Genomic DNA, 288,358 nt, shown 5'->3' with positions numbered 1-288,358 from the left:
GCATTATCACTACAATTATCATTAAACCTATGTTAAGGTTCTTAAGTAGTATTAGAAATCATTTCATCATATCATTAATTAGGCCTATCATTCAAGAAACTTGGGAAAATTAAAGTGAAAAATGTAGACCCTATATCTTTATCTTATTTTTTTTTACAATCACAGGCATATTTAGGGTTTCTTGCAATATCACAGAAGATAATGAAACATAAATGCATGCCATGACAACTATGGTTTCACAATTAAAGGACAAGTTCACCTTCATAGACATGTGGGTTGAGTGAATGCAGCAGTATCAGTAGAGCACATCACTGAGAGTTTGAGGAAAATCGGACAATCCGTTCCAAAGTTATGAATTTTTGAAGTTTCTGCTCAGTCACAGCTGGATGAGGAGACTACTATAGCTTGTGATGTCACATGAGTACAACGATATAAAGAAAGTAATTATAAAGAAAATTCAACATATTTTCACTTTTCTCGCATAACAAAAGAACATTCAACTTCTCTCTTTCAGAAGGCAAGGAGAATAATATTTCCCTTAACATACGTCAGTAACGAGTTGAAAAAATGTGCACTTTATTCAAAAAACAAAGTTTTGTGAAATTCTCTTTTTATTTTTCTTATACCATTGTACGCATGTGACATCATACACTGTAGTAATCTCCTCATTCAGCAGTGATTGCGCAGATGCTTTAAAAATTCATAACTTCTGAACGGATTGTCGGATTTCCCCCAAACATTCACTGATGTGTTCTACTAATATTGTTGCATTCACTCAATCCATATGTATATGAAGGTGGACTTGTCCTTTAACAAACTTTGGGACACACTGATTTCCAAATTGAAACTAATGATTTTTCCAATCCACGTTGTGATGGAATCAAATTTTGCTGAAAATTTTATCTTGTCAAAATATGGCATCTTTGAATTCAACTGCACGTCAAATTCTTACAGGATTGGATGGAATCGGTTACATTGTTTCCTTTTATCTGCATAGAATCATATTTATACCAGTATATTTGAATACCAATTAGAGAGAGAAACCAGATTTCAAGGTTCTAATTCATGTTGCTGAGACCCCAACTACTAAGGAGCACTTGTGAGTTTAGCATAATTTAGAGGATTTTGAAAATTCTGCGACCAAAACAACTATACATGTATTTGTTTACACTGCTTTATGTTAATGTATATTAAAAAAAAAGAAGAAGAAAAGGCAAAATTGACAAATTAAGATATGATGCACCACAGAAATGTCAAGGTTTCTGAGACCATCTAAAAACTGCATGCTGTGTTGCTGAAATTGGTTTTCACCTACAGTGATAGCATCTAGCTTGTTCACCCTCACTGTATTAAGCTTGTCCCGTCTGGTTAATTAGCACTGCTAGAAATGAATGAAAATTATGGAGAATAATGATACATGACTAACTTGAAAGCTGGCTTGCTCTCTCAGATTTCCCAAACTTTCTCTGACATAGGCCCTACAGTTTGAGGTGTTGGAGGTGTGCTCTAAAATGAGGTACAATGTACAAATCCCTCCACATATGGGAGACTGATTTTGGGAATATCCCTTGTACATATTCTTTGATCAGTATTGATTGATCATGAGAAGAGATAAGAGATGCGTTTCTTATCCATCTGACTAGTACCATGGCCCCATTTTTATCAAAACATACGTGTACAATCAATTAGACTTATGATAAACATCAACTACCGGTATATAATCAATTACAGATTGTATAGCTCTTATTCACTAACAAACAGGGCCCATGTGTTACAAATATGAAAAGTGATGTTGTGGTAGCTTAATTCTCCTCTAACACTCTCCCTATTTCACCTCATAGCTGCCTTTCTTCACTCAAGAGTGGATAGCTTAATAGGCAATTTAAATACTATGTACTCAGCATTCAAGTTAACTTGAGTTTTTGAGATCAGTCAATCTGATTTGCATGTGTCTAGCATGATACTGTACTTAGATTTCACAAAAACAGCTGCATACAGTGTATTTTTGAAATTTGTAATTTTCTTCCTTTCAATTTTCATCTGACTGCAACGAAATTGTCACCGTTACGGTACTTAAATTTCACTTTCTTCGCTAAAGCCAACTTGAACAAACAGATTTTTCCTATACCCAGAACGAATTACAGTATGTAGAAGTGCATGTACATGTACCAGTACAATTATGTTTCAACATTGTCTGTTACCACAAACAATTACTTTTAAGGGTAGTGCAATCCTCATGCAGCCCCTTGTCCTCTTTTCAATGATTCTCCTTCAGCCATTGTTTGCTTGATTCTTTATTTTCATTTTTTTTTTTTAATGCAAGCATACAGTTGTACATGTACAACTTTCTCCAGCCAGAACCAACATTTACGACATGGTATGAAGGGGTACACTGCGGAAAAGGGGATGTTACGGTACGTAACATTTCACAAGTGATGACCAATCAGCAAGGGAACTCATAACATATTCAATCATAAGGGTTAAAATGCTATTACACTTGTATGACACTCCTGTAAAACCAAATGCATGTACACGTGTGGATCGAGTGAATGCAGCAAAATCAGAGCACATCAGCAAAGTTTGAAGAAAATCAGACAATCCATTGCAATCTGTTCCGTCATTTTGTGACATCACATATGGAAAACAATACAAACAAAATGCATGTATAAAGAGAATTCCACAAACTTTCATTTTTTAATGAAATATGTACAATGAAATATGTACACATATTCCATTGTCACTAAAAATTTACTGTCATCTAGTGCATTTTGAATATGTTACAACTGTATAGAAAAGTGAGAACATGTAGGATTTTCTATGTTCATATTTCTTTCAATATCTTTTACCATGCATGATGTCACAAAATCTTGTAGGCTTCTAATCCAGGGATGGCAACAGAGAAACTTTAAACATTCACAACTTTTCAATGGACTGTCTGATTTTCCTCAAACTTTAGATGTTCCACCAATATTGCTGCATTCATTCAATCCACGTGTACATTTTGGGTTTCATACATCAACACAGATATGTACACACACACACACACACATACATGTACATACATTCTCCAGGTGAATAGATATTGCACACCACCACATTTTGATTTTGTCTTTTCTTCACATTCATGTTTATTAACATGTAACACAAATACATTTTACATTCAGTATTTCTGTACTTATACCAATGGCAACTTCTAAAACAAATAGTTTTCACTGCAAATGTGGAAGCTAAACATGAATTATACTTTTTTTTTCAATATCCATTTTAGATACAAAGATTAACCCTACATTTTTGTTTGAATACCAAATGTTTTGTGTCAACAACAGCGCAGAAATATGAAAGGAAAATATGACACTTTTCATAGGAAAAATTGACATAATTTTCCCTCAAAGAGTTGGAATCGTGGGTTTGTTGCAAATCAAGAATAAATCCACCCTTCCCAACTCATTCATACACAGGTCCCTTCCTGCAGAGAAATCAAAATCAGCAGATGTACAAATTCGGTGTAAATCATAATATTGCTGCCTTGGACCCAGTCCTTCCTTACTGGAACAAGTTGGCTTCGACTTTTGTGACTTGCAGGGTATAGTGTGAAGCAAGTCACACACCGAAATCAAAACCCCTCACCTTACACATGGCTTTATTGGCCATCCCTACTGCTGCACTGGTCACACAAACACAGCTTTTTCTACGTCCGTGGATAACCCATCTCATCCTTCTTTTTTATATTTTTCCCCCTCCATAACACCTGCTGCAGCATTTTGGATTTATGCTCTTTGTGAATTCCTGCTTTAGAGCACTCATGAACACCTTTCACCTCAATTTCCTTCCTTCCGATCATCTCTCTACCAATCGTCTTACTTCTTCAAAAATTATCACAAAACCAAGGATAAATAAAGTGAGAAAAAAACAACAACCAAACACTAATCTCCAAAACGGTCTCTAATATACCTTACCAACATAACATCGGAAAAGAATAAATCATTTCATCAAAGAATATGCCACATGGTCTATCCTACATCGATGTTAACTTCAATTAAATTCAAATTACACTTCACAAGCCATAACATACAATCTTGTTAAATATAATATGTGCTATTTTCTTGTTTTGTACAAACGTAGATGATCTTGACATGAACTTATTATTCCACAAACCTCTACACCACGGATGCAAATGAAATCATGCCACTTCTCTTTGGAATGTTCATGTGAGAAATCATGGGGCACCATAGACTTGTCGCTCACTCAGGCAGATCACACTAAAGCTACACCGGGGTCATCACAAAATATGACGAGAGTTGAAAGCCAGAATTCATTGGACATGTAGTGTCCTTTTTTTTTTTTTTTAACATTATTAAAATGGTTATCGCTTACTAAATACAACCATCATACAATCAATATGAAAAGATGTAGATGAATACACTCTATTTCGCTTTGTCCACTTCGACAAATTTCACAAACCTACCAAGGGACCCCAAAACCTTACCATTTTTTTTTCTCTCGATAGAAATCTCCTTTCCATAAATGATGGCTTGCATCCTTTGGTTGCACACTTTGGGGAAAAAACCCCTTGCTCTCTGCTTTTATCTCAGAGATATCTGTAAAGCTGTGGCTGGAATGTAGACTAGTCATTGCCTGATACTCATTTAAAATCACAAAATATCAACAAACTGATAGATAATATCAGCATGCTGCAACAAAATTTGGACAACAGACACAAAGAGATCTATATTAGTCAACATGCCCCACTTTGTAGACTTGCCACAGATATTGTTTTCCAAATGGTATAGTGAATGAGCATGTAGAAAATTACATTTCTTTAATATTTCATTCTTTCGGTCCAAAAAGAGTTGACATGCTGTAATAGACACAATTTGTGGCAAGCAGAAAGCGAGTTGATTTTATAGGGAAACATCTGCATTATGTGTTCCGTGACAAATCTAAACTTCCAACCTTATCCCATACAGTGTATTTAGCTGCTTCTTCTTTTCCTCCTCCTCCTTCTCAAACCATACAAATGTATTTTGTTGAAATTAACACAGGGCACAGATGTTATGGATATAGAGGGCAACTCAAAGCATTTGAACGCCACAGAAATTGCTTCCCTGTTCAAATTTGTCATTGCCATCAACACCCTGTTCGTCCACAATGTCCATTGTATTTTCAGGTGGTGGTGCTGAATAGGTTATGCTACATTACACCATGTTCCCAGCAGCTACAGCAGCCTCGTTTGCCTGAAATGCAGCGTCAGGTTCCATGGAAAGGTGGGATGTTCTTTATTTTGTCCCACTCCATACTCCAGTTTGTTCATTCTACTCTTCACTCCAGTGAACATGTAACTATCAGACGCTGTTCTTACGATGTCTACACATATATCCTGTTGCGTTGCACTACGGACTGCCTCCAAGTTTTGTTAGGGCCTATTATACGCTGTCACGTTTTGAGTTCACCGTGTGTTAATATGGCCTACTAAATTTCCTCATCTGCACCGTGACTGCCATGACAATTTTTTCGACATTTTTAAAAATCTGACATGGCAACTACAGCAATCACGGCCTAATATGTTTGCTCGTTCTGTCCCCCCCCCCCCCCCCCCCCCCCCCCCCCCGGCGTTGTCTCACTTTCATCCCGTTTTGTCCATGGGGGTCTCAAAGGTGACTCTTGTGGCCGCCAGGAACATGGTGTAAATGTAGCATTAATAGGGGGTATGCACACCATGTGACTTAATGAGTGGGTAAATCCAAGCACAGCTAGCCACTCAATTCCTCCCAACCCTTTAGGTAGGTATCCAAACCTTCCCCTGGCACTTCTAAAACAAGTTACATGACCAAGCAGTAGACAGAGAATGGTAGTATTCATGGCTCTCTGTCTCACCATGAGGTCATATTTCATCCCATGTCATTGGTGTGCTACAAACACTGGATACTCTTTAAACAGACTTAACACGGCTCCATGCTGTACCTGGATCATTATTCAAAAGTTTGCTTTTTGTTTTTAGGGGGAAAACCCTTCCAGAGAGAACGATATACAGACTATTAAAATTCTGAATGATGTGACTGAGTGATGATCGTTACTTGTGACACTGTACTACATTGCACATCAGTGTAATGAAAGCATCGTTAAACATGATGCCACATTCGCAGGCACAAAAGATTCTCGCATACTGTTTGCATCCTCCCAATTTTAAGCTACTTGGTTGATTACAATTGGCCGTTTTCTTCAAGAGTCACATGAATTCCTGATTAACCAGTCAAAATCATAGAATACAAGCGGGTAATATTGTATATACCTCATGGCTCTTAGTGTATAATTCAGTTAAACTGCAACACATACATTACTACCTACCTATATATATATATGCAATAAAAATAGCTAAAACATTTCCACCAATATAGATAACATGGTGCTGAATCTTTTGTTATGTTTTTGTCCTTCAACACCAATATACAAGTCTCATAATGAAACAGATCTAACATTTAATATACTAAACAAAAAAACACTTTACAGATAGTTATTTGGATTGCAGAGTTAAAGGATAATATATACATACATTTCACATACATGCTTTTAATTTGTCTTCTCTTATTTAAATAACATGTATGTGTTTTCTCTAGGTAATGTGTTGAACTGCTATGCACAGCATAATGAAGCAATATTTCTTATTTTCTCATATCTTCTATTATCATTTTCTTTTCTTTTCTTTTCTTCTTTTTTTTTTTGCTGATATATATTTATCACAATTCATCTCTGTTCATTTTATGAAGTCATTTCTTACAAATATACTCACTAGAATCTACCAATTACAACGAATATAGGTAGCCCAGAAAGCATTGAGCCTACAATCAATGTGCAAAACTCCATGTTTACATTATCACCTTCCCCTCAATCTAAGAAATTGAGAATCCTCCGCATATATCTTTATAGCGTGTATTGCAAGTATCATACAGTATTTTACAGGTAAATCAATAAAGGTGGGGGTGAGAAATGTAAAATTCTAGTTTCAGAATTCTGAGGACATGTTGGAGCTGTAATAAAAATGCAAAACATGTTTAATAGACAATTAATCTTTAATAGCTTTGTGAAACATTAATCAACTCTTCAACAAACTAGGGAATCTATCCCTCAGTCAACTTACAGTGCACTCAGATCTATGTGTCTTACACTATGGTATGAGCTCAAATAAATCTTGAGCCATTAAGGTCTTTGAAGCTGAATAAAATGTTAATGAGATGTAGCTGCTAAAGAATAATAATGGAGCTAATAAACTACAATGCAGTTGTAGGGGTACACTGAAAAACCTTGCAGTATATAACCCCTAAGAAGAAAAGCAAAATCTGCCTTATTTGTTTCATAAAGACTGAAGGTATACATGTATGAAGACATTTTGTTGTTGTAGTCTCAACACTTTATGGGCTAGTTCCTTCATTCCTTGTGTACTGTTCTTGACAACATCATCAATAATTACTTACAATATAATAATATGAATAGTAAGGACAGTGATAGTGTGGCATTAAATAGTTGCTTGTATCAGCAATTGGTAAATATCTTTCCTTGCTTTGTTTGATGGGACTGACAAGAAAATAACTTGGATCAAATTATGATCAGTATTACTGAAAGCAGAGGGGAGAATTGATAACAAAGTTGTGTTTTACAGAACACATACAAATGAGGCTTGAATGTGATTACTTTCGACTGGTTTGGCATGTAGCAGAAATTTGACATTTGAAAAACGCTCAATCTTGGATGACCTATGACATCATATCTTTGAACTGATGGGGGCTCCAACCTCCAGTGTTGCTAGGGAAACGGGATGCTTGTGTTGCTTTAACTTGCAGAAGTAACCACTTTAACGTTGATCCTTGATGAAAATCTCACTTCTTGACATTTGTCACAACGGCAACTGTAAAGACAAATTGAGAGGGGGAACAACGCAATTAATAACAGCACCACATCATTAGAGAAAACTGCTACTTTTCATACCAGCTGCATGTACCATAAGCCGGGGCTTTGAATTCTAAAGCCCCACTGGTCACTCTTCTATCTCATAAGTAATCTAAAATTGGCTTAGTCAGAAGGCTACCTATCCAAATAGCACAAAATTAGTGAGAAATTCACCAAAAAAAAAAAAAAAAAAAAAGGTCAAGACAGGAACTCATATACTCTTATACAAGATGTCAGGATATTGGTTGTAAATTTGGTAACTGAAACAAAGTGATATTGCATGTATAAGCAAAAAAAAAAAAAAAAAGCTCAAATGAAGTAGATTCTTTTCAATCTATCCTATGAAAGAATAACACTAAATAGTCAGGAAATGATGACAAAAAGATTTATCAACAAACCACAGCCATCGGATATCTGGGCATTAATATTAACTACCACACATCACTGTATACATTATACAAAGAAGAGGCTGAAGGTAACAGAGCTTTCATGTGAACAGTAAAACGATACTTCACACACTACGTAAAGATATCTTGAATATTGTCTTCTTTTTTCATATTGAGAAAGTCTTTTTTAAAGTTTCCTGTATTCACTTAATAGTAAACCGGAAGGCACACTGACACCTAGATTCATCGTTTGACTACATGTGAATCTTGGTCCAGTCCAAAGGGAGGAAGGGGGTAAGCAAATTTGAACCTTTTTACAACAGCTCTGCAGCATAGACACTATGCATGTGTACATATGACCTTATGCAAGTCAATGTTAATGCATGGATATCTACTCATGCCATGCTTGGATCGTGCTAATACATGGATGACATGAATCACATTTCATGACTGGGATCTTGATTTTGCTGCATACTGGATAATTTGACACGAGTTAATCCCCGGGCATCAGGGACAGTTAGCATGGGGACTGGGTGGGACGGGTTCAAGGAAGTATGAGTAAGGGAGCCCCACTTTGCTGGTTTGATGCGCTTTGCATATAAAATTGGTACAATTGTGTGTGTTTACTGGGGGCTGCAGAATGTTTCTAGTGTGTATGTGTGTGTTGGGGGGGGGGTCAAGGGTCAATAGCATTAATGCTTGCATGGGTGGTATATCTGGGCAGAACCCTTAAGAGATACATGTTGTTATTATATTTTCTAAGTTTTTCTGTGGGTTTTTTTTTTTCCTTCTATTTTTTCAAAGAGCCCAAAATGTGTGTGTGTGTGTGTGTGTGTGTGTGTGTGTGTGTGTGTGTGTGTGTGTATGGGGGGGGGGCTGCAGCACCCTTAGCACCCCCCCCCCCCCCCCATCTACCTGTTCCATGGTCCCTGTTCTTTAACTAGAGCAGAGCTACTGCGCTGCATGAGCACTGTTCTTCGTGGCAATGACATTCTCCCCTTTCTCTCCCCTCTCCCTTTTCTTCTTTGTTTCCATTTTTCTCTCTTTCTTTCTTCCTTTCTTTCTTTCTCTAGCTATTTTATTCAACTATTCAGCAATTTAAAAACACACTACTCTAACCTCTGATTTCTGGAAAGCACAAACAAGACAAAACAAAATTTAATTGGAATAAATAATGTAGGGTGAAGTCCCTATTAAAACTCAACTAAATAAAAACGGATAGACCCTGCAATGAATAATGCCATAATTTAGTGATCGGAATAATGCATCCCTCATTCTTCAAGGTGGAGAGAGAGAAAAAGAGAGTAAAGGCAGTGTAGAAGACCCAATTTCAATCTTACAGGGGAAACTTGGCAAATATAAAACACTAATACTGCTGCAGCATTTTGATACATGATGTGAAACGACTTAACAAACATAAGGGTATATACAATTAAGTTTTACTGCAATGCGGCTTGCCATTGTTATGTGCACATCACAGGATTCTTAGGAACACGCTCACAGGTAGGTATTTGTACCATCAAGACACAGAGAGTACCGAAGTGATGATGTCAAAGTCTTTTGTTATAGCTTGGGTTAGAACCGCGTGCGAGCATGGTTAGCAACAATAGCATTCACAGATATTCAGGCCAGGTGAGGTTATTTATAACCATTTTCCATGCCGATAAATGGCTTTGACACCACACTTTGGTATTCTATAGATGAACTTGGGTCAAGGGAAAGCACTATTGGTAGATGTACACATAAATATGCAACAAGAATAGAATGACAGTGCACAAAATGTGTTACAATAGGCATTAGAAGTGACAGTAAGATTTCTATCACAATCAATCCATTGACAAATCTGTAACAAGGCACAGGCTAATAATCATACGTAATGACAAACATTCCATGCACACTGCCATTCATGTACGATGTATGTGCAATATATACAACTGTATACAGACACGTGGGAGTGTAAATCAAGCATGTACGTAATCTAGACCCATACTACCTGTTATGTGGTAAGTTTTGATATCATATAATGGAAACAATGCCATTATCTTGGTATGAATGCATGGTGGTAAACATTCCCATACACTCTGCATTGGTGCAAATATGGGGGGAAAAAATCAAATGACGTAAAAATACAACCCTTGTATGCAAGTTTACAACTGTATAAGAACTCGAGTTTGTGAGTTGCCTGTAAGTATAATAACTGGTTATTCTGACAAGTTTAATACATTTTTAAAGTCTTATAAAAACTCAGAGAGATCCCTCTTGAGGTTTGCCAATGATCGATGTTCAAATTTCACGGTGACAAAGAATATTGCTGCTATAGCCTTTTGCTCAACTGCACCACATTCAGTTTGCAGACTTATAGGTTTGAGAACAGTGTTGCGATTTAAAGGTTGGCCTCAGGCTGATGGTAAAAACTAATTGTTGCTACCCAACTTTTCTGCAAGCATTACAAGAAATGCATCTACATTATATCATAATGGAAGGAAGAGATAAACCACTGGGATTCAATGCGTAATGAAGGACTGTGACCCTCTAACATGTAATCCGAGATGACTTGTCAAAAAAGGAAGAACAAAAGAAACGAAACGGTTGCAGCATGTTTGCTTCAAGACATAACATACAACATTCCAGCAATAATAAACTGCAGGAGATATCGCTACTTTGTATATGACTCACTCCCAAACCCCCTGCCCCCCCCCCCACCATAATAAACAATTACAATTTTGCTGTGATTCTAAGATCACAATATCAAAGATTGTTAACATAAACATCAGATCGTTATGCATAAACATTGACGATTTTCATAGCAAACGCGACCTAGTAGTTTCATGTGATTAACATCAGCATTCTGATTTTAGGGGACAAATACAATAAAAAGCCATCTAATGTTAGATAATATACTACAAGAACGTAGAAAGGCAGACAAGACATAAAACTATGTATGTTAGTGGAAATCGAGAATGATACTACTTAACGGTGTTTGCAGACAAATCACTGGCATGTTGCAGTGCAGTTGTACCTCACATGTATGCCATTCATGCAACACAAACTGTGCTGAAGGTCCTCTGTTTCGCCATAGCATGTTTATTTCTGTTGGCTAGCACTGGTGTGCATATTACAGCAGCTAAAATCACATATCCTACAAGTGTGTCATTATTTTTAATCAATTTGCTTTAATATTTCATCCTCCGTCTCCTATGAAACCAGACTGCCAACTCACATCCTTTCTTTCCCTGGCAGAACATTTTTCTAAAACAGCAAAAGACATTTCTGCAGGAAATGCTGTGGGGTGGCATCATATCAAAGCACAGCGTACGCTTTAGAGGAAAAATCTGATGAGAGCATTTTAATAGGCTGCGTTTATCTAACTTGAGGGAGAGAATCAAGTTTTAAAACGCGTTTGGAATGGTGTTTGCGAACATGGTTTGAAACGCTCTTCAAGGGGTGCCTCGTTTATCTAACCATCATACAATTGGGATTCGAGTGTTGTCACTGCACAGCTACTTTGCGCCATTCGACCCGGCAAGTAAAGGTGAACTGCGTACCAGCAAACATGCCTCTTCAGTCACACACAAGTAATGGATAGAGAGCACAACCAGACAGCTGGGGTTTGACCTTAAGATATACAAAACGCGTTTCAAAACGGCAATGCGTTAATCTACTCACAGAACGGCGATCGTGGTCTCAAACACGTTTCAAAGCGCCCTTTCAAAGGCCTTTCAAAATGCCATTTCTAAACGCATAAACACAGTTGTGTTTAAATCTAACCCCTGAAAATGCCTCAAACGCGTTTAGGATCGTGATTCTGCCTCAGAAAATTTGTAGATAAATGCAGCCGTAATTATAACAAATTGTGTGAAGTCACAAAGAGCCGACCAGCATGCCAAAACATGATCAGACAATATTTTAATCAAAACACACACTGATACACTTAGGAATTACGAAGTCCAGACTCTGCAATATACACACCACAACTGCAGCCATCAACAGACATTGCCATGGTATTGAGAAACAGAGAATCTCGAGCTCTTATCAAGTTTGCAGGTGTACAAATAAAGTACAGTGTAAAAGCTTTGATTAATTTTTTTCCCTGTATTTTCATTTTTTTTTTCTTCTTCAAGTTTGTATGTTTGGAATAAAAAGAAGCAAATCCAGTTCTGATAAAGTAAGCACAAATCTAGAGGTAGTGTGCTTTCTCAAGAGTTGAAATATATACATACAGCTTTTACAATGTACACAACTGGTCAAAACATTGACACACACAAAAGAAAACCTTTGTAGGCAGAAAATAATGCAGCTATACTAAAATACAGACCTCTACCCCTGTGTGGTCCACACTGTAATTTGTTGCAACAAAGTGCAATGGTTAAAAAAACAACAACATGGAAATGTGAAATATCAGACACATGAAAACAAAAATGAATGAGAAACTATGAGCAGATATATCTTTGAGAACACATTAGTTTGAATATGAGAAAAGTAGATGAATAAACTGTAGCCACAAATTTGGTTTGATTTGGTTTAAGTATGGTCAGGGAAAGTGCAGTGTACATGTTGTAGTGAGTCATGACAGCCACACTCTACAGTGAGAAGCATCAAATGTCGCAGAAATTATTGCTAAAATGGGGAAACAGGATAAAATAGCAAATCTCCCACTAAAAATGGTGATTTGTGAGAGAAGATACTGAGTTGAATGATTTTAACTGGTATTTAAAAGGGGCTGTATTTCCAGGGCTGGGAGATAAAGAAGTGGTGATAATACAAGTACAGCAACTGTACATATGGTAGCATATTGTAATACATGATCTGTGAATTAATGATTAGAACATGTTGTATTACAAATGCAATCAGATGATATATATCTTAATATACATGTATACACGACACAGGAATGATTTACTTCATTCTATAGCTGAGTATATGTAAAATTTACAGCATCAGTGAACTTTGTAAAGTTAAGACCTTTCTGCCATTTATTCTCAGGAATTCAGAATTTTATAGGGGCTAGTAAGCCCACATATTGGCAGTATTTTAGATTCAGAATTAGACAGAATTAAACCAACAGATTGAGTGCAAAATCTATAATTTAATCCAGGATATTCTTCTTTGGTTTTTTTTTTAGATTTGAATTTGTATCTTTGCTTCAGTCTACTTCAATAAGCAAATGGACAGAGAATAATCCTATGCTCTGTAGCAAACAAAGAATGTGAACGAGGTGAAATACAAGCTGCAGAAAAAGCATGACAGCATTCAATTTTTCTGAAAGCACTTAAAAAAGAAAAAGAAAAAGAAAACCATAACAGTCTACTCGTCCAAGAAACATGCATCATGTTTGGTTTGTCAACTGCCTTTTCCTCCTATCTTTATCATAATAACAATTGCCGATTCCAACGACATTTATGTCTGCCATCGCTTTACATGCCCAACATATTTGCTCTTGAGTGAAAGAGTGTGGAGTGAAAAGCCCAGCTGCTGCAAAGCATTTACAGTACATCAAATCTTTCTGACAAACTTTGATGCAAGTCATACTGCCATGCAACAAACTTGCCACAGCTTCAACCAATGCTACGAATAAAACATTATTTTAAACCCACCACAATTATGAGGCTAGACAAGTTTGCATACATTTATCAAAAAATAAAAAAAATAAACCAAAATCTTAAATAAAGGGCACTCTTCTTTTCTGTCCAGACTTTGGCACACAGTTGCTGATGACCAAGAAAACAAACATGCCATGTCACACATATTGTCAATCTATGCACTGTGCCCAGTGCATCTGTGAAAATCATGTTTGTAGTAGAAAATTAGGTAAAAAGAAAAAAAAAGGTAAGCAAGAAAATCTATGGCTACAGGGCTAAACTTGAAACCTGCCCTTCGTGTCATTAGCTAACAATTGTCAGGGTAGATGTGTTTTATTTGTCCTTCAACGATACCTCAGCTAACATCATCTTTACAAGTCATACAGTATATCCCTTTTGAAAATGTCACACTGTCTTCCAATATTGTGTATGATATCTAATGGCAATGCACCTCAGTGTTTGAAAAAAAAAAAAAAAAACTTAAAAATCGACCCCATGTCACTCAGAACCAGATTATGAAAGGAATCTAATTTTTCAAGGTTGCAAAAGGGATGAACAAACTTTAAAGCAGGGGTCTGCACGTGTGCCTACATGCCCTGATATTTTCCATCATGTGAAAGAATGCTTCAGTTTCCGAATACCACAGCTTTAAAGTAGGGGTGTGCATGAATGGAACATTCTTGCATCATTACATGACCTGGGTCAAATGTAAGGTAATAAGGCAAGCACACTGCACCCATTACTTTTTAAAAAAAAAATAAGATCAATCAGTATGGGACATGTACATGAAGTACTCTTTCCAGCCTGAAAACCCTGGGATTACCCGTAGAACCAACTTTAAAACTGACTGCAAAACTGACTGCAGGATCCCATTTTTGGGTGTGCTCTTCCTACAGGGAAATTAATGAAGCATTTACAGCACTCGTCTCAAACGTGACACATGACGGTAAATCACAACCTTTCATTTACATGTCACTTTTTTGGTGCACTGTTATTCTAGCAAGCCTCAGCAATGATAAAGTGTTGACTCAGTGGAAGATATCGCACATCCAAAAGTTCGAACAGTGAATGATTATTAAGATGTTAAAAATGTCCACAGCAAACCTAGGCATTTCTTTGAAGTGTGATTGTTAGACATGTGATTAACCTGGCTATTCCACAGTAACTCAAAGAAAATAAAACTCCCAACAAAAGAGGATGTACAGAAGTTCCTCTTGTTTTAATAGCATTCACAGCTTTATGTCATGATGAATGTGAATACGTACCGATAATGATTATTAAAATGACGATGATGATGATTGCAAGAATGATCATCATCTTGCAGTTTTTCCACCAGTACTTCCGCTTCAGTTTGCCAGCATTTGTCTCAAACTGTGATGCTCCCTGTTGCAGAGCATCTGTACAGATTTGTTTTTGACAAAACAAAAGAAACAAGGATTAAAACAAGTGACCAAAAAAAAAAAAAAGAGAGAGAGAGCAGACTCACACACCTATTCAAGATACAGTGTTACCATTGGGGGCAGTGATTTAAAAATGGTCAAGTTATCACATTTGATGCATATGAGTAGGTCAGGGCCCTGTTTTATGAAGAGATACATTTGATTAGTTGATTTCAACTGTAAGTCTATGGCAGCCTGTGTGGTAAGGAAACTTAAAATCAATTTTATCTTTTGATAAAACGGGGCCCAGATCATAAACATCCTACCATATGAACATTTTGCAATAAAGCCTAAAATATAAGAAAAATATCACTTTTTTATTCTCAGTAAACCATAACTGTAGATGGTTTATTCTAGAAATAATTTCATTATAACTATTGTTCACATTTTGTATTTACTTAACATTGATTATGCTGATTAATATTACACATGTACATTTATATAGTTGTTTCTATCCCTATAAACTGGTATTCAAAAACTATTTTAAAGAACTAAAGGTTAGCTTTTGCGCCATCTGCAAGAGGCAAAATGCCTTTAACACTCAATATATGATTCTGGTTGTATGAAACTGTGCTTTTATTTCTTTATGTCTCACAATACATTGTATCACAACCGACTGCGAAAACTCTTGTATGGGTACTGCAGCAAACTACCATCACTTTATATGAAATTATTTCTAGCACAGTAAACTTCATATCAGGTTCAACCAACTTCCCTGCAGCTCTGACATCGATACATGACTATTTCATGCTACAGTGACTACCAGTGTAAAGAGCATGACATCAAATATCAAGTTAACATTCATAAGGGCAAAGCAATTCAATACAAGTGGAAAAACAGGTATCATGAATTAAGGTAGTTTCGATAAAACTTCCTTTGCTTTCCCCAAGGAAGATATTTTACTAGTCTCTTTCAGTAGCTGTATTCAAATGTTTGACAATAGGGATTTGATGAGTCAGAAAAGACATGGGGGAAAAAATCTCCATTGCTAAGTGATTTCAATAGTCTCTGTTCAGATTCTTGATTTGGCAAAGTCATGACAGGTATAGATCTTTTCCCATGTGTTGAATTGTACCAGTACCCTCATTACATTTGGCTGTACAAATGGTCCATGTAATGTGATCGCCCTACTCAAAGTGGCCTATCAAGCAATCTAACAGTGCATTCCTGTTATTAACAATCACAGAACATTAACAAAGTCTGGTTACAATAAAGTAGAAATTATTATCTATAACATCCTGATATACACTATTTGTTCAGCTATATAACAAAATTTCAATAAATGAAAGAAAAGTGCCTGAACCAAGAACATATATTATAATGGGAGTCGAATGACAACTTTCCCCCATAGGCTCAAATACTTATCACTTACCGGCACGGTCATCCAGGTCTGATAGCTTCTGATCTCTCTCAAGGACCTTGTCCACATTCACTCTCATAATATCTACCACCTGCAATATGAAAACAAAACAAAAATACACACACACACACACACAAACACAGACACACATAAATGTTAGTGTTATCATTTATATAAATCCTAAATCAAATCTGGTGTAAAAAATGAAGTCTTAGCTTAGGTGAAAAACCTTGATACAATTTGTACATACATACATGTAGCAAAATTTAAAGTCCTCTAAACTTTGAAGAGAATATCACTATGAAATCCAGACTTTGTGTGATTGTCTGATAAAAGGAAACATGACATTGAATAATATGAGGTCTGCTCATAAAGCAGACTGCATATTTCAGCATTACAAATGCACTGCCAATTCAAGCTGTCATCTGTTGATAATAATGATGGGCTCTTCCAAATTCACAGTGTCAAATCTCTAGTGTTGGTATGACCATTGGTCTCCATGAAGTCATCATGTACATAAAATTAATTCCCAACCCCCCCCCCCCCCAAAAAAAAAAGCCTTATTCTGCTTGTATTAAATTGGAACAGTATACAGTACGTAGAATTGTATGTCTATACAATGTAGGGCCCCACTTCATGAAAACCTGATAAGATAGCAACTCTTGCTGAAATGGCAATTGTCATGGAAATGACAAGAATCCAGCTTCCTGATTGGCTGCTGCTACTGAAAATTGCCATTCCAGCAAGAGTTGCCATCCTACCATCTTTTATGAAATGGGGCCCTGGTATAATATGCAGGCCTCTTTTTGGGTGCTGTGTGAAGGGTACCAGGAACTGGTGCCCTAGAAAGACCCCCACAGTGTCCAGTTTGTGTGCATCCTTACCTCGTCCACTTGTGCCTGGGTTTGTTGTAACCTCTTGTTGCTCTGTGGCTGGGGTGGTTGTGGTGGTGCAGCCCTGCATTGAGGTCAAAGGGATTGCAAAAGTATTGTTTAGCATAAAGAGCAAAACTTCTTTGAATGCCCTCTACATATTGTAGGCTACAATCAAATCCTTATATTTCAATGCTAAAGCTTATGTGTTGTGCTATAAAAGCTGTTTATAAAGTCAAAATATACTTTAATCAAATTTCAACCTTGTATACTGCTGGCTGCTATTATGGCACAACAACACTGTTTTTATCTTGTGAATCAATGTAAAGAAATGCCCAGAGAAAGTAGAATAAAAAGATACATTGTAAAATGCTAATGCTTGCCAAGAGTGCAGTTACACTGTATAGCAAAATACATGTACCAGGATTAACAGGACACCAAAAAACATCTCTCCTACATGAGAGCAAGTGTTCAATGAATTGCAAGAATTGTTACAGTGTACCTCTGCCAGTGGGTGAAATCTACAGCTGGTGGAGGTAATGCTTTCTGTTCCATAATGTTTCTGTTGTTTTCCTTTTCCCTGTGAGATCAACCCTACCGTTTCGACGAGGGATACAGTATGAGGTAAAATTCTTCGTTCCACCTGGCCATGAGCATTTGACCAGTATTAAACTGCACTGATATAGTGTATTCCAACAGGTTCATTGCCACTTGGTCTACTACTGTCTGTATAATACGCCATTATTTTCGCGAGGGTTTCATTTTCGCGAATTTCGCGAATCACAGCTGGACAGCAAATTTAACAACACGCGAAAATGTCGCTGTCCACTAGGCTAATACTACCACCTACGATAGCCTCGGTGTCACATCGCGAAAATATCAGTGACCTCCTCATTCACGAAAATATCTGTACGCGAAAATAACAGCTTATACAGTGTCAGATGGTCTACTTCCCATTTTGTCTATTTAAAGGGATTGTATAGTTGTGGTTGAGACCTAATTTCAGGTTTCTAACATTATTTGGCAAGATAATGAGAAACCTCTTATGAAAGAGCATGTAATTCTATGAGGAATTCAATATTTATTTGATGAAAATTGGTTTTGAAATGGCTGAGATATCCAAAAAAGACCAATTCTAATCAAGTGTGGGACCCACACTTTATTACGATCACTTTGTTTTACTTTGTTTTTGGATGTTTCAGTCATTCCAAACATGATTTTCATTAAATAAACTTTGAATTCCTCTTAAAATGGTATGCTCTGTACTATATCATGTGTTTTCTTGGTATCTCGCAAAAAGTTAAAAGCCCAATTCTCATCTCCACCACTACTGTACTATCCCTTTAACACCACTACGGCTAAACTCAATAGTCTATCATCAGTTTTGTCTAATTCCGGTTTGGTCCAATTCTCACTTGGTCTAAAGCCCAGTTTGGCTAATTATCATTTGGTCTATTGACTAGATGGTCTAATTGCAATTTTCTCTCCTTGGACTTTTTTTCCATTTTGTCTAATAAACTGTTGGAATAGACGAAATGGGGATAGCCCATCTGGAAACTTGTACAAATTGTAGACCAACTGGTAATGAGCCCGAGTGGCAACTGGACTAAATGGTCATGAGACGAACTGGTTGTCGACGAAACGTGATTAGACCATGTGGGTTGAAACTAAATAGCTCTATTAGATGAGGTGGGAGTAGACCATGTGATAGATAACCATTCCAACGTACAAGGCTTGTCAACACACGCATGAAACACACACACATATCATCACACCAAAGGCCAAGTGTACGGAGTGGTGGTATTTGTAGGTCAATACCACATGATCTAGTACCTACATGTACAAGTGTATATACATGTATTGCAGCCATTTCCCTTAATTAACACACACTGTGGATATGATGTAGGCTAGTCTTTTTCCTGTGCAGACTCTCTCGAGTCCTGGGGCCCGTTTTACTATATTAAGAGTTACACTTGATCGGACAATCTATTTTGTTTCAAAAGTCTATGGCAGCCTATGTAGTATTCCTGAAGAGAAGAGAAAGTCAAACTTTTTATGGGGCCCTATGCTACATACAGAATTGAAATGCTATTAAATTGCCTACAGATAAAGAGAAAAAGAGGTTTTGGAAAGAGAGAGAGGGAAAAGAAGAAGAGAAGGAGACCTTTTGCTCTTTTGACAAGGCCACAACCTGATAGAACTTGAACACGTATTGATGTGACAAAACAGAAATTACCAGTTCAATCATGAAGCGCTGTGAAATGGCTATTGATAGTGATACAGGGGTCACACACGACTTGACCCTTTGTGGCAGGCACAGTTTAGACCAGCACAATGTAGACATCATGAACATACAGTATGTGTATGAACATTGAATGTACACATCTTGCAGGCTTTCTTCCTGTCATCAACAAACAATGTATCACATAGTACACATGCACCTGCCCCTCATTCAAGTCTCCAACACTGCCTGCTGTGCTACACTGTACAGTTCACATGTATCCATTTGTGCACAGTGAACTAGAATAAAAGCCAATGTACGTAGAGTATTCTGTACCCCAAAACATAAAGACACCATTCAATGGTTCAGTCTTGTGGCACATGACGCTGCTTATCTCATGTACATGTATGCATCAAATGATGTTATAGGGTGTGTACAGTTCTGGTCGAGGTGAGGATTTAGCTTTTAACATTTTGAGAGATATTCAGAAACCACTCTATGAGATGGCAAAGCTTAGAGCGTGCAGTTCTAAGGGATATCAAAAGTTTATTCGATGAAAATCAGTTTTGAAATGGCTGAGATATCCAAAAACAAGGTGAAACAAAGAGATCCTATTAAAGAAAGTTGTGGCATGTCGCCTTTTATTATTAGCACTTTTTGGGATATCTCAGCCATTTGAAAACCAATTTTCATCAGATAAACGTTGAATCCTTCTTAAAATTACATGCTCTGTCATATTTCATAAGAGGTTTTTCATTATCTCACTTAGGAATGTTCAAAACATGAATCCCCACCTCCACCAGTACTGTACAGTCCCTTTAATACCAATCCACTGCATTGGTTTCAAAGTTCATGTACGGTACACTGATCGTGATAACTGCGACCAGGGAGGTGAGACAAAAATTTCACTGCTATTATAGGCATACTCTGCTCTATACTAAACGTTTTAAAGTACAAAACCAAACACACAAAAACGTGAAAGAAAAAAAAAATATCCTATTAGGTTTGAAGTACTTGAGAATATATATATGGAAGTACAAAAAAGGTTTTAGCCTGTTTAAATTTGATAGCATATGTTCCTTAATGTCACCTCTCCACTTTGGTTTTAATACTAAAGAAGATCTCTTTTTGCTTGTTTTGGTTTTGGAAGGGGATGGGGAAGGGAAAGAAAGACAGTATTACATGTACAGTGTATACATCAGGGATCTCGCCAGCGTATATCACCCTTGTCGGCCCCGACAAGCGTGCGGTTTGAAGAAGCAATTGCCGACAAGGGTAAAACTTGCCGACAAGGGTAACACCACGCGTGAACTTGCCGACAAGGGTAACTTGCTTGACGAGCTAAGTTCGGACCAATTTCTCGCCTTTTTCAGTCTTTATTATCTGGCTAGAAAAGATGCTAGATGTTGAAAGCAGCAGCAGTTTACATACTTATACAAGCGCAAAAATTTATCTACGCAGTCACCGCACCGATCACAACAACGCGGCTCAACACAACAGAGCGACGTACTAGATACATACACACCACATCACACACTTGCTCACTCACATGCGCTCTGATTTGGGATCCACACACACATGCACAAGCACCCAGCCGGCCACTGCCTGCGTGTACAACGGTACAGTGTATTGTGAGAGGGAGAGAGAGGACGGAAAGAGAGGGTCGGAGGCCGAAGGAGGCCGAGGAAGGCTGACACGTGCTCGCTTGTTGTCACGCTTGTTGTCGGGTTACGCAAAAACAAACGATATGAAATGCATGCCCCCCTCCGCCAAAGGTTGTATTTTTTTTTTTTTTTTGGCTGCTTTGGTTTGTTTGTTAGTTTGTCTGCCTGTCTGTCTCTCTATTCGCAAAATAAGTCAAAATTTGGGAACAGATTAGGATGAAATTTTCAGGAACAGTTACAGTTGGTTGGTAAAATGGCGCAAGGAACTACTGATGATTAAATTTTGATAGTGAGCAGGATTTAAATACCATCGAAATTCACTGCCAGGATCCAGGATTTTTAGACTTTGTTTCGTATATTTGAAAGGATTCGTATCAATTCTTTAGGAAGCTGGCCATCGGCAATGATGCAAAATTAGATGCGTTCAAAGCATTGCCGCAGAGAGAAAATTAACTCCATTTTTCGTTTAAAAAAAGAAAAGAAAAAAGAACGTGCGATGGAGTAAGCAAATGCAAATTGTTATTTAGGTTTTGGTAGTTTCAGTGGGTTATGCGTTCCATTTTAGCCTTTTCAATTTCCATGGATTTGTAAACGTCATTCGTGAATATTCCATTTTCCTTCTCCGGGCCGAAATTTATAGTAATTCTGTCATGATGGTCTTTCAAGTTCAACGTACGTAATGCTCCACGTGCTTCTGGGTTGGTTTGTTAAAAGGTGGGTTAGGGGGCCTTCATGGGCAGAAAATAAATGGCTGATCATTCATCAATATTCCCAGTTGGTTTACATGCTATGTACACGCTGTTTACGACTACTGAAGCAAGGTGGCAGTACGCGCGACATTCTTTATCTGACACCTGGCTTTCGTGGAAATTTCCACAAGCCATGATATCAAGTTTCCCCACTGCTTGAGGTCGTGCTTTTTTTTTTTTATTCTTCATTACGAACATCAATTTTTTCAACTTGAAAAGTGTAGATAATTTGCTTCGAGGACGTGTTTCTTTCTTTTTTTTCTTTTTTTTTTTTCATTGCAGCGTCGGTAACATTTTGTTTTATTCATCGTCCGTGCATGGCAGGGGTTCATGGGAGGAGAACGATAAGAATGACTGGGGAGAAAATAAACTGAAAGAAGGAAGCATCTTTAGAGCGAGCTGTCTTTGTTTTTCTCTACACCAGCATCAGTTATCGCCACCAAGGTTCATTTTTGTTTTCGTTACTCCGACAGATTAATGATAAAATGATGCTAGATTCTTTATTCTGAAGGTTCGTTAATCCAAAAATGATTAAGAAAAAATGTCCGTTCATTTCACGACGAAATCAGTTTTGTTATTTCGAACGTTCTGCCAGTGAAATTTCGGAATAAAACGACGGCACAAAACAGCGTGTTTTCGTACTCTAAGGGTCTGTTATTCCGACAGAAGTAGTTATGATGAAATAATAAATTGTAGATTCTTTATTCTGAAGGTTCGTTAACCGAAAATTGAATAAAGAAAAATGTCCGTAAATTTCAAAAGGAAATCAGTGCGTCATTTCAAACGTTTTGCCAGTGAAATTTTGGAATAAAACGACTGCCCCCAAACGGTTGCAGTTTTCTTACTCTGAGGGTTCGTTACTCCGACAGATTAATGAAAAAATAATGCTAGATTCCTTCTTCTGAAGGTTCGTTAATCAAAAAAAAAAAAAATGATTAAGAAAAAATGTCCGTTCATTTCACAACGAAATCAGTTTTGTTATTTCGAACGTTTCTGTCAGTGAAATTTCGGAATAAAACGACGGCACAAAACAGCGTGTTTTCGTACTCTATAAGGGTCTGTTATTCCGACAGAAGTAGTAATGATGAAATAATAAATTGTAGATTCTTTATTCTGAAGGTTCGTTAACCGAAAATTGAATAAAGAAAAATGTCCGTAAATTTCAAAACGAAATCAGTGCGTCATTTCGAACGTTTTGCCAGTGAAATTTGGAATAAAACAACTGCCCCAAAAAACAGTTGCACTTTTCTTACTCTTAGGGTTCGTTACTCCGAGAGATTAATGATAAAACAATGCTATATTCCTTATTCTGAAGGTTCGTTAATCCAAAAATGATTTTAAAAAATGTCCGTTCATTTCACAACGAAATCAGTTTTATTATTTCGAACGTTTCCGTCAGTGAAATTTCAGAATAAAACGACGGCCCCAAAACTGTTAGTTTTCTTTTACTCTGAAGGTTCGTTACTGCGAAAGAATAACGATAATACTTTAGATTCTTAATTCTGAACGATCGTTAATCGGAAAACGATAAAGAAGAAATGAAAACGGTTATAGTTTTCTTACCCTCAGAGTTCGTTACTCCGACAGAATAATGGCAAAATAATACTCTACATTCTTGATTCTGAATGATCGTTAATAGAAAAATTATAAAGGAGAAAATATTCGTTTATATCCAAACGAATTCAGTTTTGTTATTTCGAATGTTCTGCCAGTATAATTTCGGAATACAACAACGGCCCCAAAACGGTGTTTTCTTATTCTGAAGGTTTTTTATTCTGAAACAATAACGATGATAGATGATAGATTCCTTTCTGAAGGTTCGTTGATCGGAAAATGATAAAGAAAAAATGCTTGTTAATCTTCGAACGAAATCAGTTTTATTTTGAACATTCATCTGTAGTACCGACCTTTGGTGTTGTTGTTGTTTTCGATTACAAACCTTCGAAGTACTCAGTAATGAATCGTTTCATTTTATGATTCAACACACCTTCGGAATAATGACCATCATTACATTTAAAATTGTAGGATATCTCTTTGATGTCACGGCCAAACTACCGCAGTATACCAAGAAAGGAAAGTGCAACGATGTCCCGAAAGTTCTCGATCGCTTCTCGCGCATCTGCATGCAATAGGCCTACCACGTGGTCGAGCAGACGGCGAGAAAGCAACACGGCGCGCGTTGTTGCGATGCAGAGGCGGCTAATTATTGCAACAGTGAAACAGGAAAGGCCTAAAAGAAATCGGAACCTCCACCATCGGCACCTACTTCTCTTTCATTTACCGGTATTATTTAGGAACTGCCGCTAACATAAGGTATGGAGTTTCTGCACTGTTTCTGTGAGAATATGCCCCTCACAACGTTCATTACATCTCCGTGAGAATGTCGCATTTAGTGGCATTTTAGCGGCGATTTATCTGTGTTGTATTGAGCATTAGCGAAGGCTTCCGCGCTTCGCGCGGGAGGGGGAACCCCCCTCCCGTACCCACCCCCAGAACAGCGCGCATAAATGCCGACAAGCGTGAAGAAATTCCTGGCGAGAACCCTGCACATGTATTAGTCTGCCGTTTAAAATGTAACATGCAGATGTTTTATAAATTCATTTGGAATGGTGGCAACGGTAGAGTAAAGAGGCAGTGTTTGTGTAATGATTATTCTATGTGTGGTCTTCGTATGATTAACCCCTATATTTTTTCACTGTCTCAAAAATTGCAATGGGTTAAATTGCTTTATAGATGATAATCATGATAGTCTGTGGAAAAAAAATTGAGTTACATGCATTAGATAAATTTAACAAGAGAAGAGATATTTTGTGGAAAGCTCATGCTCCTGAAACTGTTCTGAATAGACTCGATTGTACCCAACTAGCTGACTCATTGAGAACTTGGTACTTTTTTAGAGAGAAGTTTGTAAAGAATATAATAATGATTTCTTATATCTGGGATCATTTCAATGTATCTGGTAAAATAGAAACATAAGATCTTCCATACAATTTGTGATAGCACCTCTAAAGGGTGTGTACAGTTCTGGTCGAGGTGAGGATTTAGCTTTTAACATTTTTGCGAGATATTCAGAAACCACTCTATGAGATGTCAAAGAGCATGCAGTTCTAAGGGGTATCAAAAGTTTATTCGATGGAAATCGGTTTTGAAATGGCTGAGATATCCAAAAACAAGGTGAAACAAAGAGATCCTAATAAAGTTGTGGCATGTCGCCTTTTATTATTAGCACTTTTTTGGATATCTCGGCCATTTGAAAACCAATTTTCATCAAATAAACGTTGAATCCTTCTTAAAATTACATGCTCTTTCATAGTCATAAGAGGCTTTTCATTATCTTACTTAGGAATGTTCAAAACATGAATCCCCACCTCAACCAGTACTGTACAGTCCCTTTTATTACAAGTATGCTGCTTTGTTCACAAACCAGTTGGCCTCCATTCTACGAAAAATCAGCACAGATGTCCTGAAAGTGACCATCAATAGGCGTGTCTTCATCAGCCCGAAGTTCAAACTAGCGGGACATTTTGCAGTTAGCCCGATACAGCGAATGTGCGTCTTCATCAGCTCGAACAGCCTGCTTCGGGAAATTAGTCCGAAAACTGACGCATGCGCACTTTGCAATATTACTCTGCCTGGCTCGCGGTTCGAAAGTGGATTTCCCCGCTCAAAATCTCCTATATCACCGTATGTACGATTCTACAACCAGGGAGGTGAGCAGTACAGCAAATTCTCTCCAAAGGGATATTAATAACGCTACTCTTTCTTCTGTCCAGTGAGGTATCTTATATGAAATTAACGAATTGCAATGTTTAAACAAATCCAAAATGCACACAATCTGCAAGAATCTTCAGCTAAGGTATGAATAGAGTGGACCAGAAGAAGAAGTTTACCAAAAAACAAACAAACAAACAAACAAACAAAAAACCAGCTAGCATGCAAGGCACTGAGTTTTAATAGGGAGGTGAGAGAAAAAACCTCCCTGGTTTTAAAGATGACAACAACAGTAGGCCTATAGTACACACATGTGATCCTTCCATACACCGTGCGTGTAATGTACTATACACAATCACTAGCTGCTTGTACATGCGCTTTCCATTGCCAGCTGGCGAACCAGAAGCGTGGAGGGATCGAGAAAATTTCGGGCTGATGGAGACGCACCCAAGATAGCGCGCTATTTCACGAATTAGCGCTCTAGTTGACGAACTAGACCAAGATTTTGGGGGAAATTTTCCCGATCAAATAGCGCGCTATCTGCGTCTTCACTACACAGATAGCGCGCTATTTTGACATCGGACTAGTTTGGTAACCGCAAGATAGCGCGCTATCTTGAAACTTCGGGCTGATGAAGACACGCCTATTGAATAAAAGGGTTACGTAATCCTAATCTCCTTTGTCCCACTCTGCCCTTTGTGAGGTGTGAGGGCGCTCCTCCTGCACCTGAAAGGCTTCATTGTACTATATTGTGTTCAAGTGTAAAGTGAGAAGAGATGGAATGTGCCTAGATGACAGTTTGGGATGTTGAGGTAATACATCCTGTTAAAAGAGTGCATGGCCACGTTGAGGGCGAGGAAAATTAGAAGAGATAGATTCCCAATTATTCAAACAGCTGTCAGTTTTCTACTCATGCACAGAAACACTCCACAGGTGCATGTTTGCCTTTGAAGATAGGGGTTCAATGCTGCCATATTTGAAATGAGCAATTTGAAGATTCATTTTGAAAGAGCTCTATTAAACATAATGTCAGGCATAATGTACGCCCCCAACGGTTAAACAAATGTCTCTCTTCTTTGGACCATATTAAAGGCAAAGTAAGTAATCAACATGTTTATAATAAACCTGCTTAAAATTGTGAGACCACCTAAAAATATTTTTTTTATTTCTCATTGCTAACGGGAAAAAAAAAAATATGTAAAAAGCATTGAAAAATCCAGAAAATTCACTGGAAACAGACTTGCAGTAATGTTGAATTGTAGGGAAATATGTAGATCTATCTACAGTTGTCTTTACGAAGTACTTTGTTTGTAAGCATGTAATTGTAGATTCTTGATGGGGAGAAGGTCTGGTTTCAATACTGAATGCACAATATATACAGGTGTGTAAGGTTTTTTAGTCTTTATTTTGGCTCATTTCTGTATTAACTTCACTGCATTGAGATACTAAACATCTACTGTATACATGTACATATTTCCATCAAATGTTTGCTCAAACCTTGGGTTGGCAGTGGAAAGGTAAGAGCATATTTCTTCTATTTTGCGTTCCAGTCATTTTCTTTAAACGACGACGGTGTCTCCCTTTCAGGACATACACAGTTTGTAATAAAATGGAAGACAAAAGTACCTATGTGCCTATAAACTACCAGAAACTGAAAAAATAACAATAGAGTGTTGACTTGTGGTCGCCTGACACTGTATGCATCTAAAAATACTTCAAATGCTCTATCAAACTACAATCTGCAGCTGAGAGGAAGACAAGGGAAAAATACATGTATTACGTGTCACTGAAATGTGATCACATGATCAAATCTACAATGCTATCATGTAACAAAATATACATACATGTACAGCTTGTATTTTGATTGCAAACAGTATAGGAAAAGCAAGGGTGTGACCCTGCATCACAAAACCAACAAAAAGTTGCCAGACATGAATTTTTAGTTAAGGGCAGATACTGAAAGAGCAGACTTCAAGCTTTCAAATGATGTATAACTCAATTAAAATGGACTCTTCTGCCCTATCTAAAATTTAGAAAGTACATGTAAGCACACATTCTGAAGAAGTGTGTTCTGAGAAAAGAGGCTCTGAATTATGAGGTTTATTTTAAAGGGGGTGGCTAGTACATTGTAACTGATCAGTGGGAATCAGTGGGAATGCTGGGGAACGATTGTTCAAATCCTTGTGGGATTCATTTAAGAGTACATTGTATATTGTTGTGTGAAAATTATTTGCTTCAGAATGGTCTCTCAAGTAATATGCAGTTTAACCCGTTGAGGACGAGTCCCGAGTATACTCGGGCAGGTGTCTATGGGAAATGCGTGTTGTAGCAAAATCAGTCCGTCCTCAATGGGTTAATGTTTCCCAGGTTAGCATGCCTGTACAGTGACGGGGCGATCGTTAACAGGCCGTTAACGATCGCCCTGTCACTGTACAATACTTCGAATGCGGAACACATTCGTACACACTGTAGAATCAGTTTTTTCGTGAGAGTTCAAGTAAGTTCAGTTAGACCCTCGCAACCGCAAAATTAACAACACGCAAAAATGTCCTTCAAGTAGCAATTCGCGAAAATATCTGTACGCGAAGATTTCAGTTTGTACAGTACCTTTAAATACTGAGTATTTTATACTATGTCATATGAGACTTCATGCTGATCCCAACTCGTCTATCCTCAGTTTAATGATTCCTCAAATGGAGGGCTGGATAACATTTTGTGCTAAAAATACTTTATACTGAACCAAAAAAGGGTACATTGTGAGTACAGGGTCAATCTACAGTAAAACCTTCTTGCCATAAAAAGGCAAAATGTACAAAACTGTATAACTATGGCTTATGGTCTTGTGAGCTTTTAAACAACAACAAATGCAATACAAATCATTACATGGGTCTTGTAATCAAAAACATTTGGATTGTGCATGTGTGTCTATAGAAGTGGGGAAATAAAGATGCAAGACTTTGCTTCTTTCCATTTTGCAATATCACTTATAACCAAATCACAGTGATTCAATATTTGATTTTAAATGTGTCTGTGGGTTTTTTTTTTTTTTTTTGTCCTTCACATTACAACCACTAAAATTCAATTCTGATAAAACTATACTTTTGTGAACTGAAATAATACTCCAAAGAATTACTTGTGGTACAGAACCACAAAATAACATAAAGGAGTATACCGGTAAAAGGGCAACCCAGCATTCATATTGTATAATTCAAGGTCTCAATATACAAGTGTCTACAAATTTTACTTAATGATTTCAACAACAAAAAAATGCAATACATGAGAAAATGCCATTGAAGCAGATGTAGATATGGTTCTACACCATGGTTCTATGGTTCTATGGTTCTACAGTACATTAATTTGTTTGTTTGTTTTGTCCCAATCTATGGTAAAAACTATTATACATTTGTATGTAAACATTGTACATGTATACACAATGTATGTACATGTACACTGTACGTAAAAGGGTTTAAATGCATCGTGTATTCAGTGTTTGTTTTTTTCTTTTCCCCAATGTTGTCTACCGTGTACATGTGTACATACAGTTAATATGCCAAGGATCAAAAGCATGCAGGGATTTTTGTTGTTGTTGTTGTTGGTGGTGGTGGCGGTGGTGGTGGGGTTTTGTTTTTTTTTTTTGTTTTGGGTTTTTTTTTAAGAACATACTGTTACTATCCCTTGATGGTGTTCATGGCATGGTGTACTGGCCGAGACACAAGAGGGAGACAGTCTTTCTATGTGCATCATGGTAAAAGTCATCCTCACAGTGAGTATATGTATGTGATATGACAGCATGGATTGATGCTATAACTGTAGAATATTGCTGACTACAACTCGATGGTCATCACTCCTAATTCTATTACAGTCAGTGGGGGGTACTGATTTCATACAATTGTACACACACACAGACATTGTACTCACACAGTAAAACCATGGAGCTACTACAGAGACACTCTCTGTTAGTAGCTCCATGGTAAAACAGCCACAGCTTTCTGCCATTTAGCACTCATGCTGCCTTGCATTTCAAGTCCATTGCATACGAGTGCATAGTCTTTATTAATGGAACAAAAGAAAACTTGTACTAGACGGCTTCACTTTTCAAATTTGTCAGAAAAACTTAAAGCTACAGACTACACGTATACTGTAAGATGCGTACACGGTAACTGTAGGTGTAGTTTAGAGCAGGAATCATCGCTTGACCATGTGTAATACTAATGAAGGATATTTCATGGTATGCTCATTGTAAGTCTGTTTACATTGAACAAACAAAATAATTTTAAAAATCAAGGTATTCTTTTAAAAGCAAAACAAATAAGAATTCATGGCAATATTCATCACTCACTCTAAATCTTTCATAGTCCGGCTATCTGACTATGCTCTCATTATCAAAAATTTCTGCGAACTTCAAGGGCCTTTAATAGTAAGCTGTGCTGGTTTGATAATTAGCAGACAACACAAAACAAACACCACTGGAACATTGTACACCTTGCCAAGTCATATGATAACTACTGTAGTCTTAATGATCAAATTAAAGTGCAGTGCACAGCCTTTTATCATTCAAGGTGGGGTTAATCAAACTCCTTATTTACATTTTGAGAGCAATCAAGCTGGAATGATAGCACAGTATAAAGACAACTTGGATACAATGTACAATGTACTTGCACTGTACATATCTACATACATAAGTGTGTACTACAATGTACATTTGTACGTCTATCATTGGTATGTGCAATGTGTACGGTTATGTGTGCCCAACGGATATTTCCTGTGTACACTTAATTTTTACCCCACTCAAATATGTTTTAATATGGCACAACATATTTGGCAAGTATTACATTTCATTAATTGGGACTTAATTTAATTCTGCAAGTACATGTACCTTATAAGCTCACCAAGAAAAACCAGTGAGAGAATGAAAAATAGTACATGAACCCTTTTCAGACAGTAATATTAAAGCAATTTCCCATCTACACGTACATTGTAGGAGACCTTTTTACACTGTATCAAATACATGATGTGTACTATCTTGGTGCGCATTTTGGTGATGCCCACAATTCACAAAAAAACAAACAGAAAACCAACAAACATACATCAGGGAAACATAGCTGAGTGACAAAGCCAAAACAAACAAACTTTGAATTCCCCACAGAATTAAATGCTCTTTCATATTTCGTAAGCGGTTTCTCATTATTTTGCAAAAAAAAAAAATTTCATTCTGATGTTTTATAGCCAACCAACACTGTGTGCTCCCTTTAACCTCTTCAAAATATGCAGATGAAATTGTGAATAAATTTTCGTGGGTTATGGAATTCACACAAGCCAAAAGGGCTGTGAAATAAAATGTAAACAAAAATTAATGTACAGTGTACTGCAAAAGTTCCTGTGTTTAGAGTAAACCATGAAACACATGTAATCAACTACTGTGAAGTGGATATTGAAGTGTGAAGTGACTAACTTTTTTGCACTCAGCCTGGTAAGAAGAGTTTCACGTGTTTTTAATTCCGTATGTAGAATCAAGACCTCAACTACTGGAACATAATGTATAATGGCAGGCAAACATTTTCGCATGCAATGTTATTTTTGAGCTAGTTTCGGGTTGCGCCAAATGCGCGAAAATTTCAACACCACGAAAATTTCCACTTTTACAGTAATTGTTTCTAAGTAAATCCATCATTCACATGTGACACACATTATGTAGCTCATTGTATCACAGTGCTCACAGTGAGTCACCAATTTGGCCACAACACACAGCATAGTGCATGATCTGCAACACTGTGTTATCTTCCAATTATAAATGGTCACCCAATTCGTTGAACCTTCCTTATAGAATAGGGCTTCATCTGGAAGGGACCTTCACACTGTTCATCAGTAACCAGCAGCAGCAAAAGAAGGGTCTATTTAACTTAATCCATTCCTTACTGGAGCTTGGAATACTATGGCACTGTTTCATGAAAGTTGTCAGCCCTGACAAGTTGTCATTCTCTAAAAACTACATGTACCACACAACTGTAGCAACAGTTGTACATGGAATAGTGACCACAGCTTCTCCGCTTCTAATCAAAATCAAGGATTTTACCAAAATTGTCAGAGACTGACACCTTGTCAGGGCTGACAACTTTCATGAAACTGTGCCCCGGTCCCCAACATGTAGACAAGAGTTTACAAGATAAGATTTTCTCTAAACAATATTTAGGGTTTAGGGGCCATGCACTGTTATGTTTTGTTATGACCTACAATGACACTTCTTCATGAATATCTTAGGTTTACATAAATATACACTACTGTATTCTGACATTTTTCAGCTTCTGAATGATGCCAGGTGCTGCAAACCAACTGTGAACTCCGGCAATCAATCATGAAATTTCATACAATGTAGTTTCATAGTTACCCATTTGGTACTCGCTCACTACTCTCTGACACGAATTATGCGAATATGTTGTATGCCTACTGTATACACATCATCTGCTGAAATTAGGCATCAACTCTGTTGGAAAGCTGGCTGACATGTAGAATGCTCCTGGACCCAGCTGCTAGAAACTCGTGTTCAAATGCAACTTGAAAAATCAAACACAAGTCCCCCAAATCATACGCAACTTTGCGCATAAACACATGTCCACCGCTGAAAAGACACAAAGTACAGAGACTCCAACCCAAAGCACCTTCTGATCTGGAGATTCTCCCGCCTGAAACCCCTAGCAAACGGGAGACTCCAAGCTGATGTGTGCGAAGCGCAAAGTTCCTAGGGTTCTAGATGCTCTCTAGTGCTATCTAAGGCTTATTTTTTCAACATACAATAGCAATAAGTAAGAAATCCTTTCCAACGGGAGACACAGAGCCAGGGCGGGAGAAATTAAATCTCAAACGGGAAAACGGGAGATTTTGCAAAAATGGGTTTTCGGCGGGAGATCTCCCGTCGAAAACGGGAGAGTTGGAGTCTCTGAAAGTATATCAAATGCAACTAGTAAATTGTGGGCAATACTTGCACTTGATGTGAAGCTGTGTTTAATTGCAAGTTGAATTTCTAGCAAGAAGCATTAGGCTAGACCTATATTTCTAGTTCTGTACAGTCGCAATAAGTCAACTTTACTAGAGAGGTAGTAGTAGTAGGCCTACCTTGACAATTCAACAAATTTGCTAGTACAGTTGTAATTTCAGCAGAACGCACGCCCCTGCCAGGCATACTGTATGCTTACGCCAGTGAATCTGGAACTGGTAGAACATATTCATTATTCATTGTTTCTGCATGCACTCAGCATACTCTATTTGTTGCAATAATTTCATTATCATCCGCATGGTTAAAGGGACTGTACAGTACTGGTTGAGGTAGGGATTCATGTTTTGAACATTCCTAAGTGAGATAATGAAAATCCTCTTGTGAAATATGAAAGAACCTGTAATTTTAGGAAGGATTCAACGTTTATTTGATGAAAATTGGTTTTCAAATGGCTGAGATATCCAAAAAAGTGCTAATAATAAAAGGCGACATGCCACAACTTTATTAGGATCTCTTTGTTTTACCTTGTTTTTGGATATCTCAGCCATTTCAAAACCGATTTTCATCGAATAAACTTTTGATACCCCTTAGAACTGCATTCCCCCTTACATCTCACAGAGTGGTTTCTGAATATCTCGCAAAATGTTAAAAGCTAAATCTACACCTCGACCAGAACTGTACACACCCTTTAACGTCACCTACACGTACACGTTGCCATTACCATGAAGTCGCCACTCGTTCATACACCTGTCACTATTTGTCCCTGTCGTAGTTTATTATTTCATGTGTATGATGAAATCTTTGAAGGCTTCCGTGGTGGTAGAACGTTGGGTGGTAGAAGGTTTCACGGTGCACCACATATTCTTTCTAGGGTAAGTGTGTGGCCCTGAAAAAGGCCTACCCAATCCCAACGTTTCGGCAAGCATGTTCTCGCCGTTCTCAAGGAAATGTGTTCTTTTCTATGTCGAGCGAAAAGTACAAAATGAAAAAAATATTTCCTTCCGTCACAGTGAAAAATCTGTGTGTGGCCGGCAAGAACTTTATGGACACCTGTGTTTGAATTACGTTTGACACACACTAAATGTATGTGTAGAGTGTGCTCACACGACAGGTCGGTCATGTCCAATATTTCATACCCTGGGCGAGGTGATATTTTTAAAGTTAGTTCAGTAAAAATCACATTTCATTTTGGTCTTTGGCATTTACAGCATTGGGTCGAACCATTAATGATGGGTGTGTTTTGAAAATGAGAGAAAATAAGGGTGGCAGCTCAATAGTGACAGAATGACTGTCGAATGGCAACCCTACAGTACGAGTACTGTCAAATGGTGACTGGTGAATTCTGTTGCATGTTTGTGCATGGGCGCTGGATTGAGAACCCGAGGGCACACAAGCACAGCCGTTCGTGCGGGTCTGATGCAGGTGCATGACACGTGCAAGCTGCACGCTGGCTACTCATCGATTGCACTCTCACCGGATCGCACTCTCATCGGATCGCCAGATGGAAAATACCAAAAACGTGTGTTTTTCCCTATAATATGAGTTGTTTTCATCACAAACTGCACCGAAGAAAAAGGTGAAAATTTCAATTTTCACATGACGAGATTATCAAAGTCGGAGATATTCGAAGGATGAAATACAGTGTATTGTTTCACCTGTTACAGCGTTTTTGTAGATCTATAATTTAACTGTTAGTGTTTACGTTTGAATAAATTATAAATAATCTTTTTTTTTTTTAAATTGAGATTTATATAGAAACCTAATATTAATAATTGATGTCGTTAATACACTCGCCTACAGTTGCTGCGACAAGGTATTGACGTCGTAGAGGATGAAACACGTGAGAATTACACACTGTAATTCTGGAGTGTAACCCAAAATATCAGTTAGAGTCAATTTGACATCAAAACTGTTTATGTTCCCCACACCCTGCTGGCCCTGGATTGCAATTTTGATTTTGGAGTCTTGACAAAAAGAAAAAAGACAAAGACAATTAAATGGCAGTGAAGCCACTTGACAAACACTCTCGACTCGTGTCATGCAGAACACATCTCATACACAGCCCTGTCGATGTGCACAAGTTTCGTGCATCATTATTGCAATTGTGCATTTCTCCAGCATACAGGACAACACTCAATTCATTTTGATTTGATTTGATTTTGATTTGATACTTCAGTAGGGCCCTATCCGATCCGGCACCAGCCGGCACACCACAGCCTTCTGACACACTCACAGAGCCTTTATAAATCCCATGCATGCAACGCGTATGATACCGGACCCCTCAGCTCAGTGGCGGGATGTATGGACATGCACAGCGCCGTCATTCAATGACATGCGATTCTCGAATTCTTTGGTGCCCGTCAATCACTCAATACTGAGAAGATCGGACATGTTTTTGTCCTTTTCGGCATTCCTGTTCGCATCTTTGAATGCTGAAATAAATAACACATTTGCAGTTCACGTTCAAATACAAGAATTTATCAGTAAAAAGTCTGAGATACTCACATTTTGCCGTGTTTTTACGAGTGTTATTATACACAAACGAAATATGTACAGAGCAGGCTCAAAAGATGGCGAGTGTGGAGAATGACGTCACTCATCCGGGTTTGCCCGAGTGCGACCTTTGACTTGAATGACAGTACTGCAGTACGAGAGAGTTCGTTAACGAGACTAGCATAATGATACTAGTAGATGACTAATGAACACGCTCGCATGATGATGATTCACTGTACAAGGCACGAATTCAGACCGAGTATGTTTTTTGTTTTCTTTTTTAGTATTACAAAATGACAAAAATAATTTAGTGATGATTTATCTTAAAATAGCAGCGATCATCTCTGCCTTTCTAAAACGTTGCACGGACCTATAGCCGACAAGAAGTTTATTTTTGTTTTTGTTTTGTGTTAGTTTGTTTCATGATAGGTCCTACTGTATTTGAATTTTAAATTGGGACATGTCATCGATAAAGGTCATTGAACATACGTCAACGAAAACAACATACACCAGAGTTACTGCTTTTATGGATTATGTAACTTTTAAAAAATCATAACATGCTCAGTGATCAGAAATTGCTGAAACTGTACTAATTGTAATAATGTTCCGCGTCTGTTTTCTTCTGCTTCTATTCGCACAAAATGATTTTCAGGGTGGATCTTCTCTTGATTATGATACTGTAATTTATTGGCTTACAGATAACAGTAGGCATATTCACTTAGCTATTTTATGCAGTATATTTCACGAGGTTTTTATTTTCGCAGGGTATGGAATTAATTCTTGCTATATAGTCGGGCATGTCGGGTGGAGTGACTCGCGAATTTAAAAACAGGCTAAAATGAAATATTATTTAATTTGATCCTCAGCATGAATGTGACGTGCACGCATGAATATTTCCTTTAATTTTGTAAAGGAATTCCTTCCCCTTTAAGGTATTCCCGATCCGCCCCTGAGATTAGAGCTGTAAGTGGTTGCCTTCTTAATAACAATGATAAGAGACTGCCAGAGTTGAATATCAAGTAAGACAATTCATTTGGTAGAAACATCACTTGACGGAGATTCGTGACTTTGTCAGTAATATCAGAAATGCGAGAACTTCCGGAACTTTTTAAACTTCGGGAAAAAAATTATTACAGGAGTAGCATGTCTCTCCGTTTCTGACACCGTCATGCACAATAGCACTCATATACACAACCACACAGACTTACACACACCTTACACACGTAATACACACACACACACACACACACACACACACACACACACACACACACACACACATAGGCCTACAGCACCTGGGGTGCCCCCACTATTTTTTTTTTTTTTTTTTTTTTTGCAGGTTAGGGTCTTATACCACTCTATAATGTGCCCCACTTTTACCCCAGAAAATATAGGGTTTAATTTTTTGTTGCTTATCTTTGCTTGTCAGCAGCCGATGTTATTAGAGGAATGAAGCTTGTCAGCCCAATTTAGTTGGGAAATGGCATACAAATTAAAAAGTGTGAAAACTTTTTTTTTTTCCATTTGATTAACCCTGAAGTGGCACCAGAAAATGTTAGGCCCTTTTATTGTCTTTATTTTTATGATAATGATGATGATTATTATTATTATTGTTACCATTATTATTATTATTATTATCATTATTATTATTCAATAATATTATTATCTTCATCATCATCATCATCATCATCATTATTTTATTATTGTTATTATCATCGTCATCATCATTATAATTTTTTCTTTTTTCTTTCTTTATTTTTTTAATTTTTTTATTTATTTATTTATTTATTTATTTATTCATTTTGCTTGTCAGCAGATTTTGGGACACATCATCCACCCCCTCAATCCTCAAAATGAATCGACGCTGTTCTCATAAACTGGGCCTCCTCACTTATAAAAATATAGCGCTGGCCCTTCATTTTTTTTTTGTTTTCAGTGATCTTTTTATTAATTCCATTTCCTTTGAGAATATAACAATTCAAAAAAAATTACACACATTCTACATAACATCTGTCATAAATCATGTAGATATTCCTACAGTTATGAGACATAATCCATAATCCATAAAACAAGAATAATCATTCAATTACAAAACAAGAATAATCATTCAATTCATTTTAAGGCAGAAATCAAACCTTCATGTACACACACACACACACACACACTCACTTTTTTTTTTATAATATTCTTTTATTTGAGTTTCATTCAATGTGAAATCCATATTAACAATAAAATTAATACATCCACCAACAAAAAAAGAAAGCAGCTGTATTCTTCTTTCTTGTGCTGCTAAATCATTTTTCAAATATACAGTACAATATATTTGATTCTTTTTACCAAATCATACCCTGTTTTTATAAGGGAAATGACATAAAAAATCTACATAATTCTCAGAAAAAGCTATTTTGATCAGCCTAATCAAGCCAATCCGAATGTGCCTTATCACTCACACACCGACTAAGAAATGTGTGCTACTCAATCACTTTTTCACTTAACTTCCTTTTTTTTTTTCTTTTTTTTTTTGGCAGAGCACACACTATATACATAAATATATCAGATAAAGTATAACTCTAGGGAAAAAAAAAAAATCTTGATCAACTTGATCAGATTGCTCAATATCCACTTCATTATATAAATTCTCTTACACTCTTTTGAGAATACAGCAGTTCCTAAAACATATAAAAAAGCATTCTTTACTTAACCGAACAAAACTCATCATTTTTTTCCATCTAACCTATCAACCACCCCTCCCCCCCCCCGTACAAGCACAAAATAACCATATGTGTATATCATCAAAACAAACCATATTCCTGCCTGACCCCTTAACCATTATTCTACCATTGCCTAACTACATCTACCTAACCCTAACCATCCCCACCTATTTCCCCGCTAACCATTACTCTACTCTAACCTAACTACATCTACCTATAACCCTAACCATCCCCACCTATTTCCCCACTAACATACCCCCCCCCCCCCGTAGCCTTCCCTCAACACACACACACACCCATATATGCACTAGACATCAACCAAAACAACAACAACATACCCGCCAGTGCGCACTCACAAACACCAACATTTGCACGCCAAATCACACTACATACTTGTGGTATCTTGGTTACCTGTTTCTTTGACAGTTAAACACACACCAAATTAAAACCGAAGCTAACTAAACATTTTACATGGGGGGAAAAAAAGTGACCAGCATAATGCTGATACATATACCAATTCCTAAACATTAATACGGCTAAAACCTAAACTGACCATACATCTGACTCTATGAAAGTTTCAACTGCTCCCATTTTTGCAAATGAAAACCGAGCTTACCTGCTTTAACCGCAACGTTCTTTTCCTCCTCTATAAAATCTAAAACAAATTTCTTTATCTTTTCCCTCTTGGGTAACTTATTTTGTTCTCTTGACCGAAATATTACAATTTTCATCAAAATTATCAAGGCATTCACGCATTTGATTCGATTTGAACTACCTCGTAAACCTAAAAAAATATCTCTCTATTCTAATTCTTCTAACTCAACTAAATCATAAAACTCAATAAGAAACTGCCATATCGGCTTTACTTTCACACAATCAAAAAATATATGTGAATAAGTTTCCCTTTCCAATTGACAAAAAGAACAAAGATTATCATTCACAAAACCAAACTTAAACAAATGTTCCCTTGTATATATCACCCCGTGTAACAACTTAAACTGAAACTCCCTATGTTTACTAAGTAAAGTCGTGCTTCTAGGTCTAAGAAATAAATTTCTAATTTCCTTATCACTGCAATCATACTTCACTTCACCATATCTTATTTCCAGAGTATACAATTCTTGTAAAGCTGTAACAAAATACTCATACACTATTTTTGACTTCATATTTTGAAATTCTAATATCTTACCAAAAATCTTCACCTGTATATCATAATTTAATACATCAATTTGCTGAAACCTTACACTCCCTGTGGACTCTTTCCACTTTTCTGGAAGAACATTATAAATATCATTTATCTTAAATATACCATTTCCCATAATACCTAAATTTCGAAAATACCCAACGGGTTTAATAAAACCTCCTTGTAAAATATGATGTACATTATAAACACCTTTTTCATATAAATCACAATCAAAAATACTCTTCCCTTTTATACATACTTTTCTATTATTAAATATAACTGGATTCATCACTTCATCTTCAAAATTCCTACATTTATCCATTTCCTGCCATACCTTAACCATTTCTAAATAAAAAGGTGGAACTGGATTTGTCAATGTCAATCTAGACCATTCAGAGTCACATAAAAATAAGAACCTTCCTCCTACTGATCGAAAACTAAAATCAAAATACATTTTCCACCCAGATTTCTTCTCACCGTACAATAAACGTTTCAGCCACATAATACGTTGCGTTTTGACAAACAACTTAAAATTTATCATTCGCAGTCCCCCATTAACATAATCTTGATACATAATATTCCTTTTTACCCGGTCTTTACCATTCCACAAAAATTCAAAAATCATCTTATCCAATTCAGGAAATATCCATTGAGGAACAACTATGAGGGATGAAACATAATTTAACCTTGATAATGCATAAGTTTTCAACAAATGAATTTTTCCCATGAGTGTTAAATCACGCTGTTTCCACCATCCTAACAACTTTTTTATTCTACTTAATATTTCTTTAAAATTGATCTCTTTCATCCCCCTCACATCTCTTGCAAAATTCACCCCCAATATTTTAACTGCATCAACATATTTTCCAGATACAGATAATACAGGTTTCTCTGTATCCTTACCCATCCACAAAAAATTAAATTTTTCTTTATTTACAATTAAACCGCTTATTTTCCCGAATTCATCAAAAATATACTGTAACCTATTTAAAGATTTTATGTCCTTTATAAACAACGAAATATCATCCGCATATAAAATTTGCTTTATTTCATTTCCCCCAAAACATATTCCTTTTACAGTGTTATCTTTCCTTACTACAGTACTTGTGCCAGTGTTTCAATTACTAATAAAAACAAATACGGAGACAGGGGATCACCTTGCCTAACCCCTCTCTTGATTTTGAAATAACCAGTAGAGTGCCCTCCATTCATAACACAACTGCTAATGTCCTTATAAAGCACCTTAACCCAGGAACAAAACGATTCACCGAAACCAAACCTATGTAAGACCCGAAATAAAAATTCATGTGCAACTGAATCAAACGCTTTTTCGAAATCCACTGTGACCAAAAACCCACTTGTGTAGTGCAAAGAATGAAATAACATATCATCTACTAATCTTACCGCTTCTCCTATATTCCTATTCTTTATGTACCCAACTTGATCAAAATGAATAATCTCTCCCAAAACTTCTTTAATTCTATTTGATAAGACCTTAGATAATATCTTATAATCTACATTCAAAAGTGTAATTGGTCTATAATTTTTGATGTATAGTACATCCCTATTTTCTTTTTCTAATAAAGTAATAACACCTTGCTTTTCTGATATTGATAAAGCCCCTTCATCATATGCCTCATTCAGAGCATCTACCATCATTTGCCCCAGAACCGACTAGAAAGTGAGATAAAACTCCACTGTGAAACCATCGTTTCCAGGAGCTTTATTACCTTTCATTTCTTTTAAAACCATAAAACATTCATTTATATTAACTTTCCCTTCACAACTTTCTCTACTCTCTTCACTTAATTTCGGAATATCATCAAAAAATACACAGTTTATATCATAAATATTTTCATCATTATTAGAATACAACTTTTCATAAAATAACCTAATTACTTTCATTATTCCATTTACATCCTTTATCAACTGTTCTTTATTATCATATATTTCCTTAATAACACTTTTCTTTTTATTAGATTTCAACAATTGTTCAAAATACTGCGTTTTTGTTTCTCCTTCTTCAAACCATTCAGCCCTAGACCGAACTCTCAAACCTTGTCGAGAATACTCATATATTTTTCGTAACTCCGATTTCTTCTCCTCTATATCATCTACTACCGCATTGCTGGATGAAACTAATATCTGGTTCTCTAATTCCTCAATATTTCTTTCTAACTCCTCTACTCTACTTCTTCTCAATTTTGCTTTATCTTTAGAATAACTTATGATATATCCCCTCATTTTCATTTTCATAAAATCCCATAACAATCGTTTACCCTGAATACTCAAACTCAATTCTTCCCTTAATCTAATTATTTCATTACTAAATTTTTCAACAAATTCTCTATCCATACATAAACTGTTATTAAATTTCCAGTATGACTTACCATAACAAAATATATCTACCAACTGTTCAACATGTAACAAAACACCAGATCACAAAACACCAGAACACAAAACACCAAAACACTCACGCACAACACACACACATACACACACACACACACAATAGGAACTATAAGCCATTCAGGAACAGTGAAATGGAACGCATGCATACTTCAAATGCACAGTTTGAATCTTTCTTTGATTAATTATGTCGATCTCCTTGGAGATCTGGAAAAATTGCAGCAGTCGTTGGTATTTCACGCGGACTGAGCGGGGTATTGGGATAAGTTTTCAACTAGCAATAATCGCGCCTCGGATAAACCTCATCGGCTACGATACTGCCTCTGCGCAAAGATAACTCAAGATGGGATGGTCATATTTATATATGTTCCATAACAAGCATATGGCATTGGTTAGATCTTATGCCATCAAGCATAATTTTTACTTCATTTCCACAAGCGCTTGTTTTTTCTTATATTCATCATTATTACTATACATATTCTTAAAATATTGGGGGATATTTTACCTATATCATCATCGAAAAAACTACAGTAAATGTCAAAAGCTGGTCGACATCCTTCTTCCGATTATCTTGATACAGACGAAATCAAGAATCGATGAACTTGACAATGAATATTTATTATCATGATAATTCATTATCTCGAGAGCACTGTATGAGGGCGCTGCATTTTCCCTTGCAAGTCCCTTTATGAAGGGGCGGGCTCTAACTAGCTCGCAGTCAGTTGATTCCCTTAAATTCTATACCTGGTACCTAGAGTCTCTTCATCATTCTGTATAAGCGACGCTTGCAGGATATACAGTCCCTGTTTCAAAAGAGACTCTTCCTTGCAGTAGAGTATTCTAAATACCTTGCAGTTGATTATCTTTTAATGCTCAACTTGTGTCGTATCTTCTATTCTTCTGCCACAATAGTACATGACATAGTCTCTTCTCGTTTTAGACTTTGATCTGACTGGTTCATTCATCGCAAAATATTCCACCTGCTGCGCACAAGGTCTTTGATGCATGGTTACGAATCATTGTTGTCTGCACAGTTTCTTCTGGAGTCGCCTCCCCCCCCCCCCCCCGAAATTATACATCAAGTCAACAAACAAGAGAAAAACAATCAAACAAACACAAAATGAAAGAACGAACGAAAATATATATCGATGTAATTTTTGATTCCTTCACTCCTTCATTCAACAGGGGAGGGGGACTCCGTCACAACCTTTCATCAAAATACAAGTCGGTGATCCACAAAATTCCTCGACGTACAGACGATAGAGGCAGTAACATCGCCCATTCACCCCCACGGGTGAATGCTTGCCAGCCATCAGACCGCAGAGCTGAAGACAAATTTAGTGACCCCCCGACTCGGACGAGTCACGAAACTAATCTCTCCGTGATTTTCACAACTAAGTCCAGTCGAACAAATTTAATTTACACGCTTTTAGAACGAAAATATGATTTATCATCTTATTTCAATTTTCAATTTGCTATTGCTGAGATAAAGTATACTATCATCACGCATGAAAAGATCAGAGTCCAACATATTGTCTGATGCCCTTTATTTGACTGCGTATAACACGCATTCTCTTCAAGAATTTCCCGAAGACACTGTTTAATGGTTTTAATTCGTTATTCCGAAGGTTCGTTATTTTAAAGGATCGTTCATTCGAAAATGAAATATAACTGTTCGTACTTCCGAAAATGAAATAAGGTCAGTTATTCCGAGAAGTCTGTTATTTCGAAATGAGGAAAGGTTCGTTATCCCGAAGGTTGGTCAATCCGAAAACGAAATAAGATTCGTAATCCCGATTTAAGGTTCGTTAGTCAGCAACTTCTTTTCATTTTCTGATTAACGAACCTTCGTAATATAACGATTAACGATTCGGTTATGGTAGGCCTACTGATATTTTGATTGCGTCATGACACACCATCGTTTGCTAATCCTGTTACATATGTTCCATATATTTTCATGAAGCATTATGTGTAAGTTTAATGGAAGACCACATAGCTTTATTTCAGGTAGTTGTGATAGACTACATAGATTTTGAACGGATTGTCCCATTCTCTTCAAACTTCAGAGATTATGTTCTCTCACAATACAGGAATAATAAGGTCTTATTTACCCAGGGTAGCCTCTTTAGTGGTCCTACTGCTCTACCAGAGGGCCCTGCCATTATCATTACCCTAGCGTTGCCAGGTACCCATTTATACACCTGGGTCGAAAGGGACATCGGTGGGTAAAACATCTTTTCCGAGGACGTAAGCACTGGGCGGGATTCGAACTCAGGTCCTCCGATCGGGAGTCGGGAGTCTTATCATAATTATATACTATGCCACAACGCCCCAACAATATACTGCCGAATTCACTCAATGCTGCATGACAACAAAGTAGGATTTTCTTCCCATAAAAAGACAGTCGTCTGAACGCTGAACACTGTCATTTTGGATCGTATGATATTATACCTGAAACAAACTATAATCTTCTGTAGTGAGCGCTGTTTATTTTCTAACTGAAAGTAGACAAATCTATATGGTTTCATTTTATTTTCAATAATTTTCCTGTTTCATAATTATGATTGTAGTAATCGATCTTAATTGATCTTAAAATGCATTGTATCTAGGCATGTATTATGCATGTTATAAAAGCTGGTACCATATACTTATTATATACGTATTCATATTTTATAGATTTATATGATATACATATATAATGTATATATATAATCTTTTACTGAAGCTCACTACTTCAGCTGTAACAAAATTGTGATATATATTATATATATGTATATGTATATATATATATATATGTATATGTATATATATATATATAATTATTGTAATCAAGATCGATTACACATAATACATGTACATATTATACATTTATATGTGTGTACACATCATACATATATGTAGAATGTAATATAATGTAAATATATAATATATATAATTATATATACAGTTGTAATTTTTTATTTTTTATATGTATATTCCTACATAACAAATCTTCCACTGATCAACACACAATCTCCACCCAATTTTCTTCTTTTTTGACATGAAATCAAATACCATAAATGTCTCACCATATGAGAATTGCATTTACATAATCATTGCAGGGTAGTAATATATGCAGCATGTGACTTTCAAATAAAAGAGTTGTCCTTGCTATATATTGTCGACAAGAAATATATATATATATATCATATTATATATTTACATTATATTACATTCTATATGTATGATGTATACACACATATACATGTCTATATTATATATGTATATTATGTGTATATATAAACATATATATATATATATATATATATATACAGTTGTAATTTATTTTTTATAATGTATATTCATACATAACAAATCATACATTGATCAACACACAATTTCCACCCATTTTTCTTTTTTTCTTTTTTCGACATGAAATCAAATACCGTAAATGTCTCATACGGGAATTGCATTTACAAATCATTGCAGCGTAGTAAGATGCAGCACATGACTTTCAAATAGAAGAGTACCTCCGTTGTCCTTGCTCAACTGTCAACAAGAAATTTCAGTTTGGTTTGTCTCATCAAATAAATGGTTGAGACTAATGCCACTGAGCACACACAGTATTATCTTTCTTCATCATTTCATACATCTCATCACATTCCAAAGTCTGATGAAGTACATGCACTGCAACATTAAAAGAGAATAATTTCTTCAATTTTATTATTTCTATAATCACTTGCTTCCTGTTAGTATGAAACACAGCATCCTGGTACATCACATTATAGAAAATTGCACTGCAGTTCCCTAAAGATGTATAAATACATGTACATCAAATGCATAATTATTTCAATGAAAGTGTCTCAAAGTGCTACATGCACACACACTCTACCTCAAAAGGGTGCACAACAGTGATAAAGTGTATAGGGAAACCCATTATAACAAGCTCACTTACAATGAGTACCACTTTTAATGAGGCAAATTTGCTGGTCTTAATTATACAGCACTCTATCTAGGTGGCCTCTATTTTTTAGTACGTATAAAACAAGGTACACATATCAGTTATACCAAGGAAAAATTGGTGGTCCCAGGAAAATTGCTATACCATATGTCCCCCCCCCCCCAAAAAAAAAAAAAAAAAAAAAAAATTGCAACGGGACCCTCTGCAATAATAACTTTGAAAATACAGTCGTGAGTCAATCCAAATACAATTTCAGAGTATGAAATTATAACTATTATCCACATCTTACAGAAAAAAACCCATCAAATTTACTTCTGTGGTCAAGGAGAAATGAGGATCTTTGTAGAGCATGTCAGGAATCCCTGCCCTCCAAGTTCTGCCCATTGTCTTCACACATTCCATTATGCAGTTCCAAGAGCATCCAAGTATTTAACTTGGAATAAACAAACCCATGACGTGCTTGACAACGATCCAAATTTCTCTTTAACCTAATTGAATGGGGTTTTCTGCAAACTGTAAGTAAGAAGACCCTGAAGTTCATTCAGACAGTTTAATCATATTGAAAGTTATAAATGCAGAAATGCATTTGTATTCTTATCTATTTATTATTTCTTTTTATAGTATCATTATTTTTCTTTTTGGTGGGGGACATACTGTAGTGGGGTTTTCCTACACCACTGATGCAATCATAATCTCTCTCTTTGGATAAAATCAATGTCTTCAGAAATTAGCATCTCCCTGTTTGCAGAATTCAATGTGACATATTCCTCTCATGCAAAATACAATATGATATTACAGCTGTACACTGTCAGTGTATTAATGTATGCTGGTTATGACATAGTGGTAGTTTTACCAGTATAAAACATTTTTTTCTAAACGAAAGACAAAAATGATGTATCATGTGGTTTGTATTCTTGCCTTCACAACCAGCAGACGGCCCAAACTAAATCAAGTGTGTACTGACTAAACAGTCCCTGAGCTTTTACAGTAGGCCAAATGACCCTGAACACTTTGTTGTTGTTTTTTAAATACTCCACATATAATAGAGTGAAAGCTAATCCATCACCAATTCTGAGGAAAATACCTGAAATAGGTGGGTTTATGCTCCCTCTTAAATTTCTTCAACTTCAAATCGCCTTTTAACTTTTTTTTTTTCAAAGTGAAGGGAACAAAACAATTCTATCCTCAATGTGTAAAATGCTGTTACAGGTTACATGAATAAAAGTGTCTGGTTGTTCATAACTCCAAGATATAGTTTCTAGCTGAATATATACACACTAGTATCACATGTCGAAGTAAAAGAATGCATTACGGTGAAGGGGAAATTGCACATTGGCATACCAAAGAAAACAAATAGTTTGACAACTGGCCACAAGCTCATCTACGATTTCTTATGAAAATAATTACTGTACGTTAAAAGTACTTTACAGTTGACACATTTGTGTACTACCAGTAAACTACAGCTGTACCAGTATAATACTGATAGTTACAATTTCAGTTTATATTGAATGTTGCATACGCCTACAGGAAATGAAGCAGGTATGCATGTAGTCAAGAGCTACCTGTATTAATAGGAAACAGGAACAGGGCTACAAATGTGAGACCCTAAGGAAATTACGCTCCTTACTTCCCACCCCCTTTATAAACTGAGTAATAAATACAGTGTATACAGTGCATATTACTTTGTGTGTGTGTGGAGGTGGGGGTGGGGGGGGGGATGCACACACCACTTCAGAAGGATAGCTAACAAGGGTTAAACTTATTCTCTCACCACTAACACAAAAGTGGAAGAGTCTTGGAAGGAAAGACTTGTAGGCAAGTGGAAGAGTCTTGGAAGGAAAGACTTGTAGGCAGAGGAGTGATGACAATGTCATACAAGACTTTGCCACACAATCTGCATACATGTACATGTACCATCTCACCTGCTCTATTCTTGAGTCTATAGTTTCTTAGAAAACCCATGCCACTCAGGGATGAGTATAACATCTGGCGACACTGCCAGGATGTCACATGGGGCAAACAGATTGCTTTAACCCACTGAGGGCAGGCTGATCTTGCTACAACATGCATTTCCCATAGACACCTGCTTGAGTATTCTCGGGACTAGCCTTTGATAAACAGGTTAAAGACCCTATGCGACATAGCATTATCATGGACTTGATTCTGTAGCAACAGAGCAGCCCAAATCACGCATAAGCTACCAACACCTTAAAATGGCATCAGACCCTAGCAACCATAACCAAGGGCTCCACCTACTGGAGCCCATTGCATAAAACTCCAACCGGATTTTTTTTCCGGTTGGAAGCTCCCAACCAGAGTTTTTATGCAACGGATTTTACCTTCTTAGGTTAGCAACCTTAAAAAATTCAGGTTGGGCAAATACCAACCTGAATTTTTTAAGGTTGCTAAAAAAGATTTATGCAACGGGACCCAGGTAGTTAAGGCGCAGTTCCTTGGAATTGCCCAGACACTAGAAGCATCTCCTCAGGTGATGAAGTAAAGGTAAGACAAAGTCCCACTATCTGTCCTAACTAGTTTAACGAAGAGGGACTTCAAGATCTTGGGCCAAATTAGGGAATCAGGGCAGAGGGACAGAATCACCTATACAAGTCTCATGAGGTAGTTATATGCTGGACAGGTGAAGGCTCACACTGGCAGGGAGGGAGCTTGTGGAAGGCATCATCAATGTGATATTCCTATGGATACATCTCCACAGTTCTACCCTGGAAAGCTCTGAAAACTTGACACTGAATGATGCTACGGCTACCAAGGGTCTATCACAGCCTGGTACTACGTTAACTGCATGAAATAGGGAACCAGGAGGCTGAACAAGCTCTGTGGCTCTTCAGAGACCGATTCTCTTCACCATACATGTACGTGCAGAGAGATGTAGAAAAGTATACCACCTGCGTGTGTACTTGCCCGAAAAGACAAGAAGCCGACCTGGAACAGGCAGACACCACTAAACTCAATTACCATGGTACAACCATTCAAACTTGTGTCACTAGATTTCCTTTATCTTGAGAGAAGCACCTAGGATACTACGAGTATTTTTTGATAATTGTTGATCGCTTTATAAGACTTGCCCAAGCTTATCCAATGACAAACAAGAGCAGGGAAAACCATGTTTGACATGCTATGCAATGATTATGTCCTTTTAATTCAGACTACTGAGAAAAAAAAAATCCATTGTGACCAGGGACAGAAATCTGAATACATGTTCTTTGCGCGGTTCTGCCAGCGTAGTGCAATTGCCCATTCACAAATGACACCATGCCATCCCAACGGAAATTGAAAGATCGAAAGAATGAACATAATGATTTTTTTTTTTTTTTTTTTTTTCTTGATGCTGCGGATGACAACAGAGACAGGGAAGTCCCACTGGAAATAACATGTAAAATAAGTTGTCCATGCTTACAACTGCTGTCAACATTCTGCCACAGGATATTAACCTTTTTTGCTTCTGTATAGACAAACACCCTGCCTCCCTGTTGACCTTGTCTTTGGGTTGGAGAACAACGAACAACAAAAATGCCCCTAAAAACAACTAGGAGTACATTGCAAAATGGTGAGAACAGGAGACAGATGCAAACAAAGTGGAACAAACAGCTCTATGAGCAGAAAGTTCACAGCTCAATACTGTCCCCATGCAACAGACTTCTGGTGGCAAATTTAGCTCCAGCAAGTGGCCCTGGAAAAATATATGGGTATTGGGAAGATGCGTTCTGTGTTGTCCAAACCCAGAAAGATGAGATGAGAGCATACAATTGTATGAGATGCTGTAGCACCAGAAAATAGTAAAGTGAAAACTAGGCGTCTCACCTGAACTATCTAACTTTCTTGTGACTTTTTTAAAGAATCTCTGCCTGTTGGTCAGCAACACACCCCACAGTCTCACCACAGACCTAATTCCCCAAACAAAATCTCAAGAAGAGGCATAACAACTAACCACCATCGCCATCGACCGACTCGGACCCTGACAACGTGGATGTTGGATATCACATGGAAGTCATGTGGCATCATTAATCCCCATAAATAGAAATGATCTGAAAATGACAAAAAATACAAGCAGTGAAATGGTAACCAGCTAATAGAAAAACCATACACAACGTGATCCTCAACCACAAATACTGATGTTAACCCAATACATGTCACATAGGCCAAGCCAAATATCACAGCATTTTGAAGCATGCAGATATGTGTTTGTTAATGGCCATTTTCAATTGTTATTGTTTACATTAATGCACCGTGCTACACAATAATTTTAGTCTATTTTGGGTATCTACATGTATTATTAAGCAGTTGTCTGTAGGTAGTATTTGTAGTAACTCAAAGCTGAAAATGCACTTCACTGCAGGCATGTTACATGTGTTCCAATCAAATATAAAAACACATGCATACAAATTGAGACTGCCTATTATAACTCTTGTTATTAAAAAAAAAATAGTTCTTGCTATATCCCTAGGATATCCCCAGACCTCTAGGACAATTTGACATGCGATGATATAGTCTATAGTAGCTTTCAACAGGTCAAGACTTTGCACAAAACTATGGAGAAATATCAGTCACAAAATTTCTGTCATGTCATATATCTCACATGAAAATCACAGCCCCCATACAACTTCCAAATCAATTTCCTAGCTAAAACACCAAATGAGGTAATCAAGACTAAATATCTAGTCTATCTGATCAAATCGTATCTTTCCATTATAACACAAAACACACATTCAGTCTGTTTTACTGCCGCACATGTTTCATCAATAAAAATACAATTGTATTCATGATATTGAAATAAAAAACCCACAAAAACAAAAAAGTGACACATTTCATTCAATTGTGATATTGCAGAGGTATTGAGAATATAATGAATACTGAGAGTTTTGCAGCTGCTCTTGAATGTGACATGAAGAATTTCAAAGCCAGATCTCACAAGAAGATGCATTTAAAGGCACTGATTAATAATATTTTCTAGTAGCACCAGTTTTCAATGCTATCAACTGGAACAAGGGCTACTGAAGAGGTAGGGAAAATTTTGCACCATTCTACCAGAAAAGCATATCATTATGGGTGCATTCCAGGAACAGATTTGGGGTGATATTCTGAAAATTTTCCGACGTTTTTTCCTAAGCCAGAAAATTAGAAGTGCCTAGGACAGACAGAATTGGTTTTCTGAAATTGAAATTTCTTCCTAGGAACTTCTCGATGCAAGACAAATTAGGCCATCCTTATCCCCGCCCACCTCCTTTCACAAAAGCCAATACGAAATGCCATATCATAAGGAACCAAGCTATGTATGACAATCGCATTTCTTATGACATAGGGTTAAATACCATGTGTGTGGCATGTCCCCTTTCTCATGCCCATTTTGCGCATTAAAGTACGATGTACATGTTGCCCGCAGTGAATGACATGCGCCTATCACCATGTTTGTAGCTTGCTATATCGTAACAATGTGCTTAGGACAAGGGTGGAGCTTTCCTAAATATATTCCTAAAATTCTTTTCTTAAAGTACATTCTAGAATACCAACTTCTCCCTAAGTCAGTAACTTGCATATCTCATCCTCATTTGCATATCTTCATAAGTTTCTTCCTAAGTTTAGGAAAAAAGTTAGGAACAGACTTCGGAAGAAACTTAGGAAGGATTTCAGAATATCATTCTTGAAGTTCAAAGAGGTGCAGTGCATGATCTCATATTCAAAACTGTGCCCCTAGTTTTCCTAGCAGACCTCAATTTGTTGATTGGGGCTTGTGTCCCACCTCACAGTCATTGGATACAGTTCTATCTGTTGTTCATATCACACTGAACACCTTTTATGTACACAAATGGCAGTTTGTATTACACATGGTACTGAAATAAGGGGCGGATCCAGGAAGTCCATAAAGAGGAAGCGTCTTACAAAATTATAGGGGGCGCACGCACCCCTCCCCCATTTTTTCTTTTTATTTCTTTTGTTTTAACAAACAATAAAGGTGGCACGCACCCGGTGCGCTCCCCCTGGATCCGCCACTGGAAATGCAATGATATTCAGATAGCAAAGGCAGATTCCATCTCATCACACATGAAGTGACCTGATTACAATATGACGTGGTTAATAATACATTTTGTGTTTCTCCCACATAGCAAAGATGTAATGTTAACGTGAAAACTACAAATGCTTCAAATCAAATATGAAAAAAAAAAAATCAATTGGAGTCCAGCCAAGACTTTCCTCTTAGAAACCTAAAGCATAGTCAACTCTGCATAAATTGAAGCTACACAGGTCACAACTTTGCCTGAGTTCAAGTTAATTCTAGGAACAACATATTGAAAGGGTGTGTTGATTACATCATACAGGTCATATTTTGCCTTTCTATGTCATTCTTATTTCTCCTCCGATCCATTTTTTCCCCTCCGGTACAAATATTGCATATTTTATACTACTTATGCAGAGTTGACTATGCAATTAACTCTGGCAAATGAATATGGGCCAAGGGTAAAACTCTTGTGGGGAGGAGGCATCGTCAAACCACTAAAGCAGCAGATAATTCTTGCATCAGAGCAATGCCGTATATCCTGAGGACGCGGTAGAGGGTGTAGAAGTCCTGAGTGCTGAATATGGTGTCCGAGACTGCAAAGGGGACGGTGGAGGGGATGAATCCCCGCCCGTATTCCACCATCCAAGTACCAGCTGTCCACTGCACAGATGTGGCCTCACCCCATGCATGGAGTAGAGTGTCTCCTGCGACACGAAGGAATAAAGGGGTACGTGTATGGGAGGAATATCACAAGAATACACGAACAATGGCACTAGAAATGGAATATTACTCAAAAGAATTGAAAACATTTACTTCTTACATTTTTAATACTACAATCAATTTACAGAAAAAACTCTAAATGCCTCTTAAAAGGGAAATAAAATTTGACAGCATTTCTTTCCTGGCATTTCCCAAAATTTGTCCTTACAATGAAATCACAGACATGAATGGATATTTGGAGTGAGGCTCGTGACTGCACAACTCTTTGTATCTCCTCAGATATGAGCACAACAGACACAAAGATGTTCGCTTATGGTGCCTTTCTGTTTCCCACTTAAATGTATAATGTACTGTATACGCCGAATATTTATGGAAGTTTTTATTGTCGAGAATTCTACGAGTCGGGTGCTATAATTTGCCTACACACACGAAAATATTGACTCTGATCCCGATGCAAATGTTACATACGCATATACATTTCTCTGTACAGTACAGGACTTCATGATCGCGAATTTAACCACGTTTGCGAAATCATCGGGTATTTCCGATTCGCGAAATATATGTGACCGTGCACCACAAAACGAACATAAAGTCGCACACACTGATTTTGCGCGAGGACTGAAAATAAGTGAAATGGGTCAACCAAGCCGATCTTGACTTTTTCATATTTTCTGAAAGAGCAGGTCTTCTTTTACATTATAAATGCTAATATTTAGTATCATAAAATGGCCGGGAAAGTGTATTTTTCAGCAGTTTATATCGAGCATTTTTGGTAGAATAGGGTGATTAGGTGGGTCTTTTGAGTCCCTTTTTCATGTCTGAAACTCTTCACTTTCTTAACTCTAATAACTTTTGAAAGGATAGTGCTACTGCATTGAAAGTTGGCATTAATTATGGACAGAATGTGTTAATTAGGCATGCTTAATTTCAGTTTAATCTGATAATCCCTTCATTGTTGTTACTCTGGTGGTTTACTTCCTGTTTTTGTCCCATTCATCGCACAGCCAGCACGATTTGGTAAAGATTAAGCGCTTGAATAGACACTGTACCTCAGAGCCTCTTTTTTCAATTCACACTTTTCCTGAGTGCGTGCTTTCTTTCCAATATTCAGATAGGTTAGGAGAGTCCATTTGATTTGAGTTATACATCACTTTAAAGCTTAAAGTCTGCTCTTTCAGAATATGGTCTCAACTAAAAATTCATGTCTGGCGACTTTTTGTTTGTTTTGTGGTGCAGGGTCACATATGGCGTATACAGTAAGTGGTGACATGGCATTTGCTCCTGCAACAATTGCTCCAGTCTTATTTTCTCCAAGCAGGTTAACTAGGGTTAGGGTTGTGACAGGGATTTGGGTTTAGTTTGATGTGAGGATTAGGATTAGGGTTAGGGCTATGTTTGTAGGTAGGCTTTGTGTTTGGCTTCATAGCATGGGTATACAACATGGGAGCAACTATCGCAGGGGCAAATTTCATGAAACCAGTAGAAGTAGCTCACCTGGTCCATACATCTGGCTCTCCGTGGTTCCCTCCTTCCACTGACGGAATGAACCTGTCATGATGGTGTCTGAAACATTTGCCCAGTATCTACCTATGAATATAACGAGTGACAAAAATCCAATTACAAGTCAGTTCATTATCTAAAAGAATGTATCTTCTTTCTACTGTAACTCATAGCCATCCTGGTTTTACATGTGACAATATAATCGATGACAAATGTTACTCCTCTTTCAGTCTTTTAAAAGGTTCCTCTCAGTTAAAGACTCCTAAAGTGATAACAACAGCTCTATTAGAATATCAGTATAATCACCGTCTCCCTATCTATGAAAAAGAGAACTAGCATAATAAACACTTACAATATATGCAAACTGCAGTTCAGCATTCTGTCTAAGATAAATTGCTGTGCTTGGTAGACTTGACGTGCACTGGGCATGATATCTAGTGGGCTTTCACAGGAAAGTTGTTGAAACTTTCCTAAATTCTACACCTAAAACATGACTCTTACATGTATACTACAAACCAGTGTTTCACATAATCATTATTGTTGCATCCAGTATCACCATTTGGTGATAATGCACAACTGTCAAATTCCATACTCTTCATATTTACATATGATTTTGCTGAAATTTATACCACCTGGTTCAAAGTTTTGACTACTCAGATGCAGTTAATATTGACATGGAGTGGTACATGTAGTCTGCTCCACACCACACTCTCATATCTCATCAGGTCTTTTTTTTCTGATTACATATTGTATACACCATTATTATCTTGCGGGTTTTAGTTTTAATGAATTTCAAGAATCTGTTGTGCTTCGCAAATTCTAAAACATGTTCTGATCCCAACATGAATGCAATGTGCACGCATATACTCTTCTCCATCCATTGCTGTACTCCCTGATCGCGAAAAACTTGCAAAATTGTATAGGAAGTCCTGCTGTTCAAAAGATTACCCTCACTAAATTTATGGCAGATTATTTACAAAAGTACTGTATGACACTGCACACGGGTGCCACCCCCTTTACAGCTTGTATGTTTTGTTTTTTAAAAAAGAGAAAAAGATTTTTAAAAATGGCCCCCTCCAATTTTGTAAAGGTGCCCCCTCTTTACAGAATTCCTGGATCCGCCCCTGCTACATCATTTCTGAAAACGTCTAGAAGATATCTACCAGAATGTCCTCCAGTGTCCACTGCTGTACCAAAGAAGAGGATGTACTCTGTGAGTGAGGCGTGAAGTAAGCACATCGCCCCCATCCAGCCACCGGCGTTGACAAAGATCCACTCCTCCCGTTCCTTGGGGAGAATGTGACCTTGATACCTGGACCTCAGGACCTCACCTACTTTGTCAAAGGCATCTTGGTGTGGCAGGCCTAGCAGGTTGAAAGACCAGAAAAGGTTAATTATGACAACGTGGAAAACTACAGACAAGCTAGGAACCCCCCATGGCCCCAAAAACAAACAAACAAGCAAACAAATACAAACAAAACTTAAAAAAAAAAAAAAAAGCAAAATATATATTTCATGACATGACAGTGAACTTGTGCATGAACAAATCCGTGATGTAGAACAGGAAGTTCTGTTCAAAGCAACTTGAGACTTAGCACATCACTCAGTCTTATCACTGTGATTGTGAAACCAAATAAATTTATATCCAATCTTGATCATGCATAAAAATTCAACATGTTGATTTTGGAAATACCACTGGCACTGCACTGGACAGATACATCATATAAGCTGCTGACATCAATTGTGGATTGTTTGGGAAATACAAGCAGGCTGTAATTGCTCCCGAGGTGAGTTGTTTCTTTTCTTTGTAGGAATTCGAAAAACATGAAGTCAATGTTGATATCCACACTTTTACAACTAGCTTCCAGCAAACCAATTTCGTGAATTTGATTCAGATATGTGATAAAAAATAATCTATTTTTGCCATATTGGCCTGTAATATTTGGTAAGTATTTCCTGCAAGAATTAAAGGCGCAATTTGGTGATCACTGGTCCATGGAGATAAAGGCGGTTCTAGATGCTAACATTTGACATGGGTGTAATACCAAACCGCACTAAAAATTTATACACGCACCAGTCCAGGGACCTCCCTGGTTACACTTGGACAGCGCCCGGGTGTTGGGGTCGCCTTACCCACTGGCTCGGTACCAGGCGCATAGCGGGCAGGGCTGGTGCGGTTAGGCCTACGCCGAATTAAGGAAGTATGTAGTGAATATGAATTTATTTACTATCATTCCTGAACTTCAGAACGATGAGATGAGATCAAAAGAAGCACATCGTGTCATCAGAAAACATACCGACATATTTCTCTGCGATTCTGGCAATAGTTTGATCGTCAAACAAGTATGATTTCCGCACCAACCACAGGTGGATTCCATAAACGGCGACGGCCAACACAGCAAGCCACAACGATTTCGGCATATTGATTTTGGAAGCCTTGATTCTTTCTCAGGTCTCAGAGGGGAAACCAAAAAATGCTACAGACACTGGAAGGATTTTGCTGTAGAACATGAGAGGTGGGGGGGAAATACTGCGGCGAAACAAGACTATCAGTCTCGCAATCAAGATGCCTTCTTCATTCCAAATTGCCGGTGCCCTTGTCTAATTGTTCGTACTGTACATATCCGTGGCCGTACATATCGCGATCGTACGATCAAAACCCATCTCTGCTCTGCAATCACACGTGTTGGTTGTATGCATAGATCATACAGCTCTATGGCATAGATGCAGCTCGGTTGTATGCGACAAATCAGGTGATTCCTTAGACTTTTAATTTATTTTAATTAGCAGAATAACTTAAAAGATAGAAGTTGTTCTCGTAGCTACTCAATACTTACCATAAAATATTCTTTTTTACTTATTTATATTCTATGCAGATAGAAAAGATTTTTTTAATTATTTATTATTCGATATTTTTAAAATATTGCCCTGCGTAAAAGGCTAAATCGATGGCAGCAAGGTGCCATCGGCACCGCAGCAATCTGGGCTGATGGGCTGATGGTCTCACCGTGTGGGTCTCATTCTGTGGTCTCTCATGCACGGACGGAGGTCCCTGGTCTCACTCAAGTGGTCTCATACCACAGGGTGTCTCATACTCGAGTACTCTAGCTGTCATTGAACAGTTTTGTAGATGGCAGCACATTATTCAAAATGCGTTCAACTTCAATCTTCGACGTCATATACTTTGGGGAATTTTTATTTCCGAATTTCCCTCAGAAAAATGTGCTTCAGATCACTTTATTTCAATTTTAAAAACTCAAAAGCTCCGTCGATACGGAGGGGCATCCCCCTCCCACACCCTCCCATAAGCTCTACCTCACTAGACTTTATCCATATACAGAGATGATGCACACTCGGAAAAAGAGCTAAATTCCGTTATTTTGCTATTAACACTTCCCTGAAAAAAAAAAGCCCGAATTATTTCCATTATTTTTTCCCTCCCCCCCCCCCGGTCCGGCAGCCCCGCCCCCCCCCCCCCACACACACACTGGAAAACGTTCCGCGGCCCCTGACTAATCCCAGAATTCCATAAATCACTGATCAATAAGGGTAGTCACTATATGGGCCAGATATGAGAGAGATTTGCAAGTGATTAAGGAAATTTGGTGATTCTTAAGCTTTTGTCATGAATGTTCTGACCGACTTGGACTGTCCGATTTGATCCGGTAGGGGATTTCACGCTCCCGTTTCATAAAACCTGCTATAGGGACAACTGCCACATTTCTATGACCGTAAAAGTAATTATTGTTCTCAACCGATCACGACGCAAGGATTTTTGTAGCTTATAACTGCTTGTTATATATATATATATATATATATATATATATATATATATATATATATATATATATATATATATATATATATATATATATATATATATATATATAATATATATATGTATATATATATATATATATATATATATATATATATATATATATATCTGGCAAAACGCTTCACGAAATGTCCCCTGATACGTAGATGTCTGGAACGTAGACTGCGATCAATTCCCTGACCAATGTGTGAGATCTATACCTCTTCACTTTATTCTATAATGTGTTTGGCAAATGACAATACTGTCTTGTTGTCATGGTTTCAACCTGAGAGGATGGACTAAAGCAGGTTTACGGAAATTGTGAGAATGCATATATATACGTTGTACAATACAACTGTATAAATGTGCTTAAATTTGCTTGACTGTTTCTTTTCCCCACGTCTCGCTTATGAATATTATATTATTATAGAATGACTTCAGGCAGGATTTTGAAGCTGCGCTTCACGGATAAGAGTATTATCGCGAATACAGGACAGGTTGATGTATTACAATCACCTCAAGTCATGTTCGCAACATTAGAGGGACATTTTTATGAGCATGTTCATTACTGCATGTATACTTCACAATGTCCCTCTGTCTCATTATTACTATACATTGTACCATGGGGCATACGTCCCTCTATCATGTCTCGAACACCATGTTTGTAACATGAGGAGGTTATGTGCAGGTATACATGCATATTACTGCACTTATAATTGTATAAAGGCGTGGATATGTCCTTCTTATGTCTCATTACCATGTTTGTAAGCATTAAGGGGACATATTTTTTATGAGCATAGTATGTTAATGCATGTGTATACTTTTACAAATATCTCTCTGTCTCATTATTACTATATTAAATTATGCCTTTATGGGGACATTATTTTATGTGCACGTAGCCTATTATCGCAGCATTTCTTTCTCCCTCGTAAATTCAGTAACTTGTATACGCCATTTGGATGCACATGTTATCCATGTTATTTTATGAATAAGCTTTTGAAAGTTATACAAGTTGCAATTCCATGTGTGACGTGAAGTGGTAACCACTGCACAAATTAACATGAGGGTTATACATAATTACCTTTCCTGTATCTCAACACGTTTTGTTTTACTTTTCATTTGTAAGCATTATTGTCCTGTGTATTATGGAAATTATTTTTGTGCCGATTAATGGACATGCTGAACATCTAAATCATTTGTTGCTTGTATGGCATTGCCACGAATCTTATTCTGCCACCAACTACTTTAGTAAGCCATTTAGAAAGATGCACTCAACTTTGCCTAAGTAGAATCTGCCGGGACAAAAGAAATAGCTTTGACATATCAGAGAAATTCTGACTTATGGGTGGGGGGGGGGGGGGGTTAAAACAATAGGATATAATGAGAAGAGGATTTGAACAGACCATCTACCCATTTGGTTTCTACTTAACATGCAGAATTGCGTGCATGCTTGCATCATAAGGAAGTTTCAACCATTCAGGAAAGCATTAAAAGAAATGGTGTGAGATAAACTTTATTCCAAAAGGTGGTCAATCCATTCCCCTGCATTTAATGTCCAGCTTTGTATGTAATCTGATCTCCCATTTGAATTTGTGTATGTTTGTATACCTGAATGTGGATGTGTGCATGCTGGTGTGCGTGCCTGCCTCTGTGTGTTTGTGTTTGTGTGTTTGTTTGTGCCTTTATGTGTCTATTTCTGTCCTTTGATGTGTGTGTTACCAAGTGTGTTCGTGTATGCATGCTGGTACACTGTAAAGACCTAAATGACAATGTATGATTTTTCTTTTCAAGATATTAAAACAAAACTCAATGAAACTATAATAGTGTAAACACGGGACCAATCTGTTTGGTTTCAAAAGGTGATAAATCCGAATGGTACATTGCTAGGACCACTTGAATAAAATGTCGCTATGGCGACTGATGTCTCCGCCATAATGCATGATTCTCCCAAAAGGTGTATAGTATATAATGTCTGCACAATGTGAGATAACAGTTTCACATAACTGGAAAATATTCGAAATGACAGGTTTGTCAGAAATATCTTGAATGTTCACTTTCCTTAAACTACGTTTGCTTAATTGTCTATTAAAGGCATTCGATCGTCATCCTATGGTACGTAAACTCCGAACGACCGAAGTTTGCGCATGCAATTGCGCAATGCCAGACTCGGCGCTATATCCATAAACGTGTGGGACAATGCTGCCACTGAGACACGTGTGTGTGTGAGTGCGTGTGTGTGTACGCATCATACACAAACATTGTGACCGCGAGCTGCGGTGATTGGAGGAGAGAGGCCAGCAGATGAGTGGCTCTTTTGGCCTCTCTGAATGCGCATGCGCACTGAGAGTGTGCGTCCATTCGGAAGCTTTCGTGGCTCGCTCGGACGGCCATTTTGGGTTAGGAGATTTGTAGCACAGAGCTTTTGTAGTCTATAGTGTTGTTCGCTGACCCATTGAGCCAGCACTATTCACATTCGGGGTCACTACATTTTGATACAGAATGGGGCAGGCAGCGTGTTGCGTTCGTCTCCGTGCCGCACAAACCACTCGCCACGATTGTATGCCTCTAAAGAGTGCAGGACCTGGTAATACAGTGTACCTACATGTATTTGGGGAATTGAGGATTTTTACTTGACTTCTGACTGACCCTTTCATAAGTTTATGCATTGAGTAATTTTCAAGGTACAAAGAAAGAGTGTAATTACAGTATAAAATATATATATATATTTTGCATTTAAACCTGCCCTTGACCCTTCACCTTTGACCTTTGACCTTCTGGCAGGAAATTTCCAAGAGAATCTCCATTAGGCAATACATGTATATTAAGTTTTAAAAGTAATAATTCAAGCATTGTATATACTACTATATAAAAAGGAAATAGTAAAATTTTGACGAGATGACCTTGACCTTTGACCCCTGACTATTGACCCATGACCCCTAAATTCCCTAGATAATCCCTGCCAGTCAGCACATGTGTATGTACCAAGTTCCATGAAGATACATTGAACCATTTGTGAGAAAAGTGAAATTGTAACATTTTCACCTAATCTTTGACCTTTTGACCTTTAACCTTATGATATGATACTCTCTGGAGAATCTTTATGCAGTAGTACATATCTACACTAAGTTTCAAGAAAATACCTTTGGGCATTGCATGGGTATGGGGGAATAGCAACATTTTTAGCATTTTACCTTGACCTTTTGATCCCTGACCTCTTGCCAATGTCACTCAAATCTACTCAACTAATTGCCGTATCATACATCATCCTTGGACCAAGTTTGGTGAAAGCTGCTTCATCCAGTTTTGAGTTATCATAAAGATAAATTTTAGGATTTGACCTTGATCTTTGACCTTTGACCTCTGGCCGATTTCACTCAAAAATCAATCAATTGTGCCACCATACATCACCCTTGAACAAAGTTTGGTGAAATTTGCTTTATCCAGTCTAGAGTTATCGTGTAAACAGATACAATTTCATGGTTTGACCTTGACCTTTGACCTTTAGCCGATTTCACCAAAAATCTAATCAAGTAATTGCCCAATCATACTTTATACTTGGACCAAGTTTGGTAAAATTCCAGTCAATATTACTCAAGTTATCGCGTAAACGAATGCGGATGGACGTACGGACGGACAACCCGAAAACATAATGCCTCCGGCACCACTTCGTGCTGAGGAATAAAAAAGAAGTAAGAATTATAATGGAAAGCCCCTATATCTTTTTTAAATGCAGCTTCAAAGTTTTGGAGTTTCGTGCAACATCCGGCAAGATATTTTACTTCAAACTTACATTAACCATAATATTTTGTTATATATTATGTACAGATATTAAAACAACTTCATTTCTGACAACTAACCACAGCAGACTTAGCATAATATTATTTTGGAACAGATCTCTTCATAAACTAGTAATCAAGCAACAATGAAACGTGTTAGACATAAAACGATGGAAATGTGGCATTTTTGCTATTTGTTTTATTAGAGAACGAAGTTTCTACAAACAAGTACTTATCACATAAGTAACATTAGCTGACAACTACATATGGCAGATATGATACAGCATTAAACAACATACAGTACTTACTTTGTTAGTCAAGCGAATTACTTTTCGAATGATGCATACAGAGAAGATTGGTAACACAATACGGTTTAAACTAAAACAAATGCTAATTTCACAAGAAAATAACCAGAAATTTCACAACTAGACCGATACCTTGTTATACATACATTTAATCAATAGACTGGGAATAAACAGTAGAGCCTCGCTATTAGAACTCTGATAAAACAAAACCGTACAAAAACAAGATAAATGCTCTCTTTTCAGCTCTTTATCCATTATAACGTTTTGTTTTGCTATGCCTCAATAGAAAAAGAAACTTGATATAAAAGAGCAATGCGTATTGTCCCAAGTAACTAAACTTGTTATAGCACGTTTCCATTGTTTGTAGCTTTTGTTTACGCATAATCACTGATATAAATGGGTTGTAAACTCTAAACCAAAATGATCATATAAAGTGAAAGAGAAATGAAGCAAACTTCCAGGGGCCGGCCCTTTTAACAGAACTTGTTATTAGTGATAACTGCTACATTTCTATGACAAATCTGCTCTCGGCCAATCAGCTGCGAGGATTTCAGTAGCTTGTCACATCTATGACAGCTTGTCACTGATGAAAAGTTTTATGAAACAGGCCCCTGGACTAAGTCCTTGGAATATTCTGAAAACAACCTTTCTAGCATGCTCATGTATGTGCTCAAGTTTCCTTCACTTTCTGTAGTTCATGTCACTTTGACCGTTTATTGGTTAGCCGATGTCAAGAAGCTGTGTCTATTCCAAGATACAACCAAGCGTATCAGTTTCTTATCAAAACTTCTAAATCTGCTTAAAATTTTGCATGCTTAAATCAACACTGATTTAATCTTTGGTGAAAGCTTTCAAAATCACCCTGAAGGATATCACTTTCAAAGGAGTACAATCCCTGTAAACAGTGGCGTACCGTGGGTCAAGACATTGGGGGGGCACCTCATGGCAGCAACATCAGAATTGCATAACGTAACAATTAAATGCGAGCGAGCGGAGCGAGCGAGCTTGAAAATTTTGACATTTTACAGTCCCCAAACTGCCGTTTGTAGCTATATATGATAATATATGTATGTGTATATATATACATATATATATATATATATATATATATATATATATATATATATATATTTGCTTTGGAAATTAAGGGGGTTGCACCGGGCGCAACTGCTGGCAGTTGCTGGCAGTAACATCACGAGAATGGCATAACGATTAAATGCGAGCGAGCGAAGCGAGCGAGCTTAAAAATTTTGACATTTTACAATCCCCAAACTGCCGTTTGTAGCTATATTTTTTCGCTTTGGAAACTCGGGGGGGGGGGGGGCGCACCGGGTGCAACTGCTGGCAATTACTGACAGCATCATCAGGAGAATTGCATAACGATTAAATGCGAGCGAGCGAAGCGAGCGAGCTTGAAAATTTTGACATTTTATGTTCCCAAAACTGCCGTTTTTAGGTATATTTTTCCGCTTTGGAAATTAAGGGGAGGGGGCGCACCGGGCGCAACTGCTGGCAATTACTGACAGCAACATCAGGAGAATTGCATAGCGATTAAATGCGAGCGAGCTTGAAAATGTTGACATTTTGTAGTCCCAAAACTGCCGTTTGTAGCTATATTTTTTCGCTTTGGAAATTAAGGAGAGGGGGCGCACCGGGCGCAACTGCTGACAATTACTGACAGCAACATCAGGAGAATTACATAACGATTAAATGCGAGCGAGCGAAGCGAGCGAGCTTGATAATTTTGACATTTTTATTTTTACAGTCCCAAAACTGCCGTTTGTAGCTATATTTTTTTCGCTTTGGAAATTAAGGGGAGGGGGTGCACCGGGCGCAACTGCTGGCAATTACTGACAGCAACATCAGGAGAATTGCATAGCGATTAAATGCGAGCGAGCGAAGCGAGCGAGCTTGAAAATTTTGACATTTTATAGTCCCAAGACTGCCGTTTTTAGCTATATTTTTTCGCTTTGGAAATTAAGGAGAGGGCCTGGGCGCACCGGGCACAACTGCTGGCAATTACTGACAGCAACGTCAGGAGAATTGCATAACGATTAAATGCGAGCGAGCGAAGCGAGCGAGCTTGAAAATTTTGACATTTTACAGTCCCAAAACTGCCGTTTTTAGCTATATTTTTTCGCTTTGGAAATTAAGGGGAGGGGGCGCACCGGGCGCAACTGCTGGCAATTACTGACAGCAACATCAGGAGAATTGCATAGCGATTAAATGCGAGCGAGCGAAGCGAGCGAGATTGAAAATTTTGACATTTTATAGTCCCCAAACTGCCGTTTGTAGCTATATTTTTTCGCTTTGGAAATTAAGGGGAGGGGACGCACCGGGCGCAACTGCTGGCAATTACTGACAGCAGCATCAGGAGAATTACATAACGATTAAATGCGAGCGAGCGAAGCGAGCGAGCTTGAAAATTTTGACATTTTACAGTCCAAAAACTGTCGTTTGTAGCTACATATATATTTTTTCGCTTTGGAGGGAGGGGGCGCCCGGTGCGCCCCCTGGATCCGCCACTGGTAGTCAAGGGTGTCGGTTTATGTTCATGATTGGGGGAGGTATGACCAGCGAGGGGGCGTCGAAATGACCAAGCGGGAGAAGGATGTCCAAAATCTGCACTTTATATAGAGCATCCCCTAATTTGTTTGTGTTTGTGAGTGTGTGTTTCATATAGATGGAAGAGTTAGGAAATAGCCAAGGTCAAGTCTTATTATTGGCAATGCAAGGCATTTTAATATAGACTAGTATGTAAAGCAACACTGCAAAATCAATGATCAATCTTTGATAGCAAATGTGTACAACCTATCAAACATCACTTTGCGCAACATTGCAGCGACTCTTTTTGCCATTCCGATGTTCTGAGTCCACTGCGCACATCCTGCTTGTATTCAAAATGCCAACCAGGAATCACACTGAATCACAATCTTTTGTCGTCTCCGGGCTTTTTGAACAATGTTTCACTATAATACCTCTTTAATTATATTGTTAAAAGAAATCTTAGAAAAATATTTTTTTTTCTTGATCATGCTTTCATGTCGATTTCAAAAGCAGTTTACTAACCCTTGAATTACCATTTTGGTAGGTGTTTTTTTTTTTCTTTTTTTCTTCTTTTTTTTTCTTTTTTTTTACCAGCGGATTGGGGGGGGGGGGGGGCACGTGCCCCCCCATGCCCCCCCCCCCCGTAGTTACGCCACTGCCTGTAAAATGTGTGTTCTTCCATAGCTCCAATAGTTTCAAACTAGTCCTGTGAGGAAACTTTATTTTAATCGGACTGTCTGACAATTATCATGAGATTGCTATTTATTTTCAGAGTGTTTTGAGGCATCTGTAAGATATAAAATACTATCATTTATTGTGGTCATATCATCGCCCAACATCCGACACACATTCTATTATTTTTCAATATACCATTTTTGTACTTCTCAATACATGTATTAGTATAATTATATGACCTGTAGCAGAAATTCACTAGTGCTATAACATGAAGAAAAATGAAATCATGATGCTCTCCAGACTACAGTATACCAATATACTACCTCAAAGTATGCCTCTTTGCTGAGTGATATCTGCATGATGTCACACCTTAAGCGGCTATTTCAACCAACATCAAATGCATCAAAACTTTGGGGTATATTCGTCCATCATTTTAATCATGTAGAGTATAAAACAACATCATTTTACCAGTTTTGTGAATTTTGAACAATTCAATAAGAATAACAAACAAATGAACATTCACATTCACTGATTATTTGATCTAACCGCCGTAATGTATAAAAGTGTGTGAAGTATCGCTCTGCCGAACATAGACCATCAATCTACTGGTACCTTACAAAATGCTTGCAAACGACCGACCAAAGCGGGCCACTAATACGAACAAACGATGACAAAGCCGGCGATAGCCCGTGTCCAGCAGCGAAGATACAGCATATGATGATGTCGAGCTGACTGAAACTGTTCAAGCTGCAGTGGAAAACCTGCTATCTGACTCGGATTTTGTCACAAAGCTCGTCAATGCCTTTAAAGGACAAGTTCACCTTCATAGACAGGTGGGTTGAGTGAATGCAGCAATATTAGTAGAACACGTCAATGAGAGTTTGAGGAAAATCGGACAATCCGTTCAAAAGTTATACATTTTTGAAGTTACTGCTCAGTCACGGCTGGATGCGAAGACTACTACTTGTGATGTCATATTAGTACAACTATATAGAGAAAGTGTAAAGAAAATTCAGGATATTCTCACTTTTCTCGCATAATAAAAGAACAATTGACTTCCCTCTTGCAGAAGGCAAAGGGAATAATATTACCCTTAACATACGTCAATGACGAGTCGAGGAAATGTGCATTTTTTTCAAAAATTAAAATTTTGTGAAATTGTCTTTATATTTTACTTATACTGTTGTACGCATGTGACATCATGCACTCTAGTAGTCTTCTCATCCAGCAGTGACTGTGTAAATACTTAAAAAATTCATAACTTTTGAACGGATTGTCCGATTTTCCTCAAACTTTCACTGATGTGTTCTACAAATTATACTACTCCATTCTCTCAATCCTTATGTATATGAAGGTGGACTTGTCCTTTAAACACATGCAGGCTGCTTAAAATGAGGATCCAGGCTGCCATATTATGTGAGGAAGTTCAGCAATCTCTGCAATTTGACATTGAACATGTTGAAAGCCGAGCTAAAAAAAAAAAAAAGAAAAGAAAAAGAAATGGCGTCCCTGGCATGGAAGCGGCCGTGCGTGATCTGGAAACCACCATGGATGAGGCAGAACAATATTTAAGGACAAACTGCCTCATCTTTGCTGGGAAACAGGAGAAGGCAGACAGAAGCACCGACGATGACATCGACCGTTCTCTTCAATTAGGACCCCTTGAACAGTCGGCGTCTGCCGCCACCTCGGCCTCGAACGAAAGGAAATCCCAGCCAAGGAACGTCATCATCAAATTCGCTAATTATCGCGTGAGAGAAAAAGGTCTGAGGTCCAGGCGCGATTCAACTTCAGGAAGCAGTCTTCGAAGCACAAAACCGTCTTCATCAACGAAAACTTGACGAAAGGACGATCGAAAAACCTCTCTAGCTCTCGCAGCCAATCTCTATTGGGTAATCATACACTCAGTTTCACGAAAAATCCTGCCGGTATGGCATTGATATGAGGGAAATAGTGAAATTCTGAGGAGTTGACCTTAAACTTAGACCCTATGACCCCCAAATCCCCAAGATAATCACTGCCAGTCAGTACATGCAGATGTACCAATTTTCATACCTTGAATCACTTCCGAGATATATGAGGAAAAATTCAAATTTTAACGTACAATAAGTTCAATTGAACTTTGACATCATGGCCCGAAACTCTCTCTATTCGGTAGCACATGACTTGTATACACTAAGTTTCAAGAAAATACTTTCAGGCATTGCATAGATCAGGTGTAGTCTCACCTCCCTGCATTAGATTTATCGGGAAATGGTGAAATTTTGAGCATTAATTTTGACCATGACCTTTGACCTTGAGCATGTACACCCAAAGGTTGATAGGCACAACTCGAAAACATAATTCCTCCGACGTCACTTCGAGGCGGAGACAAAACAAAAACTATGTTTTATCACACGTAGAAGGAGATATCAAGATGCTAAAAAGTGATACACTGTACATCTAACAGCAATATTTACATACCGTTATTAGAACTCAATCACCCTATACTCAGCATATCTACGTATACATAACATTGTATCAAAATCTCACATTAAACTATTCTCCCCTTCAACATCAACAACTTTAACATAATTTTTTTTTTATTTACATCAGACACCACTATTTTGGCCTTAATTTTACAACAAAGAAGAAATATATGCACATTGGAAATAAGAAATAATATCAGACAGAAACGTGTATATGAAATAGCAAATAAAGAATTAGAAGAAGAGGAAAGTGAAGAAGAAATAGACGGCGGTGGCAGAGGAGCGTGAAAATGGATGATTACAGATTTAACACCATTTGTTTTTCTGTTCGTAGCATCCCTATATGTACACATTTACAGAAATTCAGTAAGACATCATTCTCCACCCACAAGTGCTGTATGTGATGGATTCAGACGTACTACGACGATAACACTGTGCTCTCGCTGATTTAAAACGAAGACAATTATGATAACAATCATAATAACAATCATAATAACAATCGTGTTGTTTAGGACATTATTCACTCAGAACTTTTGTCAAAATCCCTGGCGCACAAACGCAACTTGTTTTCTTTGTAAAAGTGATCGACAATTAATGCTATAATATTATGAACTCTTCCCAAGTTGCTTTAATCAGACATGGGCGGACATTTTTATCCCTTTTCACTACCCTCTAAATTGTGGATTTTTTTTTTTTTACTCACATCGCCCTATATACACTCCAACTTCGCCATAAACCACTTATAATCACCAATTCTTTTGAGAAATCAAACGTTATAAAATGCTGACAATAATAGCTGGCGCCATGTGGAATATCAATACTTGTAGAATTTGGTTATAGAATGTACTCATCAAACCTCAAGTACATAACTCCATCATAGTAATAAACAGTATGCATGTGGATGAAGATACTACTGCTAAGTTCTACAGCCAAAGCTTAAAATATCTCCCTAAGCAAACTACTAACTATGTCGCTTGGAATGCAAAACAACCCAAGGTACGAGGAAGGGAAAACTTTTCGATGGGTTTCCATGCCAACGAGAACAGAGAGGAGTGCGACCATGTCTTCTCTATTTGCAGGGTATCGGCTGATGTGACTATGATCCGCCTCGGTTGCCGGTGTAGAAACAGGTTCTCCTGCCCGAGACCTGTCCAGAGAAATTACCACGACGAAAATAGAAATTCTGCAGTTGTATCGATAGATGACCCTCTCTGGAAACGGGTTTTTCGTTAGCTTTATAGCTAAACTCCTCAAAATTGATCGATCCCTTGCGTACAACACGAAATCGTCCCGTCTGGCAAACATTGCCAGTCCCTTAATGGGTGCTTCATCTGATGCTAACATCTGACGGATTGCGATGTGCGCCAGAAGAACCTCAAGCTTCAGAAATCTTGCTTCATTTTTTAGCGACTCCCATCCATTCGAAGAGGTATATGGAACGAGAGCTCCAAACCGGAGATATTCCAATATGTGGTTGAAGAGTTCTCCGTCACCTGGTATTAAGTATTGACCGTTCACTGGAGTGGCCTGGTAATCCAGAATCTGTTGGAAAACTGACTTGGGCTCATGGGAAAGAACTTCCCTTGTTGTTGTGTAAGTCGTTCCAGAAACGTTTAAAGAAATAGGGTCACTGCGCTTCACCACTCTCAAGGTCTTGATGTCAGTTTTGAGTGATTGGAGCTGGTAGAAATCTGCTTCGCGCTCGAGTAAGGCGAGCTCATTGAAACCTTCTGGTAGAATGAGCTTGTTATCACGCAGGTAATTGAGAATGTATCGGAATATGTCACCGTCACGATCAATTCTGTAGTTCCCCCGTTCATCTCTGATGGCACTGGTAGGGTTGCCACTCAATAGCAAGGTGAAGAAACTTTCAGGTTGACTGGTGAGAGTCATTTCGGATGTCTCGTAAATTCTGCCTCCAACATTCAGTCCTACATAAGACGCCATTGTTTGTATTTCTCACCTCTGGTACGAAGCTCCAAACACGACTGATCCTTGATTACGAGGGCACCCTAGCTAAAAGCGACTTCAAAAGCGCCAGACATTGGATGTCTCGTAGATTTTTAGATCCTACACATACAACGTCATTCAGGTTTCGGTTGTATTGTCTCATTTTGGCAAGCATACCACACATTTAATATCAGACTATATAGCAACAGGAACATGTGAGTAAGCAGAGTGGGTTGTTTACCCGATGCCAACCGCAGCAACAATGTAGCAATCCTCTCTTTACTTTCGATCTCTTTTCCTGTTTTCTTGTCCAGCATGTGACCACGGCACATCGGGACGCTTTTGTAATACAATCATGTGTAGGGCGTGTCAGGCAGCACTGCGTTCAAAGCCATGCAACTATAGTGTTCGCGCGCACTCAGATATTCTATTTTCCGGGGTTCAGTAATCAGGATCATAAATGAAATTGCCCTTTATACCATGTATACAGAGTCAAGGTGAATGTGTGAGCACCTGATACCAACTGCGGCACCAAGACACACTCAGACATCTTTTGATTTTCTTCCTTTTTGCTTTCTCTTTTTCTTTCTTTACTTCCTTCTTTCTTTTTTTCTGTAATGTATCAATGACATTGGGAAGCCTTGGTAAAATACTCAAAATGTGTTAGCAATGTTGTGCTCCATAGCTATGCCAGCTAAAAAAGAAATAAAAATAAACATTATTATCATTAGCATTATGATTATTATCATTGCCAATACATTTATCATTTGTCACAGAATATTGAGAAAATTAACAGTGAAAGGAAAAAAGGAGAAAACTATCAAGACGGCATTGGAAGATCCAGAAAACGATAACTGATATATTATTAGCAATATTTAAACGCAATGGGGCTGTTAGAAAACATTAATATGAGGACTGACAAATTTTGGTTGTAGAGAGATGGGATTACAACACACAGCTCACATGATCACTCCAACATTCTCACAGAATCGCCTTCTTTCGTCACTTCCTCATCCGCATGAACTTTGCCTCATTCTACACGTACATATCAGAAAGAGTTGTAAATACGGTTACAGCTCGTTATTCCGAAGGTTCGATATTCCGAAGGCTCTTTATTCCTAAGATTCGTTATTCCGAAGGTTCGTTGTTCCGAATTTCATTTTCGGATCGACCAATATCTTCGGAATAACGAACCTTCGGAATAACGCCACACATTTTCGGATTAACGAACCCTTTTTCATTTTCGGATTAACGAACCTGTAGGTAAAGGGAATTTGCTTGTTTTGGATGAACGACCCTTCGGAATAACGAACCTTCGGAATAGCGAACCTTCGGAATAACGAACAGCACCCGTAAATACTAGAGGTGTTTTGTTCCTTTATGTACTAAATTTCTTTTTTTATGAAATCAAATTTACTAAAGAAGAATGATGAATGGAAAAGAAAATGTCACAAGACAGTAACGTGATCAAACGATTTTTTTTTTTTTTTAATATACACACTAAGAAATACGGGTTTGAATTTGAACCCCAAAATTGTCGCCATACAACCTTCTTCTTCTTCTTTTCCTCCCTCCGTTTATGTCGGAGATTGACGAGCGTGGATGGTTCATGAGGTTCATGAGGTCATTGAGTTTGGGTATAGGTTGTATTAGATAAGGTGGTCTTCAGAGTAGAGCTGATTGGGATGTTGTGCTGCATGGAGAAAGGAACGCCGCTCAAACCTTGTGTGGTCCAGGTTGAGGGTTTGACCAAGCAGTAAGAGTGTTTCATGATCAATACCTCGTGATATTGGTTGTGCAAGCGTGGATGGTAGAGAGGTGTTCAAGAGTAGGTACCTTCCTGTTTAGATAGGTGATATCAGGGGACAGGGTTGGAAAGATTGCAGTTCAATCGTTAATATGGAGTTTGCATAATGTGAAGGGAGCATAGCAGGACTTTGTCATTGGCAGACTGTGGGAGGTTAGAGTCATGGTAAGAGTGTGGTGCATGTAAACTGGAGCGCAGTCTGGGTGTTATTGGAAGGAAAGGGATATTTCAGCAGGCGCACTTTCTGTTCTGTTTAATAAATCAATGGCGGATTCCAGTGGTGTGACGGCAGGTAGACACAAGTGTACGGTGGTTTCATCTTCCTCATTGCATAGGATGCATGTGGGGTCCATCTACTTCTTTATCTTGAGGAGTCTTGCTTGTAGTAGGTACATGACACATGTGGATGTTAAGAGTTGAGCTCTTGCTGTCAGGGCCTGACGGATGATATGGGATGGAGGATTTGTGGGGTAGAGAATCATCGGGTTAATGTGATTCCAGTGTGTCCAAAATTCAAGTGAGGGTATGAGGTTAATCTTTTTTGTGAGGTCCTTATGTGTTGCTGTAGAGATCACATTTCTTATGAGGCGCTTCCAGCGGGGATATGGCATGAAACGGTTCATGAGGTCATTGAGTTTGGGTATAGGTTGTATTAGATAAGGTGGTCTTCAGAGTAGAGATGATTGGGGTGTTGCAGCTTGCTGCATGGAGAAAGGAACGCCACTCAAACCTTGTGTGGTCCAGGTTGAGGGTTTGGCCAAGCAGTAAGAGTGTTTCATGATCAATACCTCGTGATATTGGTTGTAGGCCGGTGAGGAGATATATACTTTCATCTGCAGCAGACAGGGGTAGACCGATGATCCGTTTGAAAAGATGTGTTTGCGTCTGATCGAGTTTGGCTATCATGCTTTTTGTTAGGTGGTATATGGAAACTCCATAAAGCATGCGGGGGAGGCAGAAAATATTCCACAAGTGTGCGGATAGTGTGGGAATAGGACCTACGGTGTGGGCTCCAACTCCAGAGAGGGCATAATGTTTTGAGTCCTTTTGCAATATGTAAGATGTCTGTTGGGTCGAGCCGGGTTCTAGATTTCATAATTCCGAGATGCTCATGGGAGGTCTTCTGTACTATGGAAGTGCCGCTCATTGTCCATTGCACTTGACTGTCTGATCTTTTCCTGTTTGTTACCACTATTGCGCTCTTTGAGGGGTCAATCTTGTAGTGCCGCCTGTCTGCATACGTCTGTGTAACATTAAGCATCTCCTGAAGTTCGTTGGGTGAAGAGCTCAGTAATGCGACGTCGTCAGCCAAAATGATGACCCTTGAGTATCTGTTCAGGAAGGTGCATCCAAGATTTCTATTACGTAGTTCTTTGCTCAGGTCATCAATGAATAGGGTATATAGGGAGGGCGATAGGACTCCACCTTGTCGTACTCCCTGGGTGATATGGAAGGGTGGTGAGGTTCTCTCTTGCCAGAATACTCTGCTTGTCCTGCCATCATACATATCTTGGACGATACTGTACGTGCTAACATCCAAGTGGGCAGCTCTGAGTTTTCCTAGAAGCCCCTCGTGTCACACTTTGTCGAAGGGTTTTTCTGCGTCAAGAAAGGCGATGAAGGTAGGTTTCTTTGCGGCATTGTTAATTTCGATGGGGAGTTCCAGGGAGAGAGAGGTAAGTTGACAGGAGAATCCCTTGCGAAATCCAAACTGAAGTTCATCCGATATGATCTGTGTTGTGAGCTGTCTTTCGAGGCGTGGCTTTATGCATTGTTCCAGGAGTTTGCTATAAGACGGAGGTGAGTGTGATTCTTCGGTAGTTTTTTATGGTCCATTGTGTCTTTATACCTTTCCCTTTATGAGAAGGGAGGATGATGCCTTCCTTGAGGGATTGTGGGCAGAGTCCGTATCTGATGATGGCATTCAATACGCGGAGGAGGCAGAATGTATTCCATAAGTGTGCTGATATATGTGGGGATAAGACCTAAAGTGAGGGCATAAAAGTTTTGAGCCCTTTTGCAGCTAGTGATAGTTTCTGTTGGGTCGAGCCGGGTTCTAGGTTTCATAATTCCGAGATGCTCATGGGAGGTCTTCTGTTCGATGGAAGTGCCGCTCATTGTCCATTGCATTTGGCTGTGTGATCTTTTCCCGTTTGTTACCACTATTGCACTCTTTGAGGGTCAATCTTGTAGTGTCATCTGTCTGCATACGTCTGTGTAACATTTAGCATCTCCTGAAATTCGTTGGGTGAAGAGCTCAGTATAATGTTACGTCGTCTGCCAAAATGATGACCCCTGATTATCTGTTCAGGAATGGGCATCCAAGATTTCTATTACGTAGTTCTTTGATGAGGTCATCAATAAAGGGTATATAGGGAGGGCGATAGGACTCCACCTTGTCGTACTCCCTGGGTGATATGGAAGGGTGGTGAGGTTCTCTCTTGCCAGAATACTCTGCTTGTCCTGCCTTCATAACATGTCTTGGAGGATATTGTACGTGCTAACATCCAAGTGGGCAGCTCTGAGTTTTCCTAGAAGCCCATCATGTCACACTTTGTCGAAGGGTATTTCTGCGTCAAGAAAGGCGATGAAGGTAGGTTTCTTTGCGGCATTGTAAATTTCGATGGGGAGTTCCAGGGAGAGAGAGGTAAGTTGACAGGAGAATCCCTTGCGAAATCCAAACTGAAGTTCATCCGATGTGATCTGTGTGAGCTGTCTTTCGAGGCGTAGCTTTATGCATTGTTCCAGGAGTTTGCTAAAGACAGAGGTGAGTGTGATTCTTCGGTAGTGTTTTAGGGTCCATTGCGTCTTTACCTTTCCCTTTATGAAAAGTCGAAAAGGGAGGATGATGCCTTCCTTGAGGGATCGTGGGCAGAGTCCGTATCTGACGATGGCATTCAACACGATTAATAGTACAGTAATCTCCGTGCGTCCATCCCCAGGTTTTTTTTTTAACCATCCCATAGGGTACAACTTTGCACCCCAGTAAGCAATTTGCACCCTTAGAGGTTTAAAGTTGCAGGGGTGCGAATTTGTACACACTGTTTTGTGTTAACCAAGGGTGCAAACATGCACCATAAACATCAATACACTGTGAATAAAAAAATTGGATCATGAGTACCAAGGTTTTACTCGTAAGATCAAACTTACACTCTGATGAGTATGTCTGCATAATTGTATAGGTAATAGGAATAAAAATATTAAGCGATTTAGTTGTCTACTTGCAAAATAAAAGGTGCAAATGTGCACCCCAGGGTGCTGCTATATGGACTTGAATAGTGTGCAAATTTGAACCTTTGTTTCTTTTAGTGTGTACACTTATATCAGCAACCACTCACTTTTTTTGACCATGATAAAGAATCAACAAAATAGACCAATTGAAAACGATCATGGTAGCAAGATCCACCCTGGGTCTCTAAATCAGCTGAGCTGTCCCAGCCACGAGAGCTTCCTATCAGTGCCGAATGTGCAGTTCCTCACAGTGCGCATGTGCATGAAGAGAGGCCAAAAGAGCCACGCGTCTTCTGGCCTCTCTCTCCTCCAATTACCGCAGCTCGCGGTCACAATGTTTGTGTATGATGCGTACACACACACACACACACACACGTGCCTCGGTGTTATAGCACTGTCCCTCGCAGATAAAAAAAAAGAAAGAAATGTAAATAGCAAACTTACAACACCACTGTAAAAATAAATTATTCGGGTCACACTAAACTTGAGTTGGTATGGATAAGAATAATACATGAAGTCACGTAAACCTATTATCTTGTACACTGATTAATAACCTAATTTATCTAATAAGTGCATTTCATTTTGAAAATTCCAAAATGATTGAGTTGTCACGATTTAGGCCTAGATAGGGCCTAATTCTTATAGGCCTACATATCACGTGTTCAATGCGGGTCTTATTTCATTTTCCTCATGATGTGGTCTCTTCGAGAACCATAATATGAGAACAGGATTGTATTGTTAAAATTGATTTTCTGATAACTATACAATAAGCTTCTATCTTTTCCCCCTTTTTTATTCAATTCATTCCCAGAGCCTGAGAGCAGGGAGGTGCATAGAGATCTTGAAGTATGGCGACGGTAAGGTTAGGTGTTTTTTCTTTAATAACACCCGGAAATGGGAGGGGAGAGAACTAACTGAGGACCTTTTTTTTGTCAGCTGAAGAAACCCGGAAGTGGACGGGGAGAGATGAGCTGAAAACCATTTTTTTTTTTTTTTTTGCTTGTTAGCTCATGAAACCCGGAAGTGGGCCCACACACTTTTGAAAACACTGCGCCGGCCCTGCTTTCAGCTTAGAAAGATAGGAAATAAACAACAACAGAATGTAGTGATGGACAAACGTATAGGCCAACACACGACTCATGAAAATCATGTTAAATAGTGGACAAGATTTGAATGATAATAAAATTAATCAAACCGCCTGTACAAATTAGCTCTTACATGGACAGTGCATCACCACCTTAAAAAGTCGTTCACTCGCACCCAAAACATCAATATTTTTCCTGTCGTCATAACGAATTAGGATGTTTGCAACAAAATAGGCCTATCATTGTGATAACGTAGCTGTGATCAGTTATGATAAGAGTGGTTTTTAGTCGCTGACTATGTCAGTCAAAAGCGAGTTCACCTTCATAGACATGTGGGTTGAGTGAATGCAGCAATATTAGAAGAACACATCAATGAGAGTTTGAGGAAAATTGGACAATCCCTTCAAAAGTCATGAATTTTTGAAGTTTCTGCTCACTCAATGAATGAGAAAGCTACTATAGCTTGTGATGTCACATGAGTACAACGGTATAAAGAAAGAATAAAGAAAATTCAACATATTTTCTCTTTTCTCACATAACAAAAGAACACTTGACTTAATTCTCTCTTTCAGAAGGCAGGGGAATGATATTAGGCCTACACTTAACGTCATTATGTCAGTGACAAGTCAAGGAAATGTGCACTTTAATTTAAAAAAAGTAAAGTTTTGTGAAATTCTCTTTTTATTTTCTTATTATAGTTGTATACGCATATGACATCAAACGCTGTAGTAGTCTTCTCATTCAGCAGTGACAACGCAGATACTTTAGAAATTCATAACTTTTGAACAGAATGTCCTATTTTCCCAAAACTTTCACTAATGTATTCTACTAATATTGCTGCATGCACTCAATCCACATGTCTATGAAGGTGGAATTGTCCTTTAATGAAATTAAAATTCTGCTTACAACCGATGTGTCCTCCAACTACACTTCGTATTACATATTGTAATCGCTTTCACTTGAAACTTTGTGAAAAAAAAATGTAAATTTGGGAAGTCCCATCCCTTTACTTATAAAATTACAGATGTAGTTTTTATTGATCCTTTCACCATGCTGCTCGTTTATGTTGATTTTGCCATATTCATAAGTCCCTATTTTGTACATTTTCAGTTTCCTACCCAGGTCAAAGCATTATGTTACTGAGTATTTGGTATGCGCACATTATCCAAATAAAAGGAATAGGGGTCTTATTGAGAATAGAGGTTAGGTGGGATGCGAGGCACATTCTTTTTCTTGTACTTTGCATGCAAAGTTTGGGATACAGATTATTCATTTTAAGAAAGTTGAAACGTCTCGGCAGCCGACGGATATGTTTCTTGCACCGGGGTTTTTCGGTTCGGATTTTGTAGTGGCGGTGCGCTGAAGGGCTCACACCTGTAAATAAAATGGACTGTCCCAGACCCCTTCACAAATTCGTACCAAGAAAAAAATTAATTAAAAATCAATGATGTAGTCTGGCAAAAAACTGAATAGCTGTAGATATTGAGTATGAATTCCTCTACAAACTGCATTTTGGTTGGAAGATGAAAGCTTTTCTGATGGAATTTGAGGGGACTATATTTCATTGGGTACGTGTACGGAAAATAGGTGATTTTTTGAGTGACAAGAACTCGTAGTCTGGCTTTGCGGACCCCTGGACAGAATTAGAGCAGAACAACCCACCCTGGCAATCTGATGGATGAAAGGTAATATCTCACTTATTCAGGTTAGAGAAGATGAAACACCTCATTTCTCCCAGCTATTTTACAGAATTTTTTGAAATTTGAATTTTAACACACGTCTCTATGGGGAATTATTTACCCGTGTGAGCCCTGAAAAGCTGGTTTTGCCCATTTTCTTCTCTTCGTGATAGCGCCCTCAACGCCACTAGGAGGAAAATGATTCGGAAACAGCAGAACAGTGCACAGTGGAACAGTCACAGAACAACCATGGAGCTACTAGCTCCATGGAACAACCAAAACCCGCAACACGCCACGTGCAGCCTCCGATCGACAGCTAGCCGAAGTCACCAGCACGTACGTACGTTGTACGTACATGTACAGTTAGTGGTACAGTATCATCGTGTAGGGTCCTACGCAATTTACAGTGTGTGGTACCATATACTGCGAATGCTGTCAGCGAAGGCAAACAGAGTCTAACTCTTGGCCTAGACTTCAGTCAGTACGGTACAGTACTGCGAAATGACTTTCAGATGAAACATTTCCCATTCGTTACCGCCTTCAGTGATGTGAATTTTGACACTTGAACCATTGAATTACCGGTATCTTTGCAGAATTATTGAAAAAAAAAACCAACAAAACATCGAGTTATCAGTCATCTAAATCATCATGGCTTCATTGCCATCAGAAACGACCAGCGCCGGCACGGCGGCCACGGGGAATGGCCGTAGGCGTAGTGATGTCGAGGGTGGAGCTGGAGGGTCAAGGGAAGAGGTGTTTCCTGGCTTTTCTACTGTCGACGACTTTGCGAAGGTAAGCTAGTCTAGATTTGTCTAGAGATTAGAGATCATCTGCTGACATGGTGGCAATGACTGATGAGTGATGTATCTACATAATTAAATGTAGACACTTTCTATCAAGTCATAACTTTGAAGTTGGTAAACAGTTACAAACTTGATGACAAACAAAAATACAATTTACAAATAACTGTTACTATACAGTTAGAGTCACAAAAACATTCAAAAACTGAAAGTCAGAAGTAAATTTGTCAACAGCGCAGCGATCAAATCAAGTTGATAGCAATGAACTGTGCTCGCAGATTCAGGACAGAAGTAAATTTGTCAACATTGATCAAGTTAACATCAACGTCAATGAACTGTGCTGGCTTTCATCTAACTGCGGATCCCCAACGTGCAGCGTTGGGGCTGTGACGTTTTCGCATTCAGATCGAGGAGTTGTACAAAACGGTGCCGTTTCGGCGCTATATTTCCTTAATTTTTCAACAAAAACTACTAGGAATACTTACATGGGTCGATTAAACCTAAATGATTAATTTCGGCGACTGTTTGATGCATTTCATCGCTTATGATGCAGAAAATGTTGTCTTATAACTCAAATATCTTCAGCTCACCGATGCTCACTGAAACTCACAATCACTCGCACAGCTCCCAGGCGCGCGCACAGCATGCATGCAGTGCAGTGCATTGACAGCATGCATAATGTGTACTAATGGATATAGCAGCAAGTCTCTCTACTACTGTTGCACTAGGGCAGGCTGCTTATTACTCCTAAAAAATGTAGAAAATTTTGCAGTTTCTAGATAAATGGGTGAGAAAAACCAAGTCGAAAAGGTACCGATAATGTATATTTCATTTTTTATTGTCACTGTGTTTATGATGGAAATTTAGCCGTGCTTTATTTGTGAAGTCGCCGTGAATGTGGCAATGGAGTTATTCGTGATTTTTGCTCCCGCTCAGCTGCGAGGTAGCTGCCAGGACCGCGCCGCAAGGCGCGGTCTCCGGGGCTAGCTTTCATCTTACTTGGGGGGTATCTAAATCACCTAATTTCTAACCTCAACTTGATTGATCCACAAAAAGGGTTTGATATTTTGTAGGCATATCATGGTGGCCATATCATAATTATTCAATCTGACAAAACTAGTTTGATCTATTTTCTCTTAATCACTAACAAACATTACAGATCATATTTGGATTTTTTTAAAACCAAAAGATCTGTCTGAGCTGCAGTCACAGAGTTTAATAGCAATGGGGCAGTCCACAGATCATGACAAGGGGTTTGCTTGTGACTGCACACAGATTTGACTATTTTGAGCTTAAATTGACCTCATAGTCAAAATTAATCCAAAGTCCAATTGATAGTTTGGATTACGTCAATACATGATTTTAGTATTGTACAATGTATTCTCACATCATGTTTCATCAGTTTTTCTGCAATGCCACCTATTACAAATATATTCTTTGTGTGACATTCTGTTGAAACTATTGAGCACTGCATTTCGATTTCATCATTAGGTTGGAATGTCATATTCTTTCTGCTTTCAAATTGTACCTTTCTTTACTTTCGTGATCCTCATTGGCAGAAAGCGTTGGGAAAGTTGATGCTGGCTACGAGAGCAGCCAACGAACTACCTGCTGGAGGTGATGACTATGACTTCTACTCCAGCTACGAAGGCTTCAGACATTTCTGTAACTCACAAGGAGACCGTCTACTCAGAAAGTAATTCCACATTCTATGATTTAATTTCATTTTTGTTTTTTAGTGTATCTATAGATTGATTTATGTATTTTTTTTCTGCAGGGTAAAGAGGGAAGAAATCATTTTCATGCTAATTGCCATTCCAGCAAGACTTGCCATTGGATCATAGCAACTTGTGGAAGCATTGTACATTATTTTTTTCTTAATTGGACCCCAGATGTTGTAATTAGACTCATATTTGATTTTGGCTTTTGTGTATTATTACCTTTCATATCTTATCACAGAAACTGTTGTAGAAACTCTTTTGGTTTACAGCAGTTACAGATGTACCTTGATGATTGATATGCCATGTTCTACTGGGATTCTGTACTTAATACTAATTGTGTACAAATAGTTACATCTCACCATAATTTCATTCTAACACAACAGGTGTTGACATGAAATATCTTCTTTTTTTTTGTGTCCTTCGTTGGGTTGAGCAAGTAAAAGTTCTGATAAAAGAAACAGTTTGTACGTGTACATGTATGGTACCTTTTATGCACTTTAACGGTGCACTGCTTTCGTGCTTTCTTTATGCCTTTCCGTTAACATTCCCCAAAGTGACACAATGAAGAAAGGGTTTCATACTTTGCATCCAAATAAGCCGGCTGTCCCACAGCTGTGGCATTGTGGGACGGTGGTATAGCGGTGCATAAATCAACATTTCTGTCTCCTTCCTCTTGTACCCTGACTTCACTCCTAGCTGAGGTGCAATGATATGACAGACACAGGAAGCACAAACTTTACACATGATACTGATCGATGGCTTTGATGGTTGTATGCATAGCGTTGATATATGTTGACAAGCTCAATCTTATCAATGTGGTATTATCACTGAATTATCATACTTTATGTTGTTATGTCATTTAACTACTGCTGGAAGGAATTGTGTTGATCCTCTACAGAGTATAATAGGACTGAAAAATCTAGTGGAGAACTGGTTAAAGGTAAAATCTAGAGTTCCCATATTTGCGTGCAGAAACTGTCAGTTATCCAGTAGACACATACACTGTATCTATAGATGCATTATAAAGCGATTTGGGACATGATGCTGTGATAACGCTATTTCACTTGAAAAGGTAATGATAAAAAATTAAAAATATTGGTCAAAAAGGTACACAGACAGTATTGCGATCTCGGAGCATATCTCTCATGGTTGCTGTGTAATGTTTTATAAAATTAATTACAAATGGAGCCATATCAATATCCATCGATCCTCCTCTCTAATGAATCATATACAGCTTGTATAGACTGTACTACTGCTACGGCTTGATGGATCATTACTTTATGTTCCGCCTTCCCCCCACTGAATTGGGAGGACGCTCAAATGTAAAAATTATTTACTATGGTGGGAAACTGTTTTGCAATTTAAACACTTTTTATACGTGCATCAAAATATTCCAAAACAAGTCCTTATCCTGACAGATTGCAACAGCCAGACAAGTTTCTTGGTAGACCTTTTCAGTACCATTGCAAGGAAATTCCAAAAGGTGGATGATGAATTTTGAGCCCTTCTGAGAATTGTGGTTTACCGTCAATGACATTCCTATTATGTGTGTGTATTTTTGTGATTGTCCCGTAGCATCCGGCAGCTAGCGGGCCAGCAGGGGGTAAAGGGAAGTCAGATTGGTATCAGCCGCACCCTGGAGCTGGAAGACCGGATGGATGCCCTGATTGAAACCAACGACACCCTCCTCGAGAGCGTGGTAAAAAATATCGGGCAATATTGGATACTGTGTAGGCTTGCCACTGTTTGTAATTGTAACTGGAATAAGCCGTCTGAGCATTTCTTTGTTAGGACAGGGTCACTGTAATATTTCTCAAGACATTTTTCAGGTGACTGACAAGTTCAAAAATTTAATATGAATAGAAGATATAAACTTTAGATAAATCTCAGCGTACTGATGGAAGAAATTCAATCGAAGTGTGCATGACATAATGTAGCCAAGAATGTTTTGTATTTTCTTTTGATACCAGTCATGGAAACAAAGAATTATTCAACACTAGCTTTGGATTTTACATATGATGTAAGATATTGTACAATAATTATGATGAGTTGTCTTATGTATTGGAATTCTTGAAGTTTGCAAAGTTACACTCTTTTGTGATCAGTGCCTTTTCTCTAGGGGGACAATAAATGATAGTACAAAACCTAATCGAGCAGTGGCACCTACACATAGATACCCTATATCTGCATTTATGTGTTGTCGTAAGGCTCCCCATACATAGGTCTGCCCTCCTCCAGCTGTGTCTGTGTGTGTGTGTGTGGATGACTGTATGAGGTTTCAAACTATATGTACAGATACCTGAGAGTGGTCACTAGTTGCTCGCACAGCAAGGTTTATGGACTGAAAATCCCTTCCTCTTTCCTACTCCAACTTATATGTGGCTGATATAGGCTGTCCTACTAAAGAAACAGGTCATATAATACAAGTAATTTTGTTATTGGGGGCATTTTTTTTTCCAAAACACCAATTGAAGCCTTGATCCATATATTCATAGAAAGGGCCATCACGTTGTGAATTTTGATGGTTATTAGACAGGAGCAACCGTTGCCGCTGGCTTTTAGAAACTGAAAAATTAGTGCTTCCACTAGGATTAGGCTTGAGAATCCAACATTTCCCCTTACTGTCACCATTCTGTTACAGCAAGGCACACAAGCCGTTATGTTAGCTTTCAGCTTGTGTGCTGCATAGATAAAAATGCTCCTGCACATTATATTTCACTGCACTATTATATTCTCACTTTCACTGTTTTAGTTTTGCTTTGATTACATCATGTACATGCTTTAATATTGCATGATTTCAAGAGGGTGTATTGCCATTCATCTACTAGTTCAGTCATATGTACATGTACTGCATCAATCCATGCTGCCATATCACATGTCTTTCACTGTGATGATGACTTTTACCATGATGCATATAGAAAGACTGTCTCCCTCTTGTGTCTTGGCCAGTACAGTGCCGTGAACACTATCAGGGACAGTGACATTACCAATCATCTCAACTTTTGGTTTTTTACTCATTGCATGAAATGATTGTTGCCATGACATTAGATATTTTCAGCCCAAGAATTTGTGATTTTGAGTGGAAACAAGAAAGCAGGTAAAATGCTCAGTGATGCCATTCAGCAATTTCTTTTCCACACCCTCTCAATCTTTAGCATACAATTGTATGGTATACGCCAGATATTTAGCCAGATTAATTTTTTCGCGAATCGGGACTTCCCAATAATTTTGTGAGTGGTTGAATTTGTGATTGTGGAGTAAAGTCCTGAACGAAGAAATGTATGCATGCTTGTCACATTTATGTCAGGAATAAGGATAACACTTTCATATGTTTCTTATTTTGCGAATAGCACCAAGCACTTGAAATTTGTGAAAATTAATACCTTGCGAAATATTTGGCGTGCACAGTATGTTATCAGAAGATTCAACTTGGAACTTATTTTTACTTGGAATTGTGTGATTCATCCAACCTTCTTTCTCTTTCTGTACCTTTGAAATTACATTCATTTGGAGTCCACACTTTATCTGGAGACTAACTGTGATAATTGCAGCCACACATTTTTCTCACCACTTTCTCTCATGTCATCTTTCTATTTCCTAAAGGGCGCCCTCTTGGACGAAGCAGCAGGCGTCAGCAAACCTCATCAAACTTTCCCCCCAGACCCAGTCAAGCCTCAGCTTGTCGTCACCAGCTGGAACCAAAAGGTGAGCCCTTCACGCCCTCTGTGAATTAGTGAGTGGTAATTTGAGAAACATGATATACTAGTAGCAAGCAAATTGCTGGTACAGGTTGAAGATTGCCTTTAGCTTCTTTAAATCCTTCTACACCAAAACTTACAAACCCGTACGAAGAGGTATATAGGTACACATATGAAGAAATGCATTTTGTATATTAAATCTTTGTCGTTTCACATCCAAATACACTTTTTAAAGTATCTAGTTCAGTAGAATTGCATCAAATTTGGCTGTACAGCAACATTTAGTCTTGCCTATTTCTACTTAAGTGCTATGTAATGTGTAGAATTCTTTATTGTTTTATGATGGAAGTAAGAATTTTCGCATTTTCTTGTGAGTTCTACAATACAAGTTTTTTTTTTTTTTTTTTTTTTTTTAACTACACCTGTACACATAGGCCTTGATACTTATCTATATATAGAAGGGTATTTTGATTTTAACTCTTTATTTTGTGCTGACAGTCTATAGAGTATTTCTTCAGTTTTTCACAGAAATAAACAATGTTTATGTATGCTGGATGTGTTTTTGTTGTCGTTCCCATTGTATATGACAAATTAATATTTCATTTCACAGAAAGCAGATGAAAAGATGCAGAAATCAAAGAACTTTCGCCTGATGCATGCTAAGAATATCACACGCCCACAGCTCAAGTTTCGAGACAAAGTAGACAACTCCAATACTCCCTTCATTCCTATCATCAGCCATAAACCCAACGCACTCAAGCCATTATCAGAAGGTGAGAATTTTTGATGTACATATTAAAGATTATCCTACTTGATTTGATAAGACAACATCCAATCCATAGCGTGGAAATGGCCTCAGCATGATAATTGTGTTTAACCCGTTGAGGACGAGCTGATTTTGTGACAACATGCAATTCCCATAGATCCCTGCCTGAGTATGCTTGAGACTCGTCCTCAACAGAATAATGAAATGCTTCAAAAATATGTTCCTTTGTAATGGACGATGAGATGAGTTGCAAGAAGACTCCTGTATTGAAAATAACATTAAATTGTAGCCCATGAATAGTGCATGATCAGTACATTACATGGGTCTATACCATGACCTGTTAGATGTAGAATTGTCAATGGCAATAATTACTGTTGCTTTAGCAGTGACTACCCCCCCCCCCCCCAGCTGATTGGTTGCTTTGTTGAATGTTGCTACAGAAACTTCAGTTATTAAAACTCAAGTGATTTATAACATTTTATGAAATTACTCCATGTTTGTCTGTGTCTGTGATGTAAGGAAAGCATTTATTTGATAAAATGTTTTGGTAGTTCTGCATTATGTCAGAAGATACACACCCTGGAGCAAAAGCACAAGAATCGAGTCGTAGACTAAAAATTGTATATGTCTGCTACTGAACAGAACGTAACATTCACATCAACAAGCATGAAGCCATTCCTACTCAAATTTCCACAAGTGATAGCAAAATGTCTTCAAATTAACACACATTATGCTTTATAAGGCATATACCTCTCTAATAGTATGTAGAGTAACTGCGTCAGTAAGCGGCCGTGCAGCCGTTCGCGGCAGGTACAACATACACGGTAATATACAGCTAAACACAGCATTGCACTGTTACATGCACACTACACATATACTAACACACTAGCAATCAACAAAAACCAACCGATAAAATGGGCACGATCTCTGATGAAAATGAAATTTTCTCACCTAAATGACAACATATCGCATCCAAAATGAAATTTTCGGTACAATGGTCCAAGAAACTGGATTTTTTTCCGTTTTCTCGATGTTTATGGATTTTGAAAACATATCCTCACGTAAAATAGAATTTTCGCTAGCCGATGTGGGCCGCCATTTTTTTCAGAAAGTGGATGTTACCATCGAAAAAAATGAGAAAAACACGAGAAAGACATCAACAACACCGCCAGAAGTGCGATCTTGTTTGCGGCCAATGCATGTGCGCACGCTATTTTCACGTGCTTTCGCAATGGGAATTGGCGCTTACGCAATGTTCGCGAGACATGTGAAGGCGTTCAGCTAAAGATCGCGGAGCACGGGCGTATTGCATAGGGATTGTACATCGTGCCGCAAGCAGAAATACTACGTCGCATATCGCCCTTATCGGCGAAAATTGTGCCGGGTTTTGCCCTGGTAAATCATGAAAACTGCGTTGGTCAATGGTAAATTTCTTTCATGAAAACAATTGCGTTAATGAATAATCTTGTCTATGATATATGAAATGGTTGAAAATAATTTGCCTGATTTGTTTACAAGTTGGAAAAACTCTTAACAATGCTTAAACTGCCGCAAACGGGATATTTTACTCTAATTATGATCTTATAATAATATATAAATTCATTCAAAATGCTATTGTATGTAAAACTTCTAGTTCTAAATGCTTTAACTAATGATGTTTTGTTTATTTCTCTTTTAAGCTCTAGAATTGGAGAAAAAATCAACTGAGCAAGATGGTGCCAAACCTTCAAAGCAAGATGAAGAGACGCAAACAGACCTGTGAGTGTTACTTGTCTTAAAGGGAACCTCCACTTACATGTTTTAACTCTCTATGTGGCATGGTGCAAACCCCCTGTGTGCCACAGTATTCTGAGACAGCAATGTAATCAGGCTTCGGGAAAACATTCTGCTTTTCAAATCTATGTAACTTTTGTAGATTTTTGATCATGCTGGACATGTATATGAGCACAGTTGTCAAGAAAATGTGAAACTTTTCTTTTATGTAAGTTGTATGACAAATCTATGATTGTTTTTCTTTCAAATGACCAATAACTATGTTACTGTAGAGCCATGACTTTTACACACAAAACAGTGACAGAAACTTAGAATTTACTTGCCAATCCAGTAGGGAACACCGCTTGATATTCAGTCACTAAGAAATTTGCAGGCTACATGTGACAGGAATGGAACCGCGAGAAACACTTTCATGGTACTGTGGCCTTTGGCGACTTATCAATCGGTTTGGGCGGGTTTTTACGTTCGAGCAGAATATGCGAACTTGGCATGCCGTTGACTAAGTCGGGCAAGCGAACGTGGCACATAAAGAGTTAAGTCAAATGGATAGGAGAGTGAAGAAGCCAAGTGATAATTGGCGGTACGTCGCAGCAAGTGAATTCATTTTTTTTTTTTTTTTTTTTTAAAGATTCAAATAATAGTTGTTCTTATGTTGATTGACTAAGGACTTAATGTTGTCCTTGCTGCTTGCCAACCCAGGTACCCACATCCGTACCAATACGAGCTGGATCATTTTGAGCCTGACCCCACCCAACTGGAACCGGTGGAGAACCCTAGCTACCTCCCTCTTGAGGCCACACCCCTCACTCTTGTGAATGACTCTAAGACCCTAGGAGAATTGCTGCAAGATCTGAAGAAAGTCAAGGAATTTGCTGTGGACTTAGAGGTAAACCTATCAGGCAGTGGATTTGAAGTGGATGACCAATGCCATAGATTTGCTACTGATATTTCAAGTTAATGCTCTTTTCTATTTCCACCCTTCATCAGCTTAAAAACTTGACATAGCTTATATCTTTCATCAGTATGTTACTCACAAAGTTTGACATTGAATATTGCCCAGAATTCACAATGATCATTACAGATACTTTATTTTCTTTTAACCCTAACTAGGCCGGGCTATTTAGGTAGATGATACGGCCGGGGGGGGGGGGGGGGGGGGGCTCCCAGGCTCCCCCTCCAGATCTCGGCCGTCGACTGCACGATCGCGACGAAAATTGGCACACACATTGCCTATGACGTAATCTAAAGTACAGTGAAGTTAATTTTTTAAACAAATTATCATTTATGTTAAATTATGCTAATTTATGCATAATGATGCATGAAATCAGACAATTTGGTACAGTGCACTCCCGTTATAACGAAATGCTCGGGACCGGCAGTTTTCTTTCGTTATAACGAAATTTCGTTATAACCGAACAAATACAATATATAACGAAAACAAGAAAACCACATATACTCTGTTTGCTGAATACTTATCATACACTGGAAAGCTATGTGAAATGTAATGGGATAATTGTATCACAATAATAAACGCAAGTTCCCCTCAGAAACTGTGGAACGAACACACAGTGGTGTGAAGCGTTCACCCATGCAGAGAAGCTATAAATGCTTGTTCCGCTACGAATTTTCGAAAGCAATTCGCATTTCGTTATAACGGAGCACATTTCTTTTGTTTTTCTTTGTCTGTGGCGCTCGGAAAAGACTTCGTTATAACGGAAATTTCGCTATAACCGTGTTCGTTATAAGCGAATTTTTTACCATAGACTTTAATGGTGATAATTTTGGGACCAGAAGATTTACTTCGTTATAACGAAATTTCGTTATAACCGTGTTCGTTATAACGGGAGTGCACTGTATAAATCACTAAGTAAAGCTCAAAACAGGCACATTTTTTGTGTAAGTATTCTTTTCAGTGTCCTTAGCAATGTAAGAGAAAAAAATTGTGCAATCAGAAAAAATTTCCTAAGTATTTTATTGTTTTTTAAAATTTCTTATGTATTTCTTTGTTTTTTCGACCTTATGTTTTTCATTGTTTTTTCGATGAAATTCGTCCGTGACTTTGTTTCGAACAAGAAAATATGTTATTTATTGATTTTACTCAATAAAACCCCAAAATAATCATGCTTTTATGAAATTTGCCTGTAAACACAGTTTGCATTGAAATTGTACACAAATTCACGTTTTTGAGCAATTTTTGGTCTGACATGCATGTACATATTTATGCACAACTTTGGAACCGCATGCCCGGGCATCGCAAATTTGGTGTCAAAAGATGCGGGAGACTCGAAAGAAAAAAGTCATGAAACATCGCGGCAATAGCTTTTCGCGATAGCGATACATCGCGCGAAACGTCGAGGGGGGGGGGGGAGGCCCCCCCCCCCGGCCTAGTTAGGGTTAAGGTGAGATCCTAGCCTAACTTGACAATTTGTCTAATTGTCCATGTGAAACGGCAAAACAATCACACACCAAATAATCTTTCTGCCTACATCCACATGTATACAAATGATGCACAGGATAGAGTAGGTTAGTGGAGGCGTAGCGCACTCGAGGGTATTTACAATTGTGAAACATGCACGAGGCTTAGCCGAGTGCATGTTGCACTACATTGTAAATACCCGAGAGTGAGCTGCATCTCCACTAACGCCACGAAATAATCCTGTGCATCATTTGTTTTATCAAATGGGTCGAAAACTAACAACATTTTTCACGTACCTTTGTGGATCAAGATGTCCGAAAATGTTTGTCCCAAACACGTCGCACTCGGAAATCCCGCACATACTGTACGTATAAGAGTATACGTACGCCACACATGTTATGCACACAAGAAAGGCCGGCCGGCAGCCCGAACTAGAAGTAACTGTTGTTTACAGGATTGACAGGGCGTATAGTAGCGCGCGACGCACTTGTAACAACTGATTGAGTGCGCACTGCTAGTGCAAACATTGTGACGTCGGCCGTGGATCCGGATGTTAGTGAGAAATTAATACAAGCACACGTGACTCATTTCAGCGCTTCCAATTGGCTACAATCTTGAACCCATTTTATAATACATAATAATAATAATAATATGAACACTTGTAATGCGCCGGTATCCATCATGAAAAGATGCTCATGGCGCAAGAAAGAGAGGCAGAGAGAAAAAAACCAGTGAAAAGGAGGTATGAGAAAAGGAATAAAGGAAATGTTTACGAAAAAGCTTGTCTAAATAACCAAGTTTTAAGTGAGCTCTTAAACTCACTTAGAGAGGACAGATTGCGAATGTTGTGTGGGAGTCTATTCCATAGGAATGGGCCAGCATACAGAAATGATCGATCACCCCAAGAATTGTGAGTTTGTGGTACGGCAAGTAGAGATGAGTTTGAAGACCTAAGGCGCCTAGAAGGATTGTAAGGGGTAATCAAACTACAGTTGTAGTGAGGAGCAGTTCCATGTAATGAATGAAAAACAAATAGCAGCAACTTGAACATGATTCGATAATGAATGGGGAGCCAGTGCAGAGAGATAAGTAAGGGCGTTACATGTTTTCTTGTAGGTGACAATGAAACTAAACGGGCAGCATTATTTTGAAGCTTTTGAAGGCGGTCTAGTTGTAACTTTGACGTGTTATACAGTAGAGCATTACAGAAATCCAAACGAGAAGTAATAAGTGCATGCACTATCTTTTCTGTACTAGACTGAGTGAGGTACTTTCTGATAAATCCCAAGTTACGCAATTGGTATCGCACAGACTGACAGATACTAGAGACTTGATATGACATAGACATAGTAGAGTCGAAAGTAACACCAAGATTTCTGCATTTGTTTGACAATTGAATTAATGAGTCCCCTACTTTGACAACACATGCTCCAGACTTTGACAGATGGGCCTTAGAACCAAACAATCTTAGCATACGATAATGTGGCTTTTCTTGTGATGTATCCAGCCCATCACACAGATCTGACTCAATTTCCAGGGTCCTGGCAAAGTCACATTCTTATAGTTCAAACAAATTCCTTCTACACTGCTTCCTGGTGTATAGGTCAGACGTTATATTATATTCATTTCTATGATAAGTTTTATTATTTTGTGAGATGATTGTGTTCTTTGTGAATTTGACACAACAGGAACAACACTAAAGTTATGGACATTGTTACTGCATTTGCTATCAAATTTCAGCTGAATTTGTCACTATTTGATTGTATTCATATTCCTGTGCCTTGGCTTTGCATCCAAATAAGCCGGCTGTCCCACAGCTGTGGCATTGTGGGACGGTGGTATAGCGGTGCATAAATCAACATGTCTGTCTCCTTCCTCTTGTACCCTGACTTTAATCCTAGCTGAGGTGCATTGATATGACAGATACATTTTTTTTTGGTTTCTTTTTAAATCCCGTCATGGACATTTCAGTGTAATTGATATTGTACCGAAGTGATGATTTCACAGTGTTTTGTTATACACCTGTAGCTTGATTTTGAACAAGGTACAAGTATATGTATACTTGGGTCAGGTAAGGTTGTTTAGAAGTCGTCTCAATGGCAGTGAATAGCTATGACATCACAATTTGTACTCTACACAAGTCCAGGCCCTTTTTGTTTGTTGATTGGGGCTGGGGTTGGGGGAATGAAGAGGTGGAAAAATTGATTATAGTTCTTCTTACCTTTTCGTTCATCAAAATACTCCTCGAGAAACTCTTGTTATTCCATATAGTCAAAATAGATTAAGATTTGTATTTAGTTCCTATTTCATACCGTTTTCGCCTTTTGTTTGTTTGCCTTGCTTTATTGTTGGAAACTGACAATTCTTGGACTTTGTTTTTACCCTTTCTAGTCTCAGAAACAACATTTCTGTGGTTCTGTGTTCTTTTTAAATGTCTACATTGTAATTCAATAATACTTTATCTACTGAAAAGTGAAGTATTTTGAATCTGTGTTACTGTGTTTAATGTTATGACAGATCTTTAGGTATATGTATTGATTGTGTTTCATTAGGAAGGAGAGTGACTTTTATTTCATTTGAACCCTATTTTGGTCATACAGTGTATATCAGCGCTTACAATGTGTAATTTGATTGCATACACATAATTACCAAAGTCTCTAAATCACAACACTCACAATTGTATAATGGTCCTAAAATTGGCCACTTATTCTAAAATGCTACAGTTAACATTTCTTTCACAGATTGAAAAAAGAATCAGAATTTTTTACATGATCTTATGCAGATTGACTGAGGATGAACTAGTTTCAACAATTTCTTTTTTTTTTTCTATTACAGGATATGCATGAAAATTCAGTTTTACTACTTTGATGACAACAAAATTATAATTTCTGCAGGAAAATTACCCTAGTACTCAATTGGTCAATACTATAGAAGTCACTCTTCCATTTTTTTCCTTCTTTTTATTGATAGTTTTCTAGTAAACCTTCAGCTGTAGAAGATGTCTATTGCTTTGCTCCCCCGTAGCACCATTCCTACCGGTCGTACCAGGGATTTACCTGCCTGATGCAGATATCCACGGCCGATCAGGATTACATCGTTGACACCCTGGAGCTCAGGAGTGACCTCCACATCCTGAACGACATCTTCACGGATCCAAAGGTTGTTAAGGTATGCAAGCACTTTAGTTAAGTCTTTACAGTAGCAATGCAATGGGGCGGAGGCAATTCACCAAGCTTCTCTTAATAACATAAACTATTTAGTTCTTTGCTGGATTAGTTAAGTGATAGCATCATGACCAATCTCCGAACAGTATTTATGTAGACAATGTAATACAAATGGGCTTGGAATTTTTCAAATTCATGAAACTCTTCAGTCGAGTTGTTTTTATTGCAAGTGATTAACAAATTGCCCTACATTGAATTTATCAGTGTTTTAGTAGTAGCCATGACAAAAGAAATTATGGCAAACGTTGTGCATACTCAAGCAGGATTCGAACCTACGACTTCCTGATCTTTGGACAGGTGTCTACCCATGAGACCACCAAGCTTCCTCTCCACAACCAGTGCTGCTTTTAATCCTTGTAATTTGCAATGGGTACTGTGTAATTATTCAAATTCATGAAATGTTTGCTTCAAGTTGTTTTTATTCAACTGATTAACAAATTGCCCTGCATCGATCATTACATCGATGTAGGGCAATTTGTTAATCGGTTGCAGGGCTTTGGGTTGTCTTCATCAGTGTCCAGAGACTATCACTGAAATTGTTGCTTCCCCAAAAAGGTTCTGCATGGGGCCAACATGGATATCCTATGGCTGCAGCGAGACCTGGGTCTCTACGTGGTCAACATGTTTGACACCGGTCAGGCCTCCAGGACACTGGGTTTCCCTCACCATGGGTTAGCCACCCTTCTGGCCAGGTACTGTCAGGTGGAAGCCGACAAACAGTACCAGCTGGCTGACTGGAGGATCCGGTAAGATCAGGCTCCCTAAAACCACCCATTATGTCCTCAGATAATTTTTTTTCTTTTATCTTTTGTGCAAAAGCATAATGTTATCATGAAATTGGTGTGTCTGAATTTGAGTGGGTATCATGTTTTGAAGGAAGATTAGATTCACAGGCTAATTGATAATTTTCCCCAAATGTAGAAAGAAAACAATGCTCCTATTTGCAAATTTGAAGGAGAAATAGGACAGGTTAAGAATCACATATAAATCAAACAATTCAGAGGATTGTGAAAAATGTGGCAGATGAAACAAATATTATTCAATTCACAAAATTCTTCTGTTGAGATGTTTTGATTGCAACTGATTGACAAATTGCTCTACATCGACGTAAATAAGCACTGAATTCAACAGTGTTTTAGTATTTGCATCGACAAAAGAAATCATGGGCATTGTATACTCAAGCAGAGTTTGAACCTACGACCTCCTGATCTCTGGACAGGTGTCTTGTCCACTAGACCACCGAGCTTCCGCCAGACTGCAAGTGTTGGCTCTAATCCTTATAGCATGCAGCGGGTACTGCATAATTATTCAAATTCATAAAATTCTTCCGTTGAGATGCTTGAGTGCTTATGCCATGATTTCTTTTTTCATGCCTACTACTTTTATAAAACACTGATCAATTCAGTGCTTATTTACGTCAAGGTAAGGATATTTGTCAATCAGTTGCAAAACAAACATTGGCATATGAAGAACAGAGAGCGTGAATTATGGACTTTTGTTTTCTTGTATACTTTTGGTTGAGTTTACTTTGTGGAAAGCATCTTAAGATGTTGTAGATTGTAAACAAGTCTGTCATTTGAAACTATTGTTGATAAGGAGTCTATCATTGTGCTAAAGAAATTTCAACGCATTCATTGGATCTTGATCTGCCAGGGTTGTGTGAGGTAAGAAGAGGTTGCTTTTAATCTAATTTCCAACAGACCTCTTCCTGAGGAAATGCTGCATTATGCCAGGGAGGATACCCACTACCTCCTCTATATCTACCATGAGATGAAGAATGAGCTCATTCGCCGTGGCAACGAGACCTCCAACCTTCTCCGAGCCGTCCTAGACAGCAGCACCAGGATTTGTCTCCAGGTCAGCTCAGAGTGAACCTCCCTTTTTTTTTATGCCTCCGCCAACGAAGTGGCCGGAGGCATTATGTTTTCGGGTCATCCGTACGTCCGTACGTCCCTCCCATTTTGTCTTTGTCGATATCTCAAGAACCGTGAGGTGGTTTTGCATCAAACTTGGTATAAGGGTATATCCTGGGGGGATAATACTTTGTTTCGATTTTAGGGTCACGGGGTCAAAGGTCATAGATTATTTTGTGAAAAAAAGGTTGAAATTTCATGTTTTTCTCCATATCTCGCAAATGGTTCAAGGTATCTTCATGGAACTTAGTATATATGCATGTACCGATGGGCAGTGATTATCTAGGGAAGTTGGGGGTCATGGGTCAAAGGTCAGGGGGTCAGAGGTCAAGGTCAACTCCTCAAAATATCACTACTTTCCTTATATTTATGCAATGCCTGAAGGATTTTTTTTAAAACTTGATGTATGCATGTATAACCCAATATATATTCTGTGGGAAGTTTCTTGCCAAAAGGTCAAAGGTCAAGTGAAAGTGCTAAATTGCACTTCTTCCTCCATATCTCAAAAGTAACTCAAGGTATTATCATAAAACTTACATATTTATGCATGTTCTACCTAACAGTGATTCTCTTTGGAACTGTGGGGTCAAAGGTCAAAGGCCAGGTTTCGATAATACTATTTTACCATTTGATACTGAAATTATACTTTTTCTCAATACCTTGAAAATTACTCAATGCATAAACTTGTAAAAGGGTCAAAAGTCAAGTGAAAATCATCAGTTCCCCCAAATACCTGCACTCTGACGTTTTAATCATTCATCCAATTGAACCTAGATCTACTAAAGTGAACATTCAGCACATTTGTGGCAAACCTGTCATTTTAATATTTTACCAGTTGTGTGAAACTGTCATCACACATTGTCAAGACATTGTACTATAGACCTATTAATTAGGAGAACCATGCATTATGGCGGAGGCATACACCAGTCGCCGTAGCGACATTTCTAGTTTTTTTTTTATTCCCTCACTGCAAGTTGGTATGCATGCTGTCTCGGGGGAACTAGCACATTTCATATGCAGATATTTGTTTGTTTGTGTGTTTGTTTGTTATTTCATACTTACATGTAATTTTTTGATATGTCACAAGTGACGTTTTAGGAATATTTGCTTGTGTGTCTGTACTATTTGTGAATAATGTCCTCATCCTTGATTGAAAGGCACCATTCAGGTGACTTTTTTGTATGTAACAAAAGAGTTTGTGAGCCCATCAGTGCATGCTCTATTCATATCTTGTGCCCAATCGATATTTTCATTGTTTGTTGACACATTTAGTTGACCGTGGAAAGGGGTTACAGGTACCGCTCGACTGCTTTCGCACAGGTGGATTACCACCCTGTCCTTTCTCTGTCAACCTGTACGAAGAATCTTGTTTTGGGGCATTGGGGGCTCGTAGAGTTACGGGAGGAACGGGTTAGATGAAAAGTTATGTCTTGGTTAAGTACTGGGTGGTCATATCAGTCAATATGAGATGGTTATTGTTTGGCATTATGTAATTTATATTTTGCTGAATATAAATCCATTTCAGGTAGCAAATAGTTCCATATCTCACAATCCTTGCTTAAAGTCATGACTTTGCCTCACTATACTGAAGTTTTCAAGACGAGTTTTATTTACTCCCACAATACTAATACTGTTTCCTTGTATTTTAAAGAAAAAATATGTTGATGTTAATCATGGCTTGACTTTTTACTAGCATTTCAAGGTTGCACACTTTCTGCTGGCCTTTTTCTGTGATTTTGCCCCTTTTATGCTGATGTTTGTCCTCTTTCTGTGATTTTGTCCAACTTCTTTTTATTTGCAGAGATATGAAAAGCCACTCTTCAACAGTGGATCTCACATTGCTGCTCTCAAGAAGAACAGGAAAGTGTTCAGCAAGAAACAGGTGATTTCTCCTTCTTTGTGACAATTCTTCTTTTTTTGTGATACTTGAGTTCACTAGTGTGAACACGCCATATGTTTGATGTTCTAGTTGATTGCATTCTACAGTAGATTCGGCATTTATTTCTTTTGTTTTGTTGATGTTCATAGATGTGTCCACATTTTGTCACGTAAGTCACAGTATACATCAAAAAACAAAATTGCCTCATGTAGCAAAGGACAGCAGCATATGTCAATGAGTCACAAAGATCTGACTCATTTTCCATGTATCCTGCCAAAGTGCCATACTTGTAGTGTGACTTAATTTATTCTTTGACACAGCTTCCTAGTGTAAAGGTCAGATATTTATTTCTAAAAGTAAGTCTTTTTTGGTAGGGAAATGAATACCATTTTTAGATGTCACTGTCACAAAAGTAATAACATTAATGGACATGGTTATTGTGTTTGCTACTCAATTTCAGCTCCATTTGTCCAAATTTCATGAACATTCATGTGTCTGTGTCTCGACTTTGCATCCAAATAAGCCGGCTGTCCCACAGCTGTGGCATTGTGGGACGGTGGTATAGCGGTGCATAAATCAACATGTCTGTCTCCTTCCTCTTGTACCCCGACTTCACTCCTAGCTGAGGTGCAATGATATGACAGATATAGATTTATTGTCTTGCATTTCTATTGGGGAATCCCAACCTTTTGTAGAAAGAAACCAACCTAAGAAGCATATCCAGGTACTATGTGTTATATTCTTTGAAATGCACCCACACTTGAACTGAAAGATGCTGAAATGTGTAGAGCAAGTTGTTCTTTACATCTTCCTAACACCATAGAGAGACTTGGTACTCTTGAATAGGCCCTTTACGCCGACATAGTATTTTCCCCAAATAGCAGCATACCATGAGAATACTGTAAAACAAGATATATTCGCAGCATGAAAATTTAGCGAATAGGAGCAGACGGTCTTTCTTGCAGCATGAAATTTTCGCGACTTACGTACCACTGGCATCCAATGCATATTGTGTAGGCAAGAACTTTCGCGCGCATTTTAAAATGATTAAAATGTTGAGAAGTTGCTTACCTACGTGTAATACAAAATATGCATCATCGACAGTGCTATAAAATCAAGGTCTGAAAAATTTGGTAAAAATAGTAATCACGTCAGTCATGCTTTTCCTGTATATCAGACTTCATGAAATTGAAGCACCCAAAACAAATGCGAAATTCATCAAGTCAATGCACTTTTTGGTAATGTCACAAGTCTCCATTTATAAAACATGTGAGTCATCTCTTTTTGCAGCACCCATATTTGGAGCTAAAGATGTATGAGTGCATATCGTCAGCTGAAAACCAGAAGGGCGTTATCACAGTTTTGGGGGGTATTGAGTTAATGGTATCATGTTGTAGAGCGTGATCTCCTCTACATCATGGTGTCAATATTGCATTATTTTGATTTTCAGTAGAATATTAAAAATCAAAACTACAAGGGTACTATTTTGCCTGATAATTGGAACAGTTAATAAACTATAAATCAATAAATAACTATAAATCTACCTACTTTTGATTAAGCAAACCTTTTGTTTCATGAAAATTTATTTGTTTTTGTTCATTCATGATCAAATCTTTGAATGCCATAGCGCCATCACCTGCGGGTGAGGATATTGTCTGTTGTTGTTTTGTGAGTGCAGGGGCATGCTTTTGTGTTTATTAATACCCGAGTGTGTTTGTGAAGGGTGTATGTGTATTTGTTCATATATAATTATGTGTGTCTGTCTTTTCGCCTTTGTGTGTTTGCGTCTTCGTGTATACATAGATACGTATTGACTCATGCACCTTATGCATAGGCCCTGAGACCGTCCTGGCCAATCCATTAGTGTGTTGACACCTGTTGATCTGTTTTCCTGCTGCTCTGGGAGGACGTAATTGTGCCAGCTAATAGTCCAACAGTTACTCATCCACTACAACACTCCCAAGAATACTTTCTCCTTTTTTTTTTCTTTTTTTTTTTTTTTTTTTTAGAGTTAAAGAGTTCTGTACATGCATGAACAATACATATCATCTTCTAACTGTTTTGTTGTTGAGTTGATGCTTGACATTTGCTGCAGTGAGGCATCAAATTCTAGACCAGATCAGATCCAGTATTTGAAAACAGTTGATTGTGTCCAACAATAATGAAGTTAAGAAATCTTTTAATGGTTTTTTTTTTTCTTTACCTTGAATAAGTTGACCGTGACATGATTTTCCTGTCACCAAACTGAGAGTTTAGTCAAAATGCTTTGTCAGTTTTGGTATTTGAATTTGCACAACTTCATATTCCATGGGATATATTAATTTTTTTTCTTTTCATTTTGGATCTCATTTTTGCAGTACACTTCCATTACATTTGCAACATTTTATAGATCTGTATGTACGTACATGTACTTCCCTTTAAGTGGGGCATCATGGTGAAGAATTCAGAGCATGTGTCTTAACACACAATATCTAATGAGATTAAAAGCAGCTGCAGATGTAAATAGACTGCTTCTCCATAGCATGCGTATCATGAGTGGAAGGAGTCTGCTATTGAGATATTTATAGATCTACGGGCCCAGTTGTCGCTGAGAAGTCTGGTCGGGGTAGTGATTCACAGGGACCATTTGTATCAAGTGTTTTGTCTGCTTTGCCCACAATTGTGACCTGGCATCACCAAACCAGTGAAATGTCGGCCTGTTTTTATTGGTCAGATCTTGAGAATAGAGGTTTTCAGCTCTACATTGATGTATAGCCCATTGTTGCTTGACAACAATAAATCTCAAAAGGAGGGTCTGTGCAATCACACTTAATCCTGTATTGGTGCACGTGCAAAAGTTCTGGTAAAGAGTTGCATATTTCTGCTTTTTGTGATTCTCATTCTCTTGGAGGTAATACTTTCAATTACAAAAACACCAGAGATGAGATATTTTCCGTATGTTCTTATTGCATTTGAAAATGTTGTAATATCTGCTCAGTAGACTCCAGCCCTCCTGGCATTATGCATTTTTGTGCTATTATATGGATGGCATATTATGTATGTAAAACTGTGAATACATTACAATGTATATATCTTCCTTTTAACCTCATCAAGGCTTACTGTAAAAGCTGTTATTTTTGCGAGGGTTTACACTACTTTTCACAAACTTTGCAAATCAATGTTGGGATGGGAATCTAGCAACATGCAAAAACAGCGCCATTGCAAAGTGATGAGGTGAACAATAGATTTGAAGTCTGTTTGCTCAAACAACATCCAACAAAAATGTCTGTGACCTCCTCATTCACGAAAATATTTGTACACGAAAATAACAGCTTTTATATTATACCCGTTTCATGCTTAGCAAATTCCACTCTGATGTACCAGGGGAACCTGAGAGATCTTCTAGTATGAAAGGTCTTGCTGATGAAATGCCAGGTACAAAAAATGGCAGGTGAATTTTCAGAAATTTTACTCTTAAACCATTCCCTGGAACTCCCGAACTCCAAGGTGACATGAAGTGCAAAAGGCATCATGGTTAAAGTCCCTGGTGGAAAAGTAAAGACCAGAATGCCATCAACATATGCGGGCCATTTTGCACATTGGCCGTAACATGTTCTTCTACTGCAGAAGAGTGGATTAGAGAAATTCTGTCAGGAGCTCATCAGCTAGTTTGAAAGAGGTCTTCGCAGGTGATCAATACTGTAAAACGAGGAGTGTTTGTGTGCATTTTAATTTTGTAAATTTTGCGGGAGCCAGGATTCGCTGAATTAAAATGCATGCACTGTATGCATTGAATGCCAGAGGCACTTTGCGAAAATTTCATGCGTGTTAAAAGCCATCGGCTCCAATTTGCAAATATTGCATGCCGCTGAAATTTCTTGTTTTACAGTGTTCGTTTCCCCTTGAATCTTGTGGATGATCCCCTCAGCAAAAGAGATAAATGATATGCTGATAACGAATGAAGCTAACTCTCTTTTCTTTTTTAGCTGAACTAATGATGTGCGTGTATACAGTATTCATCGCATAATCGGGACAGGTTGGGAGTAGCAAACACGGCCCCTTTAAGCGAGGTGCCCGATTTCGCGATGAGCACTCACCATACACTAACGGCATACGACATGTACATGTAGTGCACACACACACACATGCATACTGACGTACTGTACATGTACATGAATACACAACCACGCTACCCCTCGGCGCCACCCTCTAGCTCTCCCTGCACATGGCTTTACTTTATTATGTAGGGGAGAAGAATGTTCGCGAAAGCATGTGTTTCGCAATGGCATGGATACTTATACACGGCGCTTTCGTGGCTATGCATGTAGGTGTACTGGATGGACGGAGGTCAAAACACACCAGTCCGAAGCTTGCTTTGTAAGCTCGATGTAAAGGACAACTGATACTGATAGGGAATCTTTGAAATATTGTTGTGGTATTTTGGTAGATTTTTTGTGTAAAATATCAACAAAATCAAAGATCGCTTGAAGAAAAATTGTCCCGTTTATCAGAGGTCCCCGCCCGATTATCCAGTGAAAATAACATGCATTGGAAATGTTTCTGGGAAGCGTATGTCATTTAAGCGAGGTTCCCGATTATCAGATGCCCGATTATGCGATGAATACTGTATTATTATTTGTATCTTCTTATCAGTTGTATGCCTTCAAGAAACTGTTTGCCTGGAGGGACAGCGTTGCTAGGCAGGAGGATGAGAGCACGGGATACGTCCTCCCTCTTCACATGATGTATCAGATCGCTGAAATACTCCCCAAGTAAGTAGAAAAGACAAAACAAAACAAAACAAAACAAAACAAAACAAAACAGGGTGCTGAATGCTTTGAAAGTGATTCAGTGTAAATGGAAACTGCCTGGTAGAGACCAAGTCAAAGATGATGTAGAGTGCACTCCTGTTGTAACGGACATGATTATAACAAGGTTTTGATATAACAAAAGGAAAATTCAGACTACAAAATTATTTCTGTCTTTACTAAGACTAGAAAAAAAAAACGAAAAAAAAAAACAGTCTAATGAAAAGAAACTGCCATTCCGAGGACACTATGTAAAGGGTAGTCGCTTGTACTCTATCACTGGGATCATTTGCAGTATAATTGATTTATAAGTTAACCCTATTCTAACTGGGCTATTTGAGACCAAGTTTTTACTGGGGGGGTCAGTTTGACCCCCCCTTCAGATCTCGGCCGCCGATCGCGCAATCGCCGCAAAATTTTGCCTGAACATAGAGCCGGATGTCAGATACAAGATTACATGGCCATACAATAGAAAAATGTTGATTTCATATTTTTTAATAAATTAATTATGCAAATTAACGCATGAAATCATATTATCACCTATAACTCCATCAAAAAGACTGAAGGATTATTAAATTTTTGTGTCAGAGTTCAAGACACATCAAACAATTTTCTTGTGAAAAAATAGCGCAATCAAAATAATTTTCCTTTGTTTTTTATTGTTTTGTTAATTTCTTATGTATTTTATTGTTTTTTCGATCTTTTGTTTTCTATTGTTTTTTTTGCCAAAATTTGTTGCAGGCACTTTTTCAAGCTTATCTACATTAGAATTGATTTATTTCAATAGTTAAAAGTTGAAATAATCTAATTTATATCAATTAAACAAAAAAACACAGTTTGCATTGGATTTGCACACGAAATCATGAATTCGAGCGGTTTTCGGGTTGACATGCATATGCAAAACATTGCATAACTTCAGAACGGTGTACCCGGACGTCGCAAATTTGGTCTCAAAATATGCGGGAGACTTAAATGAAAAAAGTCATGAAATGACGTGGCAAAATCTTTGCGCGTTGCGGAATCGTGGCGCGAAACGTTGAGGGGGGGTCAATTTGACTCCCCCTCCCACTTAGAATAGGGTTAACCCACTGAGGACGATTCCTGAGTATGCTCGGCCAAGTGTCTATGGGAAATGCGAATTGTAGAAAATCAGCCCATCCTCTGCGGGTTAAGAAGAGATCTTTTTCCTTGGAGTTCTTACATCCAATTCCCTACAGGTGTATCAAATATCAATCAACTTTTTGTCTGGACACTACCTAAGTTATCAGATTTAAAGCAGGAGTCTGACCAGGAGAAACTGCTGTCCATTAGACATTTCTTCTAGGCGTTTTCTTCCCTTCTGAGTGTAAATGCTGCTTCTTGTTTAGCCTAAAAGGAACTGCCAACCGTTCTGTTTGATTGTAACACTATGAGTGTGAAGCTAGTGACAGAGTCTTCACTTATTTTGATATTTATACCCCCGCCAAACGAAGTTTGAAGGGGGTATATAGGAATCAGCGGACGGTCGGGCGGTCGGGCGGTCGGTCGGGCGGTCGGGCGGTCGGTCCGTTGCAAATCTTGTGTCGCGAACTACTTCCTCAGTTTTCAACCGATTCCCATAAAACTTGGCACAGATGTGTGCCTTGGGTTGTAGATGTGCAAGACGTATTTTTTGACAGTACCCAAAAGTACGTTGCCATGGTAACGGCATATTATGGGCAAAAATGGGTACAAATCTTGCGTCGCGAACTCCTCCCACAGTTTTTGATCAATTTTTATGAAATTAGGTACAGATGTTCATCTGAATATGTTAATGTGCAAGACACATATTTCCGCAGTGGCAAAAAGTGCGTTGCCATGGTAACGGCATGTTATTGGTAAAATATAGGGCAAAATGCTTCATGGCAAAACTGCTTCATCAGTGTTCTTCCAATTCTCATGGAATTCATATTGAATGTTTGTCTTAGGATATAGGTCAGCATGACACATTTCTTGACAGTTACAAAAAGTATGTTGCCATGGTAACACGCTCACATATTATGAGCCAAAATGATGGAAAATTTTGTGTTGCAAACTACTTCCTCAGTTTTTGCCCAATTTCCATGAAACTTGGTACAGATGTGTGCCTTTGGTTGTAGATGTGCAAGACGCATTTTTCGACAGTACCCGAAAGTACGTTGCCATGGTAACGGCATATTAATGGCAGAAGATCAAGGAAAGATCTTGCGGATTTAACTACTTCCTCAGTTTTTTGACCAAAGCTTATGAAATGTTGTTTGGCGGGGGTATAACCAGTCGCTGTAGCGACATTTCTAGTTAATTCTGTGTTTGTCAAGGCGAAAACCTTCAGCGTGCCACATTATTTGGAGACTGCATTGCATTATAAGCGCTTTTGGAAAAATGTTTTGTTTGTTTGAAAAACATGTAACTGTTAATAGAAGTGTAACAGCTAGAAATAGTTATGCATCACAGCAAAGTTGTGGAAAAAATAGCAAGTGAGGTGAATATTAAAGCAAAGCAGTGGCATATTACGATTTATCAGTCAGTTCATGCGTGGTTGTGCTTTTGAGCAAAATATGCAAAGTTTTCGTGCCGTCGACCAAGTCTGGCGTGCAAAGGTGGTTCACAAAGAGTTTAATGATCATTAGTTGAGATCTCCTCAAGGCCAAGCTGGTTCCAGCTTCTAAGCAAGAATAAATCTTGTAAAGAAGACTGAAGCAGCAGCTAGGTAAGTCATGATACCTTTAAAGACTTGATAGCGTGAAGAAATGTGGATGATCTGATCAAGTAAATCTTTATTTGCTGCCCACTGGGTAAGTAAAAAAAAAACACAAATGGCACATGCTAGCTGCATGTCAGTGAATATGTGCATTGAGGTTTGTGCTCATCTGTAACGTTCTGGTCTTATCGATATTCTTCGGCTATAAGTATTGACCGATTCGGGTTCGTTGAGGGCAGCAGACATTTTATGGCACTGGGCGCAGCCATGAGCTCAAATTGCGGTGTCTCAGCCGACCCCCCCTGCTCTCCCCCACCCCACGGGCAACATGTTTATCGCGCACTTGTAGCAAAGGTTCGCACACTAAACAAGCATTCGCGCACTCAGTACGAGACGCCCATTGGCTAAAGCAACCATGCATCAGTTTTTCATTCTGCGCGCGTGCTAATGTAGGGAGAGGGGTGGGGAGTGGGAAGGGGGGGTTGGCTGAGACACCGCGTAATGGCGCTGCCCATGCCAAAAATACACATAGCGCGTCACAGAATCGGTCAATAGAGATCAGTTGTAAAGGTGTACACAGTTGGTTACAGGGATTCTCAAATATATCTGAGCTGGACTAGCCTTTCCACTCCATGCTATCTCCATGCATGCTGCTGCATCTTTACTGTTATGTCCCAACAAGTATTAGGTGACAAATTGCATTCATGTTTTCTTGGTTCTATCCTTTGCAGAGACCAGGGCGGGGTCCTAGCATGTTGCAACCCCGTCCCACCTCTCATCAAACAGAACATCAATGAGATTCATCACTTCATCATGGAAGCCAGGGGCATGCATGCTCCTAAGGTGGGTTTTCCCTTTAACTTCCACATGGAGCTGCCAAAAACTTTGCACAGAGCAAATCGCACCCTTGGTTCTGTCACATTCTAAAAAGCAGAGATGCTGTACGAGTTGAACGTAAAGGAAAAATATCAACTATCATGAAGTGGGCAAGAGTTAATGGGATTGTGACTGCATTAAGATGAGAGGAATTTTTAAACTTTGACAATTAGCATGATGATAAGGCCCAAGAAATGTGAAATGCACTTTAACCATGGTGCCTACACACACTACATAGAGGGCCGTACTGCATATTGTACATGTATAAACGTCTATTCTACATAGACGTCCATACTGCATCAACGTACATATGTACATCATAAACGTGCATATTATGTTTAAACATATCAAGAGTCATTACATATGCTTGATTTACAGACCACGGTCTTTGTGTGGAAGGCTGCTGACAGTCGGCATATGCCTTGGATACTAATTTCTTAAAATAATAATATAAAAATTTGTGCAGTCTCTGTTTCAAAATGTTTCTAAATGCTTGACTGTTCAAGATATATGACACCAGTGAACATTTGCAATTTATGAGTTACTATGAGAAACAATCGTAAGTCAACTACAAGTTCAAATAATTAAGAAATTACATTATCAGTGATATTTTCCTTCAAATACTCTAGGTGCATCTTGAGTTTCTTTTTGAAAGTGTCAGCGGGGTTTGAGTCCCTGATATGGGTAGGGAAATTGTTTCAGGGGGTAGGGGTGCATAGTCACCAGCTAGTGATTGTGGGTATGAGGACCACATGTGAGTTTTGGTCCGGATGATGGTCAGAGATTTATACATGCAGCATGTTTGGGTTTGGGTATTAAGATAAGTCCATGCAAGACTAGTGTGTACACGTTTGTACATGTAGTTGTGAATGATGAAAGTGAGGATGTGGATGTGCTTTGTACTTCTTAATGCACTGCCATTTTGAGTGCATGTAGGAATGCATTTCAGAAACATAATTACAAGTGAGTTCTTTCATAAGTGTGAAATCCCTGTTGATGTGAATGAAATGCGATTGAATTACAATATGACTGTCATGTCTCCATACCTATGTATCGCAGTATTTCTAGAAGACATATTTTTCAAAAGAAAATTGGCTCTCCTTTTGAATTGTAGAAAATGATATCTGAAAGTTGCTTTTTAAATATGGTGTTTCACTCTTGAGGTTTTTCGTAAGTACGAAACTCCCTGTTGATCTGTAAATGAAATGAGATTAACTTACAATACGACTGTAATGTCTCCATACCTTTGTATATGAATATTCTGAGAAGACATACAGCAGTTGAGTGTAGTTTTCATTTAAAGAAGTGGGCCCTACATTGTATTTCTGAATTCAAGAAAATAATATCTGAAAGATGCTTATAGTGTTTTACTCTAATTGCATTTCTCCAGGCCAAAGAGAGTGAGGTCTTTGTTTCCAAGACCAACACTTTCTCTGCTCCCCTCCTGGACCCTCTTGACAGTTTGCTGTACTGTCCCCACGACGATGTCCACGACGAAGGTCAAAGATCGCTGGACAAGTCCAAGCCAGGTAGATTACCAATGATGTGTGTAGTGTTCACAAGTGTAGGATGTTATACAAATAGTATATGGCCACATGTGCAATAGCACGAGATTTTGCACTCGAGTGAAGTATTGGATGCTGTGTGTAGTAAGGCGAGGCCTTGTCGATTGTCTTGTACAGAATGTAAAATCTTGTTCCACGTTGTGAATTAAGACCACTTCCTATATGCAGGAGGTGACATTATCATTGGCTCTGTGGCCTGGGTCCACTAAAAATAGAAGTCGGACGACCAAATATCGAAAGCGGTTATTTTTTGGTAGCTTAATAGGGTTGTACTAAGATTCAAAATGGATTGTTACATGGCTCTTATTTTGGGCCACTACATTTCTTGTTTGATTTACCAAAAATGTCAGATTTAGAGAATTTAGTGACCCAAACGGGCCACTGCGGGAAGAAGAGAAAAAAAAAATTAGTGTAGAACCTTACTATGTATGCTTTTTACAACTCAGATGATAATGGATGTAGTTTAAGTCAAGGCATGAAAAGTAACTAGAACCATCCCTTGGAGCAAGACAAGCCTGCTGACTCCACCTTTCTATGGATCAGCATAAAATTAATCAAAGTGATGAACAGTAAAAATTAACCAGGTTTTTCTGAGTTTCATGACAGAGCACTGTTTTCCATAGGAAATGCACACAAAATCACAAAATTATGCCCATTTTGGGGGGCATGGCTTCATAACAGTACACGCAGCAGTCGCCTATTTGGTCTCAAAACTTGCGCGAGACTTGAAAAAAAAAGTCAAGAAGCCTCATGACGAGGCCGTCTCGCATTGCAGAATTATTGTGTGAAACATAAGGGAGTGGACTGCCATCCCCTTTTAGGATTAGAGGGGAATTCCATCCTAATATTATGTTGCATTATAAAAGAATAAATAATAAAAAGAAGATCACTGAAAATTTTGTGAAAAGAAAAGACACATACAAAAAAATGATATGAACCTGATGAAGTGTAGATAGTATTAACCGTATTAATTATAGTATTATAGTATTAAATGTGTGTTGTAGCAAAAAATATATACTTGTATATATTTTTTCTGTAAAATTATTATTTGAGAAAAATGAGAATTACTGAGATTTGTGTACAACACCTATGCACATGGAGTTGCCAGTTTGTCTTACTCTGTTAACTCTGTCAATTCATAACTCTTTTTGTGTGTCTGATTTTCCCCCAAATTTTTCAATGATCTACTTTTCTGATTTTTCAGTTTTCATACAAAGCAACATAAAATCAGATAATAAAGGGTGTGTACAGGTCTGGTCAAGGTGAGGATTTAACTTATGTCATTAACATTTTGCGAGATATTCAGAAACCACTCTATGAGATGTCAAAGAGCATGCAATTCTAAGGGGTATCAAAAGTTTATATGATGAAAATCGGTTTTGAAATGGCTGAGATATCCAAAAACAAGGTGAAACAAAGAGATCCTAATAAAAGCCGTGGCCTGTCGCCTTTTATCATTTTTACTTCTTTTGATATCTCAGCCATTTGAAAGCCAATTTTCATCAAACAAACATTGAATCCTTCTTAAAATTCCATGCTCTTTCATATTTCGTAAGAGGTTTCTCATTATCTCATTTAGGAATGTTCAAAACATGAATCCCCACCTCAGCCAGTACTGTTATCCTCTAAATGTAATCTGTATTATGAAGTTCACATTTTGACAACTCATACAGTAGTTTCTGTCTGTCATTTTCTCTTTTTGTCCCCGCCGAACGAGTTCGAGCAGGGGACTATGAAACGGGCTCCGTACGTGTGTGTGTGTCCGTCCGTCCGTGCGTCCGTCCGTGCGTCCGTCCGTGCGTCCGTGTGTCCGTGTGTGCGTCCGTGTGTGATCAAAATCTTCAATTTGCTACTTCTCTGTCATTTATGAGCCAATTTTGATTCTGTTTGCTTTATATGATAGCACTACATGGGAGCTTTGAAACTTCTACACAGAATTTCAGTCGTGACCTTTGACCTTGACCTTTGACCTATATTGTACATTTTGCTACAAAATGCTACTCCTTCGCCATTTCTAACCCGATTTCGATTCCGTTTGCTTTATATGATGGCACTAGGTGAGGGCTTCAAAACTTCTACACAGAATTTTGACCTTTGACTTCTTTGACCTATGACCTTGATTTTTGACCTATATTGTACATTTTGCTACAAAATGCTACTCCTTCGCCATTTCTAACCCGATTTCGATTCCGTTTGCTTTATGTGATGGCACTAGGTGAGGGCTTCAAAACTTCTACACAGAATTTTGACCTTTGCCTTCTTTGACCTTTGACCTTGATTTTTGACCTATATTGTACATTTTGCTACAATATGCTACTCCTTTGCCATTTCTAACCCGATTTCGATTCCGTTTGCTTTATGTGGTGGCACTAGGTGAGGGCTTCAAACCTTCTACATAGAATTTTGACCTTTGACTTCTTTGACCTTTGACCTTGATTTTTGACCTATATTGTACATTTTGCTGCAAAATGCTACTCCTTCGCCATTTCTAACCCGATTTCGATTCCGTTTGCTTTATGTGATGGCACTAGGTGAGGGCTTCAAAACGTCACACAGAATTTTGACCTTTGCCTTCTTTGACCTTTGACCTTGATTTTTGACCTACATTTTGCTACAAAATGCTACTCCTTCGCCATTTCTAACCCGATTTCGATTCCGTTTGCTTTATGTGATGGCACTAGGTGAGGGCTTCAAAACTTCTACACAGAATTTTGACCTTTGCCTTCTTTGACCTTTGACCTTGATTTTTGACCTGTATTGTACATTGGCTACAAAATGCTACTCCTTCGCCATTTCTAACCTGATTTCGATTCCGTTTGCTTTATGTGATGGCACTAGGTGAGGGCTTCAAAACGTTACACAGAATTTTGACCTTTGCCTTCTTTGACCTTTGACCTTGATTTTTGACCTGTATTGTACATTGGCTATAAAATGCTACTCCTTTGCCATTTCTAACCCGATTTCGATTCCGTTTACTTTATGTGATGGCACTAGGTGAGGGCTTCAAAACTTTTACACAGAATTTTGACCTTTGACTTCTTTGACCTTTGACCTTGATTTTTTACCTATATTGCACATTTTGCTACAAAATGCTACTTCCGGCGGGGACATATATTACGCACCGCGTAATTTCTACTTTTCCTTGTTCTTTGGGAGTTGGATATATGAAACACTTTTGCATACCCTATCCTTAACCCTATTTTAGCTGGCTTTTTGAGACCAAGTTTTTACCTGGGGGGGGGTGTCAATTTGACCCCCCCCCTTCAGATCTCGGCCGCCGATCATGCGATCGCCGCAAAATTTTGCCTGATCATAGAGCCAGATGTCAACGACAAGATTACATGGTCATACAATAGAAAAGTGGTGATTTTATATTTTTTAATAAATTAATTATGCAAATTTATGCATGAAATCATATTTTCACCTGTAGCTCCATCAAAAAGAATGAAGGATTGCTAAATTTTTGTGTCAGAGTTCCTCAAGACACATCAAACAATTTTCTTGTAAAAAAATAGTGCGATCAAAATCAGTTTGTTATGTTTTTTATTGTTTTTGTTAATTTCTTATGTATTTTACTGTTTCTTCGACCTTTTGTTTTCTATTGTTTTTTGCCAAAATTTGTTGCAGGCACTTTTTCAAGCTTATCTACATTAGAATTGATTATTTTCAAAGTTCAAAAGTTGAAATAATGTAATTTATATCAATTAAACAAAAAAACACAATTTGCATTGGATTTGCACACGAAATCATGAATTTCAGCTGTTTTCGGGTTGACATGCATAACATTGCATAACTTCAGAACGGTGTACCCGGACGTCACAAATTTGGTCTCAAAATATGCAGGAGACTTCAATGAAAAAAGTCATGAAACGACGCGGAAAAATCTTTGCATGTTGCAGAATCGTGGCGTGAATTGTCGAGGGGGTGGGGGGGGGGGAGTCAATTTGACCCCCCCCCCCAGTTAAAATAGGGTTAAAAAGTGGAAATTTTTGTGGTGTTGAAATTTGTGCACTATTCGAGCAACCAGAAACTAGCATAATTTCTGCTTGCCATATGTTCCAGTAATTAGCGTCTTGATTTTGCAGAATTAGAAACACGCAAAATTCATCTTGCTCGCCCTTGTGCGAAAAATTCCCTGTGCAAAAATATCCACTTTTAAAGGTAGGGAATCCCATTTGCATGCCTTAAATGAAGAGTTGTATGTTGAAGAGAGTATCATTTTAGAAGCTCCCATAAAGTATTGAAAGTGGAAGGTAACATTTAGTACATTTTTATTGACCGTTAGATATTGAATGGAATTTTTTTCGGGGCTCACCGTAAATTCCAGTACATTACTAGGCTACCTTTGCAGACCCATGCACTGCATGTGTGTCCATCATGTATATTTTGTGAAGAAAGTTCATCAAAACTTACAAACATTTCTATATACATTCTTGCCACACACTCTATATGTTATTACATCAGCTCTTATACTTTTAGATTTGTGTTTATAGATAAAAAAAACAGAAGACTGCAACAAAAAGGCTTAAGTGTGGCTGACACACAGAACTACTGAGTAGTTGAGTTTTGTGCATTATTCAAATTGTAGATAATTGTTGACTTCCAAATTTCTAAGCAGTGGCCTAAACAAGTCCCCTGAGGTTCATATTTAATGTTTTGCTGCATTTTGGGAGGTCTGTAAAAGGTATCCCCTACCTTCAGAGTATGCTTTCGAGTTATGTGTACAGCTTTTCACATTTTGCAGTGGTTGTGAGGCTACTAGCAGTGTAGTGTAAAACCTTAGTTTCATTTAATGAAAGTGTCAGCACACCCCCTGCTTGCGGTAAAGCAAAGAGTGCACATAGGAAGTGAAAGGCACTATTAAGACTCAAGTGGGGCATCAGTTACACAGGTTAAGTGATTTGACCCACTTTGAATCGATCGCTTTCTTTGAAATATTATTTTACCATTGCAACTCGGCATGAAACCTGATCCAAGAATGGATGAATCCGCAGCACTTTGCATCCAAATAAGCCGGCTGTCCCACAGCTGTGGCATTGTGGGACGGTGGTATAGCGGTGCATAAATCAACACGTCTGTCTCCTTCCTCTTGTACCCTGACTTTAATCCTAGCTGAGGTGCAATAATATGACAGACACAAAGAGCTGGTATATAAAGAAACAACAAGAACAAAAGAAGACAGTGACAATACCTGAGTTAGTTGTGGAATATGACTTTACTGTGAAATTATAACATCCCCATGATAGCAAACACATTGCATATATCCAATATGTGTTCTCTCATGAAATATGACATGACTGATTACAATTTTACACACACACACACACACACACACACACACACACACACAAATTGTGTATGCGCTGATCTAGATTGTTCTCTCTAAATCTGTTTTTAATGGGATCATTTGGTACTGTTGATGTTGTAAACTCAATATTTTTTCATTGCTTTGTTCACTGATATATACTCCATGTAGGCATTGGGCTTTTGCTCATTGATGTAGCATCTAGAACCTTTTCTTCCTTGAAATTTGTCATCGTTGAAACTTCATGTGAAGGATTAAAGTCTTTTCTTTTTATGGCAATTCAGAAGAAAATTAGTTTAGTGAAGTTTTTTGTATAGATCACTGGAGAACTAGTTAGGTCATGCTATCACTCCGTCCAAGTTTGATTGCCACCAAAATCAGCCTTTCTCAAAAACATGTGGAACTCTAAAAATTCCATAACTTTCTTAAATACAATTAGTAAGTTCAGTTCTAATGAAACCTCTACTGTTTGGATAACATTCTCCACTATTCTTGTTAAAGCAGAATGGATCATTGTGTAGAATTGCACTCTATTTGTTTTGTTTTTATTTTTTTAATTTGTCTTTTAAAGGGATTGTACAGTTTTGGTTGAGACCTAATTTCAGGTTTCTAAATTTTTTTTTGTGAGATAATGAGAAACCTCTAATGAAATATGAAAGAGCATGTAATTCTATGAGGAATTCAACATTTATTTGATGAAAATTGGTTTTGAAATGGCTGAGATATCCAAAAAAGAGCAATTCTAATAAAGTGTGGGACCCACAATTTATTACAATTGCTTTGTTTTACTTTGTTTTTGGATGTTTCAGTCATTCCAAACCCGATTTTCATCAAATAAACTTTGAATTTCTCTGAAAATGCTATACTCTGTACTATATCATATGTGTTTTCTTGGTATCTCGCAAAAAGTTAAAAGTCCAATTCTCATCTCCACCAATACTGTACCGTCCCTTTAAATAGTTTTTATTGTTGTATAGCTCTTACTGTGTTAAGTTTTCATGATTGGCTCCTACCTGTAGGTCCCCCAGTCACTGTATCTTCAACCTCGGCTCTTCTTCCCGAGGGGACCACGCCCTCTCGGCCAGCGGTATCTTCTGCCACGCCCACCATCACGTTATTTGACGTGCCGGAGAGTGATGCCAGCCAATCAGAGATGACCGCTGCCCAGAAGAAGGTTCAAGCCATGAAAACATCGTTTGCTAATCCATTTGAAATGGTGAGTGAAACTTGCAGTTTGCCTTTCAAGATAGATTATATTGTCAATTCTCCCTATCGCATTTAGCTGATATCAAGCGATATCACTAAGTGATACCAATATCTGATTGATCGCTTTTGGGAAGTACACTTCCGGTTTTGCGGTTCTGTAAAATGGTACCAAAGATCCTACGTAGTGTAGAATCTTTGATCGTACATTCCTTTCTGGAAATGTCTCGAACAAATACGCAAGTTTGACTTCAGGTCAAAGTGGTCTATCCTGCGAAGCAGACTTTTCCACGCTGTCCGCTGAACTTTGTCTGTTGGGAACCTCACCCATGTCACGTCCTTCATCTATGGATATTTTCCATAATTTTGTCGTTTGGCATCATTGTCCCAGCATTGGGCCGCCTCGCAGAAGAATCCGATTTATCAAAGTAAAGTTACCGATTAGAAAATAACTCTATTATTCGCGAGACTGTAATACAGAATTTGATACGTAGGCCCTATGTGATTACTAGCTGGTACTTCGGCATTCAATGTGCCTGAAAGTGCACATTTACACATCGCGTGTTCATAACCTGAAGTTAGTGTCCTAGGAATCAAAGGTAAAAAAATTAGAGCGCCACACAAGTTCAGATTTGGAGAGCTATATATGATAGGGAGAATTGATCATTGATGTCGCTGCTAGCTGTAGTAGTGTGTAGTCACGTAGCTCTACAAATCACACCTTTCATACCTTGTATTTGATAGATTTTTGAACATCAGTCACTAAAATGCATACTGCATGTATTCACTGTGAGACAGTGAAGTGTGTTGTATAGTATTGGAAAAGTTTTAGAAGTTAACTGAATTCTGGGCTATTGAAATAGTCATTATTTCGTGTGTAGATCAATTAGCAGCCAGAGGTCAAAAGGGGAACACAGGACAAGGTAACTGTACATTATCTGCTGCTGTGCTCTTATCCATCACACAAACATTTACCCCCAACAAAGGCATTTGCTGGATTTGCGAGAAGAGTTTTATGCATTGAAGCTGTTGGAACTACAAGTAGTACATCAAGACGTCAGGGCATTTGATATGCCATGGCTTTGCGTCCTTGCTTATGACGAATCAGATCAGAGCCCCGTTTCATAAAAAGTTGATTTGATAGCAGCTCTGTGTGTGTTGTGTGTATTTGTGACCCTGCATCACAAAACAAACAAAAAGTCGTCAGACATGGATTTTTAGTTAAGTGCAGATTCTGAAAGAGCAGACTCTAAGCTTTAAAATGATGTATAGCTTAAAGGAACTGTACAGTACTGGTTGAGGTGGGGATTCATGTTTTGAACATTCCTTAGTGAGATAATGAAAAGCCTCTTATGAAATATGAAAGAGCATGTAATTTTAAGAAGGATTCAACGTTTATTTGATGAAAATTGGTTTTCAAATGGCTGAGATATCAAAAAAAGTGCTAATAATAAAAGGCGACATGCCACAACTTTATTAGGATCTCTCTCTTTCACCTTGTTTTTGGATATCTCAGCCATTTCAAAACCGATTTTCATTGAATAAACTTTTGATACCCCTTAGAACTGCATGTTCTTTGACATCTCATAGAGTGGTTTCTGAATATCTCGCAAAACGTTAAAAGCTAAATCCTCACCTCGACCAGAACTGTACACACCCTTTAATGGAAATGTACTCTCCTATTCTGTCTAAATATTGGACAGAAAGCACACAGTCTGGAAAAGTGTGAACCGAGAAAAGAGGCTCTGAAGAACAGGGTCTATCTGTCTATTCAAGCGCTATAATCTTTACCAAACCATGCTAGCTGTGCGATGAATGGGACAAAAAACAGGGTGTAAACCACTGCGGCAACAACAATGAAGGGATTATCAGATTAACTTTAAAATGAGCATGCTCTATTAACACATTCTGTCCATGATTAATGCCAACTTTTAAAGCAGTAGCCTTATCCCTTCAAAAGTTATCAGACTTGAAAGTGAAGAGTGTGCAAAGGGTTGAAAAGGGGCTTCTAAGATCTCACTACTCTACAAAAAGAGTTGTAGAAAAACTGCTGAAAATGCACTTCCCCATTCATTTTATGATCCCAAACTTAAGAATAATGTTGAAAAAGGGTGGTTCTTTCAGAAAATATGAAAAACTCAATATTGACTTAGTTGACTCGTTTCACCTTTTTTGAGTCCTCACGTAAAATCAAGGGGTGCAACTTTTTGTTCGTTTTGTGATGCACGGTCACATTTGTGTTTTTAATGCTTTAAATGTTAGACTTTTCCTCTAGGTTGTTTATAATTCTTTCTTATTTTATTTATTTCTAGCCAAATTCAAAGTCTGGAAAAATGAAAATGTCACATTCCTGGCTTAGATGATGAGGATATTGTGTCATTCTTTATGTCTAGAGAAGAAGCTTTTTTTTTTTTTCTGCAAACTTTCAAAAAGTAGATTTCAGTGACAATTTGAGTGAGTACACACACACACACACACACACAAACACAAATACACATGAAAAAAATAACAAAAAATAAAGTTCAGTGTTGATCAATAAGCTAACATTGAATTCTGTGATTCCCTAAAATCATTTGTCAGCATTTTAGATTTGAGGTCTTTGTCATGAATGCCATGCCATAATGTTTTTACTTTTTTTTTGATTGCTGTAAGTCTTTCCAAAATTAATTTTTTTCTGAAGGACATTTTGTTTTGGACTCTTCGTGGAATGTATCAAGGATAAAGTATACTAAAACACAATCTGTAGTAGAAATTTATTCTTTCCTGCAAAATCAAGGAAAAATCTACATTCGTTCTGAGCATGTACAATATGTGTACAAAGAAGTAAAAAACAAAACAAAACATGCAATTAAAAAACAAAAAACCCTCAAACAATGTAGAATGTCATTTTGAGTTAGCATTGTTAAGCTGTTACCTTCTGATCTGATCATCAGTGTTTTCACAAGTTTTGCTGGTTTTATTTTATTTTTTCTCAGGAAACAGTATTACTATCAATATATGTTTGCTGAAAAATGTCATATTGTATTAGTCACTAATGGCACTAAGTGTAATGAAACCTGTAATAAATTTCCTGGCTCAGATATTATTTTGTGTTGAGTTTGTGATAAATGCAGCGATAACAAATACTACCAATGCAACTTCTCACAAATTTCTTGCCTCGTGAAATGGCGATGAGACAAACAGTCTTGTTTGTTTGAAGTGGTGCTTCAAGCTGAATAATTAAACAGAATATAGCTTTTATAAGTACATGTCACCTGAATACCTCTGCCAGATGTACATGACCCATATGAAAGTGAAACAAGTTTCACAATATCAATTTTGACCTCATATTGTTTTGCGGTGAAGAGATAGCTGTTGAGAGATGTTGTTTTCATGGCATTGTTAGTGGGCCTTGCATGAGAGCATTGCACTTTTTGATCATCACTATCTGAAGTAACTATCGGCATGTCAAACTTGATAAAGCAACTTTTGTGGTTACAACTGTGATCACTTGTTTAGTGTACCTGTTTTTCCCCCAGAATAGAATTTGAAGAAAACAAAGGGCATCCGATACAGTAACATGATGAATCACATCATGCTGGTTTAATTTGGAAGTAATTTTTTTTTTTTTTTTTTTTTTTTGGTAAAGAGTTCATGTGATACACTTGTACTTGAGCTGACTGCAGTGAAAAAGCAAACTGATAAATCATGAAGATACACAGGTTTTAATAGATAAGCTTAATTTTGTCAAAGAAAGGTTATCGCCTGAACTGCTGCGTAAGTATGATTATGAAGAATCTGGACAACACTTTTTGTAAAAGTAGAAAATGCTTCTGCAACCTTTTGCATACAAAAATTGCCAATATTCGTGAAATTCACTTATTATTTTGTGGATGAGAGTATTTCTGTATGTACAATTGTATTTCAATGTCCTTAAAATGTTGCATGCTGTGTTAGCATTACTTTAGCGAGTATGGAATTGGCTAGCATTTCCACATTGCAAAATGTTGGGCATTTAGAGTACGCGTATATAATGTCATGGTGAAAATGGAGAGAGTTTGAAATGAGGAGTTTGGTAGGCACAATCTGGTACCATGAACGTTTACATTCAGTGCTTGTTGTGTGTAATGACTGGCATTATGGTCAAAGAGGGGTTGTATATTGAGTGTTGACTTTTCTGAACAGGACCAAGATTAAGACCCGAATGCCATAATGTGAGATCATTCTTTGCTCTCAGTAGTATTTCATCAAGTATTCAGGAATACGTGTACCATACTTGCCAACTAGTAGGATTTTATCAGATTCAGTAAGATTTTTTCTGTAAAAAATAGCAAAATCAGATTTTCTGTCAGAGAAATCAGATTTTAAAAAAATATTTAGATATACCTTTCATGTGTATTTTCTGAAGATTTGACTGAAAGTAAGATTTTTAACTTCAGTTTGCATATAAAATAAGATTTTTGCAATCCATGAGTAAGATATTTCATCTTGAAATGTTAGCAGGTATGGTGTACATCTATAAACTGCTGCATGTTGAATGTAAACTTCATTTTTTCTGTTAATGATTTTATTTCTTCAGCGAAAGTTTTGCTGTTCATGGTGAAATTTTGACCGTCTGAGACAAAGTCTCCTGTTTTCTGACGAGTGCCTGTTTGATATCATTGAACAAGTGTTCTTATTGACTGTATAAAATACAAGGTGTAGTACAAATTTATACTTTACTCCAAAGATATCAGGCTTGCAAAATTTGAATAAGAGGACCCAAAATCATGTGACACATTACAGTGTACATGTGTTTGTGGTTGATGCTGACTTTGAGCTTACTCTGGCAATAGCAACAGGAACAAAATGACTCTGGTCAGTAAAATGTTTAAATCTTGAATTCCAGAAGCCAAGGTTTTCATTTCCAGTGAATATATTGTACCAGTAGCTGATCAAATCTGTCTGTTTTTATCATGTACTGCACTACCAGTGAAGGAGTGAATGGAGACGAATGAATGAATGAATGAATGAATGAATGAATGAATGAATGAATGAATGAATGAGTGAATGAATGAATGAATGAATGAATGAATGAATGAATGAATGAATGAGTGAACGATCAAGAGTAAATGAGTGAATGAATGAAGGGAGAAATAAGTGACTAAATTTAGTGAGTGTATGAAGGAATTAGTGAGTAAATAAGTATTGGTAAGTAAATTAATAAATGACCAACTGAGTGAGTGAGAGTGAGTTAGAGCGAGTGAGTGAGTTCAAACATTTGGAATTTGATTTTGTTTCATCTTTTGACAGCACTGTGCAGTGAGAAGACAACACAAAATTTTAATATCACTTTCATCTGACCAGGGACAAAAAACCCCAACCTTTGATGGCTTAATTGGCAGGATCAGTTGCCCAATTTCCTGAGGGGTTTCCCCCAGTCAAGTGAGCACTTTGGAGAGGAGATCGTTTTTATGTGTGTGCTCTTCATCTAGCATTTATGAAACAACAGGTGTCGGCTCTTTTGAGGAAGCCTTTATTCTAACCACTTTGCAACACAACATCAGAAGCTTGCATTAAATATATACATGACCTATATTGTAGTCTGGTTGTTGCACTGCAGTTATTGTGTAATGGAAGTGCTTCCTAAAAGATTCACAAATTGCCATGGTAACCTTGTCAAGTAGACAGGTTTACTGTGATACTCAAATTTATGCACACCATTATAACAAGAGACCAGTTTATAATTCCACTTTGTGCATGAGCAGAAAAAAGGTCATTTGTACTAACACATAACAGGCATTTTGGTTTGTTAATTTACTGAGATAAGCATCTGTGATGCAATGATTATTAATGTGATCCTTTAAATGGTGCTTGCCAGCACATCCACCTGACAGCAAGAATGGTATTTTGCAGTATAAAAAGAAATAAGCTGTTATTGCGTTCAATACAAAACAATGAAATGGATGCCTGCTAAATTGTCAACTGATGGAGTATTCTGATCACCTGCTCTAAACGCAGGCCCATTCTTTGTTTGAACTTGAATTCCATATATTGTTATGTCGGGCAATCTTATGCATTATGCCGCTCTGTAAACGAGTGAAGTGCCTAACCAACTGAGCAAAAAGAAAGGTCATTTGTACCAATGTGTAATACATGAGCTAATTACGAACTGGCTTATTAACAAACAGCTTGTTAGACAGGCAATGACTGACTATGCCAACTGGATCCCAAGTAATGTATTACAGTAGATCTGTCTAGGCAGAAGGAAAACAGCTGTAGCTTGTAACTGCGTGTTTATAAAAATTATATCCATAAATTTGAATGCATTAAAGTAAGCTGGCCTGTTCCATGACCTTGTGTGTATCTAGACCTCTGCCATTTGTGTATAGTGTGTGTGTTTTATTGCATGCACTTTTAATGTAGACTTTAAAGTTTCAATGTTGCAGTTCTCTATGCCCAATATAAATTTTTTTTTAGTATTGTTTTATGTGATGGCTTTCTTGATTTGAATTATCTAAGGTATTTTAGATTGAGACTTTATCCCAACCATTCCATGCCTGTACGTGTACACACTGCAACAACAAATCACACGGTGGTCAAAATAGATGTTTATTCTTCTGCCCTGAAACTGCGGGGGCATTGTGTTTTGGGGTTTTCTTTACATCTATACAGGTCTACCTATTTTGAAAACACTAACTTACTTGTATGTGTATGTTGACCATGACTGGGCGGCTTTCAAAGTCAGAAGAAATGATGATTCAATGGGTAATGCAAGGAGTCAGGTGCAATGCTTTGTCAATTCATAAATTAACTATGATTTATTGGTGATTACATATATATATTTATATAGACGTTAACATTAAAAAAAACCCAACAACCAGCGCCCAAACCAGACGGGTCTTACTGCCAGCATATAGTGTGGAGTGTGTTGATTTTGGCAAGGATAGGGAACAGATACACTGGTTAGACATTTCTTTGGTTCATGCGAAGTATTTTCATTTGGGGATGAGGTTGTTATAAAATCAAGGTCATGTGCCTTGTTAGTGGGAAGAGCTAATGACCAGTTTGCTGACCTTTCTTGTATTGGTCAAAAAGAGATGACCACCTCTAGTCTTGAGCTGTTAATGATGAGTAGAGCATCGTTAGCATCAGCTGGCCTTGCGTGTGGCAGATGGAATTCTCTGGTGGATAGTTTGCAATGTCTGAAAAAGTAAAGTCTTGAGAGCATTCTGAGTACCATGCCAAGAAATGATGACATGCTGTAGACAAAGAACTTGCAAACGCACAGAATGTATCTAAACTTTAACAAGGCAGTTGGCTTCATATTTCAATCCTTTGATTACAGTCTTGATGGTTGTGGTCAAACGATCAAGAACCATGATTAAGGTGCCACCAAGCATGTAGACCCATCAGCTGCTTACATATCATAGGACATAGGACAGTCATGCTCAATATCAAAATTTTGTATGGGAGACTTAAATTTCACATCGTGGACTGCCCTGTTATTGTTCAAACAAGAAAATGTATTTCGGCTATTGACATAGAATATAAGGTCTTTCTAGTGGGAAGAAAAAACAAAGCAAAAATGTGATCCGCCACGACAAAAGGATCTGAAAGTCACAGATGGCTGAGCCAAGAAAATCAAATTTGAACTCACATCATCAAAATCTGTCAAAACCACCAAATTTCTGTTTGTGGCATAACCTTGTAGTCTAATGTTTTGTCTATCATCTGCCGAAATCCAGAAGCTAAATGGCCAAAGGAAAGGAAAGAAAGTAGCGTTTTTCTGGGCCGTGCTTTTCTGACTTTCAACAAAACAGAAACGTGTCCAAAGATTTGGATTTAGCGCTATAGATAGACTCCACCCCTACTGTAGCAATGAGGGAGTGGTCTTATTGGTCAGTGTGTGGCATCCTGATTTATACTTATTGGTCATGCGTAGACTGCTGGCACTCAGCTTGAATGAGCGTCACTGAGGTTGCTAGGAGCATACCATCTATTGTCAAGAGGTGAAAACTGTCTTACCTCCCCTCGATCACGATTGCGTTGGAAAGAAAACTTTGAAGGCGGTTTTCTCAAAATGTCGATTTCCAAGACCACTCAACATGGTCTCATAAAATCATCAGTATCTCCGCAACAGAGTAGTCTTCTCAGTCATGTTATATGAAATTAAAGCGGAAGAGCAAGGGAATACTGCCATGTTGTAGAAAATCGACCTCCCCGTCTTTTGGATCCTTTTGTTGTAGTAGGTCACAAATAAACTTCCAAATCTTAATGATCTACAGACACTTGTTCTGGGTTGTCATTCATTCCTAAAACTGATTAGGTCATTGTATTAATATGTGATGGATTTGTTCTTTGTCTTTTAAATATGCACATAGTAAATGTGTGTGTGTGTGTGTGCGTGTGTGTGTGTGTGTGTGTGTGTGTGTGTGTTTTGCATGTACTTCAGTAGGTATGTACGTATGTACTTACGGTATGTTCTACATATATGTTGATTGTAACGTACCAAGTCATCTGTAGTCAGCTAATTTTTTTTATTCATTCTCCCTCTTGATTTTTAATACTGAAATTTTGTTTTCTCTCCCAAGCAAAGTAACTCTGTTTGTCTACTGTTCAGTTAAATCTGTTCATAGGTAGAAATACATTGCACATGTGTAATCATTTTTTGTCCCCGCCAAACGAGTTCGAGCAGGGGACTATGAAACGGGCTCCGTACGTGTGTGTGTCTGTGTGTGTGTCCGTCCGTGCGTCCGTGTGTGATCAAAATGTTCAATTTGCTACTTCTCTGTCATTTATGAGCCAATTTTGACTCTGTTTGCTTTATATGATAGCACTACATGGGAACTTTGAAACTTCTACACAGAATTTCAGTTGTGACCTTTGACCTTGACCTTTGACCTGTATTGTACATTTTGCTACAAAATGCTACTCCTTCGCCATTTCTAGCCCGATTTCGATTCCGTTTGCTTTATGTGATGGCACTAGGTGAGGGCTTCAAAACTTCTACACAGAAATTTGACCTTTGACTTCTTTGACCTTTGACCTTGACCTTTGACCTATATTGTACATTTTGCTACAAAATGCTACTCCTTCGCCATTTCTAACCCGATTTTGATTCCGTTTGCTTTATGTGATGGCACTAGGTGAGGGCTTCAAAACTTCTACACAGAATTTTGACCTTTGACTTCTTTGACCTTTGACCTTGATTATACCCCCGCCAAACGAAGTTTGAAGGTGGTATATAGGAATCAGCGGACGGTCGGGCGGTCGGTCGGTCGGGCGGTCGGTCGGGCGGTCGGTCGGGCGGTCGGTCCGTTGCAAATCTTGCGTCGCGAACTACTTCCTCAGTTTTCAACCGATTCCCATAAAACTTGGCACAGATGTGTGCCTTGGGTTGTAGATGTGCAAGACATATTTTTTGACAGTACCCAAAAGTACGTTGCCATGGTAACGGCATATTATGGGCAAAAATGGGTACAAATCTTGCGTCGCGAACTCCTCCCACAGTTTTTGATCAATTTTTATGAAATTAGGTACAGATGTTCATCTGAATATGTTAATGTGCAAGACACATATTTCCGCAGTGGCAAAAAGTGCGTTGCCATGGTAACGGCATGTTATTGGTAAAATATAGGGCAAAATGCTTCATGGCAAAACTGCTTCATCAGTGTTCTTCCAATTCTCATGGAATTCATATTGAATGTTTGTCTTAGGATATAGATCAGCATGACACATTTCTTGACAGTGACAAAAAGTATGTTGCCATGGTAACAGCTCACATATTATGAGCCAAAATGATGGAAAATTTTGTGTGGCAAACTACTTCCTCAGTTTTTGCCCAATTTCCATGAAACTTGGTACAGATGTGTGCCTTTGGTTGTAGATGTGCAAGACGCATTTTTCGACAGTACCCGAAAGTACGTTGCCATGGTAACGGCATATTAATGGCAGAAGATCAAGGAAAGATCTTGCGGATTTAACTACTTCCTCAGTTTTTTGACCAAAGCTTATGAAATGTTGTTTTGACCAAAGCTTATGAAATGTTGTTTGGCGGGGGTATAACCAGTCGCTGTAGCGACATTTCTAGTTTTTGACCTGTATTGTATATTGGCTACAAAATGCTACTTCCGGCGGGGACATATATTAGGCCAAGTAAAAAAAGAAACCAGTTTCTCTTCCTCGTGCGCATCGATTTTGGCCGCCGCATCGATTTTTTTACTATTTACTATTTTCAAAATGGCGCTGAAAATACCAAGAAATTCATAATTTTCGTCCCAGCCCGCTCCCCGCCCGCATCGATTTTCAGTTGCCGCATCGACTTATTTGATATTTTACTATTTTTTCGGCCGCTGAAAAAAAAAAATCGATTTTTCACCTACCAATCGTGATGTCTCATTTCTAATTACGCCTTGCGTCCTTTACTTAGCTGTAGTACAGTTGTAGCTTCTGTAGTGCGTATGTAATAACGCATGCATTTCACACTGCGAGCTCGGCAAGAAGGCAGGAATGACCCACGTACAAAGCAGTTGAACTGTAGTTGGATGGGCGCGGGCGGGCGCGGCCTGGGCTGTGATGTACAGCGCACTCGGTACGTCGTGATGTAGACAGGACGTTGAGCACCTTCTGTACATTTTTCTCGTGCTGTTGCTCGCTGCCCGCTTCATGTGCTGCTAGATTGATTGCGCAATGTAACCACATAATAGAGGAGACCAGCCAGCCAGCATAGCATGCGCACATTCTGGAGCTGGAAAAAAAAATCGTGGAGTGCAGTGATGGAGAGAACCGATCTCAAGCGCACGTGTGCACAGCGAACGGCTTTAAATACCAGAGCTGCCAACCTTTGGAAGCACAAATTAGTACTCAGCAGCTCCAAAATTCGTATTTTTCTACCAGAATTCTTATTTTTCAATCTCCCTCTTTTTGCTATTTTGAATTAAACTCGTCGACTTATGAGGCCTACAGCTAGGCTCTAAACATAACGTTATGACACATGCCGAAGCATCGAGCTTGTCACCAGCATGATAAAGATGCCAAACTACGCAATGTTCAGCGTTGATTGATTGTTTTCTCGCAATGAATGTGTACAAGTGCAAGTATGTACCTCCAAAAACTTGCTGGGCTGATTATGGAAGCTTCCACTATCTAGCAGTGGACGTGGAATGCTTTCATCTTCTCAAGAGAGCTTCTTTGTGAGCGGATACAATACTCTGTTCCGTGTTTCCAATTATCATTTACTATGAAAACATAATCATGCGTTGTTTTCAGGCTTTTTTCATTTTATTGGATTTTAAACATCAGTATTTTCTGAAGTATTCCAATTCCTTTTCCCCTGACTAGAATCGGAAAGTCTGCTATAACGATGATTGCAAAATGCCGCGCTGTGTGTGGAAGCGCCGATATGCAAACACGTGGCTTCATGTGCTCCTGCCTATGAGAGGTTACTGCAAGTTCGATGAATCGAATGCGCCATCAGAGCTGAGCTGAATGGCTTGTTTACGGTAAACATGCAGTTTACGGTCGATACGAAGAAATCATTACGTCTTTCACGAGGGAAAAACACACAAAACAAACGAACAAACAAAATACACCCACGAACGAATGTTGATAGCCAAAACTTTGAAAAGTAATAAGCAGTTTTGATGAACGTGAACTGAAATTGTCATTACACGTGTTGCATTTTGCTGTTTATATCACTGCTGCTTCTTGGTAGCACTGTAATGATGGGCATGGAAGAAATGAAGGGAGAATGTGACTTACCAGCACAGGTACATGTTTTACTACATAATTATGTAGTTTTGGTATACAATCATTCATCATCCAAATGATGAGTGATTATCAAATGTCTTTTTAGAACATGAAGAAACATCTTTAAATGTTTAATGTTATAATGCCATATCAGTATCATTTTGACATCCATCTGCAATTGAACAAGCCAGTTTCCAGTTGAATGTGCTACAATTGTACTATGAAGAAATGCAGACACATACCAGCTGTGTGGACTCAAAAAGTCACAAACACAAATGATAAATAAAGCAGTGTTTTTAATATCATGGAATTAATTTCAGTCGTACATTTGTTAAAAGACATGCACGTTTTATACCTGTTTCAATTAATAGCACAATACATCAGAATTGCAAGTACACTGGTATCAGAAATGACATTACAACACTAAACACCAGTATTAAGATGGTCATTTTCCCTTGACATTTGCAGTGGAAAGAAAAAGCAAATGTATTTCTGCATGCATGAAGTTTCGTTTCAAGTATGGTACATATATCTATTTGTTTGAAAATGCACAGAGTGCAGACAAGACATACACTTGGGACCTGGTCTCTCATAACACAGCTACCAGAATGATATTTCATTTCATAGATTCGATATAGAAAATAGTAAAGCCCTCTCTCGTTACCTTTCTCAGAATTACCGGACAAGAAACACATATTACTTTCATTTTGACAATCCTCGAAAAAATAGTAAGATATCAAATAGTAAGGACCTCCCTCATCGCCTTGCTCAAAAAACCCGGACGAGAAACTACTTTCTTTTTTTACTTGGCCTTACGCACCGTGTAATTTCTACTTTTCCTTGTGTCCATTTTGAATAATTCCATTCTCTCACCGTGCTAGAGTCATAACTGTTAGATTTCTACTGATTTCATTTTTTCTCCTCTAATCTGTTGCAACCAGGTTTATCTGATCTTTCTTCAGTGTGGCATGTTAAATGTGATAACATTTGAGAATTGGTGATTTAAAAACCTGGTAGTGTAGGGGAAACAAGGGTGGGCTCGCCAAGGTACATTTGGATACTATAACTAGTGCAGGCCTGCTAGTCGATGGAATTGCAAGTCCGCAAATATATGCGTCGATGCATATTGGTAACATTTGATTCTAGTCCAGGGCCCTGTTTTATCAAAAGATATAATCGATTATAAATTTCCTTACCACACAGGCTGCCATAGACTTACCATAGAAATCAACTATTTAATCAATTATAACTCTTCATAAAACAGGGCCCAGATTCTTCAACTACGTTGTATGTGTGTGCGTACATAGAGATCAGTGTTAAAGCTGTACACAGTTTGTTTATACAGTGATTCTTGAATACTGTAATGTAACCGAAAGTATCTTCCAGTTTCTCTCTCTCTGAACAGTAGACAGTATCTTTACAGTTTGTATTCTATGTAGGCTCTACGGTCGCGGCCTTTGAAATCATGCTAACACACCACGCCACATCATATTCGCTGTATTGATCACACTAAATCACGTGCATCATAATGAGTTCTTGAAGATAAAAGAACTTTAATTACCGTATATGACGATCCAGTGGACACAAGTGGGTGTGAAGCCGACGCCTAGCACCTAACACCTACACACGTAACACTATGGTAACTCGTAGGTGACGATTAGTCTGACTGAGAGAATTCAGACAGCACGTCCGTCCACGGTAGTGAGTGCTCAGCAACTCTCCCCAACTACGCAGACGCGCTCGCAGATATACCCTTCAGCATACTAGGAGCGCTAAGCGCGTCCGCCCTTTACACACATACTATAGTTGCCGAGCGCGCCCGCCCTTCCAATACACGTAAGCTACATACAGCATATGCAATCTACTTAACCGTCATTTCATGACAATACTTTATATCCGAGCCGGGCCAACCTTCCAACTCCACGGTATCCCCACGCTGCCACATCTTTAACCCACTGAAAACTAGGGTTCCTGAGTATTCCACTCAAGCAGGTGTCTATTGGAAATGTGTGTTATAGCAAAATCGGCTTATCCTCAATGGGTTAATTAATTACTATAGGAAGAGATGAGCATTTCTACATTGAAACCACCAGGGCCTGGGCCCTGTTTTATCAAAAGATAAAATTGATTTCAAATTTCCTTACCACACAGGCTGCCATAGACTTACAGTTGAAATTAACTTTAAAATCAATTTGAACTCTTCATATACAGGGCCCAGATGGTGTAACGTTGTGACTCTGGTATTATGTTACTGATTCTTGTCTTCTCTCTTCCACTCTTTGCACTTGTTTCTACAGTACATGCCCCTCTCAAAACCCAGGCAGATTTCTCCCAACCTCCTGGAGGCAGACAAGATCACAGTAAACGATAAGACGAAAGCATCGCAACAGGTATGTATACATGGGAATAAACTCTGACAAGGAATACTAATACTAGTTAAAGTAGGTTCACACGCTGTTCCTGAACTTATATGTCGTACAAGTTCAGGTCTAAAACTTATGTCTTGATGATTAGCTTGTAGTTTAGCACTGTGTGGACACACTCGAAAGTTAGCAATCTTAAAGTTTAGCAGATGATTAGAACCACAAGACATTTTAGGGTTTATGCTCTATCCACGATCCACAGGAGGTCCCCACTTGTGGTTTCACTCTGTGTGGACACAATAATGAACGAGCTTGTGAGTTAGCGTGAACCTTGTGTCTCGATGCTGTGCTATTTTGTATGGGCATAAGGTCATCTAGCAAAGACTCTGCACTTCCATTGTAATCATTGAGTGGGGCTCGCTGGTAAGTTGTAACTTAAAGTTTAGGTGCGCATGTGAACCCGTGTAGTGAATTCACGAGTGGAGCTAATCATCGATAGTTAAGTTTGCGACCTAAATTTCAAGTTTGGCAACTACCGGTAACTACTGTTTGAGAAGGAAATCTTCTGTTATGGGAGAGGCTGATGCTAGTACATGACAGTATGCTGTGCAGGGGTAGGTGTGAGTACCAGGTGTGACCAAATGACCTCTATTAACCACAATTATGGATTTGTATTAAAGAGACACACGGTCACTTAACACAAACACACATGCAAACTGATGGTCTGTAGCCCACGCCTGACCAAAAATCACATTCCACAATGGGACATTTATACTGTAAAGCTACTTCATTAAAGGACAAGTTCACCTTCATAGACATGTGGATTAAGTGAATGCAGCAATATTAATAGAACACATCAGCAAGTGTTTGAGGAAAATCGGACAATCCGTTTAAAAGTCATGAATTTTTGAAGTTTCTGCTTAGTCACTGCTGGATGCGAAGACTACTACAGCTTGTGATGTCATATGAGTATAACGATATAAAGAAAGTATAAGGAAAATTAAAGATATTTTCACTTTTCTCGCATACTAAAAGAACACTTGACTTTCCTCTTTTAGAAGGCAAGGGGGAATAATATTACCCTTAACATACATCAGTGACAAGTCGGAGAAATGTGCACCTTTTTCAAAAAGTAAAATTTTGTGAAATTCTCTTTATATTTTCCTTGTATCGTTGTACGCATGTGACATCATACACTCTAGTAGTCTTCTCATCCAGCAGTAACTATGCAGCTCCTTTAAAAATTCATAACTTTAAACGGATTGTCCGATTTTCCCCAAACTTTCACTGATGTGTTCAACAAATATTGCTGCATTCACTCAATGCACATGTATATGAAAGTGGACTTGTCCTTTAATATATTAAGAGATTTTTTCAAATGACCACAAAATGAACCCCACTTTAAATCTGCTCTCCATATTGAAATTTCATGACAGTGTTCAAGATATTTGTGTAAAAAGTACATACATTTCTCGGTTGATAGTAATTTTGATTCACTTTTGTTGACTCTGCTGGCTTATCTTAATTAATATTTTACTCCACTAAACATGTTTGCATGAATATTATTAGGAGTAATGTGAACTGAATGAAAAGTAAGGCATGCATTTTGAATTTGCAAGTGAGATGAAAGTAAAAAAAAAGAAGAAAACATTTCTCTCTCCAGTCTACTTCTGTCCAGCCTCTGTCTGTCTGGATCATGAAGAGAGCCACCAAGAGGCCAAAGCCGGAGAAGGAGGAGCCAGAGACGTATGAGACGCGTGTGGTGTTTAACCCAGACGCTGCCAAGAAGAAGAAAGAGGAGAAGGAAAAGGAAGAAGGACCAGGAATGAGTTCTGAGCTGCTGCTGCCAGTCAGACAAATGGTAAGGTCCCCCCCTTCCCCTCTCCCCCCTCCCCCTGTCCCCTCCCCCCTCCCCTCCACTGTCCCCTCCCCCTGTCCCCTCCCCCTGCCCCCTGTCCCCTCCCCCCTGTCCCCCTGTCCCCCTCCCCCCTCCCTCATTTCAATGTGGAATTTTAGTTTTGGGAACAAGTGCAGTACTGTACAAGGTACAAATGTAGATTTCAGTGAAAGCGAGACGGGGGCCCATTTTGTGCAGTACCCTGCTTGCTTTTATCCACTCATCCTGTTTTATTTTTGCTAAACTGTCAATCAACACACTAAAGACTATACAGTGTATTTCTACTCAAAGTTAATTTTGAAAGAGAATAAACTTTTGAAAATAAAAGTTCCATGGTTTGGGGTGAGCTATGTTGATCTTTCTTGACTGAGTATGGTCCTGAAGAGGGCCTACTCTTTGATCCTTTTGATTAGCAAATCCTGATCATGGTCCAGATGAAGAATCAGGATAATTTGGACAAATCGTTGCAGAAATGTTTGTGATTCACCACAAACTATTGTAACTTGTGTCTGTCATCATGTAAACGCTTGGAGAACATTCATCAAATATACTCTAAAATGTTCTGGGCATATCTCCTCTTCTTTGTATGATCTAGAAACAGTCAACCTTGGGCCCCCCTGGATGTGCACATACCCACTTTTGATTTGGCTTGCACCCAAATCATACTTGAATCTACTTGTTCGTATATCTTGCAGTAACACTATCGATGAATCAGTTTCAAGTGTATTCGTCTCGGCGTACAATGTGCTGGAGATCGCTACAGCAGTATCTGAGATTGAATGCGAAACATTTTATTGCCACTTCATACAGATGATTTTGCCTCTTTCTTTCAATATCATAGTTTGGAAGACAATGCTTCAGCTTTAAAAGAAAACAGTGTGTTAGGAGTGATGTTCTTCAGAATTAAGAATGTCTGGCCAAGTTAGATAGTGTATGAATCGCATTTGATATCATGTGAGATAATCCCTCTTTGTACCGTGCCAATTAAAGGCATTTCTTTCCTCATTTCCCGTGTCCTGTTTTTCTGCATTTTCTGCTGGTCTGTAAAGCTGTGCTATAAATCATCCAGTGAGTAATGAAGTACATGGATTGATTGTACGAAGGTTGAGTCCTTCTGTCCCCCCGGCAGACAATGGGTGTCTGGCTAAAATAGCAGCAAGGTGCCTCACCCCGTCACGTCAGAGATCGGAGTGAAATATTTTTGGCTGCTGCTCGGCTCTTGATTGGCCTTGCTTGTCTTTGGCAGACCTTCAAACGGAGCATCCAAACAAGAGAGGCACACTCGTGGACTCTGTCGTGAGAGATTAGAATCATTCAGTGATGCCCCCTCTCTTGGCTGATGTATCATTTGCACTCTTTTTTCCATACTTTATGAATCTCTTCCCCTCCCCCCCCCCCCCCACATAGCGTAAAAGAGAATTGTCCAATGACTTCAGTTGTGATTATGCTATAGACTTTTCTATTTGTCCTTGTCACTGTTTTACGTTCACCCTACAATTGTAAGTACCCATTCACAGTCACCATTCCCTTCATGAGAATTTCTCAATAAAAAAAGCAGGGTGAAGAGCTTTTTAACAGAAATCTGTGGGTGTTGAAGGATAATGATAAACCCGCAGATAAGTACAATATTGCTTATGAATCTAATTCAATTTGACCCTTTGTCATGTTGTTAAGGCGTGACAGATTTTATCTCACGAGCGTGCGGCCGCGAGGGGAATGCTCGCGTTCCTTCTTTTGTTAGGGGACGCCCCTATTCCCCCTGCGTGCAGAATGGGGGGCTTAATCCCTCTATTCATCAGCCTAATGACGGCGTTCCTTGGACGCAACAGAACAGGCTTGCTCACAAGTCGCATTCATGGCGTTCCTTTCCCGCTCTAGGAACGCAAGGATTATCCCAACCACGAGCTTTCCGTGCATATGGCTTCGATGGAAAGGAAACTGAGCGTCGGCAATTGCGCAATATACTGTACAGAGCTGCCAATCGTTCCGGGGGAAAAAAAAAATCGTATTTGTTACGAAAAATCGAATGTAATACGAAAATACGAAAACAAGGAACCGCTTATAACGAGGACAATTTCAGTGCATCATGATAAAGAAAAAACATCAGGAATTTGATCGGATATAACGAGGTTCCATTTCTTAACTTGCCGCTTTCAAACACGCGACAAACGAAACATTGAAATCCGAATTCACGCTATCCATGTCTCTTTCCAGTTTAGCAGAGTACCGTTCCTTCCATGTTTTCTTCTAACCCACGCGTTGAGACACAGGAATACCTCCCGATGTTCCGACTAAGTTATTGAATATTATCATTTTATTTTCCTTTTTCGCGAGATACGCGTGCGTGATAGAATTAGGTCGATAAGACCACGCCGCAACAAGAGAGAGTGGAAAAATTCATTCAAAAACTGTTCATGCAGCGACACTTGTGACCAAAAATGGGGCATATGGAAGGCGTGTGTAACTCATCCTTTCCATTTTCGTTCTGAATTACGCGTGTTTTGCTAGTTAGTAAATATGAGCGTGTATGATTAAAGCCGAAATAATTATTGAAATCATCGCGATCCCGCCGGGTGACAGTATAGCGTAAAAAAAGTTGAGTAACGCATGTTAATCTACGTGAGTCGGTGTTCAGAAAAAGAAACTAACGCATTCGACGGTTTCAATAACAAATCACAAATGATAATGTAAATATGAATGTACGTAAAAAAGCCGAAATAATTAATGCAATCAACGTAATCCCGCCAGATGACAGTAGCGTAAAACATTATTGAATAACGCATTTTAATCTACTTGAGTCGGCGTTCAGAAAAAGAAACAAACGCATTCATTGTTCATTATCATTTAACAAGTGATAATGTAAATATGAATGTGTATAATTAAAGCCGAAATGATTAATGAACTCACATCGATCCCGCCGAGTGAAAATAGCGTAAAAAATAGTTGAATAACGCGTATTAATCTACTTAAGTCGGCGTTCAGTAAAAGAAACAAACGCATTCAACGTTTCCGAGTTTCCAGTGTGTATTTATTTTCGCGTAGCTTTCAAACTTCTGCTAGGGCATAGTGCAGTTAAAGACTACTTAGTACAAACTTATCATTTGATTTCTGTCTTTTCTTACTCCTCGGTTTGATACGATTTCTTTCGTTTGATATCTTATTATCCGTTCCCTTTATACTTTGAAGTATATTTAAACGTAATTTTTTTAAGTGTCTCGCACTGTATATGCATTTTCGTAACGGCGATTTCTCCGCTTTGCTGCATAAACTACTAGTAAAGTACAAGACGGTTAGTGTACATGTATTTGGAATCGAAGCGACGGAGTTTGATCCCAGCCGCTTCGGTGGGCTGTGTGTGGTCTTATCGTAACGTTTGTGTTGTTGTCGGGAGGTGTTGATACTTTCTTATTTAGTTTCCTTGGTGTTTTTCTCGAGTGATGATGGTGATTGTGTTTTCTTAATGCTGATAGGAAAAGGGCAAAATGATCTGAGTGATGTCTGATGGTGCGGATGACTCGAAACTACGCTGGTGTAAAAAAGACGGCTTGCTGTGAATATGTGCCCTTTATTTTATTTCATTTTCCCTCTTACTCTTCTTTCTCATCCCAAGAATGATAAAAAAAGAAAATACATACACCTCACAACAAAAAGAACAACGTAAAAGCAACCTCCGTAAAGTTAAATCTAAATAAATGTTCATTATCAGCAAAGAATAAGGGGAAAACACGAATGATAAATAGAAGCGAAGAGATTGTGTATGCAGTCCCTTCGGCTCGAAGAAACTTGACACCCCACCCCTCTCCCTTGTGGAAATTTCCACAAAAGCAGGTGCCACACCCAGGTGCGTGCCAGACGAAAGAATGCGCGCGCTGGAATAAACAAGCGTGTAAATATCCTGGAAATATCGATCGAAGAATTAGCTCATAAGTTGAATTAAAGGAATCATTGCAAGGATATCACGATTCTACAGCCTTTCTTTTGGCACACAGTAGGAAACATCGAACAGTCGACTATAGTGTACTTGATCGAATATCATAATTTATGTTCCCTGAACAATAAAAAAAAAAAAGGATTGATTACAGTCAATTAAAAATGCAATCACAGAAATACACGAAAGGTCTCGTATGCCGAGACAAATTCACTACGAGTAGGTCCAATGAGATGCAGTTATCACCTGGTTAGACGGCAAAATCATGACAGTTCCCTTCATGCTCTTCAAAACTGCTTATTACTTTTCAAGATTTTGGCTATCAACATTCCGTTTGTGTGGTTTTTTTTTTTTTTGTAGCCTATGTTTTTCCCTCGTGAAAATGTATATGATTTCTTCGTATCGAACGTAAACTGCATACTAAGTATTTAGCCACGATAGCGTAACTTCCATTGGCTTCCTGTTCAGTCACGTATAGTTTTCAAGATACTGTTTAATACTGACTTATCAGTGCCGCCATTCAATGGCACCAGAATATCTTAGTAAGTTCTTGGTCAGGTATACGCTCCGTCTCATAATTTAAGATCATCTCAGAAAAATGTTCTCCAATGTCCTATTATCACGACAAAGTTTTATGGTGAGCGATCTTTTGCCCATGCTGCTCCCACACAGTGGAACGCTGTTCCGTGTTATAATGAAGCTCCCACAGTGTTAAAGTTTAAAACTGCTCTCAAGACATTTCTGTTCAAAAAGTATTATGAATGAGTTTGGTTCTGCATTTATGGTACACATATTGTACACTGCATTTCTTCTTTCTACTTTCATCCCTCTCCTTTAAAGCGCATAGAGACACCACGGTAGTGATATGCGCTATACCGGGTGTCCCCAAAAAAAGCGGAACGGTGGATTTTCAGTACCTTGCGGTCTAAAAGTTATATATCTTTTGACATCATGAGAATGATCATCTTCCGCAAAAGACTATGATATCAAAATCATCAAATTTGGTTCAGTACTTTTTATTCTACGCCAATTTCTGAAAATGCAGTCATTGCCAAATTTCGCCGGATTTTTGCGACTTATGAGATAATAATTTGAGTGCGAATCGCGATCCATACGATGAATATTGTGTGAGCTCGGTGATCCATGTCAACAAAAGATACAGCTTTCACATTGGGCACGGGCCAGGAAAAAACCGTGTGTGTGTGTGTGTGTGTGTCTGTGAGTGTGTGTGCGCGCTCCCAATATGAAAGCGTTATCTTTTGTTGACATGGATCAACGAGCTTACACAATTCACCGTATGGAACGCGTGTCGCACCCAAATTATTATCTCATAAGTCGCAAAAAATTGAAAATGACTGCATTTACAGAAATTGGCGTAGAATAAAAAGTACTGAACCAAATTTATAGATTTTGGTATCATTGTCTTCTGCGGAAGATGCTCTTTCTAATAATGTCAAAAAATATATCACTTTTAGAACGCAAGGTACTGAAAATCCACCGTTCCGTTTTTTTTGGGACACCCGGTATAAGCACTGTGTTTATTATTATTATTACATGACATGCGATCCATCGAACTTGCAGCAACCAGGCAGGAGCACATGGCGCATTCCTTTAACTTGAAAGTGAAACCATGTGTTTCCCCACAGCTCATAGCGGCCGGCGCGCGCATCCACACACAGCGCGGCCTTTTGCAATCATCGTTATGGCAGACTTTCCGATTCCAGTCAGGGGAAAAGGAATTGGAATACTTACGTATTTCGGAAAATGAAAGAAAGGGAAAAGCGCCGTATTCATAGGTACGAGAACTCGTTGGATTTGATCTACCCTGCCGATCAGTATCTAAAATCCAGCGAGTTATTTAATACATGTTGGCCCTTGAAGTCTTTCGCAGTGGAGAGACAAAACATTATTGTTTTTTTTTAGGGACACCAAATTTTTCTCTTGGCCGGCCGGGCCACCAAAAATTTGAAATTTAGGATTTTGGTGGTCCCATCGGGCCACCAAACAAAAAAGTTAGTGTCGAGCCACGCTATATATATATATATATATAATGTGTATTACATATACACTGTATACGAATAATATATATACATGTATTATATATATTATATAATTGAAACAAGAGAGGGAAAACTGACCAGAAACAAATGATAAATGGCACTATATATATATATATATATAATATATATATATATATATATAATATATATATATATATATATAATATATATATATATATGTATATATCTGTATATAATTGATAATGTATAATTTGTATGTCATGGAGAACATCCCATATTGCACTTTTGAAGTTCAGATATATTAAACATTCTCTTTTTTTTTTTGACAGAAAATTCTCCAAATATTTCATCCGAAGCATGCAAGGATTGTTAAATTTCAAAACTGAAAAAAAAAAAAAAAAAAACGCTTGAATGTGAGGGGATACTTCCCACTAACCTACCCCCTCCCCCCCCCCCACACACACACACATTCCTCTGCTCGTTCCCTATTGATAAGCATCTAATCATTAAAATACAAAATTGTAGATCAAAGTTCCTGATGTATAGATGTATATATGTACTGAAAAAATGCAAGGAATTGCAAGTCAATGATATTCCAGACATAAGATGTAACCTTTTCGGTTGATTAATGATAAACCAAATCTTGGAACTCTACAATTACTTTAGAATTACAATAGTTGCTAAAATAAATGCAGATATGTTTGTGTAGGTGTGTGTAAGTTTGTGTCTTTATTTTATGTCAAGAGTGCACAAACCTGTACAATCAAGCAAAAAAAAAAAAAAAAAAAAAAAAAAGTCGGGAAGAAAACGAAAGTTCTTGTAATTCCTTGATATTTATTGCCACATATTTCATCTCAGCAAACAGTTATCAAGTTGAACAGAAATTATGCAATGAAGCATTACAGACATTAGCTCCTGCTATAAAAAAGAACACCACTGAATGGTAATGTAGTACAATCATTTACTTTTAACTTTGCCTTCACTCTACCTCAGGAATAATAAATGAAGTCAGCATCAGCCCATGCAACATGTGTAATGATAAATCTTACAAATGCCATAACTGATTAATGAACATTATAATAAAAAAATGTGATAAACGAGTCACAGAACAGAACTCATACTTTCTGTGAAAGAAATGATGGCTTCAGCAATGAAACTGGATGAAAAAATGATCACTTAATGGAGCACAACATGCAAAGAGTTCATATTGTAATGTACTCTCAACTTTTGACTCTATTACTTGACAAATTGTTTATTTACTTTTATTTACCTTTGAATAATATGTCATTTTGTGATGGCTTTCCAGAGTATGACAGAAACTGTGAATTGCTATCAAAAGGAACACCACTGAATGGTAAATGTAGTACTTTCAACTTTGCCTTCACACTAACCACAAAAATCATACATGAAGCATAAGCCTGTGACATACTGATATATCGTGCAAATGACATAAGTGAAAAATGCACATTTAAATAAAGATATGATAAATGAGTCACAGAACAGAACTCGAACTTGTAATTTCTCAGAAAAGAATTGACGGCTTCATCAAACATACTGGATGAAGAAATGAACATTTGATGGAACATCACATTTCAAGGGTTGGTACTGCAAAGTATCGTCAACTTTCTACTCCTGGTAACTAGTTATAATATTTACTTTCATTCATCTTCGAGTATGTCATTTTGCGATGGCTTTCCCAAAGTTTGGTAGAAACTGTGAATTGCTCTAAAACCCTGCTTTGTAAAGTCTGCCCTCATCTTCCTGCTAATATTGACAATGAGGAGGCTAAAATTGTAATAACACTACGATATATCTGGAGAAGATTCTGACCATGACTGCACTCAAGAGTTTTATTAACAAGTACTGCACAATCAATGTGACACTATTCTATTCAAGAATAATCTTAACGTCAATGAACTTTCTTGTGGTGGTTGTTGATGTCCTTGCTCGAAAACACATATGTACACTTTGGGGAAGAGTAGTGACCAAAGGCTTTCTCACTGAACTGAGGAGGGCAACTCTGTTCCCGCGTTGCGTCAATGAAAGCCAAGAAGTGGTCTGGCTGAAGATGTGATGGCTGATACAATCAATGTGACACAACCCAAGAGTACTCTCAGCGTCCATGAACTTTCCTGCGATGGTCGTCGATGTCCTTTTTGCTTGTGAAGACGTATCTACACTCCGGAGATGGGCAGCGACCAAGGGCTTTCTCTCTGAACTGAGGAAGGTGTTCACAAGGAGGGCAGCTCTGTTCCTGCGCTGCTTCAATGAAGGTCAAGAAGTGGTCTGGATGACGACTTGATGGCTGGGGTGATGGGAAAGCTCGTAGTAGATCCATGTCGGAAGATGCTACCAAGGGGGGATGCGCAGTGCAATGCAAACAGGTGGCCTCGTCACACTTCGTCATGATGAGTGTCCCAATGCGCTTGTCCATGTGCTTAGCACTGAAGAGGAACTCTTCGTTGAAGGCACTCTGTCGCAGTCGTCGTGCTGACCCTCCGATTGCTTCCTTCACAATGTCAAAGTCCTGTCCGTACGGATGTGGATCTGCACCGCTCTGCTCAATCTCTACAGTCACCTTCCTCTTGGCATATTTCAAGTTTTTCCAGTGCACATCCTTAATGGCCTCCATCGCATTGTTGAAGACGACGTGCTCCTTGGTCTTCCTCTCTTCAGCAGAGATCTTTTGTTGACAGGGGGGTGTGTCCTCATCAGGTAGGGTGGAGGGGAGATACACGCTTGTAAGAGCTCGGGTGCAGGGCGCCCAAAGATGTTCGATGGGATTCATCGCCGAATCGCCTGGACAGTAGGAGGTCACAAGAAGAGCGTCCAGGTTCATTTGTTTGAAGAATCTGGCGTAGTGAAAGGCATTAATGCCATGATTACAATTGAAATCTGGCCCTCCATCGACCAGGAGGACTAGAACTGTCGTACCACCTGCTACAAGTTCAGGTATGTGGACATGCGCTGCGAGGTCGTTCAGGTGGCTGGCGATGTTGCTTGGCGAGTGTGGACTTCGCAGAACTATGGTTGAGGCTTTCTTCTCTGGAACCCTGTATAACGAATGAAAAATAACCACAAAAAAAAATTAGAAATATTGGCATGAAATTGTAGAAAAAATGCTGTTAGAAAACACTACCAAGTACTTTCTGGCAAGACTTGATGGTTTGGGGTAAAAGTGCAATAGACATTAGTACAAGTGTATTAAATTCAGCATGATAAGATTATATTCATAATTGCACAAAATATATCACTGATCACACTTAAATATAAAGGATAAAGTTAATAATTATAATGATATCAATACAGTCAACCTCCCCAAAAATCAAATCTTTTTGGACTGAAGAAATATCGACTTAAGAAAAAATTCATCTTATTGAGGGATTAAAATCAATACAAATAAAAAGAGAAGAGGACCTGGAAAGATTTGCAAATATGTGAGTTATATGAGGCCACTAATATGCAAAGTTGACTGTAAAAGTGTACAACCCAAGTGCATATATTCTTCTTTGATGCAGAAGTTCCTTATATGCTTTATGCATAGTGGGTAAATCTCAGCTCAAATCAGCACTTGTATGTGCTGTACTCAACAATTCACCATTTAATTTCTTGTTGTGGTTATGGTTTATTTGTTATCTAAAACATTGAATATGGGACAATAAAAGCACATCTAGCATCTGCTCACAGATGAAAAATTCCGAAAATCTACAAAGGCATCAGACTACATTGTATATTTGAGGATTTATTTTTTCTTTCTTTTTCTCCAAGATGGTTATCATACAATTTGGCCCATTGGGATACCCCTCACACCATGTCCCTACATGTTACATATTGTGTGTTTTTTTCTTCTCCAATTTCCTTACTGCATGATACTTCTTATTATCAGAGCCACTGGACTACGAAAGATAGAGCATGCACATACACATTGAAACATAATGCCTCTCTTAAGTAATGTGGCAGTGCCATTATTTTATACTGCATGCACAACTCCACTTTGCTCTACAAAGTAAAGCAACCTCATCATCATCAAACAAGTAACTTACACATATTGCTGTCGTCCAAGGTGGTCGATGGTCAACTGGGGGGTGGACAGGGGTCGAAGTTCCAGATAGCCGGCTGGTGTGATTGCATATCCTGGCGTTGGGAAGTCGTGATCTAGGTATATGGGTGAATCGTCTGCTGGGTAGAACCGACGGATTGCTAATCTGCGGTCGACTGCTGGAGTGTTGTCGCATACTCGAACCTTGTTCTTGTTATCCGCTGAAATAACAACTGCCCTGTCTCCCAGCTTTGCAGCCATCTCCATACAGTAACGGACTCTCGCCGAGTAGAAGTGACTGTTGGAGTTGCTCTTCCTTTCTGAGTTCTTCTTTGGTGGCACACGAGCCTTGATGAGGGACTTGTACTTCGATGCTGCTCGGACACCTTTGTTAGGAGGCATCATCATCCGAGCAATGGTGCAGGTATCTGTTGAGAACAAAAGACAGAAAATGCAGCTCGTCACTGGAAAATTCAACTTGAAAATGAATACATGTGCCACTGCATTGCCTTACAATTACTTGTACAGGAGTTTTTGGGGGTTCCTTTTCCCAGCTATAGTGGACCGTATTTATTAGCTATTTCGGTCTTGGACTATCAAAATGACATGTAATACATGCTTCCACACTTTGTCAAATCAAGATTTTGATTTGGGTGTCAGGACATTTATTTGCAAAGATGTGAGTTTGTTACCTGGTACATTAATGTTCTTTTTGTTTATTTAAAGTAACATCTGATGCACAGTGAATGTCCTTCAAACATTGTGGTGCAGATAGACGAGCAGGACAATGCCTCCTATTAAAATGTATGAAATTCATAGCACTTGATATGAAATCAATATTTGAAAGTGCTCCCATTAATGCTAATATGCCTACTAAAATATCATTTAAATGTATTAGTGTTCAGAGCTATGTCAGCTGGCAGTCAAAACATATCATTGAAGTTCAAAACATATGAATTGAACTAAGTTTATACTTAAGTCTGCTCTCTGGGAACTTTAGACATGACTTTACTGTTCTGTATATGGTTATCCATAGTTTACAGACAGATTAGACAGTTGACTGGCACATTGTCAAATCACTACAGCAGATAAATGTTGTAGATCTCTAACTATGGCTACACCTAACACAACTGTCCACTGTTTGATAGTGGAGACTGGCATGCTACCATATTACTGTGTATTTGTGCATGACATTGTCCAGTATGTTGCTACGTTAGAAATGAAGCAGAGACCAGAGTCTATTTAATTGACAATCATGCCGTCTTGAATGTATGTAGGGACGAAGGAGTAGACGTGCAGCCGCTGTCGCTGTAGTTATATCATTGGAAAACTTGCACTGAGGGCCTACAGTTAGAACTAACAAGAAGCAATAACTATTATGTTAGACTTTAAATAGAGAACCTTGTGGACCTGTAGTAAAAAGTAACGTTAGGGCACCTAAGGTTCTAGACCATATATTTATAGTATCGACCACCCTCACGAGTCAGCAATGGCTTTCTCGTGTAGAAGTCTACGACTACGTAGCTTCTAGTTCTACTCTATCTAGTATTTTAACGTTTAATGGTCTATAAATTAGTAGATTCTAGATAAATCTAACGCTAGTCCCTTTATATGCGTATGGATGGGGCTGCTGCAGTCTGGTCGTAAGTTAGGCTAGGACCAACTACGAGTCCGACTACGTAGGCCTAGAAATATCTACTTGTACGTACTTGGTTCTACGTGCTGTATATACTAGGTTCTACTACGTCGATAGTTATGTCTCACTGTCTCTATAACGTAAAAAATACGATCAACATACCGAGGTTAGGATGCGACTTCTGCAGTCCTGGAACAACAGCTTGAAGATGAGCCTTCACCTCAGGCAGGGAAGAACCGCATGTTCCAATCTCTTCCTGGGGCCTGTTTCACAAAGGTCGCACTTAGTAAGTCAGACTTAGCGCTAGTCAATCTTAGTCTAAGTGCGACTTCTTAAGTCTGTTTCACAAAGTCAATCTTAGGCTAAGACTGACTTATTCGATTTGAATAATAATGTACGAGCCAAAAATATGCAAATTAGCCATTTGTTGTCTGCTGATGATTTTTGAGTAATTTCTGGAAGGGAAATTGCTTTGATTTTCTGCAACTACGATTCATATGACATTACTGTATCATTCGTTATTCACAGTGCTCATTTACTGACTCATATTATTTCTCTTTTGTACATGAATAGCCGCTCGTTTGTTGATTATTTTGATATAAGAGATGTTTTGTGCATGAGGCCTCTTTAATCCAGTCCCACATGTTTATATTGGACTGTGTGAAAGTTAGGATGAATGGGGTTGCTCGCGCAGCTCGCAGCAGCTAGCTGGCACTGAGATCTCTGCATTCTGCACAACCATTCACATTGCACAATTGGTAACTGTGGACCATGGTAGAAGAGGATTCTGGCTAGCCTCTTGTTGCACACGAAGAGAAGTTTTCTTTTCCAACTAGCTAGGGTTGGTGGTAACTACAGAAGTGAGTGTATAGATCTATAGCTTAATCTGTTAGTCATTAGGTAGGTCCTTGAAATTATGTAATTTGAGCAAGAGATGATTCATCCAAGGTTAGGAAGGGACTGAATATCATGAACTCTGTGTGTGTTGTACCGGTACTTCTGTATTGTAATTTGTAGACTCTGCTCATTACTAATGTCATTAGACAATGTCGGCATTAGCCCGACCAGACGCTGTTAATACGCTGTGCGAATATTACATGTAGGCTGTGTATAGTTTTCATGTCTATAAAACTCTTTATCAGTTCTAGAATAGTATTAGTATGACTATCAATTAAACATGGCATGCCTAACAGTTAGTGTAGAGTCTGTGCACTGTGTTATTAATCAAGATAGGGGCACAGTGCCACATCTTCATGATTTTGAAGAAAATAAAGTGCATGACTGCCCTAGACTGTATGTATAAGGTTAGTTAGAACCATAATAAATCATGGCTAATGGCTATCAATTGGTCGAATTTTAAAGTCCAATTGCTGGGCCATGAGTTGAATTGGGAAGTAATTGATGAATTTATGTGTTTTCGGATTTTGGAATGTGTTTGAGAACTGTATCAATCAAGATTAGGCATAGAAACTACTAGACCTCTAATGTTTTCCGTGTATACGTTACTGTAGCCTTTGATGCGAGGCACTGCGAGGCAGAGGTGACTGTCTATTGGCTAACCGTTTCCTCTAACTGACACAAAATGCTGGGGGGGGGGGGGGGGTTTATTGTTATGTCTTATTTTGTTTTGTTTTTTGCTTCCAGGAAAAAAAAAGCATTCATTAAGATGTAACGTTAACTGGTACCGTAGAAATGGAAACTTGGCTAATTTCATTGGCAGTCATGTGTAGAGGTAGACCAATAAATCTGCCTCTTGTCGGGTAGCCTCTTGTTAACTGTATTTATACGGTCGCGAATGCAGTGGACCGTATTACAGACTGTACAGATACAATTAGGCTACCGAACAAGAGACAAATTTATCGGTCTAACCAGTTTGTAGCTAGACACAGCCCCGTCCTGTACACAAGAGGTATAATATTTCTAACAAGTATAGGTCTAACTAATTTGTTACGTTTTTCTAATTTGTTGTGAATGCATGATATTTATAATGGATAGGCATGCATTAATATTCATGGGTAAGCAGCTAAGATTTAAGAAGATAACACAGGCAAGAAAGGATTGGTAGAAATATAATTAATTTCCAAAGTCCAGATACATGTAGATTATATAGCTCTTTATGAGCTAAAATTTTGGTTTAACTTAACAGTTCAAACTATCAGTACATTTGTAGGTAGGGATCTATTTTTCTGACTATTTTTAATTTGGACCATTGTTCAGTGAATAGTGTAGGAGTAGACCCTCTACGAAACTATAGTGATTCTCTAGTTTGTTAAAAATACTGGCATCTCACTCAGGATAAGATAAAGTGGAAGAAATTAATGAATATTAGGAGTTGATTATGCTTTTGAATTTCCCATTTTGGAATTTAAGTCTGACTTTACGCATGGCTTCAGGCCATGCGTAGAGTTACGCAGGACTTGGTGGGACTTACGCATGACTTAAGCTTTGTGAAACAGGATTCAAAGTCCTGCGTAAATTTACGCAGGACTTAGGGATTTACGCAGGGTTTGGGGATTTACGCATGAGTTAAGTCAAACTTAAATCTTTGTGAAACACCCCCCTGGCGTCTGCGATGAGCTTTAAAGCCGTTCCCCTCGATGAATGAAGAAATGGCCGGAACCACGTCAGGAAACTCCTCGTAGACAGCTGGACGCCCACGCCTCCGTTTTGAAGACGCTTGAGACAGATCCCTTGGCTTTCTCCTCTTCGGGCTCTCATCCAACCAGCCATGGTGCACCCCAGCAGGGAGCTCCCGGAATGCCCTGGCAACGCTGTCATCCATTTCACCTCAGCCTCATTCAGAGAAGCACGTGTAAACTCGCAGAAGAGAATAACAATTTGCGATGTGTGACACCAGACGTTTAGACAGAAGACTGGACTGAATGGCTTCCGTCAGTATTGCATGTGCGTAGATTTTCTACTGCATTGTATTTGTGCGCAATGCATGCAATTGATCCACGAACTATAATCACATCACAAACGCGGTGCGCCCCCTGCGCATTTAATATGCGTGTGGCGATCGAGCGCATAAATACAATGACCACGACCCGAACGAAAAAGCTCTGAAACTCGTTCCGTCATACGTTGTCATTGGTGCAGAACATCATTTTAACCCATGCGTCGCTTGAGAGCAGTGATTTCAAAGATGTTCGAGTTATCACATCGATGCATAATAATAATAATAATAATAATAATAATAATAATAATAATCACAATAATAATAATAATAATAATAATAATGGTTACATGTACTTGTATAGCGCACAGGTCCACTTTTCATTGCTCATGGCGCTTCAAAAATGAAGAGATAACATATATTTACATGCATAATTCAAACATAAACAAAAACAAATATATGCTACCAACTTTATAAAGAAAACGACAAACACCTACAAAAAATACAATATTGATCCAACATTGATGACATTCAGCAATTACAGTCCTCAGTATGAAAGGAACAGATAAGTTTTTTTTAAGTTTGGATTTGAATGACTCTGCAGATGACAGTTCCCTTAACTGAAGAGGTAACTGATTCCAATTTGGTCCCATAACGGAAAAAGCACGATCATCATACCCATATTTTACTCTGGGTGTTTGGAGTAAGAATGTATCTGATGATGAACGTAGCCTTCGTGTCGGATTATGTTTTTGAACAGAATTACTTATGTATATGGGGAAAAAAGAATGAACTGAATAATGTACTAATAACAGAATCTTGAAAATAATTTCTTTTGCTATATACAGGTTACTAATGTAAGGACTGGTGACATGGAATCAAACTTATTGGTAAAAGTTAGCAATCGGGCAGCAGAATTTTGCAACCGCTGAAGTTTTGTGACATCTCTTCTTTCTTATTTTTTTTTTTTTTTTGAAGATTACACATCACTGGAGTGAATTCGAAAAATCCAACCGAGTAGAAATCAAAGCATGAATAAGTATCTCAGCTGCAGATTAGACAAATATTTCCTTATGAAACTTAAATTACGCAGCTGATTTCGAACATTCCGCTGAATATGAGTTACATGACTTCGAAATGACATTTCCTGATCAAATATGACACCTAAATTACGGGCTGTTTTCGACGGAGTAATGCAAGTGCTACCAATGTTGACATGACATGATTGATAAACTTTGCTTAACATATGCCTTGAGCCCAATAACAGAAACTCAGATTTATCATCATTCAGTTCAAAGGGATAGTACAGTATTGGTGGAGATGAAAATTGGGCTTTTAAATTTTTGCGAGATACCAAGAAAACACTAATGATAATAGTACAGAGCATACCATTTTAAGAGGAATTCAAAGTTTATTTGATGAAAATTGGGTTTGGAATGACTGTAACGTCCAAAAACAAAGTAAAACAAAGCCATCGTAACAACTTGAGTGTGGGTCCCACACTTTATGAGAATTGTTTTTTTTTATATCTCAGCCATTTTAAAACCAATTTTCATCAAATAAACGTTGAATTCCTCATAGAATTACATGCTCTTTCATATTTCATAAGAGGTTTCTCCTTATCTCACTTATTAATGTTGTAAACCTGAATCCCCACCTTAGCCAGTACTGTACAGTCCCTTTAAGGCCTTTTGATGTAAGCCAGATTTTCAGGTCTGGCAAACATGCTTCGAGTTTTGCAATGGCGGATGACAATGAAGACACAGTGGGTTTAAAAGACAAATAAAGTTGTATATCATCCGCGTAACAATGATAACGAATGCAATGCTTACGAAATACTTCACTAATTGGTTGCATATACAGAGAGAAAAAAAAAAAGCAGCGGGCCTCCAACAGAACCTTGAGGTACACCAAACTTTATCATAGTTTTACAATAGGTAGAATCACCAATTCTGACATAATGAGATCGATCACATAATTATTAAGTAGGATATAAAACAAGCAAGAACAGTTTCTTTGATGCCCAGATATCTCAATCTTTGAATCAGAATAGCATGATCGACTGTGTCAAAAGACTATAGAGCTCATATCAAGCATGATAAGAGCAGCGACGTCACCACTATCTAATTCTCTGAACACAATATCTGATAAGTTGACTAACAGTGTTTCTACACTATGACCGGGCTTGTACGCAGATTGAAATGAATCAAACAATTCATTATCTTGCAGTGTATACATTGTCAGTTGTGAGAAAACAACCTTCTCAAGCAATTTAATTAGATAAGGTAAATTTGAAATTGGGCGGTAATTTTTTAGACACTCCTGATCTAAACCTGTTTTTTTCAAAGTTGGATGAATAACTGTTTTTTTTTACACATCCTGTGGAACTACACCTAATCTCAGGCTAGCATTTATGATAACGGGTGCTGAAACTCAGCCACACTTCTTAACCAAATCTGTTGGAATTGAATCAAGTTCACATGATTTGTCTTAGGTGAGTTCTTATAGTAAGCTTTTCTATCTCATTAACAGTGACATAGCAGACTGAAACTCACTCAATTCTGACTTGACTTCACATACCATGTCTTTTGGCTGTTCACAACGAGTTGGGAAACTCTATTGGATTGCCACAATTTTATCAATGAAATATTGATTAAAACAATTATTTGCTAACTCAACTTGTCATCATGAGTGAGGTGTTCTGGTGAAAGGAGATCGCTGTTTTCGGTAAAGTAAAGCATTAGCAACTTTGTACAACTTATTTGTATCTTTCCCACAATCCGTAACCTTTTTTGAATGATATTGTAACTTAGCATCTTTAATCAAGGCATTTACACATCGCCTTTGTGCATGATACATCTGCTTGTGAATCTCCAGTTTTGTGGACCTTGATATTCTTTCTGTCTACGAAGCAGTTTTGCTTGAGCTATTTCTGGGGTATACCATTCCGTATCGGGGTGTAGTGTGACCTTGATTCTATAATACAATTACCCCGACCAGACGAATAAAAAAAAAAAAACCTGAAATATAAGGCGATATCACTATATTTCCTCAGTAAACAAAAACTGGAGACGGTTTATTTTACAATTTCATTGTAACTATTGTTCACACTTTGTACTTATATATGAATTATTTACAATACTTAAACAACGATTACTATAGGCCTACTGATTAACATTGTTACATAATATACATGATTTATATTGGTTGCTTCTCTCCCTAACTCTCACTGAATAACTATTTCAAGCTCTCTATAGCTGGGTTTTTGGTTTCACCTGCACACGGAAAATAATGACCCGTTTAGGACGGTTTGCTTTTCCGAGCGAGAAACCCCACAGACGGATTGATTTCCAAAACGGAGCGGGCACCCCGAGTTGTGGCTTACGAACGCGCTCTATCCAATTACAGATCACTAGTACTTCGTGGCAATGAAATCGGTGTAGGAGGCTGCTCTGTGATTGGTCACGGACATTCGTCTCATGAATAATAATGTCGCTTCCCGCTGGGTCTGGGTTCGCGCGCGCGTTTTGAACTTGGTTGTTCGTATTGTATGCATCGTTGATTCTCGTCAGGCAAACTGGTTCATCCTGCATTCACAGTTACAGGCCACGGAACTCGAGTTCTGTGTTACAGACATGCAAACGCCATGGCGATGGTGTCACGAAGTTTCGGCAATTGTGTCTTCAGTCTACAGTATACAGTCTGCACAAAAGTGTGCCTCCATGCAGTAGGAGCACCTAACGTTTACATTGCATAATTAGATTATAAAATGCATAAAAATCATTGATGCAGATATTCATGTACATCGGCCAGAAGTTTGTACGACGATATTCGATAGTACTGTTGTTATTATTATTATTACTGCTATAATTATTACTAGTACCATAGATATACAATGTTCTACTATCATAATGATAGACCATATTTTTTTGTCCCTATTCCTTTCTAAGGCGAAACAAATAGTTGTCAGAGCGTTTTGAGAAGGGTAAATTTCCATAATCTATACTCATTGATACAGGACTTTGTGAAGATTACTGCATGCCCATATCTCATGCAATGTTCAGTCGTCATTTGATTATTGGAGATTTCTGAACACCGTTCTTCTTCGGCACAGCGTCATAAGTTGCGTAATTCGAGAAAGACGACGACGATGACAATAGTGCAATTACACACTCTTGACTTCCTATTGTTCACGGTCTCCTGACATGACATAATGCGGTAGTAGTGCACGGTGTGGCATATTGACAAAATAAAATGAGTGACAAAGTGCTTTTGTCCACGTAATGTCATGTATATTTTATTTTTGTAAAGAGTAATGCCCGTGTGCTTGTATCAAAATGTAATGTGCAAGCGCGCAAATGTGGCTCACCGCCTGATAAATTGCCGTAAAACTAAAATTTTCAAATCAAAGCAAACGACGAATTTCAATCTCAATTTATGCTACAGTCGATAACAAAATCTAAAGAGGGATTTAAAAAGAAACAAGTTACCTATAACATAAATGATTTGCTACATGCGTCGTTCAGTCCAAAACTTAAACAATTGCACATGAAATTCAAAACCAACAAACAAACACACAAACGAAAATCCCCGAGATATCTTTAGTATTCTCATATAATTTGCGTTTTGTAGACTTTGATGGTGATGTTTATAATATTCTTCAGAATATCAAAGATGGGTGATACACGGGAGTAATATGGATAGGTGAACATCACCACGTCACACCAACGAAATGATAACGCATGAGAAGCGCTTTGATGTTATAGAATATAATGAGAAAAGCTGAAGATGCACTAAATAGATGAAGGAAAAGGAATATGAGAGGAGCATATAAAATTATGTATGGATACACGGATTGAGGTCAAAGTAATCAACCATACTATCATAAGTTACCTCACTGTTAAGTTCAACGGAAAAAAAATGTCGTAAGTGGTGTACATGCCATCAACTATGTATAATTTCCATGATTGAAAACCAAACAATATAACCTCTTATATAAATTTATAATGTCTTCTGATTTTCCGCGAATTTTTCAAAGACTTCATAACGGGTCAAGCAAACTAGTCTTAAAACAACAAAATAATTTTGGGATTTTTTTTTGCTCTCAGATCGATATATTTCAAATCGATTTTGTGGAATAGTAATTGGTATAGTGTAATAATTGGAGAGAAACATGAAAAGAAGGTGATTGACCGTTTGTAAATTTCTCTTCTGGTGTACCATAAACAATTTCATCTTGAAGTATTCGTCTTACAGGTATGCGTGTGAAAGACTATAGGGGAAAACGTTTGCGCAACTCGTAGCTTTCAAGATGATTATGACTAACGTATATAATTACGAGCAAGTCAATATTGCGAAACGAAAATGTGCTACATGAACTATAGGAACTAAAAGTCTTTATCATGCACTTTAACGGCTTACTTTATGTGGTATGCATAATATGCATCATCATTTATTACCAGTATTGCCACCTATAAAGAAACAAACAACCTTCTAGCAAAAATATGCTTACTCTGCACAGTGTGTTAGAGTTTTGTTCCATCGTGTATTAGGCCAAGAAAATAAAGAAAGTGTTGCCCGGTTTCGTTGCATCAAAACAATACAAACAGATCACAACTTTGTCTTTGGTATGTGTAACCTTCACAATGTGTAAAGATGGGCTAAGCGAAAGTAACTTCGCATCCTTAAGGCCAAGTATACCATGACCATACAAGGACCTCAAGATATTGTGAGGTAGGTTTATATAGCTTACTTTATTTAGGAAGTATAGTATGTATATCATCATCGATTACATCACCCACCCCCCCCCCAAAAAAAAGACAACAACAAACAAACAAACAAACAAACTCGAAGCAGAAACGTGTTTGTTCTGCATATTAGAGTTTTGCTGCATCATAATATTTAAGCCATAAAATAACGAAAGTGTAGTCTGGTGTTGTGGGGAAAGCGCTTTCATCTTCCTGGCACACACGTTTTAGTTCACATCAACACAATGAAAACAGCTCACGTTTGGTAAATTCTTGACAAGTAAAGTGTAAAGAAGGTCTAATGAAAAGTGCAGAACTATAGAATGAAAGAAGCGTTGGTAGGCAAAGAATAATAGATAGTGGATAATCTACTGGTGGCCCTGTCAATTAAAGTGTGTTCATAATCTGCTGATTTACTTTGACCACGCGACAGGGACGCGTGGTAGTCTCTATTCAAAAGCTCGTCTATTCAGCAAGGTTTTCGCATCATCTGCTCCCTCTATTCATGGAGGTACAATGACATAATTGCGTGCTTGTCCATTCAATTTATACCTCCCACCCTAACGCCGAGCACTGTGATCGCCATGTTTGAATACACTCCTTTAGTAACACTATTGACTCCTATGTTCTTATGTTTTCAAATAACACCATCTGTTAACCTGCATGAAAAATGGGAGCAGTAATTGTATGTTTATGGATGTTTTCTTGGAGACAGCTGAACATCACCACGTTACATCGTCGACTAGATAACGCATAGATAGAGGCGGGATGGTGTGATAAAAAAAATAAATATATATAAGAAAAGCTGAAGATGCACTAAATAGATGAAGGAAAAAGAATATGAGAGGAGCATATAAAATTATGTATGGATACACGGATTGAGGTCAAAGTAATCAACCATACTATCATAAGTTACCTCACTGTTATAAGTTCAACGGAAAAAATGTCGTATAGGTGGTGTTGTACATGCCATTAACTATGTATAATTTCCATGTTTGATGACCAAACAATATAACCTCTTATAATCTATAATGTCTTCTGATTTTCCGTGAATTTTTCAAAGACTTCATAACGGGTCGAGCAAACTAGTCTGAAACAACAAAATAAGGAAATTGAGGATATGAACATTCACATTAGATTTGTCTTCATAACAATATCATAAACGACGATCATGTCCGATTACGAAAGGACAAAGCAATCAATATACAACCTAGAAGTGACAATAATTGTTATATATACGTTGGAATGTTATTGCACGTTTTTGCTCTCAGATCGATATATTTCAAATCGATTTTGTGAAATAGTAATTGGTATAGTGTAATAATTGGAGGGAAACGTGAAAAGAAGGTGATTGACCGTTTGTAAATTTCTCTTCTGGTGTACCATAAACAATTTCATCTTGAAGTATTCGTCTTGCAGGTATGCGTGTGAAAGACTATAGGGGAAAACGTTTGCGTAACTCTTAGCTTTCAAGATAATTATAACTAACGTATATTTACGAGCAAGTCAATATTGCGAAACGCAACTGTGCTACATGAACTATAGGAACTAAAAGTCTTTATCATGCATTCTATGGCTTAAGTATCATACATCATCATCTATTACTAGTATTGCCACATTATAAAGAAACAAACAAACTTGTAGCAGAAACATGCTTGGTCTGTACAGTGTGTTAGAGTTATGTTCCATCGTGTATTAGGCCAAGAAAATAAAGAAAGTGTTGCCCGGTTTCGTTGCATCAAAACAATACAAACAGATGTCCAACTTTGTCTTTTGTACATGTATATGTAATCTTGACAATGTGTAAAGATGGTCTAAGCGAAGTAACTTCGCATCCATAAGGCCAAATACTACCATGACCAAAAGAGGACCTAAAATATTTTGATGTAGGTTTGTACGGCTTATAATTCTTTATTTAGGAAGTATAGTATGTATATCATCATCGATTACGGCCCCCCTAAAAAAAAATAAAACCAACAACAAAAAACAAAAACAAACAAACAAAATCGAAGCAAAAACATGTTTGTTCTGCATGTAAGAGTTTTGCTGCATCATACTGAAGATATTGAAAGTGTAGTCTGGTGTTGTGTGGAAACGCTTTCATCTTCCTGTGTTGGATTCTTATAGGCACACTGGTTTCAGTTCGCATTCACATTGAAAACAGCTCACGTTTGGTAGGCTATGTGTAGTCTTGACGAGTAAAGTGTAAAGAAGGTCTAATGAAAAGTGCAGAACTATAGAATGAAAGAAGCGTTGGTAGGCAAAGAATAATAGATAGTGGAAAATCTACTGGTGGCCCTGTCAATTAAAGTGTGTTCATAATCTGCTGATTTACTTTGACCACGCGACAGGGACGCGTGGTAGTCTCTATTCAAAAGCTCGTCTATTCAGCAAGGTTTTCGCATCATCTGCTCCCTCTATTCATGGAGGTACAATGACATAATTGCGTGCTTGTCCATTCAATTTATACCTCCCACCCTAACGCCGAGCACTGTGATCGCCATGTTTGAATACACTCCTTTAGTAACACTATTGACTCCTATGTTCTTATGTTTTCAAATAACACCATCTGTTAACCTGCATGAAAAATGGGAGCAGTAATTGTATGTTTATGGATGTTTTCTTACAGTTTTGTTAGCACGTTTGATTGTTTATTTTTAGTGTTCTACCCGTGGGTTTGTGTTCAGGCTAGAGAGAATTAAATTATTGAATGAGAATAATATGCCAACACCATCAATATATCCTACAGTGATGTACAAATATCCCTTGTTTTCTTTGTCAACCCCAAAACATTCAACATCACCTATACATGGAATCATGAAGAATTTTCTACAAGCACGCTCAACCTTTTCCCATCTTCCCTCTCTTTCTTTCAATCTCTCTCTACTTTTTTCATATTTTTTTTTTCTTTCTGTTTGAAGTTAATTTTTACACATAATTTTGTATTCAGGCAAGAAAGGTATGATTTATGGATTGAAGTGTATATCAACAACATCAATGTATACAGTGTATAAACATCCAGTGACAAAGACGTAATCCAGATATTGCTTCATAGCAAAATTTCTTGTCTATCTCCATCAGCTCCAAAATATTCTACATCGCCTACGTGGAGTCATGAAGAATTTTTATTATGAACACCTTTTTGTCATACCCCACTGATGGAGGTCAGAAAAACACTAGATATCTTTTATAAAGCACACTGCGTGTATCTTCCTTATATGAGTAATCGAATACATTTCATGCATACACATGTATACTTTATTTTTTGGCAAAGAGTAATGCCCGCGTGCTTGTATCAAACATCGAGTGGCTTCAGCTACTCAGATGAGGTCAGCAATGACTAGAATGTCAATATGTTAGCGATGATGATCATACAGATAGGTCGGGTTTTACGGATGAATGTTTGTAATTTGGTAACATTTTGCAAGAATCCAACATTACCTGTGCACTGAAGCCCGACTCACGTATATACTCGCTTCCAAAACAAAACGTGCCGTAAGCTGTTTAAGAAGCCCCCTTTTCATGTTAATTAAGACCAAAACCTTGCTTCATTCTTTCTGAAATTTTACGATTATGAAGTCCTTTGTATTTTGATGCACATAGTGTGAATTTTCATAAAAATAATTCAATTAAACATCTCGTTGCTAAGGAGGTCATGTACGCAAAATTTCCGTCCCAGAAGACGGACAAACTAGAAACAAAAGAGAAACCGAGAGCAAACTTTGGAAGCGATTTTCTCCGTATTTTGTTGTCGCATGATTTTCACGTTCGCCACATTCGATCTGAAATATCTCTGGATTTGGGGGCGTCTTGCAATGAATTATGCATCAAATCAACGCTTAGAGAATGAACTAACTGAATGTCTTGTTCACTGAAAAGTCGAGGGAATCCAACGTGTGGCCGCTTTTGACGTATATATTATAATTGCGTATATTGCTTCAATGGAGAGGTGAATTTCTGTTCGTGTGGCATGATTATGCGACGATATTATGCGTGTGAAAAGCGTTCAAACTATGGTTCCCATGCATGGACTATTCGTTTCGCACACATCTTTTGGTACGATTTCGCTCTTTTTATGCCGAGTACTTCCGTTCCCTTCCCACTTCGAAGGAAACAAGATTTTTAAGGTGTGCTGTAAATATTTTCTTGTCAGAAATTTTATCTGGTATGCTACATTATTTAGAGGGAACCTTTGTTTCCGGTCCCATCGCTGCGATGTGCGAGCAATCGTTTCCCCCAATCATTTTTTTTTTTTTTTTTTTTTTTTTTTTTTTTTGGTATAGTACGTGTATCATACACGCGTTTGTCTTGTAGCTAAAGCCACTGGCGTGTTGGCGATTTGGTTGCGAGATGCTTATCACCAACAGATTTCCAGTGTTCGTCTTTCTGGGGGGCGTTTCATCAACGAGTTCGTCGGAGGTTTTCACCGACGAATTTGCTATCAGCCATTCAGACGCAAGGATTTACACTGACAACTGCTAAAAGCTAATGAAATCCTTGGTCTGATTGGCTGATAGCAAATTCGTCGGTGAAATCTCCGACGAACTCGTTGATGAAACGCCCCCCTGATGTTAACTTCATCATTAACTTCCAATACTTAATAGCATGCTCCTGAAGAGCTGATCAAGTATAAAAAATATAAGAATCCTCCGGACAGACGGATTTTCGTGTCTTGGCCTACAATTACACGCAATAAACAAGAACTACGTGCTAGCAACCAACTTCTAGGCTGCTCTAGGCCTATTCAGGGGAATCCCGTTATAACGAGATCGGATACAACGATAATCCGCTTTTCTATACAACGAGATAAATCGTCCAGTCCCAAACAAATTTGCATGTATAGCCTAAGGAGATTCGGAGTTCCAGTTATTGCGAGATAATTTTTCGGGCCTAAAAACAAAGAAAAACAAAGACGAATTTGTACGGGTATACCGACAACTTTTACGGATGTAACGACAACTAACAACGGGCAAAATCACGCACTATTTCAAAACCAGAAAAAAAAAAAAATTCTTCGTGAATAAAATTGTCAGAATTTGCGTGCAAGCCGAGAACAACATCTGCCAGTGACCAACGGAACGCAATCGCGGTGACGCGCCGCAAGTTCATAGAATCTCTTTCAGATGGCCGCGATGGAACAGCATCGGAATATTTAGAAGCTATAGTCTTTGCTTTTTATGCCGAAATGTTATCACAAGCGCTACAATTCGAAGTAACGTTCTTCAATGGCTTAAGCAAGAAAAAAAGTGTATAGATGTATTTATGTATCCGAAATGTTTTCAAAGATACGTAACGGGAGAATCTAACTGTGAGCAACGAACGCACCGAATTGTAAGTTTTAGGAGAAATTTGGCACATGTTCAAAAATCCTTTGGGATAAGAAAATCTTGTTGTAAAATGAAAAATGTTTTTGAGTATGATCGCAACTGTGAAAATCACGGTGACGCTCTGACGAAAGTTAAAATCTGCTATTATTCGCTAATTTTGCAAACATTAGCCGCTCAGTTAGATACCCATTTACGTAACTTTGATTTGAAGTTTGAAGTTTGAAGTTTTATTAGCAACAACAATTGAGCATGTACATTTTCAATCATAACATTATTGTATAATTACATACATATGTGAAAAAAATACTTATCTATTACTCCTTTACAATACATAATTAAAGGATGACATTTGAGATTTATATTTAGATATGATACGTGTAGCATAATTCTACAAAGTTGTTGTTAACAAGGGAACCAAAAGTTAGCACAAGTGCTAGTCGTGATTGGTCACCTTGATCGTCATACTAAAAAGCTAGACACAAAAGAAAAAAATATTGCATGGTTAGTTGTAATGGCTGTTAATATTCATACAATGTACATCATTCATTTTCTAACATAGAAAACTAATCATACTTGTTACAGTATAATATCTATCAGAGTAGGAAATCTACAAGGCATTTACGAAATGTAGATCTTTTGCTTTGTTCACGCATTTCTCGTGGCAATGTGTTCCAAAGTTTTGGTCCTAAGTAAGAAATCGAAAATTGTCCCTGTGTGGTTCTAAATTTTGGTAAGTACAACATTCTTTTTTCATTTGTTCTTGTCCTGTAAGTATGATGCACAATTTGATTATGAGATAAATTGAATTACATGTCAAAATCAAAATGCGATGGGGTCGTACGCTCAAATTTTATTTAATTCAACTCTAGCTTATCGAAGAAAATACTATTTCAGTCGATTTTGCAATCCACAGTTACCCTGTAGGGTCTACTGGTTTTTGTTTTCGTAAACGGCATCTCCCGTCATCGTCGGGTAAAGCATTCACGTATAGAGCACGCATTCGAGCTGACAAGCTGGAAGCACATGGCGCTCTACGATCTTGCGGTTTAAGTAGTTTGCGTTTCGCTCATCGCACTTTACAGTAATAGCTAGAGAATAAATAAGATGTTGGGCACTGTTTCCCTGGGGTAAACAAAAAACGAGAGTACAAATTATGGTGTAAACTTTCACCATAACTCATATGGTTTATATCAATAATCTGTCAAAGAATGACAGATAAATTTTACTCACAGCTTTCACCCACGCGAGTTACGCTAAACGCAGCGGTGATAGCGCGATTACTTGCATAAATTTTGCTGCATCTCTCTCTTCTCATAAGTGCAGATAACAAAAGGCAGGTCAAATCTACATGATTATAAGATTTGTCAAATCTGAAATATTTTATAAAATGTGTCGAGAAAAAAATAATTGTCATTATCGCATTTTCCTGTTGCATTTCTTGTCTTTCTGTTCATCAGCTCGACGACGTCATAATATTAGTTCATGCATATCACCCAATTTTAAACAGCATGTTTATATAAGTGTACATTACACATGTGTTCGGGTACAACGAGAATCCGAATACAAACGAGAAAAATCACCCGGAACCGACGATCTTGTTATACAAGTAACTGGTTTCCCCAGTATCTATATAGAAAGAAAAAAAAAATATTCGGTTATTCTTACTCTTCCTTACGAATATTCTGCTTCACCATACAAAAGACACTTGTAGATATATTAGCTGTCAACAAATACAAATGTAGATTTCGTGTCTTGAATTAATTCTAAACAAGCACAAATGACAATTTCAAAACTGAAGTTCTTGGGGTCTCACGCTCACCATTCCGGATACTTTTGGTTACGCCTCTCAGCGGCGCAAGTTAATACATAGCCCCTGTTCCCTCCCATCAGGCCCCAAGCAATTGACACGATGTTTACGACCCATTCAGCGCGTACGCAAATTCCTTTACCCTGCGGTCTTAAGCTTGCCTGGCGGGCGGGTAACCTGCTTTGAAGCTCGTGGAAATTTCCACCAGCTTGTTGCCTGGCTGGCACGACCGACCACGGGTGTCAAGTTTCCGTCGATCTACCTAGCTACTGTGAATGTTTTTCTTATGCACTTGTCACTTAATTCATTACACACATTTTGCTTCACCTGAGAAGCTGCTTACAAGAGTGGTCTCACGCTCATGTAAGGGGAATAAATACTATTTCGGATACTATTTCAGATACTTCTTGATTACGCCTCTCATCGACGCAAATTAAGGTAATCACAGCGTTACTAACGCGTAATAGTGCAATGCCTTTGGTGGTTTCATTTGTTTGCTAGTTTGTCCGTTTTTTAAGCTTCCATGAAATCAACTGTGTAAGTGTTCAGCACAAGACAAAGGCAAGACTTAATCCGGGCGTTCCCGAACGCTGGCTACATGGAGCGATGGCTTCGTGGTCGTTTAGGTACAGTGAAGTTGACGCTATTGTGTTCGAAACAAAGGCACTAAACAAAAGACTTATAAGCTGGCGTTCCCGAACGCGGACGGCATGGGCGCATGCCAAGCTCGTGCCAAGCTGGCTACTTAACAGATAAGAAGGCATGCCGGACGCGGGCGAACGCTCGTGAGATAAAATCTGTCATGCCTAACTTAATGTCAAACATAGTGATTAGGGAAAGCTAGAGTGTTATATGATTTTTTTTTTTTTTTTTATAGTTTTTAGCTCACCTGAGCCGAGGGCTCAACTGAGCTATTGCGATTGCTCTTCGTCCGGCGTGCGTCGTCCGTCGTGTGTAAACTTTTTACATTTTCATCTTCTTCTTGAGAACCCCATGACCGATTTTCACCAAACTCAGCAGGTAGCATCCCTAGGAGGATAGGATCTCATTTGTCAAAATGGGCACCATGGCCCACCTGGGGGGCCCCCAGGGGGCCCAAACCCCCTAAAATTAAGAAATCTTTAAAAATCTTCTTTTCTTGAACCAGAAGTGATAGGGCTTATTTAATACTATGAGTTAGTACAATGATGACTGTAGTTTCAAGTTTGTTCATGGTGGAATCAGGGGTGCCCCCCTTGTCACCCAGGCCAGGGGAGGGGGGTGCGGAGGGGTCCTAATGGGGCCTAAATTGTACATTTTCATCTTCTCTTTGAGATCCTCATGACTGATTTCCACCAAACTTGGCAGGTAGCATTCCTAGGGGGATAGGATCTCAATATGTTTAAGTGGGCACCATGCCCCACCTAGGGGCCCCCAGGGGGGCCCAAACCCCCCTAAATCAAGGAATCTTTAAAAAAAAATATCTTCTCTAGAACCAGAAGTGATAGGGCTTAGCTAATAAATTACAAATCCCTAGGGGGATAGAATCTCGATTCCTTCAAATGGGCACCATGTCCCTCTTCAGGAATAATTAAAATCTACTCTAGAACCAGAAATGATACAGCAAAGCTAATACCATGAGTTTGTACATTGATGACTTTAGTTCCAAGTTTGTTCATTGCAGATCCAGGGCTGCCTGCCCCCCGAACATTGGAAACTTAGGTCTGCATATGGATTCCCCCCCCCCCCCCCCCCCCCCCCCGGAGTCGAAGGGGGGGGGGGATCCATATGCAGACCTAAGTTTCCAATGTTCTCAGGTAAGAGTGTGCAAGAATGCATGGAAGGTGCACTTGAGATACTCAGGTGAGCGTGTGACCCCAGGGTCTTTTGTTAAGAATCTATTGAGCAACCTTCATTTAATAGTAAATGTGAAGGTTGGAAGGGGGAGGGCCTCAATGAAAGGACTCTTTAGGGGCGTACAATGACAACCTGTGCATAGGGTTGATGGATTCCAGTCAATGGTCACACCATTAAATTTTGTTGAATCCCTATATTTGTAGAAAGGTGAAAATGTCTTGGTTTTTCAGAAAATGGGCGTAAAATTCCTTTCCTGTCTCGGCGTCTGCTGGTGCAGACGTAAGAAGTTGTAGCTCTTACTATTTAATAAAGACACATAATATGTCGGTCTAATTCGATATTAAAAAACAAACAAACAAGAAACAAACAAATATGGACTTTCAGACTCTTCACACACACAAACACACACACATGCACACACACATGCACATGCACATGAGGCAGACTTTATTTGATTCAAGTTGCAATTTTGCCAATAAGAAAGCAAGAAATCTGGTCATGTAATCACTATCTTTGCAAGGAGAGTAAATGATTATGCAAGCAGATACAAGAGTATCAAAATACTATTGCAGTTCTGATACATTGGACTCCCGTTATAACGAAGTGCTTGGGACTGGCAGTTTTCTTTCATCATATCAAAATTTTGTTAGAACTGAACATTCAGTAAACAATAAAGAATATGGAGCTGATAATGTTGGAGCCTAAATTTGTACTTTGTTGTAACCGGAAGTTCGTTATAACATCGTTTGTTCTAACGGGAGTGCACTGTAGCAAGTTTCAGGTGGTTGGCAAGTTCAGTTGAGAGGTATATTTGTTGTGTGCCTGGCAGAAGGGCTCTAGCATGGCAACATTAATATTATGATAAGGCCCTTCTGCCAGGCACAAGTTCATCAGGACTTGGTGAAGTATGGTATTAATACAATACCACCCAAGTAGAAGTACATTTTTAGATAGTTTATGATGATGATGCTCACAAATACACATATAGCATAGATGGCACTTGGTTCATATTGCATTACTGCATATGCCATTTATTTAGTGAGTCAAAATGTTTGCAAATCAAGGCTTTCTGACAATTTGGTGAGTGGTTAAATTTGAAAAAATCTGGGAGTACAGTGATGAAAGGAGAAATATATGCATACCTGTTGCATCATGGTCAGGATCAGATTTAATATTTTCGCGCATTGTTAGATTTACAAATAGCATCCAACTTGCAAAATTTACGAAAATAAGAACCTTGCAAAATATATGGCATATAAACAGGATCTGATTGGTAACATCTATAAAATCAGCTAGTATGATAGTCTCTGCCACAGTTCACATATCGGATATATTTCTGTCTCGGCTAGGGTGGGACACAGTCCAAGAAAAGAAAGCACTCGGACAACCCAACCGGTGAGACACCGAGGCCAAAGAAGGATCGCCGCGGAGAGCACGCCGAGAGGAGAGGGGCGGAGAAACATGGGCGGGGTGAGGAAAAGAGACACCACAGGGCGGAGTCAAGGGAGCAGGGAGACCAGTGGGCGGAGTCAAGGGAAGAAAGAGGAGAGAGACGGGTCACGCCCTATGATTACAGCCAGGCAGACTACACTATGTTCCAAGGTCAGTCTTTACTTCCATCATTTGTGTTTTAGGAGAAAAATGACCTGAACTTTAAACTTTGAACTTTTACTTCATTTCTGTTGAGAATGAGAAATCTGTTCGTAGAGGGGTATGATGGCTACAAGACATATTAAAACAAACTATATCAGAATATACAATACAGCTGTATGTATGTCCCAAACAAAATTACAATCGGATTTTCGCATCGATAACTTCCAATATGAATGAACAGTAATGCTACTTCAGGGTCCTGAAATATAACACCTGAGCTCTATTTTACAGAAAACCCAATTGAATTTGGTTAAGTGGTCACAGAGAAATATGGACTGTTGTACAGCATGTCATGGGTCTGATTCTTCCAAGTTTAGCACTTAGATGCTCGTGGAACTACATATTAATGTGTGAACACAATGGACAGAACTTGGAGGGAAGTGATTCCTGACATGCTCTACAAAACTCCTCATTTCTCTTTGACCACTGAAGCAAAGGGGATGGGGTTTTCTGTAAGATGTAGGTGATAAGTTATAGTTTCATACCCTGAAATTGTATTTGGATTGATTCACAATTCTTAAAGTAACACAGTATCATTGCGGAGGGTCCCGCTGTAATTTTGGGTGACATATGGTACACTGTATGTATTCCATATGACAGAAGAATTTTCATATAATAGGTAGCATAGATATGTTTACTGTAGTGCGTGGATGAAGATAGGACGCACACTTTGAATGCAGAATACTGTAAAGCAACAATGTTTAATCAGCTATAATACAGTGCTGAAAACTTCACAAACATTATCTTGGCAAACTTGGCAAGTTTAGACTAGAGGTCGAACATCCTACTGTTGAACAAATCAGACATGTTGAAAATACTGTGGCATAATCTAAGCATGTGATGAGTAAATATCTGCCTATCTGAGAAAACAGGACATTAAGAAGAATATGATGCCTGTCACCTACTCACCCTGATGAAGTCACAAACATGAAAGCTGAGAAAGATGGAAATTAATTTGACTGGACTGAATAATTAGAAATCTGATAACTTGTACAAATATCAAAAGTTTGCTATCCTTTGTATCTCCTGTCTGAAATTTGAAGTCTGAGAAAGATATGAAATCTAATCTTGTTTGCTGGTTTTCTTACCATGTCTGTAGTATAGGTCTTTAGGTACATTTGTACTAAAGGGGACAATTGTATACTTTATAGAACATGGATTAAAGATGCCATAATTAGGAAAAATTGTGTGTTAGGCAACTTTATCAGATGTACCATTAAGGATTACAATATTTTCCATGTGTGATAATGATTCTATCCACCATTAGTCCCTTTACCCGTTTACACAAAAGACAGCTGTTGCCCCTAGCAACACTTTGTCTAATTCTGTACAATTTGTGATTTGCTGAGTGAGAGATGTCTTGTCAAAGATTGGAGAACAACTTCCTCGTCTGTGAGCAGCTAGTATTGGTACAGAGATGCCAGCCAAGATGATTTTATAGTATTACATTGTGAAATACGGTAATATGTTATCGCCTCTTAAAAGTATGACTTTTCATCTTTTGAATAAAAAAAAAATTAAACCAATATAAACTTTTTCCCATCGGTCACGCATCCGAAGCAAAGTTTGTTGCCTCCGACCTCCCACTGGAGTGTATTGGATCACAGTCTGATGAATCCGACTTGTGTTGGTTGACTATCGGGTCAATGTCAGACATGCTGTGTGTGATCCTCTCCAGACGATCTTGCCTCATCAGATCACTGCCAGACATGTCTGACGCTGACCTGATGGTTGACCAACACAAGTCAGATTCATCAGACTGCCATCCAATGATACACTTCAGTGGGTGGCCGGAAGAAACAAATTTTGCCTCCGATGAGTGACTGATGAGAATAAATCTCTGTGGAATAGGGGTATAAAGGAGGTTTCTGAAGCAGATAAATGTAGCCTTCTCCTCATGGAACCTGACACCTAGAGAAGTTTGAGGTTTGTGGGAAGTCCATCAAATGTTGACATTGAATAGTGTAAAAACTCCATCTTGAAATCTGTGTGCAGGAAATTTTGATAGCGATAGAAATACTATATTATACGGCATATATTTCAATAGTGAGTCAAATTTTTTGCAAAGTGGGACTTCCTGACATTTAAAGTGAGTTGTTAAATTTGTGATCATAGCATACCGCTGTGAATGAAGAAATGTATGTGTGCACGTCGCATTCATGTCAGTATCAGAGTCGGGATCAGAGTTAACATTTTTTTTTTTTTAAATTTCATTCATGAATAGCACCCAACTCGCAAAATTTGCGAAAATAAAACCCCCGCGAAATGTATGCTATGTTTATGTGTCTGACTGTGCAGGACTTGAAGGCTTTCATCATGTCTTCTTTGTTTGCCTTCCTTGACATTATTATTGTTTTATTATCCTTTACACTTTGTTGTACTTTTCATTAGGTTGGCTTGATGTTGCTCATATCGAATTACATGTGTATGAAGTTCGAAGGAAAAAAAAAAGAAAAGATTCTTTTCTTAGGTTGCTATACTCAGAAAGGTTCATACCATGCATCGTTTCACTTTTATGCAATATTTATGTAGCCAGGTATCAAAGTGCAGTGACATGTGCTCCTGGTTTGGGTGCAGTGCACTTTTATAGGAATATAAAATTTGTCATTTATGAGTACCTTGACGTGAATTTTCTTTACAAAACTGTTTGGAATAAAAAACAGAAATGAAGCAAAAAATAAAAGGAAAAGAAAAAAGGATAATGTCATAGTAGTATTTGACTTCTTTTGTTGTTTTTTATATAAACTTGGTTGGATTCGAATGCAGGCATTTTATTTAAAGTCTCGTGTGTGACTGCAAGCATGATATTAGTGTTACTTTTGCTCCCCCCCCCCCAATAAAAAATGAAAGCAAATCATCAAAAAATGCTGTATGTCTGGTAGTATAAAGTGGCATGCCAAATGATGACCTTGTAGTGAGTTTGGCAGCATATTTATTTGCTTTTAATTGAGCACAATTTGTCAGTTGAATACAGGCTGACACTGTATCAGGTGTGATAATTCTGTAAATGTGTGTTTCACGATCATGATGTTGAATCAATAAGTTGACAAGCAGTTGTCGGTGATATTGGCATACAAATTGTAGGAATTGTTTTCTTCAGTATCCATCTCTGAAAGATCATCTTATCTTCCGTTGTCAGAATCCCGACATTCCAGGGGAAGAGGGAGAGGTCATCGTGATCAGAGAGGTCGTGGAAGAGGTCAATTTAAGGTCAGAGTTTATCTGTTTTTTTCATTATTTTGCAAATGTAAAATATTTCGCTACTAATTTTGATAATCTCGGCCATTGATCGCGCAATCGCCCTGAAAATTGGCACATACATTACCTGTCGCGTAATCTACCAAACTGTAAAAGAAAAATATTAAATTTTTATTTTCTGTATTTTATTTTAAGTAATATGCGTGAAATCATAAATTTTGCTCTAATTCAGAAAATAAAGCTAATGGCGTCCTAATTTTTGGTGACATTATTCCTTGTAGCATTCCTAACAATGTAATTGAAAAAAAAAAATCAGGTATCAAAGTTAATTTCTTATGTATTGTATTGTTTTATGAATTTCTTATGTATTTCCTTGTTTTTCAACCTTTTGTTTTTCATTTTTTTTCCACAAAATTCATTACAGAACCTATTTTAAGGATAATTATGCTAAAATTAATTGATTTCAGCCATTGAAAGTGAAAGTAATCATATCTTTTTGAATAAGGTGAGAAAACTCTATTTGCATAGACTTTGTACACAAAATCACGTTTTTGAGCCATTTTTGGTCTGACAAGCATGTAAAAAGGGTCGTGCAACGTTGTAACGGTATGTCCGATTTTCGCGAAAATGGTGTCATAAGATGTGCGAGACTTGAAAGTAAAAAGTCAGCGAGCGGCGCGGTCAAAAAAATTCACGTGGCAGAATTGTCGCGAAAAATGTCAAGGGGGGGGGGTTGATGCAATTTTGTGAAATTTCCGTATATTTCGTTCTATGCATGTGACATCATACACTGTAGTAGTCTTCTTATCCAGTAGTGGCTGCACAGAAACTTAAAAAATTAATAACTTTTGAACGGATTGTCTGATTTTCCTCAAACTGTCACTGAAGTGTTCTACTAATATTGCTGCATTCACTCAATCCACATGTATATGAAGGTGGGCTTGTCAGAAAACATGGGGAATAATATTTGCCTTCAACATATATGTCCATTTTTATAACAAGTGGATGGAATGTGTGCCTGTCAGGAAAAACTAAATTTTGTGGAATTCTCTTATTTTTTCTTTACAGTATATCATTGTCATATGTCATATCATATGATGTCACTTTTTTTTTTTCTTCATTGGCAATACCAAAACTTTAAAAATTTATAACTTTTGAATGGATCATGTCATTTTCCTCAAACTTCACTGATGTATTCTTTTAATATCTTTTCATTCACTCAATCCACATACATTTGGGTTTCATTCCTGTTTAAAGGAATTATTGGACGTTTAAGTGAGTGTTGGCATTGGTTCTCTAGTGTATCTTGTAGGATTGATGAAAGAATGTCCAGGAAAAGGTTGACCCCAAACCTTGCTATCTTACACAAATCAATGGTCGGATGATGGATGTTGGGGAAAGAAATCTTCATTGTGCGGCGGATGGAGCAATTAGTCGTGGCGAGATAGCGCCGGGAGGCAGCTGTGTGCGCTGTAAATAAATGATGAGAGCACAATGCCGCTTCCATTATGGCAGAGCCGGGAAACCCTTCAAGTGTCAGTTACCTGCACGAAGTACCTGATGCTCGGAGAACAAAGAAGAGCGCACCGGAAAATATGGAAGCTCACGCCACGTATTTATGGTGCCTCATTAACCCAGAAGTGTGCCGGAGTTGAAGGACCTTTTCTGTGGATATGATGTGCAATTCTGCAGACAGCTAGCCACATTGTACTCTGGATTACGCGAGATGTTTGAATTGCTGTTCCCTTTTCAGCTCAGCTGAGCCACAACCTCTAGTGAAATATTGCATTCGCTTCTTAAATTTGTTGAGTGTCAGACGTCAAACATTCCACGTTTTCATCTCCATTTTTGTCCCCGCCGAACGAGTTCGAGCAGGGGACTATGAAACGGGCTCCGTACGTGTGTGTGTCCGTGTGTCCGTCCGTCCGTCCGTCCGTGTGTCCGTGTGTGCGTCCGTGTGTGATCAAAATCTTCAATTTGCTACTTCTCTGTCATTTATGAGCCAATTTTGATTCTGTTTGCTTTATATGATAGCACTACATGGGAGCTTTGAAACTTCTACACAGAATTTCAGTCGTGACCTTCGACCTTGACCTTTGACCTATATTGTACATTTTGCTACAAAATGCTACTCCTTCGCCATTTCTAACCCGATTTCGATTCCGTTTGCTTTATGTGATGGCACTAGGTGAGGGCTTCAAAACTTCTACACAGAATTTTGACCTTTGACTTCTTTGACCTTTGACCTTGATTTTTTACCTATATTGTACATTTTGCTACGAAATGCTACTCCTTCGCCATTTTTAACCCGATTTCAATTCCGTTTGCTTTATATGATGGCACTAGTTGAGGGCTTCAAAACTTCTACACAGAATTTTGACCTTTGACTTCTTTGACCTTTGACCTTGATTTTTGACCTATATTGTGCATTTTGCTACAGAATGCTACTCCTTCGCCATTTCTAACCCGATTTCGATTCCGTTTGCTTTATGTGATAGCACTAGGTGAGGGCTTCAAAACTTCTACACAGAATTTTGACCTTTGTCTTCTTTGACCTTTGACCTTAATTTTTGACCTACATTGTACATTGGCTACAAAATACTACTCCTTCGCCATTTCTAACCCAATTTCGATTCCATTTGCTTTATGTGATGGCACTAGGTGAGGGCTTCAAAACTTCTACACAGAATTTTGACCTTTGACTTCTTTGACCTTTGACCTTGATTTTTTACCTATATTGCACATTTTGTTACAAAATGCTACTTCCGGCGGGGACATATGTTACGCACCGCGTAATTTCTACTTTTCCTTGTTAACCTATCAAACACTAGTCCTGAGTATACAGTGTACAATTGGGCAGTTTGTATAGCAAAATCAGCACATCCTCAGTGGGTTAAGAAAATTAAACAGAGTTCATGCAAACTTTGCAGGAATCATTTTTTTTTTCAATATTTGGACAAGTAATGCAAGAGCTCATCAAATTGTTAACCATTCAGGACATGCTGATTTTGCTGTAACAAGCATTTCTTATTATCTCACCAAAAAAAGTTAAAGGACAAGTCCACCTTCATATACATAAAGATTGAGAGAATGCAGCAATATTAGTAGGACACATCATTGAAAGTTTGAGGAAAAACGGACAATCCGTTCAAAAGTTATGAATTTTTTAAGTATCTGCGCAGTCGCTGCTGGATGAGAAGACTACTACAGTGCATGATGTCACATGCGTACAACGATACAACGAAAATAAAAAGAGAATTTCACAAAACTTTACTTTTTGAATAAAGTGCACATTTCTTCGACTTGTTATTGGTGTATATGTTAATGGTAATATTATTCCCCCTGCCTCCTGAAAGAGAGAAGTTGAGTGTTCTTTTGTTATGCGAGAAAAATGGAAATATGTTAAATTTTCTTTATTCTTTCTGTATATAGTTGTACACATGTGACATCACAAGCTAAAGTAGTCTTCTCATCCAGCAGTGGCTGAGCAAAAACTTCAAAAATTCATAACTTTTGAACGGAATGTCCGATTTTCCCCAAACTTTCACTGATGTGTTCTACTAATATTGCTGCATTCACTCAATCCACATGTATATGAAGGTGGACTTGTCCTTTAAAAACCTGAAGTTAGGTCTCAACCAAAACTATATGATCCCTAAGATGTGTATTAAAAGAAGAATGAAGGATTGGGACAAAAGAAAAGCTACATATGGGTAATTCCATGAAGTTGGGGCACAAAGTGTTACATTTTAGCATAACTCAATGCTAATTATGCTATACATATATTCTTTATAGGCTTTACATTTGTATTGAGACCATACATTTTCCTGGAGATTTTGTGCCATTCAGACTCAATTTTGATGAAGTTATTTTTAAAAAATGTAACGGTGTCCTGTAGCATCGTGACGTGTCCATGTAGCATCGTGATAGTTAAAATCTGGTCCTAAAAGACAAATTAATGCAATTAGCTTGACCAAAATTTGATATAATATGCATAATTACTAGATTAGTCAGATAGCTAAATATCTTAATTCTATTTTCCACAGTTTTACTTTTACAAGAAAATTACACAATGTGTCACTATGCTACACGGTGTCCACCAAATGTAACAAAAAAGGACACCGCGTAGCATCGTGATACATTTTGTAATTTTCTTTTAAAATTAAAAACTGTGTACAGGAAATGTGAGATATTTAGCTATCTGACTAATATAGTAAATATGCATATTGCATCAAATTTTGGTCAAGCTAATTGCCATAATTTGTCTCTTAGGACCAAATGTTAAAATTTCACGATGCTACATGGACACGTCACGATGCTACAGGACACCGTTACATATTGTTTAATAACTTCATCAAAGTTGAGTCTGAATGGCACAAAATTTCCAGGAAAATGTGTGGCCTCAATGCAAATGTAAAGCCTACAAACAATAAATGTATAGCATAATTAATATTGAGTTATGCTGAAATGTATTTTTCAAATATCACGATGCTACATGGACACTGCCCCAACTTCATGGAATTACCCACGTACACATCCCTGTCTTTTCCTATCCTAATATTCTTATTCAGAAGTTGCAGAAAACTATTAAAAACAAAATGCTTAAACTGTTAAAGGTATGGGAAGAGGCCTCCAGAGCCAATGTTTTATGGGCCAACTGTCACTTCCACTCTAGGTCATATCTTGTTTTATAACATTAGTCACTACTTTTGTTTGTGTATTATGCATGACTTCATTTCATTCCTCTGTATCTTTGAGGGCAAGGCACTTTTACCTCCTTGACAAGTTCTTACAGAGGGGTCTTTAGAGGTTCTACGACATGGCTAGCCCATACATAGTTGACTGTTTCCATTGTGGCCAGTATTGGGAAACATACCATGAAGTCATGTTTGTTTGTTTGTCTTTTTTCAATTTTTCCTATGGCATATAAATGTTTCAAACATTTCATCGCTGGCAGTGTGGTCTGTACACTGGCCTTCATAAGCTATGTATGCTGGCCTTGGTAACATGCTAGTATACTGTATTAAAGGAAAATTCTGTCCTTACGTTCAGTCCCACATTGTGAATAATGATTTTTCTGCTTTTGTAACTTTATCTCCTATTTGTGTTTATTGCAAACACCAACATTAGTTCTTACCCTGCATTTCAGTGACTAAGGTTTTTACAGTGAGTTGATGTATTTCCATGCTACTTTTCATCTCTTTGTTTTTAAATCATGCTTGCAATAATTAGAAACCGATACTTGAGGGATTTTGATGCTTTGTTTTAGTTCGAAATAGTTTGTGGTGAGAGAAAAGTTCATATATTTGATCCTTTCCTATTTGTAACCATGGCTTGATAAGTAAAGACTAGCAGCCAGCATTTATAGTCAAGAATGACTTGCTGATGATACCAGAGTTGGACTGCACTTTTTGCCATTATCCATGAGATAGTTAATTAGATAATGTTCCACTTTAACCTTGTCACTCTAGCAATGAGTGAAAGGGCTGCTATGGTTAAAGCAATTATCCGCCAGCATCCCGAAGGCTGAAAAGAAGATATCAGGGTGAAATGACATTGGAACGAAGTCAAGGTTTTGCCACATTCAATGAATAATCAATGTCCAATTACGCATTTCCAGAAATTGATTATTCTCACGTCGGTGCTAATTTGCTCAGAAGTAATCAGCATTACTGCAATTTGTACGTGTACATCTGTTCATGAGTTGACTGCTGCACCGATGAATGTTTCGCAGTATTCTCACCATTACGAATTCATGGCCATGTGAAATCAATTGGTTGCAGGGTTCCTCCATGTTATGGGCTCTACACAGGTTGGGAAAGGACATAACTCACTGTATCTTTGAACAAGTTGTTTGAAACAATACTTTTAACACTGTCAAGCGATGGTTAAAGGTGATTTTAAAATCACATACAAAAGAAAACCAGTACCAGAGATATTCACATCATATAATATCTGACAGTAGTGTAGTGACAGAATTCTGTTTTATATGTGCTTTCTGCAATTTATTTTTATGTACTTGTATTATGATAATCATGTGACCACCTAGCTCAAAACCCACAAAAACTAGGCCGAAATGGATGGTTCCAATTTTCTACATGGTTTAAAAGGTTGATACCCCTTTTTATACTGCCCACGACTTTTAGCTCGCTTCTGAAACGAGCTAACTTTAGCTCGGGCCAAGTCGTTTTACACTGCCATTCTCGACCACCCAAGGTTTATACGTGCGAGACCAGACCAATCGCCCCCTCCCAATCAGCCTGCTGTCCTTCCCACCAACGCAAAAATTCAGTGACAGTTTTCATGCTTACTTTTACGAGTACGAATTCAGTTCCGCTGTTATACGTTACTCGCGAAATTCAACTGGTCATCGGCATCCTATAGTGTACGCACTGCACTGGTCTATTATTTTTTGTTTTGTTTTGTTTCTCAAGATTTAATCATGCCGTTTGCTAGTTCAAAGAGTTCACTGGGAGTTTTACTGAACAGCGAACAGTGACAGCAGTGTATAAAATACTATCAGTGCATGCAATGCGTAATACACAGCACGCCGGTGGCAACACTACGGCAGTAAATGTAATACATATTGTCAACCCGGCAGCACCATACACGATTTCCAGTCACGGGTCAGTGGACTTAGCCAGAGCTAAACTCGCTTACCTTTTACACTGAAGTTACGTAGTTCGGACCTGAAGCTGACCTGATCGACCCCCCTAGAGCGGACTAACTTTAGCTCGGACTAACTATTTTTCGACCTTTTATACTGAGAGTTAGCTGGCTTCAGGTCTGCACCTGAAGCGAGCTAACTCCCAGTATAAAAGGGGTATAAGTTTTAGGCCTAAAATTGGACCAAATCAAACCATTAAAAGTGATTGAATCAAGAGAGAGTAATAAAAGGTGCAGTTTCCCAGAAGTGGGAGAAATGAGGATTGAAAAAGTGGGGTCACTCAGGTTCTTTATTTTGCCCATCAGCACACACTTTATTCATACCTCATGTCCGATCAATATTTTGCATTTTTTTCATGCGCTGAGAGTATCAGCAATGACAGATAGGGTGCATTATAAATGTACATGTACTTTATTATCATTGTTGTTATTATTATTATTATCATTATTATAATTATTATCATTATTATCATTATTATTATTACCTCCACCAAGGGAGGAGGTTATGTTTTCGTTACCGTTGGTTTGTTTGTACGTCGTTCGTTAATTAGTTAGTTAGTTAGTTAGTTTGTCCGTGTGCAAAATAACTCAAAAAGTAGTTAACAGATTGGGATGAAACTTGCAGGAAAGGATGAGAATGACACAAGTAACAAAAGATTAAATTTTGGTAGTGATCCGAGAATTTTGGGGGAATTTATGAAGGATTTTTGATATTTTGGCAGGTAGGGTCAATGAACTTGGGAGTTCAGGCTGCGCGTATATGAGGTTTGCCTGCGCGCACTAAAGTGCGTGTTCTAGTTTCTGCTGGGGTGAGGCACGCCGTGCAGCTGAGGGTTTATGATGTAACAAAGGCTTCTATATTGGGAAATCAGGCGACTTTCAGCACACAATGCTATAAGTACGTATGGGTGGAAATCGATGGAAGAACAAGATCAGTGGTGAAAATGATTTGCATGCTTGGCGGAGGTCTGCACTCTTAGAGTGCTTCTCTAGTTATTATTATTGTTATTGTTATTGTTATTATGATTATTATTGTTATTGTTATGGTTATGATTATGATTATGATTATGATGATGATGATTATTATTATTATTATTATTATTATTATTATTATTATTATTGTTGTTATTATTATTATTATTATTGTTAGTAGTAGTAGTAGTAGTAGTAGTAGTAGTAGTAGTAGTAGTAGTAGTAGTAGTAGTAGTAGTAGTAGTAGTAGTAGTAGTAGTAGTAGTAGTAGTAGTAGTATTGTTTGATGGCACATGCAGTTGACCCTGGGAAGGGGATGTACACTGTACCACTTGACTTTCGCACAGGTGGATTACCAACCTGCCCGTTCTTGTTGACAGGCAAAACATATCTCGTTGGAGGGCATTGGGAGCTCTCAAGGAATTACAGTTACTGAAAAATGGGTTAAAGGGAAAACATAGTTCTCACATGCCAAGAGATTTGTTTTTTTGTTTTGTTTTTTCATTTTTGTTCCTAGAAGATGTTCACATATGGTGATGAGGTGACATTTATTTCGTTCTGTAAACAGTTCGTGTTGCTGGTCTATGAAACATTAGGTTTCTGTTTTCTGAGCCCACTGAAAAACAAGCAATCGTTGCCAGTTTATGAAAAGTGCTGCATGCATATATCTGACACCAACTGAAGTTGAAGTACAAGGAAACAGGCCTCTCATTTGACAGATGAGCTTTTTGGCTCAGGTTTACTTCTGGAGCCAAGGCATGCCTGACCAGGGAAAATATTATCTATCAAAACAATGGATGATCGTGGGAGATTTCGATACCCTCGTATTGAATCTGGTGTTTCAAGGAAGTCTGAAAAAATTGAATACTTCAGCAGCATTATCCTGATTCTCATTGATGGTACTTTTCAACCAATGTACATTGATGTAGGGCAGTCTGTAACAGAGCAATGCTACACTTCAATATCCTGATTCAGAGTAAATTCTGAAATTTTGTGCACTTCCTTCTATGCACCACACGATTTCCAGTGAAAATGGAGGATTCAACTAGATACTGGTTGTATTACAAGCATGCATTAGTGCAAAGACTCCTTTGGTGGATTTCCCCATACATGCATTCTATGGCATTTACGTGTAACAATTGAATTGCATGATTAAGCCATTATGAATAAAAAACAGGAACATGGGAATTAGAGAAAAATGTGTGGAGTTCTGTGAGAGTATCCTTGTAATAACTGATGGAAACAATTTCATCTTTTCTTTTTTTTTTTTTTTTTCAAGCAAGTTTTTGTAAGATCACATACAAGTATCTTGGAATGGTGTTGGTGTTGATTTTTGTTATTCTTGTTTTTACTATTTATGGCCACGACACACTATTAGCAGATGAGAGAATACACACACACACACACACACACATACATACATGAAAATACTCAAACAAACAAACAACAAACCAATAAATGTTCCCTTTCTTTAATATCACAGATGCATAGTATTGAGTAAAAGGAAGAGCATTTGACATGTGTGAGGATTACATGTAGCTGAACAGTTGCAGTCAACCTCACCTAATTACCTGGCATAAGTTGAAAAATTGGTGATGTGGAAGGAAAATTTTACCTGTTTGGAAATGAACATGCCTTAATTCTATTTATTAAATAAGTATGTTGAAATAAGTTTACAACATGTACATGTATGTTAAAAGATTTTCTGCAGTCCTTTTAGATTTGACTTTAGATTAAAGTCATTCTGCTTGCGCAATATCCCGCACAACCATCACTTTTGACTGTCACAGACCACTTTTTCGAATGCATTTAGACCCACCTGTCTTTTGGCAACAACCTGTCCATATGGACCACCTGCTTTCTCCCTGCTACTATAAACTCTTATTGACTGTGCCCATCTCTACCACCTGTCTACTCCTCCCAGCCACCAGCACATAATTTTGTTTCCTGTAGGAAATGTAACAGCGTGTATAGCAACCAAAAGATGTTGCAAATATTAGGCTAGCCCTATTGCTTGGAATGCAAATCAGACACTATTCTTTTTGCATAGTTTCTGCATATCATATAACTTTTTTTTTTCTCTGATTTCTAGCAAATTAATACATGTAGGTGTGTGGAACAGAAACTGAAGTAAAGCACTGTCTTTTGCACCAATTTATTTTGAGAGATCACATAGGGCAGTTGGCTACATTTTATGTCCCATGTCTTTTTTTTTTCATAGACTTGTTTCTTGCTACATACTGAAGTCTCCCTACAATTTGCACAAGCTCTGCCAGTTTGTCTGTATGTTCACAGGTTTGGTTTCTGGTACAGATCTTACATGAGCATTTCCAGCAGGTCTCAAACCTGTCTATAATGGTCACCTCTCTGGGGAGACCACCTTTTACGGTTTCTGGAGTGGATGCTTTGTATAACGCAGGTTTGACTGTACTTACAAGGAAGGACAAGGGAATACACCATGCTGTAAAGAAAAACTGGGAGCAGATCATTTTATTACGGAGCTAGAATATTTTGAAAGGGGAAAATGTGGTTTCCGCTGTAATAACTCGGGGATTTTATGATATTATGGCATGGATATTATTTCACTATTTATTTATTTTTTTTCAAAAGTGCCTTCACTTTCGCATCACCATTTATTCTGAAGTGGGAGGAAACGTGTTGTTCATTTTCCAGAGATTCTAGACATGTTTGCTGTCTCACTGAAAGGTCTGACGTTATGAGAGGGAGATGAGTTTCACATCGACGTACTGAAAAAAAAGTAAAGGGGGTGGGGAACCCCGACTCATTAAAGAGACATAGCGCAGTAACAAGGAGTCACATTCACAAGACCATACCTCGAAAAGAGTCTGGTTTGTGGTAAGAGGACATGATTTGAGTCATGTTCATGGTCAAATTTCTCAATAATGCAGTTGAGATCTCGGTAGTACTGTACGGTTATCTCTAAAACTTAATCTTGATAACACATCAGCCCTCAGCACGTGGCATTTTTTTGCCATGTCAGTCTGTGCCTGCTGAATGAAGCAGTTAAATTTGGATTTCACATGACATGTTGTCATGGGTTATTAAAGGCAATTAGTAATATTTTTTTCTTTTTGTGTATGTGTGTGTGTGTGTGTGTGTGTGTATGCCGCCAGCATCCTTTGAATTCAGTTTCTTCGTCCATCTGTCTGGTTGTCATTCCCAGATCTTGTTATTGTGATTGAATGGTCAAAGGTCAAATGCAAAGGCCATTGCACTTTGATTTTTAAAATGTCAGCTTTCATCTATACCCTCGTCTAGGAATGGCTGGTGGGTAGTTCAGCAGAATAGAAAAGAATGAGAGATTGGTTGAGCGAAGTGACAGGGTTGAAAGGTCACCAAAATATAGCAAAAAATGTAATTTTTTGGCAGTATCCAATTGTGATGTTATTTTCTTTGTGCAGAGAGTGCTTCTGCTGCATAATTTTCAGAAGTGTTTTGATTTCTTAAATTGGCAACGCAATTTAAGAAAATTAAAGTTCCTGTTTCTTTCAAAAATTGGCAACTATTGTAAATTTCTTCTTTGTTTACTGCAGCTTCAGTGGATTAAACAATTCATTCTAATACTTCTCCTTTATAAGAAATGGAGTGAAATTCAGAGGTTTCATTTTAGTGGTGACAAGGATTTTCTCCAGCAACTGACAGTACCCCAGGACTGGATAGTAAACCCTTTGGCCCGAATTCACGAAGGTGGTACAAATGAAAACACGGTTTAAACCATGGACAAAAACCATGGAGCGCCAAGTGTCGCAGGGAATATTTCGTTACGAAATGGGTCATTTCGTCAACAAAATGACCGTTTCGTTAACGAAATTATCACTTCGTGGACGAAATATTTATTTAGTTACAAAATGTCGTCTTTTTGTTACAAAATAATCATTTCATCGACGAAATGACTGATTTCGTAACAAAATATTCCATGGGACACTTGGCGCTCTGTGGTTTTTGTCCATGGTTTAAACCATGTTTTCATTTGTACCACTTTCGTGAATTCGAGCCATTATGTGTTTTGAGTGCTGATAGGCGCAGAAAACTCCATAATGTTTTACACTCTGCTCAAAGTCCCTGACACAGAGAGGTTAAGACTAGCCTAGAGTGCATGTACAGTCAAACCTGACTATAGCGGCCACCCATCAAGGGAGACAAAAAAGTGACCATTATAGACAGGTGACTGCTACAGACAGGTTCGTTAACATGCTTTTTCTCTCGGAGCGAATTGTTTTTAGTGGTTGTATGTTACAGCAGGTGATTGCGATAAACAGGTGGTCGCTAAGATAGGTTTTTACTGTATTTGTACTGTACCAGCTATCAGTTAAATTCAGGGACAGTTTCAACTTCAAACCCTGTGTGTGCTTTGGAGTGCTACTCGTCACAGAAATCCTCACAGCGCTGTACGCACCATCAGAGTTCATGCATAGAAGGGTTTAAGTGGCACTATAGCTTTCCCTTCTCAGTCTCTGAGCACTATTCTCAGATCATACTCAACAGCATCTCACTTTTCATATCCACTTTGATGGTTTCAAGTATCAAAAGGTGTTTTTGGTCTGTTTTCCCAAGAGCAAGGATAAATATATCTGTAGCCAAGGGAAATGTTACAAATGTTTGGGAAGGCCTGAGAGCAGGAAATAAGGAGACTTCTGAAACAAAAGGAGGTCATTGCCCCAATGGTATCGTGGGAGAACACGACATGTTGCGTGCCCACATCTGTAGATAGACACATTATTTAACACACATACTCACATACACACATACACACACACAAACAGACACAAATTGATTATTACAAATGTATGCGATACATAAAGATTAGGTAAGTTGTAAATTTCATCGTTGGTATCCCAGTGGATATACATATTGTACATTATACTGCTTTTATGTCAGTTGTGAAATGTGAATTTGTTTATTTTTTTGTTTGTTTATAAACTTTACACAGAGTTACTTAAAGCAGGGCTGCACATTAACCCATTTTTTCTACTGGTCTGACATGTCTGTTGGACCGGTATGTGCCCAGTTTTTCCATCTTTTACTGGTCCATTCCTGAAAAATGTTACTGGTCCGACAGTGGTTTTTACTGGTCAGGGACCGTCGGACCAGTGCCAGTGTGCAGTGTTGCTTAAAGGAAGGCTATTAGTTACACCACTCCATAAAGTGTACTCGCTGTGTGAGTCTATGCTGATAGAAAGTATAGTTCCTCAAATATTAAAGGGAAAGCATTGTCAGCCTCCATTTTGTAGAGGAAAAAGCTCTCAACCACTGGTGATTATTCTTCAGCAAGATGACACTCCAGAGATGCCAACTTTTACTTTTTGCAGTATTTCATAAATACTGGGTTTTTTTCCAAGAATACTGCAGGTAACTTGGAAAATACATGCGTGCTTCGGGAAAATATAATCCCTTGGGAAAATATAACTCCCTGGCGGTCCAAGTGTATTTTCCAAATTTATAACATAATTTATTAACACATAGCATGTCTACTGCAGGGAAGTAAAAATACTTTTAAAAGTATTTATTTGTAAAAACACACCTTTTAACCCTCAGAATACTGCAGTGCTGTTTACGAGCTTGGTACCCCTGCATCCTTTTGGCTTTAACTTTTGTTATTTTTTTTCTCATTAGTTATGGCAATTTTTGTGTGACAAAATGATAGACTCACCATGATCCTTTTACATTGTGTGAAACCTTAAAGCCCAAATGCATTTGCAAAGGTAAATTTGCAGTTTTTTGTTTCATCCGTAGCCTAAAACAAACGCGAAATAAGTGTGCCTATTGTATACACCATTGCGAGTGCATGCCAGCATCTTGATATCCGTTGGTACATACAAGTATGTGATCTGTCACACACACTTATGCAGTTGAATTGTGCATAATTCATGGAGTATATTTTATTAACTATCTTTGTTTCGATGGAAGACTTGGAGTTGGCAAGGCATTGTGGGAAAGAGGAAGACAAATGGCTCACCTTGAACTGTGTAAATTCTTTAATTTGTGAAAACCTGCCAGGAATGAAGGCTAGCCCTCTGTACAGGGGCAAACAGGATTGTGCATTGGGCAAGCAAATCTCCACATGTAGTGTAAAGCAAGGCTGTCTATCAGGAACCGTTTGAACATCTTGCAGTATGAAAAACAAAACGTAATGTCTGACAATCCAGCTATTTGTGTACGTGACAATGTGCTGTCTTTATTTCCGTATGTTTTTTTGTTTGTTTGTTTTTTTACCCTTGCCACCACCCTTGTGTGGGCGGAGCAAGTACGGCATGTATGTAAAGGGGAGAAAATGGCATTAAAAGGATTTTGAACCTTGCATTGAGCATGTACTTTTATCAACATTGGATTCATGGCAAAGTGAGAGTGAGAAGGTAGAAATCTAAACATAAACACTGTCTCTATTACAAGAAATACTGAAATATTTCTTGAGTATCTCCAGGTTTAAGAAAAACAAAATGATTGCATCTATTCATTTCCACATGTACAAAAATTGAAAAGAAATACTAGGTGATATGAAAATGGAATGTCTAATGACTGAGAAAAGTCAGAGGTATTGCTGAATGAAATTATAGTGTAATAGTTATACTGTCAATCAAATTTATTACCAGTGTAACAAATGATGTGTTATCATTTGATTGGGTACTACATATTTTTGAAATTTGGTGAAAATTGGGATGGCTATGAGTAACAGTGGCCTGTCCTGAAGATACACTATATAGACTCACTACTGGACAAGTATTAAAAGTGAATGGCTACTTTACGTATTCAGAGTGCGAGACCGGTGCCCAAATGGGCATGTAGCCCATTGAAGACTAGCCCTGAGTATTATCTCACATACTACCACAGATGTGAATATAGACCGATTCTGTGAGGCGCAATGTGTATTTTTGGCATGGGCAGCGCCATTACTGCGGTGTATCATCCGACCCCCCTCCTCTCTCCCCACCCCTCTCACGCGCATGGAATGAAAAACTGATGCATGGTTGTTTTAGCCAATGGGCGTCTCGTACTGAGTGCGCGAACGCTTGCTAAATGCGCGAACCTTTGTTACAAGTGCGCGATAAACATGTTGCCCGTGGGGTGGGGGAGAGGAGGGGGGGTCGGCTAATACACCTCAAAATGAGCTTATGGCTGCGCCCAGTGCCACAAATTGTCTGCTGCCCTCAACGAACCCGAATCGGTCTATAGCACTCTTGCTGGGGATCAATAGTTATGATTGCTATTGCTTCTTTTAATCTCGCCATCATTGTGGGAGCTAAATTTTAAGCGGTTGTTCAGGAGAGATAGTTCTTACGAGTAACACTTACAGCCACATAGACCTGGTGGTTCAGTCGAATACATAGTATGTGGGCGCACGGCGCATGTTTCCTATAGAGACCCATGCTATCGACTCCTCTGTAGCGCTTACGCTTTGACCCATTTCCATGAGTCTGAAGAAGTCTGATCCACTGTAGTCAGTGGTCCGATCACAGTTTGGCTCCTGATTCGATTGATGATGACAGCTTTAGCAAACTTCTTCTGTGACATCATACTATAAAGAAGCATGCACCTGGCATCACTACAGACTGCGTAATGCACAGAGAAGACAATGAAGGCAACGTTACCTAGCAACACCTATGCGCTTTACTCTTTATGACAGCTCAACGTCGGCAATCTTCGTATCAATGCTAACGGTGATCGGCACTATCATTGAACAGCGCCCCCGCAACTACTGGGTCTATGCACCTTTAACCCATTGGAGACTAGTCTTGGGTATACTTGGGCAGGTGTCTATGGAAAGTGTGTGTTATAGCAAAATAAGTTCATCCTCAACGGGTTAACTTGAAATAACCCACTATCATCAATCTTTTTGGTCTTGTAAAGCCAAGATCTTTGTACGTTATCCCTTTGCCAACATGAAACTGGTAGCTTGTGCTTAAAGTCGCATATGGATTTCAGAATCTGGTAGAGAACAGGTTAAATAAACAGATTTTCAGCTTTCTACTCCCTTCATAGCTCTCCTTAATACATGCTTGCATCTTTCAGGGTGCTCCAAGGCCCAGGACCAAGCAGGAATCGGGCCGCCGCAGCATGACCTTTTCCGGTCACCGTGGCAACCAAAGGTAAGTCCTTGATTCTCGTTCACTGTCCTTCAGATCATGTAAATTGAAATGCTGTCTGAAGATCCCATGGTGTCTTCTTTAATGATTCTTTCCTTCCACTGTCTCCTTAGTTTCTTGATCTGCTCTAACACTCCTCTGCAGCCAGTCGACTACGTGTAGTATGCATGTTTATGATTCATTGTCATTGTATTTGCTGATTTGATATTAACCCGTTTCCTACGGGAAACTGGTGGCCTGTGTACTAATGCATTTTAGAATTCAGTATGAAATGGGTTAAAGCTCTTGTGCTCTTGCATGAGCTTTTTTTTTTTTTTTTTTTTTTGCTCCTGTTTTTGTGGATGAGCCAGCTTTGCAACATTTTGCTTCTTTTGCTTCTGAACAGTACTAAACTTTTTTGAGCATTCATTAATTTCTAGAAGTACAACTTTGTAAGAGTAGCACACATGGACGAAAGCTCTAATTTTGTAGATGTAGAAAATTGGCAATATCATTGGAATATTGAAATTTCATTCGATAAAGTGACCCTTCTTTTGCTATGCGATAATATCACCAATATGCCTTACTTCCAGCTTATGACTTGTACTGTATATTAGATCATATTTTGCCAAATAAATGACAGGCTGACTGACTGACTGACTGACTGAATGAACGAAGGAATGGAGGAATGAATGAATGAAGGAATGGATGAATGAATGAATGAATGGATGAACGAACGAATGAACAAACGAACGAATGAGTGAATGAATGAATGAATGGATGAAGAATGGGATGTGATAGAGAATTGGCCTGTTGTTTGTTTGTTTGTTTGTTTTTACAACAACTGTAAAAAAACAAAAACAAAACAAAACAGGAATGGGGCCCTATGGGAGATAATTTTGCTCTGGTGAGGAACAATATCAAATCAAACGATACTAACAACAGTGAAAGGATATTATTACAAGTAAGCCTATACTGTGAATCATTGTCTCTGTATGGCAGTTGACCTGCAGCAGACATTCAGCAATTTCTCCCTGAAATCAGGCAAATTTTGACCCTTTCAGACAAGCCCGCCATGCTTTCTCTCTGAAAAAAGCACCAATCCAACTTAAGAATCACCTTCAGCACAGCCTTCAGTTTCTGTCTGACAGAGGAAACCACCCGCATAAAAGTTAGAATTGAAGAAAAGTCTTGGGAGGGGTGATAAGTTGAGGATGAAGATTTAGCTTTCCACAGTATCTGAACTTTTCATTTGTATTGCCACATGTGCATTTTGGATTCAGTGGTGAATTTTACTGGTGCCAGCTTGCAAACGTCAAGATAACAATAGACAGAAAAGGAGAATGAAAGTAAAAATTCATGGAGTGTAAGGTTACATTATCTATTCCTTGTATGTATGACTTGTTTGTGACATTTGATTCACCGAACTTAACTATGCATTCATACTGCACTTTATACCTTCACCAGAAGCAAAGGCTATAAAGATAAATTTTTCACCTCACGTGATCAACCTGGCTTGAGTGAGATTCTTAATTGTGGCTATTCTTGTTGTTTGTTTGTTTTTCTGTCATCTGTTATTGTTTGTTTTACTATTTGTCTGTAGATGCGCATAATTTTTTTTTCCCCCACCCTGACATCGCCTTCCCGTAGCCGACCAATCAAGTCTCAAAAAACGTGCTTTGTTTGTTCCCTGAAGGATTTGAAATTTGTCTTCACTTTATACGTACATATACAGTAGTTTGTAACTGATTTTGTGAGGGTGCTGGTTGTAGAACCCATATTAAAAGAAGAAAAAAAGTGTGAATAGATCTTGGCAGGTATTGTTCTTTGAAGGTAGCAGAACTGCTGAGTCTTCCTGATTATACAGGAATCTCCCTAGAGAATGAAATACATACAAAGTTGTATGTACATGTCCATAGGAGAGAATATGCCTCCCTGGTCTGAAGAATAACGTTACCTATTGAAATGCTTGTATCTCCTTGATACATGTAATTCTTTGGAATTTTGCTGTGTGAGAGTTGGCAGCACTGATCTCCATAGGAAATATCTGGATATCTCACAGGCCAATCACTTTGAAGCCACCGCGCCGCCATCTAACCATGCACATCGCCCATATGTTTGTGTACGGAGCTCACGACATTACACGATCTTCAGGACAGTCTATGTTTGAAAATGCGTGCAAATCCCCATAGAGTGTGCCTGGCAAGATGACGGTGCAGCGGTTTCACTTCTTTGTACAGCATGAATGGTCCAATGAGACTATCCAGGTACCTCTTAAGTAGAGATCAGTGGCTGGCAGCCCTCAGGTAGGATTTCTGAATTTGTGCATGTTTCCAACACAGGAGCTTTGGAAGGGGGCCTCCATGAAGGCTGCAAAGGGCTGAAGTACTAGCCAGGAAGATATCTTCCTTAGATCCAGAATTAGTTTGCTTCCATTGGAGATGGTAGATAAAAGTTGCTTATGGCAATCGAAGGGTTAAACTCCCAAGGGACAGAAAGAGAGAGATAAAGAGTGACTTTGTATTATCTCTTTCAAATACACAATCATTAAAGGACAAGTTCACCTTCATTAACATAAGGATTGAGAGAATGTAGCAATATTAGTAGAACACATCATTGAAAGTTTGAGGAAAATCGGACAATCCGTTCAAAAGTTATGAATTTTTGAAGTTTTTGTGCAGTCACCACTGGATGAGAAGACTACTGCAGTGTATGATGTCACATGCGTACAACAATATAAGGAAAATATAAAGAGAATTTCACAAAATTTCATCTTTTAAAAAAAGTACACATTCCCTTGACTAGTTACATATGTTATGGGTAATTATTCCCATTGCCTTTAGAAAGAGGCAAGTCAAGTGCTCTTCTATAATGTGAAAAAAGTGAAAATATATTGAATTTTCTTCACATTTTCTTTATACTGTTGTACTCATATGACATCACAAGCCTTAGTAGTCTCCTCATCCAGCAGTTCCAACACAAAAATTTTAAAAATTCATAACTTTTGCATCGATCATTGTCCAATTTTCCTCAAACTTTCACTGATGTGTTCTACTAATATTGCTGCATTCTCTCAGACCTCATGTTTATGAAGGTGAACTTGTCCTTTAAGCATAGCAGGACTCATTTCCTATAGGTAGGGAATACAACAGTCTTGTCAAAGGTACATTCTGCTGAGGTGCATCAAGAGATGCCGAAAAGTATTGTTGTACAAGTCTGGTAAATGTGTCGCTCATGACGAATCGTGGATGAAGCCGACTTCAACTTCTGCTTCTCGAAATACAATGTAGTGTGCAAATTATGTTTTTAGACCACATTGATTGTTAAACATGAGCCACAAACTGAAGAATTATTCCCCCCCCCCCCAAAAAAAAAGAAAAAAAAAAAGAGAAAGAAGTAACACACACACACACACACACACACACACACACACAAACACACACACACACACACACACACACACAGCAAAATGAGGGAATATAGGCATTACTGGTAATGAAGTTTGTATGCAAATAGAAAGTCACAAGATTTAGGCTAAAGTGAGCCCTCTCCATGTTCATACATGTGTCACATTTTTATCAAAAAGAAATTAAAAACCCAGTAGAAATGGATTTTGAAGAGCAAACTGACAAAGACCAGACCAGCACTCACCTCCCCCCATTGTGTTCCTGCTTCTACCAGTGACGTCGGGCCTGGAGCCCATTAAGGCAGATTAATTACCACTTTTAGCATGGACATTGCACTCTCAGATCTGTCCTTGATGGCCTAGATATTTTATTCATTCTGGCTTGGATTTCATGAAGGGAATGGTGGGGAAGGGGGGGGGGGGTAAGGGGGAAGAGTTCTTGTTTCCACAAAAAACCCAGTCCAAACTAAAAAGAGACTTTCCGAAACAGTCTACAAAAAAGCACTCGATTTTGGGAAAAATTTGTTAAAAATTGATCCATCAATGTGCAAAAAATGGCATTTTCTACTGAAAATGGTGCTCCCAGGTTCGCTAGAAAGCGAACCCTGGCTGCCCTGCCAGGTTCGTCAAAAAGCGAACCTGACTGCTGGGTTTGCCAAAAAGCGAACCTGGCTGCAAGGTTTGCCAAAAAGCGAATTTGGCCACCAGGTTCGCCAAAAAGCGAACCTGGCTGCAAGGTTTGCCAAAAAGCGAACCTGGCCGCCAGGTTCGCCAAAAAGCGAACCTGGCCGCCAGGTTCGCCAAAAAGCAAACCTGACCGCCAGGTTCGCCAAAAAGCGAACCTTGCCGCCAGGTTCGCTAAAAAGCGAACCTGACTGCCAGGTTCGCTGGCTGCCCTGTCAGGTTCGCCAAAAAGCGAACCTGACTGCTGGGTTTGCCAAAAAGCGAACCTGGCTGCAAGGTTTGCCAAAAAGCGAACCTGGCCGCCAGGTTCGCCACAAAGCAAACCTGGCAGCCAGGTTTGCCAAAAAGCGAACCTGGCCGCAAGGTTTGCCAAAAAGCGAACCTGGCCGCCAGTTTCGCCAAAAAGCGAACCTGGCCGCCGGGTTCGCCAAAAAGCGAACCTGGCCGCCGGGTTCGCCAAAAAGCGAACCTGGCTACCGGGTTTGCCAAAAAGCGAACCTGGCTGCCAGGTTCGCCACAAAGCAAACCTGGCAGCCAGGTTCGCCAAAAAGCGAACCTGGCTACCAGGTTCGCCAAAAAGCGAACCTTGCCGCCAGGTTCGCTAAAAAGCGAACCTGACTGCCAGGTTCGCCAAAAAGCGAACCTGGCTGCAAGGTTTGCCAAAAAGCGAACCTGGCTGCCAGGTTCGCCAAAGAGCGAACCTGGCTGCAAGGTTTGCCAAAAAGCGAACCTGGCCGCCAGGTTCGCCAAAAAGCGAACCTGACAGCCGGGTTTGCCAAAAAGCGAACCTGGCCGCCAGGTTCGCCAAAAAGCGAACCTGGCCGCCAGGTTCGCCAAAAAGCGAACCTTGCCGCCAGGTTTGCTAAAAAGCGAACCTTGCCGCCAGGTTCGCCAAAAAGCGAACCTGACTGCCAGGCTCGCCAAAAAGCGAACCTTGCCGCCAGGTTCGCCAAAAAGCAAACCCGACTGCCAGGTTCGCCAAAAAGCAAACCTGGCCGCCAGGTTCGCCAAAAAGCGAACCTGGCTGCCAGGTTCGCCAAAAAGCGAACCTTGCCGCCAGGTTTGCCAAAAAGCGAACCTTGCCGCCAGGTTCGCCAAAAAGCAAACCTGACTGCCGGGTTTGCCAAAAAGCGAACCTGGCCGCCAGGTTCGCCAAAAAGTGAACCTGGCCGCCAGGTTCGCCAAAAAGCGAACCTGGCTGCCAGGTTCGCCAAAAAGCGAACCTTGCCGCCAGGTTCACCAAAAAGCGAACCTGACTGCCAGGTTCGCCAAAAAGCGAACCTTGCCGCCAGGTTCGCCAAAAAGCGAACCTGGCAGCCAGGTTCGCCGAAAAGCAAACCTGGCATACATCACAAAATCCTTTTCAAACAAGAGAAAATGTTAGGTGCATTTTGATCTCCAAAAGGCTATTCTAATTGTTTTCATCATATTTTCCTTCAGTAAATGTGAAATTATCACTCTTGGTTTTGTGTATGAAGAGTTTAGATAAGTGAACAAACATTAGTCAGTGACAATCAATTTTACCTTTGCAATTACTCTGTACTAATCGTTAATTTTAGCCCATTGGGCCATGTATGTCCGTAACAAAAAAACAAAATGTTTTTTTTTTAAGTTTTACAAATTAAGCACTCGGTAAAGAAGAACACACTAATTAAATGCAAAGCAAGCTCATAACCCTCTTCCGAAACACTCATAAAGAAACTTCTGCTCTGTAATAATTAAGTAGTCAATTATTGTTAAAAAGTGTACATCTGTAACAGACACATATAGTGTGACTGTATGTGAGCTTTACAATTTCATGAGGATTGATTTGTTGATTTTATTTTCTGATGTTTATTTGTGATTTAATTGAAAGGTAGCATAGAACATCTTGATAATTACGATTAAGTTATGTGTTGTTTGAAGGTTTGCATGGTGAAGTTAATTAGGAAGAAAGATTTGCGGTGACACCATGTGTATGTAGTCCTTAACCGGATCGTTGTTTGGCAGAAGAGCCTAGAAAGAGGAGAAACGAAGAGGGAAGCGACATATGGGGGTTGTGAGGAGGGCAAAAAGTGAAGAGTGGGAGACAGTAATGGGCTAGAAGTTGAAGTTGCACTAGTGGAGACAGTAGAGAAAGGAACACAGAGAGTGGTAAGGAAGAATAGTGTGAGAATCAAGTAAGATGTTCGGACATCGTTAGAAGAGGAAAGATGAAATAGAGGGGAAGAGGAAGAGGAAGGAGTTGAATGCTGGAGAATCATGGAGATAGGGGAGAGCAGTGAAGATTCATGAAACCAAGAGGAGAACGAAGTCGGCGAACAGCTAGTGTGGATCCTAGAATTAAATGCTGCGGAGGAGAAGAAGAAAAAAAAAAATTGGAGACGAAATCGATGACAGTTAAATCCTGAAAAGGTTCCTGTGGGAGAAATGCAAAAATAAGAAATTAAAATAAAGTTAAAGTGTAGACCTGAGGAGAGAAGGCAAGAGAAATAACCTGTAAAGAAATGTGTAAATTAAAACTAGTGGTCCTGAAAAGGACCGTTGGGTTGTATGGAAGGAAGAAATAAAAAGAAAAAGAAGAAAAAAGAAGAGAACAGAAAAGAAAAGATAAGTTGTGTAGAAACAGACAAAAGTGTAAGAGAGAGAGAGAGAGAGGAAAGAGAAGTGAAACAATGAGTAAAGGCGCTGGTAAAAGTAGAGCAAGAAGTCTAGTTATACGAATAACTAGGAGAACCGAGGAACTTGGACGACTTGGACGCCTTTACTCATTGTTTCACTTCTCTTTCCTCTCTCTCTCTCTCTCTTACACTTTTGTCTGTTTCTACACAACTTATCTTTTCTTTTCTGTTCTCTTCTTTTTTCTTCTTTTTCTTTTTATTTCTTCCTTCCATACAACCCAACGGTCCTTTTCAGGACCACTAGTTTTAATTTACACATTTCTTTACAGGTTATTTCTCTTGCCTTCTCTCCTCAGGTCTACACTTTAACTTTATTTTAATTTCTTATTTTTGCATTTCTCCCACAGGAACCTTTTCAGGATTTAACTGTCATCGATTTCGTCTCCAATTTTTTTCTTCTTCTCCTCCGCAGCATTTAATTCTAGGATCCACACTAGCTGTTCGCCGACTTCGTTCTCCTCTTGGTTTCATGAATCTTCACTGCTCTCCCCTATCTCCATGATTCTCCAGCATTCAACTCCTTCCTCTTCCTCTTCCCCTCTATTTCATCTTTCCTCTTCTAACGATGTCCGAACATCTTACTTGATTCTCACACTATTCTTCCTTACCACTCTCTGTGTTCCTTTCTCTACTGTCTCCACTAGTGCAACTTCAACTTCTAGCCCATTACTGTCTCCCACTCTTCACTTTTTGCCCTCCTCACAACCCCCATATGTCGCTTCCCTCTTCGTTTCTCCTCTTTCTAGGCTCTTCTGCCAAACAACGATCCGGTTAAGGACTACATACACATGGTGTCACCGCAAATCTTTCTTCCTAATTACGATTAAGTTGGAATACTTGTTAATCAAACTAATTAGCAGTGTTTGTTTGTTTGTTTTGTTTGTTTGTTTGTTGTTGTTTTGTAAATCGCATTGCACACATATTCAAAATTTCCGAGAAAGACCTAAAGTATATGGAAATGCTAAATTGCATAGATCTCTCATCTTTTGGCCACGATGTATCAGGAGACAGAGAGTAAAACAAAGAGCATTGTTACTGTGTCAGATGAGCTATACAACACAAGCAAAACATCTATACATGTAGATCTACATAATTATGGAGCATATCTTGATTAGGATTAAACAAAAACTACCTTTAACTACCCACAATCCATGTGGTTTCAGATGTACCCATACCCAGTTCAAGCCAAGTCTTCCTTGATACAAAAGTAGAAGGAAACTATCAATGCAGATAATGATAAAGTGGCTTTTTGTCATGGTAAGGGTGTACAACGAAAGTGTGTTCTCAGTGGATGGACAAGATAGTGAGTACTGCAAAAAAAAAAAAGAAGAAAAAAAAAGCAGTTTGGAGATACATGACATATGTGTAAAATGGGCGGGCAGCTACATCAACCCCACAAACAACCTATGAGGTAGAAATACTAAGAATCCCACAAAAGATGTGATTACTAAAGGAAATGATATCAACTGAGAGAGAAGTTGGATTCAAAGGCACCCCTATTTGCAAATAGCTGTACCTGTACCAAATGCTCACACAGTCATTAGGCCTACTAGTATATAAGGAGCATAATGTGAGTATCAAAAGTACCATTGAATGCTTTAGAATACAGGAAAGTCCAATTAGACAGGTTTAAGATCTATGATTCCATTGTCAGTCTAGATGAGAAACCTGAAGATGACACGTCAGTGAATGATAAACTTGGTGTAAATGTTGGGGATTTAGTGTTTTAGATGAATATCACATGGAAACATTTCCTGGTGAGGTTCTTTAAATGGGGCACTAAGGGCAGGAATCTCAGGATCAATGTCAAGCATCCTGCAAGTGGTCACCAGATCACCAGATCAAATATTTTCCGTAAAAAAAAACAAAAACAAAAACCACAAAAAAAAACACTGCCAGAAAAATCACACTACAAACAGTTGATGGCAATCGTGGTCAGTTTACACGTAGCTGGAGTCTGGGACTCGCATTCAAACTCTTTGCTCTGTAAATTATGTCCTTCATCCATTAATATCTCAATCATTCCATGTTACACTATTTTTAATACCCCCAAAAAGTGAAATTATTACTTCAATTTTAACCATACAAACCAGTATAATTTTGTTTTTAACATGCTGAGAAATAGAAGATTTTTGGAATACTCACAATTCATAGAGCAAGGGACACCATGATATGTTTTCAAAATCCACATTTTCAAAATCCACATTAAGATTATTATTCTGGTGATCATGATAGTTTACTGTCAATTTGTTTTTATGTACAAATGTATCTATTTTTTTATTTATTTCAAAACTTTGATCAGGTATAGAGTCTACAATTCAGATATGTTTGAAAGGATTTTGTTTGAAATGCTTGCAAAATATAGTAGGCCTACACCATCAATTTTTCATGTGTGGCGCAAACCATTTCTGCACTGCTTTGTGTGTACTGCATACATGAGTAATGGATCCCTAGATAGTTATATGGTGGTATTAATTAAATCTGATTCCAATATTGAATTAATTTCTTTTCTACAAATTAATATTCTAGACAATAATGTGTTTGTCAAAATGAAATAGGCTACAACATGATCAACTGACAAGCTAATTTACCATGAAAGGATATTTCTTTGGATAATGTAATCATCCTGTTGCTCAGTGAAGCATGAACTGTATGCAAGGTGATGATTTGGGGAAGGTTTTTGCAGATTTCAGTAAAAAAATGCGATTGTCATCTCAAATTATGAAGATTAAGACCCTACAGCATGAGAAGTCACTGAATTCTGGTAAAGGGATCTTAAAATAAATCCATCAAAATAATAAAATTAATAACGATTTCAAAACGTACGTCTGTAATGGAAATTTTCTACGTCTGTAAAATACTGTACGTCCGTAACACAAAAAGGGTGCAATTAATTGCTAATTTTAAAAAAAAAATTCTTAATTTCTGCACTTTTGGGGTGGTTAACATCTAATTGAAATGAAAAGAATGAATTTGCTGGAAAGTACCCCACAATTCACAGAGTTTTCCACTTTACATTCCAATGTCAGAAATTTCAACTCATGCAGGTACGTCTGTAACGGCCCTATTTTCATCATATCAAGGTCAAAGTATTGATCATATTGAATATAATTTTGTGATCACTTTACCTTCGAGATGGGTGTTAGAAATTAAAAGTATCAAATCTTGTGAATGAAATCAAGTCTAGTTGTTAGAGCTTTTTAAAGTGTACGAAATGTACGTTTGTAATTATGGAATTGCCCGTAAAAGACAATGAAAACAAGAGAGAAAGAGATAGATGGCGTTTCTCAGCTCAAACACAAACTTTGATGCACTACAGATTGAAAAGTAGTGACATTACTTCAAATTTTTTTAATGTATCAACAGAAAATATACTTCTGCTGATATTTTGAAGCCTGATACGCAGTTTTACCGCTGTGATGTGTCTCCTTAAAATGAAGAAAATGAAAGGAAGGTAGGATTCCCTCCATAGGCTCACGTGTTATGAAGCTTGCGGTTTCATTACTAAAATGGCCGCCGTTGGGCTCCATGTGAGGCCCCATGGCGTACTACATCCATTTTTGTGCGATATCGCGAGAGTATACACCCTCTTAGCCTAGCTATGATTACTATTTGCTATGAATCAATAAACGCAACTTTTCTGGAAGACATTTATCACAGGGCTTTGGAAACGACTTTTGATAGTGGGTATGAGTGGAAAGCCTTTTTGTAATTCGCGGAAAGATGATAAACGCAGCATTTAGGCCTATGCTTCTCCTATATTTTCTATAGCGCAGCTGAGAACTGGATTGTATTCGGCTATTGATAGATAGCCCCGCTTGTGGTGTGTGTGTGAGTGTGTGAACATACATACATTGTACATGTAATTATCCATACATGGCCTTGCACATGCAAAGTTTGTATGTGCTAGGCTTTGCATTATGCGTAACAAGTTTGAATATTTTGCACACTACACAGCATGCACATGAAGTGGAACATTATCATGTAATGCAATTTACGTGTAATGGTAAAGCAAGAACTGTAACTACCGGTACACAATCAATGTAATATTTTGCAACAACATTCCTGCATGCATATTGATCAGAAGAAAGCTATATAAAGTTATAGGGCCAGTACCAGGTATCGCACAAACATTTAATACGTACAGTCCAAATAACGTCATTGACAAACACAAGTAAGTCAAATGCTCACAACTCAAAAAAGGATATAGTTCTGGACACTCAATCGAAATGTTTATTCACAGGCACAGCTCCTAATCATTGCATGATCACCATCCAGTGCACCACTGGCCACATCCTGTGAAGTGAACAGTTTACAAGAGAATATTGGATAGACTTACAGTTGTACAAACTACTATGAAATCCGTTTAACAATATTTGTGAGTCAGGACACCGCTCTCTTATCACAGTCGTCATCTTATGGCGAGTGCTCTTCTTCAAATGGCCATGTTCACGATGAGCAACATATACATGCTGGTTTCAGAGGATTTATATTGTGGGGATAGAAAGTGTGGAATGATGTCTGGCCTATGTCCATCAGTGCATGGGTCAGAAAAGGTCAAGACCTAGCCAACTGCCAAATCCACAGAGGGTTCAGTGAGTGGAATGTGATAATTCAGACACACTAGCACAGTGCCTGCACTACATTGTAGCTGTACAGTTCTCATTGCAGTGTGTCTGCAAACCAAGGCCATAGACAATGTTTTGGTGGGACAAAGCCACTTGTATGAAATATATCAAACTAACAATCCCACCTCATCCCTGCTTGTGGATATACAGTTCTGTATCATACACTTGAACATTAAAGGGGATGGCTAGCAACTGTTCAGTGGGAATCAGTGGGAATGCTGGAGGATGATCAAGGATTGCAACAATCACCCCTCAGCATTCCCACTGATTCCCATTGATCAGTTTGGTAAGAGTAGCCATCCCCTGTAAGTATGCATTTCAGTTAATTGAAACAGGTTTGTTTAGTATTTGTTAGTTCATGTGTTTGCTTGTTTTGGTGATCATGACGATCATGGAAATTTATACACGTCATGAAACACGACTGAAACATGTTTATTTTTTGTGGGCTTGTTTTTGGAGATGGCCTGTGTTCATGGATATTTGACAGAACTACATAATCATACCCAATTTAAGGATAACTGTGAAGATACAGGCAATTTTTATTTTGATATTTTACATAGAGATAAACATGGTTTTGCTATTGTCCTGTCGCAAATATAACTTTAATTCCCAGTAATTGGTCCTTTTTAAACCTGGTTAAACCCACTTGTGATATGTTACTCTATTCCAAATATCAGGATACTCTTTTGCATTTATGCATATGTCAGTGTGCTTTCACTGAACAGGCAGGTCGCGGGCGCAGTGCGGCTTGCTGTGGCGAAATTAGTAGTCCCAGAATACTGTATGGTGTCTTCAAGGAGACAAATTGAAAACAGCATCCATATCCATTATCGGCCTGCAATAAACATATGCCTTGTATCAAAACATTGTTTGAGCAATATGCTTTTGGTGAAAAATGATTTAGATATTTCAAAAAATAATGGTTTGGGTAACTAACAGGAGAATAAATTGGAATTATGAGAATGGTGCAAATTGTACACTACTAGGGTACAAAATGAGTGCTGAATTCACAAATATTATGAAGGCACTAGCATTCAAAATGGGGATCCCAATTGTTTAAACAATGCAGCAAAGATGTGTCATGTCCAAGATCCAATTCGTATTGGAATTCATGAATGACTAATAACTGTTATGGAGATACATTTAATGTTTTTACCCTCAGGCTAACCTAAAAATCATGATTCAAAGTGGACGGAGGGGCTAATATTCATTATAGACATTGCTTCTGAAAGCTTTGTTTACAAGAGGAGATTCCTACAGTACGTGTTGGCCTATACTTATTCGTAATCTGTATTTTCTAACATCAGTCTTAACTTTTTTGTGTGTGCGTGTGTTTCTTTTACTTTCACCATTCTGCTTTCCTAAGTTGTGTGTTTGTACTCCTTATAGCGTCTCCGTTTGTTGCAACTTCAATTTTTCTTGATACTGAAATTTAATAGCATTGACTTGATTCTTTGTTATTATTTGATAGTTAACAAGAATTTGAACGTCTACAGTGTAAAAAAAAATCATAGTAAATGAAAAGCTGTTCTTGGTTTTTATTTTCGGGCGATGAGCTTCCAATCTGTGTGGATGTAGCTCTTTCTTTTTCTTTCCTTGCTGTCTATCTTAGCTTACCCATCATTTTCTTTGTCCATTCCTATCTCATCTTAGGTTGATTCTGATTTCAGTTCGATGAAGCAATTTGGAGACTGAAGTTGTTGTTTTTTTTGTACATAATAGTCATCAATGGTACCATTTAATAGAATTGTTCAAAAAAACAGATAAACACACCAATTTTCTAACTTACTGACAAGAGTTCATTTTTCTTTACATATCTTTGAGGTAAGGCAATGTCTGCACGGAGTTATACACCTTGAGCTATACCTTGTTAATCTTTATCCTTTTCCCTATGATATGTCATTTATGTTTTATATTATCTTGTCATATTTTCCCACTGTTCCTCCCCTTATGTTATTTACAGTATTGTTCTATTTCATCTCATCTTCCATCTTTCTTATTTCATCTCATCTTCCATCTTTCCTCCCCTTTTATCCTTTGTCAATCATTATTTTCCCTTTTTATGATTCCATCATCTTCTCTTCTTATTCTTTGTTAAGTGTTATTTCTCTCTGTATATCAATTTGAACGGTTTTCATCCCGTGATATGGGCTCTTTTCGATGAGTCCCCTTGAAGACACGCGTATAAAGCTTTTATGGGCTAATTTTGCCCCAGCTAGCCACACCGCATCTGTGATCTGATTGTTTAGCAAAAGCCTGTTTGGAATACGAGAAGTACAGAGGTTACACTCTAGAAAGATATGTTCGTACAGGGTGGGTCGTGGCTCCAAAAAAAAAAAAAAAAAGGCCTAACCAGTTTCCCATGGTCAGTTTCTGCAATATTTGTTATCAGTAATTTAGATGCGCCATTCTCTAAGAAAAACGATACCAAGAATGATCGTCAATTTTGGTCGAGTAGTTTTTGTTTTATGCTACAAATCATACTGTGGAAGGAAGCCCCACCGCCATGCTTATCTACCGATGAACGCCATGGTGGGGCTGAATTCACGAGTAGGTTTAGGCCTATAAAGCAGGCGAGTCACCGTAGTATTAGTACAGACACGCAGTGGTGGTGGGGCTATTGTGAAATAGGCCCCACCGCAGTGCGCGTGCACCGTACCCGTGTGTTTATAGCAAGCAAAGGGTAGGTCCTAGGGTTTAGGGTTAGGTAGGGTTGTATTTATGGTTAAATTGGCCGTAAAATTAGTCGAGGGACATATTAGGAAGTCATTTTCGCCGCATTCACGAGTATTGACTATGGAAGGCAACCCCACCGCCGTGCTTACCTACCGATGAACGCCACACGGTGGGGCTGAATTCACGAGTATTTAAACAGGCGAGTCGCCGTAGTATTAGTACAGACACGTACGCAGTGGTGGGGCCTATTTCACGAGTTTGCCAAAAATTATGGATGTCCAAGCGTACCACAGTTGTAATCTGTATTATTGGCAGTATTAAATCTGATACAATTCATTAAATATTCTTTTGTCTAAAGGCTTAGCCAATGACAATAGTGCAGCGCCTGCTATGCGCTCGCTAGCTCGCTCCCCCGCCAGCGCTAGCCGCCGGCCGGCTGTCGCTGTGCTGCACTAGCATAGCCTTGCTAGCTCACTGGCTATCAACCAGACAATCAATATCGACGACTCTGTTCTTGAGACGTCATCACAATTTAGAAGTGATAGTGCCAAAGTATAGAAAGTTTTCCAAAACCGAGGAAATTGCATCCATTATGTTAACAAATGTAGAACAAAATTCAGAACAGTAAAAAAAACCCGCACGACCATAGAATTACTTAGAATTTAACATTTAATATTATTACATCATTAAGAAAAAAATGTCCAAACCATTTTATTAGGTCTTTAATGTCAGGCCTTGTTTGATATTTTGTATCATATTATAATGCATGTAGTGTTTTGTTCTTGTTTGTATGTCATGTGTTTTCTTCAATAAAAACATTGAAAAAAAAAGTTTTACTAATCAGACTGCAATCACATACCCTTTCTTGGGTGGCTGGAAGCAGCATACTTTGCATTCAATGACCTGACCTTACCCAGAGACTCCAACCCCAAGCACCTTCTGATCTGGAGATTCTCCCGCCCGAAACCCCTAACAGACGGGAGACTCCAAGTTGATGTGTGCGAAGCGCGAAGTTCCTAGGGTTTTAGATGTTCTCTGGTGCTATCTAAGGCTTATTTTTTCAACATACGATAGCAATAAGTAAGAAATCCTTTCCACCGGGAGACACAGAGCCAGGGCGGGAGAAATCAAATCTTAATCGGGAGAACGGGAGATTTTGCGAAAATGGGCTTTCAGCGGGAGATCGCCAGTCGAAAATGGGAGGGTATGGAGTCTCTGCTTACCCAACTCTTTGTATATTGGGATATGTTATTCACGAAAAGTAGGTAATGCGACCACATGACACGAATATGATCACCTAATGAAACAATGTAAAGCCTTATAATTGAGGTTTGTTGAAGTCAAGGGTAAATCAAAAAAATATTGATTTCAATTTTAGGGCATAACAATATCACAATGCCAAAACAGTTTAGAACACTGCTATTAAAGGAAAAAGGGGTAACTGAAAAAATTTTAGCAACTGAAGTATGGAACCTGTTAACAATATTCTTAATCAGGGGTCCAAAGTCAAAACTTGTTATCTGTGACATTAACTACCACATTTCTGTGACAAATTTGTTCTGCGCCAATCCAATCATGTAAGGATTTCATTACAACAGCTATAATTGCAATTTGGCACTCATAACAAGTTTCATGAAAAGGGCCCTGGACACTATACTTTCTCAATGCAGGAAGTTGTATGTTCACAATGAGTGCAGAGATGCCAAGTTCAAAAAACTTTTATGAGTGAGATTTTTATGACTCGGCGTCTCGGCGCTCGCGCGCATGCGCACGCGAACGAGGAGGGTGTCCCACTCCCATGGTAGGGAGCTTTTTTAAATTATTAGCTTTTAATGATGCGATCTGGTGCATTCTTTAATTTAGTGACTATTTTTTACTAATTTTGAAAGGCAAAAGGGAAATATACCTTTAATTGCAACTATCACTTTAATCCTTTGAGCTATGCTCCTCATTTTTGGCCCAAATTGCAGACTTCACCAGATGCATGAGATCGTGAGACAGACCCTAAATGCTCGAGTCTCACGCAGAATGCGTGAGACTTGGTAGCTCTGTGAGTGTCCAGTGTATGCTGTATTGTGGGGAAAGTATTTAACTTTTGCCCCTGTACAGTTCAGGGGTCAAAAAGAATGTCACCTTGATAAGACTTGGCCAAAACATTCACCAGACTCATGGTCAGGGGAGAGTAAAGTAACATTAGCCCACTGTATCTGCACTTTGCTGTGTGCACCATACACTCTGTGTGCCACCAAGTTTGGGTGTCTTAAAGGGACCCTTAACTTTTGCAAATACATTCATTCTGGCATAGGCCTATACAAACATTATTGTTCTGTCACCACAGCCAGATTAGTGAGATCCCTAGGGCTTACAATTAATCAATTACATGGCAGTATAGCTAAATTGGATGAAAAGGATGAGGACCTCATATCAAGGTGACTTAAAAAAAAACAGCTTTCTATAAAATAATACCAGACGTTCTAGACATAAAAAAAGAAAAAAAAAAATCATGGGTACATCCCATCATCTTTGCACTTTTCGTTTAAATAATTCTTAACACAAACGCAAAACACACACACACACACACACAAAAAAAACTTTAAAGAAATTGAAAACACTTGGATCAATGTAAAGGACTGCCTCTCCACCTGAAAACTTCATAAATAATTTTTTTTTTAAAAGGTGCCCATTTGCATAAATTGAGATTCTATTCCCCTGGGGATGGATGCTACCTGCCAAGTTTGGTGAACTATCAGTCATGGGGTTTTCAAGAAGAAAATGAAAGTACAAAATTAACGCATGACGCACATCACACACCGCACAAAGAGCACACGCAATAACTCAATTGAGAAAAGGATTTCAAAAAATACAGATTATGAATATAAAGTATGGGTTTCCTCCTGTTATCAATGTCTGCAGATGCAATGTAGCCCCTCTGTTCACTTTGAGTAATGATTTTCATATGTCAATGTGAAGGTAATTGCTCTCCATAGCAAATGTATGAGTCTGTATGTTGCTTGAACAAGGATCCCAATTTCATTTGTGATCTTATAGTCCTCATCAAATGCTAATGAATTTTCATTCATTAATTGAGTACTTATCTTAATGCACTAGTATACTTTAGCACCATTCCTTTTGAATTTCTGATTTCTCCTGTTTACGTAATACCCCGCTCATTATTCTTTGAACGGATGAATTAAATCATCTTTTACCAAAAACATAGGCCTACAGGGTACTGCCAAAGCAGTGTTATTGCTGTGTAGGCCTACATGCCATACGATCGTTGCACTACCATTAATCATGGATATGGATGCTGTTTCAATGTGCTTTCTTGAAGACACCATACAGCTTTTTTGGGCTATGTATGCTCCAAGCAAGCTGCATCACTGATCTTATAAGAGATCAGTTGCCGCACCATGAATGACACACCCACGGCCCAACTGTTAAGCTTAAGTTATATATACGCCTGAGCAAAAGAGTATCCCGATATTTGTATGTCTATATGTAAGAAGTGGATTTTTAGAGGCAGCTTCTAGGACAATAAAGAAACCAATGCAGCTCACTATAATTCTTATTAAGCTTCCAGCATTCACATGTAAATTATCAAAATCATCTAAATTGCCTTAACTTCACAATCAACATGAAACTGGGTATGTTACTGTGGAGTTCTGTCAAATTTCCATGATCGCCATGATCACCAAAACAAGCAAACACATGAACAAGCAAATACTAAACAAACCTGTTTCAATTAACTGAAATGCATACTTACAGGGGATAGCCTGTATTACCAAACTGATCAGTGGGAATCAGTGGGAATGCTGAGGGGTGATTGTTGCAATCCTTGTGGGATTCTTTTATGAGTATGTGTTGAATGAAAATTATTTGCCTCAGAATGATCTCATATTCAAGTAATGTGCAGTATATGCCCCATCACTGTCAGGCATGCTAACCTGGAAACATTGAACTGCACATTACTTGAATAATAATTAAATATGAGACCATTAATTCTCAAGCAAATAATTTTCACACAACAATAGATACCAGTATATAAAGTACTCTATCCCACAAGGATTGGAACAATCATCCCCCAGCATTCCCACTGAACAGTTGCTAGCACTCATTTTGGTCCTTTCTCACTCTAAAACTTTATTTCATTTGCATGCATTTCTATTGATATCACTCATTTTGACTCCTAAATTATAGCATTAGCCTATGGGAGTCTCACTCTCAACTAGTTTCCAATTATGGCAGCCCTGTACTAACCATCCCCTTTTATAATGTTCAAGTGTATGATACACGTGTATATTCACAAGCAGGGATGAGGTGGGATTGTTAGTTTAATACACCTCATACAAGTGGCTTCCCACCAAAACATTATCAATAACCTTGGTTTGCACACACACTGCCATGAGAACTGTATAGCTACGTGTAGTGCAGACACTGTGCTAGTGTGTCTGAATTATCACATTCCACTCACTGAACCCTCTGTGGATTTGGCAGTTGGCTAGGTCTTGACCTTTTCTGACCCCTGCACTGATGGACATGGGCCAGACATCGTTCCACACTTTCCATCCCCACAATATAAATCCTCTGAAACCAGCATGTATATGTTGCTCATCGTGAACATGGCCATTTGAAGAAGAGGACTCGCCATAAGATGACGACTGTGACAAGAGAGCAGTGTCCTGACTCACAAATATTGTTAAACGGATTTCATAGTACGTAGTTTGTACAACTGTAAGTCTATCCCATATTCTCTTGTAAACTGTTTACTTCACAGGATGAGGCCAGTGGTGCACTGGATGGTGATCATGCAATGATTAGGAGCTGTGAATAAACATTTCGATTGAGAGTCCAGAACTACTGTATATCCTTTTACGAGTTGTGAGCATTTGACTTACTTGTGTTTGTCAATTTGACATTTGGACTTCATCAAATGTTTGTGTGATACCTGGTACTGGCCCTATAACTTTATATAGCTTTCTTCTGATCAATATGCATGCGGGAATGTTGTTGCAAAATATTGCATTGATTGTGTACCGGTAGTTACAGTTCTTGCTTTACCATTACACGTAAATTGCATTTAATGATAATGTTCCACTTCATGTGTATGCTGTGTAGTGTGCAAAATATTCAAACTTGTTACGCATAATGCAAAGCCTAGCACATACAAACTTTGCATACATGTGCACGTCAGGGCTGCCAATTTTAACTCTCATGCATTGAGGTCCTTTCTCACTCGATCTAAAACTTATTTCATTTCCATGCATTTCTATTGATCTCACGTATTTTGACTCCTAAATTATAGCATTGGCCTATGGGAGTCTCACTCTCAACTAGTTTCCCGTGTTGACAGCCCTGGCATGTATGGATAATTACATGTACGTATGTTCACACACCACATGCAGGGCTATATCTATCAATACTATTGATAGCCGAATACAATCCAGTTCTCAGGTGCGATGTAGAAAATATAGGAGAAGCATAGGCCTAAAGGCTGCATTTATCATCTTTCTGCGAATTACAAAATTACAAAAAGGCTTAATTTCCATGCACACCCACTATCAAAAGTCGTTTTTTAATATGTGTGCAATGCAATCTACAAAAAACAAAACAAACAAACAAACACTGCTAATTAGTTTAATTAACAAGTATTCCAACTTAATCGTAGTTATCGAGATGTTCCATGCTACCTTTCAATTAAATCACAAATAAACATCGGAAAATAAAATCAACAAATCAATCCTTATGAAATTATAAAGCTCACATACAGTCACACTATGTGTCTGTTACAGATTTACACTTTTTAACAATAATTGACTACTTAATTATTACAGAGCAGAAGTTTCTTTATGAGTGTTTCGGAAGAGGGTTATGAGCTTGCTTTGCATTCAATTAGTATGTTCTTCTTTACTGAGTGCTTAATTTGTAAAACTTAAAAAAAAAACATGTTTTTTTTTTGTTTTGTTATGGACATACATGGCCCAATGGGCTGAAATTAACAATTAGTGCAGAGTAATTACACAGGTAAAATTGATTGTCACTGACAAATGTTTGTGCACTTGTCTAAACTCTTCATACACAAGACCAAGAGTGGTAATTTCACATTTACCGAAGGAAAATATAATGAAAACAATTAGATAGCAATTAGATAGGCTCATCAAAATGCACCTAATATTTTCTCTTCTTTGAAAAGGATTTTGTGATGTATGCCAGGTTCACTTTTTGGCAAACCTGGCAGCCAAGTTTACTTTCTGGCAAACCTGGCAGCCATGTTCGCTTTCTGGCAAACCTAGCAGCCAGGTTCGCTTTTTGGCGAACCTGGCAGCCAGGTTCGCTTTTTGGCGAACCTTGCGGCCAGGTTCGCTTTTTGGCGAACCTGGTGGCCAGGTTCGCTTTTTGGCGAACCTTGCAGCCAGGTTTGCTTTTTGGCAAACCTGGTGGCCAGGTTCGCTTTTTGGCAAACCTGGCGGCCAGGTTCGCTTTTTGGCGAACCTGGCGGCCAGGTTCGCTTTTTGGCAAACCTTGCAGCCAGGTTCGCTTTTTGGCGAACCTGGCGGCCAGGTTCGCTTTTTGGCAAACCTTGCAGCCAGGTTCGCTTTTTGGCGAACCTGGCGGCCAAGTTCGCTTTTTGGCGAACCTTGCAGCCAGGTTTGCTTTTTGGCAAACCTGGTGGCCAGGTTCGCTTTTTGGCGAACCTGGCGGCCAGGTTCGCTTTTTGGCGAACCTGGCGGCCAGGTTCGCTTTTTGGCAAACCTTGCAGCCAGGTTCGCTTTTTGGCGAACCTGGCGGCCAGGTTCGCTTTTTGGCGAACCTGGCGGCCAGGTTCGCTTTTTGGCAAACCTGGCGGCCAGGTTCGCTTTTTGGCGAACCTGGCGGCCAGGTTCGCTTTTTGGCAAACCTTGCAGCCAGGTTCGCTTTTTGGCGAACCTGGCGGCCAGGTTCGCTTTTTGGCAAACCTTGCAGCCAGGTTCGCTTTTTGGCGAACCTGGCGGCCAAGTTCGCTTTTTGGCAAACCTTGCAGCCAGGTTCGCTTTTTGGCGAACCTTGCAGCCAGGTTCGCTTTTTGGCGAACCTGGCAGGGCAGCCAGGGTTCGCTTTCTAGCGAACCTGGGAGCATCATTTTCAGTAGCAAAAGCCATTTTTTGCACATTGATGGATCAATTTGTAACAAATTTTTCCCAAAATCGAGTGCTTTTTTGTAGACTGTTTTGGAAAGTCTCTTTTTATTTTGGACTGGGTTAAAAGTAACCGCCAAATGACTGTGCCCTGATATCTATGTCCCTGTCATGTTTGCGTTGTATCAATACGGTGACTGGGCCCTATCAAGTTACCAAACTGGCCCATTTCATTTGTCAGGAGATATGCCGGCGTACGTGTGTAAACAGCTCCTGTGGCGAAAGAAAACGGTAAAGAGGAAAATATAAAACGACAGATACACGTGATAAAGGGGTTCCCTATAAAAAGTTGGTAGACAGTCATATCCTATGTCATTAGCTTAAAGATGAGTCGGGTCTGTGGGAATGAAAAAAAAAAAAGAAAAAAAAAAAGAAGACATACCAGATTTTATATGTTGCAATGCATGATATAATGAAAAAAAGTTATGCATTATTTCATTTTCCTTTGGAAGTTTGCATAATTATGATTTGTTTTAGCATTGCCAAATGTACATTTGTATGTGCTTTTTGGCTATGCTCAGACCGGGGGGGGGGGATGGATCTCGGCCATCGGTGGTGTGATCGCGATGAAATTTTGCATGCATGAGACCCGCGTCATATTCTACAAGATTCTGTCATAATATTTTTTGAAACAATCAATTTCTAATTTTAATTAATTGATTATGCAAATTCAGCTCAAGGTGATATTTTAGCCTTATTAAAAGCATTGAGAGTCTAATTTTTGATCTGTAAATCTGTTTTAGCTTATTCACCAATTGTACATTACAAAAACTTCCAAAACTCATTTCAATTCTTATGTATTTTATTGTTTTCAGAATTTCTTATGTATTTCTTTGTTTTTCACCTTTTGTTTTTTCTTTGTTTTTTCATTGGAAATTGTCACTGACCACTTTTCTACCGTAATTAGCACAAAATTAATCAATGAGAGTGATTAATTGTAAAAATAATCAGGTTTTTATGCCTTTCATGACAGAGCACTGTTTTCCATAGGAAATGTACACAAAATCACAAAATTGTGCCCGTTTTGGGGCGACATTCCATTACAAAAATGGGCGTGGCTTCGCAAAAGTATGCGCGGACGTTGCAAATTTGGTCTCAAAAGTTGCGCGAGACTTGAACGAAGAAAGTCAAGAAGCCTCGCAACGAGGCCTTCTCGCGTTACAGAATTATAGCGCGAAACGTCGAGGGGGGGGGGCGGATTCCCCCCGGCCCTTTTAGGGTTAAGAGAAGATTAGTATAGGAAATATTGTCACACTCGGGTGTGGTGGAGCTGAGGAGGAGGCCCCCTAAAAAATTATACTATCATCTCCAAGTGCTGTATCATCTTTAATAGAATGTATAATAGAGAGAATGTGGTCTGTCCCATAACCGATTGAGGACTGGCTAATCTTGCTGCAACATGCATTTCCCATAGACACTCGCCCTAGTATAGTCAGGTCTTGTCCTCAATGGGTTAAAGAACAGAAAAAAATTGCCATGTAGTAACATTTGCAACAATTGCAATGTGCTTTCTGCATCTCATTTTCTTGTGAGAAACTTTCATTGCAGCAAAATATCTATCGATGCGTTGAATGATTTAAAATGATTCGAAATTAAAATTTCATAGTTGTCATGGTAATAGTGAGTTACACTACATGTGCATCTAGGTCCCATTGTTACCAAGCAAACTGATGCATGAACCTGGATCACTTTTCGCTCTCCTTGTTCGTCGATGACTAAAGATTATTTGTACCAGGTTAAATTTGCCCTTCAGGGGTAATGACTCGTGTCATAATGGCGGCGCTTTTGATGTAACCATATTATTTAATTCATATGCTGCCATGAAAACATCAAACGGTTTGACGGAGATGATTCTCCTGGTAGCCGAGCGTTGTGGATGAGCAAGAGGCATTTGTACTATTCAGTTTGTTATTCAAAATGGTACAGATTCTACATGTACCCTCATGTACTGTGGGCAAGGTCAGTGCTAAACCAAATCCAGAATAAAGCAAATTCTGACATCATTGTGTGGGGCAGTCAGAGAAAATGGAGATGAAGCAAAAAACAAAAAGCAAAACAAAACAAAACAAAAACACAAAAAAAACACAGAAAGATGAAAAAGGTGAAAGTGCAATATCACAGGCAAGGAGATTTGATTATTTTTTGGAGCAGTCTTTCTCATTTCAGCAGGACTTCATTCACTTCCTGTCTATCAACCCTTTGTGTGCGTTGAAAGCTGAGTGACATAGAAAATCCCCATAGTGCTGCACACACAGAAAGGGTTATAACCAAAAGTATTTGAACTCATCCGTCCATTCATTCAATTCAAGGACTGTCTTGAGTTTTAACCCTTTAGTGTGTTTTCCATGCCAGTTGGCTCAGAAAACTGCATAGCACTGTACACGCTGTCCAAAGTCCCTGACACAGAAGGAGTTCAGTAAGTATGCATAGATCACTAATCAGACCTGCCAAGTCTTCAAGTCTGCAGGTAATTCTCTTCGATGTGAACAGTTGCTTTAATAATGTCCTTGAAAAGAGAATGATAACAGCGTCCCTAATTTTTATAGTCATCATATCCTATTGGGATGCCATATAGTCACAAGTATCTAATATCTTTTAGCTTCATGGAATCTCCTGAACTCTGATTTGTGAATTTTAGCAACGCTGATGAAAAAGAAGCCTCCAAAGCTTTTACACTTTATAAATAGCATAATACCAGTAATAAAGCACCCTGTGTCCTTGCTATCAAGGTATTTGTAGATTGGCCAAGTACATGTATTACTGTCAGATAAAATCCTGCTTCATTTTTCTCTCATATCTTTGCAGCCATGGTTCCAGAGGTCACAAATCTCACTGGCCAAGGAGGTGAGAGTCACACCCTTTACCCCCCTCGCACCTGTTGGTCCTCCCAACTCCTCTGGACAGTCACTGGTGCTGGAGTCTACGACAGCTACTGATCTTAAGTTTGTCGGATGCAGGATGAGGCAGTGCACGTTGACTACCAGTCTTGCAATTAGTGACAACTCTCTGCGATGTTATCCCTTGGCACCGTTTTATCAAAAGATAAAATCGATTGTAAAATCCCTTACCACATAGGCTGCCATGGAGGTATGATAGAAATCAACTAAGTAATTATAACAGGGCCCTGGAGAGAAAGATTTCCCACCCCTGGAGAAAGTTTTGTGTGCCCCTCTGATGTGAGGCATTAGGAAGTTTAAAGGAAATTCCATCCTAATTACGTGTTGTTTTGTATGGAAACAGAAAAATCAGAGAAACATTTTAGTACAGTGGACTCCCATTATGACGAAGTCCTCGGAACCGGCAATTTTCTTTTGTTATATCGAAATTTCGTTGTAATTGAACAAATAAAACAATGAAAATACATAGAATGGATAAAGTTACGGCCTGAATTTTTACTTCATTGTTACTGGAATTTCGATATAACTGTGTTCGTTATAATGGGAGTGCACTGTAATTTCTTTTTTTTTTGGGGGGGGGGGGGGGCAGAGATGGAGGATTTTTGACACTTCAAAAGAGTTGCCAATTTGTCAGACTCAGAAAATTTTTCTGTTCATTTTTTTTGTTTCTATTCCCCCCCCCCCCCAGAAAAAAAAAAATCTCTGATTTATTTTCAAGTTTTCACACCAAGCAAGATGAGATGAGGATGGAATTTTCCTTTAACTCTTTATGTGCCATTTTCGCACAGCCGACTCAGTTGACAGTGTGCCAAGTTCGCATACTTTTCTTAAATGCACAAACCCACCCAAACCGATCCATAAATTGCCAAATGGCACAGTACAATGAAAGCATTACTCGTAATCCCATTCCTGTCACATGTAGCTTGCATTATTTGGTGATTGAATATCAAGTAGTGTAACCTATTGGATTTGAGAGTAAAATCCTTGGTTTCCGACATTGTTTGTTGTGCAAAAAACAACAACAAACAAACAAACAAACAAAAAACTGTAGCTACTGGTTATTTGGAAGAAAAATAATCAGGTTCACCATAAAATTTACATCAAAGCAAAGTTTGACATTTTCTCTACAATTTTGCTTGTTACATGTCCACCATAACAAACATCAAAGTTACATAGCTTTGAAAAACGAACGTTTTCCCAGAGCACTTGGTCTCAGAATAATGTGGCACACAGGGGGCTTACACTTCAGCGCATAAAGAGTTAAGTGTGATAAGGTGTTTGTAATTGTCTGATACACTGAAGTCAAGATCATTTCTTCAGTTCTGACATCAACTTCTAATACACATTATGCATGCAAGCTCACATTGATACTTCCAATGTCAAATTTACCATTTGAATGCTATTTTGTATTAGTTATCATCTCCCCCGATCACATTTATGTATTTCCTCTGTTGCAACATCTACTAATCTACTAAATACGTGCTTACAGAAGTACTTCTAATGTGAAATACTACAGACATAAAAAATGACAGTAAATTTAATTCAATGTTGATAATACCACTTACATAGCATCATGCGACAACCTTTACATTGGTCTTTTTTGGTCTCGTGACTTTAGCTCATTTGCAATTTCCTTCCTGTACCAAGTAGATCAACAAAAGTGACTGGCTTGACATATTTCAGAAGGCGCGTTCTCTTTTTCCTGTAACTGGATTATTCTGGCCTCCTTCACACTTGGTCAAATCCTCTCCTTCTGGCCATTGACCTGTGTCATCGTACTGAAAAGAAAACTTTGTGTTTCCGCAATTAACACCACAATACTTACATTTGTTCAGATACGTATAGCAAAAAATTAACTTTGTGGCAACTTTTCATAGAAAGTGTAACATCGAGTGTGTCTACTTAGCGGTTTATGTATGTGTGCACTTTACTGAACCATGGCCGAACTTTTGTCAGAGGCTTGCAAACTTGTATCACTTTAATGAGTGACATGTTTTCAGATTTCATTTTTGATTGAGTTAATTTTTTCATGACTCCTTTCAGCCTGTGCCGTATAGTAGGATCATTCTTTTACCCAGCTGTGCAGTTTTAACCGATTATTTCTTGCTGCTGTGACAACTTGGTAATGACGTGAGGAAAATGTGTTATCGATCTACATAAGACTGTCCTGAGTTGAACTGAAGAGATACTAAGCCATTAGTTCTGTATTCACATTATCAAGGACTATAACTAAATTCTGCCTGTGAATAATGCTATAATATTAAAAACTTGATGGAATTCAGGTAAAAGTGATGCTGCTATGGGTGTAATTAGAAATTAGATAAGGCAATTTATTTGTTGGGGGTTATATGATGTGAGAGTTAAGGTCAAATTCTAGAATATGCACTTTTTTCCATTGTCAAATAGCTGAAGAGAGATTGAATATGGTACAAGTGTGAACTACAACAGGACAAGGTACAATGTATAAATGGAATATCAGAGTCCATTTCTTGAAGCAGGTGGGATTGACAGTCACGTTCACATTTGAGAATACCTCGGCATTGCATTATTGGCACAATCTCTGATGTAGTTAGGGCAAACTTGGTGGATGAATTGAATTTGTTGGAGATACAAACTAGGAGGGGGTTACTCATTGCATAAGAAAAACTGTCAATTCTCGTAATGGGTGAGTTTGGAATGAATTTGGGAGGTCACAGGTCACCAAGTATAGCCAATAATTAGGACTGTAAGGCAGTGATGTGAGTCCACAAACTTAGGGGGGTGGAGAATTGAAAATTCTTTCATTACCTGAACAGCACCCGTGCCCAGGAGATTTTATTACAATTTGATGTAGCACTGGCACTGGATTATCTCCTTTTGAGTACAGTGGTATATGTTGCAAATATAAGTGGGGTGAAATACCTTTTAGAATTGTTTGTAGTGTCATTGTAAACTTGAATGTAAGTGGCTTTCATATCAGTTTCACTTTTATACCTCATCCCCACAAAGTGAAGGAGGCATTACTTGATTTTTTTTTTTTTTTTTTTAATTTCCAGGCAAGGTATTTTATGCTGTCAAAAGTACATTGCGTTCTAATGTTGTCATTTCTGTCATTACAATATCTTAACTGTCAAATGCTGTATACTTCAAAGTTTGAAATAAAAAAAAAAATAATGATGGAAAAATGTGTACACAGTGAGATGTTACATTAGGGCAGAGCAAGCATGTTCCCCCATCAATTTCCTTTATTAGGAACAAAAAATACCCTCCTTTTGATGACCACTTCAGTTTGGACTCTGCCAGTATAGTGCTGTGGCATATTATTCTTTTTTAACAATTGATGTTGTTGTTATTTTCTTCTAGTTGCCAAAATTTTGCCAGCATTTAATGTTGAAGTCTTTGATTGCATTCGAGATATAAAATGTAGAGATTATAGAAAGATTCATGGCATTTCATGGCATGGGACCATTTTGACACTAGATTTACCATGTGTAGAATTAAAGAACATGGCATGTACTCATTTTACAGTACCAACGTTTTCTAATTGATCACGCGACAGTAATATTGCCAAAGTGCTTTAATCATGTTAAGTAAACACTGTGTGACATGACACTTCATGTCATTTGAAAAGCTGACCTATTTCAAGCAGTTTTCTATGGTATGATATCCTGTTCAAGATTCCTCGTGATGTTTGTAATTTGAGGAGAAATTTGATATGATTCGTAGCTTACCCTGGAAGAGTTTCCCCCTTTTTATTTCTTTTTTTTTAAATCCTAAGTTAAAAGTTCATGCTTTCTGTACAATATTTGTATGGTATGAGGGGTTGAAGGGTTGAAGAATGTGATGTTGAAAAACGATCGATAATGACTTTTAGAATGATGATATACAGAATTAACCATGTACAAAACTTATTTGAATTAATGAAATATTGCCTTCTGTGACCATGAGATGTTTGAGACTACAAACATTTCCAATTTTGTGATCATGTTTGTGCAAAATAATTCTAATCACGTTCATAGTTTTAAGCTGTCAGGGCACTGGGAGGATTCTTTGTGCCAAAAACATACAGCAAATGACTTCCCATCCAACAGCTTTGTCAGAAATTTTGTGGTTTATCAATCAAACAAGCAACTCTCTTGATAAAATTACATTCAAGAGGATGAACATGTCATGATGGGCTTGCAGCCCATGATGGAAGGAGAGTCCTAACAACGTCAAGTTAGGCTTCATCTCCTCAATTGTTTTTAAAGGGATTGTTTAGTATTGGTGGAAATGAGGATTGGGCTTTTAACTTGTTGCGAGATACCAAGAAACCACTTATGAATTAGTACGGAGCATTGATACCAGTCTAAGAGGATTTCAAAGTTTATTAGATAGAAATAAGTTTTGAAATGGCTAAGACATTCAAAAACAGAGTAAAACAAAGCAATCATAATAAAAGGTGGGTCCCACCTTTTATTAGGATAGCTCTGTTTTTGATATCTCCGTCATTTTCAAAACCAATTTTCACCAAACAAACATTGAATCCCTCTTGGAATCACATGTTCTTTCACATTTTATAAGAGGTTTCTCATTATTTCACAAAAAATGTCAGAAACTTGAAGTTAGGTCTTAGCAAAAACTATACAATCCCTTTAAAAGCAGTTTCAGAGGGCAGGAGATTCAGACTGCAGTCTGTAGATACAGACTTGTACATAGACATGATCAAAACTTAGGTGTGAAACACCTCCAGGTGATTTATGGGATGCATTTTGGAGAAACTGTCCTGATTCTAGATTGCTTTCAGATTTAACCTGATAACCATGACAGTGTTTCAAAAGACTTTGGCAAACCAAGGTATTTTGTGAGTCTGAAACCTCTTGAAGTACAAATGTATGTTTTTAATCTCATGTCTGCTTCAGTTTGACCTCTGTTGTTTTGCTTTTACCAAGATTAAAATCGTATTACTTTTAATTTCATTGTTATCAGACTATCTGTTGCAGTGTTGATAAAGACAAATCAGCATACCAAGTTGAAGAATTTATAGTTTAATAGGTATGGTGTAGGTCCTAGTGGTGACAAGTTTTGCTTGTCGGAGGATCATACTGCTTTTATCTTTTAAATCTCCCTAAGATATTGACAGGACCCGTATGCCACCAGCTTGCTACTGTCTCTTGGGTTTTTTAAATGAAGCATGCAGATATTGATAAATGATATGAAACTCTGTGTTACTTTTCCTTCTTTGTATGAAAGTTACTTACGCACTCTCAAATGGCCTTGATGCTATATACAATGACATGCAGTTCTTGTCATTAAAAGTCTTAGCCTATTGCATCTTTTATTTGCGTGTCTTGATTTAGCAATGCTCTCAAAACGTCGAAATATTTGCGATTCAAGCTTACTGTGCATGGTCATTGTTATATTTAATTGTTAGACTTTGAATGTCAACATCATTTAAGGAAACGAATTTATACACAAGAACATAATATTTTTGGCAAGTGAAGAACATTGGAAAATAGCACAAAAGTGTATATTTTAAATCAGTTCTTATTGTTTTCATATACCTATGGTTCTTTTGACAAAAATAGTGAAAACAAATTACAAATCGTAAACATCATAATGATGAACAAGTAGGTTAATGCCTACCAATACATCAGCTACATGGATACGCACACATAGACAGAGAGACAGACAGACACACATACACATGCAGTTTTACAATATACATACTTGCTAAGAAGGGCTGTATGAATTGTAGTACACTGCAATTATTGTGTACTTTCATATGTTTCTGCCAGATCAGTGTCACAGTGCAGTCGAAGCCCGTTATAGCGAGATAGTCGGGGCCGGAAAAATTTCTCGTTATAACTGGTTAGGAGATAATCAATTTTATTATTCTTATATATTCGATATTTTGATTCTAGTCGCTGCTATGTTGAGAAAACAAGTTTTCCTAGTGTAAGGAACAACTTCATCGTGAGTATCTATAAAATGGGAATAATTTAGTAATTGACAACTTGATAGGTCTTACGTTTTTCCTCGCTCTGCTAAAGTGTAAAAGACACCGCCATATGACAACGTCAACACATTAATTGGTAGAAACTTTAATGATTTCATTTTACTTCAGAACCTGCTAACGGTTTGATTGTGTGTGTGTGTGTGTGTCTGTGTGTCTGTCTGTCTGTTTTTATAAAAAAAAATACGGACAAAGTACAAAATGACAGTCTTGCCACACAAATCCTCACATTCTTTCGAACCCTCGTTGGATCCTTGTTAGAACGGAGTTCGCCTGTACAAGACACATACAAAATGGGTATAAGTGTATTCATATGCATAGTAGGTAAGTGACGATATAATGGCCTTGTATGTCTTTCTTTAGGGTGAGCACAATTCCTCACTAGATATCTTTTTTGGTTTTTGGCATTATTCAAAAGAGAAGAAATTACGTACATCTTTGATGCTGAGATTTCTTCAGTTAAAACAATTTAGCAATCCCGTCTTAAGTTTAGGAGGGGCATGTACTTGCTGAACGGTTGAGCAAAGAGTGTTTAGCATTTCTGTCTTATTCAGTGGAGGAGTTGTGAGCCAAAAAGAACCAACCAACCGACCGACCGACAAACCAACCAACCACCCACCCAACCAACCAATTAAGCAACCAACCACTAACCAACCAACCAACCACCAACTAACCACCGACCAAACACTCACTCAACCAACCGATCAACCAAGCAAGCTAATAACCAGCCAACCTAATAACCCACCAACCAACCCACCAACCAACCCACCCACCAACCAACCCACCCACCAACCAACCCACCCACCAACCATCCAACCCACCAACCATCCAACCCACCAACCATCCAACCCACCAACCATCCAACCCACCAACCAACCAACTCACCAACCAACCAACCTCACCCTGTCTACCTAGCCTGCATCTGTTACCAATATCACTGTTTGGTGTACACATATTTAGATTAATTATTATTATTATTTTATTTTATTTTTTTTTTTTTGGGGGGGGGGGGAGTAAACTTTCCTTTTTTATTGGTTATATTTATCAAATCCACTTGTTGGATTAACTTGAATACAAAATGAATTTAACTCAGTTCACCTCCTCCGTCCTCCCCAACTGTGTCAGGGTTAACGAACTTCACAGCCTGTGGCTCATCAAGGTCGTAGATATATTCGCTTATAGAATTTCTTGTTGAGCAACGAAGAAAAAAAATGTGTATTGTGTGGAGTGTATTTGCAGTGACCATGACTTCGTTAGAACGCATGGATGATTGCTGCGCAATGTCAATTACCTGGCACAAGGTGATGGTGCCTTGCACTTCTGGCAACAAGCTGGACGGTTTTTTGTTTTTTGTTTTTAACCTTAAAGGAACTCGTAATATACACTGGTGATGCACTTAACAAAAAGAAATGAATACATAATACTAAACATTTTCCATTCTCCGTAAAATTAGATGGATATATATATGAGGGTGCATTGTAAGAATCATTGGTTCAATATTGCACCTTTACCAATGTCACACTATGGTCACCTTTGTGGGTTCAACTTTGCTGCACCTCGCAGACCAATGTCACAATAGGCCATTTTCGCTATGTATTCAAACTTATGAATGTTTCATTCCCGGGAACATAGAAACGAGCTATTCCATTAACCTGCTTGCTGGAATCCAATTTGCATGTAGGCCTAATTAGTTGCTGCTATGTCGGACAAGCGTCGGAAAAATCTTCAGGTTATCAAGAACAACCTGAAAGTGTTTAAAAGGTATGCATAAATTTGAATAATTTAAGTTATGAAAACGACCAATTAGAGCACCTTTAAAGGTACTCCCAGTGTGACATTGGTCCTCACCTTTAAAGGTGCAAACTTGAACGTACATTTCTTCGTGTGTAGCGTTAGAAATTGAAATCATATTGCCTTCACTATGTAGCCCAGATTATTAGTTAACTTCCCATCTGTGACGTAATGTTCTTTTCCAATATGTGATTATTTTCATACCATTCAATCAAGGGGCGAGGCAGTGTGTGGTTCTTGAAGTGGTTCTCGCAGTACAATGTACCAACGGCAATATGCCTTATGTACGATGTCAAGAGCACTTTTAGAAGGCGATCCCGAGAGGGAGAATGAATAATCCAGTTCGGAGTTCCACTTTGCGCATGAGCAGAAAAAAGGTCATTCGTACCAGCAGGCATGTTGGGTTTTAAGTTCACCGGGATAAGCACCTGTGATGTAACGGTTGTTCATGTAATCCTTATAAATGCTGCTTGCCAGCACATCCACCACAGCAAAAAGTAGTATTTGGCAATATCAATAGAAAGAGACTGTGAATACATTCAATGCAAAATAATGGATGCTTTCCCAAGTGTTGATTGTTGGATCATTCTGGTCATCTGGTCTACGCAAGTTTATTCTTTGAACAGGATTGATGAATTCATATTGTTACGTGATCATGGTATGCTTATGGATTATGTCTCTCTGAAAACAAATGAAGTGCCCCTAATTGACTGAGAAAAAAAGAAAGTTCATTCGTATCAATGTGCCCATGGGCTAACTCCGAATTGGCTTATTGGAATAAGCCATTTACTAATGTACTCCAATCTTATTCTTTCTGGTATTACGTCAGTTGGGAACAAACCAGAACGCTTTTCAACTACTCGCCCGACATGGCAATAACTATTATGCGAACTTGATTCGAAATATATCACCAAGATCAGATTTGTGGAAGAGGGCGTCACAAACTCTGGGTGAAAAACAAGAAGTGTATATAGAGATTGAAGTGAAGCCCCTGTCACACTTTGCCGGATAGGCCCACCGTACAAAAAACGGGCGATATTTTGCTCATCCGTTGTTCAAATCGTCAATCCGGTGGACAAAATGCAAAGTTTCCGTTTTTGAGGAGCGTATGTGCACGGTATAGGGGCCGAACCAAACGAAGAAACAACGAACCTGGGGCGATTGTGTACAGGACAGTGAAACGTGCGCAAACGAATGAGAATCGAATATCAACTGCTTGCCCACAGGACAAAACGCACTGGGAACAATAGGTGACGCATGAGACGTACATCGAACGTCAGAGATCCATTGACGTGACGGCTATCGGGCTATACTATACATTTATTACATCATCTTGGAGCGTCCACCACTCGGCCAGTTCTGCCTCTACTACCTGTACACTTCACTTCACATCTCATATTATCAGCTCACATCAATATGCCAAGGGATCGAAGGCCAAGACTTAGCCTCCTTCTCAATATTTTGGCTACTTGTTGCTAGACCTTTGACACCGCTTTCGTCATTTTGGTCCTCAATATCACTTACATCATGTACATGCAGATTTACCCAAATGTTTCTCACTTTACACAAAATCACTTTCATTCATGCCCGATGTTACTTCACAAATTTAACCTTCTATATTTTTTTTTGTTTCTGATTGATTTTTTTTCCAGATACTCTTTATAATGATTAACAGCAAGATGAACGTTGATTTTCTCAAGTAAAGGCACATGATTATTTCATTGAATTCATCCATTGTATTTGAAGATCCTGAAGTCATAGAACACTATTTTGACCGAAGTCAGAATGTCAATGTCAGCAATGCATTTTTTAAGTTTGGACATTGACTCAAGGTTTGAAGCAGTTTCTGTGATACATCAAATCAAATGCATCACAGTGACATCACAGTAAGATGGCTCATTTAGATTGCCTGATGCTATTCGAACCTTGACGTCATTGGTTTTAATTTTTATGGCTTCTACTCATTGTCTCATTTTCAATTCAAAGTTCACTCATAACTTTTGACCTGTGAATATCCAACAGTTTATATCAGCCGATGCCAGTCTTATCGAATATACTTCATTGCCCCATGATAGCGAATCTGACCAAGGTTGCCCTAGTGTATTATAGGTGATAATAATCATGCATGCTTCTATACATTTTGTTCAGATCTCTGCAGTTCCTCAGTATTTACAACAATCTTACAATAGCCATGATTGTAAACTGACTGAAAAATCTTGCTTTGTCCTGTCACAGAGGGGTGGGAAGTGTTCCCCCCCCCCAAGAAGATGATGGTCTTTCCAACCGTGAAACATGTGATGCATATTGCTTTCTTTTTGATATGCCTCTTCACCTTTTCACCTGAAACACAACATTTGCATGGTCAATTCGGGGAGACCTAGCAAAGTAGTTCGAATTTGTTTCGCCTTTGTGTCTATGACAATAATGGTCATACAAACCAAATTGTTTGTATCTCTCAGGACCAATTTGCCACTTCTTGGACCGCATCTGCCTTCTCTGTTGCTTGCTTTCCCTCCTCCAGGCGGCAATATACTTTTGGAGGGTCATGTTGGCATTCTGCAGCAACAGACTTTACAGGAGACCTAGCGGATCGAAACGCGAGGAAAACGAAAGAGGACAGTATAGATACAGGAGGAAACGTGCAACTATAGGACAATGGTCGCATCGCGCTATCCGTGATTGGAGAGGAAAAACTTTGTGCATGCACAAAGTTTTCTGGCCGCTCTGACGAATATCACCGGAAGACAAACGTCCATCCAGAGGATGAAAAGGACATGAAACGCTTTTTAACGGATATCAACGGATGCCAAAAATCGACATTCGATTCCCATGCGTTTGCATTATCCGGCAAAGTGTGACAGGGGCATGAAGAATGGTCTGCTGCATAGAAATGCTGTCGTGACGCTACTAGTAACTGTCGCTGGTACCGTTACGATCAAACTTGCGTCAAACTTTGCATCAAAGTTGCCGGGATGTTCCGGAATGAAATAAAACATAGGTGATGTGAGGTTGAGGGGTCATGCCGCTGGGAGTGATGGTGGTAGGTGTGGTGATGTTGATGTGTGGTGATGGTGTTAGTGGTGATGGCGATGGTAGTGAGCGCAGTAGTGGTGGTCGTGATGGCGGTGGGTGTTGTGATGTTGATGTATGTTGATGGTGTTTAGTGGTGATGGTGGTGGTAGTGAGCGCAATAATGGTGGTCGTGATGGTGGTGGGTGTGGTGGTGTTAATGTGTGGTGATGGTGTTAGTGGTGGTGTTGATGTGTGGTGATGGTGTTAGTGGTGATGGTGATGGTATAAGTGAGCGCAGTAGTGGTGGTCGTGATGGTGGTGGGTGTGGTGGTGTTAATGTGTGGTGATGTTGTTGGTGGTGTTGATGTGTGGTGATGGTGTTAGCGGTGATGGTGATGGTATAAGTGAGCGCAGTAGTGGTGGTCGTGATGGTGGTTGGTGTGGTGGTGTTAATGTGTGGTGATGGTGTTAGTGGTGGTGTTGATGTGTGGTGATAGTGTTAGTGGTGATGGTGATGGTAGTGATGGTGGTGTTGATGTGTGGTGATGTAGTGGTAGTGAGCTCAGTAGTGGTAGTCGTGGTCCGTGGTCGTGGTGGTGGGTATGGTGTTGTTGATGTGTGGGGATGGTGGTTGTAGTGAGCTCAGTAGTGGCGGTCGTGATGGTGATGATGGTGATACAAATAGTGTTGTTGTCATGAGGTGGTGTTGATAGTTATGGTGCAATGGCGTGGTTGTGATGAGGATAGTAACATTAAACGGGAATAAAGATAACAATAGTAATAACAACAATAATGATAATGATATTAATAATGATACTACTACTACTACTACTACTACTACTACTACTACTACTACTACTACTACTAATAATAATAAATAATAATAAATTCTTTACCCAGGGTAGCCTCTTCAGTGTTCCACTGCTCTCCCAGAGGGCCCTGCCATTATTATTACTCTATAGCGTTGTCAGGTACCCATTTATACACCTGGGTTGAGAGGGACATGGTGGGTAAAAACATCTTGCCCAAGGACCGTCTTGTCCAAGGACGACTTGTCCAAGGAGCAGTGGAAAGTTAAACTAACAAGAAAGAGTAAATACGATAAACACAACAGTATGAAAGTTTGATCAAAATCTGATAAAAATTAGGAACGTAATGAAACTGTCGAAAAGTTTTCGAACAGTTTGTATGAACACGAAAATGACTAAGGTGATGCTGCTTTCATTGCTTGCAGTTTCAACTGATCCTGTACTTAAACGACTGAAAAAATTGCGTTGAAAAAAACAAACAAACAAACATATAGAAGTAAAAAAAAAAATGTAGGACATAGACTTATTCCTGGCGGAATAACTTTGAAATTATGATCAGTCAGGCGAATGATTCGAAACAATGGGGCACAAAAAAAAGGGGAAATAATGTATACTGTTTGGCAAGTTGTGAAGCGATGGGCTCATCAACTCGATCATTATTGTGTATATTATTTAGAGTGACTGTTCAAAAACGGTTTTGTAAAGATGGGCAAAGCTTCACTACTTCATAACTTCCTAATTCTTATCTGATTTTGATAGAGTTTTCACTCTTATTGTACTTATCAAATTTTATTCTTTCTTTTCAGACTAGTTTTTACCGTGTGCGGAATTGGCCTTATATACAGAAAAAAACCACATACACACACACACACACTCACATACGAAACTACCAGATAACAAACAACTATAATCATAAAGCTTGCAAAGATTGGCAAGACTGCGTAGTACAGTAAAAACCTACTGCAGTTGTGGAATGATTCTTTAAGAACAGGAAACAAATGCTGAAAAGCTGAAAAGCGGCTACTAACCTTGATTCCAGATTGTTCTAAATAGATTTTAGTGATTGTAATAAAAACAGCTCTTTTTTGTTGTTGAAATAATTCAAAGTAATTTCTGTATACTTGAATTGCATATATTGTGTTGGGAGAACGAGTGATAGTTGAAGTAACGTTCACCCCTTTTTGACGGAACTGAGTTCGCTGTTCTTATCTGCTTTTTGATTCGCAGACAGTGCCCGATAAGATGACGAGTGTGTCTGACCATGTCATTCTCGCTCACGCACAGATCCCATTCATGACTCACACACCATTTGTTTTTCACTAATCACGCTTGATTGTTTCCGGTTAGCAATTAACTCGAGCCCTGGCACGCCAAAACCCAATGTGTGGAATTGCCATGCCTTAGACTGGTAAACCCGAGAATAACTTGAATAAATTTTGAAGGTCCTATAAGCATATCAAGTTATAAGCACATCAAATTCTTATCTATTTTCTCTATCCATCTATCCATCTATCTATCCATCTATCTATCTATCTATCTATCTATCTATCTATCTATCTATCTATCTATCTATCTATCTATATCTGTCTATCTGTCTGTCTATCTATCTATCTATCTATCTATCTATCTATCTATCTATCTATCTATCTGTCTATCTGTCTATCTGTCTATCTGTCTATCTATCTATCTATCTATCTATCTATCTATCTATCTGTCTGTCTATCTATCTATCTATCTAGCTGTCTATCTATCTATCTATCTATCTATCTATCTATCTATCTATCTATCTATCTATCTGTCTATCTATCATGATAACATGTAGCGTGTTGGTTTTGCTTTTGTACAATCCGTGCAATATTCACGTTTCCTGAACGTGGTTTGAAACAAAGACGCCCGCACCGTAGTGCGTCTTTCCGTCGAACTTTGACGGTACATGTACTTTGAATGGCTCTCATACTACAGTAAACAGTGCATACATTTTGATCAAAACACGCCACACTCAATAACATAGCAATATAATTTTAAGTTTTATGTGTAATGTATGTACTTCTAAATTGTGTGAAATGTTTTCTGCAGACAAACAGCTCTGGGACCAACGTCTGCTGAAGGAAGAATGAAAGGGGATTGAACTTTGTGTCGTAATTATGTATTTGCCCTTTCTCGTTGCACTCATGTTACCCTATCGTTCTATTATCTTATGACCAGTCGGTGTCTGTTTTGTTTTGTTTTGTGTTGTTTTGTTTTTTACTGTTGTGCCTATCCACCGATCTAATTGTGCGTTCAATGACAGTTCTGGTTGCCTTTCTTCGTGGCCGTATCGATGCACTTTTTAGCCCGTCAGTCACCTGTTACGCTGTCACTCCCGATCAAAATTATAAGCAGATAACGTGCAGATTTGTAATATGTCAAAGATGTAATCCCAGGGGCTAATTTTCTCGCATCAGCCGTTTTGACCGATTTCCGCGGCCAATCTTGATTTCAGCAAGCCATTTGCGGGCTTTTGATGAGAGCGTCAGAACATTGCGTTGCCATATGGTAACTTGGAAGCTGGCCTCGTGTTCAGTACTCGATCACTTGTGACCAGTTTGGCACACAATCCATATGGCTTTCTGGTTTTCTTTTTAATACGCCACTATTGCTCACACCTTCAGTCTTTGTAGCACATAGTCCTCGTGTAAGAGCGTGTCTATGTTTCATTGTGATGTACAAGAGTTGTCTGTGTGACGAAACAACCATTGAGAAAATCGTAATAGCTTATCAAATTACCTGCCTTGATGTATGTATGTTTGTTAGACAGCAAATTTAACCACATTACAATCTGTAGGAGACTAAAGTGCTGTGTCCGGCTTTTATTCGTTCTTTCGTCTGTTTGTCTGTTTGTTTGTTTGTTTGTATGTTCCTTGATCAATACTTACGTGGATAACTTTGAAATCACCTTCATAAGAAAACAAAAAAGAAGGAATAACAGAAGGAAACCGCCAAAAATATTAACTACAAATCGACTTACGTCTTTTTCATTTATTTTCAAGTGCCCCCCCCCCCCCCATTGTCTAAAGATTCCTTTGAGATAATTAGCGACAGCTCTTACGTCTGTTTTTGTTTGTACCTCTGAGCGGGTAAAGAGCGAGACTATTTTCGTACATGCCTAGAAATATGTAAATAAAGAGCTAGGGTTATGATATCGTGTCGAGGAGGGGCGGGATACCATCAAAAGCGGTAACAGGTGCCTCGTGAGTCACGCCCTGATCCGGGATGCACCGGAGATACACTCACTTCCATTCATAATAACAACAAAATAACATAACAACAACAAGGCGGATTACAGCTATATCAAAACAAAAGAAGGGACAAAACATGGTAAACATACGGACACACTCTCACCCACATTCAAGCGTACACGCACAGACAACCAACCAACACACATACACACAAACACACACACACTTACACACACACACACCTACACACACACACACACACACAAACACACACACACCCACATACACACATACACACACACACACACACACACACACACAACACACGTGGACGAAGCTCCAACTCCACACTGTGTACCGTCAGAGATTAACAGGGGGGCTCGGAGTGTCCCAGTGACGGGTCATGATGCGCTTACTCACCGCGAAGAAAGGCGCCATAAATGATGTACCCACAGTGTCATGCGGCATACACCGTACACCCACACAACCAAACAGAGAAAGGGCGTGAAGGGTCATGCTTCCATTAGTTATTTTTGCTTGTTAATGATCCCATCACATCATTAGTATGATGAAACAGAAGACAGGAAAATGTGTATACACTATTTCCATCTATAACATTGCAAAAAAGATCAAAGTGAATATGCAAAAAACAAACAAACAACAACAACAACAAATAAACGAACAAACCCCAAGACGATAACAATGATAGTGATACTGACAAGAAGTATATTTCTTTTATCAAGAAGATTAAAGAAGAGGAAGTAACAAGGAGGCATGCTAATAAGTTTTATGAGGGAACTAATGAAAGAAAAAAAGGAAGGGAAGAAGGCGAAAGCTATCACATTACAGGCAAATTAAACTTCGAGTTTCGATTTGCTTTGAATTCAGAAGTATACAGTTGCCAAAAAATAAACAAACAAAAACACACACACTCTCTCTCACACACAAACAAACAATTATATGCGGATCCGCCCGTTTCTACATCAATTTCGAATTCTTTATCTATAAGCTAACAGTACAAGACTGTACACAATACATGAAATTGCATGCATGAAATCTTCATCAATTGTCAGTTCATTTTGTTTTGATTCACGCTAAGCACTAATTCTTATTTGGGAAGGTAACTTTCAAAGTGCATATTATGGTTTTTTTTTTCCAAGTTGAAGCAAAAAAAAAAAAATGCGTAAAAATAAATTAATTCATGATAACTAGTATTTCGATTTGCCAGCTTACAAGGAAATTTACTCTACGTAAATTTTTGCATTGTTTTCCATGAAGTCCAATATCAAGGCTCCGTTAGACAACTGCCATATCATTCCCAAGTTTCGACTTTCCTAAAGTGAAAAATAGAACAGAAACTGTGGATGTTATGGTCAGTTGCAAACTGATGGAAACTGTGATTTCTAGCGGCATTGCACAGTGACAGCGCAACCTCTCGCATAATTCAAGTAAAAAAAAAAAGAAAAAAAATGTTTGATATGCAAAGGAATTCCTGGGGTAATTAAGACCATCTGATTTTCAAAAACGAAATAATCACTGCCAAAACATCACTTTTTGAACTCTTCTAAGCTACTATTATCCTTGAATTCTTAACACACACGAAGATTACATTATCTTCACTCATAATGTGAAATCGAGGTAATATATAACGTGTTTACATATTGTTCACACGAAGTACAATGTATTCAGCAATATAATGAATACGCAAATTATCGGCATAATGCACAAATTACTGGCTGTCATCATGGTCATGCATCCAGTAAAGTAGTACATCTAACGCAATTTATGTTTCATCTACTTTCATGTCATTCTATTTCATTTCCGATAAAAGTATACAGTACAAAATACATTTGCATATTTAAAAAAAATAGTACAATTTGACTTTTGCATATTCGAACGAAATTAATGCAGATCATTTCTTTCTTACAATAAGTCAAAACATACTTGTAGTTTAAAGAGATACATGGGCAAACTGTAACTGAATCCTATCAAAGAAAAGATGTAGGACATGTAGGAAATGGGGGGAACTGCTACAAAGCGTAGCTTTTAGAATGCAGTCCAATCACAAACTTGCAATCATTAAGCATTCATAGGCATCGACAAACATCATTTTCAGAGACAGAAGAAATCTTTACACTTTACACTGAATTGTAATGAACCATGTACTGTATATACAACTTTGGCAAAGAAATCTACACATTCTCTTCGCAAGAAGTTGTAATACCACCGGGTTTCGAGCTCTTACAAGGTCTTTGATCCAAAACACTTAAATAAGCATGATGTGCAATCGGGGCCGTGTGATAATAGAAACTGGTAATCATAACACTGAAATGATAACCATGTGTGTGTATAATAACAACATTATAGGATATTTAGGACATTTAGTTCAAAATTTACAGTTGCCTATTTTAGGATCAAACACACACAAAAAAAGATCTAAATATGCAACAGCGGAAATATAAGTCTATCACAACACGTGTACGAGAGTCATTTGTCTCCAGTGTAATGCTTGTAAAAGCAATAAAACCACGTATCAATTGACTTAAACAAAGAGATAAATTTATAAAATTATAGTTGTGGGGCAAACAAGAAACAACTATGAAACTTGTATTGTTTTAAGTCAGCTTCTTGCTTTTTCTTGAGAATCCTGCTTTGTTTATACTTAACCTGCACTAAATTTGTATTTCTATTTTAAGATCGTGAAGATCGTAAGTGTCTTTACATTTTTGTTTTTTTTTTCCCCGGGGATGACCTGAAAAACTACACATTCATCTCATTGGATAATGATTACTTTGATTTACTGAACTAGATCTCCTGAAGAAGAAGTAGATAAAAAAAAAACAAAGGCAAAAACAGGAAGACGAATATTTAATCATGTCCACAGTTTCTTTTAATACTAAAGTGTAACTCTTGTCTTTTTAAGATTGTAAATTCGTTACCAGATAGACCCATTCGTTCATGTAGTAGAAATCGTTTTGCATGCTTCATGTAAACATATAGGAAGCATCAATAAACATACTAATAAATTGCGGATATTTTATTAAGTATAACCTTTAAGTCACTTTTGGTCCTAGATCATAATACTGAAATAATTATGGCTTTCCTTAAACACTGACCTGCCACCACTTGTCCAAGTTTTAATGCCACTTGAAAATTACGTTCAAGATGCCTGGTCGGTATCGTTTAAGAACAAGTTCATTGTGGTTTTGTCTTCTAAAATCCTGCAATACTTATGTACCTAGTTTATTCGTAAATAATTATGTCCCGAAAGTCTTAAAAACAAACAGTAATCAGGTAATAAACATGGTTGTCTTGAAACTGTGAATCACATTGGATTTTCTCTTTTAAAATAAATTTCCTAGAAATTTACAGAGGCAGTACTACTGTCAGTATTTACCCCTTTGGTCACTTATCTGCATACTACTGAATGTCGTAGGCTACTGATATCCTTGAAATATTCACCGATCAGATTGTATGTTTACAAATTCAGTAGTAAATGTGTCATCAAATGGTACATGGTAACTTGGAAGCCATTTATTCATACCAAATTATGCTATTAAAATCAGTGAAGTGGAAACAAGATTTTTCGGATACAGCATACTCAAAAATTCGGTCGAAAATTTTGGTAACCACCGCGAGTCTTAAATCGTGTTCCACGTGGTGTCTTGTACTCCAAAGTGCCACAATGTTTCCCGTATGAAATAGATCATATAATTAATATAGATATTGATAAAAATTAGTAGAATTCTAAAGGTCTCTGGCATCTTTTCTTGTAAAAACATTAATATGTTTAGTCTATGTCTCACCATGACCCCATTTTGCGGTTGACTCATGTAAAACAGTAACACACAGTTGTTCGAATTCCAGACAGCTGCCTTCGCGGTGATCGTCCATGGGAATTAATCACGTGATATTGAGAAGGATTCAACAGATTCTACCCACTAAACAAATTCACAATTTGTGACGTCTGCGCTGTTGTACATCGATTGCTCGTGAGAAAACTTTGCGGGTCTCGGCTAGAGTGAACGAACGTGCCCGATCAAATGCGAGTGTTATCGAAGCATGAAGCTATAACAATATAGCTCTACATGGTCAAAGCTTTGCAGAGACATTTTGTGTTCAGAGGCAGGTGGCAACCTGCATGTGTTTACTGTTTGTGAATGTTTAACTTTGGTTTATGTTTGCATCGTGGCGTATATATATATAATTGTTTATATATCAATATAATGTATATATATATATATATATATATATATATATATATATATATATATTCATACATATACATACATAAATATAAGACGTGTAAGTAATGTATATAGGAAAGAAAGTATTGAAAATGAACAGCCTTTAATGATGATTTAGTACATGAAGAGTAGTTGGATGTTTGTAAAGAAAAAGGTGTAAACAGAACATACTAAGAAGAGTTTATAGCTAAATCAAAATAATAAATGACAACAATAATATACTTCTGGTCAACAATTAAAGCAATGTAAAAAAAAAGATCGCAAAGAGCAATTGGATAATAAGACGAAGAATAGCAAATTCACTTCAGACCCGTAATATGTTATATGAATTATATTGCAGATTATTAGTACAAACAATCTCAAAATATTAGCTCAATGAAATAATTCGTAAATCTAAGAAAATTTATTATTCACAAAAACTGCAAAAAGGAGAGAGAGAGTGAGAGAAATTAATTTAACATGGAAATAATAGGCTTAAACAATAACGTAAAACCACACAGAAAAATTGATCATAACATGTTGTAAATATAAATGATAAAGAATCGTAAAGTCCCCATGTTTTCCCCCTCAATAGACCTGATTTAGCTTTAAACATACATTGAAATAATGTTCTTTTCCATCACGTCCATTAAACTAAAACAGCATTCTTTAATACGACAACACAAAGTGAATTATGAATATCATATCATTTTAGTCCAAGATTTTAAGTTGAAATGATAGATTAAGTATGGAGTTACTCAAAGTGATCTGTTTTCCAATTCCATCTACGTTGATGTATTTAATATGTCTACATGGGATGGTATAAGCCTGGACTATTGCAAAAACGCAAGAAAAAAAAAATCGCCTTACCATATTATTGCCCTCTGTATAAAGAATATATGAAGGGTTTGTTTGCAAAAACCGATAAGTCATAAACTACAAAATAATACCCTTTAAATGATATATTGGTCACTACATTATAAAGGTATATTTTTGAAGTTATGGTCAAAAGAAGCAAAAATTTTCTTATTATTCTCTTTATTTTTCTTGACCTTTAATCGCAAATATCTCCATTTGGCAAATATGGACTTATCGGTTTTTGCAAACAAACGCTTCATATTAATATAAATCATATATATATATATATATATATATATATATATATAGATTATGACATAATTAACTCATCGATTCTTAATTCTTTTATGTTTGTGGATCTTCTCATAAGAACCATCATAACCTTATTCAGATATTAAATTCAATACTGTAGAAAATATCATCTTCGTTTAAATGCTACACATTATGTCTGAATACTGGTCAGACAAATTTTGTGCATTTCAAACTACTTACTCGAATGTAAATCCGAAAATTGATTATGAAATAAAGGTTGATAGTTTACTATTAGACACCAAAAGAATATACTACATTTTTAGGAGTGATAACTGACAATTATTTCATAAGGCTAACATATTTTCACAATTACCCAAAAGAACATGAATATTGTGTAAAGTAAAGCATGTCTTGTCTCAAAATCCATTTTAATGCTCTATAACACCTTATATGATATTGCAATCTCATATGAGGGAAATTGTGGTAAATCCAAATAGAGTAATGTTTATTATTGTACAAATTCCACTTTTATAACACAAACTGATCCTCTACTTCCCAATAAAAAAAAAAAACCCTCTCAAATTAGATGCTACTGACTCTTTTCAAACAGCAAAGAATATGTTTAAACACACAGAAAACTAACTCCTCCAAGTTTTAGCAGTTATTTTCATACAACAAAAAACATCCATTCATATCCAACACACATCCGAAATAATGTTTTATTTGAATAACCGAAGAATCGGCTCAAAAATCCTTTAGACACTAGGGACCTGATTTATGGAATGCTCTACCCACAAGAACCACTTCACATTGTTCAAAACCTTTGAAAAGAAAGTACAATACGAGTCTATTTCAAATTCCCCAAATTATTTCGTACGGTCTTTGTCTTTTAATAACATAAGGCCTTCTCGTTCGTTAGATCCCAAATATTGTTTTATTGAAATCGCTTCGCTGTCTTATCAGAAAAGGAAAGATGAATGATTCGAATAACTTCCTCTTCTTGTATACTGTATTTATTGTATTTGATAACATTATTGCCAATTTTTGTCTTCATCTGACGGATATTATCAAAACGCTACCATAAAAAAGAGAAGATCAATCAGATTTTTTTTTTTTTTTTTTTTTTTTTTTTTTTTTTTTTTTTTTTTTACTGTGATAGTTTGGAAAGGTTAGGAAGGTGGTGGGAAAGTTTGACATGTCATGAATAACATTTTTTTTTTTCTTTTTGTCCAACATGCACTGGCTCTTTACTCTAAAAAAAAAAGAAGACAAACTCCCCCGAACCACTCTTGTTTTCTGTTATTTTGCGCATCCAGCAGTATGGATGACAGTAACTTCTGCACCTTTCCCCTCGCCTCGCCTCGCCTCGCCGCATGTCAGCCAGCAAGACCAGTATTAACTTGTTCCCATATACAGGACGTACACCTAACACTATCACTGTGAGGTTTTCCTCTGAGTACTTGGAATTGTTCCCGTTGGTTCACAGCCATTCTTGGAATGACTTTGAAATGCCCATGATTTATCGAGTCAATGCAGGTTATTAATCTCCACCAGAACCAATCCAACAAATTGCTCCCGTCAATGACGATTCTAAGAATACAAGATAATCACTCGGTTTCTGCGTATACAGAGGTACACGAACCCGCGATAAATATTCGCTTAATGATATGCACGCTATTATAGGGCCTATGTCCGTCATAACTTCCGCAACAGTCAGAATGAAGAGGCATTGTTTGAAAGAACCATATAAAATCTTCTCGAATCATTCCGATTATTACGAACATTATTTCGTTTGCCTCATTTCTGTTTGTGTCAATTGAATCCTTATTTTCACTCATGGAATAGAACACCATTGTCCACGTGATTGTCAGGTAAAGGCTGGTTTTCAGAGGGGTCCACACCACATCAACCACACTATACCACATTATAATCACACTTTGATATGAAAGTTATAGAAACGCCACACACAAATATACTTCCACAAACTCTATAAATTGAAATGGTAAATTAACATTTTAAATGTTGACACTCCTCCAACCTTTTTTTTTTTCATTTTAAATCTAATGTTCAAAATGTTAAATTCAGAACTCAAAATGTTGAACTACCATTTCAGAAATGGTAAGTCCAACATATTGAGTGTTATATTCAAAATTTACACCAAAAAAAAAAAGATGTTGGAGGAGTGTCAACATTTAAAATGTTAAATTACTATTTCATTTTTTAGAGTGTACATCCATCCAAACATACAGACAGACAAACGAATGCACACACACACACACACACACGTGCGCGCGCGCGGAAATACTAGGGAGCTTTAGATTTTAGACGCGCGGACGTTCAAAGAGAAAAAAACATGATCTGAGCGTGCGCATTAACTTGATCCGCGCTACTGCGCACGCTCAGATCGTGTTTTTTTCTCTTTGAACGTCCGCGCGTTTTTTTATTTTTTATTTAGTTTTATTTATTTATTCTCCACTCATGGGATTGACGGATAGCCCTGGTCAGCTAAGAGCTGTTTTTCACAGGGGTCCGACCATATACAGTATTACAAAAAAAAAAAAACAACAACAACAACAAAAACATACAGTCATTAAAATGTACAAACATTGAAACACACGTAAAAGGAATAAGAAAGAGATAGAAAAAATATTTGTACAATATATGCAATATGCTTAGAAATACACACAATACATTAGAATATAATATGCATTGCATTATTAAAAAAAAAAAAAAAAAAAAAAACATTATTCACACAGAAGAAAGAATGCCTCCATCGCTACACATTTTTTCTGTTTTTATATGTAATGAGTTCCATGACCTTTTACCCCATGACCCTTAATCCAGATCAGTTCAGAACCCCAAAACCCAAAACCCAAACCCAAACCCCAAAACCCCAAAATAATTAATTACTGCCACTTCAAAATGTATTGTTATTACATGTCAGGATGAATCGTTTGAAGGATAGGATAGAATTTATACCCTGATAATTTAAATCATTCCATAGTTTAGCTCCTCTGTACCTTAGGGATCTTTTCCCATAATTAGTTTTTGGTCGAAAAAGTTGTAGTTTCTTTTCACCTGACCTAGTACGATACACTAACTCACGGTAACAAAATAACTCACATAGATATGGCGGATAAAAGTTAAACACAGCTCTGAACATAGTACATGCTAACTGTTTCCACCACCGTAAATCAAGACGGTCGAGTTTCAGTACAGTGTACAATGAATTTGAAGGATATCTATAATCAACATTCATAACAATTCGTAAAGATCGATTTTGAAGAACTTGCAATTTTCTCAAAAGCGATTTACTAGCGTTGCTCCATACAGAACTACAGTAATCAAAATGACATTGAAATAAAGATTTAAAGAATGTCAAAGCAACATCTTTATCAATATATGGACGTAGTCTTCGAAACAGGTACATATTCTTCACAACCTTATTCATTACAAGATCAATATGTTTGTTCCATATTAAATTGTGATCAATGACCACCCCAAGATATTTACAAAATTTAACTTGTTTAATTTCATTACCATCAATATAAATATGACAGTTAGCCAGATCATTTTGAACATATTTCAAACGTTGTTGTGTTCCTGTGAACATCAGTTCGCATTTCTTCACATTCACTAACAATTTATTTTGCTTTAACCACAGTGATAAACTGTTTAAATCGTGATCAAGTTTGGTAACAATTTCAGGTATGTTCTCTGAAGACGTAAACAGGCACGTATCATCTGCATATAGCGATACATTGCATTGCAGTCTATTTGGCATATCATTGACGAACAAGGAGAACAATAACGGTCCCAGCAAGGACCCTTGTGGTACACCGCATGTTACTCTACTACTATGGGATGCATAACCATTAATGGACGTGAACTGAGTTCTTCCATCAAAGTAGCTCTTAAACCAGTTCATAGTAGAATTATCAAACCCATACAGTTTTAATTTCTTAAGCAATATACTATGATTAACCATATCAAAAGCTTTACGCAAATCAATCATTACCAGCCCAGTAAAATTGCCTTTGTCTGTCTCACAAAGCCATTTATCTGTCACATTTAATAAGGCAGTTTGTGTAGAATAATTAGGTCTGAAACCTGACTGACAGTCAGATAAAACATCATACTTACTGAGATAACTGAACAGTTGATTATACACAACACTTTCCATAACTTTGGCCAAGATCGGGATCACAGAGATAGGTCTATAATTTTCCAACAATGATTTACTACCCCCTTTATGTACAGGTGTTACCCTAGCACATGCTTGCTTGCCAGTTTTCTTTCCAGGGGTTAATGAATGCAAGGCATTCCATACTTTTTTAGGATTTTCCATTGCAGACCCTATCTTCATAGAGATAAATTCACGTTTAGCTTGTCGAATAGTTGCAGTTACATTATTAGATGCAATCTTATATTTTTCCCAATCATCATCATTCTTAGTTTTCTTGGCTTTAGCCTTAAGGCGATCTCTATCACGCATAAGGTGTAGAATAGTAGGAGTCATCCAAGGTGACTCTTTTTGTTTAATACGAGTTTTACGAAGTGGTGCATGTTTATTGATGACATCCATTAAAATGGAGAGAAAAATTGAACAAGCAACTTCAGGATCATTTAACAGAAGTAATGGCCCAAAATTTAATTGATCCACATCTCTTTTGAAGGCATCTGCATCAAAATGCCTCATATTTCTTCCAGTTTTATACTTATGACCAGTAAAACTAGATTGTTGCCTACCAAGAATGCAATATATCATGTAGTGGTCACTGATGGACAATTCAACAACACCACTTTTGATTATTTTATCTCTAGTACTACAAAATATAAGATCAACTGTTGTGGAAGTTACATTGGTTACTCGTGTGGGCTTATCAATAATCTGCTGACAATTATATGACTTCATGATATCTAAGAGCTTATTTGTGTGCCATGCATTCATTGTGACATCACAATTCATGTCCCCTAAAATAAAATATGATAAGCCCAAATCGTCAATCTTTTGCAAAACTTTATCAAATTCATTAAAAGTTTGAACATTTGAATTTGATGGTCTATACCACGTTATGACAATAAATGACTTTTGTTTTTCATTGTGAATTTCTGTGATTATCATCTCCAGTTTGTCATTTATACATAGGTCATCTCGTTGAACAAATCTAATGTTGTTATTCAAAAAGACTGCAACCCCACCACCGCTTCTGTTACGATCACGTCGTAGTAGGGTATATCCATCAATACATATTTCAGCATCACTGATACTTTCACACAAATGGGTCTCACTAAGAGTCATTATGTCAATTTTACACTGATATATTACTTCTCTTATTTCATCAATATTTTTTAACAGTGACAAACAATTCAAATGTGCAACTTTCATGCCCTTACATGATTCCATATTTTTAAATTGAATAGATGGTAATTCATTTGTAGAAATGCAGACATCAGCTGATAGTAGCGACGTGGCAGTGACATTTTTCTCAATCATAATTATCATCCTCATCGGCAAAAGGGAGCTCATGGAAAAATAAATTTCTGACAAATCCAATCATTGTCACTAGAAAACAGATCCATACATTCATTAGAACATTTTAAGTGGCACCATTTTTCACAAATGATACATAACATAGCATTTTGATTATTTTTAACACTTTTATTACAAACTATGCATGGATATTTTATCCTCATATTGTTAACAAGTCTTTATAATGATGAAAACAAGCGATCATGACTTAAATTCGATCGAGATCAGCTGCTCTCGTCACTTTCACGTTTTTGTTGTCTTTTGTCAGGGCAAAGATTCTCCCATCATATGTCCACGTTCTCAGCACATTTTCGAGTTCTCGTGTTTTGTACAATAGATCACTTCGTTCACGGGTTAGATCTTCATGAATGTAAATGTTTGTACCTTTCAGTTTGGATCTTGCCGCGTATACATCACGTCGCTTGTTGTACCGGGTGAACTTCACTATGATTGGTTGCGTTCTCCAGCTCGTTGGTGGACGCGAACCGGTATTCGATGCGATCTGTCCAGGTCGTCTGATTGAAGTTCGATGTCCAGTTTTTCTTTCACCAGCTTGATGATGACCTGGTCAGTGTCTTCGTCCGCCGTTTCGTCGATACCATGGAAACGAAGACAGTTCCTCCGGCTATATTGTTCTTGCTCCTCTGCTATTCTCTGGAAAGTACGAACCTCTTTTTTCAAGGTCACGATCTCCTCCTCAAGCTTCAGAATTTGTGCAGTTTTCGCCTGGAGATCGAAGTCGATGGCCTTGTACACCTCCGCAGTGACATTTTCCAAGATGGCGTCGGCGACAGCCTTCACTATAGTAGCAATCACTGTTTCGGACATCAAGGCATTGTGAATTCGTGTTTGTAGCTCGTCACACAAAAGAGTTCCATTGTCTGCCCCCTCTGTGGGGGCAGACAATGGTGCGTCTAAAATCTAAAGCTCCCTAATAACGCTTATGGGTAACGCCGAAATGGAACCATGTTATATCTACTATTTTCTTTACAGAGTACTTTGCCCATGAATTCTTGCAGCGCTTGTATGATTGTGACAGCTACACTAGAGTTAATGTTGAGTTAACCCTGCTAAAGATAGCCTGTATCTATACCATAACATGCCCTGCATGAACTTCAACTATACGAATATCAAGTTACTCTATAATTCAGCACATCCAAGATGATACACTTTACTTGTGATATATCATCTTTCTTTACATATCATGTCGACGAATATAATTCTTTATGAGTCTTGTGTGTAAAAACTGATATATAATTTCAGATAATATGTATACCATATACAAATGTATAAGTATAAATCATGACAATGTAAAGATATAATTATAGTACGTGACATCATACATTTTTATACATGATACATCTTATTAACATACTGTATATCTGTATATCGTAGGCCTATATCATGATGTGCATAGATATCATACATTATGCGAAAACAGGAAAATCTAAAATCACACAATTCACACATAATTTACATGATATTCATAGACAGGTTTGTAAAGATGCGCATACATACACACAAACATATATATATATATATATATATATATATATATATATATATATATATATATTTATATATATATATTTCTATTCATATATTCACTCAAGCCTGCCCTTTTGGCAGCAGCTAGAGGCAGTCGCAGATCATTCTCGCCGAAGGACGAGGTGGTGGCACATGCCGATACACCCGGTGTGACTGAGAGGCAAACGAATATAGGTCTAATCACCTTCCACACATTGCATCGTGACTGTTTGGGTGGCGTATGTGTGTGTGTGTGTGGGGGGGGGGGGCAGTGACAAGAGAGGTCAAAGTACTTTCCCCGCCTTGACGTCTCTCATTCACTCCATCATTACCGCCAGAACATTACTGGGTGTGAGGCCATGTGAAGACAGACTCTGCGCCAGTTGTTAGCTTGGTTTGTTTCAGGATAACCATTTTGCTCGTACTCTGAAAACGTCACTCTTCAATCGTTCTTTGTAACTTGCTGTTTGTATATGTGAAATCTTGAAAACTGGCAAGTGACAAGGATTGAGGATTCATGTGTAGATTTTAATTTCTTTCATGCTTCCTTTAATATTGATGAAATTACTCAAATCTTTCTCTATAATTGTCGGTTTATACTTCCACTGTCACTAATGTCTACGTGAGTTTTTTATTTTTTTAATGATGCATAAGCAACCAACATAACTATTCTTGTTTGTAAGGAGCTTTGAGAACCTATTTTCATGTTGAAATGCGCCTTATGAAAGTACATTATTATATCTATTATTATTATCATTAATATTATTATTATTATTATTATTATTATTATTATTATTATTATTATTATTATTATTATTATTATTATTATTGTTACACTTATGTACGTGCATGTGAATCATATGTTTTCATCTGTGTGTGTGTGTGTGTGCGTGTGTGTTTGTTTGTTCAATCTATTATGTTCATAATCACAGCTTGTTGTTTCTATATTATATGTCTATCTACCTGTCTATCAGGAATTTGAGCCAAATCGCTGTTAAAAATCATCTTTTGGAGAGTCACCTTCTTTCTTGTTTGTTTGCATGTCTTTATGCTTTCGTTCACCTTGGGAACTAAAGTAGGTCGTATGTGTTTATAGTCATGAGCTTATCATTTTCCTCAATCCATCAGTAAAGAAATTCGTAGAAACTCAGTGAGTCACGGAGTATTGGCAGAGCTTTATAAGTTCGATCCGGAAAAAAAAAAAAAAAGATGCCAAGCAGAGACTGGAGTTTGCGTCTAGTCCAGAGAGTTTGCCAGGTAGCATGTGTACTTTTGTGCAAGCTGCGCCCATTAACGACAGTGTAAATTGAGGGGAGTCGCAACTACTGACAGCAGAGAAGAAACTGCATAGGGGATAAAGAGAAGTGGTATGAAATGCAAATTTGTTTATCACTCTAAACTTGTTCTAATGTAACCAATTGCCACGCACTGTGGATTAAATTTACGCCTAGAATCGCCAAAGACGAGGTTCAAAAGTACAGGAGAAAGAGCGTTCACTTGTTTCAATTTGACGTGTATGTTTGGCTGTTTTGTTTTTCTCATGTTGGGGGTGAGCGTCACTTTGCACTTGTACTTTGATCACCAGTGACGAGGGAATGCGGGTAACAATTATCGCAACATTTCGAAAAAGCCGTCGATGGTCTTTTTCAATATTTTAGCAGGCGGCGTTAATCAGATTAAGATCATGATGGGATTTTTAAACATCTCTCCGGCGCCCACAGTCCAGCTGCTGACAGAAATACATCCGATGAATATTTATGATCTAATTCTGAATGCATTGGATATTCTTTTCATACTGGGGGTCTTGAATTAATGATAAAAGTCCAGTGTACTGCTGGTAGTCCATATTATGCCACACCTCTCTAATTTTTACCGGCCGGATGTAGTGGATCCCAGGCGGTATCTTTTTGTGTTGGTGACACGTTTTCCCCCATCACGCTTCTTTCTGGGACATCCTTTTATAAAACAAAATCAACATCATCGCCATGGTAACAAAGGTATTGCATCTCAGGGAGTCTCTGTCTAAATATAAAATGATGAGGTGCTCTAGCAAAACCTGTCTTTGCTTCCATACAACAAGAGAAATATTTTTCATATGACCGTGCTCGTAATTCCTCTCCTTGTCGGCATCGAGGTCGTGCACGTCATGGAGGCCGTCATTGTATTCATATCGGTTTCCATCAACTTTAATCTTTCTCGGTCCTCTCTGTCATGTGAGCTCAGGTGTCGTTACGAGAAGCTACTACCATTAATTCTGTTTACTCCATCCTCATCATTGCTTCACTATGGTCTCTTCTTCTTCGGATTTTTTTCATTATTATCTTATTTATTAAGAATGATATCCATTGCTATTTATAATGATAAGATTCTCATCAATTGCATATTTGTATACTATCATATAGATAAATGTATATATGATTTACTTTTGATTCTAATTTTTCAATATTCTCCTTTTTTAGCCAAAGAATTCCCTGTCCATGACCTCCTCAGGCAAGTTGCCATGACGACTGCCTGTTCCAGCTACTCCCATTTTTTTTTTCTTTACCTACTATCATATTAATGTGTTCTGTAATAACCTAACGAACACCGACTGATATCTCGTACTCACCACAGCTTTTCATGTCTTTTTTTCCCCTCCCCATTTCGGGAAAATTCCAACCTCCGAGCAGAGGACAATCATAATCATCATCATCATCACGCCCGATGTCGTTTTTCTCACTGTCATCATCGTCATCATCATCATCCTTTTCAGTGCCAGGAAATCTTACCACCCCTGTCATCGGTGATATTACCGGCACGGCTTTTACGTTTATCAGACATTCGAAGGCCGTCGCGTTCCATCTTTATCGTCAATGACATACATGCAGTCACTGCACTTTTGCTCGTCATTGTCATACGTTGCGAGTGATGAAACTCGTGCAGCTACCTCTCTGTGCGAACACGTCAGCAACACGGCCCTTCAGTGGGGATTCAAACTTTGACAGGAGAGAGCCTTTTGTTTTAATTTTGTTTCCTGCTAATAATACGCCCAGACCGCGGAGGCCCTGAATACTCAATGAGTATCAACTACTACTACGAAAGGTTAATGTGAACCGTACTAAAAGGTAGTGGTAACACTTTTCCGAAATGAACTGTACCCTCCCCAGGCTTGAGCCACGGGAAGCTCAGGAATAACAAAGAGATTTTATTTATGGAATAAACCTGGCAAATGATTCGGTGAATCAGATGCGTAAGTGAATTCAGGAGATAGCTTTGGATACCTGAGATAAACAAATAACTTCTCTTGACCAATTAATAAACATTTTCTGCTCTCTCCTTTTAGTGAGTGTGTATCACAACGACAATATCGCCAGCTCTCTCTTCTCTTACCATTATTTCTTTTTAAAGAGCCAAACCCTACCATAAATATAATATGCTGACGTCACAGCTCTGACGTCATAGTTACCACGATATCATAGAATTCAAAACAGTGTAAAGAATGAACACGAGCACTTACACGCAGACACTCACATTGTAGAATAATACACTTTCAATCAAGATTCTGAATAAGTCTGCGAATTTGCTTTTACTAACAGGTGCCGTGATGCAAACTTGCTAAATTATGTTGCTGGAAGTTGTCCTTCATTAGTGGAGATCATTTTTTTTCCTTTTTCCCTCTTCTTTATGTTATTAACCCTGCTATCATGATCAATATTGCTATCATCGTTATCATCATCATCATCGTCATCATCATCATTATCATCTCATCATCATTATTGTCATTATGATTACTATACAACTACCACTATACTACTACCAAAACTTTTACTTACTTACTTACTTACTTACTGTATTTACTACTACTACTACTACTACTACTACTACTACTACTACTACTACTACTACTACTACTACTACTACTTAACTACTACTACTACTACTACTACTACTACTACTGCTACTACTACTACTACTACTACTACTACTACTACTACTACTACTACTACTACTACTTACTCTTACAGTGCATTCTCGGTATAACGAACATGGTTATAACGAAATTCCGGTTAAAACGAAGTAAAAATTAGGACCGCAACGTTATCCCCTCTGTATATATTTTTATTGTTTATTTTGTTTGGTTATAAAGAAATTTCGACATAACGAAAGAAAACTGCCGGTCTTGAGGACTTCGTTATAATGGGAGTCCACTGTACTGCTACTACAATACTACTACTACTACTACTACTACTACTACTACTACTACTACTACTACTACTACTACCACTTCTTGATTCTCTGATCATTATCATCACCATCTTCACCATCATCGTAAATACAATCATCACCTCCATCACTTGTCCATTACCATGACGTCATTTCTTCTCGATTAGATTTCGTCACGGCTAATCTCACCTATCGAAGAGATCAGAGGACTAAATGCACCTGTAATTGAGAGTGAACTTTCACCTGTCCCAACGTAAAAAAAGGAAAAAAACACACACACACACACACACACACATAAAACCGTGTGACCACTTTTCAAGGCCACTGATTGGTATATCAATCCACTATCGTCCGCCACTACACATCATCAATTCCAGAGTCGTTATTATAACTTGTACACGTATACTAAAATGTGCTAAACCTTGCGGCAGAATTAGAATTTCGTAATTTTTGTATTCCTTAGAGATTCTATGAGCTTTTCTCGTACACTTTAGAATCTGTAACACATATACGGCACGGTGGTATCTGTGCTGCGATTCGCACTTCGATGGTAAAAGTGCAGTCCAAATTTCACTTTCAGGAAAAGGTGTCATCGGGCCTTACGGTTGTCTCTGTCTGCCTAGAATGCGAAATAACTTCTCTAAATTGCTGATTATGTATTTGTGTGCGCGGCCAAATTCTATCTCGAAAATTTCTGTGTTTCAGGGGGTTATTATCACATAACTCACACCGTGTCCATCTCGTAAAGCACACAACATGCACGATTAGCACATACGCGTACGTACGCAATTATACAAAATCTTCGCTTTAGATTCGCCAGATTATGATTGTCCCAATTCAGGAAAACATATTATACAGGGCGACTGCATGCTGTACTGTCAAAGAATTTAAAATACTTCACCGCATTGACAACACAAACAAAACGCCACAGACAGAGTTTTGAAGTGAGTAAATCCAAGTATAATTTATATCTTCAGACATTGTGTGAAATATTATGTACAAACAATTCATTTCTGTCAATCCCGACACCTACAACAACAAAAAATGTATATCATGAAACATAGTCAAGCACATTCAGTCATGTAATACCTAACCCAGTGATACTTTCTTGCCGATTCTTTTACACTGCAGCCACGGCCTCATTGGATCAATGAAGAGTCGAAGAAATAAGAACTGTACATAACAGAAGTTATCATAATGCGTTCTCCCCAACATTCCAATAACTAGGAAAACATCAGAAAATATGTGTGTATTTTCAAGTGAGATTGAGAAAGAAACATTTCTGTTTTGTTATCCAGAAAAACGCGTGTAGCAAATCTCTCGCATGACAAATTTATGAAAGTTGATACGACACAGAAATCAATTCTTCACTCTACGTTACATTTAACTCACCACGTGACGTTAATTATTTACTTCAGTAGAACGATACATCAGACATTTTTCTCCCTCTTTGTCAAAAATTGCACGATTTGAGGTCGAGTGTTCTCTGATAGATTTCAATAACATTCGTAGACACATTGGTGAAGAGAAGCAGACGGAAGTTACTCGTTCGCTCGCATTTGAGAACAATGTGTGAAGCGCAACGTCGTCAAGCTCGACTAATGACTAGGCGACGAAGGAGAATATTTAAGAAATCGACATTAATGTCATCACTGCGATTCATCTACAGTAGATTTTCTAAGTTTGGAAAAAAGAAAGCTGCTGAGTTTCTCGAGTCTGCTTCTTGTTATAAACAGATAACCACATCTTATTTTTTTTTTATTTCCTTTCCAGTCGCTGATTACGCTGAAAAGCATTTATAGTTAATTTTTACTTCGCAAAGTTATTTTGCTAGCATATAGTGGTTTTAAGTTGTTACGAAGGCTAATCTGTTTGATTACACCAGAAATAGATCTGCTCTAGCATTATCCAAATGTAAACCCCAGAATAAGCTGTAAAAGAAAAGTTCCTACATAAAGGATCCTACAGATGTATCTGATATATCACAACATAACCATAATAATTATGATAGGTAATAAAGATGATTTAAAGGACCTCTTCCGTGATATATCTTGGGTCACCCGTCGTCACGGAAGTCTTATATAAAGTGGCCGAGAATAACTTTCTGATCATAATCAAATTTGCCCGAATCTAAGCTTCTCAAAGATGCATGGTAATATGTCTGACTTTGTTTAAAAAAAAAAAGTACCACAGAAACGATGAAAAGGCGGTCTACCAGAAGACATAAAAAAAAACAAACAAACACACAAATTGAAGAATATCAACTTTAAAGCTGCAGTGCAGGTAAACGTGAAGAGCATTAGGTATTGAATCAGTGAGTAAGAGCAAAATTCAGGTAATAACATGCTTCCAAATAATTTTCTAGTTTCAAGTTATTTCTACACTTGAAAGACCCGACAGGATGCATTAAACGTTCGATTTACGAACAAATATAAGAGTTTTAGCCAGATTAATGCATGTCTGCAACTTTTTTTTTTTCGTCCGGATACTAGAGGACCATTCAAACTCCTGTCACAGCAGAGCTGCAGAACAGAACGAAACGAAACAAAACAAAGTATATTAAAAAGTCCGTTACGGACACCAACAAACACTCAGGAAACTTATTTCTCTAAGCTTAATGAGAGACGCCCGCTTGAAAGGGAGCACATACAACTTCTGTATGTGTGACGTCACACAAACAATAAATGATTGTGCAGAAGCGACTTAAAGATAGACTATTGTAGTCCATTCCTTTCGATAGGTAAGATACAGGTGCATTTATAATCAACAGCAGCATTTTAAGATTCCATTAAATCCTCTAGATTTGTCGATTAAACTCTTGATATAACTCTGTATTTACATGACGCCACTGGCAAAATCTCAATTTAACTGTAATGTAATAACGAAAGCAAAGCGACAACACTGACACAAACAGGTTGTGAATTAGAGGACAAAAAAGATACAGTAAGGTCGATATTCGTCACCTCTTTCCTAAAACCCAATCCCTCATCTTCTGTTGCTTCATCATACATAAAACATTGCCATGACAAAGTATGGATTGGCTTCAAAGAATCATTTTTTAGTTCCCTACATGCTGTGATGATGTTTAGAATGAGAACCATCCGTTCTTTGTCTCATTTCCCTTCTCGCGTTCACGTGGTACCACACTACGGTTGGGTGAAAATTCTTCAACATGTCAAAATACAAACGCCATTGCCTGAGTCTTTAGCCAACTTGGTTCAAGTATTACTTTTATGTACTTCAACCCTTAAGTCTGTAAGTCTTAAAACACCAGGTACGGATTATGAATGAAACGAAATTATTGAAACCAAGTCATTGCATTCATTTCATTCTTGGTAGATTTTACTATTTTAATGGTGAGTGACAACAAACCTTTTTATTGTGTGTGTGTGTTTTTTTTTTTGTGTTTTTTTTTAAGAATGGCCAGATATTCGCAAGCAAGGAGAAGGAATACGTCGCATTTCCACCATCTTTATCAAAATATATTAAAAACAAAAGTTGATGATAAAATACGGCAATGAGCAGACTCTTTTTCTGAACAAGAACAGGCAATATACTTCTAATAAGAAATGAATTAGAATACAAGGCCATCAAATGGTCACGTTTTGTTCTTTTTTTGCAATACAACATCGTTCAAGTTATGGATAGTGAATCTTTATTATGGATATTGCGACGAACCCTCCACATTTCGTATACACTGACAACCTTACAAAACACGGCTTCAGACGGTTTACTTTAGATGATATCTTTCTTTTTCAAATACAATCGTCCAGCGATACTGATAACATAGGTATATTATACAAGTTCATACGCAACTATAATTGTATCACAATCAGTGTTGATACCACGGCATGTTGTTTCCATTGAAGTTACCAACCTTACTGCGCATAGACGGATACCACAGTCAATATGGTCTGTGTTTGAAGGATAAACCAATGGACCGCCAAGTAAAACACATGCGTGTTGTTGTTAGCTTTGGCGTTTACTTACAGAGACCACACTGTACTTTTGACTCTACAAAGTTAAATAGGATGGAAATTCGTTAGGTAACCCTGAAAACTGTGGAAGGTTTGACTCACCAAATGTCACGCAAATTGCCGTCAAATCCTAAAAGGTACAATTGTCATTACAAGTTGTGTTTAGAAATTGGACATGTTAATAATTAAACACGAAAAAATCGCGATAAGATCTGGAAATAGTCTCCTATCTAATATTATCTTCTCGGAACGCAACAAGCACGTAGATTATTCCTTCAAAATGAAATATTTACATAGTAATATAAGGGTGCGAAAAATGCAATCATTAGAATGACGTATCACTTAAATGCTACACATGAAAGCAGATTAATGTTGTATCGAAAAAACGCCGCCGCCAAAAGGCGCACATTTCACAGCTTTAGTGTTTTATTACATATTCATACAAATACTTCAATAAATAAAACAATATTTCAGATTTTCATCAAAGGTTAGATCTTTGTTAAGTAAAGAAGTGTAGAATTGAAGAAAATGGAGGAGATAGATCATACAGTAAAAGGCGAATCTATTTTGTAGTTACAAGATGCCTGTCACCAAGTCAGAGATAATCATTGTTATAATCGAGATCACCACAGCACCACGGACTATCTTCTCTTGAAAAAGGTCTCAGTGTCGTGCAGGTTAAATGAGATCAATGAATAACATCCGGGTCATTTTCCTTTGCCCATCAAATCTACTTCTCTTTTACCTGAACTGTGGCTCTAATATTAGCCTGTCACGTTGAATTTGATATAATTACTGATTGTCATACTATTCATTAGTGTTATTTACTTCATCTTTTTTTTTTCATCATCTTAACTTCTGTCTCACCCCGTCGTACTATTTGTACTTGCTCAGACAAAACTAGGTATATGTTGTCCAGGAAATATGCGGTTACCTTTCTTGAACAATAAAACTTAGTTATGGTTTTTGCTGTGTTAATTCTAAGTTTCTATCTTTTGTTTGCTTGTTTTGTTTACCTATCTTCACTGAGGTCTTTACCGGCCGGTACTTTAAAATGCCAATGGACAAATTTCACTCCATTGTAGACTCACGAGAGGCGGACTTGATTCTGTAATCATTTTACAATATCTCGAAAGTGATCATCTAAACAAAACAAAAACAGAAAGTGAGACACACCCCTCCCCTCCCCTCCTCTCCCCTCCCCTCCCCTCCCTTCCGTATGCGAATGTTCGAAGGAGGGAATTCCCCGACTGGTTGTGGGCGTTGGCTCCATTACCGCACCATGAGTTCTCGCAGCACCGAAGCCACGCTGGTATCCCCGATGAGGTGGTGGTAGAAAAGGTTCTCGAAGACAGCGGCGCTGAAGCCTCGCACACCGGGCAGCAAGAGCAGCATGTGGGAGAGACGCAAAGGATCATCCGGGTACTTGAGCGTTTCATACTCCATGAGGGCCGTGTGCACTTTCTCGCTGGCTTTCTCCACAGCTCTGCTGTCCTTCAACGAGTGAAGATCTACAGCGTACAAGAAGAACGAATGTAAGATTACAATCATTTCTATCAGCCTGTACTCAGATATACACACTGAAACATCTCTGAATAGGAAACAACTGAATTGTTTGTGGGGGAGGGGGTGTGACTATGGTATGGTGGATAAGACTTGGCTTTCAAATGACGGGACTAAGTTCAAATCTTGCCAACTGCTTACGTTGAATGAGGCTGCCCTGGATAAATAGATCCATCATAACACACTAGCTAAAGTGAACAGCGATAGGGCCTACTATGTGTACGCAAATGACATAATTTTGATAACATATATTGCACCTACTCCATCGTGGTGTGGTTTTTCACATCGTTCAGTATAATTGCGGCAACATCAACAAAGGTTAAGACTGGGCATGAGTCTCTCAGGGCACTGACATTTACATTATACCAACTATATGTTCATGGTCTCTCCTCAGCTATTAAGGAAATGAAGTATTCTACGGTCTGTCCAATATTGTCATAATGTGTGCAAGGTGTATCTATGACTACGGTGGATTTAACTGAATGGTGTCATTGAGTGTAACTCATGTAACCACAATACTCAATGGTTTTTACCTGAATTTAGGAGCAGCAGGATCCTGAGTACTGCGTATTCTTTGGAGTCCAGCTGCATTTGGCGCAGCTTGGAGAGGGTAAACCTGAGCTGCTCAACAGTTCTCATGGTAGGGATCCCAAAGTCACTTCCCCTCCTCAATGGGTGCGCGTAGGTCTGCGTGACACCACCTGTCTTGCCAAAGACATCCCCTTGGAACTGTTCGCCAGTTGTACAGAGTGGAGAATATGACTGCACGTAACTACTCTGTTGTGGTGGTAGATGGAGGTGCATGTAGTCGCGTATTGCGGCATACACTACGGTGAAATCGAACTTGTTCTGCGCCATGTACAGAATGACGATGTCCTTCCAGGCTGAGCACACGAGTAATTGTCTGTCATGGACGTTGTTGATGTTGGCTGGGCTTGTGTGCCCGTGACCAAACTCTGCACATTTTGTCAGCCATCTCGCTAAGTCCATGTCCATACCACACGTCGGGTCGCGCACCAACTTCACGCTGTCGCTACATGGACAGGTACACCTCTGGGGCACGTAGGGCTGCGTCGGCAGCGGTGTCGTTGCGGTTTCATGCTCCGTTGATGACGTCGAGTCGGATGCCGATGACGCCGCTGAATTGCTGGCTTCGAAAAGGAGAGCTGTTAGCGGCGACGGTCGCTGGAGTGCTGGAGATGGGTTGCTGTTGACGTCTTGATCAGTCAAGCCCACTCGGCTCCACGGGCAGCTTCGCCGGTGAGGATTGAAGGGTAGCTCGCCCACCTTCATACTGTCAGACGATGAAGTGATCTGAGTGAAGTGAAAAAAAGTATGCAGATAATGAGTTTATTAAACATCGCCAAATTTACTCCATCTCTTTTGACACAAGCCTAATAAGAACAATAATAACAACAACAACAACAACAACAACAACGAGATATATCTGTGATGTTATGGTTCTTGACACATACACGGGCGATACTGTGTTCAAATCCTCATGATAATGATGATTCATAAAAATAAATTATCATTACTATTATTATCACTACCATAACAATCATTCAAGAAACAGCAACATAAAAAGAGCTTGTTCGGCTTGGATACACAACGGAATAGCTGTCACTTTTATAAGTTCAGTTCGGTTCGGTCAGAATTTAGGAGAAATACACAGCCCATTTTCAAAAAGAGATATACAGATAGATAGATAGATAGATACATAGATAGATAGATAGATAGACAGACAGACAGATAGATAGATAGATGGATAGATAGGGAGAGAGGAAACATTGTTAAAGTTCATTGGCCTATAAACACCTTCTCCTGGAGGACAGCGAATCTGATCAATTTAGATAATTCAAACCTAAGGAGCGTCGACACATGATCACCTGCGCGAGACATTATATGGGGGGGGGGGTCACTTACGGATTCTATACGGAACGAGATTTAGGAGGGTACTATCTGATTTATGCCTGCCTTTGGATTCGTCACAAAGAAACCTGTGGGTTTTTTTTTTAATGGTTACGGAAACCAATATTCTACTTTCCCTAGACTGTTTGAAATATTGTTTCATGATACACTTTTTTTCCACTTTGTTTGCTTTTGGTTTTGCATTACTTGCCAAAGCAATGATTATGTTCGATGTTTCCATCAGGTAGTTTATGGTATAAAGAAGATAGCAAGCCTATCAGTTGAATGACTGTGGCGTGCAAAAAAAAAAAAGGCTAGACCTACAGAAATCAACAGAATCACGCGATTTTGGAGAAAAAAATACTATTTCAAAATTAGAAACCGTTGAAGAACCGCAACGCCAACACAAAAACAAACGACGACAACAAACCAAAGTGAGCTCCGTGAGGTGAATCTCTATGACTTGTGGCAGCGGGCCAGAAAAGGCTAAAAATAGAGTCAAAAGCTTCCTAGAGACGCACGGAAGTCTTGCGAAAAACATGAATACACATAACCTGTGCAGTTGTGGTGAAATCGCCGGCAGAATTACTTTCACCTCTCTGTCGATCATCAAAACACACTTGCAAGCTGAAAGATGTCTGTACGACGATTCGGCAGGCAGTGGTGGCCCACTGAACGCGTTGTTATTATTTACGCACCACGTTCACGTGTACCATACCCACGTGAATGGGCTTTCTTTCGCGCTACAGTGAACAGGGTCAAACTTTTCAGAACGCGTTACGTAATCAGTTTCAATCGATGAAACCATCGTGTTAATCAGATCAACTCGTTGACGTAGTTTACATGGAAAGAGACGCCAGCACCACTCAGTTTTCCTCTTTTAGCTACGATCAGAAGCCAAACACATCTTTTGGAATATGTCTAGCCTCACTAATGAAATCGATGGCGTTTGATGCGTTGGTTTCTTTCATAAAGCATATTACGTTCATAATTTCATATCAATCATTATAAAACTCTAAAACATATATGAGTACAGTAATTGCTTCTATTTCAAACAGTATAAAATGACGTCTGAAAACACACATGCAAATCCTGACACTCATCTCTGCGGTCCGAAATATGAAAGTTAAACATTTATGATGACTTTTAAAAAAAAATGCCCACCAGAGTTTCTTTTTTTAGGCATAATGTATTTTTGCATCCTTATTTTGGCAAGATCACTAGCCTTTTACAAATGGTAAGGCTAGATTGGCAGGTCACGATACTTTGGTTTCAATGAACACTTCAAATCAAAATAAGGTTTTCAAATCTTGAAGATATAGGATTAAACTGCAGATGAACTTAAAAAAGACAAAAGAAGGTAACCCCAGCATCTACTGAATGGATACTGATGTGAATGTTCGAAACCGTTCCTCGTCGTAAGAGTACACGTTCTTTTACCACGCATACAATGTGTATCGAATGCGTGGATGAAATAACTTATTTTAGAGATATATGGTAGAAAGCACGGATTTATGGCCAGGTATCATGCATACCGTATTTATAAAGTTATACCCAAGCTCACTTATCAGGCACATCTTCACAAACACTATAGGAAGGAGGGACCAGCTCCTTGCACATGATACACTACATCAACGGCACACATTCACGCACACACACCACCACCACCATCACCACCGCGGTCTATAGGCTAATAATGACGTTTCTTCTTGTCTGATATCCTTCATGATCACGTTCAGAAAGTGCAAATGACGCAAACTCGTTCCACAGAATAGAAATATGATGATCTTAGTAAGAGATTCGCGTTACTTTCTGATGACTGTGGCCAACGCAGCACGAAATAAAAGAACGCGCCCAGCTAAGCCATCTGGCGCGCGCCAAGATTTTTCGTTTTCGAGGTAGAGTCGCAGGATATTGCAATTATGCGCTACCATTACTTTCTTGCTTTCCTACTGCTCCCTCTGCTTAATTTCTTTATTTCATTTACTTTTTTTCCTTAGAGATCTGCCCAACATCAGGCCGCAACATGAAACCGTATGTGAGAAGGGTAGTAAGCAGCGACCTTCGATGGAACGCTGTTCGATTGAGTGATCCGCCAACTGGTAACCAAACGATTCTCACGCTTACTTGGCCACCAAGTACAGTCTCCTTGGATCCATCGCTGTGGCGTCGCCAGTGCGAGCGGCGTGCGACCTGGCGCTGAAGGGCAATCGACGCGGATTTGAACAGCGACAGCAGGGGATGTGAATACCACGCAGAGAGGAGCGCAGCGCCAGAGATGATGGTATTACCAAGAGCAGAGACGGAGTGGGCCGACGGCTCAGCGGGCAGCGGACTTCTGACGAGGCTAGTGCGCATGTCTCGCCACAGGGTGCCATGGTTACGACAAAAGGCATCATTTCAAAGTAATGTTTCATACTCTTCTTTCCCCTTCATCTCTTTCCCCTCAAAGGACCGAGACAGTGAAACTAAGAGCAGAAGGATATCCAGCCAGAGAAAAGGTGGACGTAACTTGTACCCATGCCAACCACTTTAGCCTGCTAGAACAGGCACGATCGTCCAACAAAGACCACCCAATACAAAAAGGTAACAACTTCTTGCAAGGCTGCGGAAAGTTTCTCTTGCTGAGACTAGACACTGCCACTGCAAATATAGTTAGCAAAGTTATTTCAAAATCGTCTATGAGATAGGGGAATCACGTGGAAAGAATGCAATACGTTGAAGGATGCTGCTTTCGGGCCGGTTATAAAACAAAACAAAACAAAACAAACAACAAACAAACAAACAAACAAACAAACACACACCTACAAAGAAAATCAAAGTATAAATAGGCAACAACAACAAAAAAGAAACCAGAACGAATATACAAAGGACGACGATAGATTTCCTCAGTATACGAGGATCGATGCTGATTGTTGGATTTTCCTTTCAAATGTTTGATTTTGTTTTGGGACGAAACATCGTGAAATGCTCAAAGTTTGGGGCAGTACTTCTGATAATTTTGTAACGTTAAAGCTATCTTTTCGTATCACGGATGAATGGCTATGGACAGTACACAGAACATAGACAATGAATTGGAGATACGCTAATACTTCCTCGAGGCACATCACGAAGTCAGATATACTGTTATATAATATATATTATATATATAATGTCTCTTGTATCAATTCTCTTGATATTAAGGGAGTGACAGGGTTAAGACTGCTGAAATAATCATACAACGTAGATGTATATTTGTCTGCACATATTTTTCTATGTGTGTATCATCCATAATATCATGAATAGATGAGTATCAGGGAAAATGGACTATGGCTTATCTGCATGTGCACAGGGACTTATGATAATATTTGAGTGTGTGTTTCGTGTGCTTGTGAGTTTGAGTGCGTGTCTTACCATGGATTCATCGGATGCTAATCTTTCTCATACTTTCTCACACTAACAACATGAACAGGATGTTATACCGTGTAAAAGCTCACAACTCCGTGTAGTACCTCCTTGCCATAGGTACGCAAACTTTACATGGTGTTGGAGCCCTTAGGTCCCCGAGCCCTTATGTCCCCGAGTTGTTGTAAGTACATGTATACAGTATATACGCTCCTGATATCAGGAGAATGACGCCGAGGTTGATGTGTTTGACAGACCATTTTTATAGGTCCACGCTAAACCTTCAACCTCGATTTGATTCCTCATTCCTCTGACACGATTCCAGTTTCTCGCGATCAGACACACCGTGCCCCATCTTTTCTCATGGCTCGCCGTCACCATTGCTATCATTCAGTGGCCCCTCGACGACAAGATATTACATTAAAAACATGCTAACATTCATCACCGATAGTATTGGAATTTTCAAGCGACTGACTTTGCCGCTAAGTGTGTGTACAGAACTGTCCTATGTGTGTATGTGTGTGGGTGGGTGAATACTGTGTCGTTTAATCATTGGCGCCGATGTCACTCTTCAATGTAAGAGAGTGATCAAAATAACCCGATGTAGCAACTATAGTAATACACACGTGCCGATTTACATCAGACCGCAACAAAACTACACACGTGAGTGTGTCTCGCAAGGTTGCCACTAAACACGAGTGAATACCGGAATAAGTTGGTAAATGTTATCACAGCACTCTGTCGAGTGATAGCACAGAAAGGATATTCTAAATAATACATGGTATCAAGTTTCTCAGTCGTGCACAAGTCTCATCCTTTCACTTTAATATCGATCAATGTGCCGAAATATTTCACCAAGCTCCTTGGTTTGGTAAGTGGTGAAATGAGTCATGATAAGTAAGGCGCTCGATATCATGGACCTAGGTCCATGTCGATATCGAAGTGTTCGTGTGGGAAAGGCCAGGGATGATTACGTAATACCGTCTAGACTGCCTCAGGATGCCCGGTGAAGTGTGGCATCGTGTCATCTCTTTCCCATGATCTGTACCTCGTCAGATCAGAGATGGACGGAAGGGAAACCAAAAGGCGCCTCAAAGGCCGAGTGACCAGAACTCTCTGAATGCACCTCGGACCAGAGTGGTTCCCAAGGTCCTGCCGTTCCGTCTCACAATCATCTCGTTCATGTACTGCTATGATGCGCTTCGTATCAGAAGAATTACAAATCGACAGAGGAAAACCAAAAGCAGTGACTTTGTATTCAGTGAGCTCCTCAAATTCTGCGCCTGAGTGACATGAGATTCCATGTGTTTGGTTCCCGTCAGCGGAAAGAAATTCGTCGTTAAATATCTAAAATCAGAGGTAAATGTCCATTAATATCTTCATCATAATATCCTCGTCAGAAATTTGCAAGCGTAACTTATTATCATGGCCTATGATGAATCACGATATTTTATTGCAGAAGACAAATTGAACTCTAATTGTCGTAACGAGGGTCAAACCTGGGTTAGGTTAGGAAGCCCATCAACACAATGTTCCATTTTAATTACCACTATCGACGTTGCTAAATCATGTTACGTAACACTTCATACTTCATTAATTTTTCAGGGAGCACATTCCGAGGGTGACATGGCGGGGTCCATGATGCATGACTGTCCATTCTCCCCGTCCTTGTAGCAAACTAGAGCGTGTCAGAGGGTCTAATAACCTGGCCTTCTCAACAACTTCAAAGAAGTAAACCGATTCTATCAATTGATGGCACCTCGCATTCCATTACGGCTTACGAATGTCTCCATCGTTGCTGGGGCCTTATCTTGAGGTGATTAAAGGGATCGTATAGTTTTGGTTGAGACCTAATTTCAGGTTTCTAACACTTTTTGGTGAGATAATGAGAAACCTCTTATGAAATATGAAAGAGCATGTAATTCCATGAGGAATTCAACGTTTATTTGATGAAAATTGGTTTTCAAATGGCTGAGATATCTAAAGCAGAGCGATTTTAATAACGTGTGGGACTCACCTTTTAAATTAAAACTTTTATTACAATCGCTTTGTTTTACTTTTTTTTTTTTGATGTTTCAGTCATTCCAAACCCGATTTTCAGCAAATAAACTTTGAAAGTACTGTCTGTACTATTTCATATGTGTTTTCTTAGTATCTCGCAAAAAGTTAAAAGCCCAATTCTCATCTCCACCAATACTGTACTATCCCTTTAAAGCAACGAAATTATTGACCAAAACATGAAGTTTCCAATTTCTCTCTACAAATCAGCAAGAGATGACTTTATCGCCATTTATTATCTGTATTGATTTATTGTTGCGAAAAACATAGTCTTTTCGTAAAAACCTGACACACCAACAACTCTAAAACTAAATACCGGACTGTTTTATGTGTAATCTTAATGAATCCTCTATCGTATTGTTTGAGATTACTCTATAAAGTCTCTCGAATGCAAAATACCTGAACACGAAATAGCAAGTCACTTAAAAGAGTACATGTAATACGTTCAGATAATTAAATGGTAATTTGACTTTTATATCATTTTTCTTTGCCTCCTTTCTTAACAAATGGCAAAAAGTTGATCAGAGCGCTGGAAAAGGTTAAAATATGGCAACATTAATCTATCTTGAAGTAGAAAGTTCTGCCGCAGATGACAGTGACAGTGATTTTCTCACTACTACTGATGCCCCGGGCTGATTCCTTCAGGTACAAGGTATAACCCGTGTGTAACTCATAGATTGAGATTAACCCGTTCTGTGACAGGGACGTTATACAATGCTATGGGGGTTTTGAGCCACACATCACTCATAGCACACAAAAGGTTAAACACAGTGAAGCCGCGGAGACACGCTCCGTACAATACGTAACAAAGAGTCCCGAACTCAGCAGCTATTAACCTTTGTCTAGACTTCTCGGTGGTGATATTGCACGTTTGGGTGCAACATTTTTATAGAACACGTTCATTTCCCGACTAGCGATGTGGCGCCACTGTTAGTGTTCGATTTGACGCGGGTCACGCACTGTGAGAACGCGCTGCGAATGACTCCGTCGTCACCCGTGCGTAGACACGCAGACATCCATTGTCACCAAAACACATTTTATCGCCTAATCCCAATATTCGATGATTATACCCTATTGTACAAATAGCGACGACCTGTGAACGCACTGTCAGCCACGTACGTGTTTACGGAAGTGAGAATGAAAGGGACAATTTCTAATCCAGTTTTCTGTTTCGACCATTTTCATTCGACCCGACTTCCACGCTGGAGAGAGAAGGAGACAGAGAGAGAGGGAGAGAGAGGAAGAAAGAGAGAGAGAGAGAGAGAGGGAGAGAGAAGGAAGAAGTGTGTGTGTGTGTGTGTGTGTGTGTGTGTGTGTGTGTGTAAGTGTTGTAGTTATGCGGTGTTGCAAGGGAAGGGGAGAAGAAACATGGACCGTAATGATGTTGTTAGTTGGGTAATCAACCACAATACCGTCTGCAAATATCACACGGATGACGCCTGCTCCAGCAGGCCTTCAGTACGAGATATGGTTTCTTGTTATTTCTCGCTGTCGTTGTCGTTGTTGTTACTAAAACATCACACCAAACTTGTGCATGAGATCTATCTGAAAGGTTAGCTATCCTATTGCTGTCACTTTCTATAACCATGTCCATCAGTTAGTGATATCCAGGGGCCACTTTTTCCCCCTCACCCATCGCACATCCCATTTACTTAGCTACGAGTTCGTGGCTGGATCCAACGACCGTAATCATCTCTGATAGTCCTTTAATCGTTCTTTATATCAAGCTTCTACCCCCTGACTACCCCCTAACACGAAGCACGAGCTTAAGATTGTAGAAAAAAAAAGCACACACAAATATTACGGTGGTACCCTGTACTTTGTAACAGCACATCAAAATGCACGTATTTGCATGTATTCATCAACGCCTGACAGTCCACTCAAAACGTCTGAAGAGGAGGCTAATGTATCCCCACTGAGGTCAGTGCTAATGGCGCTGCCCTCATACTGCCTCATCATTGCTTGTTGCATTCATGGGCACACCTTCGGAGTCCTCGTGAATCGAGGTCATCAGCAGCAGCATCCTCGAGGTCGCAGCCTCCATTCGAACAATGACTTCAGGACAACGCGCCATGAAAGTCAGAATCAAAATCACAGGCACATCCACCTGCTTCTACTTAACAAACCCATCGGGAACCGGTAATGGTGTACCAGGTAGGCCTACCTATGTTAACATCTTGGTAGAGAAGAGCGCCATTGAAAACTAACATCTCTGGATATAAAGAACACAAGCGCCTTGAACGGGCTCGAACCCGGAGTCTTGTAAACATCTTCAAGTCTAGGACAGAGCTGTGTATTATTACATTATGCATTGCCAATAAGTATTTTGTAGGTACTTTTTTGTGTTTGCTTTTGGCTAACACACAATGCAGATGTGAGCTGACTTCTCATTTTACGCAAGAGCAGATAAAGATACAAAATAAAAACAAACGTTATAAGTTGCTGTGCTGTAAGTTGTAAACGAAGGGAGTAAAACTTCGTTTGTACCAACTCACCCATAATAAGAAACTTTGCATGGGAAAGGAATGCAGCGGTAGAGGAAAAGGAAGGTCCCTGTCCTACACAGACTACACTTGAATGGTAAAACCATGTGAAATGGGCGCCTGTGGTGCCACGCCCCCGGAATTAGTACCAGGTCAATGTCCTTATGACACACGTGACTGAGTTCAACACCTGCCATGTATAGTCACCTGACTATTCATTTCAAGGACAGCGCGTTCATACATTTCATCTATTCCTCGAGTTTAGCAGGTAACGCAATAAAGGTTGACCAACTTGATGCAATTAAGCTGTTAATATCATCTATTCCCAAACAACCAAGCATGCGCTTTACTTTGGAAACACCCGTGCTTTCAATGGGCTGTTTTCTTTAGAAGAGTTCAAGTGCTAATGGGACTATTCTTCCAGACAACAGCTAAAATAAAAGTGGTTGATAATGTATGGAGAATAGGCTCTTGCTCCATTATGTGATCCATGTGGCGTGTGGTAGGCGAAGTTGTGCGATTAATTAGTTTCTCTCGAAGCACATATTATTTTCCGAACATATCCAGTATAATAAATACGTTTGCCTTGCTTTAATTCCATGCGGGGTCTTATTAGATATCCAAGGAAGTGGCTAAAAAGCGGCCGCAAAAATGTTATTTCTCTCTTCTTAAATGTTCACAATGGTCGGCGAGGTTTTATGATCACAATAATCCATATAGGCGTCATATACTAGTACTTTGTAGTCATCAATTTGGTATCGCTTTCTTTCGATTTCAGGACTTGTCCTAATTATCGTTGAACCCTTTGAGTAAGAATACAACTCCTGGTGGAAAGCTCGAATTGAACCGCAGTAAGCTACACTGGGGAAGTTCTATACTGTACCGACCTTGGTTGTACTTGTACCACTTCATCTCTGTGTAAAATTCATATGACAAGAACGAAATGACAACTAGTTATGTTACCGCAATGTCTGGTTAATATTTTCTATGTGATAGTCGACATTGCGTAACACAAAACGGATACAGCTACGACAGAGAAAAATAATGGCGAAACTAAACAGCACTTGATAATCCCGTCATCTGACCAAAGACCTACGTGACTTACCGTCACGTTATGAGAGGAATTCTTGTCACAACGTACGGTAAGAGTTAAGATACCCACATCGTGCACGTGACATTGCAAATCATTTTAACCCTCTCACCGCTTCGCAATACCGTTTCCTACCTTTCAGCAATATCGTCGCCCGCGGCAAATAAGAAGTGTTAATCAGTGCTCCTCAGAGGTGTGAGATGTTTGAGAAGGAAGACGATAGCGAAGAAAAGCAGAACCTCCGGAAATCGGGACGGCGAGAAATGCAAAGAAACGATCGGAGACAACAATCGGCATCTTCCCTGTCATCTAGGTCAACAAGACCACACCTATCAGGATGCCAACCTCATGAATATTCATGTTCTCCCACGGCGTCGTTATCTCGTGAGAGATTGCGCATCCTGAAGCTGGAGGAAGAGAGGTTCGTTTCCTAGGTTACGCCATCATTTCCACTCACGTGATGGGACTACCAATCCCCAGTATACGGGTAATGTCATAAAGGTATCATAACAATAACAACAACAATCTACGAAATTCCGACAGATTTTTGAGGGAGATAAACACTCAATCTTCAGAGACCAAATTACCATTTACGTCTTCAGCCTGATTTCCTCCGAGATAAGCAATTTGCATAATATTTGCATGCAAGTTATGTCCAATCAAAGCTGCGAAACTGAATTGTATAAGATCATATGAGTAGTTCTATCAATCTTAAGCCTACGTATTGTAGTTCACGGTCAAACATGGAATAACTGATGATTTTTAGTTATCCCTATCCATACTGAATTCTGATATCCACATAGACTTAATACACAGGCCACCAGGTTCCTGTATGGAACGGATTATCGTCCATTTGTGGGCACAACAGAGATGCAGACATAAATTACGTTATAACTTGTCTATGTAAACTTTCCGTGTACAAACTTCTGAAATCGTCTTGATTTTGTTTATATTTACACACTCTTTTAAGATAAGCGCGCAGTCTTTCATTTTCTGCTTTCAGTGACGTATCGCTGGAAATCAAAATACAACACACATACATGATGACACATGAGTATTCTAGCTAATGATGGTGCATATCTTGCAACGTACCTACAGATATAAAAATGAACGAATAGAATATTGTTTACCACCGAGGTTCAAGCATAAAATTTGGTGTGTTGTTGTTTTCCTGGGAGTTGCTATTCAGTTGCCCCTAGACTGAGGGGAGCACGTGTAGGTCTATCGAAAACCTCTGAAAGCAAGTGAAATGTGCCTGCATTTCAAAACTTTCTGTGAATCGGTGGAAACAAACAGGAAACTCCAGAAAGTAGAACGGCTCGCTGTTACCTAGACAAAGTCCAAAGCACCGTTAATCGATTCAACACTCAAATTGTCTGTAATGTGCGCAGATTTGGGCGATTCCAATCTGATTAAGGGGCGTGATTTCCGATGCACCGTTTGGTGACGTGGGTGAAAGTGCTGAATTCGGGGTAACATGTGACATTGGTCGAAGTGACGCATGGCAGCCATCCGTGATATTGTTAGCTTTGGTTAATGCGCTAAATTAGAAGATCGGCGCAAGTGGTAGGGTGCAAAAAGTACATCCCGATGGCCAGGCTGTGTGATCGCTGCAGTGTCGATGAACTTTTCAGGATCAATCGTGTGGTGTCGTCACAATGCTGTAAATTCAAGGTCGCACTATCCTCGCTGCACTGCCCGCCAGTGCGGCTCGCGTGGCGGCAAGCACTCGCCTCCCTTGTTTGCTCTGCGTTCGGAGGTAATAACATTGTTGATATCTCTGAGGCAACAAGAAAAAAAAAAACCCAACAACAACAACAACAAAAACAAAACAAAACAAAGCCCAAACGTACACATATTTCTCTGGACTTTTCAAAACACGTAAATGCACGTATTGTGCAGAGGTATAGAAAGGGAATGGTGAACACTAGACACAGGAATGAAAATACGCTACAATAGTTCTATAACAATGCATAGAAATATAAATAGATAAGTGAATGGATAGAATAAGACACATATAGTAACCAAAAAAAAAAAAAAAAACACCCAACAACACAGAGAGAGAAAAAGTGGAGTCACAACAAGAGAATCGAAGACGAACAAACAGATAGAAAGAGATAGAGAACATTCGATCAGAGCTAAACAAGCACCGCGTTCCCCAGTCTCAGCGGTAACGAGTTTTCCAATCGTCTGGGAAAAACCGAATAAAAGGAAAATATATTCAACACTCTCGTAGCTCATCAAATGGCCATTCGCGCGATTAAACCTCACTGCGCTCTCGGAAATAACTCGGGAGATATTCGCAGTACACCCGGGAGGTCGCAATGCATGGCGGGAAAAGTCAAGTCACTTTTGGAAATATGATTGACTAGCATAAATTATCTTTACCACGACTCAACAGAGGCTACAACCATGAACGAAAGAGAAGGGAACGCAAGTGCGCAGTATGTAAAAAGTCACCGGAGCGGATATGGAAATCGTTAATCCGTTTTTGTGTTTTCCTAGTTACTGCACTCCTAGCGTATTCTGCGTCGTTACTCACCGAGAAAAAGAAGAGTGTGAACAGTCAGTCCGCAGCGTCGTATGCTAATGAGCAAATCCACCGAATTTATTCCACGCGCAGGAATTCTGCGCATGTGTCCGGCGACGATGCTTTTCGTCGACGCAAAATGTATATCCCCAACATCGCTCGTTGTTACGTTGCCATGAACCTGTTTCCGGAGCCGTGACCGGGTAAGTCTTGCAGTCCAATAAAAGACGATTAATTCCATACTTTTTTAGCCGAATTTGACACTTTTTGAGGGAGATACAATGGATATAAGAAGCTGCTTGCGATAGAATCTGATTTTGACATGCACTGATACATTGCTGGATCCTGACCCATCTACAACTCCTATGGTTATTTTAATCAGTTATTTGAATAGATGAGATTCTAGCGGAAATTTTGATACCAGCCTCATTTTGGCTCAAAAATAAACGAAGTGATCAAAATTGCACCCAAAGTCGAAGCAAATTTCCGAAAATATTGGTTTTGCGATGCCATCTGTATGCATGTAGGGTCACGTGACCTTCACGTTAACGAGAATTCCGGACTCGATTTTGTCTCTGCAGTGGCAAGTTTTGATCGCGCACGCACTGGCCGTAGTCCCGTATGTACAATTAGATGTCCTGTTCTGTAAAATAGTCGTCCACGGTATCGTATCACAGCTAGCGCTACTACTGCTGGTTAGAACTAAAAGTACAGAGATCGATATAGATCATGACAGAGTACGATCTACTAGTAAAATGTACATGACATCAGTCAATTTCCCTTGTTGTATTTGGCATAGACCCTGCACTATTTTATTATCATTATTGTCATTATTTTTAATAGAACCAACAGTTAAGTTCTACATTCTATAGTTTGATGAATTCAAAATACATTATGATGGTAGGCCTATGGGAATATGTACAATCATGATAATGTACCACCTCATACTAGTCATACTATCACAGTCGTAGCATTAGCATTTTGACAATTTGAATACAATGGGGTGATGTACCAATGTTTTTGTGACAAATGAAATATTATTTACTTCTGGTTCCACTGTGTTTTAATAGACTTGACAAATGCATGTTTCGTATACTACGTTCATGCCAAATGTCATTTTATTTTCATCTCAATTGTTGCTATTTCACTTTTTTCTTTTGCCTCTTTGTAAAATTTCTATAATGATCTTTGAACAATAGAAAGACAATGCTCTCCTTTATAGATGCCATTGGAATTGAACTGTATAAATTCCAGTTGTATACATTTTTGCAATTAGTTTCATTCCTGACAAATATTTAGAATAATTATAATTGTTGTGTAATTGAATTGTACTGTAGTCCTTCTCAAAGTATATATATTTTTTGAACTCTGAATTAACCTTTCAGCACCAACCCCATGCGAGATGTGTGCCACAAAAGCAGCTTCTTGCCAAAGGTGTATGAAGACACCAACCAAACACCATCTCCTGCCCCAAGCCAACAATGCCCCACCAAGCCAGCCACTGCGGGGACACCAACCCAGTCAGCTCCTGCTCTACGCCAAGAGTGCTCAAGAGACAGAACATCCAAGCGTGTGACCCTCCCGCAGGAACTGGTAAATTGGATACAGGATTGCATCTGTAAATTATAATTCTTGCTCTTTTCAACTTGCACTCAAGTTCCTCAAACAGGGATTAATAAATTGAAATTTTAGTTGGTACAGTTGTATTGTAAATTTTTGTTAATGATTATTGAGCAATAGAAAAAGTGTAATGTTCTTATTTAAGATGCCACTGAACGTTAAGTCATGAAATTTAATCGTACACATTTTAAGAGTAGTCAAATGAATTATGGGCAGTAGCTTGAATGACTGTAATCCTTCTCTGGCTGTCATGTAATTGTAGTTCTTCTTGAAAAATATTTTTTAAACTCTGATTTGCCTTTCAGCACCAACCCCTTACCAGATATGTGCCACAAAAGCAGCTTCTTGCCAAAGGTGTATGAAGACACCAACCAAACACCATCTCCCCTGCCCCAAGCCAACAATGTCCCACCAAGCCAGCCACTGCATGGATGCCAACCCAGTCACTGCAGGGATACCAACCCAGTCAGCTCTTGCTCAACGCCAAGAGTGCTCAAGAGATGGAACATGCCGGAAATGCTCCATTACAGCTTGTTTGTATGACCCTCCCGCAGGAACTGGTAAATTGAATGCTGTACAGGATTGCATCTGTAAATTATTATTCTAGTTAAACCCATTTTGTTTGGTCAGTATAACACTCAAGGTGTATCCCCAAGTCAGTAGAATGCTCATGAAGATCAACTGCTGCCCCCTCATTCTGCTCTTAGGTTTCACAGGTTGTAATCATGCTGGGTGAGAACTGTCTGGGCAAATGCCCCAGACATGTCCCACTATTCATGTATCCAGACATCACTCAATATGGCTGCTTTTCAGTTATTCAGGAAAAAGATTCTACTTTTGCTGACTTTTTTGGGATTTACAAGAGACATTGAACAAAGAAGAAATAATGTTGCATATTTAACAAGACAATGTTGATGTAAGAAAAATAAGTGTGTGAATAAGCAGTGCAAATGTAAAAAACAGGGGCAAAATTGTGGTCCTGGTTGTACATGCAGGAATTTTACAAATTTAGATAACCATGTAATTATGGAAAGTGAAGGTAGTGATAGTGACAATGTAAAATCTAGACACTGCAGATTTGTCTGAAAATGGTACAAATGTATAGCCTTGCTTGCATTGTGATCAAAGTTGCACAAACCAAGCATATGTGCATTTATACCTGTTTACAGAAACTTCTTTTTATTTCTTTTGTTTCAACAAAAAATTAAGGGGGGGGGGGGGTGCGCCGGTTGCGGTCCTCCCTGGATCCGCCACTGTGAAGATGTGTCAGTCAGTTTTGATAAGTTATTTTGTCTAATGCGGTGTGTGAAGAATGTGTGTGAATAATGAACATGTATTCATCTAAGAGCAATCCTACCTCTGCATACTACTAGTATACTGATTCTTTGTTTTAGCTTTCTCGTTTAAAGCCTGTATTGTAGTTTATACATTTATGAATTATGTTATTTGCCCTAGGTTTGTGTGGCAAACTAAAGTTTTGATGGGCAGAATGTGACCAAATACCTACCCTCATCAAATTTGAAGTTCCACATACTGTAACAGTGGATATTTTCGCGCTTGGCCGGGTAAGAAGAGTTTCGCGTGATTTTAATTCCACGGAATCAAGACATCCCACACAGGAATATGGCAAGCAAAAATATCCACATACTTTTATTTTCGCTCTAGTTTTTTGGTTGCGCAATATGCACGAAAATTTCAACAACGCGAAAATTTCCACTTTTACAGTAATCATTCTCTTACAAAGCTTTTATGTATGTGAAAAGGAAAGTACAAATACAGGTGTATCACTGAAAGTAGCTGTGTATGACAAAGGAGGTACTAAGCCTCCTTGGTATGGTATTATATTGTATGTATAATAGATACCAGGCATGCAGCCAACATTTTTAAAGACACGTATAAGATTGGGAGAGAACTGGAATAACGAAATGTTGGACATCAGATACCTCAGTCTATGAAAATGTGAGTTATATACAGCTGAGTTATTACACTGAGAAATACGCGTGTTGTCACAATCATTCCTATGACTACCACTTATGTATGATACACTTACATGCGTTGATGATCTGATTGGTTAAGCATGTACAAATTCATGTGGTTGCTATCATTATTACATCATAATAATACAAATTGATCTTGACTGCAAGTCAGCATGCTCATAAGAAACGCACAATGCCTCTACTCAGATACCACACTCGGGCATTGCCATAAGCATTCCCCATGACTACCACTTTAAAGGAAATATTCATTTTGTTTATTTTCATAATTGTTATTGTGAACCCTGAGGAAGACATTCATGTATTCTTCGAAAATTCAGCCCGAATAAATAGCGCTGTTGGACTGAAATGCATTACTACTCTACTTCGCCATCTTTCATATACTGTATAATAGTCCGTCGCTGGGGTGACAAGACCTTGTATCTGCAACTTTGGTGAAAATGACTTTTTTTGATTAATGGTCAAATAATGGGTTAAGTGATGTCCTGTCCAAATCCCAACTGTCTTACTCCAAAAATGAAGCCACCACGGCATGTCAAAGGAAAGGCTATCCCATTCGCTACAGTGCTTTGGCTGCCATGTTTTTTGGCTCTCCTGAACCTTTGACATTTTGTAGATACGTGGTCTTGTCGCCCCAGCGACTATATATATATATATATATATATATCATATATATATGCTGTTCTTGCCAAATACATGTAGTACTAGTGGTACATGTGCCTTAAAAGATGTAAACAACCAACCTTGCCAACAGAAATGTTTTTGTTTTGTTTTGTTTTTTTTGCATCACATCCTGTTTAACAAAGAGCAATAATGTTTACAATATTTTGTTAGTTTGTTATGAACTTTAGGGTAATCCGTATGATAATGAAAAGTTTTTTCCTGTCATCCTATACTGCCAAGTAGTTGAAAAGATAATGCAGAATAACTGAAGAGTGTTGTGGAAACTGGGTAGAGGAGAGAGAAAGAAAGAGAGAGAGACGTACAGTTTAAGGAGGGGAAAACAAGCAAGAGTGTGAAAGTCGTGTCTTGTGGAATTTGAATGTGGATTTCAAATCAGTGTAAATTAATGAATGCTACACTGATGATTACTTTTTTCTGTTTTGATAAAAAGGCTCGAGTACACATACATGTACATCAATCTGTACAATCCATAGTAGATTTTCAGCTTTTGTTCTCTTGTCTTGCTAGCAGCTTGCTTCCATCCACCAGAGACAAAAGATGAAATGTAAAAAAAAATAATAATAATAATAATAATAATAATAAAATATGAAAGATATATACATTGTATTTAAATATCTAAGAACATAACAGATCCGCAAGGAAGCCAGCTTGCTTTGACTATCGTCATTCTCTGAGTCCCATCAGTGATTAGTTACCACAGCCTATGTACCGTCTTGTCATCTGGACACTACAATGACCAATGCACCCATTCACACAAGTGTCCAGAGAAATACAAGTACACCTATGCTGGACTAGTACTACCACTGGCTGCTGCTGCTGCTGGCACTACTGGTATGGTATTACAAGTGTACTAGTACTACTAATGTACTAGTAGTCCACTACTACTATAGCTACTACAGTGTACTAGTACTACTATTAGTGCTACTACTATTACTATAGCTACTTACTACAGTGTACTACTACTAGTTCATAACAATCATAGGCACGTATAGATCTACACGTGATACTTCTTACGGAAATACCTGCTTCTGTGGTTCACCGCAGCGAGTGTTCGGTGCAGTTACCGTTTTTGCTGCAATCGCAACACTGCAAAACGAATACTTGGGACTACACTGATGGGTTCGTGTTTGCACTCTGTATATATTCACATTCTTCTGTCGATTCCTTCATTTATTTTGATCGATTGGACTCATCAAAAGACGAGATACATACTGAAATGTGATAATAAGTGTTCAAATCAACTTCAAAATGGTTTGATGTTAGTCTATAAACAGTTAGTTTTACGTCGGGCCCGGCAAAAGCAGAAGCCGTAAGTGGAGATTCACTATGACGTCATTCATGGCAGCCTCTGCAGACGGTAATCGACCAATCACAGCACAAGGAAATCGGATTGTCTTCATTAGGGCTAGTTGACAGTGTAGTTGCTCTAGATTTTGCTGGATCCTGACCCATCTACACGAAATGACCCATAAAGAGTTACATTTTTCGATTGATTGATACATTTCCCCCCATTTCGTGATGTTTTTTTATTAACTCATTGTCTAGAAAAGTGAAATTTACCGGATGATTTTGAATTGAATTATTTTTTTTTCAACACGATTTTTGATGTGAAATTATAAAATGTTATCGCAGTCTTTTCTACTTGATATTATGATTTCTGAAAAATTCAGAATTTCGCTGATCATCTGCAAAAAAACCTGGTTTGATATCATGCACATGAAGTGAAATATCGCAGATTGAAAACCAGTCCTCGAACACGGCACGAGAGACCATTTCAAGGTCACACCGCTGCGCTGTAGAATGATTTAGACACATTTTCGCGACGCTGCCGGCTGGCTGTGAAGGGTCTATGATCTGATGTCGGCTCAAATTAAGAATCGTGTTTGCACTTTTTGCTTTTTGAGTAGGGGTGACAGATTCTCAACATGACACTCCGGTGAACAAAGAAAAAAAAAGAGAGAGAGAGAGAACGAAATCAGCAGTGCTTCGAACTACTGACTGCTGGGAGGTTATTTCTAAAATTAGATTTGAAGAAATATAAGATATTAATCAACCATGCTCATATTGATCATACTGGCCGAACGGTCAGAAGCTCGAACTTGACAGAAAAAAAAAATCTCTTGATTAAAGCCGATTTCATTCCGGACATATTCAAATGATATGGGCTTCAAAGTACATTGCGCTTCGTTCATTCATGTTGTTTGGTCAGTGAAGAAGGGGAAGAAGAAGAAGAAGAAAAGAAGAAGAAGAAGAAAAGAAGAGGAAAGAGAAGACCAAAACTTGGTACAATTGCACCACATAAAGTTATATCCGGGGGATGATTGCAGGTATAGGGGTCACAAAAAGTATGAACTACAATTAAAACATTAAAAAGGGACTGTATCAATTGTTATAATAATAATTATACCTTCGGGTGTACACATTCAAATTTATGAAATCCTTGCGTCGGGTTGTCTTTATTGCATCCATTTACGTCGATGTAAGGCAATGTGTCAATCAGTCGCAAGATGCACACATTGTTTTAAAACCAGAATGTGTTGCGCTTCATCAGCCCATGAAAGATGCATGATTGTGAGGGAATTAATGGGAGGTATTTTTCGTGTGGACATCAACGACATTGTGACGTAAGTTGCACTTAATATTTTCACGAGTAGCTCCCTTTTCGGTTTTTATTCAATATAGCTTTCCTTTCAGTTTGAGCGGGGAAATTTGGCCTTTTTATAAGATAATGTGACTAATATACCAAGCATTGACATTGTGGTAATAGAATAACAAGCTGATTTTGTGTGTGTGTGTGTGTGTGTGTGTGTGTGTGTGTGTGTGTGTGTTTATATTTTGTTTATTTCGGATTAATTCACGTTGTGTTCATGATTCTAATGATTGCAACAGCAGTGGGAGTATACACACTAAACGAGACACGAGGGACTGTTGGTGTGAGTTTCCCCGTTTGTAACATCGATTCGATTTTAGCTAATTGCCTGTCACGTTGCCATTCTAAATAAGAGCTCTGTGCGAGAGAAAACAAGAACACGCAGGGGATTTGGGCTACATTGTCACGTGACTTCCCTTTCCTTACGGTCCCTTTGTCTCGTATGGCACCGGACGAGAGTAGAGATCCAGTCACTGGGTCACAGCAACTTATTTAATACCCCTGAGACCTGGGAGTCTTCTACCAGTTCGTCCAACATTGTTTCTGCAGGGATTAATGTCATGTTTAACTTTCATTCTCTGAGGCGATCCACACTTCCTCTTCCTCGAAAAAAGTCGGCATATCATTTTTGTTTGGCTCAAACTTTCGCGTTTTAATTACGCTATCCAGGCAAGAGGCCTAGCCACTCGCAGGAAGTTCCGCGTTGCGCGTGACCTCAACTCGCACTTTTGCCTCGAAAGCGCTGCGGGTTAGTGGTTCATAGTTCAAAAAGGGCCATAAACTGGTTTTTATTATTCCTGAATCATGCATGATGTTCGGTCTTAGTTTTGCTTTTGGTCGTGGATTTCACGCTTCCCAGCTATAGGCAATCAATTTTCGAGATGATGTGAGGTGATAAAATCTTTTTTGTCGATGCCGCCGTTCTCAAAATTGCGACACATTTCTCGCAAACCCTAATGTTTAATACCTGTTTCCACGCAAGATTGCACGGACAGGGGCAAGCATGTCACACTCCATCGACTAGATACAGTTCGTTACTTGGCCTTTTGAGAGGCGGGCAAATAAAATAAACAGAAACGTGGACTGAACTGTCGTTGTTGTGTTTTTTTTTTCATCATTCATGACCAACGGTGCTTGTATTTGATGCGATTGTCTACCGGGAAGCCAATGTTCTCTTATGCGCAGCGTTGATGCCGAAGCCTTATAAGTCCACAATTCAGCCCATGTATGTTTTATCTACACATATCATATTCCACTGAAAAGTGCAAAGAAATAGAATGACAATAAAATGAGTGTGGGTGAGTGTGTGTGCGGGCGCTTACGTTGGTGTCTGATTGTCTCTTCTCTGTGAAAACATACTGTTAGCCAAGTTTTCGTGCTGGTAGGCACGAATGTTGGACGGATCGGTTAAAGGTGGAGCGAATGAGGTGTCCATACCAGCAAGTCGGCCGGGGTTGGGCGGGGCATTCCACGGGCCACTGCTCGAACGGCGCGCTGATCTATTTTGTCTCATCTAGTATTTACAGGCTGCTATTATATACCTCATGTGTAGAGTGGAGAGTGGGCGACGGCTGTTGTGCAACTGTGTGGAAGCAGCTGTATGGTGCACTTGTACTTTTTGCGGTTTTTTCCTATTTATTTATTTTATGGCGGTAACTGCTGACGCCCATTAATTTATTAACCAGTATAGCAGGAACGGGATGTTCATAACGTACATACAGAGACGGGACAGATAGACAGGAATTAGTGTCACTCTTTGACGATGAATATCAAAATGCTTTGAAATACAGGTAAAAAAAAAAAAAAAAAAGGAATCCCTACTCAGCTTCTCTTTATGACGTAACAGACAGTGGCATGAGTTTCCCGAAAGAGCAGCAAGCGAAGAATGAGACAGCGTATAATAATTAATAATAATTGGATTGAGCAAAGGCAATTTGAGCAAAAAGTACGAGATAAAATATAGAAAAACTAGTGCCAACTTATGTTGTTCATCATTTTGTTCATCTGGGGTGAAGAAAAGCAAAGCGTGTAACACATAGCACCAGCAATAGGACATGGACCTATATGGCAGCCACCTAATTGATATGTCTTATACACTTCCTGAAATGTCAACAAACAAGCAAACAACAAACAACACACACATACATACACACATGCACACCACACGCACAATGCTCTGGAGAGGTCCTCACAGGCCTATGTTACCTGTCTACGCATGGAGCTACACCTTAAACCCTTTCTGTACCAGGGGCTTTGGACAGTGTGTACAATGCTATGAGCTATTCTGTGCAAATCAACACTCAAAGCATACAAAATGATGGCATGCGTTACACGTTTGCATCAATGAATTATAGTACTTCACACCGATGACGCTTAACACCAACTTGCGCGCCGGCGCAAATGCACAGTTGTAATGTTTGGCCGTCCAGTGATTGATTCATCAAAGAGTGATGCCCATGATTAGTAGCAAAAGAACCGTAGAGTTTGTGATACGTCCCCCTCCCCCCCCCCCCCCACCTTCGAAAAAAAAAAAATGGATATCGCACTTAAGTTGTAGAAAACAATAGATGATAAGCCGAAAAACCTATTCATTGTCTGCAATGTGGCGTGCAGCAGACCTCTGACAAACTCTGTATCGTAGGCAAGAACACTCCCCACGAAGGGATCAGTGGTGCGCTCCAAGAAGTCCTCCCGCGGATGATAACCCCCTAAAAGAGGGGTATAGGGCTAGCTTGCTCAAGCAGCCCGTACGGGAAACAGTGAAAGAGGGTGTCTCGACTATCTTCGAGGAAGTGAAGAATGAAAGTATGGCCGACGATCAACGAAAGTTTGATGGTTTCTTTTCTTGGGATGCGTAATAATCACAAAAACATGAATTGGTGGGAGTGCCGATCGCGCTCTGTCGATCCAGGCCGAAGCCCTCATGATGACATTATATCGGCTACTTGATCAATCTGCGCAGCTGTTTTCCCCCTTCTGTATTTATAGCCTCACCTGGCATCGAGGAACACGCCAGAGCCATCTTCTGTTGAGTTTTAGATAAAATCTAAATATAGGCTCTTCAGACAACATGGTATTATTCAAACAGGCTTTTCTATGTAGACCTCCAAATTTAGATTCTTTAAGAGCTGTTTACGTGCATTTTGTCGCTTTTTTTTTTCCACGTCGGTTGTGTGATCGAGTTCTCTGCACCTGTAGTTACAGAATTGTCCAGCTCTATGTTTGTAATACTTCTTTTCAGTTCTGAGCCTGTGTAGAGAAACACTTGAAGTAGATTTAGACATGGGAGCTGCAGGTATAAGAACGGCAGCCGTTTAAGGTGTGCTCGTGGAAGGTCGGAGCTCCCTTCACACCAGGGCTCCATTCATACTGCCATTTCATTCACACCACAACTCCCTTCACATTAGTTCGTATTCTGTTGGCAGATGATGAGCAAGTCCCTGCAAAATTTTAGAAGAGAGTGTGAGAAATAGATACATAATCTATAGATTGAGAAAGAGAAGGAGAGAGAGAAAGAGAGAGAGAGAGAGAGTCTCTAAATGAGAACGTCTAAGTGATGACGTCACAGTTTTTCGTTATAGCTTGGGTTGGAACCAGGTGTGCGCATCAACACTATAGGGTCAGGTGAGGTCGTTTCGAACCAGTTTCCATAGCGATGAATGGTTATGACATCACACTTGGTATCTATGGGGGTTGGATTATAAAGGAGTGTCAAAGCAGGAAAACAAACTTTAATATCTAGAAAAAGCCAATCTCTCTTTCCCTCGTGACATCACGAAGGGCTAGTAATACCTGCACCCTCTCTACTCAGAATGACCTATAGGTCAATTCAAGAAGATAGCTAAAGATGGGGGAGAAAGTGACACGTAGGGTGACAAGTGCAAACGGACAGACTTCCGAGGTCAGGCTTTTGAACACAAAAGGATAGTCCGACAAGGGGAAAAAAAAACTCGCCCATACAAAATACGGCGATATCCTGCTCAGAGGCCTTAGAATAGCTTTCAATATGAAGGTTAGATTCATAAGTTAATACTTGAAATATCAACACAGCTTGAAACACTCAGCAGTAGTCCATTGATGTCCAGCCCTGACTGACTGGTCAATAAGAGCAGTAGTGCGCTGGCACTCCTCCTCCTGCTCATCGAGGGAGTCAAAAGAGTATCGATCAATTTTCTATCCAAATGAGCCTTCGCGTGTCTCCAAAGGTGATAGCACCCCCTCGAGATGTTCGTCAACTACCAAAACTCAAGGAATGAAACTGAAAACGGAATACATTGCAGACGAGAAAGAGCGAGAGAGACGCGGAGTGTGAAAAGGATGGTTTAATAATAAAGTTCATTTGCACTTTACCACGCGTTTCCTATTTTCCGCCAACATTACTTCTATCACTTTCTTTCAAGACGGCGGGGAATTTTGCTTATCTCACACATCGGCAAAACGAGAACGTGCATGATTCGCTCTCCCCACAGATATTGCCGAGCGTCAAAGCGATGATATGAACTTTTCAGCCATGAAGTAAATATTTCATCTCCGTAAGTGTTTTTATTGAAGTTCACTCTTATACCGACAGAAATTCCTTTTCTGGTGAGCTGTTCTTACTGACGATGCCAACGGTGTATGCTGCCAGAGTTTAATGTGCTTTAAAGTTTACAGCGTGAAAGAGAGATACGTGGACAGATATGGAATATTATATATAGATTCGTAGGACAGATAGAGGGATTATAGCAGAATATAGTGGAAGAGAAAGATAGAGATAGAGAAAGGCAAAATGGACATAGATGGAAAATACAAGACACCTGAAAAGAGGGTGATAGAAAGTGAGAAAGCAACGAAGTGTGAACGTATGTGTTTGCAGGATTTTTGTACTTGGCCACTGAAATGAACACATGGTTAGGCAATTTTAAAATGTATGATTAAGTTAGGTGAATGCAAATTTCAATTGAGGAATGTTGGAATGTTGACGTAATTCGAATTTGTCGCAACTCAAAACAACGGCAAGTTAAGATGAGACAAGACCAGAGTAATCCACCAGATGTGAGATGTGAAAGCGTGGATTATTTTGCCAACGAACATGACAGCCGAACCTGGTTTCACGCTCACTCACATCGAGCCGTCATACCACGAGTTGCATCTCCGTCAGAGAAAGGGTGACACAGTGTCATCTTCAGAAATAACACTCTTGACCTAATTACCACTCGTAAAACAAACAAACGAGAGCGGATCACATAACTTTCGGTGTCGCAGTACGTATAGTTTCATACATGATAAATCGCCAGACGTGACAACTCGAAAGCGAGAGCGCCATAACTTCAAGAAAGTATCATCTCCTTGTAAGTAGAAACAGGACATTGTCAGCGGTATAAATAGACAACGCAGACCAGACAAGGAAGATAATAAGTTCACATCGTAAAGTCTACCGCAATGTGTTGATGACGTTGAAATCTACGCTTGTAAATGTTACAACTAACCTGGGGTGGGAAAAGAAAACTCTTGGCATAACAAAAGCCTGCACAGCTTGTATCAGCTTTCGAGGGGCGCACTGTTCTCCGATAGTTCGTAGTGCAGGGATCGAATCGTGTGGGAGAGGGAACGCACAGAATCATAACAACATCGTCACCCCCTGATTTGCACTTTTTGGGTTAATTCTGGCTAATTCTATGCAATGTACTATCTCGGTAAATAGCTCAATTGATTGATAAATAAATGCATGTGAGTACAACCTCGTGAAGTTCAGGTAAACTTGCCGCATGACTACATGTCGGGGGAGCGACGAAGGCCAGCGCACCTCGGGGACGTGGCCTGAAACAATCGTATCAAATAGTCTCGATAAAACTGGGACCTTGTTGGCAAGGTGACTCACAAACCACTATCCAGATAACATTACGTTTCATTTTATAGGTCGTTAACTGGGTGCTATTCAGTCACATACACAGACACATAAATACATCTGTACACACATACACACATGTACACACAAAACACACATACAAACGCATTCGCCTGGTGGTTGTTTTGCTAAAAGTGTTGCATGATGAATTGCACGCATTTAAAACGTAGGCCCTATACGGTAATGACATTACTTCAACTTGTACAAGAACGAGTGGGTGGAGGTGAACATAATCCTAAAATACGTACACATAGCAAGAATCCTAAAGGTGCGATCACACATCGCCGGTTTAGATGGCGGTTCATGGCGGTTCTCAAACCGCCGTGAACCGTGTCCCAATGATGACGGAAAGCACTTTGACTACGTTCTCAACACGTTTTGAACACGGAGCAAACGCGGATTGACGCGGTAGTAACACGTATCGTCCCGGAAGGTGGAGGAGTCCATACCAAGCCCATGTAGTTGGATGCAATCAGAGCCCTTTCACTTGTCCTCAATGGGTTTCAACAAGGAGCGTTTTGCTTTATTAGGTATATAAACACAATTTGAGTGATGCAACAAGCAATTATCTTCAAGTTTCAACGTGACTTTTCTCTTTCTCTTTTAATTTTTAAAATATCCGTATTAACTGTCATTAAAAAGACATACATATCAAAGCAGAATCCAAAATAGTTTCCAAAGTTTCCTGATCATTTGTAGGTTTATTTATCAAGTGATGTACAAGTACTTGCTTGTTTCAACATCTCTCTTTTTTTAATTCTTTCTTAATCAAGTTTTCACATAATTATTTCGCGTGTTGAATTTAAGATCTTGTTGCTTGTTTATCCATGTTTTCACAAAATTGCTCCTTCTTATCTTTCACAGCTTCTTGTGAAATATGAGCCTAGGAGAGTTCCTAAATTGTAAGGGGAATCTTTATGTGATACCCTCGATCCATTACGACAAACTAATATGGCAAACGTGGTTTATGCCGCCCCAGAACTGTGGACAGCATCCCAAGTGATAGAACATGCAAGTTCCATCAATAAGTCAAAAATGTTTTTAAATACTTAACTGTTAAAATAGTAACATAGTGATTGTAGATGATGATTTATGCAGCATGTTACTGTTTCTGAAATTACCTTTTCCTGTTTATCTTTTTGTTCCCCCTCTAAAGCGCATAGAGACCTTGCCAAAGGTATTATGCGCTATATAAGAACGGTAATGATGATAATATAATAATAATATCTTTAATAACAGTCAATAAAAAGACATATTATGTACATTATACATTATCAATGAAGCATATATAGTATTATGTGTATAGTTTCCTCTTTACTTACAGGTTCATGTAACATAATAATGGTGTGTTTTTTTTTCAAGTTTCAACATTGCTTTTCCCTCTACTCTCTTAAGTTTCAACATAAATTATCTGTATCAACATGCAGTCTTACAAAAATGGCATACATAATCACGAAAGCAGAACCCAACATATTTACATAAGTCTTCTGTGTGTAACACGTTGCTGGCCATCTTAAAAGCTGTTAAGTTTTGACTGAACTTACCTTTTAATGTAAATGATGTACTATTCAACATACCTAACAACTTTTTGAACATTAAACTTTATTTGTTACTGTATAAGTGTTAAAGAAGTAAGGAAACTGTAGCATTCAATATATTTGCCCGATCTTGCATTATGGGTTCATCTTTGCGTTTATCTCCATTTTTTATTGCTCCGCCACGAAGTGTCGCCGGAGCCATTATTCTCTTTTAAGTTCATTGTTTCTTTTCGCTTGAAAATTATGGCGGTGTTAACACGGTATTATCACGGATCTTGCGGTGCAAAGACGGAGGATGCCGTTCTTAACACGATGAACGGCGATGTGAACATGGTCCATTTCAAACCGCCTAGACCGCCACGAAAAATTAAACATGTTTAATTTTTCTGGCGGTTCCCCGCGGTTCCCGGCGGTTCTCGGGGTTCATGGCGGATGGGTGACGGATGACCACGGTTTGTGTACGGTGTAAACACGGTCTTTGGCGGAGCACGGCGATTTGCTGAACCGCCATGAACCGCCATCTAAACCGGCGATGTGTGATTGCACCTTAAGCAGCGAAAACAAGAACACTCTGAGACATGACTGACATGGAAGCATGATAGATATCAATATAACTCAAATCAAACAGAGACTGTCCTTGCCAATTTCACTGGATATGTTAAGTGATGAAAACTGTCACTTCTAATAAAGCCGACTGGATGATGGTTTAAAGCTGATACCTACTGTCTCGTCTCGGTTGCAAAAAAAAAACAACAACGATACAAAACAAAACAAAAATATGTTCCTTTTGAACCAATTTCATCACATTTTGAATTTTCGCTTTACATGTGATTGCGGGAAGTTAAACAAACTTTATTCCAGAAAGTCCTATGATTAAAAAAAAAAAAAAAAGATGAGGAGAGGAGAACTTAGAAAAATAGAATATCCATGAAAAGTGATCTGTTGACGTGGGTCAGATATTTACCTATACAGTACCAAATCAACGTATCAGAGCAGCTATAAAAAGGTAATGTATTAAACGTATCGACAGTATGAAATAACGATAATAATAGTTCTCACCCCTGGTGTACTTGCCGCAAAGCAACCTTGTTCAGCACTTCAGTGGTTGCTGTTTATTCCACACCTTGAAGTAACTAAAATTTTCCAATGAATACATGATGTATTTACATATTTTTTTTTCATCACGGAGGATACATACGCACATATACACTGTACAAACACACTCATACACACATCTCTCTCTCTCTCTCTCTCTCTCTCTTCGACTCAATTCAGTGGAATCACGGTAGAATTAACCCGCTCTTGCAAAGTGCATTGACCTCTGCCTGGTTGCTACGCTGGCAATGCCGGGGGTTCACGGTTAATTAATTCAATTCTAAATCTCAGTCATTAAGCTGTTAACGTATTGTTCAAGACTCTCTCTCTCACACACACACCCATGGAAACTCATTTTCGTGCCAGTCGAAAGCTACTGGTGGATACAGTCAGGGAGGTGTCACCTCCCTGATACAGTGTAATGGCAATGAGTTATGAGATATGCATGAAAGTTGAAGGCAGCACTAAAGTAATGTGCATGAGCAGCCATTGTCAACCTGTTAAGTAAGCACACGGTTCACTGAGTGGGTAAGAAGACAAGGATAGCCTAAAGTAGTGTGCAAGAGAGAAAGAGTGATAGAGACATGGGGAATAGATAGATAGGCAGAATATAGAGGAGAAGTTAGAGGGAGAAAAGGAGAGAGAAAGGAGATGGAGTGAGTTGATGCATAGTGGTAGAAAATAGGACTAACTGGTCTGTATGCTACAGATTTGCTATGAATTGTTGGGTTCGCATTATGGTGGTGGTGTTAGCCAAGTATGTTACAACAGGTGAGGTCATCTCGCTGGTTTCAACAACTCGAAAGTCAAAAAGTTCTCGGCTGCGGTGAACAAGGTAGGGTCTCCTCTTGAATTTCCATCGTCACAAAAATAGTTCCTGACAAATAGCAACAACAATCCAAGCTTGATTCGTATTTCCGTCAACCATCGAGACGGTATGTTCGTAACGCAAGCATCGTCACGTGACTATGATTACGTCACAGGGAGTGCCCGACTGACTCCTGTTTGACCAAGGACCTTTAAGCTCCTTAGTTCGACCGGGAATTTCATGTGTCAAGGTATGCCGTTCTACAGTGCCACTATTTGACAACATGATACGCAGATCATGTACCGCATTGGTATCGAGACTATACGTATGTCCATTATCATTAACAAAACCTCGTCACTGCACATAAACAATCGATAACAAGAAAAAAAAAATATGAAACCGAGTCCGCGCATGTATAACGAATTGTCGAGCTGCTGTTCGGGATGTCGCTGTATGAATAATGATGTCGTTGGCCAAGAGTATTACATGAATGAGTCTGAATGGTAATCGTGCCTCTTTGATCATCAACAATAAATTGTACACTTGTGTTTGTCAAACAAAAGTGAATTTAATAATTAATGAATATTTGCGTCGCGTTGTTTTCATCGCAACTGATTAAAAAATCGCCCTTCATCGACGTCAGTGTTTGATCGCTGCATGCTATCAGCATCAGGACCAGTACTGCCTGTCGGACGGAAGCTCGGTGATCCAGTGAATACGACTACTGTCCGGTGATCAGAAGATCTTCGGTTCGAATTCTCCAGAGAATATATGCCCGTTATGTTTTATCGATATCATGGTTGCTACTAAGTCTAAAACACTGATTAATCGGTGCATATCTACGTCGACGCAGGGCAATTTGTCGATCAGTTGCAAAAAGTAAGAACAAGGCTGCCGAATTACACGTTGTACGATTATGTTAAAACGTGCATTTTGCTTTTCCTGATTGGGGGGGGGGGGGGGGATCAGAGTGTGGCAAATGTCCCCTACGGAAATGGTAGTCCCCAACCCACGGGGGGAACGGCTGAGAAGGAATTCACCGCTGGGACCTCACCACACTCCAGCTTTCACGCCGCGCGCCACGCAGGCGAAAGTCCAAACGACCTTTTCCTCTTATTAAGAGAGAGAGAGAGAGAGAGAGAGAGAGAGAGGGGGGGGGGGAGGTGGGGGAGAACAATCATTCTTCCGACGACTATATTCACACCACTTGCTGTGCCGAAACTTTAGAATTCTTGCTCAGTCTGGAAAATAGTTAAAGGACAAATGCCTTTTCGTTATGACGGGTTCAGAAAACATAAACAACAATACAACAACAAAACCACGTAACTACATGTACATGGATTTTTACAATGCGCTCACATTTCCATGATTAAATCATCGATATGGCACACTTTATCCTGTCCCAAAAGAACTTCAAGCTTCAACTAATAAGGAGTGAAAATTCAAAAGGTACAGTGGGGATTTTCCTTCCTTTGTTGTACTTAACCTGAAGCAAGTTATTACAGTGAACCATAACATCAATGGTTGTATAAAAATATGGTACAAGTAGTGTATGTACACGCGATGATTTTTGAAGTTGGCCAGTTCGTGTATGATTGATACTGACATTTCTTTTTTACAGACATTTCATTTACAGACCCAACTGCTCACTTCCCCGAAAGACCACGAATGACGTCAGTAGTTTGAGATTGCACCAATGGTTTCTTTTCTCTTTGGAAAGTTGTTATTACCATAAATTCTGCTTGTTGTTTGGCAACATAACGGGCACAAATGTTAAACTGTTAATAAAGTTTTAAACATCTAGAAAAAGATGACAATCAACATTCATCATCGCAGGGTGTTAAAGCGATCCTCAGCCAGCTCTGACCTTACGTTTTCTTCTTGCTGTTGTGTTCGTTGGCTACAACATGAAGAACCTAGCCTGGTATTGTAATTACATTGAACTGTGTAGTTAATGATAGGCACGTTGATTTCACACGATTTTGAACTCTCATCTTCTTTTGCGTCAAAAAGAGCCCAAAACAGGGGCAATCACAGCGGGCCTAAACTCGCTTGGGGAACCCCACTCGCAGGACACTGATAAATAGCATGGGTGGAAAAAGTCCAGTCGACCTTTTACGCCTCGTAGAGAGAGGGAGACGCCGTTTTGTACATATGTTAACACCGCTGAGCTAATAGACAGAAAAGTACGTCCAACTAATCGCCGTGTTAAAGGCCGAATCGGACTTACGCGCAGCTGTGGGGGATGTTCGATAGTGATCCATCGGGCGATGGAAAAATGAAATTCGAACGAAACATTTCTAACCTGTCGGCTATAATAAAAGACATCTTATACGTAGTAGTTCCATGTGATCGTCTATCTGTTGTAAAAGCGTCATCTACTTTTATAATTTACACTGTTTTTTTTCAAATATAAACTGTGCATTCTAGGCAGCCATTTACTGTATCTCGCATCGAGTAACAAACGGTAGGTTATCACAATTTAGTTGTTACCCTCTTCATTTCTTTGAAGTTAATTACAATCTTCGATTATGATTATTTATCTGACTAATATACGGCCATAGATAGCCTCAACAGATTACTGGACATTTCTGATTTTATGATAATAATACTGTTCATGTGGCGAAAATTACAGAGAACTTAGCATTTTGGGGAAATAAATGAGTGTAAATAGAGTTCTGTCTGAATGAAGTAGAGCAAGTCCCATTTCCAAGGTGAATGTAGGTTGAGAACACCTTAGCTCGGGAGAGGGAAAGGGAGAGAGAGAGAGAGAGAGCAGTTCGTACTGGGTTAGTCTGGGCCCCAGCATTCAGCCTTTAATCCGCAGCTAATGTGTGCGCGTGCGGCGAGCCAGCACCCGTCGCTCAGTAAAGTACGTTCCCCTTCGCTCCTTGAATAGGCTGGTATACACTGGCTCTCGTCCGAAAGTACAGCGCTTGTGTCACTTTTATCAATCAAATTGGAAAAGGAGACTAGACGCCACAATTCAGACCCTAAAACGCAGAGAGCTGTGATTGCCGATTCCCGCTACCATCTAAAAATGCCTGTACACGAACACATGTGGATAAGAATCCATGTAGGTTTGACTAGGCAAAATTTAATGCGTTTTGTTGCTCTAGCTATTGTCAGTGATCTTGATTATGACATTGAACTGCAAAGAATTTTGCTAAGCTTGATATTGATGAGATACACGACATAAGAGAAAAACAAAATGCCAGTGCAAAAACCAACATAATTATTTCCGTGCGTGACCGACGCGAAAATGAAGACTTGCCCAAGTTTTCTCCACATTTACAGCTGTAGATAAAATGTACAGTCCCGGAACTCATCATCAATTTGTCTATAACCTAATCGCGGATATTATTGATACGACACCACGTAAGTGCTTTAGGTCAATAGAGCAATTATTGCTTTCTCAGTAAGTGGAATGCAACGGTGCAGCATGCATGCCTGTCTTTGATCCCATCTTAGTATTCCTGATATCCAACGCGAAGTGTCGTTGGAGGACGGGTGCTACATGGTATTCTCATCGAGTTTTCAATCAAGACTCATCTATTGCGCCACGAGGTGTCCATACCAATCATCACCATAGCAACATGTCAAGGCGGTCGGCTGGAGGGCGTGGCATGGCGCTTCAAGGATGAAGGGCAAAACCCATCCTTGGCAACCCATGGCAAGTCACTCCAAAAAATAATCATCAATATGTATTCTATCTCTCATTCACAACACTTCACAAGAACTACTGGACATCTGCTATGAACACTATACCGAGTATTACAACATCTTTATCTTTTCTTGAAACTTAGAACGGCAGGATGAGAAAGCAACTCTTGCAAACACAGTTTTGATGAAGTAGAATACAGTCAGCCAAAAGTTGACACTGCTGACGACATGAATGTCATTCTCTGAAAACATCGACTCGTGTGATGCAACCTTCAAAGAGGTTTCCGTTGGTGTAATCAAAAACAAAACTGCAACAGGATAAGGATTGGCTTTGCAGAGGCCAAAGGGAAAAAAATAATAACGAGGTATGAATTGTTATTTCATTGAAGTGGCTGATATTAGCAGACATTTAACAAGTCATCCTCAAATCTAACTTAGATTTAAATCTAAATCTAAATCTTTCCATTTTTTTTTTTTGCTTCATATGTAACGAATTCACCTCTACAAAGCAGGGAGGTGAGATGAAAGCTACTCTTCCCTTCTGACCTTAATGATGCGTTATAAATTCTCTCATAACATACAACACACACCATCTTGTGAGATACTGAGTCTCTGACATGCATAATGGTTCAATTATCACTTTCTGTGTCTTGATGGCTATATCGAAAAGATTACCGGTGCCCACTGAAATGTTGTCGGTCTTCTTTTTTTTTTTCCCCTTTACTTCTGATACCTTCACTTTATGGCTTTGAGAAGGAACCGGGCATGCTATTAAAAACTAGATTAAATGGCCGGTTACCGTGGCTACCACGCACTGTCTTACGTGACAGTAACTGCCTTATTGGGTCAACGGACTCGTGAGACACTCAAACTCCACTAATATCACGAAATAACCCACGAAGTGTCGGTGAAAAACGAGCGGAAAAAAAAAAAAAACACTTTTTCCTGCACAAAGCGCGTGACAAGATGACGTGTTTTTCCATCATTCCAGCAATGTTATGCCATAGTGGAACCTTTTCCCTTCTTCAGGTGTTCAACCGAAATGATGCTACAATTATTATCGGTGCGATGGTCAAAATAACCTTGTTGAAGTCTGGTCATGCCCGAGCATACATTAGGAATTGAACTGACGTGCAAGTCAATGGAAAGGTCTCTGGCAATGCTTTTCCCCAACAAATATCTAACACAGAACAGTATATTTTACCGCCAAGATAGTGAAGAGTATAATGTGAAAAGGACGATTTTTTCTCTCTGTCTCATTTTGTTGTTGTTGTTGTTGTTGTTGTTGTTGTTGTTGTCACCATAGGTCCCCATCATCTTCACGGTGTTAGCATACCCACTTGACCGCTTGCCCGATGGGCAAATCAAATTCACTTTTGGTGAAGTGGTACTTCTGTTGTAAACACACTGGGCTCTTGCCCTAGTGCTCATTTCGGAAGTGTTAAAAACTTTACGATACCCCGGTCTTCCCTTTGAATTGTAACTGGCAGTAAATTTTAACTTTCATATCATTTTCCATCTATTTTTTTTTTTCACAAAGGTCCGATAGCTCGAAGGCAGTTGATTTTTGTTTGCTCTGCTCTAGTTTTTGTGTCTTTGTCGGTGGGCAGAATCTTAGCCGGAATAACGCGATGGATCAAACGTTGAATGCCGTCGCGGTTTTCGAAAAGCGATACACAGTACAACATAGATATGGAACAGAGTCTGCGCAGTGGGCGACTAGCTTGAAAGTGGTCGCGGGGTATCGGGACCAACTTTGTGAGGGAAATGATTAGGACTTCGTCGGTTCCAAACGGCAAAGTACACAGGCATTAATACCTATTATTGTCACTGTGTTTGTTTGGTATTACGTTAACCTTACCATATGCCGGGCCTTTTTGTTGTGTGTGTTTAAGGACACCATACTTTATGTCATTATGAAAATTGATCCCCCCAAAAAAGGCTGGCATACTTCGGGGGTAGAAAATGAAAAACACGCCAAGCACACTCCCTTCAAACGCGCGTCTATTATCAACCTGCAAAGCGGTTCTCAGGGAAGAAGTGCGGTTCCATTTTGGGCTCAATAAAAAAGCGACCTAGGCCACAACGCAATACGCATAAGCTATTTCCAAGTATAGAAGCAGATATGGTTTGTGCATAAAGAGACATACGTTTGCCTATCACTATATATCGAGCTTTTTTGAGCAGCATTATGATAGAACAGAACGGTTATATCCACCATTTTCTCTTGTTATGAGGTCATCTGTCATACTTGAGAAATCTTCGCTACAATTAAGCGTTTGTTACTGATTGATTTAGAGATTAACACGCCCACAATCATCGAACAAGATGTCTGCTAACTAATAGGGAAGAAATTAATAGATTCTGGAAGAAAAATGGGACTGCCAAGGCGTACAATTTTTGCAAATTTATACAGTTGCTATGCGTCGACAATTACTTCCCTGTTTTTCTTGGGGAGGGGGGGGGGGGCGGAATATAGTTTTCAGTCACTATGAACAAACGATTGGTAGACATATTGTCTATGGGACCTTGGGTAGGACACCAAGACATTTTCCTGCAAGGCTAGATTAACAATCAGATAAAACAATCTTCATGGCCATTTTATGCTTTTTATGAATAACGTGAAATAAAAAAGTAAACAATACAAATCAGGAAAAAACCAACAGGATCCTTGCACTGAATTTAAAACGTACGGTGCTTCGTCAATCCAACATGAACTAACAAATTGATATTCTTTCCGTGTTATATTATACACTTGTCTCGTACTACTGGAGGCTAAAAGAGAACGGATATTTCAGCAAACATTCGACAACAATCAAGCGGGATCAAAACACTCAAAGTGGACTACTCAAGAGTCGGCAAAATGGCGAGTCTCCCTCTCCTGCCTGTCAGTTTTACACACAACCATATGGTCCTCTCATCAATCAGACGCGTCAACCCTCGAAGCTCTATTTCCGAGGACGCTACATCCATCATTATTTTGATGATGACAGGTGATTTGATAGTATATTGAACGATCACAATTCCGATTTACCTCTAACTGATTAGAATACGGTCAAGAAGACGCGCGACCACATCAGCTGAGCGTCACAAGAGCCTAGAGATCATCGGTCATCCATTCACTAAGCAATGGAACTGTCAATTTCGAGTCTCTTTGATACCATTGCCACAGCGAGTGCCATCTTCTTAAAACCGGAGAAGAAATGGGAAAGACACCAAAATTCATGGACGGAATTGTTCAGACGAATAGGCAGTATTGCCATTTTTAGTGATTGATCTAGCGATTAAGGGAGAATCATTGCCCGGGAACCAGCATTGAAATAAGTACATATTCTTCTTGCTCTTTAAAAAGAAATGACATGCATTGAAGATCAATGCAATGTCCTAAACCACCACACGAGAATGTCTAATCCCAGCTATGGTAGGAAACCTCTCTTTCACACAAAGGTGTAGATTGCCGACACGGTTGGGTTGGGGTCCCCTCGCTGTTAGCTGGGTGATGTGGCGGTGATTATGTGGGTTTTCACAAAAGATAAAATGAATAGAAAAAAAAATGAATAATTGCTAAATAGAACTGAGAGAAAGCGGAAGCGAATTTGAACCTAGTGAAAAGTGCAGGGTAGAAAAACGCTGGAAGAACCATAAAACCAATCCAGCCAGCCAAACCCCGTCCACACAATATTCTCATCCGGTCGACCACGAATGGTAAAATTGGCAAACACTCTGTATGTGTTTCTCCTCTCTCTCCCTCTCTCTCTCCACTCCTACATTCTGCATATCACTGTTTCGGTGTTTCATATTTTGCACGTATGATCTCTTCATGTGTTCCCATGTTTCTACACTTCACAATATCTTGGCCATTCCTGACCGATGCAATTGCTGAACCCCTGTGACCATTATATATACCTGATGCTAGATGTCCAAAATCACACGAGAGTGTATCATGCTTCAAAATAAGAGTATATGCACATAACATTATTTCACGCATTTCTTTTTTCTACATCTGTACATGCCACATGACGTGCTTGTTTTATACAGCGAGATGTATTATGGTAGTACCCATGGTCCAAAGCGGCTGAAATCAAAGACTTGTGTGTGACTCAGGAAAAGTTTACACCCTTCCAAACGGTATCTAACGCACGAGTGGCGCCTTGCAGTAGATCTCCGAAGAAAGGGACGAAATGAGTGTCCAGCTAATGAAACCTTGTGTAGCACTGCATGGATCGACAACCATCAGGTATTCCAACCCCCTTGTTACATATCGTGTTGTATGTGTATCAGATTCTGGCTGCAGTATCTTCAACGCAGTACAGACAAGATCACCGATTTTATACAGATAACTTTCCAAATATTGGGCAGCACTGATGCGAATGAGTACAACACTGTTTAGAATTGTCGTGTCTACATTTCAAAATATAGTCAAATTTTGCTACCTGATGTGTTATGTTGATAGCAAATCATGACATCCACACCAGCAAAATTATTATGGGAAATTATGGTGTCCAGGAGCAAGGGATCTACGATCGATTATCAACATGAGAATGATCCGTTTACTGAGCGATTTACATGTATTCGAACACTATATTATCGTCCATGGGATATACCGATTTTGACAAATCCCGTCATTCACAGAGTTGAACTGCTGTGAGGCATTTAACTTCATTTTCAACTCTAAAAAAAAATCACACTTCCAAACTTGCACATTATCACATTACCGGTTGCATGGTAACATGTAGACCATGCATGCGTCTCATTTTTTTTTTTTTTTTCATACTGGAAATCGTGTTAAACAAAGTGCCCTTAAAGTGAATCTGTATTTATTTCCTTACTAATCTCAATACACTATATCCGGACTATGAGCATAAATCTAATGGGTACATTTACAATGTCAAATGATGCCAAAAGTGAGTCCTTAAACTAAAATGTATAAAGATGGAAACAATGCGAGATATAGATCAAATGTCTTTGAATATACCAGCTGGTATCCTTCCTATCCTATATATTATGATAATACCAATAATGAAAGTTAATACAGAATAAAGAAAACGAAACAGGACTCCGCAAAACAAAACAAAAATGTGACGGACATACGAAGTAAGGAGCAACCTTGACCTCTGAAGTCAGTAACCTTCGTTCTGTTTTTGTTTTGCCTTTTTTTTCAACCACAAAGAAATGCGAGGAGGTTATGTACAAAGTTGATAGTTTTCAAACAAATTTTTGGTACGCGATCGCTTTTCCAGAGCTGGCAAAAACATACGAGGAAAGTTATTGGCATAATCAAACTGTCATCTTCTTCGGATGCAGAAACGAGCCAGAGAATGGATGAAGTATAGAAAATAAAATGGATATATGTGAGAATAACTATATAGGCCCTACGTCGGAAAGAAGAATATCAAAGACAAGGAGGACCTAAATGTTTATGTTGTGGAATATAGACGCAAAGATGTCTTGGTCACACAAGCTAAGAAACATTCGCATAATAATATTGTCCACACGCTTGGTAGAGCTGCTGTATCATAGTCATAATTATGCACATTTTTTCTCTCTTTCCCATTTTGTGGCTTTCTGTGTCTATACTGCATGGAAGAGGAAACCTCTCCCGTGTTGTCTATAGCCGCCAGTGAGTCAGTAATGCATTAGCAATGGTTTGTTAATACAAATTTGTACATGGAAAAAGGTAGGGTTAGTACGTAGTGGAGGTATAGTCGAATAGTAGTAGTAGTAGTAGTATTGTAGTAGCAGCAGTAGTAGAAGTAGTAGTAGCACCAGTAGTAGTAGTAGTAGTAGTAGTAGTAGTAGTAGTAGTAGAAGAAGAAGTAGAAGTAGTAACAGTATTATTATCATATTTAAATTAGTAGTAGTAGTAGTACTAGTAGTAGCAGCAGTAGTAGCAGTAGTGGTATAGTAGAAGTAGAAGGAGGAGTAATAAGTCTTTGTATAGTACAAAATATTGATGACAAAAAATTGCATACATCGCATATCACAGCAAGGAACAGATAATAAGCCGAAACAGGGTTACAGAAGGCAATGGTGTCAGCCTTACTTGCTTTATCGTGTATATTCATATAAAAATGACACGAAGATTGCCTAAAACTGATCACCTTTATACTTTAAACACGAATCAAATCTGTTATTCGACATTTTGGTTGACTTCACTTCGAGTTCGACACAATATGCCTCCTAGATGATAAGCTTTTCCCCCTTTTTTGTTGACACAGTGCTATCATTCATGTGCCATTTTCATCTCAACATTGAATTGCATTCTGTTGAAAATGGTTTTATGATCATACTATGGCTCTACATGAACTTTCATGTGGAGGATGTGCGCAAAATTCGAAAGTAAAAAAGGGGGACGGATACTCCAATTTGTGTCCACAGATGTGTGCACAATTTGCGGATGATAAAATGCATATTAATTCTCCACTTACCGTGTATAGACCAACAGTGTGCAAACTTTAGGTCTTTGATCGACAATTATCGATGAAAAACCGGTGATTGTTGGACCGACAAGCCTTCCTGGACTTTGAGGGAATATCGGGCAATGGATTTGAGTCTTGAGATATCCCAAATGGAAGGTAATGCTTGAAACCTTGCTATGCGATCGCTACCCCCTTCGAACTCGAGTCCAGCTGATTCTAGTTGATTCGCACGTAAGTGTCTTCTCTCCCTATTTCAGCACGCTCTGGGTGTTTATGCGAAATATCGAGGAAATATTTGAACGCAGCAAAGTCCACACACAGAGAGAAGAATGGATTTCAATGACGTCTATTCAGAGCCATGAACTTTAGGTGGACTGTGGGCAAAGCTATTGTGGCTTTCGCTGGAAGGCCGAGCCTTGGTAGGTGTACGCTTGCGTGAACATGCACTGGCAATTATGTTCCGTGTACGTGCGCCTCGGATGAAGAGTGTAGAGCGAATGAGGGAGAGAGATGTACACTGAGCGGAGTGCGAGCAGTTCGTATGGTATACCGCGGAGAGGGTACATCGCAGAAACGGCGTACAAAGCCGTCTGCTATTTGGATGTAGGGCGGCGTTGAACCAGCTCTAAGTAACCAGGTCACATTAGCACGCTTAGGTTGGCAAAAACTAATCTTCACTGCGCGTGTGTGACCTTCGATACACTACGCTCGCTAGGCGGAAGATGGCGCGTGCAATATATTAGTTTCGTATAAAATCCAGTAACCTACACGCCCTAATCACCTCCATTCATGCTCCTTGCCATAAGGCAAACAATGACAGTAATTTTTTTTTTCTTGTGATGGGGTTAGATAAATGAAGCTCTCTACTCTGTTGGCCCAATTAATATAAACTCTGTATATCTTCTCTTTCTTTCATTGGAAGAGGAAAATGTTATAACACACTAAGTTACGGCGAAGGAAACACGAAATATGTCCTGCAAGTTCTTTCGCCACAGGACAGTATGCGCGGACATCTGTCCAACATTCATGGCCGAGTTGTCATCACATCCGATTGGTAACGCAGACATTAAAATAATAAAAAAAAAAACAAGGGCTTACACGGACACCTCAGTCAATTCATGACAGACTCTAGTGTATGTACGAACTGTATGACGTCATCCCAAAGGATTTGCAGTCCTTTACTGTTATGATTATGCAATTACAGAAATGTATCGATTCGATTGATGTATTATTTTTATCTATTAGTATTCCCTTGCTATGTTTGAGTATCCATGCAAAAGGATGGGCGGTTTTCATCATCTTTAATTGCTTCTTTCTTTCTCCCCCACCCCCTCTCTTTCGTCTCTTACAATAACACAACAATTAATGAATATTATCGTCATTCCTATGAAAACATCATGCATGTCCGGCCTACTTGCGTATTTATAGGCCTACGTGTATGTTTGTATGTATAAAGTCTTATTTTTACATTGACATGTATGCGTGTGAGTTCGTGCGTACGTGCGTGCGTATGTGCGCTTGTGTTTCATGGTAATATTTTGTACACTTATACCTTCGTTCTCGTCATTAGAAAGGTCTAAATCGTGAAAATAAATTTTTAGGGTAGGCCTACTAGTATGCAACATGCAATATACCGGGGGTGACTATGAAACCATGAGGGCAACACATTTTGGAAGATTGCACTCTCTTAGCGTCTTCTACCTCGGGTCACTGATTCATGTCGAAGTAAGGACAACATAACCTGATTGGCAGACAGGGTTCAATCAAACAAACCCAGTCGACCCGAATCACAAGTCTTTGGCCTTGTCTCGGAGAAGTAGTGTTGCATTCGTCTGCCATTCCACCGACCGCCCACGTGTACAAAGGAGCTATATAAACACGTGACCTCTATGCAGGAGTAGAACTATTATGATTTTGTATACAGCTTTGGAGAGAGAGGGGGATAGGGAGGAGAGAGAGAGAGAGAGAGAGAGACGAGTAAACATTTCTAGCATTTATCATTACCATTACGCTCATTATCATTAATTTCTAAACCCCTTGGTCTAATCTGGATCTTAAAGAATAAAATTAAGGACTCCATAAATCCTCTCTCGCCGACTCTCCCCTCCCTCCCCCCTCTCTCTCTCCCTCTCTCTCTCTCTCTCTCTCTCTCTGTCTGTGTGTCTCCCCCCCCCCCTCTCTCTCTCTCTTCTCTAAATCTTTGTTTAGGCGAAATAAAACCCTACAGAAATAGATAAAGATGCGACTTGCCGCTCATCCCAGTCCCCATGACCCATTCCCAAATGGTGCCGGATCAGGATACTAACTCCCTTTTCATCACGTGTTCATCTGCCCCTTCAGTTATTATAGGTCATTGATTGTCTTCTTTTGATCATAGTGGGGATATTCTTATATCTTCTTTTATTTTTCAATCATGTAAATTTGCTTTCTTTTTTTTTACGATAAACTGCTGCTGCATTTTTAAGAGTATTATTGTGCATGATAATGTATAATACATAATATAATGCTTGAGTTGTCACATTTTTTGTATGGTTTTGATATTGTGCCTGTCTATGAGGTGAATAAGATGAAGTAAAATGAAATCACTTACCATTGTTTTTGTGAAGTATAGGAGTTGTACATAATCATGTGTATCGGTCCTTTGCGTAAACCTATTTAGTACAATCCCCCGTTTTCGCGCTAGCCACTTCAGGGACGAAGACGAAATAGAGATATGCGCCCTCAACGACGATATGTAACCATTATTTTTTTCTCTCTCTCTCTCTCTCTTCTTGCACGCACAACGGAATATTTCATGATACCCAATAACCAAATGGAACTACAATTTTATGAGGAAAAGCATCCGTGAGGTTTAACTTTGTGTAATCGAAAGTCCGGATATTGTGTGGAAGGAGGGGGATTCAAACCAATCCTCCCTTTTGTCTGATTTCTTTTTTTTTTAATTACTCTCAGTTTTACTTAGCCTGCAGAAATGAAAGTACATTTCACATTTTCCAGTAATTAACCCCAGTATCACGTTCCGAGAAAGACGCTCTATGGATCCGTTGACGGGTGACGTGAAGAAAGGAATCAGGAGTATTAATTATCATTGTGAATGGATGTTTCCTGGAATTTGCATAAAACATTTAAACAATAATACGTCACACAAAATTGCTCAGTGGCCTGATAAGGACACAGTATAGCATATAATGTAGACGAACCCGCAGGAGGCAGGGAGGGGGGAAAACTGTGGGGGTGGGGAGGAGGGGGTTATGATCCGGGTACGTTGGAAAGCACTGCACTGCCATCAGCTCCGATTCCCCGCTATATCAATAACGAACGAATCGGGCAGCTTCCACGAAGAAGCAGGGAGGTTAATGACCGACTAGTTCATCACGCCAGCGCTCACCCGTGGCATTAATTTAGGCAGGAAAGGCGGGAGAAGAGAGAGAGAGAGAGAGGGAGACGAAGGGAAAGAGATGACGAGAGAGAGAGAGAGAAAGTAAGGAAGAGAAAACATAGAAGAGAAAAGACGAGAGAGAGGTTGAGATTACTTTGGTAAGGGAACGATGTGACGCCAAACGCTCCTTACCACACCGACCTATCGGTTCTCCCCCAGTAATAATTGCTACTTCTGGAGTCGCCAGAACGTGTTATTAAAATGATCCTTCTGCTCATTTCTATTTTGCCCCGTAAGTTGCGGTTGTGAATTCGACGCCCTCAGAATGATCCTGACACATATCTTTAATTCGGTGTCCACACAATAGCCTTTCGATGTAAGGGGCATTCACTGCTGTACAGTTTTTCAATAATTATCATTTTTTTTTCTCCATTTGCATTGATTTGTATCCAGCCGATTCGACATATTTTTTTTTTTTTCAGTCGGTCATATCATGACAATCTGGCTTTCACACAGAGCAGTCAATGGCGAGCATGAGTATTGAATTTCATAACGCTACGTTTGATTTAAAAACAACAAGTAGTGACTATACATCAAAAAATCAAATTTTGTCGAATTAGTGGGATGATCTTTCTCATTATATCATTTATTCATATTTTGGCTAAATGGTTATAACGAACATCATTATAAATTTTTGACTGGTCCATATTCATAAAGGTGGGAAAATTCATTCCAAGCAATTTAGCATCATTTATGTATGAGGCTCTCTCTTTTGAATCACTCAATCCCACTTCCCTGCACAATTCAAGCATTATTTAATTTTTTTTTTTTTCGCATCAGAGCGTAAGAGACATCAAAAGGCAAAGTTTGCATGGCGGACATCATGCCAAACGAACTGAAGCACAAAAAAAAAAGTATTCGAGAGAGACATTATTGACATCATGGAGGTACAGGAAACCTGGAGAAGTGAGTTCTCTCTCGCTCTTACGGGACACTGTTGCTATGGCTACCATGTTGGATATTACCTGATGTTTAATAAGACATCACAAAGCTTAACTAGTCAATTATCAATCGCAAAACTGAGTAACTTTCGCAAACATTCATTCGCAGCTGACACCGATGTCCAGTATCGCCTTTGAGCATTTATAGCTTATCAAACAATGATAATTCATCTTATCGGCGATATGGTAAACGGAAATTCGTCATATTTCATTCTTTATATTCGTCTCCTTCATTCATTTTTGACACAAAAGAGACAAGAGAGGTGACAATTATGTTTTAATATTTCTCAGTGACAGGACTAAATTCGGAAGTTAGCAACGATACCAATAAACCAGTTCACAATCAGCTCACATGCACAATGGTACAAATGTCTCTTTATTTCCTTTTTATTTCTCAATTGGTAGGGAACCACGCTCGCCTTTAGGGCGGCATAATGCAAAAAAAAACTTGCCCAACGTTACGATTGATTGAAATTCTGTTCATACAAAGAACGCACTTGCTTGCAGACCAAGTGACCACGTCCGCCAGTTGCAGTGGCGTATCTAGGGGGGGGGGGGGGGGGGGCAAGGGGGGCACGTGCCCCGGGCGCCACTCCTTGGGGGCGCAAAAAAACGAAAAAAAAAAAACGAAGAAGAAGAAAAAAAACGGAAAAAAATGAAGAAGAAGAAGAAGAAAAAAAGAAAAGAAGAAGAAGAAGAAGAAGGAAAAAAAAAAAAAAAACTCGCCCGGAAGGGGGAGGGAGAATGGTGGGGGGGGGGGGGGGGGCAGAAAACCAAATCAAACAAGATAAAAACTAAACATGATGATGACGCGGACAAAAATGACAATGTTTATTGTGTTCACACAAGAATTCCATGTTCTGTGAGCTGAAATACAAAAATTTTCGGCTCGCTCGCTGCGCTCGCTCGCCAAAATTTATACAAAAAAGAAGGTAAGAACAAAACATGATGATGACAAAATGACAGTGTCTATTGTGTTCACACATGTAATTTTATATTTAGCAGGCAAAATGTTTCACGGAGCAGCGGCTGCAATTTCTTTCGTTCTGAAGCGATCGCCAATTGGATCAAAAGAAGGCGCCAACGGTTTCGAACATACGGGGGGGGGGGGGGGGCGCAAAAAACCCCGAATCAAACAAGATAATTACAAGACGTAATGATGACGCGGAAATATACAAATTTAGGCTCACTCGCTCGTACTAATTTAGAGTATTTTTTCAAGTCCTCGGTTTGTTGGTATAAATCGTTAACTACGTGTATAAGGCCGGTACTATATCTTGATTAGAATTGTAAGACTTAATAAGCAAAAAATGACAAGAGTTTCATGATTTGTAAGCTGAAATACAAACATTTTCGGCTCGCTCGCTGCGCTCGCTCGCCAAAATTTGTATAAAAAAAGAGAAGAAGATAAGAACAAAACGTGACGATGACGCGGACAAAATGATAATGTCTATTGTGTTCACTCATGTCATTTTATATTTAGCAGGAAAAATTTTACACGGAGCAGCGACCGCAATTTCATTCGTTCTGAAGCGATCGTCGATTTTATTAAAAGAGGACGCCAACAGTTTCGAACATACGGGGGAGGGGGGCGCAAAAAAAAAAATCAAAAAAGATAAGAAAAAAACGTAATGATGACGCAGAAATATACAAATTTCGGCTCATTCGCTCGTACTAATTTAGAGTATTTTTTCAGGTCCTCACTTTGTTGGTATAAATCGTTATCATTAAGGTCGTCACTATAATTGTGAGATTTAATAAGCAAAAAATGACAAGAATTCCATGTTTTGTAAGCTGAAATACAAAAATTTTCGGCTCGCTCGCTGCGCTCGCTCGCCAAAATTTATATAAAAAAGACAAGAACAATACGTGATGATGACGAGGACATATACAAATTTCAGCTCACTCGCGCGTACTAATTTAGAGTATTTTTTAAAGTCCTCACTTTTTTGGTATAAATCGTTATCTATAAGGCCGTCACTATATCTTGATTAGAATTGTAAGATTCGGTAAGCAAAAAATGACAAGAATTCCATGTTTTGTAAGCTGAGATACAAAAATTTTCGGCTCGCTCGCCAAAATTTATATTAAAAAAGATAAGAACAATACGTGATGATGACGAGGACATATACAAATTACAGCTCGCTCGCGCGTACTAATTTAGAGTATTTTTTAAAGTCCTCACTTTTTTTAAATCGTTATCTATAAGGCCGTCACTATATCTTGATTAGAATTGTAAGATTTGGTAAGCAAAACATGACAAGAATTCCATGTTTTGTAAGCTGAAATACAAAAATTTTCGGCTCGCTCGCTGCGCTCGCTCGCCAAAATCTATCAAAATTCATTACATTTAAATCACCCTCAAAAGATCCCTTTTAAGTGCTTGAAAAGCATCATGTGGACTTTGTTTAAAGTCCCTACCGGGATGGGGTTGGGGTTGAACACTTTTTCAGAAATTAGGGGCGCAATTTTCGTGCTTGCCCCGGGCGCCGTTTTCCCTAGATCCGCCACTGGCCAGTTGACACGTTTATTCGGCAGGCATCCATTAAATCGCTTTGTATCTACAAACTTTGGAATGTAGCAAACGCTATAATGGATTTCATAAATAATCATTTAATGCTTATCTCTGTGAATTTAAAAACCAACATAACAGACTTTTCAAATTTTTGTTCAAGCGCAAACTAAAGTGGAACTGTGAACTGGCTAATTTTTGACACAGCCTTTTCTTACCCTCCCTTATTGAGGCAAACACCTGGTCATGGAGATACCATTTAGCACACACTTAGATATGCTGTTCATCATGTGCATGGAAGAGCTTTGCCTATAATTATTATGATACTGAAGGCACGCGCCATCTGTCAACATACATCTACAACCATCTGGTGGTCTTTAAAGCACAAAACAACGCTTTATTCTTTGAAAAAAGCTAACATTTTTGTGTCTTCCTCTAAGGAACAGAGATCTATTATTTCCTATAGTATCTCATTCCCTCTCTCTTCTTTCAAAACAGCAATATTCCTATCTAACATGACTGGATACAGCCATAAGAAAGGGGGATAAAAAAAAAAGAGGAGGGGAATAGAAAGAAAGAAATAGGTCATTTCCAGTATCTGCGTTATTGTAGTCGACTTCTCTTTGAAAGGGTCGTACATATTTCGCTTGCAGCATTTTAATCCATGTAGTCTCCGCATAAAGGCTCTGTTATTTTTTTTTCGGTTTAAAATATCAGAGCGGTATTGCCCTATTAATTTACATGATACGAATGTTTGTGATATTGTCTCGACATGAAGTTATGGAGGAAGTCCTCTAAGAAATCAAAATGATCCATGAATCCTCTAAAAGTGTGACAAGATTGACAAATCTGTCAGTGACCACATTTTATCAAACTAGTTTTTATATAGTAATGCTACAGTAAGCAGTTACAGAAACGTGATTTATAACATGATGATTGTTCGTTTGCAGATGGTCTGATATTAATTTTGTATGATTCCTTTTCATCCACTTGAGTATCAATATGCAACTCAGTTCCACAAAGTTTCATTGCTTTTTGTTTTGTTTTACCAATTTCTTCGAGTAGCCCTATTGGTAAGCAGTTTCATAAAGTCTCTAATTAACAATCTTGAAATTTGAAAATTGGGCTGCATGGTCTAATACATAACACGCTACCAGTCTCCTATATTTGTGTAATTATAAGGTTATGAAAAATAGGGTTGAAAACAAAGAAAAAATGCCTCTAAAAATTGTATATCAGCGGGTGACCGAATTAATCATACTTGATACACACAATAGGCAATAGTGTTCAGAATCAATCATTTAAGCGAACGGTTTTTCAACATGGGACTTATCTGTTCATGAATCTCTTGATAATAGGCCATTATAAAATTTGGAGATCTCGTTTTTTACCTTTATTTCAAATCATCCATCGCACACATCGGTCAAGGAAGTTCGATACCTCTGATTTAAGCAACTACAGTTTATTATTCGGTCCATCTTTGTGTATAGCCCTTTTGTGTAAAGTCTTCCGTATTCTTTTCAGTTTCGCAACTCTTCAACTGTCTTATATTTCGACCGCACGGATTGAGAATTTGTGGAATCTGAATATTTAAAAGCGTAACGTGTCTCCACCTATGGCAAGGATGCGTTCCCATAGTAACAGAGAATCATGATGTTGAAGCTCATGATGTTTGACGTGAGTGTCATTATCGCTATCACGTCAGAAAACGACCGGTGTCAAGGCTAACCGGCTGCCTGTCTACGGGAGGAGCCTGGCTGATTATGTGCAAAGCTTCATTTGATATCAATCTAGGCTTTAGAGGGAACATTTTGTGACTTATAGATGAATATACAACAGATAATGTTTCATCTGTTTATAGCGTCCTCTTCAGTTTTCGAAATTCGAGTTTCCTCATTGTAAACTTCAGGCTCCAGAAGATAAGTTTTACGGTTTGCATGTGTGAAATGAGTCTATTGTATATTTTGTTGTTGTTGTTGTTGTCTTTGTTGCTGTTGTTGAAAAATAACAATTCAACAATGAAAAGTGTAATACGAACAACAACAATAAAAATACTAAACAAGATGGAAGTTCAGGAAAAAGCATTAACATATATAGTGTATCATATTTACAACAGTTATATACCTAAACGCATGTACGTAATAATATGTGTAATTTGGTGGCATGTAGGCCTATACACATGTAAGTACCTGCTCCATACTTTATAACTTTATCTTAAAACCTTCATCTTTTGAATTCGGTTGTTAATTCTTTGTTAGAACTCTGCAAGTTTTGGGAGAGTTTTTACCCCTTTGGCATTCAATTTGTGGGTTTCAAAGTGAGGCTGACAGCAAAATAGGGTCTGGATGAATGAGACTATGTGATAGGAACTGTTGGCGCCGTCCGAGCCGCCACTCCGAAGACGTTACGCATTGTCGTCTTCTCGCCATTCAAAATGAAACCGCTCTTCTATTGCTCAGTCCGGATGCGAGCGCCATGCCATGCGTGAACTCTGCCACAGCCGAAGCATTGACGTGAGCAGAGCTACATCAATGTTGGCTTCAGGCAACATTCTGGTAATACATCTTTTATAGTTTCTCAATTGCTCATGAATTGCGGTATTTTTTTTTTATGCGTCACTTTGATGGTGAGATGATAAGATCACGCCGTCTCCATCTCTCACACCTCTTTCATTCATTTTTCTTTCAATCTTTCACCCCTTCTTTCCGTCTGCATTCTTTTTCGTCTGGATTTTTTTCTTCTTTCATTTTTTTCCTGGTCTATGTTATCAGGGGGCTAATTTGAGAGTTGTATGTTTATCGTTTTTTCTCTCTTTTCCTTCTATTGTAATTGAGTTTGGAATGAATATTGTATCCAAGAACACCAACGTTTAAAGGGAAGGTAAACCCAAAGAGCAATGTGGATTGAGTGAAAGCAGCAACATTAGTAGAACACATCAGTGAAAGTTTGAGGAAAATCGGA

The 288,358-nt window shown here is 38.6% G+C and overlaps 6 protein-coding genes, 1 non-coding gene and 2 pseudogenes across 7 annotated transcripts; 2 read left to right on the top strand and 7 right to left on the bottom strand.

Annotated features, from left to right (window-relative positions):
- Window positions 1-5,605: 5,605 nt before the first annotated feature.
- Window positions 5,606-35,503, bottom strand: LOC140238977 (vesicle-associated membrane protein 3-like). The gene is made up of 5 exons (XM_072318873.1): window positions 35,419-35,503; window positions 17,590-17,662; window positions 16,718-16,796; window positions 15,172-15,303; window positions 5,606-7,900 (listed from the first exon to the last, which is right to left on the bottom strand). Coding segments are annotated over exons 1-5 (315 nt in total). The 5' UTR covers window positions 35,421-35,503; the 3' UTR covers window positions 5,606-7,871.
- A 6,400-nt stretch (window positions 35,504-41,903) lies between these two features.
- Window positions 41,904-42,044, bottom strand: LOC140239359 (U4 spliceosomal RNA). The gene has a single exon (XR_011901976.1). It is a non-coding gene; the product is annotated as a U4 spliceosomal RNA (small nuclear RNA).
- Window positions 42,045-52,151: 10,107 nt separating this feature from the next.
- Window positions 52,152-56,306, bottom strand: LOC140239171 (sigma non-opioid intracellular receptor 1-like). Its single transcript, XM_072319053.1, has 4 exons — window positions 56,183-56,306; window positions 55,049-55,249; window positions 53,880-53,972; window positions 52,152-52,369 (listed from the first exon to the last, which is right to left on the bottom strand). The coding sequence occupies exons 1-4, from the start codon at window positions 56,304-56,306 to the stop codon at window positions 52,152-52,154; spliced, it is 636 nt and encodes a 211-aa protein (XP_072175154.1).
- Window positions 56,307-68,409: 12,103 nt separating this feature from the next.
- On the bottom strand, window positions 68,410-69,420 carry LOC140238793 (uncharacterized). The gene has a single exon (XM_072318690.1). The coding sequence runs from the start codon at window positions 69,418-69,420 to the stop codon at window positions 68,410-68,412; it is 1,011 nt and encodes a 336-aa protein (XP_072174791.1).
- Window positions 69,421-73,774: 4,354 nt separating this feature from the next.
- On the top strand, window positions 73,775-201,705 carry LOC140239170 (exosome complex component 10-like). The gene is made up of 24 exons (XM_072319052.1): window positions 73,775-73,877; window positions 75,273-75,318; window positions 77,399-77,565; window positions 77,893-78,017; window positions 79,585-79,721; window positions 81,322-81,445; window positions 83,350-83,451; window positions 84,055-84,217; window positions 85,890-85,968; window positions 86,683-86,869; window positions 91,424-91,567; window positions 92,179-92,369; window positions 93,324-93,480; window positions 95,338-95,418; window positions 100,048-100,166; window positions 103,632-103,743; window positions 105,167-105,305; window positions 111,666-111,862; window positions 125,856-125,948; window positions 127,585-127,782; window positions 158,405-158,657; window positions 161,848-161,918; window positions 177,573-177,649; window positions 201,657-201,705. Exons 1-24 carry the CDS (start codon window positions 73,775-73,777, stop codon window positions 201,697-201,699), a joined length of 3,108 nt encoding a protein of 1,035 aa, XP_072175153.1. The 3' UTR covers window positions 201,700-201,705.
- On the bottom strand, window positions 135,881-139,674 carry LOC140239080 (uncharacterized). Its single transcript, XM_072318977.1, has 3 exons — window positions 139,605-139,674; window positions 137,811-138,234; window positions 135,881-136,820 (listed from the first exon to the last, which is right to left on the bottom strand). The coding sequence occupies exons 2-3, from the start codon at window positions 138,212-138,214 to the stop codon at window positions 135,881-135,883; spliced, it is 1,344 nt and encodes a 447-aa protein (XP_072175078.1). The 5' UTR covers window positions 138,215-138,234; window positions 139,605-139,674.
- A 25,924-nt stretch (window positions 201,706-227,629) lies between the features above and the next one.
- Window positions 227,630-231,728, bottom strand: LOC140239169 (uncharacterized; annotated as a pseudogene).
- Window positions 231,729-238,354: 6,626 nt separating this feature from the next.
- Window positions 238,355-278,753, bottom strand: LOC140239223 (uncharacterized). Its single transcript, XM_072319103.1, has 3 exons — window positions 278,515-278,753; window positions 239,225-240,005; window positions 238,355-238,639 (listed from the first exon to the last, which is right to left on the bottom strand). Exons 2-3 carry the CDS (start codon window positions 239,982-239,984, stop codon window positions 238,401-238,403), a joined length of 999 nt encoding a protein of 332 aa, XP_072175204.1. The 5' UTR covers window positions 239,985-240,005; window positions 278,515-278,753; the 3' UTR covers window positions 238,355-238,400.
- Window positions 253,606-254,973, top strand: LOC140239269 (uncharacterized; annotated as a pseudogene).
- Window positions 278,754-288,358: the final 9,605 nt, after the last annotated feature.

Source organism: Diadema setosum, chromosome 15 (assembly GCF_964275005.1).
Source record: "Diadema setosum chromosome 15, eeDiaSeto1, whole genome shotgun sequence".
Classification (NCBI taxonomy): Eukaryota; Metazoa; Echinodermata; class Echinoidea; order Diadematoida; family Diadematidae; genus Diadema; species Diadema setosum.
The sequence above is the reverse complement of the archived record's forward strand: the minus strand, read 5'-3'. Positions and strand labels throughout refer to the sequence as shown.

Coding starts and splice junctions, on each gene's coding strand:
- LOC140238977 (XM_072318873.1), bottom strand. Junction 15,304..16,717: donor AGACCTGGATGACCGTGCCG/GTAAGTGATAAG, acceptor AAATCTGTACAG/ATGCTCTGCAACAGGGAGCA. Junction 7,901..15,171: donor CATTTTAATAATCATTATCG/GTACGTATTCAC, acceptor TTGTCTTTACAG/TTGCCGTTGTGACAAATGTC.
- LOC140239223 (XM_072319103.1), bottom strand. CDS start 239,984: ATGAAGGTGGGCGAGCTACCCTTCAATCCTCACCGGCGAAGCTGCCCG. Junction 238,640..239,224: donor CCTGCTGCTCCTAAATTCAG/GTAAAAACCATT, acceptor TGTACGCTGTAG/ATCTTCACTCGTTGAAGGAC.
- LOC140239170 (XM_072319052.1), top strand. CDS start 73,775: ATGTCACACTTTGTCGAAGGGTATTTCTGCGTCAAGAAAGGCGATGAA. Junction 78,018..79,584: donor CTGTCGACGACTTTGCGAAG/GTAAGCTAGTCT, acceptor CCTCATTGGCAG/AAAGCGTTGGGAAAGTTGAT. Junction 79,722..81,321: donor GGAGACCGTCTACTCAGAAA/GTAATTCCACAT, acceptor ATTGTCCCGTAG/CATCCGGCAGCTAGCGGGCC.
- LOC140239080 (XM_072318977.1), bottom strand. CDS start 138,214: ATGATGATGCCTCCTAACAAAGGTGTCCGAGCAGCATCGAAGTACAAG. Junction 136,821..137,810: donor CTTGGACGACAGCAATATGT/GTAAGTTACTTG, acceptor TTCGTTATACAG/GGTTCCAGAGAAGAAAGCCT.
- LOC140238793 (XM_072318690.1), bottom strand. CDS start 69,420: ATGGCGTCTTATGTAGGACTGAATGTTGGAGGCAGAATTTACGAGACA.
- LOC140239171 (XM_072319053.1), bottom strand. CDS start 56,306: ATGCCGAAATCGTTGTGGCTTGCTGTGTTGGCCGTCGCCGTTTATGGA. Junction 53,973..55,048: donor GGACACTGGAGGACATTCTG/GTAGATATCTTC, acceptor TTATATTCATAG/GTAGATACTGGGCAAATGTT. Junction 52,370..53,879: donor GAGCCAGATGTATGGACCAG/GTGAGCTACTTC, acceptor TTCGTGTCGCAG/GAGACACTCTACTCCATGCA.